The sequence below is a fragment of the Malus domestica genome, chromosome 15 (assembly GCF_042453785.1).
Source record: "Malus domestica chromosome 15, GDT2T_hap1".
Lineage (NCBI taxonomy): Eukaryota > Viridiplantae > Streptophyta > Magnoliopsida > Rosales > Rosaceae > Malus > Malus domestica.
The window spans coordinates 7,093,728-7,314,400 of record NC_091675.1 but is presented as its reverse complement, the minus strand read 5'-3'; the positions used below and the strand labels follow the sequence as shown (position 1 = coordinate 7,314,400).

The 220,673-nt window shown below is 37.2% G+C and overlaps 10 protein-coding genes, 1 long non-coding RNA gene and 1 pseudogene across 16 annotated transcripts; 4 read left to right on the top strand and 8 right to left on the bottom strand.

Moving 5' to 3' along the window:
• Window positions 1-2,778: 2,778 nt before the first annotated feature.
• LOC103456066 (glycosyltransferase family protein 64 C3-like) lies at window positions 2,779-4,962 on the top strand. Its single transcript, XM_008395696.4, has 2 exons — window positions 2,779-2,909; window positions 3,241-4,962. The coding sequence occupies exon 2, from the start codon at window positions 3,337-3,339 to the stop codon at window positions 4,360-4,362; it is 1,026 nt and encodes a 341-aa protein (XP_008393918.1). The 5' UTR covers window positions 2,779-2,909; window positions 3,241-3,336; the 3' UTR covers window positions 4,363-4,962.
• A 6,971-nt stretch (window positions 4,963-11,933) lies between these two features.
• On the top strand, window positions 11,934-14,833 carry LOC103431330 (basic leucine zipper 9). Its single transcript, XM_008369480.4, has 6 exons — window positions 11,934-12,338; window positions 12,979-13,096; window positions 13,246-13,408; window positions 13,647-13,722; window positions 13,835-13,960; window positions 14,327-14,833. The coding sequence occupies exons 1-6, from the start codon at window positions 12,066-12,068 to the stop codon at window positions 14,618-14,620; spliced, it is 1,050 nt and encodes a 349-aa protein (XP_008367702.3). The 5' UTR covers window positions 11,934-12,065; the 3' UTR covers window positions 14,621-14,833.
• A 1,152-nt stretch (window positions 14,834-15,985) lies between these two features.
• On the bottom strand, window positions 15,986-16,733 carry LOC103456063 (calmodulin-like protein 3). Its single transcript, XM_008395694.4, has one exon. It carries the CDS (start codon window positions 16,667-16,669, stop codon window positions 16,097-16,099), a length of 573 nt encoding a protein of 190 aa, XP_008393916.3. The 5' UTR covers window positions 16,670-16,733; the 3' UTR covers window positions 15,986-16,096.
• A 2,254-nt stretch (window positions 16,734-18,987) lies between these two features.
• On the bottom strand, window positions 18,988-27,243 carry LOC103424844 (uncharacterized; annotated as a pseudogene).
• A 3,340-nt stretch (window positions 27,244-30,583) lies between these two features.
• Window positions 30,584-32,353, top strand: LOC139191659 (flocculation protein FLO11-like). The gene is made up of 3 exons (XM_070812646.1): window positions 30,584-30,680; window positions 31,132-31,799; window positions 32,249-32,353. Exons 1-3 carry the CDS (start codon window positions 30,584-30,586, stop codon window positions 32,351-32,353), a joined length of 870 nt encoding a protein of 289 aa, XP_070668747.1.
• Window positions 32,354-42,839: 10,486 nt separating this feature from the next.
• Window positions 42,840-122,665, bottom strand: LOC103456061 (UPF0481 protein At3g47200-like). Of its 4 annotated transcripts, XM_070813256.1 has the most exons (4): window positions 122,563-122,665; window positions 122,034-122,123; window positions 120,469-120,579; window positions 42,840-44,549 (listed from the first exon to the last, which is right to left on the bottom strand). In XM_070813256.1, the coding sequence occupies exons 2-4, from the start codon at window positions 122,076-122,078 to the stop codon at window positions 43,119-43,121; spliced, it is 1,587 nt and encodes a 528-aa protein (XP_070669357.1). In that variant the 5' UTR covers window positions 122,079-122,123; window positions 122,563-122,665; the 3' UTR covers window positions 42,840-43,118. The 4 variants fall into 4 exon arrangements, with proteins under 4 accessions (XP_070669357.1, XP_070669358.1, XP_070669359.1 ...); XM_070813257.1 differs by lacking the exon at window positions 122,563-122,665 and having other exon boundaries at window positions 122,034-122,228; XM_070813258.1 differs by lacking the exons at window positions 120,469-120,579; window positions 122,034-122,123; window positions 122,563-122,665 and adding exons at window positions 45,431-45,520; window positions 45,957-46,064 and having other exon boundaries at window positions 42,840-44,699.
• LOC139192452 (uncharacterized) lies at window positions 111,304-113,450 on the top strand. Of its 2 annotated transcripts, none has more exons than XR_011576618.1 (6): window positions 111,304-111,445; window positions 111,928-112,001; window positions 112,166-112,303; window positions 112,412-112,554; window positions 112,713-112,771; window positions 113,219-113,450. It is a non-coding gene; the product is annotated as an uncharacterized lncRNA (long non-coding RNA). The 2 variants fall into 2 exon arrangements; XR_011576619.1 differs by having other exon boundaries at window positions 111,311-111,445; window positions 111,917-112,001.
• A 20,808-nt stretch (window positions 122,666-143,473) lies between the features above and the next one.
• LOC139191658 (uncharacterized) lies at window positions 143,474-144,175 on the bottom strand. The gene is made up of 2 exons (XM_070812645.1): window positions 143,973-144,175; window positions 143,474-143,891 (listed from the first exon to the last, which is right to left on the bottom strand). Exons 1-2 carry the CDS (start codon window positions 144,173-144,175, stop codon window positions 143,474-143,476), a joined length of 621 nt encoding a protein of 206 aa, XP_070668746.1.
• Window positions 144,176-149,653: 5,478 nt separating this feature from the next.
• On the bottom strand, window positions 149,654-153,630 carry LOC103431329 (UPF0481 protein At3g47200-like). The gene is made up of 3 exons (XM_070813255.1): window positions 153,526-153,630; window positions 152,994-153,083; window positions 149,654-151,104 (listed from the first exon to the last, which is right to left on the bottom strand). The coding sequence occupies exons 2-3, from the start codon at window positions 153,036-153,038 to the stop codon at window positions 149,821-149,823; spliced, it is 1,329 nt and encodes a 442-aa protein (XP_070669356.1). The 5' UTR covers window positions 153,039-153,083; window positions 153,526-153,630; the 3' UTR covers window positions 149,654-149,820.
• Window positions 153,631-172,141: 18,511 nt separating this feature from the next.
• Window positions 172,142-175,785, bottom strand: LOC139187710 (UPF0481 protein At3g47200-like). Of its 2 annotated transcripts, XM_070813244.1 has the most exons (3): window positions 175,683-175,785; window positions 175,154-175,243; window positions 172,142-173,698 (listed from the first exon to the last, which is right to left on the bottom strand). In XM_070813244.1, the coding sequence occupies exons 2-3, from the start codon at window positions 175,196-175,198 to the stop codon at window positions 172,415-172,417; spliced, it is 1,329 nt and encodes a 442-aa protein (XP_070669345.1). In that variant the 5' UTR covers window positions 175,199-175,243; window positions 175,683-175,785; the 3' UTR covers window positions 172,142-172,414. The 2 variants fall into 2 exon arrangements, with proteins under 2 accessions (XP_070669345.1, XP_070669346.1); XM_070813245.1 differs by lacking the exon at window positions 175,683-175,785 and having other exon boundaries at window positions 175,154-175,331.
• A 20,975-nt stretch (window positions 175,786-196,760) lies between these two features.
• LOC139191656 (uncharacterized) lies at window positions 196,761-197,225 on the bottom strand. The gene has a single exon (XM_070812644.1). It carries the CDS (start codon window positions 197,223-197,225, stop codon window positions 196,761-196,763), a length of 465 nt encoding a protein of 154 aa, XP_070668745.1.
• A 5,567-nt stretch (window positions 197,226-202,792) lies between these two features.
• On the bottom strand, window positions 202,793-203,890 carry LOC103456057 (UPF0481 protein At3g47200-like). Its single transcript, XM_070812643.1, has one exon. It carries the CDS (start codon window positions 203,888-203,890, stop codon window positions 202,793-202,795), a length of 1,098 nt encoding a protein of 365 aa, XP_070668744.1.
• Window positions 203,891-220,673: the final 16,783 nt, after the last annotated feature.

Here is a 220,673-nt window from a genome sequence, read left to right as displayed (position 1 = left end):
AATCTACTATAAGTCCGGTTATACGATGAAGTTTGAAGAAATTGTTAACGGTAAAACCCACGAAGGGTAATTACGTGATGTGAGTAAGTAAATCCCACGAAGGGTAATCCTACGTAGATGTTGATTTTCAATTGTTGAAATTGTGAAGGCCGATGCCATTGTTCAAAGAAGTTGTTATTTGGTAAAATCCACAAAGGGCGATCCCGTGGTGCTATAGTTAAGGCCGATGCCACACTATAGTTTGTTAATTTTCTGTTTTTATAAATATTAAAGGCCGAAGCCAAGTTGAATGAGATTGTTGACGGTAAATCCCACAAAGGGTAAACCCGCAAAAAATTGTTATAATCGACATGAGGGTGTGTTACAACTTTACAAGAGGTTGTTCTTTGAGTCTGTATTCTATTGGAAACAGAGGCTTCTGCATACAAAATGGTTCCATAATCTTGCTGAGTATGTTGAAAGAAATATTAGAGAACATTTTGTCTTTGGAAGATTGTATCTGCAAAAGTAAATTGTGATGATAATGGGATGAGCAAAGAAAACAGTAGCTACAAAGTATGGATTTAAGTTATGAATACCTGTCAGTTTAGTGAGCAAGTAGCATCTGTGCAAATAGCATGTTGAGTATGGATACCTGTCAGTTTGAGGAAGGTGCAAATCATGCAGTTGAATGTGATTTGACTGTTACAGAAACCCAGGAGAGAGTTGAGAAGAATGGGGTTTTTTGGTGCACTTATGGTGAAGAAAAATGAAATTTTGGAATTTGATATTGCGGTTGAGAATTTGAGAGGTGCAATGGTGCCGCATAAAGATTGTCGAAATTATACCACTCTCCACTCACTTTCCGGATACAAAACCAATGGTCCTACAAGTGACAGCTAAATGCATTTTCAAGCTCGGGATCAATCTGCAGTGCGTCCATTTGTCATATTTCAGTGTTTGCTATTTGAGACACCTTTAAACAACAAGAACAAATGATTAATTGATGATGGGAGCAGGGCTAGGAGTACATGGACAAGAAGCACTTCATAGTTTCGCATTTGTCAAAGCACTCATTCAATCTCAAACTGGGAAACCCAGTTGAGATTGAGGGGAGATGTTGAATATATCACTGCCAACTCATCTCTGCCAGCTCATCAAAACAGTTGTAAAGGATTAGATGATGTAATAGTTAGTTGAAAGAGTTAGTTACTCCTCCAGTCAGCTATATATAGCTATTGTAAACAGATAGTAAAGTGAGTTCATTGAGTTTAATACAAAAGCTTCATTCATTTTTTTCTCACATTTCTATTCTCTCTGTAAAACTTCATTTCTTGATTTTATAATTGTTCATCTTTGCTACTTCACCAATGTAGTTAACAAGGACGACGTTCTTGATCCTTGGTGTTTCTAACAATGCAAAACGATTGAGACGTGTAATCAAAAAATATATATTGGCATACAACAGTTAACAAGCGAAGCATGAAAGAATAGTTTGAAATATAACATTAGAAATGGCGAGTTCGATTTGGTTTCTCTAAAGTTAAACTATAGGTACACAAAAAACCGTTAAGTACAAAAGTAGTACAACTTTAAGATGCAACTCGAAAAGGTCATGGACGCCAAAACTCGAACAAAATTCATACTCTTCAGACTTACATAACATAATGCACATTTCAGTTTTTAAATAGATACTTTACCAAATATAAATACAAGATGCAACTATTCAACAAAACAATTGATACTTTACCAACAAAAAATTAGTGAGAATTAAGTGCACATTTCAGTTTTTAATTTATTTTTTATTTTTTATTTTATACATATGCACTTTTCAGCTTAAAAGCTAAACATCTGAAGCTTATCAAATCAACAGGCCCTGGATTCCATTTTTTGTTAAGAATGGGGACTAGTTGTAGGGCTTAATTCACATCGAACTTCAATAATTCGAACTGTCTAATTTCAAGTTACACTTTATAGATCATCTTTGTAAAATATTAGCCAAAACGGAAATGTTTGAGGCATCTAATTGAGTTCAAAGAAGTTAAAGAACAATATGTTTTAAGAAACATTGAAATTTCATCATGACAATCAAATGAGTAAATAATTTCGGATTTAATTGATTTTTTGCAAGAATGATTTATGAATGAAGACTTAAAAAAATAAACAGTTCGAGTTGTTGACATTCAATGTAAAATGGACCTATAACAAGTCCCCATCTTTTTTTACTTATGATCATCAAACAAAAAAAATACATGACTTAATAATGTGTTAGAGACTAAAAATAATGTCATCGAATTGAGCAACTCATTTGCGTTTGTCCTTTATATCTACTGATATACCTTATTTTTCTAAGAAGGGTTGTCATTTATGTTTTAGTTGTAAAATAGATCGAAAACGAAGATAAAGTATACATTCCATGTTTTGTAAAGCCGGCGTCGCTCGTTGTCAAAGCGCATCCTCGTATTCGTTATATTTCAGGTTTTGACATTGTTCGTTAAGTCAATGATTTCAAGGTTCAGATGCGTTCTGCTTAATATTTGGTATGTTTCACTTATGAATCCACCAATACAATAACAGTTAGTTTGGCCAAGTTGGCTATTTATGTTTTTCTCGTGGATCAATCCATCCCTCTATGATCCATATATCTGCTCTTGACATTTCCATTTTAATTCAAACCCTAAACCCTAATTAGTTACTAGCTTAGGATGATCTAATGTTGATTTCCCCCAAAACAAATCGATTTAGTTACGCGCGCCTTTTTCCTAAAAGGTGTACCAAAAACGACATCGTTCAGGACTAGTTTTATATTTAATTAAACAAAATTTTAATAATAAAAAAAGTTCATTTCAAATCTGACGAATCCAATGCCCCAAATCGATGTTCTCCTCTTCTTCGCACCCCTAAATTCGATTCCTCTGCGTCGATTTCAGGTACTTCCGAATACAATCTCATATTTTGATTGCTAGCTTGATTAATTAATACTTTTATTTTAATTGTAATTTTTCTTCTATTTGTTTGTTTGGCTGTTGAGAAAATTTTATAGGAAAAAATATGAATTCGATTCTAGGGTTTCAGGGGCACAAATTTGAGTTTGGAATGAGATTCTAGGTTTTTAGTAGCCAAATTTACCCCTCGTATATCTTTCAAAATCCCTTTTTTAGCTTAGTTTTCTGTTTAATTTTGTAAAATTTTGTGATTCAAACTGGTATCTGTACATTTTTTTCCTGCTAGTGATTGATAATCTTGTTATTAACTTTTCAGAAACAGGTAGATTTTGTAATGTTCCAAAATCGAAAGGGTTAGGGTTTGGTTGATGCATAAATTCTTATGAGTTAGAAAAACTACAAGGCACTAGAGATGAATTCGTTGCCAACTACCATTGTGATTCTCATATTTTTATTCATTTTCTGCTCTGTGGGTGTTCATGTGTTATCTCTTCGTACACTTCCGATCGATCCTTGCAACCCTACAGCGCAACAAGACCCGCGAACTCTCATCTCGGACCAGCTAACTGTACTCATCAATGGCTACTCTGAGTCTCGCATCCCACTCCTACAATCCATTGTCACCACATATGCAGCCTCTTCTTTGGTTTCATCCATTCTCGTGCTCTGGGGAAACCCTTCCACCCTGTCCCAGACCTTGTCCCAACTGGCTCGCAATCTCACGGATTCATCCTTTGGATTCAGTGGCATCTCTGTAATCCGCCAAGCATCGGACAGCCTCAATAACCGGTTCCTCCCCAGACCCGAAATTAAGACCCGAGCAGTTTTGGTCTGTGATGATGATGTTGAAGTTGACCCCAAATCCTTCGAATTTGCGTTTAGAATGTGGGGATCAAACCCAGATCGTCTGGTTGGGTTCTTTGTCAGGTCACACGACATAGATTTGTCAAGGAAAGAGTGGATCTACACCATTCATCCAGACAAGTACTCTATCATGCTCACCAAGTTTATGCTTTTGAAAAGCCAGTATTTCTATCGGTACAGCTGCGCAGGACGGGTGATGGCCAGCATGAGGAAGATTGTGGATAAGGCGCAGAACTGTGAGGACTTATTGATGAATTTTGTGGTGGCTGATGAGGTTAATGCAGGGCCTATATTGGTAGGAGCCAAGAGGGTTAGGGATTGGGGAGATGCACGTAATGATCACGATGATGGTGATGGTGATGCACGACGAGGATTGACTGGGGAGGTTGCACAGGTGGGTTTGAGCAGTAGGAAAACGAAGCATAGGACGAGGAGAGGGGAGTGTATAAGTGAGTTTCATAGGGTGCTGGGGAGAATGCCTTTGAGGTTCAGTTATGGGAAGGTAGTCAACTCTGTCGGTGAACAAGGGTTGTGTCAAAAAGGAGGGAAATTGGTGTTTTGTGATCAATCATAGTTGTTTTTCTGGAAGAACAGAAATATTCCAAATATTAGAAGGATTGGAATCTCATAGGTCTTAACTCTTAAGTTGTATGATGGAGCACCCTGGACACATTTCAGCATAGGTGGACTTTCGAGAGAAGGCGCTCCAGCCGGTAAAGTGATGCTGCCACAGCACTCTTCAGTCTTTCTGTTTACAAGGCTAAAAGGTCAGGTTGTGTTTCTCGAGGAATTTTCTCTGCCTACTCCGCTGTTGATGGATGACCAGGCGGGCGCTATCAACAATGCCTTGGCGGTTCAAAGATGAAGCAAGATGAGGTCACAAGGTGTCCTGTTAACGAAACCGTGGAGTATTTCTTCTCTTCAAAGCTTGGCTGCTGATGGATCCTTTGAAGCTCGAAGAAAAACCGATACGCTACATAGATTACTCAACAGGTGCTGCTTTTTAGTATCCGAATCAGTTTGGCTGACAGTGTAAGAGTGCTTATTTTCGAAGATTAAGCACGGAAACTAGTGTGTGTTGATTTATTAGAAAACAGTTAAATGAAAGTTAGATCCTACTTCTTTTTCGTATGTGGCGGGCTTGGGCCTGGAAGAGTAAAGGCTACTTTTGCAACTTTGTTGTTGTGTGATCTAATTGAATGGATTGGGCTGCCTCTTGTTATAAAAATCGTGCAAGCCGTATATACACCGATTGTTTCACCTGTTTACACGCAACATAATCACCAAAAATAAACAAGTGTTTTTAAAATGAGTGAAAACGTTTTTTGTGAAAATGTTTTTTAGACAAATCTTTGGTAAATATGCAAATGAATCGTAAAAAACACCAACTAATGTTTTTTGTAGGAAACACTTCAAGTGATTTTAGAATGCAAAAACATTCTCTAAAAACGGTTTTAGTAATTTTAAAAGGATTTCCAAAGGAACATTAGTTCTTGTCCAATGGCGATTCGGATTCATCTTGCCCATTAATAAATTAAACAAGAAAATGATAACTAGACGTAACCTGGCTATCGGTTACCAATTTACATTATAGTCCGAGGTTACTAAAAATCCCCAAAGTGCAATTCCAATGCATGAATCAAAACTAGGATTGGCTATAAATTGGTCGGTAGAATGCAATCAGTAAATCGCACGAATCCGGGAATCTGCTTGCCGGGAAGGGAAGCAACCAAATTCCCAATACTTTATGAAGCCCCAGAATTCGGAGCCAATAAAAAACCTTGAGCCTACTAGCCTTTCTTCAACACGACCCCTACTGGTTGGGCTTCGGCAACTTCGGCTGATGTCACTGCCTTACTAGGACATATAGGGCTTCCCATGGAGGCATGGAGCACCCCATGAGACGGGCATCAACATTTGAAATCCCATATTTTTAAGGACCGAGGAAAACTGTTGTGTCGTTGGGCTCTCTCTTGTATCTAAAACACTTAAGTAGATGAGTGAGCCGGAGTGTTGTAGACACGATAAAATATTATACCGTATTTTCTCACGTAAAGTAATCAAGGGTCCCCAAATGTTACGTGTGTCTCATGACCGCCTGCAATTTATGCATGCATACTTTGTTCTCTTTGAACCCGACTGATGACTCATCAAAATTGAGTAGGGAAATTTAAGCAGCCAACTAGCTAACTTGTAGGGCACTCTCACAAAGTATAAGGGCCATAAGGTTGTGGGTATTGTGAGTTGTACTTGCGTGAGTTGTACTTGCGTGAGTTCTGATAGTAGCCAATGTAGTTAGATTATCCTACTCAAGTTTCTTTTCTTTATTCGAGGAATAGTAAAAATAGATAGTAAGGATAAGCGTGAATTAAGCTCACTTGTTGAGGAAATGGAAATGCATAAGGGATAATGAAATGGAGTTGTGAATAAGTGAGGGCCATTACTATTAATGTGATTAATGTGAAGAAAGTACAAAACAAGAAACCCTACAACTCGAGCTGAAAAATTCAAACAAACAAACAAAAGTTGCCCTAGACCCCTAGCCCTAAGTGAATCAAATTTTAAAAGAGAAATGTTAAGGAAACTCTATTAAAAGTATGACTTTCTGTAAATTCTCTTTCACTTCTTGTTTTTTTCACAATATTTTATAATAACATAAAAATTAACATTAAACTGAAAAATTGTAGAAAGTTCATAAAAATCTCAATTTAAAAAAAAATATCTTTAGCAATTTTCATTTTAAGAACTCGGAAGAAACCTCCTAGAGTAAGAAAGGCACTAATAATACCACGAGTAGAAAGTGGAGAATAAGTCCAGTTTTGGTACAGAAAATTGAGTCCAATATTTCACCATCATGAAATCGAAAACTTGAGATGTTTTACTTTTTGGCCACTTGGTCATTTTTCATATGTGCAAGAAATTAGACTGCTTTTTTATGGTGGCTCTGACGTGGGGGCTTTTCTGATCATTCAGCTTAAATAAAAAGTTAAGTGGAAAACGATCTTTTTACGAGGATTCTAGAAATTCCGTAATCGTGATCGTTTATGTATTGTAAGGTTAGAAATTATTTCAAAATTTAAAATTTAAAATTAAATATAAATAGTACTTAATGAAAATTGACTGCACGATGTACGATAAACGATCACGATTACAAAATCCCTTGGATTTCCAGAAAAAAAATCCGACGAGGATCCTTTTCCAAGTTAGGTATTACCTGGTCTTAAATAAAACTATATAAAGCCATGAAAAAGCAAAATCCAAAGCTCATTGCTTTACAAAAAAAAACTCAAAAGAAAGTGGAGGAGAAAGCCATCCCTTTTAGCAGGGTAGTATTATCCATATATTTATTTTTATTTCTTACACATCTCTTTTAATTTTAGATCGTTGAACTGAATAAATTGAAAAATATTAATGGTAAAAAATTAATAAGAATATGTAATAACTAGGTAAACATAAGTATGCGAATAATACTATCATTTAGCAAGGCATGCAAAGCCTCCATCAGCATCTTTGTTTTTAGGTCGGTGCTTGTCTAAATCAAGCTTTCATTTGCTTTTCCACACTTAAACTAATCCTTAGAGATCCACTCTATTTACCTAAACATACCACTAAACCCTAGCTATATGCTTTGCCTTCAAGGCATTAATTTAATTTAATTTATAGCTTTTGCATATAAAGATGGAAGATTACATAGTGTGATCTTTTGTTGGATTTTGACTGCATTTCATTACTGGCCCCTTTGTTTGAAGCTTATCCAAATTGATTAAGGAACATAGAGAGTCCTTGCTTTATTAAACTCCCTAATTCAAACTTTATATACGTGAAATTACAAGGAAACTTTATGAAATGTGTTTGGGGCATGGTCTAAAGTAGCAACTGTGCATCTCCATATTGGATCCAATGCCACGGGCATAAAGCAAAACACTTGTCCATCTATAATAAATGTCTTTAACACACTTATTTTCAATATATTAGTCGTTTGCGCGTCCATTTGTAAATAATTGTGGTCCATTTGTAATACATCGACGATTTAAAGATGTTACAACCATATGAATAACTGATGTCAGTTTTGCCTAAAGCAGTGTCAAATTGCTAATGACATGCACTAGCTAGTGTTGTGATTAAGAAGGATGATGTAAAAGGCTAGGTTGTGTAGACTTAGGGCTAATTTGGTGTTGCTTAAATCATTTTAAAAGTATATTTAAAAAAAAAAATTGGGGTTTTAATTGTGTTTGGTAAATGAAAAAAAAAAACATTATTATTATTTTTTTCAAAATCATGAGTCTAAGGGCTGGTTTGGTATTGCTGTGCTTTGAAAAAAAACTGATGTGAAAATAAGCGGTTGTGCTGTGAGAATAAGCGAATGTGAAATAAATCAGCAGAGTGTTTGGTAAACTTTTTTGTAAAAGTGCTTTTGAAAAAAAAAACAGTCTGATAGTGGGTATTTTCATTAAAAGAGCAATGTAGCTCAGTGTGCTTTGAAAAAAAGCTAGTTTTCCAAAGCTACAAATAGCAGCTTCAGCTTTTTCCTTTGATTTCAGCTTATTCTCACAACAGCTTCCAAAATAAGCCATTTTTTTAGTTTATCAAACACCTAAAACCCTCATAGCTTTTTTTCATAGGTGCTTTTTTTAAGCATCTCACTCCCAAACCATCCCTTAGTACTACAGTAAGGTTCGATCCTCACTAAAGACGAGTTTGAATCATATATTGCTAGCTCATTGAGAAATTAAGCTCACCCTATTTTCCTTAGTGTAGGTAATACTATTTGTTAAAAAAAAAAACGAAATTAGTTGCAAGAATATTTGGGGCCACATATTTAAATTGGTTAGACTTACTATAATGGCAAGTCACCTAATAGCATTGTTAATTTTTATAGTGAATTATTGGTCCTTATATGTGTAATGGAAGGTCTAATTTATTTATTTAACCATTTTCACCATGGGACTATATTTAATGATGTCCTTTTAGAGACTTGGCCCCTCTTGTTTGATAGGTCCTTGTCCATAGGAATTGGACATGGTTTCTATGATTTTAATAGTAGTGAGGAGCTAGAACTATGAATGATTACTTTCTTTTAAAAAAAATAACTTTAACGAAAAGTTACTAGTACGGTTCATTTTAATGAAAAATCATATTTTACACTAAAAAATCAATCATGATACTATTCACTTTACTATTTATTTTGTCCTTATAGTTAAAACTCAAAGTTTTCAAGCAATTTTCATTAGTTTTTCTTTTTTTAAAAGGGAGTTTTAACATAACATTCTCAGTATTGTTCACTTTTAACAAAAAACCACAATTTTACCTTTAACTGTCACTATTCACTATATCTTTAAAAATAGCTTTTCATTAAAAGACAAGTTTTTTTTTAACTTTTCGTTAGTTTTCCTTTTTAAAAATGGTGATGCTAGGGAAGTTTGGGATTAATGTGCCTTTAAAAAATGTTTTTTTTGAGAAATATGGGTAAACCTGTTGCTTCTACTTTCTATTGATTTATGGGTGGTTTGGGAGTGAGGTGCTTAAAAAAAACACCTATGAAAAAAAAATGTGAGAGTTTTAGGTGTTTGGTAAACTGAAAAAATAAAAGGCTTATTTTGGAAGCTGCTGTGAGAATAAGCTGAAATCAAAGAAAAAAACTGAAGCTGCTATTTGCAGCTTTGGAAAACTGGTTTTTTTTTCAAAGTCCACTGAGCTACATTGCTCCTTTAATGAAAAGACCCACTATAAGACTGTTTTTTTTTCAAAAGCACTTTTACAAAAAAATTTACCAAACACTCTGTTGATTTATTTCACAGCCGCTTATTCTTACATCAACTTTTTTTCAAAGCACAGCAATACCAAACCAGCTCTAAGTCAACAAATTGTAATATATGGCATAACATTTTATATACTACTTAATGTAAATATTGGCCACTTAGTATTACGATTTAGTGATACTCTTCTTCACTTGTAAGTGAGATGTCTTATGTTTAATTATAGCTAAAGGCGAAATTGAACCACATTATTGCTAGCTCATTATGAGACTAAACTCAACCCCTCCCCTTAGTGTAGTTAATATCAATTGTTCAAAAAAAATGTAAATATTGTAAATTTAAATTGGTCATGTTTAATTAAAAAAAAAATGTATTGTTATTGGTCTTAGGAAAATTAACCCTCAAACTAGAATGTAATATATCACATAGCATTTTATATACTTGTTCGGGCTTGATCCGTCCCCCGCACAGCTTGTCGGGGCTCCTGCCTGTTGGGCAAAGTTTGCTGCTTGGTGTGCTGCAATATGAGTTTGCTATTAGTTTGAAAGGTGTATTTGTAAGGCCTTTATTTAGGCATTGAGGCTCACAATCAAAGCTAATATAGATCTGAGCATGTCACTATTATCTTTGTATAACAAATTGTCTTTATTGGTTATTTACTGAACTAATTACTTGTGCCAAAAGTTACTTTAAACTTCTTGATCTTATTGGATGGGTTAGGTCTGCCTAAGGTTCTTTTTTTTCTTGCCTTGTAAATAAGGATTTTTACTCATAATATTGTATGTCCAAAATGAAGGGGGTTCAGGGCCCCATCCCACCATTTCTTTGATCAAAGTTCACTTTAACAAAAACAAATTCATTAGTTTATCCATATTTGATCACGGATGAGACTTTGAATGAAAATCAGTTGAAAGTGATTTTAAAACACAACGAGATATGCATTAAACAATAGATCTACTTTATGTAAGTACAAACAAAAGAGACTCGGACAAGATTTAACCTTGTCGGGCAAGGTTCAACATCTTACAACCACTTCTCTTTGTGTTCACAGTGGTTTGTAGACTTTAGGGAATGAAATGTAAATAGGCTTTACTGGAGGGAATCGATACTACAAACACTGGGGGAATGTAGCAGAGCTTCTAGACAAAAGATGGCTTTCTATGGGGGATCTACGACTAAAAAGGGGGAATCTGGACAAAATACAGCTTTTTGGTTTCTTGCTTGTTTTAGAGCAAAATGGGATGTCTTTTGATTGATTGGTTGAGTGTCCTTATCTCTGGTGTCCCTTTTGCTGATGGCCTTTGGAAGATAATGAGTCATCATTAATTTGACATTCATGCCCCTGAAAAGTGCTTTTTGCTGGGGATGAAATGCTCTCAATCGCCCATCACTTATAACATAGGCATGTGGCCTATGCCTTTGCTGAAATGGTTTGTTTTTTTTTTAAATTGTTCTCGGGCCTATAGACTTATTCGAGCTCAGTTTCCTTTTTACCTATGTATTCTTGGACCTCCATCCTCACAAAGCCCATCATTAAATTTCCACCCAAACAATAGTATTTGATGTAAATATTTTACTATACATGTCATTTCGTACTTATGAATATTAAACTATTTAATCATGTAACACATTTAGTACATGTGCGTTCAGATTGATTAATCATTTCATGTTTGTGTCGACACAACCATATTGATAATCTTATTTTAGAATTTAACAGGTTATTGTGTTTTGGTATGCTATTTTAACAAACTTTATTGATTAAGTCGATATCTTAAAACATGATTGCACATAAATAATAACTTGAAGTAATTTGAAAACATAAATAGGATTTTGAATAAACAATAATTTTGAGCAATATGACAACGTAATATATTAAAATTGTAAAATGTTCTGAACCAACTCTTAATAAAAATATTTGAAGAAATCTCAAGTTCAAATTACACGTTAAAAAAATAATCAAACATAACTAAATAATTACCTAATCAAACATAAAGAGGATCTGAATTATCTCCCCTTCCCTCTCATTCTATTTAGACGCTCAGGATTACCTCCTATATACATTGAAAGAGAGAGAAGAAAAAGAAAGGGAGGCAGGAAAGGGAAAAGGGGCAGGGGAGAATCCAAAACCCTACCAGATTCAGGTGGCCCACCACACGATCAACTTGTTTCGTGTCAGCATCATGATTCTTCCAGATTCTAGGATTCAACGGTCGGATCTTCACAAAATAAATAAAATATATTGCATTACTTGTACACGAAGATCCCGTCATGTTTAATTACCAGAAAACCCACATCTCGCGCTATTCGTACAATTCGCAAGGGCATTTCCGTAATCTGATGCAACATAAAACTTTTAACTTCATGTGCCGCCCACTTTTTCTTTACGTACTTTTCAACACCGCATTTTGCTATTAATATCCACTCCCTTTGCTCGTATTCCCTCCCCCTTCCCTCTCCCTCTCTCCCTCTCTCCCTCCCTCTCTCTCTGCTAATCTCCCCGGAGGAAGCACGGAGATCCCAAATGGAGCAAAAGCCCCGTTTCCACGTGGAGGTACACTCCCATACAGCCTCGTCCCCCTTCGAATTGAAGCGGAGCCCGTCGGAGGTTTGTCTTGGCGAGGCCCTGGAGTACTTACTGGAGAAGCCCATGATCGGTCAGGAGGCCGCCGATACGCAAGGGCACCGCGATGAAAAAATCGGCGAACTTCGGGCCAGAGACCGGAGTTTCGGCGATACGGATGTATTTTTCGGCGACGTCTGCGCCGGCGACCACAGCTTCGGTTTCCAAAATCGGGTTAGTCACACTCAGCCACTCACTTTACGGGACTTTCGGACACCGGGGTCCAGTCCCACGTCATCCGATGCAATTTGACATGTTATATTATATGTATGGTTTTAATATTTTGACCAAAACGTCGTCGTTGTGGGGTTGGGAAAATGAATTTTGCTTAATAATTTTATGTTTATTTTAAGAAAAAGGTGATGGTATGTTGATTAATTAATTAATTAATTATTTCTTGGGTAATTAATCATACTTAATTCAAAACACGCATGGCAGTTAGCAAGCCAGTCACATCATGCTTTAAAAAGGTTCCGAGTTTAACAAGTCATTGATGATGGGGAGGCTCTTGTCAATTGCTGTAGAAACAGACAGAATTCTAAATCCTATAGATTTTTCTTTTAGGAAAGATATGGATTTATTTTCGTAACGAAATGGTTTTTTATGGTTAAGTTAATACTCAAATTTATTTAGACGCTGAAAACCGACACACATATTGTATAAGACAAGTGTATAAAATGAAGTGCGGCATTGTTTTATAAATAATTCATTAGCAGCAATTACAAGACAAGTATATAAACTGAAGTGTTAAATGTTGGTTTCTAGCTGCAAGAACATTATTTACAAAGTGTTTATATATATTCCCTTAATGCAGGATATAATGAATGGTTTTTCAAGCAGTGAACTGACAGAAACCCTACTCTGCACTCAAAATCTCACCCCAAAAAACTCCTGCATCTCAGCAGCCATGGATTCCCAGTCATCGATTTGTGGTATGCTTTCGGAAAAAACATGTCAAGCTTGCACCTTTACACTTGCTTATGTGTGTTTTCATCGCTTTTTCTGCGTGTTGTGTTTGTGTTTCGGGCGCCATTTGTTGCTTGTTGTGTGATTTAGTGAGTTTTGATATATGGTTTTTCAGTGGGCAGTCCAACATCGGCTGCTAAACCGATTGGAGGAGATAACCAAGCAAGAGGAGCCTACAGTGGTTCCTCCGGAGAACAATCGGATGAGGATGATTTCGAGATAGAAGTTAGTCCGTGTGGAGACAGCACAGAACCGCTCGACATCAAACGCATTAGAAGGTAATATATATGGGAAATAATCTCCGTGTACCTTTTTCTCCGTCTGCGCACCATCCTTTTTTTTCTGCCCTTTGGATTGAATATTCGAAGGCCAATGGACTGAAATAAAGAGGTGTGCAGTGAGAACAAGGGTGTGCGGAAAATCGCCTCCCTTTAATATTTTCTATCTTTCTCTGTTTCCATTTTTTTAAATATGGAATTGATCCAAAACTGCATTACCTTTGTCATTAACTTGCAGGAAGGTCTCGAACAGGGAGTCTGCTAGGCGATCAAGAAGACGAAAGCAAGCACATCTTGCGGATCTCGAGTCACAGGTATCAAATATTTTTGGTGGAATCTTTACCAGAACAAAATTTAGAGTGTATTTATACATCGAATATTTGAAGTTATTCTGATGCAGAAGTTTGATTTATGGTTTTATTTCAGGTTGAACAACTGAGAGGAGAAAATTCAACCTTATATAGGCAGCTAACGGATGCTTTTCAACAGTTCCGTGACGCTGATACAAACAATAGAGTAATGAAATCGGATGTGGAAGCTTTGAGAGCCAAGGTATAAAATAACACCAAAGAGTGCTTAAGCGCGGAATGTCAAAACATTAGGCAAAGCAATCGTGACGGTGAAAAATCTTTAAAACAAGCAAACATATAGGGTTTAAAGAGGGTGGAAAATCTGTACAACAGAACCTCTGATTTGCCTTGTGCTTGCAAGCGAGTGAAGTAGTGGATATGTAGCGAAACAATGACAAACAGTTTTAAAAACACGTCAATCAGCGATTAACGAATACTATATTTTGTTAGAACAAACTGATAAAAAAGTACTAAACCATGTGTTTGTATGTGTATTTAAAGAATTTCCATGTGACAGTAGTAAAATGTCAAGGAATTTTGTCACTAAGGAGTGGTGATTTCATTTTAGGTGAAGCTAGCTGAAGATATGGTTGCTCGGGGCTCAATGACCTCTAATTTGAATCAAATTCTTCAAGGTCATCTAGGCACGCCGCAACCACTCAACCCTCAAAATTTTCGCGGGGTAGCAACACACGTCTCACCAACTATTACCATCCATGGAGAGGATGCTCCGTATGCTGGAATTGCAGTCTCCGGACAGAATGCAAGCTTTGGACTCGGAAATGCTGGTATGGCGAATAGCAATCTGAGTAATCGGATGATGAGCGATACTGTTAGCTGTGTCTCGGATATGTGGTCATAAAATAAAACGATTGTAATGCCTGTAACCGTGTCAGTTAGATCGAATATGTCTTAATATATGCTTTAGGCAGATCTCTAAGCAGTTCTTAGAAGTGTCTCCTTTTCTTGGTATTTTTCTTCTTTCTTTTTTATGGTTTTCTAGTTTGTACTAGACTCGAATTTCTCATGTAAAATGTGGCAGTTTATTGAAGAAATTGGAATGTTTTAATCGAAACATGCAAATTTAACCATCCATTACATAGACGCATCTTATACATCAGCGCATTCTAGAATTTTAAATTATTTTCGATTTCGACTTACACACTCCATAAGTCAACAGATACATCAGCGCATTCTAGAATTTTAAATTATTTTCGATTTCGACTTACACACTCCATAATTCAACAGATTCTTTTTTCTTTTTGTTTCTGTATAATAATTGAAGTTGCAAAGAAGGAAGATCATGCTGCCAACTGTGTTATATAATTAAGGAAAAATACTTTTACTTGAAGTGCTCACATGAAAAGCAGAAACCGCGTTTTGTAGTTGAAACGTTTGGATCCATCCACATATGCTCGTCATCTCCCTAGTTAGTAAAGTAGGAGAAATTTTTAGTTGTGACGGGAACACGAACGGTACATCACATGTTTTTAGTGATGAAAAATTTTAATTTTTAAGTTATTAACCTTTTAAAACACATAACCCATCATTTATATAAGAACACGTGATATACCATTTCATGTGACGGTCACACTGAAAAATCTCTTGCAAAGTAGACACATTAGGGTTGCACGCGCATTGAACTTAATGTCAAAAATTTATATTCAAGCCTGCTACGATCAATCGCCCATGAATTGTGATGATATTTTATCGCAGATGATCCGATCATCCACATTTGATCATTAATAAAAAATGAACCTTGTTTATATTATTTGGGCGTTTGATCCCAAATTTGATCAGTGGTTAGAAATCGATCGCATGCACAAACTTGTTTTTATTATTCCTGCATCTGGTCCCACATGTGGTAGTGCTGTTTAATATAATTTACAAAATGTCAGACAATTTACTCTCTTTTATTTGGGTGTGCCTGCACAAAGGGAAGGTGCAAAGTTGCAACTATGATTTATGGATAATTTAATATTTTTAATTCATTATATAGTGTTCTATCATCGCTGTTAATCACACTCCATGTTATTGTAATCGTAATTTGTTTACATAATTGTATCGTAAGAGATTATTTAATCACGTAAAGACTTATAACGTCAGTGATTAGACATCCTTCTTCTTCGTAAACCTCATGTCTTTGTTAAGCAAAAAAATGATTTCTCCATCGAGATTGAATGATTGAGCTTAAGATAAATGAAAAGAAGAAACAACAAAAATTGGATGGTGAAAAAAAATTATGAGTCCATTGAATTTACAATTAGGGCAACATTTTGTTTGAAGAAAATAAAAGATAAGCATCTTGATCTTAATTAATAGGCTAATGACATTTTAATTACCCCATCATTAACTCAAACTCCCGAAAATCAACCTTCCCATCCATATTCAAATCCACTACCTTCACCATCTTCTCAACCTGGCCCATCTCCCACCCACTCCCCAAACCCAAGCATTCCAAAACCCTTTTCAACTCCACAGCCTCTATGAATCCATTGCCATCCTCGTCGAAAATCTTGAATGCTTCGCGCAGGAGCTCGTTGCGCTCGGACTCATTATGCTCCAATCCACCAAGGACCTCCTCCACTGGCACTTCATGATCTTCCCCCGGCAAATCGAAGCCCGTCTGGTCCTCCTCATTACGTATTAGTCCAAGATTCTCCACAACACGCCGCGCCTTTTCCTTCTTGATTCTTCCATTTGTTTCCATCCCAAACACTGTGATCAGTGCCCTTGCCATGGACTCATCAACTTTGGTTGCAATATTTTGTGGTTTGCATTTGGAATATTCGTCACGTTGATCTTCATGAACAATGTGAGCTCCTTTGCTTGTTAAACTTGATGGGACTCCTCCAATGGCTTGAACCAAATCACCAAGTAATCTAGAGCAAACTCCTGTGATTCCCATCATGCCACTGCACAGAAAGCCTAATCAAGTGTGCAGAAAATATGGAGAAATATGAAATGTGTGTGATTTCCTTCAAAAGTGACTACAGTTTATATAGTGTTTGTCGTGACGAAATGCCCGGTTTTTTGGGTGAATTACACGAGTGCCACTCCAACATTAATTATGATAATTGTGATCATTATTGTTTGATAAGTCTTTAAGATTCTTAAGAGAAGCTGGCGATTGGCATCGAATATGAATTTTTAATTGGAACTGGTGCAATACAAAAAGGATGCTGTCATATTTGTTTTAGGGTTGGTCGGTTTAATCAGCAACACTTGGAAGAAAATAAATTACTGGTCAGAAAAATAAATTCGGATTAAATCAAATTAGTTGTATTTTAAAAGACACTTGAGTTTAATATGATTACAATACTTGCTATGAATTCGACAAAAAAAAAAAAAAAAACACTTGCTATGAAAAACCAAGCATGCTTTTGACATATTTGCTTGGACTTTGATTTAAGATGAATGCCAATTATCTTCCCCTCCGTAGTCCGTATCTTTTTTTTCTTTTCTTTTTTAAGTGAAAAAAGACACAAAAAGCCATTTTTATGTATCTATGGTACCGGTATCACATCTAACTTCAACTTTGAGATGAAATAGTATACGAGTTTGTTAGGAAATGTTTTTAAAATGACTTAAAACGATTTTGATGCAAATATTTTTTGAATTAATCCTTAATAAAATTTAAAAACTTAAATAAATTCTGAAAAAACACTAAAAAAACTTCTAGATCTGCTAAATAGTGGTTATCTAGTGGCCATCTAGAAACCAGAAAAAGGAAATAATATAGCACTTGAAGCAGGGAGTCATGGAGGGCACTGATAATGTTTCTTTTTTAAATGGACCATTGGAGATAATTTAAAACACTCAAGCTTAAAGAAACAAAAACAGAAACAAAAACAAAAACAAAAACAAAACAAAAAAATAAATAAAAATCAGATTTAGTGATATTGTAGAGATGGTTTTGTTTTGTCAGAAGCAGATCCTTTATGGACTTACAACGGAGCTTAGAAATCAATTTTTAAAGGCTACAATAATTTGATCCCTAGACTCCGACGGTGTAGGTTCAGAGAGGATTTGCTTCTTTTTTTGTTGAGAACTTTAACGAAAAGCATCCGGTACTGTTCACTTTAACGAAAAACCACATTTTTACATTAAAAAGTCAATCCTTGTAGTATTCACTTTACCCTTTATTTTGTCATTATAATTAAAACTCAAAGTTTTCAAGCCCTTTTCATTAAAACTCAAATTTAAAAGCTAATGAAAAGGGCTTGAAAACATTGAGTTTTAATGATAAGGACAAAATAAAGGGTAAAGTGAATAGTACCAGTATTGACTTTTTAGTGTAAAAATGTGATTTTTCGTTAAAGTGAACAGTACCGGGTGCTTTTCGTTAAAGTTTTTTTTTTTTTTCTTTCCTCCACCTATAAATGCCAGAAACCGCGTTTTGCAGTTTTATATTCGTATTTGCAACATTAATTTATTCACTTAATTTTTCCAATTAAATTAAATAATGTTCTAATGCATGCACTGCCCAACATCTCACGTGGGATTTATAACACACTAATTTAAACTTTCCTCCTAATCTAATCTTTCATGTGGATGCAACTTCATTCAAGAAATAATTTGCATTGGAGAAAAAAATATATATTTTGGATCGTCCAGCTTTTAAATTTGAACAAGAAATTTTTTTAAGAATCACATATTGTATGCAATTATATGTTTATCTATCTCATTATACGTCGAATTTTATAAACAAAAAAAATTCTTGGATGTCGCCAATTAAGTAAAATGTTATGAGAGATATACAAGAACTAATGTGCAAGGGAAAGAATAATGTATAGGGGACAGAAATATGTTGGATCACTTCTAAATGGTTTTGGACGAGACACGAGAGACTCTTAAGTACACAAATTTTATACATTATTTGTCCACCTCTCTTGTTGTAGGGCCAACTTCTAAAGCCAGCTGCTAAATTCTCATGATAAATAAAATAATTCTTACGCATAACTGGTAATGTACAATGAAATGATAGAGATACAGACATTTGTATATGACAGATTTTCTCATTGTGTCGTTATTTCAAGTCGAGTGTATTAATATGCTAAAATCAATGGACAACGGAAATTTTTTATCTGAATTTTCTATTGTCAAGATGAGAGAGAGAGAAAGATAAAGAGTTCGAAACTATTACAATTATTTAAAAGATGAGAGAGTTTCAATTCCGAGACATATAGGTTGAAACCCAATACCCTAAGCATTTCAAGTGTGCTCAAATTTTCACTTTTAATATATGTGCTGTATAAATTAAAATCACTATAACTATATACACTCATTCATCTGGGGCAAATACCATATTCTTCTGGGGTACAAGTTTGTAATGATAATGAAGGGTAAAAAGGCTTAATTACCAACCTCAATTAATCAGAGGTTTTCCATCACTAGGTGCCGTTTCTGCGAATCTCAAATAATCCGCCGGCACTGGAATATTTAACTCTGAACAAATGAAGTGGACTATCTTTCCGGTCTCTGCACCAAACACCATTTTATTCAACGTTACAGCAATGGAGAGCCTATTTTTTATGTCACAGAAAGCAGTTGAGCCACCCATTCCTGAGTGGCCAAAGCCAATAAGGGACCCGTCCTGGGAATAATACCTCCTAAATCCCAGTCCAAATTTCCCATCTGGTTTAGCCAAGTGTGCATATTCGCCGACACCCATGAAAGCATCATGAATTCTGGGGTTGCTAAATATCTTAGCGCCATCCTTTTGAGGACTAGGATTCACAACGATCTCATCCAACACGTTGTCACTTGCGTTGCAAGTGTTACTGTCGCTGCTTGTGTTTCTACTGTGACTACCAATGTCCTGGTCCTTGCTATCTTGTGGAGTCTTCTCATACTTACTAGTTCTCATACTCCTAAAAGCAGCAGCTATCTTTTTGCTTCTGTTACCTTTCTGCTGTTTTGGTGACGGTTGAGCAGGAAATTTGGGAATGTGAGGGTGGCTACCAAGAGCTGGCTTAGAGTAAGAGGAGTGAGGCGGTGGAACAACACCGTCATCAGCTAAGGCTGCATAGTAACGTGCAAGTGCACGGGCTGAGAAATGTCCATTAGCTGCAGGTATCATGGCACGACGAACGTTTAGCATGTTAAATAGAATGGGCAATGCAGTTGCGAATTGCTCTGGCTGGAAAGTGGAGGGCATATCAGGACGACCCCTAATCCCTGAAAGCTTCTTCAGCTCTTCTGTATCGGGTGTAAGAGTTGCAAGTCGAGATTCCACACCTAGGAGAAGAGCAAAAAGGCATGGTAATTAAAAATGGAAATCCCAGGTTCACGATTACCAGAATACCTTCTGATAAATTACCGAAGCAATACTTTCATATTGACTGAAAGCAACAGAAAGCAAAATAGTATATCAACTCAAAGAAAGAAATGCAATTGCAGAGTCATGACACGTTTTCCATGGGTTTAATGAAGCAAAAACATGGAATACTTGCCTGGAGGTATTCCGATATAAAACTCCCCTTCTATTTGGAGGGAACGAACAAATGCTTCTTCAAGAATCTCCTTAAATTTCCTCTTCGATGCATGCTGTTCCACCCGAACAGATATATAGAAAAATGGTCAAGGCAAGCATTGAACATGAGATTCACGTTCATACAAACAATGATTCCAATAGATACTAAAACGTAATGAAAATAATAGATGTTAAAAATTGTTCTGAATAGTTGGCAACTGTACCTCAATGATTCCACCGCATATCCAACCAAAAGTTAGGTAGTGATACAGCTGCTCCTGGCCAGGTTCAGTCTCAGGTTCTGAAAGGGAAATGCGGTTTAAACACTCCTCCCAGTCTGAGATAAGCAAAGGGTTTTCTATGAGGTCTGCCGCAGCATTGTGCAGTCCAGAGGTATGGTTAAGGACATGATGGACCTAAAAATCAAAGGAAAGTACAAACAAAACTTATAGCTTTAGTGGATATTGGATTAAGAATATCAGTAATTGAATCACAAAGTATATACCTTTATGTTATGTTTTCCAAATGATCCAAATTCTGGCCATATATTTGCTACATCTTCCTCAAGGTTCAATTTTCTGAAAGGGCGGAAAAGTTAAAACAATTTACCGTACTTACCAACATAATGCATAAAGAGACATTATAAATCCCTCGTCAAGTCATTATAGTTAAAAGTAACATGTATGGCAGTTATTTTGTCAAACTACTCCTGAAGCCATGCAGGTAATGCCTAAAATATCAATTATTTCTCCGTATGGATCACATTATGGAAGTTTTTATACCAAGATTGATTCCCCAACTGTGCAGAATGGAATGGGATCCCGGACCACCTAACACAACGACAGCTCATTCTAAATCAGGTAAAACCATATAACGTGCCCAAATGCCTCAGGCACATATTTTATACAGTAAAAAGAAACATGGAAATAGAATGGATAACATGGAAACATACTAATACTCACCCAGTGTCTACCAGCCAATGTAACATTCCAGCCGTTATACCCTTTGTAGCAGAAAAAACTGGGAAAAGGCTGTCGGGCTGAACTGGATGAGGATCATATCTACCAAGCACTCCAGCAGCAGTGTCAATAATAACTTCCCCATCTTTGTAGGCACATACCTTAATTCGAAATCATGAAAGCTTGATTAAACTATAATTCGAAAAGAAAAATAGTCAAGTTTAAAAACAAACAATCAATTTTTTTGAAAGTACAAAAGAAGTAATAATAATATGAAACAACTGTTGTGTACTTCATTCAATACAAAAACAGAGGTAAAAATAAATAAACAATTCCAAGGGCATCTAGCGATCTAGCTCTTTGATCTATTGACATAAAGCCTTAACAAGAAAAGATCAGCATTCATAGAACACGCAACACAATTGTAACGAGTGAAACTTGCACTGGAATATAAGAGAGAGCAGAAAGATCATACAATGTCAAGCTTTATTAAACAATATACATAAATGGAAAAGGACTATTCAAATTTTCATGGCATCATATATTATCAACAGATAAATTGGTGCACACCTGGACTCCAAGTATTTTATTGTTATTCCCCAGCTCAACTAGGAGTTGCCTCAGCTTGGCCTCCACATTAGAGTGGGCAGGTGTGTCATAGACCCAGTGATCATTTTCCATTGGTCCCCTACTAATGTTTCTGAAAATTTTGGGTCGATCAGAAAAGAACCAGATATGACAACAAACCAATGCAACACAATATTCAGCATACACTTACCCTTGTAGAACGGATTCAGCAAATGGTCTCATGATCTCTTGATATACAATCCAGACATTCATTGTGGAAGAAAGCTCTACGTCCAAGTCAAATGCAAAATTAAAAAGTTATAATTATTTAACACACAAACAGCAGAGAAAAACTCCGTATACAGACCTCTGAGAAGATTGAGAACTCGTGAAAAGATTACAATATCACCAGGGAATGCATCTACCTAATAAAGGAATTCTTACTTTAGCATAGATGAAATTAGTCAATAAACATAGCAGAGAAGCACAGCAGTAGGAGGACATTATGCATGAACTTACAGGATTAAAGCGTTTAGCCTCCTTCTGGTTAAGTTGCATCTTTTGCTGTATAACCTTCATGTTTTTTGCTCTTTGATCCGCCAAAGATTTCATTGCTTCCTAAGGAAGATCATAAGCTAATAATAAACTGAACAGGATTTTTATATTGATACTAAACAAATAGGATAGGAAGACAAACTGAATAGAATAGAACTTCTGTCGTTGGAAAAATAGAACCAATCTAACCAGTCCAAAGTGGATAAACATACACATTAATGCATACTTACATGAGACTCTTTGGCAGGTGTTGTACTTCGGAATAATATACTTGTTATTTCCATTGCCTGCTCTGGAATATCTAGGCGCAACTTAAGTCCCATTTCTGCAAAAGCAGACAATAGAGCAACATGGTCCCCCTGTGACAAAGCATTGCAATGTAATAATCAAAGAAGTACTGTCAAGTAATTTAAGTGAATGCATATTGTTCCCTGTTTACAATTACAGTACACTTCATTTAGTCTGACAAACAATATTACCGTCATCACTTAAAAAAGCATTGCTATCACTCATTACAGTGCTCTTATTTGCTTGACAAAGATGATCCTCAACATCTAAACGGAAAGGCAAGAAAGTAAAATTTTACATAGCACTACTAGTCGTTGCATTCCATGGAGAGCAATTCATAAGGGCTCTGAAACCTTAGGATACTCCAAGGTCAATCTTTTCAATCATTGAGCCTACTCACCTAAAAATCTTAATATCAAGTAACCATATGATATCAAAACTAATAACAGTTTGTTTTTCAAGAAATTCTTTATTATAACAGTTTGTACTAACCTCGGTAGATGCCAAGAACATCTTTGCAAGTGCTTTTTTAAAAGAGCTTGATAATTTCTTTGTAAGCCCAAAATCAAGCAAAATAGGACGATATGGAGGTTCCTTGCTCACAAGAAAGTTTCCTGCAAAAAAGACTCAAGGATTAGTGAAACTTGTTGAGTCGTGAATTCACTTGTTCTAAACAAAAAATAGGTGAAAAATAATAAAAACGGATGGGCATATGCACGTGTGATTTCTTCAACAACCTTTTGTTTGTCAACACCAAATTCTTCCAGCGCTTCTATGTCATTTATACGAATACCATCCATAAACTCTGAAATGAGGACTTTCTCTGTTGACTAAACAAATGCAGCAGCATGGTAAATGAGAAATATGTATAAAACAGGAAAGACAGCATCTATAGTTAAAGAAATGAATTAGATCAACCACCAGTAAAGATCAGGATTAAAGGAGTCCCTATATACCTCCTTTTTCAGTTTTTACTCACTAAAACCACTTTTTTTTGTTGTTAATATCACTAAACCCCACTATATTCCACCATACGTCATCTTTAGATTTTTATATGAACAATTGCTCATATTACTCTTAGTTAAATGAAATTGTGCTTGCAAAGTCATATATATTAGAAGAAAGGAACAGATAGTACCTGAATAACCTCTGGAATCAAGACATCCACTCGATCGGCGCATGTGTTATCATCACATATGGTATCGCAGCCAAGATTTTTGGCCACTATTCTGGTGTTCTCTATAGAAACAGAATACATAAACAAAATCAATAAAGTAGACAAATTGAACAAACCTGTAAACAAATAGTCGTCAAGGTTGCCAAACTAAAAAGGTAAGATTTCAGCAGTAAGACAAAATTTAGAAGTAAGGACGACAGTTAATTATACCAGCTTCATGATTGAAGTCAAGTTCTTTGGGACATTCTTTGCACCATTCATCCATCATAGGATTAAAATTGTACTGAGGCTCTGCCCATGCTATCCAGTCAACAATTGACTTTGCATTCTTCAAGTCCTGCAAAACAAAAGTATGTCCGAGAATAATTTAGTGACCCCTTTTTAATTTATATAACCCGAATCTCAAAAGCCAAGCATGACAAACCTCCAATATAATTGTCTTGATGCCCTCATGTTGAACTTTAACAACTACTTCCCGCCCATTGAGCAGGGTGGCACGGTGGACTTGTGCTATCTGCGTAAATTAGAATGAGAAACCAATTAGATAAACCTTTTTTCTAGAATCAGAGTATCATTAGCAATGAATCTTTAGCTAAGTGGTTATATTTGTTCACTCTACTTCCAAGACCCAAGAGTCTAAAAATCTTACTGATGCTGTTGCCAAGGGAACATCCACAAAATCTAAGAACAACTCATTCATTGACTTCCCCAACTCTTTCTGTATATGTGGAAATTTTCAGGTCGACGGGCCGAGGGCCCACTCTAACAACACCGATACTGTCCCCACTTAACCACCTGCACAATCCTCAGGTGTGGGGTTTTATCACAAAAGGCCTCGATGTTAGTTAGAGATGGGTATTTCTATTTAAAGCATTTTCACTTGGGCCCTCTGGCCGATGTGGGACAACACTGGGGTTCCAACACTCCCCCGCACGTGAGACCCCATTTATGGGTCACACGTGAAAATCCACATCGGCAACCACGTGGAGCCATTGGGGACTCACCCATCACGCGGGGCCATTGGGGACCCACCCAAACACGTGGCATCTTTGGCCTACGTGGACATCGCACGGGGCCAAAGGGGACCCACCCAATCACGTGGCAGTACGGGCCCGCCTCCTGGCTCTGATACCATGTGGAAATTTTCAGGTCGACGGGCCGAGGGCCCACTCTAACAACACCGATACTGTCCCCACTTAACCACCTGCACAATCCTCAGGTGTGGGGTTTTATCACAAAAGGCCTCGATGTTAGTTAGAGAGGGGTATTTCTATTTAAAGCATTATTTTCTTCTCCCTCTGTCCGATGTGGGACTGAGGGTTCCAACACTCCCCCGCACGTGAGACCCCACTTATGGGTCACACGTGAATTTCCACACATCGGCAACCACGTGGAGCCATGTCGGGACTCACCCAATCACGCGGGGCCAATGGGGACCCACCCAAACACGTGGCATCTTTGGCCTACGTGGACAATCGCGCGGGGCCAAAGGGGACCCACCCAATCACGTGGCAGTACGGGCCCGCCTCCTAGCTCTGATACCATGTGGAAATTTTCAGGTCGACGGGCCGAGGGCCCACTCTAACAACACCGATACTGTCCCCACTTAACCACCTGCACAATCCTCAGGTGTGGGGTTTTATCACAAAAGGCCTCGATGTTAGTTAGAGATGGGTATTTCTATTTAAAGCATTTTCACTTGGGCCCTCTGGCCGATGTGGGACAACACTGGGGTTCCAACAGTATAGTTTGACAAACCTGTGTAAATGAAATTGTCAGTTAGCAAATGATGTTGTGGATGATAATTGTATATTGATATTATAACTTTCAAAATCTATAAAGACAAACCTCTTCCAAAGGACGAGGAGGAAGAGAGTCCTGTAATTGCTTGAGAAGGCATATGGAAGTACATCTGCCCGTGTAGACAGATACTGCCCAAGTTTCACCCACAAACCTTCCAACTCCACTATCAAACTGAGAACACGTTTAGCATTTCGCTTATGAGCATTTTCCCATAAAGCGTCTGTTGTAGTTTTGTTAGTCCATTTCTCTCTTTGCTGCAGAGCCTTCAATTATTTATACGAAAAATAAGTTAAGGGGGTATTGTATATCAAATAGGCAGCCTATAAGTGAAAGGAAATGAATGAAATTTACCTTGTAATCTAGGTATATCAGAAAAGCAACTGTGCACACTTTCATGCGTCTTTTGTAGATGTTTCCCCATCCCATCGTTGTAATTGGACTCGAGAGTAGTTTAAATTCACAAATCTTTGCTTGGGGGAAGAGAAGGAAAGATAAGGGAAAATAAATGGTCAGATTGTAGACAAAAAGGATCCAAAGAAACCGACACATGGTCAGTACGGGAAATAGAACACAAAATGAAGTCAAGAATATGTCCACAACCTAAAACTAAAATCAGAGATGACTACCCTAGATTTAACTAAATAAGGAAGATTTGAACAGTTAATAGGAAAAGGTAAAGGGGGAAGAAAGCTCAAGAAAATGAAAAGTCTCAAATTTGAAACTAAGTGAGCTGAAACTTTAAGCAACTCAAGCAATCATTGTATAAATTCTTATGCAATAACCACTATGAGATGTTTCAAATGTGCAAGTCCTGTTTGACTATGTTATTGTTGCTCATAAAACAACGAAATGGAAGTCCTTTTCAAGTGAAGTATATGGCTTCATATGAAAAATAAAAGAACATGCCAAATAAATATCCGAGCGAACTAGTTGCCAAAGAACATATCATAAAGAGGCGGGTATGTCAGCGATCAAGATGATCATAAACTGTTTTCCCCAAATAATCCGTTCTAGTGTTCTTATAGGATCAATGCATCGACTTCAAACTCATGAACATAAGCTCAAAGTTAGCACAACCACTCCTACTAAATAGTTCTTAATTTGAAATTTATTGATGCAGCTTCAAACAACTTCACCAAAACCAAACCTTTCAAGTGTTCATACAGAGTTAACTTCTTTCACAATGGTAATTCAACAAAAAATGGAAATTCAGGGATGCAGCTTCAGACACCTTTTTCTAAATTCATCTGACTCCTACCAACCACAAATTCTCATGAAAATTCATTTCTCTGACTGAAATTCAAAACTTAATTCATAAAATCTCTCAAAATTTTCGAGCTATTAAGTTACTTCGCGGCCAAAAAATTCATCACTCAAAACTTAATCAGCAAATTAAACTACAACTAATCAGCAAATTACAATCAATAATTAAAAGAAAAAAAACGATATTAACAAAATTAATCAGAGGAATGTAATCCACCTCAAGTCCCAGAGAGCTCCGGTAGCGAAAGCAGAGGAGAGAAGAGAAGCTGAGAGCAATTTGGAACTGAAAATTGTTGAGGAGAAGAAGAGACTGGTGCGTAATTTCGTCGAAACGACGACTGTCGTTTTCGTGACTCGACTTAAGAGTCTTCCGCCACTTCCTGTGACTGTTCGATCGCGAGCTCGTCCAATCGGGGGAAAAAAAAACCGTGGGAAATTAAAACATGGGATTACGCGTCACGAGGTAGTTGGTGGAATAGAGGAATGTAGTGGCCGTTGGATCGAGTGCGGAGGAGAATCGTGGCCGTGGAATTTCTTGAAATGCGGGGCGCGTGGGGCGTAGCTAACTGCCTCTTTGTATTTTGTAATCTGGAAACTGGAATGGCTGTCCAATAGAAAAGTTATAGCCGCCTGGGCCGGCGGTGTTGAATTTTGAAGGGAAATTTTGAAATAGCTCTAATTTTATAAATTTACTTTTAAAATAAGTCTAATTTTTTATGATTTTTGACTTTTGAAATATGTTTAATTTTTAGTTACTTTGGATTCATATCAAAATACCCTTATTTTCAATTGGTCTTCAACCAAAAAAATAATACATTCTCAATAGATTTTTTAATGTACTCGAAATACAAGCTGACACGCTATATATCAATTCAAGCATGTCGTCATTTTTTTTTGAATTCCACTTGTTATATAAAATAGTCGTCCTCTAACTTTATCAAGAGATGACCTAAAAAGGCTTATCTTTCTAATTTAATGCGAAGGTCGCTAACTTCTTTTTGGAAAATTTGGTTAGCTTTATTAACCATTGGTACTGTTTATTTGTTAGTATTTGTCGTATGGTAAAAAGTTTGTCTGTATGACTGTTGACCCTAGAAATTACAAAGCCTACGTGGCGCGCAGGCCGAGTATATTCTAAGCTAACTACGTCCTTCGGTGATTGCGGGGCGTGCCAACTCGTCGGCCGAGGCTCAGCCGAGGAGTAAATTTGATGATGTTGCGTTGGGTCGCACTACTGACTTCTGCGTCTTGCGATTGCGGCCGAGAAAGGAACACGTCTCGGCCTCTTGGGCTCTCGAGCCTGAAGACAAGGCTGCTATTTCTTACAAAGTTCACGAACCGAATTCGGCTTGCAAGGTGCCGAATGTAATAACTGTGACACCTCACCTCGCCGAGAAGGCTAATGAGATGACCTCGACCAACAAGGATTCGAAAACCCTTCTCGACCGAGACTTGGATAGGTAATCGACCGTTTTCGCCGCAGTGCTGTTGATGCCAACGGAAGATACTGCGAGACCGACCGACTCTACGGTGACAGAGCTATCTATGCCGACTTAAGATATCACCGGTTGCTTCCACAGTGTTGTTGATGCCAACGGAAGATGTGTCAGCGAAAAAGGAAAAGAAAAAAAAATCTCAAGTTGTGAGAGTTTGCGCAGGGCAATTTTGTGTTGATTTTTGTGGGCTTTTCCATTGCTGAATGTCTTGTATTTATAGTAGCAGAACACCGAGCCCGAGTTCCAATCCTATTCGAACTAGGTTTCCCTCTCCGGATTAACATTACCTCGATCAGTCCTATCTCTGCTAGGACTACGAATCTAGTCCTTAACTGAGCCGGATTCACCTTCTAGTTTTACTGATCTCGTCGAGGGTCCCTATTGTATTAGGACTCGACTTGCACTCTGATTTAACCGACCTAGGCTTGGAAGCCCATGAGCTGAACGCCCCATGACCCTCTCGCCGTACAGCTTCCCGGGTTGAAAGTGATTCCTCCCTCGGCCCAAACTGTTATTTTGGGCCCAAACATTGCCCCCTCGCTTTTGAGGTCCTCAGCCTGAAACCTTCAGCCGAGTTTCGGCCTTGAAGAAGCGAATCTACCACTCAGAATCCTAATACCCGAGTTCCAAGGCGCCTTTATTGAACACGATCGCACGATCTTGATCCTGCTAAACCACTCGCCACGTGGCATCCTCTAACATGGCCAATCCCCGATAATGACGTCTGAAGCGTGCGCCTGCCCGAACCGTCTTGCCATTATGACCACTATCTCAATCCGCGAGCCATTACATCAGTCCGTGAGCCCACCTGTCATCGTGCAGGCGTCGAACCGTCTTTCGTCATTAACTTCGCCGTCACACGCGATCGTGCGCCCCCAAAACCTAAAACCGTCGGTCTTCTCAACCGCATTTCCCAAATGTTCATCATGATCAACGATTCCTCCGGTCGATTTTGCCCTTTGTTTTGAATTTCGAACGATTGCTCTTCCCCCCCATAACTCTATAAATACCGAAATTCCCTCATTTGTACTTTTACGCTCTCAAACTTCCTGAAATCCTCTGCCATTGATTTCTAGTGCATTTCTCATATTCCAAGTCTTCGTCTTTAAATCCCCAACCCAGACAACCCTTTTACTCCGTGCCTCTTTCTCACAATGGCGTCCTTCATCTCCAAGCTTTCCAGGGAATGTGACCAACACCAGAAGATTGTTGATCGGAGCTCGATCAAGACCATCCGGTTTGAAAACGACATGAGCACCCAGTACCAAATCTTGGGTCCTCTCTTCAAGGCTACAATACCGCCGACTATCATCGGCCTTCTCCAGGAGCACTGCCTAACACCCTTGCTTCAAGGGTTTGAATGGTCGCGATGGGATGCGGCTAAACCCTAGGGCTCCTGGCCCTCGACGACCACATCCTGGGCAGCCTGGGTCGTTCGAATGGAACGACTCTTCGGCGAGCAATGGAAGGCCCTTGGCATTTACGACGTCATTCTCCTTTCGTCTATGGAAATCGTCCCCGACAAGGAGCTTCTCCAAGCCGTTCTGTGCTTCTGGTGCTCGGCCACCAACACGATGGTCCTTCCTCTGGGTCCCATTGGTCCCACCGTCCTGGATATCACTGCCATTCTGGGGACTTCGGCGACCGGGATCCCTGTCGACGCGACCCTCTCTGGGCATCCGTCGAATATCGACCTGAAAACGCTCTTCGACCGTCGGGCCTTCGAGACCTTGAACCGTGACGGTCATATCCCGTCGAAGGAAGATATTCAGAAGCTCCACAAGAACTTCTGCAATTACAACACCCTCTATCTTCACTTCGCCGGCCGAGGAGAAGAGGACCTGCGAGAGGGAGAGCATAAAGCCTTCCTCTTCTACTGGTACAACAAATACGTTTGTTGTACCAAGTTAAACAAGTGTTTGGTCGAGAACATGCCGGTAGCCGAAGCCCTGGCTAGTGGTCACGTCTTGGCACTGAGTTCCAATATTCTTGCCCAACTTTTCTGCTGCCTGGCCGATGCGACCCTCCACAAGGTCGACCCACACCAGAATGGTCATCTCTGGGTCTTCCAACTCTGGTTGCAGGTATACTTCGCCTCCCTTCGGCCGGCCATAGCTGAATTCTCACCAACAGAGGCGCTTGGACCTCAACTGGCCTCTCGACCGACACCTCCCCATCAAGCCGAAGAGGTATTTCGGTACCTCTTCGCTCTCGACGACTTCTCCAACGACGAGTTCCTAATATGTCGTCGTCGAGACTATCCTTCCTCCATCAGGTTGCCTACCTCCCCATGGAGCGCGGAGGAGGACGCCGATCTTCGTCAGACCTGGGGGTCGTTTGTGCTTGCTCGCGACCTCCCTCTCGGCTGTGATGGGAAACGGTCAGGTTAGGAAGTATATCATCCGAACTTCCTTGCCCGACAGCTCGGCTACCTTCAGGGCTGCCCATCCCCCTTCTCTCCTCCCGAACGGTCCTAAGCCGTGGACGCGAACCTCGTTCCTCTGAGAAGGAGTGTAGAACCGCCGTGAGGGAATTCCAAGAGCACTGCCAAAAATTCTGGCTTCGACCAGCCACCCCAGAAACTCATTGCACCGACACCTTCGGTGAATGGTGGGAAAATTACACCCAAGAGTTCTTTAGTGCGCTGGTCGAAGATGTGGTGAGCAGACTCTTCGGCGACCGACCTAAGAAGGCCTCGGCCCCTCATACTCAAGGTACCTGTTCCATTTTCCTCATTTCCATCAACCTTGCATATTGATTTGCCTTACTGAATTGTCTTCATCTTTTTAGGTAGTCGGCCTTTGAGAAAGACGGAGGCAGTTGCCGCTGCTACGGCCGGGAAAAAATCGGTCGTGGCCCAAAAGGACAAACCCGCTGGTAGGGCCGTGCTGATCAAACGGCCTCGCCAAGAGGCCGGGCCGGCTATCGAGCCTTCCCCGCCTGCCAAGCGGGTCAAACAACTGGCGAAGAAAGGTGCACGGGAGATCCACGTTATCTCCAGCCACACGACGACTCCCAGTGCTTCCCCTTCTCCCGCCGCCGGCCATTCTGGGGTCAAGAAACAGTCGGCTTCGGCCATAGAGACGGCCCCAGCGCGGCCTGCCTCTGTGGCCGGCGAATCAGTTGTACTTCCCTCTGTCGAGAAGGCACCTGTCTCACAACAGGCGGTTCCTACGACCGAGGGAACCTCTCCCAAGAATCCAAATCCCACGGTCTTTGTGTTGGAAGAGAGTGAGGGGAGCGACGAGGTCCCGCTGGCGCGTCGTCCTCATACTCGTCAACAACCTCCTCCAGTATCCGAGATGGCGGTTCAAACCGGCCCCTCCTCGGCTAATCGTGGCAAGCGCACGGTCGAGGAACCGACCCCGGTGGCCGAACCTCTCGTTCATTCTCAGGACCAGGACGTCCCTGCCTCCACTGAAGCAGCTGCGCAGTCGGCCCATCGGCAGCCGACCGTGGCAAACGGCTGCTCGAGGAACCCGAGGCCACGGCGGAATCGCCGGTCCATCCTCAAGACCAAGGCTTCCACATTCCTCCACAGGAGGTTACCTCGGCTTTTGTAAGTACCTTCAATTTTCCTCCTGATTGCTTTTCTGCTTTAGAATTCTAAACAAGGAAAAACTAAATGTCAGGTGCCTGTACATTCTTTTCACCGTCAATTCTATGCGCCGAAGGGCGTTATCTATATTTCCTGGCCGCCTCAGTGGCCATCAAACGTAGATAACCTCCATCGGCCGCGTGAAGTGAGAAGCAATCTGAGACACTGGGCTCGGCCATTGAGTTCTTTAGGTTCGAGCAACGACCCTGGGGACATGGCCGAGGTCTCCTCTCGGCAGGTTAAAAAACGACACCTTCTTGCTATTCTTGTCATGACTTCCTTTAAGCTTAACCTTGACTATTCGTGCAGGCTTCATGGGAGGTTGAATTCAAAGCTCTCATTTCCAGCACGACCGCAGAGTCTAGCCCTTCGGCCGCTCCGACCGAGGCTGCCGATCCAAGCGCCCTAGCCTAGTTGCGAGAAGTCCTGTCGCTCTCATCATCGCAAGTACTTGAGCGCAACGGTCTTGATCTGCTCGGCGTGTGTCTGAACGACCTTGGAGCCGACGGTCGCCTGAGCGGAGATGCCATTGTTCGGGCATCGTCTGCCTTGGAGCGCGTTCGGGAGACATTTAGCATCTTCCAGACTGCTCTGAAGGCCGAACAGGACCTGCAAGCCGCCACGGCCGTTCAAGACACCCTCCGTCCGAAGATTGACGATCTACGGGCAAAAGGAGAAGCGTTAGCCGAGCTCGACCGTCAGATGGCCGAACTAGCAAAACGCCGGTCGGTCATTGCTTCTGAGCTTGCGAGGGACTTCGAGTCAGGCGGGAAGGATCGCCTAACTGAGTATGCGGCGGCCAAAAAACGGGTCGAGCGCCTGAGGCTGGACAAAAAGAATCGGCAAGCCGAAGTCATCATGGCCGACGTGCGGTGGTTGGAGTTGAAAGCTCTGCTCAGCACTCTTCTTCCCTCGTCTCCTTGAATGTATTCGACCTACTCATTTTTGTAATACCTATCAATTTTAATGGAATGATTTTTTCTACAACAAAATTTTTATTCACGCATTTCCCATGTGACCGGATAGTATTTCTTCAAGAACTTCCCATTAATCGGTAATTTGTGAACTACTCCAGTCCGGTCTTTAAGATGATACGCCCCTTTGCCGTATACCTTATGCACAATGAACGGCCCTTCCCAATTCGGCGACCACTTGCCGAACCTAGGATCTTTTATTCCTACGGGCAACACCGTTTGCCACACCAATTCACCCTCGCCGAACGTTTTCTGTCATACCTTTTGATTATAGGCTCGCTCGACAATCTGTTTTTATGCCACCAGTAAGTTATAAGCGTCAAGTCGCGCCTCTTCCAAATCTTCTAGTTCCTGTCTCATGGACTGATTATATTCGGCGCTAAACAAACTACTTTGTTCAATTAATCGCAACGAATTTATGCTCAACTCGACTGGTAGCACCGCATCGTGTCCATAAGTCAATGCGTATGGGGTTGTTGCAGTCGCCGATCGGGGCGACGTTCGGTATGCCCATAATGCCTCGTTCAACTTCAAATGCCACACACCAGGCATTTCTTTTATTATTTTTTCGAGGATGCCAATCAACACTTTATTACTTGCCTCGACCTGCCCATTCGCCTGTGGATAATACGGTGTGGACTGTTCCAGCCGAATTTTCAAATTGGCCGTGTATTCCTTAAACCTTTCGGTTGTGAAGATTGTTCCATTGTCGGTTATGATCGTTTCTGGCACACCGAACCGGGTCACAATGTGTTCCTCCACAAAATCGCAAACTTCTTTAGATGTTAACTCGGCATATGATTTTGCTTCGACCCACTTAGTAAAGTAATCAGTTGCGACTATTATCCATGCATGCTTAGCAGCTCCAGAAGTCGGCGTGATTTTACCGATTACGTCCATGGCCCATCCTCTAAACGGCCACGGCTTAATGACCAAATGTAGCGATTCGGCCGGGACCCTTTGTATAGGCCCATGGATTTGGCACTGCACGCATCCTCGTGCAAACTCGATACAATCTTTCAGTATTCTCCGCCAAAAATAACCGTGTCGTCGGAGTAGCCATCGCATTTTCCGTCCAGACTGGTGAGCTCCGCATACCCCTTCATGAACCTCTGCGATCGCTCGAGCACTCTCTTGGGGGCCAAGGCATAGCAATAACAAACCATCTTCGCCCTTTCGGTACAACTCGTTCTGGTACGTGACATAGTTCGTGGCGTGAGCCCGTGTCCTGCGACTATGTTTTCCGTTAGGATTGTCAAGGTACTGCATAATGGGCTTTCTCCAATCATCTGGTACTGCCTCGGCCGCGCAAATTTCTATAGAGTCCTGCCGATCTAACAATGAAGGCAAGGACATGACCCTGGTGCGTATCACATTGTCTCGACGGAGGATTTGCTGATCAACCAAGGCCGGGTATAATTGTTGTAATATTGGTATCTCCCGGCCTAGCTTGCCCCCCAGGAGTTGTGCACCGGAGGCGATTTGAGCCAACTCGTCTGCGTCGGTATTATGAACCCGAGAAACATGCTCGAATGTAATACCGTCAAAGGACTCGGCCAAATAGCTGGCGACCATGTGGTAAGGCGCCAGAGTACAACTCATGCAGCGAAAAGACCCATTAATTTGGTTAATCACTAGTTCAGAATCCCCGAGGACGAGGACACGAGTGGCATGTAGGTCAAGAAGGAGGCCTAGACCAATGACTAAAGCCTCGTATTCGGCCTGATTATTGGTGCATTCGAAATCCAATTTGAGCGAAAAATACCAACGATCGTTGTGATGAGATTGAATGACGATGCCTACGCCGGCCGAGGACGAAGTACTGGAACCATCGAAATACATCGTCCAATAGTTATCGCGGGTCACCACCATGCCAATCTCGACATCAGCACCCCCGAAATCGTAAGGCGAAGGGTGCTGGGCAAGGAAATCGGCCAACGCCTGTCCTTTCACAGCTTTTTGCGGCACGTATTGCAAACTAAACTCAGACAACGCCATCGTCCATTTCCCAATTCGGCCCTTCACAATTGGCCGGGTAAGCATGTACCAGATAACGTCGGTCTGGGTAATGACTTGGGTGACCGACGGGAGCATGTAATGCCGAAGCTTGGATGCAGCGAAGAACACGGCGAGACAGAGCTTCTCAACGGCGGAATAATTGATCTCCGGAGGACTCAGATTACGGCTGAGGTAGAAGATAGCCTGTTCTCGTCCGGCATCGTTGTCTTGCGCGAGGAGGCAACCGATGGACTCGTCGGCCGCCGAAATGTACAGCTTGAGAGGCTTACCGCGCTGAGGAGGGACCAGGACATATGGGTTTGTAAGGGAAACCTTGATCTGCGTGAACGCCGCCTGGTGCTCCTCATTCCACATGAACTTATCTGAGTCCTTGAGCTTCAAAAGTGTGGAAAATGCTTTCATTTTACCTGCCGAATTAGCAATAAATCGGCGTAAAAAATTGATCTGGCCGAGTAAGGACTGTAATTGTTTCTTCGTTGTTGGGGGTGAGGCGGTGATGATTGCGCATGCCTTATTCTCATCGACTTCAATCCCACGATGGTGTACGAGGAAACCAAGAAAATTCCCGGCAGATACACCGAAGGCACACTTGGCAGGATTCATCTTGAGGTTGTGCTGACGCATACGGAGGAAAGCCTGTCGGAGATCGTCCAGATGTGTCTGTCGGCGTTTAGATTTGACGACAACATCGTCGATATAAACTTCGACGATGGTGCCAATTAAATCATGGAAGATGGTGTTCATCGCCCGTTGGTACGTGGCGCCGGCATTCTTGAGGCCGAATGGCATGACAACCCATTCGTAAGTGCCGAGTGCCCCCGGGCAACGGAAAGCAGTTTTGTGCACATCGGCTTCGGCAATAAATATTTGGTTGTATCCGGCATGTCCATCCATAAAGGATAAGATCGCATGATTCGCCGCGACATCGATTAACAGATCTGAAATCGGCATTGTATACTCATCTTTGGGCGTTGCCAGATTCAGATTTCGAAAATCGGTGCAGATGCGCAGTGCACCACTTTTCTTTAATACAGGAACAATATTCGCCAACCATTCGACATATCGAGCTGTCCAAATGAACCCGGCTTTCAAAAGCCGAACTAGTTCGTCCTTGACACTGAGTTGTACTTCGGTCGAGAATCGACGAGGTGGCTGACGGAAAGGCTTGAATCCGGGCTTAATACGTAATTCATGCTCGACCAAAGCACGATCTAAGCCGGGCATTTCATGATAACTCCAAGCAAAACAATCTTTGAATTCCGTAAGCAAGGCCCGCAACTCGTCCTTCATTTGTTGAGGAAGTAACGCACTAATAAACAAAAGTCGTGGGTCATCGGCCGTCCCAACATTAATCTCTTCCAAAGGGTCCTTAACAAGAGGCCGATGATCTTCGAGCTCGGCCGAGGCGGCTTGAATTTTATCAAAAGATAATACAGGCCCATTATCTCCCTCAGCAAGGAACTCGACGAGGTTGACGCCCGAATTTGGTTGTTTAGATATCGTATACCAATGGGCCAGCAGTCGTTCCATAGTAGATGAAACCGCGGCCCTACGTGCTTCCCGATCGGCGTCAAACATCGGTTTCGGGGAGAAAGTTAGCTAATCCGAGTCTCGCCGAATCCTGCTGGACAGTCTCGGCGCCAACCTCGATAGCTTTCTGAACGGAAATCCGAGTCGGCCGTCCCTCTTCATTGAAGCCTTGCAACGTAATATAGCCGACGTGATCATCATAATACCGTGCTTGAATCATGTTGGCTTCGAAGGGCTGGCTATCGGCCGGATGAACAGTGACCGATTTGCCGTCCCAAAAGACAAGCACTTGGTACAATGAGGAAGGAATACAGCTGGTTTGATGAATCCAATCTCGGCCGAGCAGTGCATTAGACTCGGTTTTGGAATCAAGCACGAAAAAGGCGGTCATATGGGTGCGACCGGCAATATTCACAGTTAACGGAAGCACACATTTGGTGTGGGACTTGTCACCGACAAAACTGCTCATTGTGATCCCTGACGGAATAAGTTCATCATTTGAACGGCGCAAGACCTTCATGATGTTCAGGGGCATGATATTGACAGTAGCTCCACAATCGACAAAAACTTTAGAAACCGGATATCCCTCGATGTGTGCCGTTACATACAATGGCTTTAAATGGTGAAGCTTGGCGGATGATAAACGAGGGAACAATTCGGCCAAAGCAGCCTTTAGACTATCATCTTTTGTTGTTGGCTCGCCTTCAGCAATTGATACAAAATCCACATGGCCGGGTTCCTCAGCAACCACATCTCCATCGAGGAAATTTGGTTGAGCCGTGCTTGATTGAAAATCAGCAGGTAACACATGAACCATACTGATTTCCATATTATCCAAGACTGACGGGCCCAACTGGTCAAGGCCTTCCTCGTTCGGTTGGTCAGCGACTACGTATTCAGTTATCGTCAGAGTCGGACAATGAGATTCTTCCGTCCCTTCTTCAATAATGTCACTCGGCGGAGCCGCTTCGGCCACTTGTTGGTTCTGCGTGACCGTCTCAGGTAAGGTCGAGATTGACAATGAACTTGGGGTCAAAACCTGAACCTGCTACTGGTAGTGTAGCCGAGCATCCCTAGTGTCAAGATAAGCATCCAGACGGGCAATACGTGCGATTTCATCGGTCGTAAGGCCGAAGAGAGAAACCGCCGAAAATACTTCAAAGTGATACCGTAAATACTGAAGGTCCTTCAGCGAGAAAGGAAGGTCGGCTGCATTGATATCGATGTACGGGTCGACTTCAAACCCAAAAACACGAGCTTCTCGTATATGCTGGAACCTTGCTTTCAATCCGGGGTCTGAGGTCTTCTGGATGATCCGCTCGGCATCCGGACAAGTCAGGATCAGATCAATGGTGTCCTGGCATGCCTTCGGCAAACCATACAGATCGTTGGCCGAATGACTCTTATGAAATTCTCGCATATACTCTAAAGACTCCCCAAGGAACGGGGGATGCAAATTCCGTCTAATTTTGACCAAAGGCTCTTTCATAGCTAGCGGGGACAATTTGCTTTCGGCCTCTTGCCTGAAATGTTCAAGACGTGCCTTCATTTCCCCTGGTCGAATGAGAAGTTTGATCCGTTTATCAGCTGCTTCAAACATGGTCTCGACATCTTGATCGACCAACCGTTTCCCTTGAGCCAACTCTGTCATAATTGCTGGAGGTGGTCGCTCCTCATCAGTGGCAACTGTATCATTCGGCCGCCACTTAGGGGCCGAAGCTTCTTGGGCTACTTGTCGTCGAGCCATGCAATCTATCCGTTGATGCCGGCGTTTCTGAGATTTGGACAACGCGGTGTAAACGCCCCTCGAAGAATGGTATGTATACCAACGTTGATCTCTAGGCTCGGGAGGCTTGAAGGTCTTTTGACTCCGCGATGATCGTGAACCGCTAGAATTACGCTTATAGTAATCATCGTCATAAAATGAAGCATCAAAATCGAGGCGCCGCCTGACCGGGGGTGTTTCTTCCATCCGTGCTTTAGGACCGAGCCTCCCAAAAACCCCATGATGTTGGTTTTCATTGGCTATCTTCTGCCGAGTTACGGCCATGGGTTGCGAAGAAGGCTTCTCCTCTGGTTCATTGTCGACCTTTGCTTTACATTTCCTGCACAGAACCGCCGTCCCACTATCTTCATCGGCGCTACACTCCGTCATAGATTTGACAATAGCGGGCCCCGTTAAGGCCGCATATGGTTTATTTGAACGCGAATCGGCCATGAACCGTGGCCGAACATTCTGATTCCGCGGGCGTTGTGTCTCAACCACTTCAGCCTTGCCTTTCCCTTTGTCCTTGGGTAGGTACGCGTCGACCATATTTACTGTCGCCGTGGGGAACAGATCAGTATCAACACTCATCCTCTTCTCGGGGAACTTTAGTTTGCCATTATCAATCCAGCTTTGGACGTTATCACGAAATACGACGCAATTGTTTGTCGCGTGTTTGCTCGAATTGTGGTATTTGCAATACACCTTTCCTTTAAGCTCTTCGGCCTTAGGAATGTTATGACCGGGCCGAAGCTTAATGATTCTTGCTGATAACAGTTGGTCAAAAATTGCGTCAGCCTTGGTGATATCAAAAGTATAAACCTTTGACGGTTTCGATGTTCCTTCAGTGGCCGAGCGACTTTTGGCTTCTCTAGAATCAACCTGAGTCAATGCCTTGCAAATGTATGGCTTATCTATTACTATCTCAGCCGCATCCACACTAACACATTCATCATCGGTTGATGCATAATTGACAGTAGGGTTCTTGTAAATCGTTCCCCGAGTTGGAGTCTTCGAAGTCTTTTCCTCGCGGAGCAAATAATCATACTGCTCGACATGTTGGGCCAATTCGTACATATCCCGAAAATTTGCCCCCAAGAATTTCTTTTTGTATTCGACGTCAAGGCCATTCAAAGCAAGCCTGACAAATTCGACTTCGGGTAAGGGCACTCGACACCAATTCCTAGCCGATTTGAACCTGGTAAGATAATCCATTGGTGACTCATCAGATGCTTGAGCCATCCGTGCTAACGAAGAGACTGACATCTTCATCCCCGGCCAATAAAACTGCTCGTGGAACTTCTCGACCAACTCCTCCCAGTTTTGGGCGGAATTAGGCGGGAGATTGATGTACCAGGCAAACGCCGAGCCGGTCAATGAAAAATTGAACAGCCGTAACTTGTGGAAATCACTATTAACATCTCCGCATTGCGCGGTGAACCGAGCCACGTGCTCCAACGAAGACAGGGACGATTCACCAGCAAAAAGACTAAAATCTGGGATCTTGAAACCCTTCGGGTATCCAAACGTCTCCACGTAAGTTGGGTACGGATGGATAAACTTGGGAAACTTCGGCGCTTTCTTCATGGCCGAGTCGATCATCCGCTGAACTTCAGTCATATCAACAGGTGTTGCTTCGACCCTCTGGTCGGTCCCGTCCGACCTACTATTCGACCCTCCTCCTTTCTCCAAATTAATTGGTTTGAGCGGGGCAGGAATAGGCTCGGCCGGTACAATCGGTACCAGGTTATTTCCTGGTAAACAAGGTTGGCGAAGATCGAAAGGCCTGCTGCCACCAACTTGACTAACCAGCATTTCGAGCAGCCTGGTTTGTCGATCATTGGAACTAAGTATTGCGTCATGCAGCTTGTCAATGCCTCGGCTAAACGTCTGCTCGACTGACCGAGACTGCTCGTCCAGTCGCTTTCGAAGAAACAACCTTGTTGGTGGGTCAGATCCTTCACCACCATCCTCGTCACACTCTTCTACTATCCCTTCAGTGAGAATGTAGGTGTTCCTGTTAGGGATTTCTGGACCGCGGAGTTGACTGCCGATATTAACTTCTCTCTCTCGGCGAGTCGCGCTTGTGGACTCAGGTGTACCAACGCTAAGGGGATTCTGCACCTGTGGCACACTCTGTCCTATGCTCTGACTCGGTAAATCGGCTGTCGACTTTCCCATAGTGGTTTTCTTTTTTACCGATCGTGTTTCAATTGGCATGAACTTCGTAGTTTAGCATTGGGTCCCACCGGGCGTGCCAAAATGTTGACCCTAGAAATTACAAAGCCTACGTGGCGCGCATGCCGAGTATATTCTAAGCTAACTACGTCCTTCGGTGATTGCGGGGCGTGCCAACTCGTCGGCCGAGGCTCAGCCGAGGAGTAAATTTGATGATGTTGCGTTGGGTCGCGCTACTGACTTCTGCGTCTTGCGATTGCGGCCGAGAAAGGAACACGTCTCGGCCTCTTGGGCTCTCGAGCCTGAAGACAAGGCTGCTATGTCTTACAAAGTTCACGAACCGAATTCGGCTTGCAAGGTGCCGAATGTAATAACTGTGACACCTCACCTCGCCGAGAAGGCTAATGAGATGACCTCGACCAACAAGGATTCGAAAACCCTTCTCGACCGAGACTTGGATAGGTAATCGACCGTTCTCGCCGCAGTGCTGTTGATGCCAACGGAAGATACTGCGAGACCGACCGACTCTACGGTGACAGAGCTATCTATGCCGACTTAAGATATCACCGGTTGCTTCCACAGTGCTGTTGATGCCAACGGAAGATGTGTCAGCGAAAAAGGAAAAGAAAAAAAATCTCAAGTTGTGAGAGTTTGCGCAGGGCAATTTTGTGTTGATTTTTGTGGGCTTTTCCATTGCTGAATGTCTTGTATTTATAGTAGCAGAACACCGAGCCCGAGTTCCAATCCTATTCGAACTAGGTTTCCCTCTCCGGATTAACATTACCTCGATCAGTCCTATCTCTGCTAGGACTACGAATCTAGTCCTTAACTGAGCCGGATTCGCCTTCTAGTTTTACTGATCTCGTCGAGGGTCCCTATTGTATTAGGACTCGACTTGCACTCTGATTTAACCGACCTAGGCTTGGAAGCCCATGAGCTGAACGCCCCATGACCCTCTCGCCGTACAGCTTCCCGGGCCGAAAGTGATTCCTCCCTCGGCCCAAACTGTTATTTTGGGCCCAAACAATGACTCAATAGATTGAACGTCTTACAAGAAAAAACATATTTCTACCTTGATTTTTTGCAACAAAAAACATTTTAATTTACGCATTCGAAAACTAATTGCTATTAAAATCTGGAATTTTGATGCGAACAAGTTGAGAGACTCATCCAATTGGAATTACTCGAAAATCTGTCCGTTTGATCACTTTTTACTCAAGAAGAAGTGAAATGTCCTATATTAAAAATATAGTTTAAAGTATCAAATTTGTCACAAATAACCAATAAATTATAACTAAGATTAGAGTAAAATATATAATGCAATATCGACTCATCACTAACAATGAAACTTTTTATAATATCCTATTGCTATTTCAAGCATGCCATCAGAATTCCTTTTGAATTCCACTCGTTAAATATAAAAGTCGTCCTCTAATTTAGCTAAAGAATTACCAGCACCACCTTTTCGTTAATATGGCCCAGTGGTAAAAAAATTGTATGTACGAATCAACTAGTTTAATGAAGTCTTGCAACAAAAATGCTATATTCTACCTTGACTTTAGCGGCAAAAGATACTTCAATTACGCTTTTTCAGAAATTGACGGTAGTTTTTATAATATTCTTCTACTATTTTGAGCACAACACCAAAGGATTTCTTTGTTTTTCATCTTCAATGTCACGTTTATCTTCAAATTTGAGAAAAATAAAAGTCATATATATTGTCTTTTCATTGAGGAATTTATATCATATATTTGCCTTTATATTAAAGGTTATTTAGGTTAATATATTTTTTTTAAAATAATTATAACCATATCTTGCTTAGTACTAGGTATTAATCTTCAATCGTAAATGAGAGATCTTAAATTCAATTATTTAAAGATTTAATAATATTTTTAGAACCAATCTTTAATGATAACAGATGATGCTAAAAAAGAGATTAGACACACTGTTTGAAGGGAAGTGATCACGATGACTGCAGCAACCACAAGAATAAAAAGTAGAGAGCATGGAGATCGAAAGAGATTGTTTCAACATTGCCTTCCACTTCTGCGTTATGCATTGATGTCCTTACTAAGATCAGTAAAGAGATTTATTCGGAACAGTTACTTCCTCGGATTAATAAGGTTTGTTAACCTCGTCCCTGTCAAGCTTTGAGTTTCAACAATTGCATTTTTTAACAAGCAATTCCATATCCTTGCGAGTGATGCTTAAAGCAACATTTTAATGGAAATGTTCACTTGGTGTGGCAAAAAAACAACAAACATGATACAATTACTCTTCTTTTTCTTCAAACATACAAAGACATAAGCATAGGTCCATGAACATTAAATTGGTACGATACGACATTAATTTAGGAAAGTTTTTTCCGCACAATTGGTTGCATATGAGGCCATAACATATAGAAGTGCAAAGGAAAAAAGAGGATAAAAGGGTCTGCAGAAATCACTTCCCTTTATTCACAACACACATTTTCAGTAAAAGCCATTACAAGTAGACACTGCTTCCCTATCAAATATAAAATCACACCCTTCAATACTTTATTTCGTTGGAACATTTTATTACACTCACTTGAAGGAAACCTAAGATTGAAATGAAAACTCTGTACGATCTCAAAGACTGGGCTAGACTTCCAAGGATACGGCGAGGGATCGAGAGACTTGCGGATCCTCCGGAGAAGGAGACACTTGCGGTCGTTGATGCTTAAAGGACAGATTTATAAGAGCGGGACAGATTTATATGAGCACGCTGTTTGTATGAGAGTGAGTAAGAGTAGAATAACAGCCGCAGCAACAGAAATAGTGGACCAAGGCGTGTTAAAATATTTCTGTTTCAAAATTACCATCCATCCGCGCCAGCGCTTTCTGCGGAATTCTATCAGATCTTTACAAAGAGTCTCATAATAGCGGTGGTCAACCATCATCCCGGTGCCAAGGTCATGAAGCAAAGTAGATATCTTCTGGGTATCACCTAGCCAATTTTCAATAATTCCCTTGTCAACCAGCAATTGCACATCCTCTTGGGTTCTCGCGAGATGCATCATAAGGAAAACATAATTAGCTAGGCAATACTCCTCTCTGGGATCGCATTGTTCAAAAGCAAGGAGATTTCTGAGTGTCAGATCTGTGGAATCTTCCATTGTTAACTTCGGAATTTCGAGGATCCCACGCGAGAATTTTATGTCAAATAAGCTGCTGCCTTCTCCTGGCTTAAACTTGACTCCAGCCTGGTGTAGCTCTGTCACGTTGGGTGTGGCTGTGTAGTTGGGTGTGGCTTTTCTGGGTTTGGGTGTGGCTGTGGGTTTGGGTGTGGCTTTTCTGGGTTTGGGTGTGGCTTTCAAGGGTATGGGTGCTGCTGTGGCTTTACTGGGTATGGGTGTGGCTGTGTAGTTGGGTTTGGGAGTGGCTGTCAAGTTGGGTGTGGGTGTGTAGTTGGGTTTGGGCGTGGCTGTGGTTTTGGATGTGGATGTGGTTTTGGGTTTTTTTTCTTGGTCCAACGGTCGGTATAGAATTCTTATCAGATCAACAAAATGTTGTACTTTTCCAGAAGAAAGTCTTGCGACAAAATTCTCTAGTCTTGTGACAAAATTCTCTTCTTTTTCCCAGCCAATGAATCCTCTTTCAAAAAAAAGGGAGGAAATTTTAAGTAACGAAGGAAGCTGACTTGAAAAAGAAAGTTTGTTGAAAAGATCCTGAAGAATGAAGAATGGCAGTTGATTTTCAAGCAACCGCAAGTCCGGAAGCACATCCCACAGCATCCAAGGGTTGTTAAATATGTAATCTTCATCTTGCACATCCCACAGCAGCCAAGGGTTGTTAAATATGTAATCTTCACCTTGAGAGTAATCTTCATCTGGACCGTATTTGTGATAGTACCTCAATAACAACTCAATGACGAAGGCGGCATCCACTAAAACGATTCTTACAAATTCATCACTGAAAAACTCAATGGATTCTGCATAAAAACCTCGCAACTCTTTCTCTTGGTTCTTTATCATTTGTATACAATCGCAGAAGCGTACCCCGGGTCGACTTAGAAAATCTCGCAGGTACCTTTTTTTGTGCTCTTCCATGGCTTTTAAGTGTCCATTGCCATGGTGAAGTGGGCCTATAGAGACTACTTGAGGTGTATATGCTTTCTCATTTACCTGCCGTAGTCGCTCAGGAACTCTATAGATACACCGCTCAGGGGACAGGTCAGACAAGTTATACAACTCCTCGAGGAATGGATCCTTTTGGTTTTCTATGTCATGTGGAGCTTCAGTGATTTGTTTCATTTCACCGTCTGAGATCCTTAACTGCATTGATTCAAATATTTCATTAGGCACACATTCAACTAAGATACTTCGAGCAAAACTTTGTAAGAAACATTAAAAAAAAAAAAAAGCCTGCTAGATGCCTTCGGAGTTCTTGTGGAGTGTTGCTACTAAGTATTCATATGAACCCTGACGAGCCATGGAAAAGTAGGAAAGAGAACGAACTCAAAATCTTATGAGAGTGAGTGCGTGATCACTTTTTAAGGGATGTGATATCCACACACCCTTATTGATTTCTATCATTTAATTTTCTTCAATTTATTCGATCCAACGGTCGGCAATTAAGAGGATGTGATAAGTAAAAAGAGGTGTGTGCATAGCACACCCATTTTTTAAAGTGTCAATAATAGGACTTCTCATCGAAAATGGGGAAAAAATGAAGTGAATTAGCATTTGCTTTGTATACAGGAAAACAAGTAAGTTTATACGGTTAATTTGGCTCTTGTACATATCTAAGATATCTCAATACTTATTACTTGCTCTCCTCTGGTATGTGAAAAAAAAAATTTCTTTTAACAAAACCATTTCTTCTTCAATATGTTTTTACTGAAGGTGTTTAATTGGCCAAATTAAATTAATGTTATGACTCATGTAGCCACCCACCCTCACCTTTCCTTAACTATAAACATAAGTGGTTGATGCTACTTCTCCAATAATATAGTCAGTCTGACAAAACTCTGTATTTTACCGTCTAGGAGATGAGAATCACTTACACGAATATCTTCACTTTCAATTTCAGCCTCACTTTCGGCTGGCGTCACTATTTTTCACAAATTCATTGGCTCCTCCACAAGGCCCGAAGCCTGCAACAAACAATCACACCATAAGTTTGACACCATTCATACATTACGCCGAAGTGGTTAATTGAACACAATATCAGTGCATGATTGTACTTAATAGTGGACACTTACAAAACCGAAGCATATGCATATACAACTAAAAGATATTAAGAAGAAAGCTGCAGCATTCCCTTGACAGGTAAGTATGAAACTAAATGCTTCAAAACAATGGATATGTGCAAACATCGCAATGGAGAAGAAACAAGCTAGATGACAGGAAAATAAAAAGAAAGATTATAAATTGAAAAGTGAGTTGTTATTGGTACTAATAATGTCGTCTAACACGGTTTGAAGTGAAAATTATACTTTTGAGAATGAGTGTGATAATTTTTTAAAATGTCAATAACAATACTTCTCATTGAAAAAAAAAAAGAAAAAAAAAAGAGAACGAAGTGAATACACTGCTTTGTATACAAGAAAACAAGCAAGTTTGTACGATCAATTTGCCTCTCGTAGATGACTAAGAAAACTCAATACATATTGCTCCTTTGGTAATTGAAAATTAAATTTTCTTTTAACAATAGCACAATGATAGGCTGGCTATATATAAGCATTTCTTCTTCAATATGTTTTTGCAGAACGTGTTTAATGGGCCGTATTAAATTAATGTCGTGATTCATATAGCTACCTACCCTTTCCTTAACTATAAACATGAGTGGCTGATACTAATTCTCCAATTAATGTAGTGACAGTCCGACGGAATGTGGATTTGGAAAAGTCTCAATATTGTGTTAGCTAGATTTGTCTCACTTACCATGCTCGATTAATTTAGCTTTCTCGTAACTAATAATGTTCATGAGAGAAAAATTTAAATGACTCCAACTATAGATTAAGAAAAAAATTCTTTCACTTATTACGTAATGATAATTGTTGCGAGATGGGCTAAGAGACAGTTTGAAATTGCTGTGGTTTTTTTTTTAAACTGCTTATGCTGTGCTATAAGAATAAACAGCTGTGAAAAAAAAGAGAGGTAAGTGTTTAGAAAACAATAGTGCCAAAATTGCTTTTAGCAAAAAAAAAAAAAAACAAAGAAAAAGGGATTGGATTGTCAATATGAAAGTTTCATTAATTGAAATTGTTCACCTACCTCCTAAAAAAAAGGTTTTTTTTAGAAGCATAGATAAAGATGATTATGTTGTAAACATTCCTAGTTTAAGTATGATTGTGTAAATCCTAGATAAGATTTAATTCTAGTTATCCTTTCCTATTACAACTTGTATTACTTGGAGGAGAAGGAATATCTTCTCTCCCTTTACTACTATAAATAAAGGCACAATGTAGGAGGGATAACAACACATACATTCCCCTACAATTCTACAAACACACATCTCTCTCCTCTCTCTCTCTGCCGCCGGCCCTAGTCTTTCTGTCAGATAAACATAGACCACAACACGTTATCAGCACGCTCCTACCGCTGCGCTTAGGAATCTGACGTTGGAGATTTTTTCTGCATCAAACCAGTTCATCTATATTATCACGCAATCAGGTTCTTTCCAAACAACGGTTTTTAACTCGATATTTTGCAAGCCCTGATAGCATGAGCATGAACATTCACCATGATGCATGACCCAACTTTACGTTTAACGTATTTTAGATTCTACATAAATTGTATATGCTTCATAACCAAAATTGTTACAATTATGTGAATTTGATATTTGCCATGAATTGAATCTTACATATGTACATGCATTGAAACTATTATTTGCATATGCATCAATGTAAATATGTGATTCATTAAAATTATACATGCATATAATATAATTGAATTGAAAATAAATAAATAAATAAATTAATTCACTTATCATTATACAATATTTCTGCATATATTCTTTGCATATTTGTTTGCATATATATTTGTGTTTGCCTGCAGGAATATATGAACCTGAAGTTCATAATTACTTTGAAACCCGAAGTTTCTTCTAAACATGCCTTGTTTGAAAACCTGAAGTTTTCACTTAAATATATCACCTATGAAAACCCGAAGTTTTTCATGCAAAATTAAACCAATACATGTCTATTAGAACCTGTATGTTCTACTCCTATGTGAATGGATTGATTTTTCTCCATTACACTAACCACATCTTGTTCATCCATTTTGTGATAGGAACATGTCAAATTTGAACAAACTCGACTTCACCGCTTTGGAGGTTTCTGGAAGGAACTACCTCAAGTGGGTTCAAGATGTGAAGCTCCACCTCACTGCAAAGAACTTGCGTCCTGCTATTGAAGAAGCAACAGATAAACCTGTTGGCGAAGCTGAAAAAGCCACTGCTATGATCTTCATCAGAAGACATATCCATGACACTCTGCAAACTGAGTACCTTGCTGAGGAGGATCCACGTGCATTATGGGTCGCTTTGGCTGATCGTTTCGATCACCAAAAGGACATATTCTTGCCTGAAGCAAGACACGACTGGCAGCACTTACGCTTCCAAGACTTTAAGTCTGTGAATGAATATAATTATGAAGTTTGTTGAATCCGATCACTTCTCAAGTTTTGCAATGAAACTTTGACTAAAGAGGATCTCCTGGAGAAGACCTACTCGACCTTCTCTGCTTCTAATATTGTCCTGCAGCAACAATATAGAGCTCAGAAGTTCACCAAGTTCTCGGATTTGATCTCTGTTTTACTTCTTGCTGAAAAGCGGAACCAGCTGTTGATGAAGAATCATCAAGCTCGACCTATTGGGGCTACTGCTGTGCCTGAAGCACATTATAGCACTAATCAGCACCCAAAACGCCAAAAGAGGCGTGGTAAGGGCGGCCATAAGCCATCCCACCAAGGTCAACAGAGCCAAGGCCCATCCAAGGGAGGAAACAAAGCCCAGCAGCGCCCAAACCTCGCTCCCAAGGCCCCGAACTTCAAGAATAAGGGCAAAGCACCTGCCACAATGAATGACGATATGTGCTATCGTTGTGGTTCCAAGGACCATTGGTCCCGTATTTGCCGTGCTCCCAAGAAGGTTGTGGATGCATATCATTCTCGTCGTACGAAGTTTGAATCAAACTTCCTGCAAGTGGATGAACCGGAGACTACAAAGATGGAGGTTTCTGACTTTCAGGAGGATACCACTCCTATGGAAGATTAGAATCTTAGACATAGACTTATTTTTCAGTTGAAATAATACAATTGGGGCCAAATTCCACCTAGTGGCCGAACCCCACCTTGTTTTTTGGTTGATTTTGAACAATTTTCCTTTATGTTTTGGATTATGATTTGGCGATTTATTTTGGATATTAAGTTTTTAATCCTTGAATAAATGAAATTATTTTGAATTGATACTTGTTTTTATAAACTTTTATGCATGTGACCGATTCAAATTAATTTTTCATTCTAGGTATGACTAGTGGGAAAGTTAGTTGTCTGGCAGATAGTGCAACCACTCATACTGTTTTGCGTGAACGCATCTATTTCACTAACTTCGTACCTAAGAATGCACCTTTGACAACCCTCTCAGGCCCATCCAACCTGATCGAAGGATACGGTAAGGCACGTATAATGTTGTCCAATGGTACAATCTTGACCATTGCTGAGGCACTCTATTCTCCACGTTCCGGAAGAACGTTACTAAGTTTCAAGGACATTAGAGATAACAATTACCACGCTGAAACCCACGTAGAAAACGGAGTTGAATTTCTGTGCGTAACTTCCTACGAATATGGCCAGAAGCGTATTCTAGAGAAGATGGAGCGTAACCCGAGTGGTCTGTATACTACGACCATACGCCCCATAGAATGCCACTATGTGGCCGGCCCTACCACAGGGACCGCGCACGAAATTACACTTTGGCATGATCGTTTGGGACATCTTGGACGAATAGCGATGCGTCGTATCCTCAAAACTTCACACGGACATCCACTAACTCGAAGCTTAGGTTCGATCCATGAAATTGCATGTCAAACATGTTCTATGGGAAAACTTATTACTAAGCCTTCTTATGACAAGATTCGTTCGAATCCTCCAATTTTTCTATAACGGATTCAGGGGGACATTTGTGGACCGATTCAACCTCCCTGCGGACCATTTAGATATTTTATGGTTTTGGTTGACGCTTCTACACGTTGGTCACACGTGTGCTTGTTGTCCACAAGGAACGCTGCATTCTCCAAACTGTTGGCTCAAGTTATCAAGCTCAAGGCTCACCACCCTGATTATCCGATCAAATCTATTCGATTGGATAATGCTGGAGAATTCACATCTAAAACTTTTGATGACTATTGCATGTCGGTTGGGGTTGAAGTTGAACATCCTGTACCCCATGTTCACACCTAGAACGGCCTGGAAGAGGCTTTCATTAAGCGTTTACAAATGATTGCTCGATCGTTGGTCATACGTACCAAGCTCCCGATCGCTGCTTGGGGCCATGCAATATTGCACGCAGCAAAGTTGGTCCGCCTGAAACCTGTTGCGACACAACCATTTAGTGCCCTTCAGTTGGTCACTGGATGCGAACCCGACATATCGCATCTGCGCGTTTTTGGTTGTGCGGTCTATGTGCCGATCTCGCCGCCCTTACGTACAAAAATGGGGCCTCAGCGAAGGATGGGAATCTATGTCGGATATGATTCTCCTTCGATTATTCGTTACTTCGAACCTTTGACAGGCGATCTGTTTACCGCTCGTTTCGCGGATTGTCACTTCTATGAGACTGTCTTCCCGTCGTTAGGGGGAGATAAGAACGTCAACGTTCCTAATGAACGACGCGAATTATCGTGGACGACTCCCACTTTGTCTCATTTAGATCCCCGCACCGCTCAGTCTGAAGCTGAAGTGCAGCGCATATTAGATCTCCTGGGCATAGCTCAGAGCATGCCAGATGCTTTCACCGATCTAGCGCGCGTGACAAAATCACATATTCCAGCTGCGAATACGCCTGCAAAGATGGATGTACCAAATGTACGACGGACTACCCTCCTGGAAGCCCGGGACATCAATTCTGGTGATCCACGTACATTAGCAGCTAGCCAATCATCTGCTCAACACAAAAGCGTGGCAGACCCCTTGGTTCAAAGGATTCACACCTCCGGAAGAGGAAAACCACTGCACAAGGTCCTGAAGAGCCTACCGTGAATCCGACTATCGCTTACTCATTTTACCCAACTCATGAGGAAATTCTAGATTATGGAAGCGTCCTTGAAGAGACGAATCCTCATCCCGAGAATCGTGAGATTTCGGTCTATTATGCTAGCTTAGATGATGTGTGGCGTAGAGCTGATTGGTCAAACTGGAAACAAGCAATCCAAGTCAAACTTGATTCACTTGCGAAACGTAAGGTGTTTGGACCTGTAGTCCCTACCCCTCCACATGTGAAGCCCGTTGGCTACAAGTGGGTTTTCGTTCGGAAGCGTAATGAGAAGAATGAAATTATGCGTTACAAAGCTCATCTTGTAGCACAAGGTTTCTCACAATGCCCCGGGATTGACTATGACGAAACTTACTCACCCGTTATGGATGTGATTACTTTTCGATACCTTATCAGTTTGGTAGTTTCCGAAAAACTGGATATGCAGCTGATGGACGTAGTAACCGCGTATCTCTATGGGGATCTTGATACGGAAATTTATATGAAAGTTCCCGAAGGACTTACATTGGCTGGTTCAAATATTTCCAAACCCCGAACACGCTCTCAATTCGGCTGAGGCGTTCACTATACGGTTTGAAACAATCCGGAAGAATGTGGTATAACCGTTTAAGTAAGTATTTGACTAGTCAGGGATATGTGAATAACGAACTATGCCCTTGTGTGTTCATTAAGAAGTCACATTCCGGATTTGCGATTGTTGCAGTATATGTCGATGACATGAATCTCATCGGAACTCCTGAAGAGCTCGCGAGAACTGCTTCGCACATGAAGTCAGAATTTGAGATGAAAGATCTAGGTAAGACTCGATACTGTCTCGGTCTCGAGATAGAGCATTGTTCGGATGGAATCTTAGTACATCAATCGAACTACACCAGAAGGTGTTGCGCCGTTTTAATGAGGATAAAGCGAAGTCTTCGAGTACTCCTATGGTCGTTCGTACGCTAGATGCAAAGCAAGATCCCTTCCGTCCGAAGGAGGATGATGAAGAGATTTTGGAGCCTGAAGTTTCTTATCTAAGTGCGATAGGCGTTTTATTGTACTTAGCTCAATGCACTAGACCCGACATCTCCTTCGCTGTTAATCTTTTGGCAAGATACAGCAATGCACCAACACGCAGACATTGGACTGGCGTGAAAGACATCTTCCGTTACCTTAAGGGTACTACGGATTTGGGCTTATTCTATCCCTATGAATCCTCGAGTGATGCCGCACCCTATGCTCATCGGGTTGATTCTCGCCTTGTTGGTTATGCCGACGCTGGATACTTATCTGATCCGCACAAGGCGCGTTCTCAAACGGGTTATATCTTTATCGTTGGAGGCACCGCAATATCTTGGAGGTCAACTAAACAGACCTTAGTTGCCACTTCGTCTAACCATGCTGAAATTCTCGCCTTACATGAAGCAACTCGGGAATGCTTTTGGTTGAGAGCAGTAGTGGGCCATATTCGAAGCTCCTGTGATCTTCATCCCATCGTTAATGCCCCGACGACGATTTTTGAAGACAACGCAGCTTGCATCGAACAACTCAAGAAGGGTTACATCAAAGGAGACAACACCAAGCATATTGCGCCGAAGTTCTTCTTTACACATCAACAACAAGAGCATCAGAAGATTGAAGTCACGCAAATCCGATCACAAGACAATCTGGCCGACCTCTTCACCAAATCACTACCGAAGGCGACGTTTCAGAAGCTTGTTCATGGAATTGGTATGCGTAAACTTTCTGAGTTGTAACTTTGCTATTTCTCTTTGGAATTATGTCAAACTCAGGGGGAGTATCTTCTGGATACTTGCTTGATCTTAATGTACTCTTTTTTCCTACGATTAGGAGCATTTTTCCCACTGGGTTTTTGCTACCTAACTAGGTTTTAACGAGGCACCCACCTTGGGCTGGTCATATCCCTGATGACGTCCTATAGACGTTTCTTTTGACTTTGCATTTCTCACGCATTTTTCCTTAGACTATGGATTTTGTCCCTACTCGGGTTTTTGCCATAGCCTTAGGGTTTTTTAGTGAGACTTACTACTTATGCAAGTTCCTACCTTATTGAGAATAAGCGTTGTTCCTTGGAATCAGTGCTGATGAGTTGACTTCCTCAACTTCTGCATGATGCTGAATCTACCTTGAGTATTTACCCACTCAAGGGGGAGTGTTGTAAACATTCCTAGTTTAAGTATGATTGTGTAAATCCTAGATAAGATTTAATTCTAGTTATCCTTTCCTATTACAACTTGTATTACTTGGAGGAGAAGGAATATCTTCTCTCCCTTTACTACTATAAATAAAGGCACAATGTAGGAGGGATAACAATACATACATTCCCCTACAATTCTACAAACACACATCTCTCTCCTCTCTCTCTCTGCCGCCGGCCCTAGTCTTTCTGTCAGATAAAAATAGACCACAACAGATTATGCTTTTTGCCCTAGACAAACGAGCAACCTCAATTTGGCTTGCAAAGACAACTATATAAGCAAGGATACTTTAGCATTTCCTATCCTCTGCTTATCATTCAATCCTTTATATATTTCTTTAATGTCATTCATAATGTATCAATATAAACAAGTTACAATTGTTGCTGGCGAGTGTTTTCATGTGATGAAAACGTCGCATAATAAACTTCTTATAAATAAAAGCAAAAACATCTCGTTCAATGTAAACAACCAAGATATCATTCAATCATTGATCTTCTATTTTGTTATAAAATTTCTTTTAACAATAGCACAATGATAGGCTGGCTATATAATAAGCATTTCTTGTTCAATATGTTTTTGTAAAACGTGTTTAATGGACCATATTAACTTAATGTCGTGATTCCTACAACTACCTACCCATTCCTTAACTATAAACATAAGTGGTTGATACTAATTCTCCAAATAATGTAGTGACAGTCTAACGGAACGTGGATTTGGAAAAGTCTCGATATTGTGTTAGCTAGATTTATCTCACTTACTATGCTCGATTAATTTAGCTTTCTCTAACTGATAATGTTAATGAGAGAAAAGTTTAAATGGCTCAACTATAGATTAAGAAAAAATTCTTTCACTTATTGTGCAATGATAATTGTTGCGAGATGGGATAAGAGATAGTTTGAGATTGCTGTGATTTTTTTTAAACTGCGTCTACTGCGCTATAAGAATAAACAGTTGTGAAAAAAAAGGGTAAGTGTTTGATAAACTATAATGCCAAAAATGCTTTTAGCAAAAAAAAAAGACGAGTGTTGGATTGTCAATATGAAAGTTCATTAATTGAAATTGTTCACCTACCTCCTATAAAACAAAAAACGTTTTTTTAGAAGCATAGATAAAATTGCTTTTGCTTTTTGCTATTTTACGCCCATGATTTTGAATTAAATTTTTTTTTTTCATTTACCCAGCACAATTTTAGCCAACACTTTAAAAAAGCCGCTTTTAGAAAAATTGAAGTAATTATAAATCAGCCTAACTGGCGTATGGGGATGAGAGTGATGAGAGAAAATCCAATCAGAATGATTTGCCCCAGATAAACGAGCAACCTCAATTTGGCTTATAAAGACAACTATATAATTTCCTATCATCTGCTTATCATTCAATATTTTCTATATTTCTTTAATGTCATGAATCATGTATCGATACAAATATGTTACAATTGTTACCGGCGAGTTTTCTTGTCATGAAAACGTTACATAATAGTGTCACAGCCTGTCCAGAAATAAATTATCGATGACGTGAATGAACTATTTTACCCTTGTATGTGAGCGTTGTAGTGTGTGATGCTTGTAGATGGGGATTCAAACTTGCATTTTTTCCCTAATTTTTGGAAGAAATTAGAAAGGAAATTTTGTGGTTTTGGGTTGGTGACCCACGTGGACCACACACACACACCCGAAAAGTACCCTTCTCCCTCTCTTCCCTCCTGTGCTCTCTCTCCCTCAAACTCACTCTCTCTCTCCTTCCTTCACGTACGGACAAGCTTCAAGTATCCATTTCAGGCACAGATTGACATTAAAAAGGTAATATTCTTGTTCCTTGCAAGCTCCTGAGTACATCTATACTATTTTTAGAACGTGAAACCTTGAAAAACCATAACCTCCGATTTGGTGCACTAGTCATGCACACGTAAATGTGAAGGTTTCAGGTGATTTGAAGCTTGTAGGAAGCTTTAAAACATCCCTACGAAGCTCGGAGAAGAAAAACCAAGCAATTTGGACGTCGGGATCGTTAGTTTCAAACTTGGCCGGTTTTTCTTGAAATTCTCCGACGAGATTCCGTGAGATTTAGGTCTTAAATCAGGTACGGGAATGTTCTACAAGTTGAGAGCTTTAATTTGGCACTAAATTCATGAAATTTGGATGAAAATCGAACGAGATATCAAGGTTTTAAGTTTTACCCAGTTTCCGGCGCCGGCGACGGTCGCCGGAGGTTCGAGGTTAGGGATGACAGAATATTCCGTCAACTTTGACTGAATATTCCATCGGCGTTAGTTAACTTTAACGGATTCCGTTACTATTTAACGAAATATTCCACAGAATATTCTTTACCGGCGTCACTGTTATCATTGGTGTGCCAGGCACGTGCCTGCGGTGGGCGGCTCGTCTGGTCGTGCCTTGGCCGGCGCGTGGGTGGTCGGAAAAATTTTCTAAAAATATGGGGATGTTCGTGGAGTTGTGTAGATCACATTGGTATATTCAAACACCCCATTTGAGCATTGTATGAGAAGTTATTAGCTAGTTTTTTCTATGCTTTAAATTAACGTTTTTGTAGTTGTTTCGCATATAGGGGAGACTTATCCCGAGGACGAGCGCGTTCAAGGGCGACTCGGGGGCTATGACCCTTCGACATACTAGTGAGTGGGCTTTTGGTTTTTAGTATATATTTATATACTTGATATTTTTCCAGAAAATATGTTTAAATTAGATTATGCCTTGAATGCCATGCATATGAATTTATATTTCGTATTTGAATTGGTATATGATGCATTATCTATAATTGTGGTGCTGTGGACGCTCAGGTAAGCTCAGGCGAGTTATATTTGGTTATGCAAATTATCGATGATGTGATGTGTGATTGAATAACGTTGAGCTCATAAAACTGCACCTAAGGTGCTTGTGATTTAGCCAGAGACATGGCTCATGCCTGTTTATAATGTCACCTCCTGCACCATATGCTCATATTGGATCCAATCCAGGTGCACAGTCTTGTCGTACAGACCTTCACTATGGTTCCGACTTGTAGGTGACTAGCGATTTATCGCCCAGCTATTATGTGAGAGTAGTATTGAGCATAATTATATTACACTCAGTATTGTTGTATAGACCTGATAGGAGCATATTTATGCGACTTAGTTAACATGTTTTCTTGCACTTAGTTAGTTAGTTATTGCTATAAGAGTTTTTAAGCTATTTTCATGTGTTTGTAGGTCCTAATTGCAAAGTTGGCAAGAAAGTGCAATTTAAAGCAATTTGGAGTAGTTTTTGGCCAAGATTGGATAGCTTATGCATGGAGCAAGATGGATGGACGAATTTGAAGTCAAAAGAGGCTAGAAACACTCACCCACTACACCCATTACATCCACTCATTACAACACTCACCCACTACACCCATTACATCCACTCATTACCACTACACCCACTACACCCATTACATCCACTCATTACCACAACACTCACCTACTATACCCATTACATCCACTCATTAACACAACATACACTATCCTCTCCCTAGCCTATAAATACATCCACCCTTCACCATAACAAAAGATCCCATCTTGATCCAAAATCACACACACACATCATCTACACAACTCTCCACTCTTTGCCACATTCTCCATCCAATCTAAACCTATCCATGATCCTTCCATTCATCCATAAACATCCTTAGACACTTATGCCGCAACAAGGTGGTGGAAACGAAGGTCCTTGGCGTTTCAAGCTTGAAGATTGGAGCGTTTTAGGTGTACTTCGTTCTTGCTTTCAATGTCTACTTTGTTATTTTCTAATTTTGTTGCAATTATGAGTGGCTAAACCCCTATTTAGTTAGGGGGAAGTTTGAAGCCATGAACATGCTTGAGATATGAATTGATTTCTTCCAATTGTGATTTGATAAGTTGTGATTGCAATTCAATTATCTATTTTATTCATAACTGATTCTTGTATGTTTATTAAGGATGCATACTTAGTTTTCATGCATGAATTAGATGCTAGAATATAAATGAGTTTCACCTAATCGTTACAAGTTTATATTCATGAGTAGTGAAGGTTGTTTGTCACAATCGTGTTAATTGAATTCTTGGCAAATGTATCATGCATTCATAGTTACAATTGCCTCGTCAACACTTATGATTTTCATTGAACGTAATGATCTCTGATTGTATCTCTATTATGCATTCATATAGGGGACTTTTAGAGAATGATTTGGGTTGTTGCATGCATTCATGCAACTCAATGAGTAAAGGAAAATCTGAGGGTTAATTTGTGCACCACGGTTAATCTAGGGTGTTGAGCATCATAGTTTATGGAAAAGCCATTGGAAATCGATTCATGTACAAGAGTGTCATGTGTGAAGAATGGACTTCTAATTAATCCATCCATCATCTTATTTCTCAAATTCATTTTATAATCTGCCTAGTTTTATAACTTGCTTGTTTATTTCAAATTCATCCATATCAAAACTTCCTTTTTACTTTCTTGTTCCAAAGTGTTTAAAATCTGTTTTGTTTTTATGTTTTTGAGTCAGTTTAGAGGTTTTAGCAAGCTCTCCTAATCCCCGGGTTAGAACGATCCCTACTTGCATTTATACTACAATTCGACAACAAGAGGGTTTAATTTGAGTGCTTAAGTTTCATCGCATCAAATTTTGGCGCCGTTGCCGGGGATTAGCAACTTTGCTTTGCTAATCCCTTGTTGTTTCTTTTTATTTCTTTTTCGTGTCTTTTGTTTTAGTTACTGACTTTGTTTCTTGTTGTGTCTTTTGTTTTTAGTTTCTTATTTGGTTTTGTTTTGTTTATTTTAATTTTTGATATTTGATTTAGTTCTCTTTCTTTGATTTAAGATACTAGAGAAGTAGGACAAGGATTTTGCTAGCATTCAAGCTCAATTGGCAAATCTTACTTCTCAATTGTCGCAGTATGCCGAAAAGACCACAATGCAAAGTGTCATTACATTTGGTGCGTCTTATAAGCAAGGATATCAAGCCAATCAATGTCCACAAAGAGATTGGAGTGATCATTCAAACTCTATGTGGTGGGAAGCTCAACAAATTCAACATGAAGCATATTGGCAGCCATATGAGGAGTTCTATTCAAGACCTATGCAGCCACCATAACCTCATATACAATATGCCCAATCAAACCCAGGTTCGTCAATAGATTACAATCAAATTCTTAATGAATTAAACTCTTTCGTGCAGGGCTCACAACAAGAAGAATATTTGCTGCCATCGAAGGAGTTCTATCACTGGCCATATGAACCATCACAGCCACCACAACAATCTGCCCAATTCAATTCAGGTACGTCTTTGGATAATGATATGTTTAATAAGTTACTCACCTTTTTGAACCAGGAAGTAGAAAATCGAAACAAAGAGATGAAAAATCAAGCCAAGAAGACGGGTGAATTGGAGAAGCAAACTGGGCAGATTATGGAGTTCATGGCACAAATTCAAGAGCAAAGTGAATTCCCCAACTCAACTATTGAAAATTCGAAGGAAAATTTTGAAATCCACGATGCTATCACTTTGGGAAGTGCTATGGAGGTTGGAGCTAACCTAAAAACATCCAAACATAGCCTAGAAGTGGATGATGAGCTGCTGATTGAGGAAGACATACACGCAGAAAGGGTAGAACAACCCTTGCCGCAACCCCCTAAGCCCTCTAAACCACCCACCACAAGTAAGGACATCCCAATTTCATTTCATTCTAATATATTCCTCCGAACGTCCATTTTCCTCTCAGGTTTTTGATTCCCAAGAAAGAAGAGAGTGAAAAAAACATCGTGGAAGCCTTCCTAAAGGTGCAAAATGATATTCCAATTCTTGGTGCAACAAATCAAGTTCCAGATTGTGTTGAAATGTTCAAAGGACTTTGTACACCAAGAAGAATGATTCAAGAGAAAGTAGTGGCTGGAGAAGATGTAGAATGCATCAAAGAGGATGTTTTTGAGACAACCATTCCTAAAGAAGTTGAATTTTATGACACGAGACAAGTCCCAACCATCACATTCAATCTGGCCAAGTCCAATATCCCTGAAACTTTCAAAGAAGTGGTGTTTATCATTGAGTTCTTGTCGGACAAAACAAGTAAGTAATATTCTCCAATTTTACATACGTTTTCCACTAACTTGCTGATTTTGATAATTCAGGCACCCACACTAGAATTTACACCATTGTTGGATCACTTCAAGTATCACCTTCCATTCGAAGATCACTTCCATGCCATGGGACCTAGAGGAGTGTGACTGGAGGTATCGTCCGGCTGCAAGACGTTAAAGAAAGCGCTTCTTGGGAGGCAACCCATATATTCAAATAAGGAAGATCTAAGAATCGCTCCACAATCAGTTTTGCGTTTCTAAGAACCTTCCCTTTACTGTGTTTATTTTGCCTTGTTTATCATTTTTATTTTTTATTTTTTGCTTGTTTGATTGTTTTTGGTGTGGCTTTATGTTTAAAACATTAACAGGTAAACAAGGTGCTTTTTCATTGATTTTTGTAGAAAAGGAACATTAGGTAGAAAAATACAAAGATGTGCATACAAACAAGAAGAAGCCTTCATTGGTCAGGAGGTGCCGCAGCATTCGATGGAACATCAGAAAGACGAAGTGCTAGAGTTTGATTTTCTGGAGCCTCAACACTTGGTGAAGCGCCAGATGACGAAGGCAAAAGTTGCCTCGGGAGTAACGCCATAAACCTTTGATGATCACTCCGAGCCCGAACTTCACACTCCTGCAGCTGGTCCAGCTTCCTCTTCATGCTCGTTGAATAACTAGTTGCAAGCATGTGCAACTCTTTATTCTCGTGCCTAAGCCCTCTGATCTCCTGCCGAAGACTAGCCACCTCAACCATCAAAGACTCAACCTGACGAGATCGAGCAAGAAGACGTTGGCCCATGTTTGATACTGAGCCTGCACATTGGACGTTGAAGGCCAGAGAATCTTGAACAGCCTGCTCGTCAGTCCGCTTGGAAAGCATCCTACTGTCTCTCGGAGTGAGAATATTTCTAGCAACCACTACAGCCGTTGCATCATTCCTCATCACAGTGTCCCCAACTGTAAGAGGACCCTTGGAGGATACGAAGGACGGCTGCCAAATGTTGCCTGGAGAAGACATGTCAATATCTTTTCTGATATTCAAATCAAGATGACGGTCAGATGGGAGAGACATTTCCAAAGGTGTTGAACAAAATGAAGAGGTCGGACAAATTAAGTTCTCAGCTGTGCAAGAGGGGAGTCTTTACAGGCGGTAATTCAAGTGTGTTTTGGAACATAATGCATGCCCTTATAAAAACTCAGAAATTCAAGAGGAGCAAACTCATAAATCGAAGAGGCGTCTGTTCTGAAATCGAAAAGGTGCCTACTTTCTCCAAAGCTAGGCCTGCTCAGGAATCACGGGCTGATCTCAGAAATTGAAAAGGTGCCAGCTTTCTCAGCCTCGTCAGCACCCGTCACACGCAAACTTAGCTTTACAGAAATCACGGGCAATTTGTCGAAGCATCGATCCCAGATATCAAAGAGGCGCTAGTCTCTTTCAGCCCCGTCAGCACTTATCTTTCTATCACATGCACACTCGGCTTTGCGAAAATCACGGGAAAATTGTCGAAGCATCGATCTCAGATATCGAAGATGCGCCTGTCTTTCTCAGCCTCGTCAGCACCTGCCATATGCACACTTAGCTTTGAGGAAATCACGGGCAATTTGTCGAAGATTTCTGATGAAGGAGAAAGCACGTGAAGCCATACGGATCAATCAATGGTTACCGACACGAGTGAAAGAATAGTACCTCTACAGGTATTAAGGAACTTTCTATAATTGTCTACCTTCACCCTCCATAGCAAGGCAGACATATTCAACCTTTCCTCATCTCTGAGAATGCATCCCCAACGAACCCTCTCGAGTCACTCAGTGTTCTTCATCCCCTGGGATACATCTGCAAACAAATCCTCAAAAGCAAAAGTATTTCATATCATGAAGGTAGAAAGCAAGAGTATCTCATATCATGCATTCTCCATGTCCTTTTCCTTGTCTTTGTTCTAACCTCCAGGACAAGGAAAAGGAGAGCAATCAGCCAGCACTTGGTATCAATATTCCGATCTGGAACCAACTACTTGGAACCCCTTCTTGATTGCTTACATGGTATTGTTCTCGAGTACTCGTTTTCCACTGCTGCTGTACTTTAAAAAAAACCTGCCACATCTGCCTGGAGAATAGATAAGGCAAGTGAAAATGATACCTTGCAGAATATGGAGACAACGTGCAGAAGAAACAAGCAGAGAAGAATGCAGCTTGCACAATCAACCCAGCAGAGGAGTCTGAGTTGAAGAACTCAAGAAGCTTCAACAACATCGCCAAAGAGCAAAGCTTCGCCGTACAATTCCAATCCAGCTCAAGATCAAAGCTGTGGAAAGGCAACAAAATCATTTACCTCCATAACCAGATTTGCGTTCCTAAACTCTACTCTTTCTTGTTTTTACCTTGCTATACTTGTCATGTTTGATTAGTTGTGTTGTTTACTTATTTGAGTGTTAATCTATGTTTGAAACATTGAGGACAATGTTTGGTTTAAGTGTGGGGGGGGGGGGTAAACAAGCTATTTTGGATGATTTTCGTGGGTTGTATTCACCTATCACTTACAATGTTGTTTTTCACTGTTTTCAAGTGTTTGTAGTGTGTGTTGGCATAAAAATCTGAAAATTTGATAAAAATTTGAAAAAATTGTGTTGAAAAAGATAAAAAGAGTTGTTTTTGTGTTTTGTTTGTGTCGTAGGATACCTTCCAACACAGTGATGAGGATTTGGTTTTTAATTGCATGACTGTTAAAGAGAGTTATAAACATGGATGAAAGTTTGATTTACTCCTTGGTTTATGCTTGGTTGTGGTTATAATTTATGAATTTACATGCAATCATAAAAAATAAAAAAATAAATCAGTTTTTCGTAACATGCTTGAAGGAAGGAACTCAAATTAACTCTACAACCCTGAGAGACTGAGCCTAAAACATTCTTTGGAGAGTATTAATATGTGCATTGTTGTTTTCTAAAGTCGTTGCATGATCTCATTATTCTTTGCTTGGTTACTACTTAGAAGGCGTTTCATCATTTAGTTCCAAATGCTAGAACTCATGCCTATTTCATTCAAAGCATGCTATTGATTTGCATAACACATATTCAAGATGAAGTTGTGTAGTGACCACCACAGCCAAATTGTCGTGCCCTATTTCATTATGTGTTTAAGTTTAACCCCGTTGAGCCTTGTGTAGCCGATGTTCTTTGTTAACCCATACTATCCTCACCTAGCCTAGATTAGGACCATCCATACCCTTGTTCTTGAAGCATAGTAAAACATAATTTAGAAGGAATTCCTTTTGTTGAACTTTTGCAGAAAAATAAGTGTGGGGGAAGTGATTCTTGTGTGTGTATGTGTATGTGCCAAAGTCCTTAATAAGGCACGGGTAGAAAAGAAAAAGATAAAAAGAAACATTCGTGGAAAAAAGAGTGAAAAAGAGTTGAAAAATATGTGAAAAAGAGCTCTAAAGTGTTGTTTGTTGAAGAAAGGATCCAAAACATTGAATTCGGCCCTAAGTGTTGCTTGAATCTTCCCTTTGTGTTTAAAAGTTAATTTCTGCATTATTAAGTGAATTGCAAGTATCTATTTCATTACTTTGCTTGCTATTATTTTCAGAACGTTTGTTATCCCTATCATTTCTTTGTTATCCATTACCCTTAAACCCCGTTACAACCCTTAACTTCATCTTGAGTGTTATGCGTTTCAATATATGGAGTTTGGAATTGGTATGAGCATATGGTGTCACTGGTTCTTGCATCTTAAGTAGTAGCATTCTATTCATGAGATCATATCTAAACATGTTTAATAACTCCAGAAAAATTGGTTTCTTTGTTATACATATATGTGAGCGTTCGTTTTCATGTTTACATCAATCTTCTCACATATAACTAGTGTAGGGTGTGTAGTCAGAAAATGTGTGAAAATAGAGAGTATCTTGTAAGGAATTGAGCAAATTCTCTAAGGCATGTTACTACATTCAAAACATCGCTTTAATTGGTTAAATGTGAACTAGTAAGTGGTGACTGTGATTAAATATGTGCTCAAGTGTGAAGATAACTAAAATCTGTGGGAATAATGATTTTTAACATGTCATGTGCGTTGGAAATCCCTGAGGCAAATGTTGGAAGGTTTAGGTTGTGTTTTGTTTTCTTTATTTTGCTAGAGGACTAGTGAAAGCTAAGCGTGGGGGAATTCGATAGGAGCATATTTATGCGACTTAGTTAACATGTTTTCTTGCACTTAGTTAGTTAGTTATTGCTATAAGAGTTTTTTAATCTATTTTCGTGTGTTTGTAGGTCCTAATGGCAAAGTTGGCAAGAAAGTGCAATTTGGAGCAATTTGGAGTAGTTTTTGGCCAAGATTGGATAGCTTATGCATGGAGCAAGTTGGATGGACGAATTTGAAGTCAAAAGAGGCTAGAAACACTCACCCACTACACCCATTACATCCATTCATTACCACTACACCCACTACACCCATTACATCCACTCATTACCACAACATCCATCTACTACACCCATTACATCCACTCATTACCACAACACTAACCCACTATACCCATTACATCCACTCATTACCACAACACTAACCCACTATACCCATTACATCCACTCATTACCACAACATACACTATCCTCTCCCTAGCCTATAAATACATCCACCCTTCACCATAACAAAAGATCCCATCTTGATCCAAAATCACACACACACATCATCTACACAACTCTCCACTCTTTGCCACATTCTCCATCCAATCTAAACCTATCCATGATCATTCCATTCATCCATAAACATCCTTAGACACTTATGCTGCAACAAGGTGGTGGAAATGAAGGTCCTTGGCGTTTCAAGCTTGAAGATTGGAGCGTTTTAGGTGTACTTCGTTCTTGCTTTCAATGTCTACTTTGTTATTTTCTAATTTTGTTGCAATTATGAGTGGCTAAACCCCTATTTAGTTAGGGGGAAGTTTGAAGCCATAAACATGCTTGAGATATGAATTGATTTCTTCCAATTGTGATTTGATAAGTTGTGATTGCAATTCAATTATCTATTTTATTCATAACTGATTCTTGTATGTTTATTAAGGATGCATACTTAGTTTTCATGCATGAATTAGATGCTAGAATATAAATGAGTTTCACCTAATCGTTACAAGTTTATATTCATGAGTAGTGAAGGTTGTTTGTCACAATCGTGTTAATTGAATTCTTGGCAAATGTATCATGCATTCATAGTTACAATTGCCTCGTCAACACTTATGATTTTCATTGAACGTAATGATCTCTGATTGTATCTCTATTATGCATTCATATAGGGGACTTTTAGAGAATGATTTGGGTTGTTGCATGCATTCATCCAACTCAATGAGTAAAGGAAAATCTGAGGGTTAATTTGTGCATCACGGTTAATCTAGGGTGTTGAGCATCATAGTTTATTGAAAAGTAATTGGAAATCGATTCATGTACAAGAGTGTCATGTGTGAAGAATGGACCTCTAATTAATCCATCCATCATCTTATTTCTCAAATTCATTTTATAATCTGCCTAGTTTTATATCTTGCTTGTTTATTTCGAATTCATCCAAATCAAAACCCCCATTTTACTTTCTTTTTCCAAAGTGTTTAAAATCTGTTTTGTTTTTATGTTTTTAAGTCAGTTTAGAGGTTTTAGCAAGCCCTCCTAATCCCCGGTTTAGAACGATCCCTACTTGCATTTATACTACAATTCGACAACAAGAGGGTTTAATTTGAGTGCTTAAGTTTCATCGCATCAAGACCTTTTCATTTGGTTCCGACTTTTGTGCAGTATAGTGCTGTATAGGTCATTGTAGTGACTCCAGCTAGATTAATTTTTGACCTATGAATTCAGCCGTACAGACTACCACAGGGGTTCCGGCTAATATGTTATATTTCTATGAAGTTATTCTCACCTGAATTACTTACTCTGTTATATCTTGACATGGCATACATATGAATATGATTATGTGAAGCATGATTTGAATTGATATATATATATATATATATATATTTATGTATATGCTTATATTTTGATTCTGGGAAAAATTATACATGTTTTACAGCGAGGGGTTAGAAATGTTGATAAATGAAATGGTTTTGTAAAACATTTGTTTTTGCCCACTCACGTTTTCTGTTTTGCGTCCCTTCAGGTTTTAGGTAAGCTTGCTATTGCTGGGTACGAGGATTTCGGCGTTCTGACATATTAATATAATTGTAGGACATCTTATGGTACTGTATAATTAGTACTTGTCCTACTGGACTGCACCTAGACTTTTTATGCTTTGATTAGAAGTATTTACTTTTGTTTCTTACTCCTAACACTTCCTGCTTTCTAGTGCACTCTAGTAGTTTCGGTTTTTAATTATTCATATATTTCTTATCCTTATTGCTTCCACACTGTGCACATGGCTACGTCACCCTCACGTGATGGCCAACATGCCTTGATCTTGGTCGGGGTGTGTCAGTTTGGTATCAGAGCTTAGGTTTAGCAGTCCTGTATGGTTCATGAATATTATAATCCTTGTGATGTCTTCTGTCAGAACTATGCCGCCTCGTAGAGAGCCCCGTCATTCAGCTGAGCCTAGTTTCCCTGATATTGCTCAATTAGGGGAAGTTATAGCTAATGCCATTCAGTCTTCACTCCGTCCTCCTCAAAGTATACCTCTTGAAACTGTGTATAATCTGAAGCTGAATCACTTCATAGGAAATGAAGGACATGAGGGAGCGGAGAAGTGGCTTAATCATATTGAGAAGACTTTTCTTGTGATGCAGAGTCAGGGGAACCTTCATCTTGATAGGTGGGTCGAGACGATTACCTGGTTTTTAGGGGAGCAACTTGCATCTTGGTGGAGACAGGAGTCTTACCAGTTGACCCCAACGGAGATTGTGGACTGGGGAGTATTTAAGGAGTTGTTTCGGAAAATGTTTATTCCTCCTGAGTACATTGATCGTAAGAAACAAGAGTTTACCCATTTGAAGCAAGGAAAGATGTCAGCAAATGAGTATTACAGGAGGTTCACTGATTTGTTGCGATATGATCTGGAGGTTGCTGCTAATCCGGTTGAGATGCTCCGTCGATTCAGGTTGGGTACTAAGAAGAAATGACGTTCAATAACAATATCGACTTCCTGTGCCACATACTAGGAGTTTTATAAGGTTTTACTACGAATTGAGGACTCAGAGAACATGCCCAGTGAAAGTGAGGATGAGGAAGAAAAGAATGTGAACTAGATGCGAGATGATAAAGGTAAAAGGCAAACATATCAGGGACCTCGTAAGACCCAGAGTTTTAAGAGAATCGGTGGCAGTTCCAGCTATTCTAGTGGAGGTTTGAGTTATAATATGTAGATGAGATGTGGTAGATTTTCTGGAGGTCAGAGATTTCAGAGGCAAAGGGATTTTGGTGGCTCAGGTGGATCAGGTGCTCCTTTATGCTGCATGTGTAATAATAGGCATTTTGGGGAGTGTAGGAGAGGCAACAGTGCATGCTATACTTGTGGACATATGGGGCATATGGCAGCTCAGTGTCCTCAGAATCAACAGAGGCCCCAACAGCCTCCTTACCACCACATGCGTCGACCCAGCAAGCTTCAGGATTTAGTGGTTATGCTCAGACTGGTTGTGGAGGTGCCTATCATTATCAGGGCGACGCCGCTCCTTACACTTCAAGACAATATCAGTACTCTCAGGATCCTCAGTATTAGAGCGGTTATCCTCAGTATCAGGGAGGTTCTATGTCATATCAGCCACATTCAGCAAGTGGATCTCAGTGGTATCAAGGGGGACAGCCCCAGCAAGTAGAGATTACTGCTAGCAATGCAGGATCATCGAGGCAGTCTGGTCAGCCAAGGCAAGGACGTGGTGTTCATGCTAACAGAGGTCGTGGTGGATGACAGCAGAATCAGGGACGTATCCATAACATGACATTGCAAGATGCTCAGAACAATCCTGATTTAATCATGGGTACGTTAAATATTCTTGGTCATTTTCCTAGAGTATTGATTGATTGTGGTGCTACGCATTCTGTTGTTTCTCATACATTTGCTCAAATGACACAACCTCATCCTACACCCCTAGGATATGATTTAGAGTTTTCTATGCCTAGAGGGGATATATGTTTTGTGGATCGAGTATATCCAGGATGTCCTGTGATAGTGGATGATGTTGTTATGCTGGCTAATCTTATGCCGTTGGATATTATGGATTTTGATGTGATTTTGGGCACTGATTGGTTGCATTATAATCGTGCCAAGATAGATTGTTATGGAAAGACAGTCACTTTTCATCGTCCTGGATTACCTGAAGTTACTTTTGTAGGAGACCCTAGTGGGGTGAGACATGGTGTTATTTATGCCATGAAAGCCAAAAGGTTGTTGTCAAAAGGTTGTCAGGGATATTTGGCTTATGTGGTGCTGAACGATAATGCTCCTAGTAGTGTGGAGGATATGCGTGTGGTTAGGTATTTTCCGGATGTATTCCCTGAGGATTTGCCTGGATTACCGCCAAACAGAGATGTGGAGTTTGTTATTGATCTGCTTCCAGGTACGAATCCTATATCTTTGACTCCTTATAGAATGGCTCCTGCTGAATTAAGGGAATTGAAAGTTCAATTGCAAGAATTAGTGGATAAAGGTTTTATTCAGCCTAGTACTTCACCTTGGGGAGCTCCAGTTTTATTTGTGAGGAAGAAAGACGGAACCTTGAGGCTATGCATTGATTACAGGCAATTGAATCGGGTAACAATTAAGAACCGTTATCCGTTAACTCATATAGATGATTTATTTGATCAACTCCGAGGTGCCTGTGTATTTTCTAAGATTGACTTGAGGTCGGGTTACTACTAGTTGAAGATTAAAAATGAAGATGTCCCTAAAACCGCATTTAGGACTCGATACGGTTATTATGAGTTTCTTGTGATGCCATCCGGGTTAGCTAATGCACTAGCAGCTTTTATGGATTTGATAAATTGAGTATTCCAGCCATATTTGGACAGGTTTGTTATTGTCTTCATTGACGATATTTTGGTATACTCTAAGTCTAAGACTGAGCATGCTAGACATCTTAAATTGGTGTTGAACAGTTTGAGGGAACACCAGCTATATGCTAAGTTTAGCAAATGTGAATTTTGGTTGAATCAAGTGGCATTTTTGGGACATGTTATTTCTGCTCAAGGCAATCAAGTGGATTCTCAGAAAGTGGCAGCTGTAGAGAATTGGGAGCAACCTCGAACCGTCACCGAGGTACGGAGTTTTCTTGGCCTAGCAGGCTATTATAGACAGTTCGTTAAGGATTTTTCAGTGATTGCTTTGCCATTGACGAGGTTGACTCGAAATGATGTTAAGTTTGAATGGGATAATGATTGTGAGCAAAATTTTCAGCAGTTGAAGTATTATCTCACTCATGCACCTGTTCTAGCACTCCCAGATGATAGCGGTAATATTGAGGTTTATAGTGTTGCTTCTTTAAATGGTCTGGGTTGTGTATTGATGCAACATGGTAGGATGATTGCTTATGTATCGAGACAATTGAAACCTCATGAGAAGAATTACCCTACTCATGATTTGGAGTTAGCAGCTATCATCTTTGCTTTGAAGATTTGGAGACATTATGTTTATGGTGAGAAATGTAAGATCTTCACAGATCATAAGAGTCTTCAGTACCTATTTACTCAGAGGGATCTTAATCTTCGGCAACAGAGGTGGATTGAGTTACTCAGTGATTATAATTGCACAATTGAGTATCACCCTGGTCGTGCAAATGCAGTGGCGGAGGTGGATTGAGTTACTCAGTGATTATGATTTCATTAATTAAAATTGTTCACCTACCTCCTATAAAGAAATGTTTTTTTAGAAGCATAGATAAAGCTGCTTTTGCTTTTTACTATTTTGCACACATGATCTTGAAAAAAATATTTATTTTTCATTTACCAAACACAATTTTTGCCAACTTAAAAAAAAAAACAGCTTTTTGAAAAATTTAAGAAATTCCAAATCAGCCCTAACTGGCATCTGGGGATGAGAGCGATGAGAACAATTTTTGCCAACTTAAAAAAAAAAAACAGCTTTTTGAAAAATTTAAGAAATTCCAAACCAGCCCTAACTTGCGTTTGGGGATGAGAGTGATGAGAGAAAATCTAATCAGAATGATTTACCCTAGACAAACGAGCAACCTCAATTTGGCTTGCAAATAGCAAACTTTAGGCATTTCCCATCCTCTGATTATCATTCAATCTTTTCTATATTTCTTTAATGTCGTTCGTAATGTATCAATATAAACAAGTTACAATTGTTGCCGGTGAGTTTTCATGTTATGAAAACGTCGCATAATAGACTTCTTATTATTAAAAGCAAAAACATCTCGTTCAATATAAACAATCAAGATATAATTGAATCATTGATCTTCCATTTTATTACTGAGTGGTGTTTTGACAATGTTACTTGCTCCTCTGGTAGATGAAGAATAAAATTTCTTTTAACAATAGCACAATGATAGGTTGACTATATAATAAGCATTTCTTCTTCAATATGTTTTTGCAGATCGTGTTTAATGGGTCATATTAAATTAATGTCGTGATTCCTATAGCTACCTACCATTTCCTTAACTATAAACATAAGTGGTTGATACTAATTCTCTCCAATTAATGTAGTGACATCCTGACGGAACGCGGATTTGGAAAAGTCTCGATATTGTGTTAGCTAGATTTATCTCACTTACTATTAGGGGTGAGTTCGGTTTAAATCGGTTCGGTTTTTTGCCAAAACCGAAGCCAAACCGAAATTTTGGTTTGGTTTGGTTCGGTTCAATTTTTTTTCGGTTTTTTTCGGTTCGGTTTCGGTTTTTTGTTTTTTGTTTTTTGTTTTTTTTCAAAAAATGAAAAACATTGAAATTTTAAATTTTAACATATCCAACACAATCATAACATAAACATTCCAATTAGAATCAAAGACAATGAAAATAAACATTTAAAGTTGAACTAAAATCATCAATCAAGTCTTTCAAAGTCCAAACTAACAACCTCACAACACAAAAATCACACAAAAATCGTACAAATGACTTAGAAAAGTTAAATTGCATGATGTTGTTCAAATATCAGTGTTGTTTGCTTGTAACTGCATGTTGACAACTTGATTAGTAAAGGTAATGCGTGGGTGGATTTATTTAGTGTGTGTTGGATTCTTTTCCATCACAAATTACCAAGTAATCTACCCGAAATAAATGTTTATGGATTATGTTACATGTTATATGAGAGTAGATTTGGAAAAAAAAGCTGGTGCAGAAGTAGACAGTGCTATGGGGATGGATGTAGGTACTTCGGGAAAAGGTTTGGTTCTGGAACCTTATATGGGGGAGAAATAATAGGTTAGGGTTTAGAGTTTTTATAGGCCTTTTTTTAATATTTTGAGCTTAAAGTTTGGCAACACATTGGGTTAGCACATTTTAACTTACAAATTAGGTTTAGAAAATAATACCCAAAAAAAATAATTAAATAAAAAAATTAATTTAATTAATTCAGTTTGGTTCGGTTTGGTTCGGTTTCTAGATCACTAAAACCGAACCGAACCAAAAGAATTCGGTTCGGTTTTTTCAATTCGGTTCGGTTCGGTTTTTTCGGTTTCGGTTCGGTTTGGTTTTCGGTTTTTTGAACCCACCCCTACTTACTATGCTCGATTAATTTACCCTTCTCGTAATTGATAATGTTGATGAGCGAAAAGTTTAAACGACTCCAACTATAGATTAAGAAAAAATTCTTTCACTTATTGCGCAACGATAATTGTGCGAGATGGGCTAAGAGATAGTTTGAGATTGCTGTGGTTTTTTTTTAAAAAAACTACTTCTGTTGTGCTATGAGAATAAACAACTGGGAACAAAAAACAGGTAAGTGTTTGGTAAACTATAATGCCAAAAATGCTTTAGCAAAAACAGAGACAAGGGTTTGATTGTCAATATGAAAGTTTCATTAATTGAAATTGTTTACCTGCATCCTATATATATATAAAAAAAAAACTATTTTTAGAAGCATAAATAAAGCTGCTTCTGCTTTTTGTTATTTTACACCCATGTTTTAAAAAAAAACATTTTTATTTTTCATTTGCCAAACACAATTATAGCCAACTTTTTAAAAAAAAGTTGCTTTTAGAAAAATTTAAGCAATTCCATACCAGTCTTAACTAGCGTATGGGGATGAGAGCAATGAGAGAAAATCCGGTCAGAAGGATTTGCCCTAGACAAATGAGCAAACTCAGTTTGGTTTGCAAAGACAACTCTAAAAGCAATGGTACTTTAGGCATTTCCTATCTTCTGCTTATCATTCAATCTTTTATATATTTCTTTAATGTCATTCATAATGTATCAACACAAACAAGTTACAATTGTTGCCAGTGAGTTTTTATGTCATGAAAACGTCGCATAATAGACTTCTTATTAATAAAAGCAAAAACATATCGTTCAATGTAAACAACCAAACTACCATCTTCCATTTTGTGACCAAATGGTGTTTTGACAATATTACTTGCTCTTTTGGTAGATGAAAAATAAATTTTCTTTTAACAATAGCACTATGATAGGCTGGCTATATAATAAGCATTTCTTCTTGAGTATGTTTTTGCAGAACGCGTCTAATGGGCCACATTAAATAACGTCGTGATCGTGATTCATATAGCTACCTACCCTTATCTTTCCTTGCCTATAAACAAAAGAGATTGCTACTAGCTCTCCACTTAATGTAGTGAGTCTGGTAGAACATGGATTTGGAAGGGTCTCAAATTGTGCTAGCCAAACTTATCTCATTTACTATGTTCGTTTAATTTAGTTTTCTCATAATTGATAATTTTAATGAGAGAAAAGTTTAAACGACTCAAACTATAGATGAAAAAAAAATTCTCTCACTTATTGCGCAATCTGCTAGATGGGCTAAGAGCTAGTTTGAGATTGTTGTTGCTTTTTTTAAACTGTTTCTGCTGTGCTATAAAAATAAACAACTGTGAAAAAAAAGCAGGCAAGTGTTTGATAACATATAGTACTAAAAAATGCTTTAGCAAAAAAAATGACGAGGGTAGGATTGTCAATATGACAGTTTTATTAATTGAAATTGTTCACTTGCCTCTTATAAAAATTTTTTTTTTTTAGAAGGATGAGTAGAGTTGCTTTTGTTTTTTTTTTTTTGCTATTTTACACCCATGATTTCAAAAAAAAAAAGACTTTTATTTTTTATTTACCAAACACAATTTTAGCCAACTTTTAAAAAAAGCTACTTTTAGAAAAATTTAAGCAATTCCAACCAACCTTATCTAGCGTATGGGGATGAGAGTGATGAGAGAAAATCCAGTCATAAGGATTTGCCTTAGACAAGCGAGCAACCTCAATTTGGCTTGCAAGGAAAACTATATAAGCAAGGGTGCTTTAGACATTTCCTATCGTATGCTTATCATTCAATTTTGGCTTTTTAGCCAAAATGATCCCTCAAATTTGCATAACTCCTCACTTTGGTCCCTGAGATTTGAAATCAATGGAACTGGTCCTTGGGTTTGTCCACCATCAATCATTTTTTGTCATTCCGTGAAAAATCTCCATTAAATAAGAATAAAATGACCAAAATACCCTAATTTTTGTCAAATTATTTTGGCCTATTGTTTATTAACTTGAGGGTACATTTGTCGTTTTAATCCTTATATAACATAATTTTGCACAGAAATACCAAAATGATTGATGGTGGACAATCTTAAGGACCACTTTTATTGATTTCAAATCTCAAGGACCAAAGTGATGTGTTATGCAAATTTCAAAGACCATTTTGTCTAAAATGTGAAACCCCGTCTTTATTTTTACGTATTTTGTAATATTATTGAACATATGAAATTACCAAATTGCCCTTGAAGCATGAGTGTTGACTTTATGTTTTGAAAGGTCGAACGTTTTTGAGATATTTCACATTTCATCTTTAGTGGTCCTAATTTGTGAGCCAATGAGACCCACTTTGGATCCGTGTCCCCTTGTTCTTCCCATGGTATAAAAAATCGATAATATCGGCGATATTTCGCGGATATTATCGTTTTTTGGGAGTCCGATATTTCTACACATATCCGATTGGTTTTCGTCAAAATATCGCGATATCGACGGATGGAGCTGATACGTTTTGGTCAAAAACGGCGTCGGAAGCGATCTTTGCGAATCTCCTCCGCCTCCACTGCTTCTAGTAGGCGCCGAGTCGCCGTTCTGCTCGGCCGGCAATGAGGACATGGTTTTTTGGCCTTTGGCTTCTTGGATCTGAGCTCTAATAGCAACTGATATACCAAAAATCCGTTCAACAAACAAATAAATAAAAAACGTTATTTTATTTAATTAAAATGATTTAACGCTCCGTTTGGTTGCCGAGAAACCGCGGAGGATTAGAAAACAAAAATTTCTATGGATATGAAATTTTACTTCCTATTATTTTTTGTGTAATTAGATTTCTAGGTATTGGAAATGGAAAATTCAATAAAAAAAATGGAATTAAATCAAGGAGCCGGCGTGTATTACCTTGAAAGCGTGGATTTAAAGGTTTGGGGATGAACAGAGAGTAGGGATTTTCCCACCAACCAAAAAGAAAAGTTGGATTGGACATGAAAGCAGACGAGATCTCCCACCAACCAAACAGAAAAGTTGGATTGGAGACGAAAGCCAACTCGATCGATCTCGTCTGCTGCTGGTCTTGCTGCAGCAGGCAGTACCGGAAGCAGCAGCTCAGAGAGAGGGAGAGACGAGAGAGGAGAGGGTGAGGATTTCGATTTTGTTGTTTCTAAAAGGTTCTGGAGGAGGAGTTAATGGTAGGACTATAGGAGGGAGATGGAAAAAGGGTGTATTTGTGGGTTCGAGAAGGTAAGGGACAGAAAATAATAAAAAATAGATTTTTTTAAATTTTAGGATAAATTTCTATATTTAAAAAGGGATTCAAACCCCTCCCATTTTACTCCTTCAACACCTTGACCACCATATCACTTATGTTTTTGTGAAAATATGCTAAAATACACTTACTCTACACATAGAGATGATAAAGTTAGTTAAAATTTTGAACCTCATAGGAACTCTATGTGGTACTAAGTCACTTATGTATTTTACCATGCAATGTATAAAGTGTAAAATATTGTACTAATTCATTATATATAAATGATTATGGTGTGTTTAAACTTCTTTCATTAATTACTACATATTTTCTACACTCACAATGTTTGTCAGCTCGCTATATAATCAACTTGATAATGTTAAATCCATCATGCAATGCATTTCCTTCCAATTTTTTGTGATAAACTAATAGATAATTGACTAAATAAACATCCTGCAAAGTTTCAATAAAAATTTCCAAGTTTTTCTTACAATTTCCATGGTTTCCATGTAATTTTTATTGATATCGATATTTTACCGATATTTCCGTGTTTTCGGACTATCGATATTTCCGATATTACCGATATTTAATACCTTGGTTCTTCCCTCTTACCTGTGAGTTTTTGGTGATGTTTAGACCTAGGAAACTCATAGGGAAAGCTTCCCCAGCTTTTAGGCGATGACCGCTACTTTCGAGGCATTTTTCGACCAAACCACGACAAGTTAATGTTGAGAAATGTACCATTTTCTTCGTCTCGTTGAGAAGTATGATTTTTATTTTTGAATCACTCGATTTCGTTGAGTATTTAAGAAGTTATGAAAGTTTAAAATTTACCCAGTTTTCGAAGAGTTCCCCATTTTCCCACAGACCAGCAAACTTTTAGGCCATTTTTCGGCCAACTCTGGCCATTTTCGGCCACCACTCAGTCCCAACTTATATGAATCTCTTCTCCACATTCCTAAACATTTTGGCTTTTGAATCACTCGATTTGGACTTGTATTGAGCTCAGAATAGGCTTTTGAAGTTGGAGGAAAAATCTGGGAAATTCCCAGATTTTTGAAGGTGGCGCGTGGGGGTTGCCATGGCCGGCCCATGGAGCATATGCGCCTCCGTCGGCAACCACTACAGCGCCGACAACTTTTCGGCGAACTTTTTTGGCGATCTATCTCTCGGAGTGTGGTGGCGCGTGGGGAAACCTGGGGTCCCTCCTTAGGTTTTTTGACGTCCTGAATCTATTTACAACGTCCATTTTCTCAAATTCAATCTTTTTAGTAGAGTTTTATTAATTGGTCCATTTATTTGCTTAGGTGCGTTTGTTAGTGATGTTTTTGTCCTCCCTAGTTCGAACAGCTCTTCGGCGACGAAGTATCTGTGATGGACCCCTTCCAAAATGCATCATTTTATTACTAGAAATGCATACATGAAAAGCATGATTTTATGAAACGTTTATGAGTAAATCGGATTTACACTTTATGAAATATCATGCTTTATTGAATTTATGGTTACTGAAATATTTGTGAATATGATTTATGATATGATGTTTGAGCTATTGAGCTCCGATGAGATATATTTTGGAAACATTATGTTCATGATTTTCTGTGCTTACTTAGTGGATTGATATTTATATATGCCTTCGGGCGGGTGATGTAGTGCCTTCGGGTGGAAGATATTTATATATGCCTTTGGGCGAGTGATGTAGTGCCTACGGGCGGAAGATATTTATATATGCCTTTGGGCGGGCAATGTAGTGCATTCGGGCGGAAGATATTTATATATACCTTTGGGCGGGTGATGTAGTGCATTCGGGAGGAAGATATTTATATATGCGTTCGGGCGGGCGATGTAGTGCCTTCGGGCAATTGTGATACCACTACTAAGCACATTATATATGATATATGTTTTATGAAAGTTTAATCGCATGCTAGGGTTTTCGGAAAACCTATTACTTATTATGCTATATGAGTTTTCTAAAGCTGGGGGTTAGTACGTTGAAGAATAACTGTTTTAGTATTACATATATATAAATTTGGTCCACTCATGTTTTGTTTTGCGCCCCCTCAGGACCTAGGAACGAGGCATACGACCCGAGTTACAAGGCATTCCCATATCATTGAATTTGTGTCATCCTCTATGCGTAAGACATCTCTTGTAATCACACTTTGTATTATTCCTTCCGCTTGTATTTAGAATTAATAGTATGCTCTAGACATGTCATGCATTATCACTTTTAAATTGTTGGTAGTTGAGTATTATATTTTATTAAGGTTTGTACTTGATTACTATTTTGTGTTGTTACACGCAAAATTTAATGCATGTTTCACATGTTTTTGGCATATGCATTCATTAAATAGCTTGCGTCACCCTCGGATGTCGACCAGCACGTGACCATCCTGTTCTCTTTCTGACACCGAGATCGGTGCGTGTCATAAAAAGCCTTCAATCTTTTATATATTTCTTTATATTTCAGCAACCAAATAATGAAATAGTGGTATTATCTAGACCTGGCATTCTTCTGGTGTTTCGCATGTTTGTGTTGTTTTCGTTACATACTCGATATCTTAACAGGTCATGTCATGTAACACCCATTAAAATGAACGGGTAATAAGACCTGACTCAAATTTGACCTTTAACATTAGCTGGTAATCTGATCTAATCAGTTACGCGTTAAAGAAAATATATTTTACTTCAATAAATAATCAAATGAAAACGTAATATTAAATTAGTATCTACATACCACACTGTCACATAAATATCACTTCAAAACATAAAAACACATTTGTCTTTTAAGTATTACATACCCCAAAATAAGAGCCTAATGAAAAAACATTAGGGCATTACTACAAAATAGCAAACGTCCAACAATATGCAAAATGAAGGGAGTTTTTTTTTTTCAAGATTGTTGTAGAATCTAATAAAAATTCATAATAATTAATGGAGAAGTGTGAAAAATGTAAAAAAATAAATAAATATACAAACGCTCGTAATGATAAACTCTACAACTTTTGTGAAGAGGTCAACTTTGAAATTCGCCACCATCTTCCCATAAACCATACACTTAAATTTAATTGTTGATTGTCGTTTACGTTTACTCTCCATTCTTCTCACCAAATTTCCTTTTTTTTTTTTTAGATTTTCTTTTTTGAAAGCATGCTTTTTAGTGGATGCAGAATGATAAACGGTTTGGAACGCTGATATTATGTTCAGATTTATATGGTTAGTGAAAATATTGCTCATAGTTCATAAAGTTTCTAAAAACTATAAGACAACAACTCATATTTCAGTTAACCGTAAACATCGGAACGTGATATCAACGATCTGAAACCTTTCATTTTTTTGCATTGACTAAAAGATCATGTTTTCAAAAAAGAAAATTTAAAAAATGAAATCCAGTGAGAAGAATAGAGCGTAAACGATGATCGCCGGTTAAATATAAATCTAGGGCTTATGGATTACAATGCCGAATTTCGGAGTTGACCCCTTCACGAAAATTGTAAAGCTTGTCATTACGAGTGATTGTGTGTGTGTATATATATATATTTTTTTTCTTTTTACACTTTTCACAGTTCCACATTAATTATTATGAATTTTTCTTAATTTTGTAATCAAACAAAGAACTATGCATGAGGGTTTGGAGGATTTTAAAAATATAAACAGCATTGTAACCTTCATCTAAACATTAATTAGTATGATTTTTTTTTGAAACTCCCCCTAAAAACACTGTTCACAAATAGGGTCTAAAAATCCAAACGACGATGTACCCATCGTCAAAGCATAGAACATGAGATTACGAGCATTTGCATATTTTTTTTTCATATTTTTTACACTTGCAAATTCATTGTTGTGAAAATTTTAAACTGTTTTGGTATTTCTACTGTGTTTTGGAAAATTTTAATCTCACTTATGTGAGATTAAATACTATGGCTATTGTTGTAATTAGCAAGATGGATCCTTCTTAACCTTTGGCTGCTGACAACAACCAATAACATAGTGACATCACCAAGGTTACGTCATCTAGAAATAATGGTCCTTTCATGTGGATATAGACGAACTTTCATTCAACAGACGTCCATATATAATTGGGGGCCATGAGGCCAATAATTTTAGAACAGAGATATACTGCACCTGTAGTCGTTGGATATTTAATTTGTGGGTCAAGAGAATTTTCCTTTTTCATCCCGTTTTAGGTTATTTTTATTTTTGTATATATTTAATTTATATCTCGTTTGGATGTGCTTTTAAAATGATTGAAATCGCTTTTGGTTAAAATATTTTTGGAAACAATCCTTAGTAAAAATACTAGTAAATCCTGGAAAAGCACTTAAAGTGCTTCCTGGAAGAAGCACATAACTATGTTTCTTGTATAAAGCACTTAAAGTGCTTTTAGAACCCAAAAATATTTTCTCTAAAAGCGCTTTTAGTCATTTAAAAAGTACAACCAAACGAGCCCTTAGACTTTCTTATCTCAAACATGAATCAAGATGAATCCTTTTTAACCATTGGGTGATGACAACAATCAATAACAATGTGATATCACCAAGGTTACGTCATCTGGCGATAATGGTCCCTTCACGTGGAGATAGACAAACTTTGATTTAACGGACATATATAATTGGGGGTGGCCAATAATTGTAGAACAGAGGCATACAACACCAGTAGCAAGTTGTTATTGTTGTAAATAGTGGGTATGTTTGCCCACATGTGTATAGTATAGACTCACAAGCTAAATAGTAATCATTTTGTAATTTTCCATCGAAGTGGCTCTATAAATAGAGCACTTCGATTGTTCAAAGAGAGTGAATATCAAGAAGAGAAAAGGAAGAAATATAATACTCTCAGTATCTCTCATTTTCTAATATGTACAATACTTTTGTCAGTGTGATATTTTGCAGCACTTCATCCTTGCTTTTAGCAAAGGTTATTTATCTACTTTTGCCTATTTATAACACGTTATCAGCATGACTCTCTAATCATTTCTCATTTCCCTTCACCGAAAGAAAAAAAAAAGTTTCCTCTAAGGTTTTTACTGTTCTTCTTCTTCCTCTGCCTCAATTGCTGGATATACCCTCGCGAAGAACTGTTTGCACCATGTTTACTTCTAGTTCTCAACCTAATAGTTACTTATATCTTTGATTTTTTGTTTGGTGTAACTCTTGACTACTAATCCAGTGTTTATTTATGCAATCCAAGATGGTGCGGTATCATCGCCTATCTTGGACTGCAGATCTAATTTTACTGCAAATTTTAAGTGGAACGGTATAATCGCCCACCCTATCCTGCATATTTAAATTTACCTGCTATTTAATTTTATCGCAATTTTAGGTGGTGTGGAATAATCACCCACACTGCTCTGCATATTTAAATTTTATCGCAATTTTAGGTGGTGTGGAATAATCACCCACTCTGCTCTGTATATTTAAATTTTATCGCAATTTTAGGTGGTGCGGTATAATCGTCCACCTTGCTCTACATATTTAAATTTTCCTGTTGTTTAAAGTAGTGCGGAATACTCGCCCATCCTATACTTGTTTCGATGAGAATAGTGCGGTACAATTGCCCTTCTCATTAATCATGTAAATCTTGAGACTGAAGTTTCGAGTACTTAACATTTTGGCCTGAAGATCAAAAATTTGTAAGAACTAGAATTTCTAATAATATATTCCTCCAGAACACATATTATTGCAAGTTCTTCCACACCTCATTTTTCTTTCAGAAAAGAAAATGGCAAACTTGGCAAAGCTTGATTTTGCTGCCCTGGACATTATTGGAAAGAATTACCTTACCTGGGTACTGGATACCAAGATCTATCTGGAAGCAGCGAATCTTGGAGATACCATCAGGGAAGAGAGCAGCTCATCCTCTCAAGATCGGGTGAAGGCCATGATTTTTATTCGTCGCCATCTTGATGAGGCACTAAAAAGCGAGTACTTAAAGGTTGAAGATCCGTTAGCCCTTTAGAAGGCCTTCAGAAACAGATACAATCACCAGACAACGATGATTCTTACAAGAGCTCGCTATGATTGGACTCACCTAAGGATCCAGGATTTCAAGTCAGTGGCTGAGTACAATTCTGCGTTGTTTAGAATTACCTCTCAGATGAAGCTCTGTGGGGATACTATTACTGAGAAGATGTTACTGGAAAAGACTTTCAGCACATTTCTTGCCTCTAACATGCTCCTGCAGCTGCAGTATAGAGCGCGAGGCTTCACTGAATACAACCAGCTGATATCTGTGCTCCTGGTAGCTGAACAGAACAATGAGCTCTCGATGAAAAACCATAATTCCCGACCTACTGGATCAGCACTGTTCCTAAAAGTGAATGCTGCTTCCCTTGAAAGGAATACCATATCCTCCCGTGGCAATAATTACAAACGAGGACGTGGCCACAAGCGAGGCCGGTGGAACGGGAAAGGCAAGAACCATGGTGTCCAGTTTCACAACCAGGTTCCAAGGCATCATCTAGGCCTGAGCTTTAAAAATGAAAATCTCCATAAAGGAAAAGCTCATATGAAGACTCCTAGAAATCCTGAAGGAGTTTGCCATAGGTGTGGTGGCAACGAACATTGGGCGCGTACTTGTCGCACCCCAAAGCATCTGGTGGAGCTGTATCAAGCCTCATTCAAGGAGAAGGTTGTCGAGATCAATTTCTTCGACCAGGCTCAACCAATGGAAAACCCTGATCCAGTGATCAATTTATCAGGACAGTTAAACACAACCCACCTGGATGCTACAGACTTTATTAATGAAAGAGGGAATGAAGTTTATGGGTCTGATTGAATTATTTATGTTTAATGTACTCTTGTTATTTGTACTTGTGGTGTAATGCACGCATTTTCAATTCAACAAAAGTAGTATTACAGTATGAATAAACTGCTTTTTCTTTACTCAAAGAACATGGATAAAAATTATGGTTATTCTCAAAACAAGAGCAATGGCGGAGATATTTGTCTTGCAGACAGCGCAACCACGCATTCAATACTTCGAGATCGAAAGTATTTCTCAAATTTGGTACTTGCAAAAGTAAAGGTAACAACAATATCAGGGCAATCATACGTAATTGAAGGTTCAAGAAAAACCCAGATTATGTTACCAAATGGAACAATATTGTCCATAAAGAATGCATTATATGCTACTCGATCCATTCGAAATTTGTTAAGTATTAAAGACATACGTCTAAATGGATACCACATTGAAACGAAAAGTGTAGAAAATGTGGAATATTTATGCATTACCTCCAATGATACCCAGAAGCGTATATTGGAAAAGTTGCATGGTTTATCAAGTGGATTGTATTATACATACATAAAGACAGTTGAGGCATATACTGTCATGAACCAGAAGTTCATTGATTCAAAGGTTTACATGTTTTGGCATGACCGTCTAGGTCATCCAGGATCTACCGTGATGCATAGAATCATTACCAACTCTAATGGACATCCATTATTGAGCAGACACATTGATGTCTAAAATGATAACCCTTGCAAGGCTTGTTCCCAAGGGAAGTTGGTAATTAGACCTCACAACTAAAGGTTGATGATGAATCCCCATCATTTTTGCAAAAAATTCAAGGGGATATTTGTGGACCTATTCAACCCCCTTGTGGACCATTTTGATATTTTATGGTTTTGGTTGATGCATCTACCCGATGGTCACATGTTTGCCTATTGTCTACTCGAAATGTAGCTTTTGCGAGACTTCTTGCTCAGATAATGAAGTTGCGAGCACAGTTCCCAGATCATCCCATTAAGTCAATTCGACTTGATAACGCTGGTGAATTTATGTCTTAAAAATTTGATGATTACTGCATGACACTGGGCATTGATGTTGAACATTCTGTTCCTCATGTCCATACCCAAAATGGTTTAGCAGAGACATTTATCAAGCGGCTTTAATTAATAGCCCGCACTCTGCTCATGAAAAAGAAATTGCCAGTCTCTGCATGGAGACATGCCATCTTACATGTAACATCATTAGTTCGACTGAGACCCATAGCCAACCACCAATACTCATCAATACAACTTGTGTTTGGACATCAACCAAACATTTCACATTTACGATTTTTTGGTTGTGCTGTTTATGTGCTTATTGCACCGTTGCAACGAACTAAAATGGGACCTCAGTGCAGACTGGGAATTTATGTGGGTTTTGATTCACCATCTATCATTAGATATTTGGAACCTTTGACTGGTGATATATTTACAGCTCGTTTTGCTGATTGTCATTTTGATGAAACAGTTTTCCCATCGTTAGGGGGAGAAAAGACCGTTCCAGAAGAACGGCAAGAGCTGACATGGGTTGTTCCCACCTTATCTCATTTTGATCCACGAAGCACTCAATGTGAAAATGAAGTGAAAAAGATCGTTCATCTTCAAGGTATTGCTAATCAAATGCCAGATGCATTTAATGATGCTTCGAAAGTGACACAGTCACATATACCAGCTGCAAACGCACCTGCAAGAATTGATGTCCCTGTTGGACAAAATAAGGTGGCAGCGAATGATTTATCCAGTGCACACCTGAAGCGTGGTAAACCCCCAGGTTCAAAAGATTCAGCCCCTCGAAAGAGAAAGATGAGGGCACAGTTGAACCCAAATGATATCATTCAAGAAAAAAAATTGAATGATAAATCCACAATTCGTGATTCTTTACTTCCAGAAAAAGAAAATGTCCTTGTTGAGACACCTGTCCCAGAAGAGACAGAAGTACATGAAAGCAAAAAAATATTCATAAATTATGCATGTACTAATGAATTGTGGGATCGAAATGAAATAATCATCGAAGACATGTTTACATTTGCAATAGCCACTGAAATTATCTTAAGTGATGATATTTAGCCCCGCTCTATTGATGAATGCAGATAGAGACAAGATTGGCCTAAGTGGAAAGATGCAATCCAGGCAGAATTAAATTCCTTGGAAAGATGAAGTGTTTTTGGATCAGTAGTCCAAACCCCGCCTGGTGTGAACCCCGTAGGTTACAAATGGGTATTCACAAGGAAATGCAACGAGAAAAACGAGATTGCAAGATATAAAGCACAACTTGTTGCACAAGGTTTTTCACAAAGACCTGGAGTTGATTATGAAGAGACATACTCTCCTGTAATGGACGCAATTACGTTCCGTTACTTAATAAGTTTGGTGATTTCAGAAAAACTTGACATGCAAACTTATGGATGTCATCACCGCGTATCTATATGGAGAATTAGATACTGACATATATATGAAAGTCCCAGAAGAACTTAAGTTACCTGAAGCAACTAACAAACCACGATGTATGCTCTCAATCACATTAAGGCGATCATTATATGGGCTGAAACAATCTGGGCGAATGTCGTATAATCGTCTCATTGAGTATTTGATTAAAGAAGGATATGCCAACAATGTCATTTGCCCTTGTGTGTTCATTAAGAAATCAAATATTGGATTTGCTATAGTGGCAGTATACGTCAATGATATGAACCTAGTTGGAACTCTTAAAGAGCTCAACAAAACTGCTGAATATCTGAAAAGCGAATTTGAAATGAAAGACCTTGGGAAAACCAAATATTGTCTCGGCCTGCAGATCGAGCATTGTGTTAATGGAATTTTGGTCCATCAATCAGCTTACATTGAAAAAATACTGAAGAGATTTGGCATGGACAATGCTTATCCACTTAGCACCTCAATGGTCGTTCGTTCTTTGGACATTAAGAAGATCCATTCCGTCCAAAAGAAGATGATGAACTGGTCCTTGGTCCAGAAGTACCATATTTGAGCGCAATAGGTGCTTTATTGTATTTAGCACAATGTACTAGACCAGATATAGCTTTTTCAGTTAACTTGTTAGCCAGGTACAGCTCTGCTCCAACAATTTGTCATTGGAAGGGAGTCAAAGATGTTCTACGATACCTTTATAGGACAACAGATATGGGTCTCTTCTACTCAGATAAGCCCACAAATGAACAGATCCTTGTTGGATACGCAGATGCTGGTTTTCTTTCCGATCCGCATAAAGCCCGCTCACAAAATGGATATGTGTTCACTAATGGAGATACTGCAATTTCATGGCGATCAACGAAGCAAATGCTAGTTGCTACACTTTCCAATCACTCGGAAATAATTGCTTTACATGAAGCAAGTCGTGAATGTTCTTAGTTAAGATCAATGATCCATCACATCCGGAATTCATGTGGTATACCTTCAAAGACAGACACTCCAACTGTCATCCATGAAGATAATGCAGCCTGTGTCGCCCAGATGAAGGAAGGATTCATCAAAGGTGATAAGACTAAACACATATCTCTAAGATTTTTTAGTGCACATGAGCTTCAGAAGGCTAAAGTTGTTGAAGTTAGACAAATCTGTTCCAATGAAAATTTAGCAAACTTGTTCACCAAATCTCTACCAAAGTGCACATTTCAGAAGTTGGTGCAGGGAATCGGATTACGTCGGCTTACCAATTTGAAGAAGGCAGAATCAGGGGGAGATACAATTCAGGGGGAGCATCCATGATACATGCATGTTGTACTCTTTTTCCTTCGATTAGGATTTTTTCCCATTGGGGTTTTCCTATCAAGGTTTTAACAAGGCAACATAAGCATGCTCAACACCATCCAGGTAAAGTTGTACTCTTTTTCCTTTGCTATGGTTTTTTTTTCCCACTGGGTTTTTCCAAGCAAGGTTTTAACAAGGCAACTGATACTGATATGTGGGCATCTAAGGGGGAGTGTTGTAAATAGTGGGTATGTTTGCCCACATGTGTATAGTATAGACTCACAAGCTAAATAGTAATCCTTTTGTAATTTTCCATTTAAGTGGCTCTATAAATAGAGCACTTCGATTGTTCAAAGTGAGTGAATATCAAGAAGAGAAAATGAAGAAATATAATACTCTCAGTATCCCTCATTTTCTAATATCTACAATACTTTTGTCAGTGTGATATTTTGCACCACTTCGTCCTCGCTCTTAGCAAAGGTTATTTCTCTAGTTTTGCTTATTTATAACAATTAAAGATTTAATTTGTGGGTTGAGGCTTGGGTACTAAAGTTTGAAATGTTTTGAGAAGAAAAAAAATGCTTCACTGTGCATCGAAACCTTTTCTTTTAGACTTTATTTTTCACCACATTTTGTGCGCAATAGGGATATGTAAGTAAGTCTTTTACATACAATTAAATTCAAATTTAATTCATCGTTCAACAATATTATTCAGTACCAAAGTTGAGCCAAACACAAGAAGAGATAGAGAAAGAGACTCAAGTATGTCTAGAAACTAAACTCTAGAAAGTGTTTTCCTTTTTAAATCTCAAGCTTCCAGTCACAACATGCAAGAGATGAACAAAATTCTACTGCGAGTTAATCTCCATAAGTAAATCCCTCAAGTATACATGGGAGCAAATTGCTCTGTATAAATTCCAAAGGAAAATGTGTCATGAAGTGTAGAAAATCCTTGAAGGATTCAAATTGCTCGAAGTAAGCCCCCGACGGGTAAAACATAAAATATGTACTCAATACCAATGGATGGTATAAATTGCCTTAATGAGTACTATCATTATGATATTCTTGCAACATACTAAAATCTCTTGCAAGAGTCAATGACATTAAATTATAACTCCTGAAGAGTTGATGATATTAAATTAGGACCCCTGAATAGTCTAGAAAAATTATAAAGTGTTGAAGGAAATATTGTCTCGAACTGCAGATCGAACAATCTACCAACACGAATCTTATCCATGATGTTTATGATATTCAAAGAACCATATGGATTGAAGATTTAAGTTGAATACTCAAATGATGTAGACACTAAGAAAGATCATTTATCTTCGTGAGGGTAAAGATAAATTGATATTTGGTCCAGAAGTACCACATCTTAGTGAAGTATATGCTTTATTGTATTTAGCACAATACACTGAATGAAATAAAGCTTATATATTAATATCTCCGAGAAATTACAGATATGTACATACACATGAGTTAAAACAAACAAACATGATGGAGCCTTCACAAAGGTTACTCATGTGAAACCTCAGTACTCAGAAGTACCCCAGAAAGGGGAGGCACTAGAGATTGATCATGTGACACCCCAGTACTTAGCAAAACACCAGAAGAGGAAGACATCAGTTGCTTTTGAAATCTAGCAACGAACCTTTAGTGATCACTTTGAGTCCAACTTTCGGATTCTTGCAGCTGGTCGAGCTTTCTTTTCATGCTCGTAGAGTAATTATTTGCAAGCACGTGTGACACTCTATTCTCGTGCTTGAGCCCTCAGATCTCTTATTTAACACTTGCCACCTCAGCCATCAATGATTCAACTTGGCGAGTTTGAGCAAGCAGGCGTTGACTCATATTGGAAACAGAGCCATCACACTGAACACTGAGAGCCAAGGAGTCTTGAACGGCCAACTCGTTAGACCGTTTTGAAAGGATTCTGTTATACTTTGAAATGAGAAGCTTTCTAGCTACTACAGTAGCGGTTATGTTATTCTTCATCACAGAGTCCCTAACTGTAAGAGGACCATTAGAAGATAAGAAGGACGAGCGCCATATATTATCCTGACGCTGCTTGTCCGTATCACTTCTAAGACTCAAATCTAAGCAAATGTTAGATGGGCAAGCCATTCTCAGAAATGATGAAGAAAAAAAGAGGTCATATAAAATCTCAGAAGTGCAAGTAAGGGAAAATTTCTACAGGCAGCAACTTTTTGAGCATACCCTTGAACACAATTGATGTCTCTATAAAAAAAGAGGCAGCATAGCCACTTGTTCAAAGATCGAAGAGGCACCGCTCTCCGAATTTCAAAAGTCAGATTTTCCTGAATAAAGTTCATTGACATTTTTCAGACGCAATCTCAGCTTTTTCGGATATCGTGTGCAACTTTGTCAAAGATCTTTCACGAAGTTGAAAACGCATAAATCTTACTATTCTAATTACACCACAATTGCTGACAAGAGTAAAGGCACAACACCACCACTTGCTATTGGGAAATCTCTATATATGTCGACCTCTATTCTCAGACCTGCAAGAATACCTAACTCTTCCTCATCTCCGAGAATGCATCTTCAACAAGGCATCTCGAAATACTCAGTTTTCTTCCTCTCCGAGAATACCTCTTCAAAACAAGTCACACCAGAGCAAGAGTATCTCATATCTTCAAGGATGAGAGCAAGAGTATCTCGTATCATGCAACTCCCTGTCATTCCCTTTGTCCTTGTTCTTACCTGCAAAGACAAGGATAAAGAAAGCAATATGTCGGAACCTCCACTCAAACTCCCGGTAAGGAACCGACTGCCTGGAACCTTTCCTGATTGCTTACCTAGTATTGCTCTCGAGTAGTCATCTTCAACTGTTGTTGGAGCTGGGTCTCCAGTCACCAAGAAGTGATGAACCATCCAAATGTAAGGGTTGCATTCCACTCCTGCATCAGAGGGCAAATACCAGGGAAAATATTACTTAAGTAAGGGAAGCAAGTAAGGCAAGTGAAAATGATACATTGAAGCATGTGGAGACAAGCGCAACAAATACGTGTTGATTCATCCCCTACAAAACCGAAGATCATTTGCCACGTGAAGCTCCTCATGGTCCAATTTCATTCAAGATCAAGCCTCGAAGTCCTTGAAGAAATCACAAGTCCGATTCAAGATCAAGTGTCCACCACCCTTGAATCAAATTCCGCTCCAGATAAAAGGAGTAAATTCAGACCTTTGGAGGAAGTCTAGCAGAAGGCCTTCCAACCCAGTTCAAGAAATAGCCTGTGGAAAGTTAACAACAAGTAAAACACCTCTTTCGCCAACTCTTCTTACAAGAGACTGAAGCAGAATGATCAACGATTAGCCTAAATGATTTGAAATCAGGGGGAGATACTCATCAGGGGGAGCATTCAAAATAGGATTTTAAAGAGTTAATCGAAGACTTGTGGCCATCCAAGGAGGAGTGTTGTAGAACAGTGAATGTCCACTCAAAGAATTAAATAATGGATCATTCCATTGTATGCTGAAGCTTCCTTCATACGACACATATTTTCTATATAAATACAAACCCCACACAAATCCAATTGAGTGAGAAGTTCAAGGAAGAGGAAGAGAGAAAAGAGTAGAAGGCGAGAGGAGATAATAGAGAGAGTTATCTTTGTACTCTTATTATTTCAAATTATAATGAAAGCACCACTGCCGCCCCGAGAACGTACTCCAGTTACACTGACTGTAGAGGAACCTCGTAAATTTTGTGTCTTGTTTCTTTTATTCCACTGCACAAACTGTCGATTTTACAACAGTTGGCTATATATAAGCATTTCTTCTTCAATATGTTTTTGCAGAATGCGTCTAATGGCCCACATTAAAATAATGTCGTGATTCATATAGCTACCTACCCTTATCTTTCCTTGACTATAAACAAAAGTGATTGATACTAGGTCTCCAATTAATGCAGTGAGTTTGACAGAACGTAGATTTGAAAGAGTCTCAATATTGTGCTAGCCAGATTTATCTCTCTTACTGTGCTTGATTAATTTAACCTTCCCATAACTGATAATGTTGATGAGAGAAACGTTTAAAACACTCAGATTACACAAGAAAAAAAAATTCCCTCACTTATAGTGCAATAATAACTGCATGGAGATTAGCTTACTTGCCTCTGGGGATGAACGCGATGAGAGCAAATCCAGTCAACAGGATTTTCCCCAGACAATGTTTGTGGTGGAATGAACGAGCAACCTCAATTGGGCTTGCAAAGACAATTATATAAGCAAGGGTACTTTAGGCATTTCCTATCCTCCGCCTCTATTATTCGTATTTTCATATTTTTCTTTCAATTTTAGCAAGCAAATAATGAAAGGGTCTTGTTAACCACACACATTTTTTTTTACATTTCACACACTTCTCAAATTTTTACTGTTGAATCGAATGAATTGATAAGGATTAAAGAACATAAATTGACAGAATACGTATAGAAGGTAAAATTAGTGTGTAGATAGTACCACCCATAATGAAATTATTCTATTATTGCTAATTTTCCAATCATTTAACGTAGTACTATTAGATTAATTTATACAAAGGTAATGTTGGGGAGACTAAATTTGTAAACAAATTTTGCTAAACTAAACGACATGAAAGTTGACAATTAGATTATTGGTCAAGCGTTGATAAACGTGCTCATTTCTTTTTAGTGACATATCATTTAGTTTGTAAATTTTATCTACACAACCAGTTGTGCACAAATTGATGGAACGTGATAGTCATAATAGTAACCATTCCGTGAAGTTTTTGAGTGGCTGGAAGATTACACTTGTTGGTAGGTTTATGGTGTGGGGGCTTAGCATTCTATAAACGTGAATCCTTCTTGGCCTTCGGCTGCCGAAACCAATCACATACTTAATACATCCCACATAAATATTAGACTTGTTTTATTAACACCTCACATATTTAATACACTCCATATTTATTTTTTCAATTAAAATTTATCTAATACACCCCATATATGTTCTCATAATTATAACCTCACACCCCACACTCTCAACTTAGAGCATTTCTACTCATAAAAGTCCCTCGGGCAATAGGCAATTCAATCCCCCCAAGTGAATAGGAAATGCCCAAGTGTATCTTCATCCCTAAATTGAATAGCCCAGACAATTCGTATTAAAATATTATTAATTTTTTTTATAAAATAATAAAAGATAATTTTATTTTTAATTTCGGATGATAATAAAAGATTAGTTGAAAGTATTTGAAAATATTGAAATGTAATGTAAAGTGGAAGAATGTAGTTAGGTATTTATAGAAAAAATATATATATATATATATATTGTATTTTAATTACTTTTTTTTGTATTTTTTTAATAATTTTTTGTATTTTTAATTAATTTTTTAATTGTAGCTGATGTCAGCCTTGCGTTTCATGACCCCTAGGCTAGTCGATTTTAGCCCAGAATCCAGTGGATTAGAATCGGATAGAGGAGTTTTGGGGGGACAAGGGGATTTAATCCAATCCACTATCCCCTAGCGGATTCGAAAGGGGTAGAAGTGCCCAACATTCCGTCAACCCAAGTAAGACTTCCAAAATAGTAACCAATGTTCTTTTGGTGGATTGTGAAGATTGTGATTGTGAAAGTGAGTTTTGTTAGAGTAAATGTAGAAATATAAAGAATAATCTGAATGATGACTTTGAGGTATGACTTGAATCGTTTCCTTAAAGTGTTATTTGCCCCCATTTAAATGAGTTTGTTAAGTGGTTCTTGGCAAATCACTTCCAGGATACAACAAAGTATGAAATATTCAATTAGTAAAACCGAATTGTATTCCCTTAGAAATAACTAGAAAGAAATTGTATAAATGTGATGGAGAGAGAGAAGAGAGCAAAGCAATTGTGTGGACAACAAATTTCTGAATGAATTTCTCTTTTACTAATGTTACCAATATATATAGAGAGATTTACACCCGTTAGACACATCCTTTGGTTTGAGTATGCCTTTTCATTATGGGATACAACTTATTGCAGTAGTATATCTAATGGACATATCTGATACAAAACACCAATTACCCAAAGGTCATATATGTTGTAAAGCATGCGGTTAGATGCCCAACCAATGGGTATCTCTTATAGGATTAAAATCACACCACAAGGTAGCACACAAATGTCCTATTGATTTTCCTTATCAACACTAAGATTTGTCAATTGTAGCATATGAAAATAAGGGTCTTTCCCGCAGAAGATTGTTTTATCTAACTACTTAAAATGTCACAAAAACTGGGCTGCTGTCCTTACTGACCAGCCACAGAAAAATAATTATTAGAAGGACTTAAACTTATCTAAAGTCTACGAAATTTTATATGAAGAAACTAGACACACAGAGCTACACTCACCCAAATTTTGGGGATTTTTGGAGTTGATATGCTATTTAAATTAAATTGAACAATAACAGGACAGAAACAGATTTTAAGTAATAAAAATAGATTGTAGTTCAAAAGTTAAGAAAACGAGTTAGGGGAAGTGCTATCCACCACCGAATAATCATGCAAACATGTTATGTTTCATTCAAATTCCTTTTATTTCCGGATCAAAATGCTCAAGTTGGCTCAATGTTAGAACTCAACTTATTACTCTTTCTTTTGTAGTATGTTAAGAGAATGGCGTTTTCAACTTAACTTAGTCCCTAACATGCAATCTAGAATGGCTTGTTCATAGATTTAACAAGTAGAAATCATTAAGAATGAAAAGAGTTTGAGTCATCACAAGGCATCGTAAGTACTAGCGTTGTCTTACTTATCCTAGAAATTGATTCACATGTTAATCGCAATTAACAAGTACTACTCTAGATCATATGTAGGTATTCATTCGACAAGGGCAGGCACACACATATTCATAGTGTTAGAATCCTAGATATGCTTACTAAGTATGCATCCGTAGAAAACACATAAAGAATTCATCAATGAGACAAGTAGTGAACCAATTTTCATCCATTCATAGAAGTAATTCAAACAAAATGTCATAACAAACTTGCAATCATATTCGGGGCTTCAAATTAGCCCTTAACTTCTAAAAATTTAGTTACACATAGTTCTCAAATAAAACCAAAAGAAATACATGAGTTTGAGAAGATAAAACCGAAAGAAGAGAATGCCAAGATTTCCTCCTTCCTTCCTTCCTTCCCCAACGTTGATGCTTTGCCTTTTCTTTGTCCTTTCCGCTGCACCTGCAGCCTTCTTTTCTATTTTCTTTCTAAATTATTTCTCCAAAAAAAAACCCCTCTTTTGCTGCTGCAACCTACAACCTTTATGCCCATGCTTGCTGCCCCATTTCTTCTTCATAACTCACCCCACTAATAGTCATTTAGTGATGACAATAAGTGAGAGGAAATTGTATAACAATTGTAACTCTTTAGGTGGTCTTTATGCCAATTACTCCCTCTTAATCCTCATCTTTAATTCCATTTCCTCTGATATTTGAATAGGTGTCAGCTGGTTTGTTTTTGGCTGCATCAGTTTTGGCTGCTAGATTCATTGGGTTTATTACTTTCAATGCTTTCTTGTCAGTTACAAACTGCTCAGCGTCTTGGAAACCTTTCAGTGTTAAAATGGCCATAACTTCTTCTAGAAAAATGATATTAGCAATCTGCGAAATGCTCCAGAAAATAGACATCCGTAGCTTTCCAAGCATATAAGGCTCATTCTCTAATTCATTATGAGCTATTCGTAAATTTCTTCCAAAGTCAGACGATCTGCACAGGCAGTTTTGACGAATTTGTTACTTAAAATCCCACTTGTGCTATTTTTCTTTTCTTAGCTTGAGAAATCCCACAAAACACAAAAACAAAGTAAATAGCTCAAAAATATAAGGAACTAACTAAGAAAAGACAAGTGAATTTGATGTAAAATATATATAAATATGAGCTTATCAATCTCTGTTAACAACAATGAAAAGCTGCAGTGCTTCAAATTGAAGAGATATGATTGTTGGGTCAATAACCTATAGAAAATGATATTGTAAACACGAATTTTCCTGCGATGAAATGAGACAAGAACACGTGTACAAAATAATATTTGTATTAATGATTTGGGGGGTTACAATCTCTTCTACAAATTTAGATTCTGATTAGATCTTCGTAATGTGTAGATTTGTGGATTGTGCTGTTGATCCAAGGGCCTTCGAGGCTTAATCTTAGGATGAATGGGTGATGAGCGATGAACGTTTTCTTCAAGGGGCCGTCGAGGCTTGATCTTGAATTGGTGGAAGTTCTTCAAGGGCCGTTGGGACTTGATCTTAAAGGAGGAAGTTCTTCAAGGGTCGTTGGGGCTTGATCTTGAAGGAGGATTTGATGAAGAACGAAAAGAGCTTTCTTGATCATTCGAGATTTGCTTGGGAGCTTTAGAGTTTCAAAGCTTCAAGGTTTTGGTGTGATGTAAATTGGTGAATGAAAATGATGCCTTGACTTCCTATTTATAGAATTCCAAAACTTGATTTTTGGATTTAAATAATCTGATGAAATAAATCATTTCTGCCAGGTGTTGACACATGTCATATTTGATGACTTTTCCGATGATTTTCAATTTTTCGTTGAGTCACATGCTACGTGTAAAATTTATGTGACACGTGAACGTTGAAATTTTAATTATTGGTCAACATTAATTTCACCGAAATTTCGATGTCTACAAATGCCCCCACTTCAAGGCGCGTCGTATACATGTACTTGTCACGTGGAGAAGATGCGTTTTGAAGTCTCTTAATGTAGATGTCGATCCAAGGGTCGTCGAAACTTGATCTTGAATTGGGGTGGTAATTTCTTCAAGGGCCGTCGGGGCTTGATCTTGAAGTCAGCTGGGAAGATTTTCTGGTTTCCTCCAATTATTGATTTTCCACAGGCTTAATCTTGAACTGGGCTTGATGGTTTTCGGGTTTCCTCCAAAGGTCTGAACTTACTCATTTTATCTAGAGCTGAATTTGATTCAAGGGTGGAGGACACTTGATTTTGAATCGGACTTGTGATTTCTTTAAGAGGCGTTGGGGCTTGAGCTTGAATTTAAATAGAACCCCGAGCGGTTTAAGGATTTGGACACATGGCCGACATGCACGAGGTGGAGGTGACGGTCTATTTCTTTGTTCAATCTTTCTAATTCATACTAAAGAGGGTCAGGGGATGAGGTCAGAGGCCGTAAAAAAGTTTTCTCTGAAAGATCAAGTAAGTTCGCAGCATTTTCATATGAACCCTGAGTAGTTTGGTTAATGGTATGATCTTTAAGGGTGGTGGACACTTGATCTTGAATCAGACTTATGATTTCTTCAAGGGCCATTGAGGCTTGATCTTGAATTTAAATAGGACCACGAGTGGTTTCACCCGGCAAGTGAGACTCGGCTTTGTTGGGGATGAATCAGCATGTGCAGTTATTGTGTTCGCTGATTATCCACAAGCTTGATGTTTTATTGTCGCTCATCTCATCTGTTCTTCAAGTAGATGTGGCATTTTCTCTGGAAGTACATCAGCAGTTGAAGATGAGTGCTTGAGAGTAGTGCTAGGTAAGAAATCAGGGAAGGGGTTCCAGGCAGTCGGTTCTTGACCGGAAGCTTGATTCCAAGTGCCAACTGATTGCTCTCCATCTCATAGTCTTACATGTAAGAACAAGGACAAAGAAAATGACAAGGAGAAAGCATGATATAAGACACTTTTGCTTTAGACCCTGATGATATGAGATGATTTTGCTCTTGAAGAAGCAGTGGTGATTTGAACGGCGATGCTTTGCTCTTCGGCGACGGTGTCAGCAAAAGGTTGTTGAGGCTTCTCGAGCTCTTGGTTAGAGCAATGATGTCGAGCTCGAATTTGACTTAGACTCCTCCGTCTGGATTATGCGGTTATGCAGGGAAAAACATCGTGCTACAGTGATTTGTTCCAGCTCATCATGCTGCATTATTCTCTGCTTGTTTCTTTTGCATAGTAGAAGTGGTGCGCAACCTTTTGCCTTTAAATGGTCATTCAGAGCATCACCTCTTAGCGACTCATCCATACTTGGCAGCTTCAGTGTAAAGAGCCGACATCATATCAACTGTCCTGAAGTATTCGTTGAGGAAATTCGAGACCTATCAACATTTGAAGACGAACACTTGAGAACAATGCTAGGTAAGTAACCAGGCAAAGGCTCCGGGCAATAAGTTCCAGATCGGAAGTTTGATTTCAGGTTCCAACTGATTGCTTTCTTTCTCCTTGTCCTACAGGCAAGAGCAAGGGCAAATGAAAAGACAGGGGAAAATCATGATATGAGATACCTTTGTTTTCAACCCTGATGATATGAGATACATTTACTTTTGAAGAAGTAGTGGATGAATTAGCACATGTATTTGTTGCGTTTGTCTCATGCTTCGATGTATCATTTTTACTTGCCTCATATATTTTCCAGGCAGATGTGGTATCTTCTTTGGAAGTACATCAACGGTTGAAGATGAGTACTTAAGAGCAATGCTAGGTAAGCAATCAAGGAAGGGGGTTCCAGGCAGTCGGTTCCAAATAGGAAGGTTGATTCCAAGTGCTCGCTGATTGCTTTCTTTCATCTTGTCCTACAGGGAAGAATAAGAACAAAGAAAACGACAGGGAGAAAACAAAGAAAAGGACAGGGAGAAAGCATGCTATGAGATACTCTTGCTTTCGACCCTAATGATATGAGATACTTTTGCTTTGGTGTGACTTGGTTGAAAAGGTATTTTCAGGGAGGAAGAAAACTGAGTATGTTGAGAGGTTTGGTTGCAGATGTATTCTTGGCAAGGAAAAAGAGTCATGCGTTTTGGATGTGTGCCTTGCCATAGAGGATGAAGGTTGACATATATAGGGATTTCCCAATAGCAAATGGTGGTGCGAATGCGGCCTTGTCACCTACGCTTGTCGGCAAAAGTGTGGTAGTTGGAATAGTGAACTTCACGCGTTTTCAACTTTGTTAGAGATCTTTGATAAAGTTGCAAGTGCTATCTGACAAATTGAGGTTGCGTCTGAAAAGTGTTGACGGACTTTAGGCAGGAAAATCCGACTTTTAAAATTCGAAGAGTGGTGTCTCTTCGATTTTTGAATTGGTGGTTGTGTTGCCTCTCCTTTTATAGAGGTATCAATCATATCCAACATGCACATTTTGAATATTGCTGGCTCGTGAAAATTGTCTCTGGTGTATTTATGAGATTTTACTCCATCCAACCCTTTTCTTTTACCATTTTTGAAAATGGCTTACCCGTATAACATTTTCTTGGATTTGAGTCTCAAGAATGATACAGGTGTGCTGCGTCAGGGTAATATATGGCGCCCGTCATTCTTATCTTCTAATGGCTCTCTTACAGTTGAAGACTCCGTGATGGGATGCAATAACAGCTATGGTAGTAGCTAGGAACCTCCTCACTCCTAGAGATAATAAGTTGCTTTCAAGACCGTCCGATAAGTTGGCTGTCCAAGACTCCCTGGCTCTCAACGTTCAATGTGCGGGCTCGGTGTCCAATATAGGCCAACGCCTACTTGCTCGAACTTGCCAAGTTGAATCATTGATGGCCGAGGTGACAAATCTTAGACAAGAGATCAGACAACTCAAGCACGAGAATAGAGATTTGCACATGCTTGCAAATAATTATTCGACGAGCAAGAAGATGAAGCTTGATCAGCTGCAGGACTCCGAAAGTCGGATTCAAAGTGACCATCAGAGGTTCGTGGCTGTACTTCAGAGGCATTTTCTGCCTTCGTTATCTGGAGTTCGACCAAGTATTGAGGCGCCATATGATCAATCTCTAGTGCCTCATTCTTCTGGGGTTCTGCCTAGTGCTGAGGCTTCACGTGAGCAACCTTTGTGAAGGCTCCATCTTTTCTCCTTTTTTAAGTTAATTTAATTTTAATTTTAATTTAATTTATTTTTGTTTTATACATATTTGTAACTTTTCAGATATATCAATAGACAACCTTTATTTCATTCAGTGTATTGTGCCAAGTACAAACAAAGCATTTATCTCACTAGGACATCCCCTTTTTATTTTTTTAGTTTTTTAGTGCCTGATGCACCATCCTCCCTCTACTTTCTATTTTTCAATTATTTTGTCGCCACCACCCCTTTTCTTTTCTTCTTCTTGACTTGCTAATAGTAGCATGCAATTGTGAGTGGCTTGACAATAGCACAATTGGGTTCCTCTTGGTGGGTGCTTGAATTTGCATAGGATATCGTTTTTCTTTGGAAAAAATGTGAGTTCCACTTTTGAATTGGCATGCGGGAACTCATGTCAAATGTGTTGATGGGTCACCTTTGAACATGTGCCTTTGTCCTGTAGCTTAATCCCACCTAGAACTCTTCACATGGTGTCGTGCACCATTCCTGAAATCTTCATTTTGTTTTGTTTTTGTTTTTGTCGGCCAACACCTTCCCTTTCTGTTCTATATATCCCCACATGGTGCAGGGAGAAATGCAGAGGAGCTTGAAGCAGTGGGAGACTAGACACGAATCAAGGATGCAAGTAGGTGTGAGTTGACAAACTTTGGTTTTGTTAATCACATTCAAAGGCAGTAGCCATGGCGGAGGTGCAGAAGCAGCTGGAGCTTGAGGCAGAGTGTAAGGCGTCGAGCTTCATGACTGGCTAGTCGTTTGACAGTAGTTACTGAAGTTCTTCGCTAATTTTGATCATGATGGCCAGAATGATGAGCTCGAGGTGGTGCAATGCGTCGAGCTTCACGACCAGCTAGTCGTTTGATAGCGGTCACTGAAAGATGCTGTTGTTGCTGCCATTTTAGAGTAAAAGATGACGAGATACCGTTGTGCTATACAGAGGAGAAGGCGAAGCAGCTGCAGTCTGGGAATAAGCGGATGCACGAGGAGCAAACGCCGCCGTCCACCTACAGAGCCATCAATTTCTCGGCCCTCATCGAGTCATCATCTAACCGACGGTGGCAGAAGATCGATCTGTACCGGTCTTTGTCGTCTGTACCACAAAACACAGCCAAAAGCTCGAAGGAGGGACTCGAAGGGTCTAAGCAAAGTACGGTGAGAGTCGTGGAGTTTCTGATACGGTGGACGTCTTTGTTGACTAAAATCTGAAATGAAATGCATATATGTGGAGGAATTTATATCATCTATTTGCCTTTATATCAAAGGGTTAATACAAATAATTTTTTTAATAATTGTGATCCTATAGTTTATTTATTTCTGATAACATTCTTGTAATAAAAATAAATTCAAAATTTCCACGCAAAAAAGTTTAATTAAACAATTGAATGAATTTTTACTTATATAAAAGTGGAAATTACATATCTCTTTCAAACGCAACACATTAAATATTTCTATTATTAGCCTATGCATATGCTAGTTGGGTTTTTTCTGTTAAATTATACAATTTTGATTTTTTTAACAAACGATTTATTTACACTAAGGAGGAAGGGGTGGGCTAAGCCTTACAATATGCTAGCAATAATGTAGTTCAAATTCTCTTTTGACGAAAATCGAATCTAAAATCTCTCACTTACAAGTAAAGAGAAATACACGATAGTATTAAGTGGCATACAATTTTGATTTTAAATTAGAATAAAATATTTTCCCCTTTTTTGCTAATAATAAAATCTTTTTCTTTTTTCAAATTCAAGTAACAAATGAAAGTAATATCTTGTTTTGAAATTATTATTTTAATTCTAAATAATTACATTTTTTTTTGTGTGGAGATTTTAGTGAAAAGGTATGATAGGGTCCCAAGAGACATTCTTTGGAGGATTTTAGAGAAGAAAGGAGTACGAGTAGCATATATCCAAGCTATAAAGGATATGTATGAAGGAGCAAAGACTGCCGTAAGAACTCATGAAGGACAAACCGAAAGCTTTCCCATAACTGTAGGATTACATCAAGGCTCATCCTTAAGTCCTTACCTTTTTGCGTTGGTAATGGATGAGTTAACAGGACATATTCAAGATGATATTCCTTGGTGTATGCTTTTCGCAGACGATATAGTGTTGATAGATGAAACTCAGGAAGGGGTAAATGCAAAGCTTAACCTTTGGAGAGAAGTGTTGGAATCTAAAGGTCTTCGCCTAAGCCGATCAAAGACAGAATATATGGAGTGCAAGTTCAGTGCAAATGGAGGCCAAAACGAGTTAGGGGTGAGGATCGGAGATCAAGAAATACCAAAGAGCGACCGTTTTCGTTACCTAGGATCTATCTTGCAAAAGAACGGAGAATTAGATGGAGATCTCAACCATAGAATACAAGCTGGATGGATGAAGTGGAAGAGTGCATCCGGCGTGTTGTGTGACCGCCGTATGCCACTGAAGCTCAAGGGAAAATTTTATAGGACGGCAATAAGGCCGGCGATGCTGTATGGCACAGAATGTTGGGCGGTGAAACATCAACACGTACACAAAATGGGTGTAGCGGAGATGAGGATGCTTCGTTGGATGTGTGGGCACACGAGAAAGGATAAGATTAGGAATGAGGATATCCGGGGTAAAGTAGGAGTAGCCGAAATTGAAGGAAAGATGAGAGAAAATCGGTTACGGTGGTTTGGACATGTGCAAAGAAGGCCTACTGACGCTCCGATTAGAAGATGCGACTATGGGACAGAGGTTCAGGGCCGAAGGGGTAGAGGAAGACCTAGGAAAACTTTGGAAGAGACTCTAAGAAAAGACTTAGAGTACTTGGATCTAACGAAGGACATGACACAGGATCGAGCACAATGGCGTTCTAAGATTCATATAGCCGATCCCACTCAGTGACTTGGATTTTCCAAGTCTCCAACCAAGAAGTTTTCCTCACTCGGGAAATTAAGGGAACACTACCCCAACCTACATGCTCTACTCAGAAAGCTTCAACATACAAGCTTCAACAAAAGAAAATTCAAAGAACTTAGCGAAGAAGGCTTTGGTGTATTTAACACAATACGTTGAAATGAAGGAAAGCTTATTTATTGATATCCCCGATAAGCTACAAATATGTACATATACATGAGTCAAAATAAACACACAAGAGGGAGCCTTCACAAAGGTTGCTTAGGAGAAGTCTCAGCAGTCGGTAGAGCCCCAGAAAGAGAAGGCACCGGAGGGGGATCATTTGGAGCCTCAGTACTGGACAGAACCCTAGAAGGAGGAGGCATCAGAGGTTGATCATTTGGAGCTTCATTACGCGGTACAGCCCCAGAAGACGAAGGCAATAAATGCCTTTGGAACAAACCCACAAATCTCTGATGATCAAGTAAAACCTGACCATCAGTTTCCTTCATCTGGTCAAGCTTCCTCTTCATGTTTGTAGCATAGTCATGTGCGAGCCGGTGCAACTGTTTATTCTCATGCTTGAGCCCTCTAATCTCCTGTTTGAGACTCATCACTTCAGCCGCCAATGATTCAACTTGGCGGGTTCGAGCAAATAGGCGTTGGGCCATATTAGACACAGAACCTGCACACTGAACACTGAGAGCCAGCGAATCCTTAACAGCTAACTCATCAGACCGTTTGGAAAGTAGTCTGTTATCTTTGGGAGTGAGAAGGTTCCTGGCCACCACCGCAGCGGTCATATCATTCTTCATCACGGAATCCCCAACGGTAAGAGGACCAGTTGGGGAGACGAAGGATGGGCGCCATATGTTGTCTGGAGAAGGCGGGGCTGCCTCTTCAACAAGGTTCAAGTCAAAACGACGGTCGGAGGGGCCAGACATTTTCAAAGGTGTTGAAGAGAGAAGAGGTCGGACAAATCAAGATCTTAGAAGTGCAAGAATGAAGCTTCTACTGGTGGAGATTCAAGTGTGCTTTGGAACTTAATGCCAGCCTCTATAAAAATCTGCACTCGACAGAGCTTCAGAAATCAAAGAGGCGCCTGCTCAGAAATCGAAGAGGCGTTTGCTTTCTCAAAAGTTGGGCTGCTTAGAGATCACGAGGGTTGATCTCAGAAATCGAAGAGCCGTTTGCTTTCTCAAAAGTTGGGCTGCTCAAAGACCACGAAGGCCGATCTCAGAAATCGAAGAGGCGCTCGCTTTCTCAAAAGCTGGGCTCCCTAGAGACCACGAGGGCCGATCTCAGAAATCGAAGAGGCACCTACTTTTCCAGCCTTGTCAGCACCTGTCACACGCACACTCAGCTTTGCGGAAATTATGGGCATTCTGTCAAAGACTTCTGGGGAAGTAGAAAACACATGAATCTTACTGTTCAATCACCCACTTCCCACACGCAACAATAGCTCATGGGTACCACAGATAACTTTGCCAAAGTTCTCTGCCAAAGTTGAGCACGTGAAGCTTGCAGCTCCCACTACATCGCTCTGACCAAGAAGGGTAAAAGAATAGCAAAGAAACAGCACTAAAGTTTAGACCCATAAATTTTGAAGGTCTAGCTACCATATTATTACCCACAAGGGTAAAGGAACAGTACCACTGCTGGATAATTGGAAAGTCCATGTATGTCAACCTCTGTGCTTCGTGGCAAGGTAGACTAGCAAACATGCCCAACCTTTACTCACATTCGAGAAAACACTCCCAATAAGATTGCTTGCTCCAAAATCGAAGAGGCACCGTCCTCCGAATCTAAAGAGCCAGACTCCCAACATGACTAGAAAATCGAAGAGAGGGTAAAGGAACAGTACCATTGCTGGATAATTGGAAAGTCCCTGTGTGTCAACCTCTGTGCTTCGTGGCAAGGTAGACTAGCAAACATGCCCAACCTTTACTCACATTCGAGAAAACACTCCCAACAAGATTGCTTGCTCCAAAATCGAAGAGGCACCGCCCTCCGAATCTCGAGAGCCACTCTCCCAACATGATTACTTTCTCAAAAATCGAAGAGACACTGCTCCCCGAATCTCGAGAGCCAAACCCCCAGCATGATTGCTTTCTCAAAAATCGGTGAGGCACCGTTCTCCGAATCAATCGAAGAAGCGCTCGCTTTCTCAAAAGCTGGGCTGCTCAGAGACCACGAGGGCCGATCTCAGAAATCGAAGAGGCACCTACTTTTCTAGCCTTGTCAGCACCTGTCACACGCACACTCAGCTTTGCAGAAATTATGGGCATTCTGTCGAAGACTTCTGGTGAAGTAGAAAGCACATGAATCTTACTGTTCAATCACCCACTTCCCACACGCAACAATAACTCATGGGTACCACAGATCACTCTGCCAAAGTTCTCTGCCAAAGTTGAGCACGTGAAGCTTGCAGCTCCCACTACATCGCTCTGACCAAGAAAGGTAAAAGAATAGCAAAGAAACAGCACTAACAAAGTTTAGACACATAAATTTTGAAAGTCTAGCTACCATATTATTACCCACAAGGGTAAAGGAACAGTACCACTGCTGGATAATTGGAAAGTCCCTGTGTGTCAACCTCTGTGCTTCGTGGCAAGGTAGACTAGCAAACATGCCCAACCTTTACTCACATTCGAGAAAACAGTCCCAACAAGATTGCTTGCTCCAAAATCGAAGAGGCACCTTCCTCCGAATCTCGAGAGCCAGACTCCCAACATGACTACTTTCTCAAAATCGAAGAGAGGGTAAAGGAACAGTACCATTGCTGGATAATTGGAAAGTCCCTGTGTGTCAACCTTTGTGCTTCGTGGCAAGGTAGACTAGCAAACATGTCCAACCTTTACTCACATTCGAGACAACACTCCCAACAAGATTGCTTGCTCCAAAATCGAAGAGGCACCGCCTTCCGAAGCTCGAGAGCCAGACTCCCAACATGATTACTTCCTCAAAAATCGAAGAGACACTGCTCTCCGAATCTCGAGAGTCAGACCCCCAGCATGATTGCTTTCTCAAAAATCGAAGAGGCATTGTTCTCCGAATCTCGAGAGCCAGATACCACAGACCACTTTTTCAAAGTGCTCTGACAGAGTTAAAACATGTGAAACTGGCAGCTCCCACTACCGTGCTATGACCAAGCAGGGTAAAGGAATAGCATTACTACTTGTTGTTAGGGAGACTCCTATATATGTCGACCTCCATCCCCAACGGACAGGCAGACCTGCAAAAATGCTCAACCCTTCATCATATCTGAGAGGGCACTCCCAACAAAGCCTTTCGAAATATTCAGCTTTCTTTCCCCCCGATAATACCTCTGCAAACAAGCTATACTAGAGCAAGAATATCTCATATCATCAGGGTTAAAAGCAAGAGTATCCCATATCATGCTTTTTCCCTGTTTTTTCTTTTGGCCTTGTTTTTACCTGCAAGACAAGGAGAAAGAGAGCAATCAGTCAGCACTTGGAATCAAGCTTCCAGCCAGGAACTGACTGCCTGGAACCCCTTACCTGATTACTTACCTGGCATTGCTCTCGAGTACTCATCTTCATCATCTTATGTTTCCAGGGAAGATTCCGCATCTGCTTGAGGAACAGATAGGGCAAGTGCGAAGGATACAAGGAAGCATGTGGAGACAAGCGTAACAGCACACGTGCCGATACATCCATTACTCTGTCAAAAGCAAAAGTATCCCATATCAGCAGGGTGGAACGTACTCTAGATTTGATGGACTTGTTTTGACCCTCAAATTCTTCAGTCGGCCTTATACTCTGGAGGAAACCAGAAAACCCTCCAGCTCAGTTCAAGAATAAGCCTGTGGAAAGTTACTTCTTCAAAAGCAAAAGTATCTCATATCATCTCTTCTCATCTTTCTTCTCTTTATCCTTCATGCTGCTGCAAGATGGGGAGAAGGTGAACAATCAGTCGGAGCTCTGATTGCTTACCTTGTCTGTCACCTCTTTCAGCAGACCCCCTAGCTCGGCGACTTGGGGGACTCCTACTACATGGTTTGTATCGCGCTTGACCAAGCCTGAAACTACAAGTAAGCTTCAAGTGAAATTGATACATTACCTTGTGCATCTCCACCAGTTAAAGATACCACCCCTGGATGGAGGAAGAGTACTTCCAGAGAAGATGCCACATCTACCTATGAGACAGATAAGGCAAGTCAAGACGACACCACACTCCGATACTTAGAAGTTTCGTGATTACGAGATCATTCTCCCACAATATTTCCTAATGTCATTTGTACTAAATCATTCACTCGTACTCACTAAAGGAGAGCTTGAACCTATGTACTTGTGTAAACCCTTCACAATTAATGAGAACTCTTCTATTCCGTGGACGTAGCCAATCTGGGTGAACCACGTACATCTTGTGTTTGCTTTCCTATCTCTATCCATTTATATACTTATCCACACTAATGACCGGAGCAATCTAGCGAAGATCACAAAAAGCGACCGTTTTCGTTACCTAGGATCTATCTTGCAAGAGAACGGAGAATTAGATGGAGATCTCAACCATAGAATACGAGCTGGATGGAAAGAGTGCATCCGGCGTGTTGTGTGACCGTCGTAGGCCACTGAAGCTCAAGGGAAAATTTTATAGGACGGCAATAAGGCCAGCGATGTTGTATGGCAGAGAATGTTGGGTGGTGAAGCATCAACACGTACACAAAATGGGTGTAGCAGAGATGAGGATGCTTCGTGGGATGTGTGGGCACACGAGAAAGGATAAGATTGGGAATGAGGATATCCGAGGTAAAGTAGGAGTAGCCGAAATTGTAGGAAAGATGAGAGAAAATCGGCTCTGGTGATTTGGACATGTGCAAAGAAGGCCGACTGACGCTCCGGTTCGAAGATGTGACTACGGGACAGAGGTTCAGGGCCGAAGGGGTAGAGGAAGACCTAGGAAAACTTTGGAAGAGGCTCTAAGAAAAGACTTAGAGTACTTGGATCTAACGGAGGGCATGACACAAAACCGAGCGCAATGGCGTTCTAGGATTCATATAGCCGACCCCACTTAGTGGGAAAAGGCTTTGTTGTTGTTGTTGTTGTTGTTGTTGTGGAGATTTTAGTGAAAAAAAAAATTGGTATACTTTATTAGTTGACGGTTATTCATTTTTAAAGGATATGTAATACTTGTAGTCGGAAGAAATCGAACTCGAATTAAAAAAAAAAACAAAAAAAAAACTCGAAAAACTGTCGCTGTGAGAGTTTTGTTGGCTGTGATTGCATGCTCCTATGGCGGCCTCCAAGCTCGCGATTATCTCAGTCATTCTTGCTCTAATTCTCTCCCAGATTCGGGCTGACGCTTCAGTCCCGGTGGAGGAAGACGAGCCAGCGAAGCTCCCCCGATCGGACAGCCCTGAATCGTCCGCTCTGAAGATCGAGTTGGATCAGCTCAGGGCTAAGATCCACTCCCTAGGTTCGTTTCTATCGTCTTCTGCGAATTCTTTATTGGACGAAATTTGTGATTTTTCAAATGTTTGTGGATTTTTCGATTTTGTCCCTCGGTTTTCTCGCCATCCAAACAGATTTTACTAAAGGTAGAGAACCTTTGGTTTTTCAATTGAGAAGTGTTTTAATTTCTTTCCATTTATAATTTTGTGTTTATGTTTTGGTATCCAAGTAATACTGCCAATTAACTGAGCTCTGGTGCTTACTTGTAAAGCTTTGCTTTTTTAATTTTTATAATTTTAGTCAGAGCAATAAAGATGCTTAATTGTTTAGTTACTTTGTGAGTAGAAACATCATCGATGTTAGTCGAATTTGATTTTGAGCATTTTTAAAGTGTTTTGAGTGTTGTTTGGGTTTTCCTGGCTGGTGGTTTGTGTTTCTTTGATGTCGAAGAATTCGACGCCGGTGAGAAGATTAAGGAACTGAAAAAGAAGAATGAGCTTATAGAAAAGGAGGAGGAAGTAATTCAAGGGAACTCGGATAGCATTTCTTCATTGCAGAGTGAAACCGAGTCTCTCCAGGTTAGGCACATTTGCATGAAATGCCAGAAAACCCAATTCATAAAACCTCCCAAAATTCACATTAAATTCATCACTCAAAACTTAATCAGCAAATTAAACTACAACTAATCAGCAAATTGTAGACATGTATATGTATAAGGATCGATTACAACTAAACCAATATAACAGTGCTTAAAACGATAATTAAAACTATGCATGACCATATTAAATGCAGTACGTGCACGGTTAGGGTTTGTGACAGTATAAGAAATATATCTACTTGGAGCGGAAGACAACGAAGCCATGATCTTGCCTTCTCTTCTCTTGGATTCAGAAATAGTATCTCAATACTCTCAATAGGACTGGTCTTCGATATGAGAACAAGTAGCACCCGAGAAGAGAGACCAAAATCGACTTTATATGCTGCAACTGCATCTCCCTATCAGAGATGCAGTTGCTGTCAGTTTGTGTAGGTTACAACTGCTCTTTATTTGAATTGATAACCACCTTTAGTTTTCCCTCTAATATATAGAATTAATCCGGTGTAATTCATATAATTGAGTCCTTACATCATACAACCCTTTCACTTGTATATTTGCTCTGTGGTTTAAATGACACTCACATATAAGCCATTCTTACACAAATTACAATCAACAATTCCAAGAAAAAACTAAATAACAAAATTATTCAAAGAAATATAAACCACCTGAAGTCCCAGAGGGCTCCGTTGTTGGTATTTAAAAGTTTACAAACTCAATACCAATTATGTGGGTGATAGGTTTTCTAACTCTATCTCACCTTTCTCTCTTTTACTCTCTTTTAAAATGGACCGATAGAAAGAAAAAACAGCAAGCTTCTTAAAGAGACAAGTACTTGATATATTAAAAGAGTTTCAACTCTATTGCTGAAATATGGAATGAAATTACAAAGAGCCTTACGGAAAGGCATTCTTATACTTGCAAAACAAGAGAACCACACAAGTGGTTTTCATAAACAAATGCAAACAAAGACTTTCTAGACTTAGCTAGTGGAAAACTATCTATGCAAAATAAAATAAAGGGGTTCAAAGTCTTTACTTGTAGCAGTTTTAGACTATTGAACACACACACACACTACTTTATTCTAGTGGTTTACAACCACATTTCGGCTAGCACAGAAGAGAAGCATTAATTTGGGTAAGTGCAGGAAGTATGAGTAAAAAAAAAACAGCTAGCAGCCCACTAACATTGAAATAATGTTTTTATTTGAACTTCCAACATCCGTTAGCGAAAGCAGAGAGAAGAAGAAAAGCTCAGAGCAATTTGGAACAGAAAATTGTTGAGGAGAAGAAGAGACTGATGGGCAATTTCGTCGAAACGACAAACTTTGGTTTTCGTGAGGCGACTAAAGAGTCTTCTGCCACTGCCTGCCACCGTTCGATCGCGAATGTTTTGGAATCCAAAAGCAATTGAAGTGTTTTTGAATGATTAAATTGCATTTTTATTAAGGATTTATTTTTAAAATATTTTCATTAAAAACACTTTTCAAATGAGCCTTATATATAAGTGGCGTTTTTATCATAAATAGTCTTTGAAACTTACATGACTCATTATTTTGATTCCTGAATTTAAAAATCAATCAATGTATTTTTTAAAATTAACTATCACACATTAATTCGATTCATGACGTTAATTTTTGTTAAAGTTCTGTTGACATGTCCAATAATTTGGTGCCACAAATATTTAAAATTATTTGAATTTCTAAAATTTATAAAATAGAAAAGTTTATTAACATAAAATAAACCTACCTGGTATTACGGTCTGGTGGTATTCTTCTTCACTTGTAAGTGAAATGTCGTAAGTTCGATTCTTGTCAAATGCGAGTTTGAACCATATTATTGCTAACTCATTGTTGGACTAACCGGTGATGCCGAAAGAAAGAGATTAGACACACTGTTTGAATGGAAGTGATCACGATGACTGCAGCAACCACAAGAATAAAAAGTAGAGAGCATGGAGATCGAAAGAGATTCAACATTGCCTTCCACTTCTGCATTATGCATTGATGTCTTTACTAAGATCAGTAAAGAGATTTCTTCGGAACAGTTACTTCCTCGGATTAATAAGGTTTGTTAACCTCGTCCCTGTCAAGCTTTGAGTTTCAACAATTACATTTTTGAACAAGTAATTCCATATCCTTGCGAGTGATGCTTAAAGCAACATTTTAACGGAAATGTTCACTTGGTGTGGCAAAAAAACAACAAACATGATACAATTACTCCTTTTTCTTCAAACATACAAAGACATAAGCATAGGTCCATGAACATTAAATTGGTACAACATAAGTAGCTACATACGCCTTAATTTAGGAAAGTAATTTCCGCACAATTGGTTGCATCTGAGGCCATAAAATATAGAAGTGCAAAGGACAAAAGAGGACAAAAGGGTTTGCAGAAATCACTTCCCTTTATTTACAACACACATTTTCAATGAAAGCCATTACAAGTAGACACTGCTTCCCTATCTAATATACTTTATTTTGTTGGAACATCTTATTACATTCACTTGAAGGATACGGCGGGGGAGAGACTTAAGGATCCTCCAGAGAAGGGAGACTTGCGGTCGTTGATGCTTAAAGGACAGATTTATAAGAGCGGGGCAGATTTATATGAGCACGCTGTTTGTATGATAGTGAGTATGAGGAGAATAGCAGCAGCAACAAAAGAAAGGCAGGCCCAAGGCGTGTTAAAATATTTTTGTTTCAAAATTACCATCCATTCGTGCCAGGGCTTTTCGCGGTATTCTAACAGATCGTTACAAAGAGGGGCATAATACTGGTGGTCAAACGTCATTCCGGTGCCAAGGTCATGAAGCAAAGTAGATATCTTCTGGGTATCACCTAGCCAATTTTCAATAATTCCCTTCTCAACAAGCAATTGCACATCCTTTGGGGTTTTCACGAGACGCTTGATAAGGAAAACATAATTAGCTAGGTAATCCTCCTCTCTGTGATGGCATTGTTCAAAAGCAAGGAGATTTCTGAGTTTCAGATCTGTGGTATCGTCCACTCTTATGGAATCTCGAATCCCACCCGAGAATTTCATGTCAAATAAACTGCTGCCTTCTCCTACCACAAACTTGACTCCAGCCTGGTGACGTTGGGTGTGGCTGTGGTGTTGGGTTTGTCTGTGGGTGTATACCCACATGTCAGTAAGCGCACTAGCATCCGGTCGCACCAAGTGGTTTCGGGTGTGTCTGTATTTTCGGGTGTGGCTGTGGCTGTGGTTTCAGGTGGCAGGTATTAGTATAGAATTCTTATCAGATCAACAAAATGTTGTACTTCTTCTCCAGAAGAACATATTTTGGCAAAATTCTTTTCCTTTCCGCGGCCATCAATTTCGCTTTCAAATAAATGGTAGGAAATTTTGAGTAACGAAGGCAGCTGATGTGAGGAAGAAGAAGAAAAACGTTTGAAAAGATCCTGAAGAATGAAGAATGGCAGTTGATTTTCCAGCAACCGCAAGTCCGGAATCACATCCCCCAGCATCCCAGGGTTGTTAAATATGTAATCATCTTCACCTTGAGAACTTGGAACGTATATGTAATAGTACCTCAATAAGAACACAATGACGAAGGCGGCATCCACTAAAACAATTCTAACAAATTTATGACTGGCAAACTCTTAGCTAAGTGGTTACATTTGTTCACTCTACGTCCAAGACCCAAAGTCTAAAAATCTTACTGATGCTGTTGCCAAAGGAACATTCACAAAATCTAAGAACAACTCATTCATTGACTTCCCCAACTCTTTCTGTATGGTTTGACAAACCTGTGCAAATGAAATTGTCAGTGTGCAAATGACATCGTGGATGATAATTGTATATTGATATTATTGTAGACATCGAAATTTCGGTAAATAAATGTTGACCGATAAATCAAAGTGTCAACGCTCATGTATTACATAAATTTTACACGTAGCGTGTGACTAAACGAAAATTGAAATGAGTTGGAAAAGTCATCAAATAGGACACGTGTCAACACCTGGCAGAAACGACTTATTTCATCTGGGATATTATATTCAAAATTAGGCCTTGGAAAATTCTATAAATACAAGCCCATTTCATTCAATGGGGGGGGGGAACCAATTCATATTACACCTTGAAGCTCTGAAGCTCTAAAACTCCGAAACTCTCAAGCATCCAGGTTCCCGAAGAATCAAGAAAGCGTTATTCGTTCTTAGTTCATCGTTCTTCCAAGATCAAGCCCCAACGGCCCTTGAAGAAAGTGTTCTTCGTTCATCGTTCTTCCAAGATCAAGCCCCAACGACCCTTTGGATCAACAATCATCCACCAATTCAAGATCAAGCCCCAACGGCACGGCCCTTGAAGAAAGTGTTCTTCGTTCTTCGTTCATCGTTCTTCCAAGATCAAGCCCCGACGGCCCTTGGATCAACCATCCACCAATTCAAGATCAAGCCCCGACGGCCCTTGAAGAAAGCACCATCGTTCATCATCCGTTCATCCAAGATGAAGCCCCAACGGCCCTTTGGATCAACAACGTCGACAAATCCACACATCCAACCGTTCTTCAAGATCAAGCCCAAAAGCCCTTGAAGATTCGTTCATCACTGTTCTTCAAGATCAAGCCCAAAAGCCCTTGGAGATCCGTTCATCACTGTTCTTCAAAGATCAAACTCAAAAGCCCCTTTGAAGATCCGCTCAAATCCACCTTCAAGATCAAGTCCACGGCCCTTAAAGAATGTTCATCCTTAGATCAAGCCCAACGGCCCTTTGGATCAATCGCACATCCACAAATACACACCTTACGGAGATCGAATCAGATGATCAAAATAGAGAGAGATTGTAACTCAAAATCATCAAATACAAATATTTGTTTGTGCACGTTGTTCTTGTCTCTTTCGTTTCAGGAATTTTCTGTGTTCACAATTATAACTTTCAAAATCTATAAAGACAACCTCTTCCAAAGGATGAGGAGGAAGAGAGTCCTATAATTGCTTGGGAAGGCATATGTATGCCCGTGTAGACAGATACTGCCCAAGTTTCACCCATTTCTAGCCGCTGCATCTGTCCTTTTCTTGGTGAGTTTTAGGACTTTCTCGCTGTCGTTCATTCCATTTTTTTTTATGTTGAATTTCCACATTTGCATGGATTTTATCTATGAATTTCTTTTTTGTGCATGTCCTTAGACCTGGACTGGATGTATGATTTGGTTTTGTTTTTATATCAGGAGACGTGGATGTCTGTTTTTTGGGAAGCCTTCTCTGCGTATGTGAAGCTAAGGAACAGGTGGTCACATCGGAGGATTATTCGGTATTTGCTGTGGCGTTTTTCGTCTTTGTGAAGGTATGGTACCAGTATGATTGTTTATGGTCAGACTTAAACATTAATGGGTTGTGTTTATTGTTCAAGGTTTTCTGCAATTGAAAACTTATACGAGCTAGAAGCCCTTTTTTGCAATTTATTTGGGAATTTCTCTCTCACACTCTTGCAGATCCCTCTTCACATTTTTTGCCAGAGAATCAATGTCGCCAGCCTCTTAGATGGTAGGAACAATGGTTACTGACTTATTTTTATTATTTAAGCATCCAAGGATGATTTTCTGTTTACTAATGTCCTAAAAGCTCTTCCTCTATTTATATTTTAATCCCTTTATTCTCATTTTGTCTACAAACCATTCTGCACCTTTGATTCAAACTTGATCATTCTTTAAATATCTGTATGTATTGTGCTTTACATTCTTTAATACTTTTGAAACATATTTTCTCACACATTTTCTAATCCCGCAGCAACACGCAGGCACTATTTCTAGTATATACTAAAAGAGAAAAACGCCTGAATCACTATTCATAGTACAATGGATTTTCGATTTTGCCCTCGCTTATTCGTCTATTATTACAACCTTGCCCCTATTGCTTTGCTGTCAAATGCTTAACAGTTTCGCGACGCTTGGAAATTCCGGAGACTTCTTTGTTATTTTTCCCTCACCATTTGGCTGTTTCCTCCCCCACCGCCAATCCATAAACCACAACACGAATCCGACCGCCTCTTCTTTCCCCTTCACTTTCACGGTGCCACCCCAACATCATCGGTAAGCTTTGAAACGTTTTTATGGGTGTGAATTTCTGAATGCATGTCTAAACTTTGTTTGGAATTTGGTTGTTTCCTCAATTCCCATCAACCCTTCTCACAACTTCATCTAAAATGCTCTGCATGTAAGATCTGTGTTCGTGTAGGTCATTTCAAAGGGATTTCAAGCTCGGTTGCAAAGATTTGATTCAAGTTTGTGGATTTGGGTAAGAAATTAAGAACCCCTAATCTTTTCTTAAGGTTTTAAATGCCACATGCATCACAATAATCCATTCAAAATCACAATTTTCCTCCGTGCTTCCTCCGTTTTTTCTTCACCATCAACCTTGCGGCAACTTCCTTGCCGATTCGAGCTGCTCGACCATGACATGAACGTCGCCTCCACACGTTTGACTCGCTGTACGTCCTTGGCTTGCCGCTCTCCTTATCTCCCTGTGATTCATTCTCCTCATTGGATTCTATTTGGGTGAGTTCTTGGTTGATACTCGCCCCCATGATTTTTCAATCTGGTTTTTTTGGGTGTCTTTAGTCGTCGTGTTGATAAGTTTTTTCTGAGTTTTTTTGCTTTTCGTTTGTGTTTTTTTTTTAATTTTTTTGGGGGTTTGATGAATGAATTTGTGTGGGAGTTTTTGAAGTTTTATTAATTATGTTGTATTTGGGCCCCTGGGTAAGCTTAGAAACCTTTGTAGATGTCGCATTCATGTAGATTTTTCTTCAAACATATGAAGAATTGTTAGTCTGCTGTACAATTTCCTCTGCCACCCTTGGAAAATCAACATGCACAGACATTTTAGAATTCTTCATTTAAATTTGCAGGGTTCAGGACAGTTTTTCTTTTAAAGTTATGGGTTCTTTTGATATGATTTTTTTTATTTGAATTATTCATTTAATTTTTGAGATCTTTTAGCAAATCTCCAAATTGAGTCATAATGATTAGGCTTGAAACAGATGCTATAAATCAGTTTTGGTGGAGGAGTTGTTCCGCAGCCTCAGGCAAAACAGAGGAATGTTTTTGAAATAAGGTCTGATCGAAACTTTTGTATAAAATTTCACAATTTTTGAGTTTTAAGCCATTCAAATTCACATTTGCCTACATTAATATATTAAGTAGGTTACTTATTGATTTTTTTTTGGGATTTTCTGTTTTTCATGGTTTCCTAATCCTTTGTCCGACTTGAATGTGTAGCTAAGCATACCAGCAAATCAAAAGGTTTTTTGAGACGGATGGGTGCTCTGGCTATTCCAATAGTTTCGGTACTGCTAGCATGGGTATTAATCATTGTGTTTGCCTACTAACGGCATAAGAAAAAGAGTAAAACAAAAGGTATGAGAAGTAGTCATCCCCTCTGAGTTGTTTAACGGTTTGATCTAAATAAAAGCAATGCAATTTCATCTTAATGAATCTCTACAATTGGTTCATGTGATAGCACAGACTATACGAAGAGAGATGAACTTGAAGAAGCGAGGAGACACCCCGAGTTGCAATATTTTGGTCTGAGCACCATAATAGCGGCCACAGATAACTTCTCACCCATTAACAAACTCGGCCAAGGGGGTTTTGGCATTTTTTATTAGGTGAATCACAATTCAGAAGTCTTACACATTTTACAATTGAATGATTTCTTCTAAGCATTATACAGTAAATTTGTTCTGTTTCTTCAAGTCTACTGTTTTTTTTTTTTTGGGGTTTTAAAGCATGAAAGCCTAATAGTAATACCGATTCATTACTTCAGGGCCACTTGCCAAATGGTCAGATTATTGCTGTAAAATATGTAGATTGCACTTGAACAAGGTTTGTTTCTCGAATCACATTCATTAGTTAGATTATTAATGTGCTTCGATAGTGGTTTTCAATATGATTTTGTAATTTCCCTTGAGAACTGTTTACACGTTTCCATATGGGTTTTTGAACTACAGAAAATTTTGTTATTCCTAAGATTTAATTGCTGTTATTGTATAGTTTAATTATTTTCCCCTAATATGATTGAATGGTAATTAGTTGTATAAATTTGGCTTTGACCGTTCTTTCTCCTCCTTGGATTCTATTTCCGTCTCTGACCCCATTGAGCTTCAGTTGAGCTCAAGTAAGCAGTCCTAGTGGCCAGCCTTCTTTTAGGTCACTCAAGGATAATTGGGATCAAATATTCGCATTTTCATTGTTTGAAGTAGGAAGCACCACTTTTTCCTCTAATTTTGTTTCTTCTGAAATTTAATGGTTCTGATTTGAATCATCTTGCAGAAGATTGAGAAACAGAAGGTTGGAGGACTAGATGATCAAGCACTGACTTATTTTTAAAGAAAATTTAAACCACGAAAATCCCAAAGTGATATCCCATGACCTACAACTATTTTTGTATTTGATTAATTTAATTCTTAATATTTTTCCGCGTTGATTTATGTTGAACTATGTCTAGGGTGGCCTTTGTTTAGATTGAAATACAAAATTAAATCACATTTGATTAGTTAAATCACATCTATATTAATGTGCAAATTTGCAGGATATTGACTATAATATTCACTTAGTCAGTTCTCTGTATTATCCTTTCTTCAACAGGGGTTGAGAACAATATTTAATATGTAGGTTGAATTGATTGAATATTTGGTTTTGTTGGTTGAAAAGTTTAATATTGTTTATTTGTATGCTCCGATCTTTGGTTGACGCTGTTATGTGGAAAAGACCCCTTATAAAAGATTAGAGATGTAACTGGTACTTTGTCTATATTCCTGTAATTTGATTGTATATTGTTTTATTTATTTTTGTAGGTTAAGAGTTTTTAATTTTTATGGGTTTATTGAATGCTTAATTCTCTAAGCATTTGACAAAGTAAGATTTGGGAGAGTGAGAATTTGTAATTACCTTGAGAGGAATTCTTTTTATTGCATCTACAAAATATTTAACATCATCTACTAACAACGCTTGGCTTTCCAGTAGACAAATAACAGAAGGACCTCCATACATTCCAGAGCATTGCTTTTATTTAGTGGATTACAGTGAATTGTTATCCCGTGTAGATAAAGTTGAAATTCTCATAGGTAATTAAACACATTTATAAACCTACATCTATATGCCATTTTTGTTTGCCAACATTTTTTCATCCTATAATCTTATGATATTGGATTGCCAAATTGCAAGATGTTGTGGGACGCATCACAGCAGTGCAACCAGACAGTTTTGAATCCCGCGGCATCGCGCGGGCTTCAGTGCTTGTTTGATGAAACTAAGTGAGCTGAAACTCCAAGCAACTCAAGCAATTATAAATTTTTATGCAATAAAACAACGAAATGGAAGTCCTTTTCAAGTGAAGGCATACGGCTTCATATGAAAAATAAAAGAATATGCCAAATAAATATCCGAGCAAACTAGTTGCCAAAGAACATATCATAAAGAGGCAGGTATGTCAGCGATCAAGATGATCATCTACTGTTCTCCCCCAACAATCCGTTCTAGTGTTCTTATAGGACCAGTGTACCGACTTCAAGCTCATGAACATAAGCTCAAAGTTAGCACAACCCAATACGCACAACCACTCCTACTAAATAGTTCTTAACTCCAATTGCCCCCTTTGAGGCATTGTGATTTATCCCCATCAATATCGTCCATTGAAACTTGTACATGTACGCGCATACAATGGTAACTTTTGGATGCCACTCATACAAAAGGTAATTTCTTTCACAATGATAATTCAACAAGATTTTAAATTTATTGATGTAGCTTCAAACAACTTCACCAAAACCAAACCTTTCAAGTGTTCATACAAAAGTTAACTTCTTTCACAATGGTAATTCAACAAAAAATGGAAATTCAGGGATGCAGCTTCAGACACCTTTTACTAAATTCATCTGACTCCTGCCAACCACAAATTCTCATGAAAATTCATTTCTCTGACAGAAGTTCAAAACTTAATTCATAAAACCTCTCAAAATTTTCGAGCTATTAAATTACTTCGCGGCCAAAAAATTCATCACTCAAGACTTAATCAGCAAATTAAACCACAAATCAGCAAATTAAACTACAACTAATCAGCAAATTACAATCAATAATTCGAAGAAAAAAAATGAAATTAACAAAATTCATCAGAGGAATATAATCCACCTCAAGTCCCAGAGAGCTCCGGTAGCGAAAGCAGAGGAGGGAAGAAAAGCTGAGAGCAATTTGGAACTGAAAATTGTTGAGGAGAAGAAGAGACTACGGTAATTTCGTCGAAACGACGACTGTCGTTTTCGTGACGCGACTTAAGAGTCTTCCGCCGCTGCCTGTGACCGTTCGATCGCGAGCTCGTCCAATCGAAAAAAAAAAAAAAAAAAAACCCCGCGGGAAATTAAAACGTGGGATTACGCGTCGCGAGGTAGTTGGTGGGATTAGTGCAGTGCGCGGGTGAGGTTAGCGTGGTTGAAATTTAATTAATTTAACGGTACGTCGGGCGGAGTAAAGGAATGTAGTGGCCGTTGGATCGAGTGCGGAGGAGAATCGTGGCCGTGGAATTTCTTGAAATGCGCGGCGCGTGGCGCGTATCTAAACGCCTCTTTGTATTTTGTAATCGGGAAACTGGAATGGCGATCCAATGGAAAAGTTATAGCCGCCTGGGCCTAGGCCGGTGTTGAATTTCGGTTCCTTTTTCCTTTTTTTGTCAAAGTCACCTTTTCGGTTCTATGCCGGTGTTAAATTTTCAATTGGTCTTCATCAAAAGAAAAGCACTTTCTCCATAATTTTTTTAGTGTATTTGAAATATAGAAAGTAATTTTTAAATAACTAAAAACGGTTTTAAAGAAAATGCCTCTATAAGCTAAATGGGATTTTACATGGATGTATTTGATTTTTTTCATATTTATCTACTGTTGTAGGCATATTTATATAATACGTGTTACTGTGAACGTATAAGTGCAAATGGATTGAAGTTTTAAATTCGAACTAGAAAGTTACGAATTTTCTAAATAAAAAGACATTTCAGTAAATTCGAATGGAACTTTCTGGAAGCCAATGGCTTCCTTTTTCTTCTTCCCTGCGTGTAAAACCAGCAGCTCTGCTGCTGTTCTTGATTTTTTTTTTCTCTTCTCCATTTGGCTCCCCTAACTTCAAATCTTCACATTTTTTCATTCGGTTATCTTTTTCGACAAATCTTATATCAAAATCTAAGCCTCATTAACCCCAACACATTACCACCTCGATTTTCCCTAAAAATGACCAAGGGCAAGAAAGGAAGCAAATCCTGCCGGAGAAACAACAAATTTCGGTCATTTCATCGGAATCTGACTTTATGCCACTCATGGGATTCCTTTCTATGTAAGTGGTTTCCTTTATTTATTTTAATTTGGTTGTGGATGCACAGTTACTTATTTTCTTTAATGATTTCCTTCTTTCAATGTTTTTGGATGTGATCTGCTTTGTTATCCTTTGAACTGGTGAAACATGGAACAAACTTTTCTTCTCAAAGTTAAGTAGGTTATTCCTATACCTAAGGTCATTGGTTGTGTGAGTACTTCTCATGAACGTTTTCTTTGTCATTTTAAAGGATGGAAATAGTTGACACTACCTTTCATGCTATATATATATATATATATATATATATCATGGTGTTAGTTATATCAATTTAGTGGTAAATCTGTTGATGTGGCTAACTTGTAGTAGTTTTATTCTCTATGTAATAATCCTAGATTAGTAAATGTTCTGCTAGTCTATTTTGGCTTATGAAGCAAAAGTATACTATTGAACTTCACATTTTGCTAAAACGACCATTGGTAGTAAAAATGTTCAAATCATGGTTAGTAAATTCCTTCAATATGGGATGTTTTGATTGTGTACTGTGAGTGACTTTAATATATGTGGTATCAATGATTATCCTAAAAATTCCCATGCTAGTATATTTAGTGAATATGGCTTGGTTTTACAAATGTGTGTTATATTAAAATATTACTTTTTAAATTCTATCATCTATCTATTGTATAAAAATATGAGTTGGAACCTCGTTAGAATTATTCTGTAAAACTCGTTTGTCTGGATGATTGGATATTGGTTAGTTAAGTGGAATCGATAGCATCGTACCCAGTGCACAAGGCTCCCGCTTTACGCAGGGTCTGGGAGAGGTGAATGTCGGCTAGCCTTACCCCCATTTATGGAGAGGCTGCTCCCAAGTCTCGAACCCGAGACCTACCGCTCATGGGCGAAGGCACTTGCCATCGCACCAAGTGCGACCTCAAGTGGAATCGATAGCATGTACATTTAAAATTGTGATTCATGATGAATTGACACATGTTTTAGAATGTGTATGATGTGATTCAATGATCATTGTCTTGTCGGATTGATGGTGTGTATGCTAAGAATTATGATTCATATTAATTTGGTGCTTGTTGTGAGTTGATCTAACTGCACCATATAGCAGTGGAACATGGATGGTCCTGCTACGTATTCCAAGGGTGATCATGCTTGGTATATCCGCAATGGGTGATCACTGCCTGCACGATTAGACTATGCTTATGGTTCTGCTTGGTTTATCTGCAATGGGAGACCATACACATTCTAGAAGTGGTCATACTCGGTATATCAGCGATGGGGATTGTTAGGGGTGATCATGCTTGGTATATCTATAATGGGTGATCACTGCCTGCACGGTTAAGCTATGCTTATGGTTCCGCTTGGGTTATCCGCAATGGGGGACCATGTGCATTCTAGGAGTGATCATGCTTGGTATATTCGTGATGAGTGATCACTAACTAGAGTTAGGATATGGTCCTGCTTGGTATATCCGCGACATGGGACCATACTGCTTCGTATATCCGTGACAGGGAACCATATGTATTTCAGGGGTGATCATGTTTGGTATATCTGCGATGGGTGATCACTACCTGCACGATTAGATTATGCCTATTAGTTGTACTTGGTACATTTCGATAGGCGACCATATTTTAGTTGGATTTCGTTGAGTGGTCCAGAATCCCTGCTCTTGCTCATTTCCATAAGGTTAGTCCGACCCTAGATCCGAGTGAATAGGAATTGCTCACAGTAGACGTTGTGTTTATAAATTAGATTTATCATGTTATTACTTGGAATCCAGGTAAGGAATTATGTAGAATTCCTTTATTAAATTTCGTGAATTGATATGTGATCTTATTGATTGATTAACGTAGCTAAATGTTAATATTGTGTATTAATTAATTGGAGTGATTGTGGAATGTTGTGGGATATGATTGTTATTATTATGATTAGACTCGTTGACTAATGTGGCTAGAGAATAATATTGTGCTTCGTTGATTGTTCTTTGAGATGTTGCATGTTATGTATTGCGGTATTATGTTGAAACATAGTGATTTATGTGATCGATGAAGTGGAAATCTTGAATGTCATGTGGGTTGTTATGTAGTCCTGAAACTAGTAATTCATGCATGTCAAGTTCCAATAATTGATGGAGGAATGCTATGCTTTTTGTTAGAACGTACTGTGATAAACGTCGGAGTGCAATGAAAGGTAAGCTACGAATGACCTGATCTCTTCTTAGGGTACATAGGCAGTCTAACAAAAGGTTAGATGCAGCCATGAAATAAAAGAAAATGACTACGTGGTTAAATCATTGATTGTGTTTTGGTCTTTTCTCGAAGGCGAGACATTATAAATAAACAAGAATGTGGTGTCATCATGTGTCGATCTTGGACGTGTGTCGAGATCAGAACGTGACACTTTGAGGTTCAACAATTACATTTTTGAACAAGCAATTCCATATCCTTGAGAGTGATGCTTAAAGCAACATTTTAATGGAAATGTTCACTTGGTGTGGCCTAAAAACAACAAACATGATCCAATTACTCTTCTTTTTCTTCAAACATACAAAGACATAAGCATAGGTCTATGAACATTAAATTGGTACGACATAAGTAGCTACGTACGTATTAATTTAGGAAATGATTTCGTATAAGCATAGGTCTATGAACATTAAATTGGTACGACATAAGTAGCTACGTACGTATTAATTTAGGAAATGATTTCCGCACAATTGGTTGCATTTGAGGCTAAAAAATATAGAAGTGCAGAAGACAAAAGATGACAAAAGGGTCTGCAAAAATCACTTCCCTTTATTTACAAAACACATTTTCAATGAAAGCCATTACAAGTAGACACTGCTTCCCTATCATATATAAAATCACACTCTTCAATACTTTATTTTGTTGAAACATCTTATTACACTCACTTGAAGGAAACCTGAGATTGAAATGAAAACTCTGTACTCTCAAAGACTAGGCTAGACTTCTACGGATACGGCGAGGGAGAGACTTGCGGATCCTTCAGAGAAGGAGAGACTTGCGGTCGTTGATGCTTAAAGGACAGATTTATAAGAGCGGGACAGATTTATATGAGCACGCTGTTTGTATGAGAGTGAGTATGAGTAGAATAACAGCCGCAGCAACAGAAATAGTGGACCAAGGCGTGTTAAAATATTTCTGTTTCAAAATTACCATCCATCCGCGGCAGAGCACTTTGCGGTATTCTATCAGTTTTTCACAATGAGGGGCATAATACCAGTCGTCAACTATCATCCCGGTGCCAAGGTCATGAAGCAAATTTGATATCTTCTGGGTATCACCTAGCCAATTTTCAATAATTCCCTTCTCAACAAGCAATTGCACATCCTCTCGGGTTTTCGCGAGACGCTTCATAAGGAAAACATAATTAGCTAGGCAATCCTCCTCCTCCTTTCTGTGATGGCATTGTTCAAAAGCAAGGAGATTTCTGAGTTTCAGATCTGTGGTATCGTCCACTCTTAACTTTGGAATTTTGAGGATCCCACACGAGAATTTAATGTCAAATAAGCTGCTGCCTTTTCCTACCTTAAACTTCGCTCCAGCCTGGTGTAGCTCTGTCACGTTGGGTGGGTCTCTGGTTTTGGGCGTGGCTGTGGTTTTAGGTTTCTTTTTTGGTTCCAACGGTAGGTATAGAATTCTTATCAGATCAACAAAATGTTTTACTTCTACTCCAGAAGAACTTATCTTGTTAAATTTCTCTTTTTTTACCTCGCTATCGATTTCGCTTTGGAAAAAATTGTAGGAAATTTCAAGTAACGAAGGCAGCTGAAGTTGAAGTTGAGGAGGAATAAGTTTGAAAAGATCTTGAAGAATGAAGAATGGCAGCTGATTTTCAAGCAACTGCAAATCTCGAATCACATCCGATTTCATCGTAGGCTTGCTGAATATGTAATCATCTTCGTCCTCTCGATAATTTACGACTTCAAACCTCAATAATAAATCAATGACGAAGGCGGCATCCACTGAAACAATTCTTACAAATTCACCCTTGTCAAACACAATGGGTTCTGCATAAAAACCTCGCAACTCTTTCTCTTGCTCCTGTATCTTTTGTAAACAATCAGACAATTTTACCTTGGTTTTACTTAGAAAATGTTTCAGGTACCTTAATTTGTGCTCTTCCATGGCTTTTAAGGGTCCGTTGCCATGGTGAAGTGGGCCTACATAGACTACTTGAGGTGTATATGCTTTCTCATTTACTTGCCGTAGTCGCTCAGGAACTCTATAGATACACCGCTCAGGGGACAGGCCAGACAAGTTATCCAACTGGTTTTCTATGTCATGTGCCATTTTATCGTCTGACATCTTTCCCTGCATTGATTCAAATATTTCATTAGGCACACAATCAACTAAGATACTTCGAGCAAACTTTTGTAAGAAACCAAAAAAACCCCGCCAAATGCATTCGGAGTTGGTGGACTGTTGCTACTAAATATTCGTATGAACCCTGATTGCACTGGTCCAATATCGGATGAGAGATTTTTCGGTGAGATCGGAATAAAGGGTAATACATCACGTGTCACTATACAAATGATGAGATATGTGTGTTAAAAAGTTAATAACTTAAAAAATAAAATTTCCCACCACTTATACAAAAACATGTGGTGTACCATCCGTATTTCGGTCACAATGAAAAATTTCTCCTCATGGATATGGTGTTGGATTTCTATCTATATGTTTCGGGTTCAAAACTCCCCTCCCCTGAATCATTGTAAGAGTTTCGAATTCTCCTCATTCTCTTAATAATAATAAAATTAATAAAAAAAAGTTTTCATATGAACCCTGACGAACCATGGACAAGTAGGTAAGGGAATCGAACTCAAAATCTTGTGGGAATGAGTGTTGTGATAATTTTTTAGTGTCAATGACAGTACTTCTCATAAAAAATATAATTAAAATGAAGTGAGTTTGCATCTGCCTTGTATATAGAAAACAAGCAAGTTTGTACGGTTAATTTGCCTCATGTAGATAACTAAGAAAACTCAACAATATTACTTGCTATCCTCTGGTATATGAAAAATAAATTTTCTTTTAACAATAGCATAATGATAGGCTGGCCATATATAACCATTTTTCTTCAGTATGTTTTTGCAGAAGGTGTTTACTTGGAAAAATTAAATTAATTTCATGACTCGTGTAGCTAACTACCCTTATCTTTCCTTAACTATAAACATAAGTGGTTGATACTATTTCTCCAATTAACATAGTGAGTCTGACATAACGTGGATTTGGAAGAGTCTCAATATTGTGCTAGCCAGATTTATTTCACTTATTGTGCGTGATTAATTTAACCTTTTAGCTATACATTTTGTTTAAACGTGATTAATTGTAGCTATACTTTTTTGTTTAAACCCTTCCACTAATGCAACTGGAATTAATTGCTTTCCAACTCCTATACACCAAACTCTTGTATTTTACTAATTATAATTAGCTTAGGATGTAATTTACTTTGATAATGGAATCATAAGTTCAACACTGCTTTAAATTTGCAAAACTTTATGAACCCCGCTATTGACACCTATTTTGTTCTTTATTGTAAATAGAGTTGTAAATAAATTTCAATCTGCATTTAAATATTTTCTATCGTATATATATCTAGTACTTTCCATATGTTTTATACTGTTTAAAAACCCGAAGCATCTATACGTTCTTTAGCATACAAAGAATTTTTCTCTCGCAACGCTTACTAGGGTCTTAACCTCAAACGGTTTAAAGTGCTCTTAAACCCAACTACATCTACTTTCTAAGAGATGAGAATCACTTACACGAACTTCTTCACTTTCAATTTCAGCCTCACTTTCGGTTGGCATCACTGTTTTTCCCAAATTCGTTGGCTCCTCCACGGGGTCCGAAGCCTACAACAAACAATCATACCATAAGTCTGACACCAGTCATGTATACGCTTAAGTGGTTGATTGAAGACAATGTCAATGAATGGTTCTACTTAATAGACATAAGACCAAAACATATGTATATACACAGTCAAACTATTCAACTAAAATATATTAAGAAGAAAGCTGCAGCGTTCCCTTAACCGGTAAGTATGAAACAAAAGGCTTCAAAACAATGGATATGTGCAACATAGCAATGGAGAAGAAACAAGCCAGATGAAAGGAAAAAAAAAGGATTATAAATTGAAAAGTGAGTTGTTATTGGTACTAATAATATGTTGTCTAACACGGTTTGAAATGAAATTTATTCTTTTGAGAATGATTGCGTGATAATTTTTTAATGTATCAATAACAGTACATTTCATCGAAAATGAAAAAGAAAATGAAGTGAATTAGCACTTGCTTTGTATACAGGAAAACAAGCAAGTTTGTACGGTCAATTTGCCTCTTGTAGATGACTAAGAAAACTCAATACATATTGCTCCTCTGGTAACTGAAAATTAAATTTTCTTTTACCTATAGCACAATAATAGGCTGCCTATATATAAGCATTTCTTCTTCAATAAGTTTTTGCAGAACATGTTTAATGGGCCATATTAAATTAATGTCGTGATTCATGTAGCTAACTGCCCTTATCTTTCTTTAATTATAAACATAAGTGGTTGATACTAATTCTCCTATTAATGTAGTGACAATCTAACTGATCGTGGATTTGGAAAAGTCTCAATATTGTGCTAGCTTGATTTATCCCACTTACTATGCTCGATTAATTTAGTTTTCTCGTACCGTATAATGTTAATGAGAGAAAAGTTTAAACTACCCAAACTATAGATGAAGAAAAAATTCTTTCACTTATTGCACAACAATAAGTGTTGGAAAATGGGCTAAGAGCTAGTTTGAGATTGCTGTAGTGTTTTTTTTAAACTGTTTTTGTTGTGCTATGAGAACAAACAATTGTGAAAAAAAGGTAAGTATTCAGTAAACTATAGTGCTAAAAATGTTTTTAGCCAAAAAAGAGACGAGTGTAGGATTGTCAATATGAAAGTTTTATTAATTGAAACTATTCACCTGCTCCTATAAAAAAAAAGTGTTCGTTTAGAAGTATGGATAGAATTGCTTCTACTTTTTTCTATTTTACACCCATGATTTTGAAAAAAAAAAAAAACATTTTTTATTTTCAAACACAATTTTAGTCAATTATTAAAAAAAGCTGCTTTTAGAAAAATTTAAGCAATTTCAAACCGGCTCTGTCATCTGGGGATGAGAGCAATGAAAGAAAATCCAGTTTGGAGGATTTGCCCTAGACAAACGAGCAACCTTAATTTGGTTTGCAAAGACAACTATATATGTAAGGGTACTTTAGGCATTTCCTATCCTCTGATCATTCAATCTTTTATATATTTCTTTCTATTAATGAAACGGTGGTATTATCTAGACTTAGCGTTCCTCCCGTGTTCCTCGCATTCGTGTCGTTTTGGTGACATACTCGATATTTTAATGGGTCGTGTCGTGTAACAACCTGTTAAAATGAAGGGATAATAAGACTTGACTCAAACTCGACTGTTAATATTAACGGGTAATATGACCTAAACCGTTACCCGTTAAAAAGAATAAATTTTTACTTCAATAAATATTCAAATGAAAACGTAATACTAAATTAGCATATACACAACACATTATCACATAATACCCAAAAATAAGAGCCTAAAGAAAAAACACTAGTATATTATTCCAATATACCAAACGTCCAACAATATGCAAAATGAAGAGCCCTTTTTTTCCAAGATTGTGGAGCCTAATCATAATAATTAATGGCTAAGTGTGAAAAATGTAAAAAAATAAATAAAAAATAATAAACAATCGCTCGTAATGATAAGTTTTACAATTTTCATAAAGAGGTCAACTCTGAAATTCGGCACCATATTCCACAAATCCTAGATTTATATTTAACCGTCGATCATTGTTTACGCTCTATTATTCTCACTGGATTTTGTTTTTCAGATTATCTTTTTTTTGAAAACATGACCTTTTAGCGGATGTAGAAAAATGAATGGTTCATAACATTGATATCATGTTCAAATTTTTTACGGTTAGTGAAAATATTGCTCAGAGTTTATTAAATCTCAAGAAACATTCAATATCGACTCATTATCTTAGTTAATCGTAAACATTGGAACATGATATTAACGATCTAAACCGTTCATGTTTTTGCATCCGCTAAAAGGTCATGTTTTCAAAAAAGAAAATCTAAAAAACTAAATCCAGAAAGAAAAATGGAGTGTAAACAATGATCGGCAGCTACATATAAATCTAGGGTTTGGCATTATGGTGCCAAATTTCGGAGTTGACCCCTTTACAAAAATTGTAAAGCTTGTCATTATGAGTGATTGTGTATTATTATTTTTTTACATTTTTCACACTTCTACATTAATTATTAAGAATTTTTCTTCATTTTGTACTCAAACAAAAAAATTATTCATGAGGGTTTAGAGGGTTCTAGAAATCCAAACGACAATGTAACTGTTGTCTAAATGTAGAGAATGCAATCACCAACGTATGTATATTCTTTCCACATTTTTTACATACTTTGAACTCCCCCTAAAAACACTATTCATGAGGGTTTGTAGGGTCTTAAAAATACAAATGACGATATACCCAACGTCTAAGCATAAAGACTGAGATCACGAGCATTTGCATACTTTTTTTCACATTGTTCACACTTGTAAATTAATTATTATGAAATTTTTAATGTGCAAGTATTTTTAAACTGTTTTGGTATTTTTAATGTGCTTTGGAATGTTACTATGGCAATAATTGTCCCTTCATTTGGCAATAATGGTCTTTACACATGGAGATAGATGAACTTTCATTTGATAGACATTTATAATTGGGGGCCATGAGACCAATAATTGTAGAACAGAGTTATACTGCACCAGTAGCAAGTTGTTGGATATTTTATTTGTGGGTTAAGAGGAATTTTATTATGTCAAGCTCATTGTGAGGTTTAACTCACTCTCATACTTTATTAGTGTAGTTAATATTGTTTGTTAAAAAAATTAATTAATTTTTCATCCCGTTTGAGTATATTTTTATTTCTCGATATATATTTAATTTAGACTTTCTTTTCTCAAAGATGAATCCTTCTTAACCATTGGTTGATGACAAGAATCAATAACAGTGTGACATCACCTAGGTTAATTTCATCTGGCAATAGTGGTCCCTTCACTTGGGGATTGACGAACTTTCATTTGAAGTACATATATAATTGGGGGACATATGGCCAATAATTGTAGAACATAGGTATAATGCACTAGTCGTGATTCATGTAGCTAACTGCCCTTGTCTTTCCTTAACTACAAACATAAGTTATTGATACTAATTCTCCAATTAATGTTGTGACAATCTGGCAGAACGTGGATTTGGAAAAGTCACGATATTGTGCTAGCCTGATTTATCTCACTTACTATGTTCAATTAATTTAGTTTTCTCGTACCTTATAATATTAATGAGAGAAAAGTTTAAACTACTCACACTGTAGATGAAGAAAAAATTCATTCACTTATTGCAATAATATGTGCTGGAAGATGGGCTAAAAGCTAGTATGAGATTATTGTAGTTTTTTTTTTAAACTAATTTTAATGTGCTATGAGAATAAATAACTATGAAAAAAAAAACAGGTAAGTGTTTGGTAAACTATAGTGCTAAAAATGTATTTAGCCAATAAATAGACGAGGGTAGGATTGTCAATATGAAAGTTTCATTAATTAATACTATTCACCATCTCCTATAAAAAAAAGTGTTTATTTAGAAGTATGGGTATAACTGCTTCTAGTTTTTGCTATTTTACACCCATGATTTTGAAAGAAAACAAATTTTTTTTTTCATTTACCAAACAGAATTTTAGCCAACTATTAAAAAAATCTGCTTTTCGAAAAATTTAAGCAATTCCAAACCAACTCTAACTGGCGTCTGGAGATGAGAGCAATGAGAGAAAATCCAGTTTGAAGGATTTGCCCTAGACAAACAAGCAACCTCAATTTGGCTTGCAAAGACAACTATATAAGCAAGTGTACTTTAGGCATTTCCTATCCTTTGCTTATCATTCAATCTTTTATATATTTCTTTCTATTAATGAATTGGTGGTATTATCTAGACTTGGCGTTCCTCTCGTATTCCTCGTGTTCGTGTCGTTTTCGTGACATACTCGATATCTTAATGGGTCGTGTCGTGTAACAACCCGTTAAAAGGAAGGGATAATAAGACCTGACTCGAACTCGACTATTAATATTAATAGGTAATATGACATAACCTGTTACCCGTTAAAAAGAATAGATTTTACTTCAATTAATAATCAAATGAAAACATAATACTAAATTAGTATCTACACACCACATTATCGCATAAATATCACTTCAAAACATAAAAACACATTTGTCTTTCAAGTATTACATACCTTAAAATAAGAGCCTAATGAAAAAACATTAGCACATTATTCAAATATATCAAACGTCCAACGATATGTAAAATGAAGAGCCTTTTTTTTCAAGATTGTGGAGCCTAATAAAAATTCATAATAATTAATGGCTAAGTGTGAAAAATGTTAAAAAAAAATAAAAAATAATATACAATCCCTCAAAATGACGAGTTTTACAATTTTCATGAAAGGGTTAACTCTGAATCGGCTTTGGGCCTCGGCCCCGCCCTCACGGTTTTGTTTTTGGGAACTCACACGAGAACTTCCCAGTGGGTCACCCATCTTGGGAATGCTCTCGCACGAATTCGCTTAACTTCGAAGTTCCAATGGAATCCGAAGTTAGTGAGTTCAGCAGAGTGGCTCTGATACCATTCTGTCACATCCCAGTCTTGACTCCACCGTAGCACAATATTGTCCGCTTTGGGCCCCGGCCACACCCTCACAGTTTTGTTTCTGGGAACTCACACGAGAACTTCCCAGTGGGTCACCCATCCTGGGAATGCTCACGCATGAACTCACTTAACTTCAGAGTTCCGATCAAATCCGAAGCCAGTGAGTTCCCAATAGGGGTCATGCTATATAGAGGTGGGCAAGTACATATAAGACACCTAACCCCCTCTCCGTTGGTCAATGTGAGATGTTACATGTTAGGCGCTAGTCAAGCAACGGACTGGGGCCTAGCAGTTAGGCGCCTAGGCGAGATTTAGGCAGAAGCCTAGATGGATTTAAATGAATTTCTTTTATCATAAAATAAACATTAAACAATATTTACATTATTTTTTAAAAATTAATACAATATTTATAGATAATGTGAAGGTTTAAGATAAATACGATGGAGTCTTAAAAAGAGGAAAAAAAATACATACAAGAATAATAAATAAATAAATACGAGAAATGGGTTAACAAACCAAAAAAAAAAAAGTGGGGTCATAAAAGAAAAAAAAAGGGAGAATACTTGGGCACTCACTGAGGAGTACCCAATATACTGATTTTTTGGCTTAAAACAATTAAATAACGACACATGTCCATTTAACATATAACCAATCAGCTTTTATTTTTCTAGCCAAACATATGTTATTCTGCTATCCAAACACGTCTTCTTCCTCTGTGAAACACTACCTAGCCGTCCATCCCAATCCACCATCTTTTCCCACCACTACCAACCAGAGTCGCCCAATCCACCATCCTTTAAATACACTGATCCATCTCCTTCCTTCCTCCCTTAATTTGGTGTTGCCATGACAAATCTACCATGGCTGCCGTCAGACCCACCCCCGCCTTTTCTCCACCCACTCACATCCCTCATTGAAGAGTGCTTCTAAGCATGTTTTCTGGCGAAGGGAGAGGCGTCCGCCACTCCTCGCCCTCATGTAGCTTTGTCATTGTCGATCATTGTTTACGCTCAATTCTTCTCACTGGATTTTGTTTTTCAAATTATCTTTTTTCGAAAACATGACCTTTTAGCGGATGTAGAAAAATGAATGGTTTGGAACGTTAATATCACGTTCAGATTTTTACGGTTAGTGAAAATATTGCTCAGAGTTTATAAAATCTCAAGAAACATATGTAAAATATTGCTCAGAGTTTATAAGAGCGTAATGAAAAAACATTAGTACATTATTCAAATATATCAAACGTCCAACGATATGTAAAATGAAGAGCCTTTTTTTTTCAAGATTGTGGAGCCTAATAAAAATTCATAATAATTAATGGCTAAGTGTGAAAAATGTTAAAAAAATAAAAAATAATAAACAATCCCTCATAATGATAAGTTTTACAATTTTCATGAAAGGGTCAACTCGGAAATTCGGCATCGTAATCCAGAAACCCTATATTTATATTTAACTATCGATCATCAGTGGTGAGGCCAGGATTTGCCGAGGGGAGGGGTGAAATTCAAGAGAAGGTTCAATTGAAGCGGTTGCTTTCACATTGGAGAGTGCAAAGTTTTGAGTTAATATTCATAACAAAAAACAGTCTCTTTACCAAAGCGGTTGTAAGCGGTAATATCAAAGCCATGTAAGAAGCTTAAATTGGTTAGGGTTAAATTCTAAAAAATGTTATGTCACATCCCAATCTCGACTCCGCCGTAGCACGATATTGTCCGCTTTGGGCCACGACCCCGCCTTCATGGTTTTGTTTTTGGGAACTCACACGAGAACTTCCCAGTGGGTAACCCATCTTGGGAATGCTCTCGCACGAACTCGCTTAACTTCGAAGTTCCGATGGAATCCGAAGCTAGTGAGTTCGGCAGAGTGGCTCTGATACCATTCTGTCACATCCCAGTCTTGACTCCACCGTAGCACGATATTGTCCGCTTTGGGCCCCGGCCACACCCTCACAGTTTTGTTTCTAGGAACTCACACGAGAACTTCCCAGTGGGTCACCCATCCTGGGAATGCTCTCGCATGAACTCGCTTAACTTCAGAGTTCCGATCAAATCCGAAGCCAGTGAGTTTCCAAAAGGGGTCATGCTATATAGAGGTGGGCAAGTAGATTTAAGACACATCACCCCCTCTCCGTTGGTCAATGTGAGCTGTTACACGTTAGGCGCTACTCAGGTAATGGACTAGGACCTAGCAGCTAGGCGCCTAGGCGAGATTTAGGCAGAAGCCTAGATGGATTTAAATGAATTTCTTTTATCATAAAATAAGCATTAAACAATATTTACATTATTTTTTAAAAATTAATACAATATTTATAGATAATGTGAAAGTTTATGATAAATACAATGGAGTCTTAAAAAGAGGAAAAAAAATTACATACAAGAATAATAAATAAATAAATAAGATAAATGGGTTAACAAAACAAAAAAAATGTGGGGTCATAAAAGAAAAAAAAAAGCAGAATACTTGGGCACTCACTGAGGAGCATCCCTCATTGGAGAGCGCTTCTAAGCATGTTTTCTAGCGAAGGGAGAGGCGTTCGCCACTCCTCGCCCTCATGTAGCTTTGTCATTGTCGATCATTGTTTACGCTCAATTCTTCTCACTGGATTTTGTTTTTCAAAATATCATTTTTCGAAAACATGACCTTTTAGCAGATGTAGAAGATGAATGGTTTGGAACGTTGATATCACGTTCAGATTTTTACGGTTAGTGAAAATATTGCTCAGAGTTTATAAAATCTCAATAAACATATAATATCGACTCATTATTTCAAATAATCGTAAACATCGGAACGTGATATCAACGATTTGAACCGTTCGTTTTTTTGCATCCGCTAAAAGATCATGTTTTCAAAAAAGAAAATCTAAAAAGCTAAATCCAGTGAGAAAAATAGAGCGTAAACGATGATTGGCGGCTAAATATAAATCTAGTGTTTGGGATTATGGTGCCAATTTCAGAGTTGACCCTTTCACAAAAATTGAAAAGCTTCTCATTATGAGCGATTGTATTATTATTTTTCTTTTTTTACATTTTTCACACTTCTACATTAATTATCATGAAATTTTATTAATTTTGTATTCAAACAAAAAAATTATTCATGAGGATTTGGAGTGTTTTAAGAATCCAAACGACGATGTAATTACTATCGTCTAAACGTAGAGAATGCAATCACCAGCGTTTGTATATTCTTTTCACATTTTTCGCATACTTGGAACTCCCCTAAAAACACTATTCGCGAGGGTTTGTAGGGTCTTAAAAATTCAAATGACGATATACCCAACGTCCATGCATAGAGACTGAGATCACTAGCGTTTGCATACTTTTTTTTCACATTGTTCACACTTGTTGTAAGTTAATTATTATGAAATTTTTAATGTGCTGGTATTTTTAAACTGTTTTGGTGTTTTTAATGTGCTTTGGAATGTTACTATGGCAATAATTGTCCCTTCATCTAGCAATAATAGTCCTTACACGTGGCGATAGACGAAATTTCATTTGACAAACATTTATAATTGGGGGCCATGAGGCCAATAATTGTAGAACAGAGGTATACTGCACCAGTAGCAAGTTGTTGGATATTTAATTTGTGGGTTAAGAGGAATTTTATTTTATCAAGCTCATTGTGAGGTTTACCTCACTTCCATACTTCATTAGTGTTGATAATATTGTTTGTTAAAAAAATTAATTAATTTTCATCACATTTGAGTATATTTTTTATTTTTCAATTTATATTTAATTTAGACTTTCTTATCTCAAACATGAATCAAGATGAATCCTTCTTAACCATTGGCTAGTGACAACAATCAATAACAGTGTGACATCACCTAGGTTAATTTCATCTGGCAATAATGGTCCCTTCACGTGGAAATAGACGAACTTTCATTTGACGGACATATATAATTCGGGGACATGAGGCCAATAATTGTAGAACATAGGTATACTGCACTAGTCGTGATTCATGTAGCTAACTGCCCTTGTCTTTCCTTAACTATAAACATAAGTGGTTGATACTAATTCTCCAATTAATGCAGTGACAATCTGACAAAACATGGATTTAGAAAAATCTCGATATCGTGCTAGCTTGATATATCTCACTTACTATGCTCGATTAATTTAGTTTTCTTGTACCTTATAATGTTAATGAGAGAAGTTTAAACTACTCAAACAATAGATGAAGAAATAATTTTTTTTCACTTATTGTGCAATAATAAGTGCTGGAAGATGGGCTAAGAGTATGAAAGTTTCATTAATTGAAACTATTCACCACCACCTATAAAAAAAAAGTGTTTATTTAGAAGTATGGGTAGAACTGCTTCTACTTTTTGATGTTTTACACCCATAATTTTGAAAGAAAAAAAAAATTATTTTTCATTTACCAAACACAATTTTAGCCAACTATTAAAAAAAGTTGCTTTTAGAAAAATTTAAGCAATTCCAAACCAGCTCCAACTGAATTCTAGGGATGAGAGCAATGAGAGAAAATCTAGTTTAAAGGATTTGCCCTAGACAAACGAGCAACCAAAATTTGGCTTGCAAAGACAACTATATAAGCAAGGGTACTTTAGGCATTTCCTATCCTCTGCTTATCATTCAATCTTTTATATATTTCTTTCTATTAATGAAAGGATGGTATTATCTAGACTTGACCTCCCTAGGCTAAATTGGATGCCCCAATTCCATGTTTTACATCCAATTGATGAAATTATGTCGTTTGAGCATATTTTCATTAAAGTCCACCATTTAAACATTATAGCAAACGACGATCCGACCATTGATCGACGGTTGACTTTTCGTCAACATGTCTCGATTTCTCTTGGTTTGTTGTAGGAGGAGCGTATGAGAATTTTTTATTATATGAAATATCAAAAGAATTCTAAATGTGGACTTGTACTTTGTCTTAGGCGACGATAGTACGTGAAATCTTGATTATAGTGCTAGGGTACGTTAGCGCGGACTACATGTGAGTTACTTTAATATATGTGATATAGTTATTACCCTGAAAACCTCATGTGCTAGTATACTTTGTGGATACATCATGGATTTCTAAACTATGTTTTATGATAAATAATTGTTTTTATAAAGTTTGCCATCGATCTACTTTATGAAATGCTATGTGACTTGCCTATTTGAAATGTTTATGATTGTGTTTTAAAATATATATTTGAAATTTTTGAGAAACATGAGGCCTAGTAGAAGATGGTTACCCTAGTCTCACAAGTTAGGTGACACCGAATATGCACCATGTAACAGTGGTACATGGATGATCCTGCTTGGTTAATCCGTGATAGGGGACCATACTACTTATGGATTGTGCTTGGTTAATTCGCGATGGGTGATCCTTCTATCTTAGGTATGGCCATACATACTTTGGGGTGATCACTGCCTAATAATTTCGTATGAGTGATTCTGCTTGGTTAATCCGCAATAAGGGGCACTACCTATTTGGTTACTTTCTCAAGGGTGGCTCTGATTGGTTAATCCGCTATGCGGGGCCATTTCCTGTTTGGTTACTTATGTAGGCTTCGGCCAAACTACGTCACTTTAGCCCTAGTTTTTAGTGTATTTATGAACGATAGTTTTTTAGAATCTTTGTGGTTTGAATTAGAAAAGCCATTAGATGTATGGGTAACTTATTCGGAGTTTTTAGTGACTTCACTATGATTTCATAAGTATGAATTTATATTTGAGGTTTATAAACTATGATCAATGGTCAATTTTTATTGATTATCACATACATTGTATTATTGTCACTCACATAAGCTTCGTAGCTTATCCGGGTTCTTGTTTGCCCTGTGCACCATTCCCATGATGTAGGCACTGATTGTATAGGTGACTGGTCTGAGTAGATTTCAAAGAGTAGGTAGGAAGGGTATCAGTGCAGAGATCAGAGACTTGGAGCATTTAGGTTACCCCTTTATCCTCCCTTGTACTATTCTTTTTGGGACTCTCTTTTGTGCACCATGGGCTTGTCTTGGCCTAACGAGGGTTGTGTTTTTTTAGTGTACATACTTGTATATATTTTGTAGGGGTGAACCCACTATCATATTTATTTTGGGATATTAGTTACAATATTTCATTCCTTATCTTATGTCAGATTTAACATCCTATACATCCCCGTGTCATGTGTCGATCCTTGACGTATGTCGGGATCAGGACATAACAACTTTTTGTGGTATCATAGTCTAGGTTTAGGTTTCCATACCTTAAACTTAAACTTAGAGTGAGGAAGCCGTGGATAGGTTGGGTAGTGGACCTTCATTTGACAGCCATTCATAATTGGGGGCCATAAGGCCAATAATTGTATAACAGAGGTATACTGCACCAGTAGCAAGTCGTTGGATATTTAATTTGTGGGTTAAGAGGAATTTTATTATGCCAAGCCCATTATGAGGTTTAGCTCACTTCCCTACTTCATTAATGTAGATAATATTGTTTGTTAAAAAAATCATCCGGTTTGAGTGTATTTTTATTTTTTGATATATATTTAATTTAGACTTTCTTATCTCAAACATGAACCAAGATGAATCCTTCTTAACCATTAGCTGATGACAACAATCAATTACAGTGTGACATCACCCAGGTTACGCATCTGGCAATAATGGTCCCTTCACGTGGAGATAGACGAACTTTCATTTGACGGACATTTATAATTGGAGGGCCATGAGGCCAATAATTGTAGAACAGAGGTATACTGCACTAGTAGCAAGTCGTTGGATATTTAATTTGTGGGTTAAGAGGAATTTTATTATGCCAATTTCATTATGAAGTTTACCTCACTTCTCTACTTCATTAGTGTAGATAATATTATTTGTTAAAAAATAAAAAATAATTTTTCATCCCATTTGAGTATATTTTTATTTTTCCACATATATTTAATTTAGACTTTCTTATCTCAAACATGAATCAAGATGAATCCTTCTTAACCATTGGCTGATGACAACAATTAATAACAGTGTGACATCACCTAGGTTACATCATCTGGCAATAGTGGTCCCTTCACTTGGAGATAGACGAACTTTCATTTGACGGCGGACATATATAATTAGGGGACATGCGGGCCTGAGGCCAATAATTGTAGAACATAGGTATACTGCACTAGTAGCAAGTTGTTGGATATTTTATTAGGAAAACTAATGAAAATGGTTTAAATACTTTGAGTTTTAACAATAAGGAAAAAATAAAAGGTAAAGTGAATAGTATTAGGATTGACTTTTTAGTGTAAAAATAAGATTTTTCGTTGAAGTGAACAGTACCAGGAGCTTTTCGTTAAAGTTCCCTATTTTATTTGTGGGTTGAGGTTTAGGGTACGACAGTTTGAAATGTTTCACGGTGCATCGAAACCTTTTGTTCCCACATTTAGTGCGCAATAGGGATATGTAAATAAATCTTTTACATACGATGAAATTCAAATTTAATTCATTGTTCAACAATGTTATTCACTCCTAAGGAGAAATTTTTCATTGTGATCGGAATACAGGTGGTACACCATGTGTTTTTATATAATTGGTGAGAAATTTTATTTTTTAAGTTATTAACTTTTTAACACACATATTCCACCATTTGTATAGTGATACGTGATGTACTACTTCGTATTCCAATCACACTGAAAAATCGCCAAACACAAGAAGAGGTAGATAAGATACTCAAGTATGTCTAGAAACTAACTCTAGAAAGTGTATTCCTTCTTAGAGCAACTCCAGCGGGGGAGGTTGCTCGGGGGCCAGACCTTCAAACAAGACCAAATTGCTGGGGGGATAGGGTCCAGTGTTGGGTAGCCCGAGTGACAGGCGAGGCTCGAGGAGCAGGCACCCGAGAGCCCGAGGGCTGCGTCAGGCACGTGCGTTTCACGTGCGCGTGGGCGCGCGCCTTCCGACATAAAAACAGGGATGGGTCCCGCGACACCGGTTTTGAAATGTTACCGTTGGGATAGCCACATGGTTTCCCCATGTTCGTTCGATTGCAACGACCTTATTTTATGGACCGTTGGATTTCCAACAGTAAAAAACATTTAAAAATCTCATTTAATTTCATATGTTTGATCTAAGATCAACGGTCAACGTTATTACGCTTTGTAAATTAAAAAAAAAGTTAAAAATTCTGAAATGTTACCGTTGTGCCACGTGGCATAATCTGAAGTGTTAGAATTCAATTTTTTTTTAAATCCAACGGCAAAGATTAATTAGATGAATAAATTTTTTTTAAAATGTAAAAAATTCTTTAAAATCCGAAACAAAATTATGAGAAATTATAAAAAAATTTGATTTTACTTTTCTATAAATACCTTCTCATTATCTTCTACCTTACACCACAATTTCATATTTTCTCAACTACTTTCAACCACATTCCTACTTTACACGTGGCGCAACGAGAACGATTAAAAATCTTATCCGAAATTTCATATAAAATTATTATGTATTATTTTATAAATAAAAATAATAATATTTTATTGCCAATTGCCAAGGCTATTCAGTGCAGGGGTGGAGATGCAAAAGGCAATTGCAAGGGCAATTACTGTTCATTAAGGGCAATTACTGTTTACTGGGTGGATTGAATAGTGAATAGCCTGGGGGGAGGACTCCTACACTGGAGTTGCTCTTATATCTCAAAAAGCTTCCAGTCAAAACATGCATGAGAAGAGACAAACAAAATTCAAATGAAAGTTAAAATAAGAGGTCTTTCCATAACTACCTAGTGACCTAGTGTGCCTTTCCTTATAAATTCCAATTTCCAATTACCATTGATACATGGAAAACCTAAAATCTTCAAGAAACCTAAAAATACATAAATTGAAAAGACAAACAAAAAGGAAAATGCAGTTTTGTATACAAGTAGATTTCGTTTTATATATTTGTGAGGAGCGCATTTAGTCAGATTGAATAATTTCTTCTATCTACCCTTATATTTTTTTCCCATGGCTATAAACCTAGGGGTAATACGAGGAAAATTAAAATTTTAACCAAATATTCTAAAAAAAATGATATAGTTGTTGATAATTGGATTATTACTTAAGTGTTGATTAACGTGTTTATTTCCTATTGGTGATACATCATTTAGTTTGCAAATTTGGTTTAAAAATTTGGTCTCCCTAATATTACCCAAACTTATTTGGTGAAGAAAAGTAATGCATGAGTTCAATGGCGAAGTTAGAAATAGTCGGGAAAGGAGCGAAATTTAAAACAGTAAAAGGTCCCAGACAAATGTAGGCAACCAAATTCTTTTAGATAGTAGACAAGATTAATGTTGTTCTTAATGTATCAATATAAACAAGTTACAATTGTTGCCTACGAGTTTTCATGTCATGAAAACGTCGCATAATATACTCTTTTTTTTTTTACATGCAATATGCCTTTTTTGAATCACGGGCACTACATGATACTTTACTGTCGAATCGAATGAATCGAATGATACATTACATGAAATTAATATGGTGATTCATATAGCTACCTACCCTTACTGTGAATCGATTAGTACCCACCCTTATGTTTCCTTGAATGATAGCTTGGTTGAGACCTTGTAAGACTCTTTACTTGTTTTTGCCACATTAACGCAAAAGACTTTACTTTCTCGCATGTAAAGTATCACGTAGTACTATTAGTAGCTTGTTTTTGCGAAACGGGTCTAATGGCCATATTAAATTAATGTCTTGATTCATATAGCTACCTACTTTTATCTTTCCTTGACTATTAACAAAAGTGGTTGATACTAATTCTCCAATTAATGTAGTGAGTTTGACAGAACGTGGATTTGGAAGAGTCTCGATATTATACTAGCTAGATTTATCTTCCTTATTGTGCTCGATTAATTTAGTATTCTCATAACTGATAATGTTAATTAGATAAATGTTTAAACACTTCGATTATACAAGAAAAAAAAATTCTCACTTATGGTGAAATAATAATTGCACAGAGATGAGAGCGATGAGAGCAAATCCAGTCAACAGGATTTGCCCTAGACAATGTTTGTGGTGCAATGAACGAGCAACCTCACTTCAGGCATTTCCTATCATCCGCCTCTATTATTCATATCATTTATATTTTCCTTTCTATTTCAGCATGCAAATAATGAAATGGTTTTGTTATCCACACTTATTTTTTTACGTCTACACTCTTCTAAAATTTTTACCATCAAATCGAATGAATTGAAAAAAATTAAAGAACATAAATTAACAAAATATGTGTAGAAGGTAGAAAATGGTTGTAGATAGTACCACACATTATGAAATTATCTATTATTGCTAATTTTCCAATAATTTAACGTTGTACTGTTTGATTAATTTAAGCAAACTATAACAGTCAACCAGTTCTTAAGTTGGGAATTGGATTCCATCCGGATCCAAATTGTGCGAATTCTAAGGATTCTTACATCTTAGCTGTTCATCGTACATCGTGCGATAAAAAATCGTTTTGAATTTTTTTATTTAAAATTAAATATAAATAGTTCCTAACAAAAATTGACCATACGATATACGATAAACTGCTAAGACATGATCATAGAAGATCCGGAAAGGATCCTCATCCCTCAAGTTGTGCACAAATTGTTGGAATGTGACAATATTCTTAGTAGTCACATTTCCGTGAAGCTTTTTGTGTGGCTGGAAGATCACACGTGTTGGAAGGTTTATGGTTTGGGTTTTGGCATTCTATAAACATCAACAAAGTTGTCATCTAGCACGTGAAGATAAACTTTCAAATAAAGCACATATATAATTGGTGGCCATGACCCATGAGACCAATAATTATGAAACAGATGCATACTACATCGATTGCAAGTTGATGGATATTTAATTTGTTGGTTAAGGCTTAAATACGAAAGTTGAAATGTTTCAAAAGGGAGAAAGAATGCTTCAATGTGCATAGAATTTTGTTACTTAGTACTACGGTCTAATGATTTTTGATTTGATTCCCCCAATACCTTAATGTAAATACACTCATTGCCCAACACACTAATATTTGTCTAAAAATTTAGTAGGTATTCAATTTGTGCAGCAAATAAACAGTGCATGGTTGAAAATTCAAAAATACTTTATGACGTGGTGATTATGAGCGGCAAAAATCCTCTTTCACACAGAGGAAGTAGTGTTCAGTCGAGTTGTACAGAAAAAAAAAGTACTTTTTCAGTCCCAATTTCATAGTTTTAATAGGATAAAGTATCGCCATCTATCCTCCATTGAAACGTGTACATGTATGCACACACAATGGTAATTTTATTATCGATGCAACGCATAGAAAGGTAATTTCAGTCACAATGTGAATTCAACAAGATTTTGAAATTTAGTGATACAGCTTCAAACAACACCACCAAAACCAAACCTTTCAAGTGTTCTTGTACAGACAATGTGCGGACTTAAAGCTCATGAACATAAACTAAAACTTAGAACAACCCGAATACGAATAGCATAACAACTCATACGAATTTAGCTCATAACTCCCATTTTCCTTCGGAATTTCGATCACTCACTACCAATTTCCTCAAGTGTAATTCTTACTTATATGTGCATAACAAAGTTAACTTATTCGATGGGCTCATTAAGGTCGCGGAAGAAGTAAGGCCTATTCAATCAACCTTCTCCTTCAGTAAGTACTCCCTACTACGAATCCAAGACGTGGAACCCACACCAGACCAGGACCCATGTTTAAAGGACCTTGCTCCTCTCTCCAAGCCAGGCCCAAGCTCCCAAAAGTACTGTAAAAACCCACCCCTGTTATAAATATGTTAAAGTTAGAGAGATAACCTTTTTAGTAAATGATGGAGCAAAACAGGTGTAAAATGTCACACTGAAATTATAGCACTAGGGGATGACAAATAAAAGATGGAGAAAGAGATTTCTTTCTTTCTATATATTCTCTCTGTATGTACATCGGTGGCAGTAGGAGTGCTCTATTTATAGAGCAACTCCATACAAATGTCTTCTTACACTTTGAAAATTTACAGCGTACCCTTTGAAATATATGATCTCCTGCATCCAAAGTCAATTTCCATTTGCATGGGTATTGAAAGTCTGTGTGTGTGGGCATTCATAACAATGCCAACATTGTCAAAATTGCCAATGTTTTCAACACTCCTCCTTGGATCCCCAAATATCAACATTAGTTGTCTCTTTAAAACCTTGCTTGGAAAAACCCAGTGGGAAAAAACCATAACGAAGGGAAAAGAGTACAACTTTACCTGGATTGTTGATATAGTGTTAAGTATGCTTATATTGTCTTGTTAAAACCTTGATAGGAAAAACCCATTGCAAAAAATCCTAATCGAAGGAAAAAGAGTATAACATGCATGTATCATGGAAGCTCCCCCTAATATAAATCTCCCCCTGATTCCGCATTCTCCAAATTTAGCTGTTTGGTAAGTCGACGTAATCCGATACTTTGCACTAACTTCTGCAATGTGCATTTTGGTAGAGATTTGGTGAACAAATCTGCCAGATTTTCATTAGAACGGATTTGTCTGACTTCAATAACTTTAGCCTTCTGAAGCTCATGTGCACTGAAAAACTTTGGAGATATGTGTTTAGTTTTATCGTCCTTGATGTATCATTCATTCATTTGGGCAACATAGGCTGCATTATCTTCATGAATGACAGTTGGAGTGTCTGTCTTTGAAGTTAGACCACATGAATTCCTGATATGATGGATCATTGATCTTTACCAAGAACATTCACGACTTGTTTCATGTAAAGCAAATATTTCTGAATGATTTGAAGATGTAGCAACTAATGTTTGCTTTGTTGAGCGCCATGTGATTGTTGTATCTCCATTCTTGAACACATATCCAGTTTGTGAGCGGGCTTTATGCGGATCAGAGAGGAAACCAGCATCTGCATATCCAACAAAGACCTGATCATTTGTGGAATTCTTTGAGTAGAAAAGACACATGTCTGTTGTCCCATGAAGGTATCGCAATATATTTTTGACACCCTTCCAATGACGGATTGTTGGAGCAGAGTTATACCTGGCTAACAAGTTGACTGAAAAAGCTATATCTGGTATAGTACATTGTGCTAAATAGTACAACAAAGCACCCACTGCACTCAGATATGGTACTTCTGGACAAAGGACCATTTCATCATCTTTTTTTTTACGGAATGGATCTTTCTTAACGTCCAAAGAACAAACGACCATTGGCGTGCTTAGTGGATAAGCTTTGTCCATACCAAATCACTTAAAACATTTTTCAATGTAAGCTGATTGGTGGACCAAAATTCCACTAGGATAATGCTCGATCTGCAGGCCAAGACAAAATTTTGTTTTTCCAAGGTCTTTCATTTCAAATTCGCTTTTCAGATATTCAGCAGTTTTATTGAGCTCTTTAGGAGTTCCAACTAGGTTCATATCATCAATGTATACTGCCACTATAGCAAATCCAGAATTGGATTTCTTAATGAACACACAAGGGCAAATGACATTGTTGGTGTATCATTCTTTGATCAAATACTCACTGAAACGATTATACCACATTCGTCCAGATTGTTTCAGCCCATACAATGATTGCCTTAATTTGATCGAGAGCATACCTCATGGTTTGTTAGTTGTTTTAGGCGACTTAAGTCCTTTTGGGACCTTCATGTATATGTCAGTATCTAATTTTCCATATAGATATGCAGTGATGATATCCATAAGTCGCATGTCAAGTTTTTCTGAAACCGCTAAACTTATTAAGTAACGGAACGTAATTGCGTCCATTATAGGAGAGTATGTCTCCTCATAATCAATTCCAGGTCTTTACGAAAAACCTTGAGTAACGAGTCGTGCTTTATATCTTGCAATCTTGTTTTTCTCATTGCGTTTCCTTGTGAATACCCATTTGTAACCCTCGGGGTTTACACCAGGCGGGGTTTGGACTACTGGTCCAAAAACACTTCGCCTTTCCAAGGAATTTAATTTTGCCTGAATTGCATCTTTCCACTTAGGCCAATCTTGTCTCTGTTTGCACTCATCAACAGAGCGGGGCTCAAGATCATCACTTAATATGATTTCAGTGGTTACTGCAAATGCGAACATATTGTCGATGATTATTTCATTCCGATCCCACAATTTATTAGTACATGCATAATTTATGGAGATTTCTTTGCTCTCATGTACTGCTGTCTCTTCAGGGACATGTGTCTCATCAAGGACATTTTCTTCTTCTGGAAGTCCAGAACCATGAATTGTAGATTTGTCATTCATTCTCTCTTCCTGAATGATTTCATTTGGATTCAGCTGTGCTCTGGTCTTTCTCTTTCGAAGGGCTAAATCTTTTGAACCTGGGGGTCTACCACGCTTCAGGCATGCACCAGATGAATCATTCGCTGCCACTTTATTTTGTCCAACATGGACATCAATTCTGGCAGGTGCATTTGCAGCTGGTATATGTGATTTTGTCACTTTCATAGCATCATTAAATGCATCTGGCATTAGATTGGCAATGCTTTGAAGATGAACGATCATTTTTACTTCATTTTCACATTGAATGCTTCGAGGATCAAAATGAGACAAGGTGGGAACAGCTTATGTTAGCTCTTTCCGCTTTGAGGATCAAAATGAGACAAGGTGGGAACAACCCATGTTAGCTCTTTTCGTTCTTCTGGAACGGTCTTTTCTCCCCCTAATGACCGGAAGACTGTCTCATCAAAGTGACAATCAGCAAAACGAGCTGTAAACATATCACCTGTCAAGGGTTCTAAATATCTAATGATAGATAGCGAATCAAAACCCACATAAATTCCTAGTCTACGCTGAGGTCCTATTTTAGTGTGTTGCGGAGGTGCAATAGGCGCATAAACAATACAACAACAAACTCATAAATGTGAAATGTTTGGCTGATGTCCAAACACGAGTTGTATTGATGAGTATTGGTGGTTGGCTATAGGTCTTAATTGAACCAATGATGTAGCATGTAGGATGGCATGTCTCCATGCAGAAATTGGCAATTTGGTTTTCATAAGCAGAGTGCGGGCTATTAACTGAAACCGTTTGATCAATGCTTTTGCTAAACCATTTTGAGTATGGACATGAGGAACGGGGTGTTCAACATCAATGCCCAATGTCATGCAGTAATCATCAAAGGTTTGAGACGTAAATTCACCAACATTATCAAGTCGGATTGACTTAATGGGATAATATGGGAACTGTGCTCATAATTTAGTTATCTGAGCAAGAAGTCTCGCAAAAGCTACATTTCGAGTAGACAAGAGACAAACATGTGACCATCTGGTAGATGCATCAACCAAAACCATAAAATATCGAAATGGTCCACAAGATGGTTGAATAGGTCCACAAATATCCCCTTGAATTCTTTGTAAAAATGATGGGGATTCAGCATCAACCTTTAGTTGTGATGGTCTGATTACCAACTTCCTTTGATAACAAGCTTTGCAAGGGTTAGCATTTGTGATAACAATGTCCTTACTCAATAATGGATGTCCATTAGAGTTGGTAATGATTCTACGCATCATGGTAGATCCTGGGTGACCTAGACGATCATGCCAAAACATGTAAACTTTTGAATCAATGAACTTCTGGTTCATGACAGTATGTGATTCAACTGTCTTTATGTATGTATAATACAATCCACTCGACAAACCACACAACTTCTCCAATATATGCTTCTGGGTATCATTGGAGGTAATGCATATATACTCCACATTTTCTGCACTTTTCATTTCAATGTGGTATCCATTTAAACGTATGTCTTTGAAACTCAACAAATTTCGAGTAGATCGAGTAGCATACAACGCATTCTGTATGGACAATATTGTTCCATTTGGTAACACAATATTGTTCCATCTGATTACCACTTTTCATTGCCTGATATTGTTGTTACCCTTATTCTTGTAAGCATAAAGCGTAAGAAATACTTTCGATCATGAAGTATTGTATACGTAGTTGCGCAGTCTGCAAGACAAATGTGTTTGCCATTTCTCATGTTTTGAGAATGACCATAGTTTTTATCCATACTTTTTGAGTAAGGAAATCATAGTTAAAAGCAAGTTATAACAAGAAATTTACATGCCACATTTATTGAATTTGAAATGCCAGTTTTAAACTACAAGTTCAGCATAATAATAGTACATAAAACATAAACGATTTAGTCAGACCGGTATACTTCATTCCCTCTTTCCATAATGAAGTCTGAAACATCTAGGTGGGTTGTGTTCAACTGTCCTAATAAGTCACACACTTGATCAGATATATCCATTGGTTTAGCCTGGTCGAGAAAATTGGTCTCGACACCCTTCTCCTTGAGGGAGGCTTGATACAGATCCACTAGATGTTTTGGGGTACGACAAGTACACACCCAATGCCCATTGCCACCACACCTATGGTAGGCTCCTTTAGAGTTCCTGGGAGCATTGTTCATGTGAGCTTTGCCTTTGTGGTGATTCACATTTTTAAAGCTTGGGCCCAAATTATGCCTCGGAACCTGGTTGTGAAACTGACTACCATGGTTGTTGCCTTTCCTGTTCCACCGACCTCATTTGTGGCCACGTCCTCGTTTATGATTATCGCCACCAGAGGATGTGGCGTTCACTTCGAGGGAAGTAGCATTCACTTCTGGGAATGGTGCAGATCCAGTAGGTCGAGAATTATGGTTTTTCATCAGGAGCTCATTGTTTTGTTCAGCTACCATGAGCACAGATATCAGCTGGTTGTATTCAGTGAAGCCTCGTGCTCTATACTGCTGCTGCAGGAGCACGTTAGAGGCATAAAATGTGCAGAAAGTCTTTTCCAGCAAATTTTCCTCACTAATAGTATCCACACAGAGCTTCAGCTGAGAGGTAATTCTGAACAATGCAGAATTGTATTCTGCCACTGACTTGATATCATGGATCCTTAGGTGAGTCCATTCATAGCTAGCTCTTGGAAGAATAACCGTTGTCTGGTGATTGTATCTGCTTCTCAATGCATTCCAAAGAGTTAACGGATCTTCAACCTTTAAGTACTCGCTAACGGATCTTCAACCTTTTAAGTACTCGCTCTCTAGTGCCTCATCAAGATGGCGACGAATAAAACTCATAGCCTTCGCCCGCTCTTGAGAGGATGAGCTGCTCTCTTCCCTGATGGTATCTCCAAGATTCCCTGCTTCCAGATGGATCTTGGTATCCAGTACCCAGGTAAGGTAATTCTTCCCGGTAATGTCCAGGGTAGCATAATCAAGCTTCGCCAAGTTCGCCATTCTCTTTTCTGAAAGAAAATGAGATGTGTAAGAACTTGCAATAATATGTATTCCTGGAGGAATATAGTATTAGAACTTCTGGTTCTTACAAATTTTTCATTTTTGATCTTCAGGCCAAAATGATAAGCACTCGAAACTTCTGGCTCGAGATTTTTAGTCTATGATTGGATGCAAGTGTTCCCAAGCAAATACTGAAAATTTTAGTCACTTTCTTAAATTTATGTTCATTTTATATACTGATCTATTTGTAAAAGTTAATTTGATAACAATGTAAAGTAGTGTATTTATATGTGAATTTGTTATTTGATTTGCGCAGAAATTATTATTTTAATGATGGCTTACAAATGAAAACCAAATGCTCTATATGACTAATAGTTAGGTTAAGATGATTGATGTGCATATTACACGATTAATTATTGATAGTAAATTTTACATGTACTGTATAGATAAAGATCAAAATTTTCGCATTATTGATTAAAAAAAAAAGCCAACATAATGTATAAGGTGGTGTTGTGGAGTTTTTCATATAAAGATCAAGTTCCACTCTGTAATGGCATTTGTGATGTACGAGATTGATTTGAAAGATTATGTTTAGCTTCATTCTATTTATGTGCTTCTCTCTTTTTAGGTTTGGAGGATTAAACAATTTCAGTTCAAGGACATAATTTTTACATTTATCCCATTGAAATACAAATTTGGGAGGATCAAGAAAAGAATAGAGATTGGATAGTTAGGTTATTTTGTCTTATTTATTTGTCAATTTTAAACTCAAAATAAGATTTGAACAAGTTTAAGTCTTTTCGACCAAGGTGGAATTCAACCATTTTTCGTGGTAGCTGATTGTGATCATACTTATTCTTCTGTGTAGGTTGGTAGAAAACGCCTGAACAAGTGTGCCAATTTTATTCGATCTCTGAACGGTTAAAAAAAGTAGAGCACATGTGTTTTTTTTTTTCAATAGAATGCAAATTTCATTCAACTTGGAGAAATACTATTCCAGGGTTGTGCTTACTACTTCTAATCAAAAGAAGAATAAAATACACACTTGAAGGTATCTATTAAAAAGGTAGGAGGAAACATGGATGTTGGCCTCTCACAAATTCATTGGATGGGCAAATAAGAAAACAACTAAAGCAATACATTCTTAGAGGCGCGTAGCTCCCGTGATGAAAAAATGTATTTCGCATGCGCATGAATACTATTTAAATCATTACTTTACGCAAAGTAAAAATGAAAAACATGATAATTTTTTAGGACGTGCATGGTAAAAAAAAAGTTCCTCTTTGCACAATACATTTAAAGTATATCTTGACAATTACAATGAAAAAAACTAATACAATACATCTTTAGGGGCGCGTAGCGCCCGTGATGCAAAAATGCATCTCGCTTGCACGTTAGTGCATGTGGAGAGGCTAGTATTTATATAATACGTGTTACTATGAACGTATAAGCGCAAATGGATTGAAGTTTGAAATTCGAACGAGAAAGTTACGAGTTTTCTAAATAAAAAGACATTTCAGTAAATTCGAATGGAACTTTCTGGAAGCCAATGGCTTCCTTTTTCTTCTTCACTGCGTGTAAAACCAGCAGCTCTACTGCTGTTCTTGATTTTTTTTTCTCTTCCCCATCTGGCTCCCCTAACTTCAAATCTTCACATCTTTTTCATTCGGTTATCGTTTTCGACAAATCTTATATCAAAATCTAAGCCTCATTAACCCCAACACATTACCACCTCGATTTTCCCTAAAAATGACCAAGGGCAAGAAAGGAAGCAAATCCCGCCGGAGAAACAACAAATTTCGGTCAATTCATCGGAATCTGACTTTATGCCAAGGGAAGTTTAATTCTCTTCTCATGGGATTCCTTTCTATGTAAGTGGTTTCCTTTATTTATTTTAATTTGGTTGTGGATGCACAGTTACTTATTTTCTTTAATGATTTCCTTCTTTCAATGTTTTTGGATGTGATCTGCTTTGTAATCCTTTGAACTGGTGAAACATGGAACAAACTTTTCTTCTCAAAGTTAAGTAGGTTATTCCTATACCTAAGGTCATTGGTTGTGTGAGTACTTCTCATGAACGTTTTCTTTGTCATTTTAAAGGATGGAAATAGTTGACACTACCTTTCATGCTATATATATATCATGGTGTTAGTTATATCAATTTAGTGGTAAATCTGTTGATGTGGCTAACTTGTAGGGCCAGCCCAGGCCCAGTGCGGGCAGGGTGATCTTCCGGGGCCCAAAAAAATTAGGGGCACCAAAATTATTAGTGCGGCATAGTTACCGTAGTTATATATGGTTTCATAAGAGTATAAATTTATAAAATTTGGTTTAATGACAAAGAAATTTAACTAGAACTGGTGATTTTGTTGTTTGAAATTAATGAGGAGGTCTTGGGTTCAAAACACCATGTGTGCTTATTTAAATTCCAATTTTTACAAATTTATTTTCATAACAGCATAAATTTACAAAATTTGGCTAAATGATCAGAAGTTTAATTAGAAGCAATGATTTTTGTATTTAAAATTAACGAGAGGTCCTAAGTTCGAAATGCTACGTGCATGTTTTTTTTTTCAATTTTTACGAATTTTTGTTTGGTTGTTAATTTATTTTTATTACTAGCTAGTAACTATGTGTGTTGCTATTTTTAAACATTCGTTCGAATAAGTCTAATCTTCAACAAAGGGTAATGCGTAGACTAAATGTTTAGACCAAATTTGAAAATTATATGACGTGTCATCAAAATGTTTAATTTGGTGCCCATTCATTACTTATACATACCCTTAAAGACTCGAATATATCCTAATTTTTTTAGTCTTATATTGACGAGATTAGTAAATAAGAAAAAACACCTCACAATTTATACAAAAACACTTTAAAATTTTAGATGGAAGACAAAACTCATAATCTATCTACTTGTAAGCCTTAAGTTTTTTGGTTTCATTTTCTCGATACAAAATAAATTAGTTTTTTGGTGTTTCTAAATTACTGAGTTTGAAGTGTTTTTCTAAATATAATTTTATCGATGCCATACGTGTAAAAACAAATAATTTTTTTTATATGAAGTGAGGGCACATTTTTTGGCGTTGTCCCGGGTCTCAAAAATAGGTGGACCGACCCTGCTAACTTGTAGTAGTTTTATTCTTTATGTAATAATCCTAGATTAGTAAATGTTCTGCTAGTCTATTTTGGCTTATGAAGCAAAAGTATATTATTGAACTTCACATTTTGCTAAAACGACCGTTGGTAGTAAAAATGTTCAAATCATGGTTAGTAAATTCCTTCAATATGAGATGTTTTGATTGTGTACTATGAGTGACTTTAATATATGTGGTATCAATGATTATCCTAAAAATTCCCATGCTAGTATATTTAGTGAATATGGCTTGATTTTACAAAATGTGTGTTATATTAAAATATTACTTTTTAAATTCTATCATCTATCTATTGTATAAAAATATGAGTTGGAACCTCGTTAGAATTATTCTGTAAAACTCGTTTGTCTAGATGATTGGAGATTGGTTAGTTAAGTGGAATCGATAGCATGTACATTTAAAATTGTGATTCATGATGAATTGACACATGTTATAGAATGTGTATGATGTGATTCAATGATCGTTGTCTTGTCGGATTGATGGTGTGTATGCTAGGAATTAAGATTCATATTAATTTGGTGCTTGTTGTGAGTTGATCTAACTGCACCATGTAGCAGTGGAACATAGATGGTCCTGCTTGGTATATTCGCGATAGGGGACCATATGTATTTCAGGGGTGAACATGCTTGGTATATCCGCGATGGGTGATCACTGCCTGCATGATTAGACTATGCTTATGGTTTTGCTTGGTTTATCCGCAATGGGGGACCATACGCATTTAGAAGTGATCATACTCGGTATATCCACTATAGGGGACTGTTAGGGGTGATCATGCTTGGTATATCTGCGATGGGTGATCACAGCCTGCACCATTAGACTATGATTATGGGTCTGCTTGGGTTATCCGCAATGGGGGACCATGTGCATTCTAGGAGTGATCATGCTTGGTATATCCACGATGAGTGATCACTACCTAGAGTTAGGATGTGGTCCTACTTGGTATATCCACGACATGGGACCATACTGCTTGGTATATCTGTGACAGGGGACCATATGTATTTCAGGGGTGATCATGCTTGGTATATCCGCGATGGGTGATCACTGCTTGCACGATTAGATTATGCCTATTAGTTGTACTTGGTACATTTCGATAGGCGACCATATTTTAGTTGGATTTCGTTGAGTGGTCCAGAATCCCTGCTCTTGCTCATTTCCATAAGGTTAGTCCGACCCTAGATCCGAGTGAATATGAATTGCTCACAGTAGACACTGTGTTTATAAATTAGATTTATCATGTTATTACTTGGAATCCAGGTAGGGAATTATGTAGAATTCCTTTATTAAATTTTGTGAATTGATATGTGATCTTATTGATTGATTAACGTAGCTAAATGTTAATATTGTGTATTAATTAATTGGAGTGATTGTGGAATGATGTGGGATATGATTGTTATTATTATGATTAGACTCGTTGACTAATGTGGCTAGAGAATAATATTGTGCTTCGTTGATTGTTCTTTGAGATGTTGCATGTTATGTATTGCGGTATTATGTTGAAACATAGTGATTTATGTGGTCGATGAAGTGGAAATCTTGAATGTCATGTGGGTTGTTATGTAGTCCTGAAACTAGTAATTCATGCATATCAAGTTCCAATAGCTGATGAAGGAATGCTATGCTTTTTGTTAGAACGTACTGTGATAAACGTCGGAATGCAATGAAAGGTGAGCTACGAATGACCTGATCCCTTCTTAGGGTACGTAGGCAGTCTAACAAATGGTTAGATGCAACCATGAAATAAAAGAAAATGACTACGTGGTTAAATCATTGATTGTGTTTTGGTCTTTTCTCGAAGCCAAGACATTAAATAAACAGGAATGTGGTGTCATCATGAGTCGATCTTGGACGTGTGTCGTGATCAGGGCGTGACAATTTGAGGTTCAACAATTACATTTTTGAACAAGCAATTCCTTATCCTTGAGAGTGATGCTTAAAGCAACATTTTAATGGAAATGTTCACTTTGTGGCCTAAAAACAACAAACATGATCCAATTACTCTTCTTTTTCTTCAAACATACAAAGACATAAGCATAGGTCTATGAACATTAAATTGGTACGACATAAGTAGCTACGTACGTATTAATTTAGGAAATGATTTCGTATAAGCATAGGTCTATGAACATTAAATTGGTACGACATAAGTAGCTACGTACGTATTAATTTAGGAAATGATTTCCGCACAATTGGTTGCATTTGAGGCTAAAAAATATAGAAGTGCAGAAGACAAAAGATGACAAAAGGGTCTGCAAAAATCACTTCCCTTTATTTACAAAACACATTTTCAATGAAAGCCATTACAAGTAGACACTGCTTCCCTATCATATATAAAATCACACTCTTCAATACTTTATTTTGTTGAAACATCTTATTACACTCACTTGAAGGAAACCTGAGATTGAAATGAAAACTCTGTACTCTCAAAGACTAGGCTAGACTTCTACGGATACGGCGAGGGAGAGACTTGCGGTCGTTGATGCTTAAAGGACAGATTTATAAGAGCGGGACAGATTTATATGAGCACGCTGTTTGTATGAGAGTGAGTATGAGTAGAATAACAGCCGCAGCAACAGAAATAGTGGACCAAGGTGTGTTAAAATATTTCTGTTTCAAAATTACCATCCATCCGCGGCAGAGCACTTTGCGGTATTCTATCAGTTTTTCACAATGAGGGGCATAATACCAGTCGTCAACTATCATCCCGGTGCCAAGGTCATGAAGCAAATTTGATATCTTCTGGGTATCACCTAGCCAATTTTCAATAATTCCCTTCTCAACAAGCAATTGCACATCCTCTCGGGTTTTCGCGAGACGCTTCATAAGGAAAACATAATTAGCTAGGTAATCCTCCTCCTCCTTTCTGTGATGGCATTGTTCAAAAGCAAGGAGATTTCTGAGTTTCAGATCTGTGGTATCGTCCACTCTTAACTTTTGAATTTTGAGGATCCCACACGAGAATTTAATGTCAAATAAGCTGCTGCCTTTTCCTACCTTAAACTTCGCTCCAGCCTGGTGTAGCTCTGTCACGTTGGGTGGGTCTCTGGTTTTGGGCGTGGCTGTGGTTTTAGGTTTCCATTTTGGTTCCAACGGTAGGTATAGAATTCTTATCAGATCAACAAAATGTTTTACTTCTACTCCAGAAGAACTTATCTTGTTAAATTTCTCTTCTTTTACCTCGCTATCGATTTCGCTTTGGAAAAAATTGTAGGAAATTTCAAGTAACGAAGGCAGCTGAAGTTGAAGTTGAGGAGGAATAAGTTTGAAAAGATCTTGAAGAATGAAGAATGGCAGCTGATTTTCAAGCAACTGCAAATCTCGAATCACATCCGATTTCATCGTAGGCTTGCTGAATATGTAATCATCTTCGTCCTCTCGATAATTTACGACTTCAAACCTCAATAATAAATCAATGACGAAGGCGGCATCCACTGAAACAATTCTTACAAATTCACCCTTGTCAAACACAATGGGTTCTGCATAAAAACCTCGCAACTCTTTCTCTTGCTCCTGTATCTTTTGTAAACAATCAGACAATTTTACCTTGGTTTTACTTAGAAAATGTTTCAGGTACCTTAATTTGTGCTCTTCCATGGCTTTTAAGGGTCCGTTGCCATGGTGAAGTGGGCCTACAGAGACTACTTGAGGTGTATATGCTTTCTCATTTACTTGCCGTAGTCGCTCAGGAACTCTATAGATACACCGCTCAGGGGACAGGCCAGACAAGTTATCCAACTGGTTTTCTATGTCATGTGCCATTTTATCGTCTGACATCTTTCTCTGCATTGATTTAAATATTTCATTAGGCACACAATCAACTAAGATACTTCGAGCAAACTTTTGTAAGAAACCAAAAAAACCCCGCCAAATGCATTCGGAGTTGGTGGAATGTTGCTACTAAATATTCGTATGAACCCTGATTGCACTGGTCCAATATCGGATGAGAGATTTTTCGGTGAGATCGGAATAAATGGTGATACATCACGTGTCACTATATAAATGATGAGATATGTGTGTTAAAAAGTTAATAACTTAAAAAATAAAATTTTCCACCACTTATATAAAAACATGTGGTGTACCCATGGACGGAGGGAGGTAAGGCCCAGTGGGGGCACATGCTCCCTCTCATCCCATTTTTTATGTATTACAAATTATTCAATTAATCATTTCCATTTTTTTTGCTTTGCATAGTATTCAATTAATCATATTAAAATAGTGAAAATCCTCTTTTAGTTTTTAAATGCGCCTCTCTCATGTATATTTTTCTCACGTACTAATGTCTAAACCTTGTTGAGTTGCATGTATTTGGTTAATTAGTACAAATGAGCATTAGATTGTCAACAATTAAAGATAAAATTAGACAATAGAGTAATAAAATTAGGCATTTTGAAATTAATTTTTTTAGCATTTGTAAAAGAACTAGCTTTATTTGTCCAAAAAAGGAGCTCAAATTTTTTAAGGATCCCCCTCATAGTTAAATTTCTAGCTTCGTCCCTGGGTGTATCATCCGTGTTTCGGTCACAATGAAAATTTTCTCCTCATGGATATGGTGTTGGGTTTCTACCTATATGTTTCGGGTTCAAAACTCCCTTCCCCTGAATCATTGTAAGAGTTTCGAATTCTCCTCATTCTCTTAATAATAATAAAATTAATAAAAAAAAAGTTTTCATATGAACCCTGACGTACCATGGACAAGTAGGTAAGGGAATCGAACTCAAAATCTTGTGGGAATGAGTGTTGTGATAATTTTTTAGTGTCAATAACAGTACTTCTCATAAAAAATAGAATTAAAATGAAGTGAGTTTGCATCTGCCTTGTATATAGAAAACAAGCAAGTTTGTACGGTTAATTTGCCTCATGTAGATAACTAAGAAAACTCAACAATATTACTTGCTATCCTCTGGTATATGAAAAATAAATTTTCTTTTAACAATAGCATAATGATAGGCTGGCCATATATAACCATTTTTCTTCAGTATGTTTTTGCAGAAGGTGTTTACTTGGCCAAATTAAATTAATTTCATGACTCGTGTAGCTAAATACCCTTATCTTTCCTTTAACTATAAACATAAGTGGTTGATACTATTTCTCCAATTAACATAGTGAGTCTGACATAACGTGGATTTGGAAGAGTCTCAATATTGTGCTAGCCAGATTTATTTCACTTATTGTGCGTGATTAATTTAACCTTTTAGCTATACATTTTTGTTTAAACGTGATTAATTTAACCTTGTAGCTATACTTTTTTGTTTAAACCCTTCCACTAATGCAACTGGAATTAATTGCTTTCCAACTCCTATACACCAAACTCTTGTATTTTACTAATTATAATTAGCTTAGGATGTAATTTACTTTGATAATGGAATCATAAGTTCAACACTGCTTTAAATTTGCAAAACTTTATGAACCCCGCTCTTGACACCTATTTTGTTCTTTATTGTAAATAGAGTTGTAAATAAATTTCAATCTGTATGTAAATAATTTCTATCGTATATATATCTAGTACTTTCCACATGTTTTATACTGTTTAAAAACCCGAAGCATCTATATGTTCTTTAGCATACAAAGAATTTTTCTCTCACAACGCTTACTAGGGTCTTAACCTCATACGGTTTAAAGTGCTCTTAAACCCAACTACATTTACTTTCTAGGAGATGAGAATCACTTACACGAACTTCTTCACTTTCAATTTCAGCCTCACTTTCGGTTGGCATCACTGTTTTTCCCAAATTCGTTGGCTCCTCCACGGGGTCCGAAGCCTACAACAAACAATCATACCATAAGTCTGACACCAGTCATGTATACGCTTAAGTGGTTGATTGAAGACAATGTCAATGAATGATTCTACTTAATAGACATAAAACCAAAACATATGTTTATACACAGTCAAACTATTCAACTAAAATATATTAAGAAGAAAGCTGCAGAGTTCCCTTAACTGGTAAGTATGAAACAAAAGGCTTCAAAACAATGGATATGTGCAACATAGCAATGGAGAAGAAACAAGCCAGATGAAAGGCAAAAAAAAAAAGGATTATAAATTGAAAAGTGAGTTATTATTGGTACTAATAATAAGTTGTCTAACACGGTTTGAAATGAAATTTATTCTTTTGAGAATGAGTGCATGATAATTTTTTAATGTATCAATAACAGTACATTTCATCGAAAATGAAAAAGAAAATGAAGTGAATTAGCACTTGCTTTGTATACAGGAAAACAAGCAAGTTTGTACGGTCAATTTGCCTCTTGTAGATGAATAAGAAAACTCAATACATATTGCTCCTCTGGTAACTGAAAATTAAATTTTCTTTTACCTATAGCACAATAATAGGCTGCCTATATATAAGCATTTCTTCTTCAATATGTTTTTGCAGAACATGTTTAATGGGCCACATTAAATTAATGTCGTGATTCATGTAGCTAACTGCCCTTATCTTTCTTTAATTATAAACATAAGTGGTTGATACTAATTCTCCTATTAATGTAGTGACAATCTAACTGAACGTGGATTTGAAAAAGTCTCAATATTGTGCCAGCTTGATTTATCCCACTTACTATGCTCGATTAATTTAGTTTTCTCGTACCGTATAATGTTAATGAGAGAAAAGTTTAAACTACTCGAACTATAGATGAAGAAAAAATTCTTTCACTTATTGCACAACAATAAGTGTTGGAAGATGGGCTAAGAGCTAGTTTGAGATTGCTGTAGTTTTTTTTTTAAATTGTTTTTGTTGTGCTATGAGAATAAACAACTGTGAAAAAAAAAGTTTCGGTAAACTATAGTGCTAAAAATGATTTGTGCCAAAAAAGAGACGAGTGTAGGATTGTCAATATGAAAGTTTTATTAATTGAAACTATTCACCTGCTCCTATAAAAAAAAAAGTGTTTGTTTAGAAGTATGGATAGAATTGCTTCTACTTTTTGCTATTTTACACCCATGATTTTGAAAGAAAAAAAAAACATTTTTTATTTTCAAACACAATTTTAGTCAATTATTAAAAAAAGCTGCTGTTAGAAAAATTTAAGCAATTCCAAACCAGCTCTAACTGTCATTTGGGGATGAGAGCAATGAAAGAAAATCCAGTTTGGAGGATTTGCCCTAGACAAACGAGCAACCTTAATTTGGTTTGCAAAGACAACTATATATGCAAGGGTACTTTAGGCATTTCCTATCCTCTGATAATTCAATCTTTTATATATTTCTTTCTATTAATAAAAGGATGGTACTATCTAGACTTAGCGTTCCTCCCGTGTTCCTCGTGTTCGTGTCGTTTTAGTGACATACTCGATATCTTAATGGGTCGTGTCGTGTAACAACCTGTTAAAATGAAGGGATAATAAGACTTGACTCAAACTCGACTGTTAATATTAACGGGTAATATGACCTAAACCGTTACCCGTTAAAAAGAATAAATTTTTACTTCAATAAATATTCAAATGAAAACGTAATACTAAATTAGCATATACACAACACATTATCACATAATACCCAAAAATAAGAGCCTAAAGAAAAAACACTAGTATATTATTCCAATATACCAAACGTCCAACAATATGCAAAATGAAGAGCCCTTTTTTTCCAAGATTGTGGAGCCTAATAGAAAATCATAATAATTAATGGCTAAGTGTGAAAAATGTAAAAAAATTAAATAAATATAATTAACAATTGCTCGTAATGATAAGTTTTACAATTTTCATAAAGAGGTCAACTCTGAAATTCGGCACCATAATCCACAAACCCTAGATTTATATTTAACCGTCAATCATTGTTTACGCTCTATTATTCTCACTGGTTTTGTTTTTCAAATTATCTTTTTTTTAAAACATGACCTTTTAGCGGATGTAGAAAAATGAATGGTTCATAACATTGATATCATGTTCAAATTTTTTACGGTTAGTGAAAATATTGCTCAGAGTTTATTAAATCTCAAGAAACATTCAATATCGACTCATTATCTTAGTTAATCGTAAACATTGGAACATGATATTAACGATCTAAACCGTTCATGTTTTTGCATCCGCTAAAAGGTCATGTTTTCAAAAAAGAAAATCTAAAAAACTAAATCCAGAAAGAAAAATGGAGCGTAAACGATGATCGGCAGCTAAATATAAATCTAGGGTTTGGGCTTATGGTGCTGAATTTCGGAGTTGACCCATTTACAAAAATTGTAAAACTTATCATTATGAGTGATTGTATATTATTATTTTTTTACATTTTTCACACTTCTACATTAATTATTAAGAATTTTTCTTAATTTTGTACTCAAACAAAAAAATTATTCATGAGGGTTTAGAGGGTTCGAGAAATCCAAACGACAATGTAACTATTGTCTAAATGTAGAGAATGCAATCACCAACGTATGTATATTCTTTTCACATTTTTTGCATACTTTGAACTCCCCCTAAAAACACTATTCACAAGGGTTTGTAGTGTCTTAAAAATACAAACGACGATATACCCAACGTCTAAGCATAAAGACTGAGATCACGAGCATTTGCATACTTTTTTTCACATTGTTCACACTTGTAAATTAATTATTATGAAATTTTTAATGTGCTAGTATTTTTAAACTGTTTTGGTATTTTTAATGTGCTTTGGAATGTTACTATGGCAATAATTGTCCCTTCATTTGGCAATAATGGTCTTTACACATGGAGATAGATGAACTTTCATTTGATAGACATTTATAATTGGGGGCCATGAGACCAATAATTGTAGAACAGAGTTATACTGCACCAGTAGCAAGTTGTTGGATATTTTATTTGTGGGTTAAGAGAAATTTTATTATGTCAAGCCCATTATGAGGTTTAACTAACTCCCATACCTTATTAGTGTAGTTAATATTGTTTGTTAAAAAAATTAATTAATTTTTCATCCCGTTTGAGTATATTTTTATTTCTCTAGATATATTTAATTTAGACTTTCTTTTCTCAAAGATGAATCCTTCTTAACCATTGGCTGATGACAACAATCAATAACAGTGTGACATTGTCATCACCTAGGTTAATTTCATCTGGCAATAGTGGTCCCTTCACTTGGGGATAGACGAACTTTCATTTGACGTACATATATAATTGGGGGACATAAGGCCAATAATTGTAGAACATAGGTATAATGCACTAGTCGTGATTCATGTAGCTAACTGCCCTTGTCTTTCCTTAACTACAAACATAAGTTATTGATACTAATTCTCCAATTAATGTAGTGACAATCTGGCAGAACGCGGATTTGGAAAAGTCACGATATTGTGCTAGCCTGATTTATCTAACTTACTATGTTCAATTAATTTAGTTTTCTCGTACCTTATAACGTTAATGAGAGAAAAGTTTAAACTACTCACACTGTAGATGAAGAAAAAATTCATTCACTTATTGCAATAATATGTGCTGGAAGATGGGCTAAAAGCTAGTTTGAGATTATTGTAGTTTTTTTTTAAAACTAATTTTAATGTGCTATGAGAATAAACAACTATGAAAAAAAAAACAAGTAAGTGTTTGGTAAACTATAATGCTAAAAATGTATTTAGCCAATAAATAGACGAGGGTAGGATTGTCAATATGAAAGTTTCATTAATTAAAACTATTCACCATCTCCTATAAAAAAAAAAGTGTTTATTTAGAAGTATGGGTAGAACTGCTTCTAGTTTTTGTTATTTTACACCCATGATTTTTGAAAGAAAACAATTTTTTTTTTCATTTACCAAACAGAATTTTAGCCAACTATTAAAAAAGCTGCTTTTCGAAAAATTTAAGCAATTCCAAACCAACTCTAACTGACTGGCGTCTGGAGATGAGAGCAATGAGAGAAAATCCAGTTTGAAGGATTTGCCCTAGACAAACAAACAACCTCAATTTGGCTTGCAAAGACAACGATATAAGCAAGTGTACTTTAGGCATTTCCTATCCTTTGCTTATCATTCAATCTTTTATATATTTCTTTCTATTAATGAATTGGTGGTATTATCTAGACTTGGCGTTCCTCTCGTATTCCTCGTGTTCGTGTCGTTTTCGTGACATACTCGATATTTTAATGGGTAGTGTCGTGTAACAACCCGTTAAAATGAAGGGATAATAAGACCTGACTCGAACTCGATTGTTAATATTAATAGGTAATATGACATAACCCGTTACACGTTAAAAAGAATAGATTTTACTTCAATTAATAATCAATTGAAAACGTAATACTAAATTAGTATCTACACACCACATTATCACATAAATATCACTTCAAAACATAAAAACACATTTGTCTTTCAAGTATTACATACCTTAAAATAAGAGCCTAATGAAAAAACATTAGTACATTATTCAAATATATGAAACGTCCAACGATATGTAAAATGAAGAGCCTTTTTTTTAAGATTGTGGAGCCTAATAAAAATTCATAATAATTAATGGCTAAGTGTGAAAAATGTTAAACAAATAAAAAAATAATATACAATCCCTCATAATGACAAGTTTTACAATTTTGATGAAAGGGTCAACTCTAAAATTCGGCACCGTAATCCAGAAACCCTAGATTTATATTTAACCGTCGATCATCAGTGGCGAGGCCAGGATTTGCCGAGGGGAGGGGTGAAATTCAAGAGAGTGTTAGGTTCAATCGAAGCGGTTGCTTTCACATTGGAGAGCGCAAAGTTTGGAGTCAATATTCATAACCAAAAACAGTCTTTTTACCAAAGCGGTTGTAAGCGGTAATATCAAAGCCATGTAAGAAGCTTAAATTGGTTAGGGTTAAATTCTAAAAAATGTTATGTCACATCCTAATCTCGACTCCGCCGTAGCACGATATTGTCCGCTTTGGGCCTCGGCCCCTCCATCATGGTTTTGTTTTTGGGAACTCACACGAGAACTTCCCAGTAGGTCACCCATCTTGGGAATGCTCTCGCATGAACTCGCTTAACTTCGAAGTTTCGATGGAATCCGAAGCTAGTGAGTTCGGCAGAGTGACTCTGATACCATTCTGTCACATCCCAGTCTTGACTACGCCGTAGCACGATATTGTCCGCTTTGGGCCTCGGCCACACCCTCACAGTTTTGTTTCTGGAAACTCACACGAGAACTTCCCAGTGGGTCACCCATCCTGGGAATGCTCTCGCATGAACTCGCTTAACTTCAGAGTTCCGATCAAATCCGAAGTCAGTGAGTTCCTAAAAGGGGTCATGCTATATAGAGGTGGGCAAGTACATATAAGACACATCACCCCCTCTCCGTTGGTTAATGTGAGATGTTACACGTTAGGCGCTAGTCAGGCAACGGACTGGGGCCTAGCAGTTAGGCGCCTAGGCGAGATTTAAACAAAAGCCTAGATGGATTTAAATGAATTTCTTTTATCATAAAATAAGCATTAAACAATATTTACATTATTTTTTAAAAATTAATACAATATTTATAGATAATGTGAAAGTTTAAGATAAATACGATGGAGTCTTAAAAAGAGGAAAAAAATACATACAAGAATAATAAATAAATAAATAAATAAGAGAAATGGGTTAACAAACCAAAAAACAAAAAGTGGGGTCATAAAAGAAAAAAAAAGGGAGAATACTTGGGCACTCACTGAGGAGTACCCAATATACTGATTTTATGACTTACAACAATTAAATAACGACACATGTCCATTTAACATATAACCAATCAGCTTTTATTTTTCTAGCAAAACATATGTTATTCTGCTATCCAAACATGTCTTCTTCCTCTGTGAAACACTACCCAGCCGTCCATCCCAATCCACCATCTTTTCCCACCACCACCAACCAAAGTCGCCCAATCCACCATCCTTTAAATACACTGATCCATCTCCTTCCTTCCTCCCTTGATTTGGTGTTGCCATGACAAATCTACCATGGTTGCCGTCTAACCCACCCCCGTCTCTTCTCCACCCACTGGCATCCCTCATTCGAGAGCGCTTCTAAGCATGTTTTCTGGCGAAGGGAGAGGCGTTCGCCACTCCTCGCCCTCATGTAGCTTTGTCATTGTCGATCATTGTTTACGCTCAATTCTTCACACTGGATTTTGTTTTTCAAATTATCTTTTTTTTTAAAACATAACCTTTATGACCTTTTAGCAGATGTAGAAAATGAATGGTTTGGAATGTTGATATCACATTCAGATTTTTACGGTTAGTGAAAATATTGTTTAGAGTTTATAAAATCTCAATAAACATATAATATCGACTCATTATTTCAAATAATCGTAAACATCGGAACGTGATATCAACGATTTGAACCGTTCATTTTTTTGCATCCGCTAAAAGATCATGTTTTCAAAAAAGAAAATCTAAAAAGCTAAATCCAGTGAGAAAAATAGAGCGTAAACGATGATTGGCGGCTAAATATAAATCTAGTGTTTGGGATTATGGTGCCAATTTCGGAGTTGACCCTTTCACAAAAATTGAAAAGCTTCTCATTATGAGCGATTGTATTATTATTATTATTATTATTTTACATTTTTCACACTTCTACATTAATTATCATGAATTTTTATTAATTTTGTACTCAAACAAAAAAATTATTCATGAGGATTTGGAGTGTTTTAAAAATCCAAACGACGATGTAATTACTATCGTCTAAACGTAGAGAATGCAATCACCAACGTTTGTATATTCTTTTCACATTTTTCGCATACTTTGAACTCCCCTAAAAACACTATTCACGAGGGTTTGTAGGGTCTTAAAAATTCAAATGACGATATACCCAATGTCCATGCATAGAGACTGTGATGACTGGCATTTGCATACTTTTTTTCACATTGTTCACACTTGTAAGTTAATTATTATGAAATTTTTCATGTGCTGGTATTTTTAAACTGTTTCGGTGTTTTTAGTGTGCTTTGGAATGTTGCTATAGCAATAATTGTCCCTTCATCTAGCAATAATAGTCCTTACACGTGGGGATAGACGAAATTTCATTTGACGAACATTTATAATTGGGGGCCATGAGGCCAATAATTGTAGAACAGAGGTATACTGCACCAGTAGGAAGTTGTTGGATATTTAATTTGTGGGTTAAGAGGAATTTTATTTTATCAAGCTGAGGTTTACCTCACTTCCCTACTTCATTAGTGTTGATAATATTGTTTGTTAAAAAAATTAATTAATTTTTCATCACATTTGAGTATATTTTTTATTTTTCGATTTATATTTAATTTAGACTTTCTTATCTCAAACATGAATCAAGATGAATCCTTCTTAACCATTGGCTAGTGACAACAATCAATAACAGTGTGACATCACCTAGGTTAATTTCATCTGGCAATAATGGTCCCTTCACGTGGAAATAGACGAACTGTCATTTGACGGACATATATAATTGGGGGACATGAGGCCAATAATTGTAGAACATAGGCATACTGCACTAGTCGTGATTCATGTAGCTAACTGCCCTTGTCTTTCTTTAACTATAAACATAAGTGGTTGATACTAATTCTCCAATTAATGCAGTGACAATCTGACAAAACATGGATTTAGAAAAATCTCGATATTGTGCTAGCTTGATTTATCTCACTTACTATGCTCGATTAATTTAGTTGTCTTGTACCTTATAATGTTAATGAGAGAAGTTTAAACTACTCAAACAATAGATGAAGAAATAATTTTTTTTTTCACTTATTGTGCAATAATAAGTGCTTGAAGATGGGCTAAGAGTATGAAAGTTTCATTAATTGAAACTATTCACCACCTCCTATAAAAAAAAAGTGTGTATTTAGAAGTATGGGTAGAACTGCTTCAACTTTTTGATGTTTTACACCCATAATTTTGAAAGAAAAAAAAATATTTTTCATTTACCAAACACAATTTTAGCCAACTATTAAAAAAAGTTGCTTTTAGAAAAATTTAAGCAATTCCAAACCAACTCTAACTGAATTCTAGGGATGAGAGCAATGAGAGAAAATCTAGTTTAAAGGATTTGCCCTAGACAAAAGACCAACCAAAATTTGGCTTGCAAAGACAGCTATATAAGCAAGGGTACTTTAGGCATTTCCTATCCTTTGCTTATCATTCAATCTTTTATATATTTCTTTCTATTAATGAAAGGGTGGTATTATCTAGACTTGACCTCCCTAAGCTAAATTGGATGCCCCAATTCCATATTTTACATCCAATTGATGAAATTCCGTCGTTTGAGCATATTTTCATTAAAGTCCACCATTTAAACATTATAGCAAACGACGATCCGACCATTGACCAACGGTTGACTTTTTGTCAACATGTCTCGATTTCTCTTGGTTTGTTGTAGGAGGAGCGTATGAGAATTTTTTATTATATGAAATATCAAAAGAATTCTAAATGTGGACTTGTACTTTGTCTTAGGCGACGATAGTACGTGAAATTTTGATTATAGTGCTAGGGTATGTTAGCGCGGACTACATGTGAGTTACTTTAATATATGTGATATAGTTATTACCCTGAAAACCTCATGTGCTAATATACTTTGTGGATACAACATGGATTTCTAAACTATGTTTTATGATAAATAATTGTTTTTATAAAGTTTGCCATCGATCTACTTTATGAAATGCTATGTGACTTGCCTATTTGAAATGTTTATGATTGTGTTTTAAAATATATATTTGAAATGTTTGAGAAACATGAGGCCTAGTAGAAGATGGTTACCCTAGTCTCACAAGTTAGGTGACACCGAATATGCACCATGTAACAGTGGTACATGGATGATCCTGCTTGGTTAATCCGTGATAGGGGACCATACTACTTATGGATTGTGCTTGGTTAATTCGCGATGGGTGATCCTTCTATCTTAGGTATGGCCATACATACTTCGGGGTGATCACTGCCTAATAATTTCGTATGAGTGATTCTGCTTGGTTAATCCGCAATAAGGGGCACTACCTATTTGGTTACTTTCTCAAGGGTGGCTCTGATTGGTTAATCCGCTATGCGGGGCCATTTCCTGTTTGGTTACTTATGTAGGCTTCGGCCAAATTGCGTCACTCTAGCCCTAGTTTTTAGTGTATTTATGAACGATAGTTTTTTAGAATTTTTGTGGTTTGAATTAGAAAAGCATTAGATGTATGGGTAACTTATTCGGAGTTTTTAGTGACTTAACTATGATTTCATAAGTATGAATTTATATTTGAGGTTTATAAACCGTGATCAATGGTCAATTGTTATTGATTATCACATACATTGTATTATTGTCACTTACATAAGCTTCGCAGCTTATCTAGGTTCTTGTTCGCACTGTGCACCATTCCCATGATGTAGGCACTGATTGTATATGTGACTGGTCTGAGTAGATTTCAAAGAGTAGGTAGGAAGGGTATCAGTGCAGAGATTAGAGACTTGGAGCGTTTAGGTTAACCCTTTATCCTCCCTTGTACTATTCTTTTTGGGACTCTCTTTTGTGCACCATGGGCTTGTCTTGGCCTAACGAGGGTTGTGTTTTTTTAGTGTATATACTTGTATATATTTTGTAGGGGTGAACCCACTATCATATTTATTTTGGGATATTAGTTACAGTATTTCATTCCTTATCTTATGTCAGATTTAACATCCTATACATCCCCGTGTCATGTGTCGATCCTTGACGTATGTCGGGATCAGGACATGACAACTTTTTGTGGTATCATAGTCTAGGTTTAGGTTTCCATACCTTAACCTTAGAGTGAGGAAGCCGTGGATAGGTTGGGTAGTGGAACTTCATTTGACAGCCATTTATAATTAGGGACCATAAGGCCAATAATTGTAGAACAGAGGTATATTGCACCAGTAGCAAGTCGTTGGATATTTAATTTGTGGGTTAAGAGGAATTTTATTATGCCAAGCCCATTGTGAGGTTTAGCTCACTTCCCTACTTCATTAGTGTAGATAATATTGTTTGTTAAAAAAAATCATCCGGTTTGAGTGTATTTTTATTTTTTGATATATATTTAATTTAGACTTTCTTATCTCAAACATGAATCAAGATGAATCCTTCTTAACCATTAGATGATGACAACAATCAATTACAGTGTGACATCACCCAGGTTACGCATCTGGCAATAATGGTCCCTTCACGTGGAGATAGACGAACTTTCATTTGACGGACATTTATAATTGGAGGGCCATGAGGCCAATAATTGTAGAATAGAGGTATACTGCACTAGTAGCAAGTCGTTGGATATTTAATTTGTGGGTTAAGAGGAATTTTATTATGCCAATTTCATTATGAAGTTTACCTCACTTCTCTACTTCATTAGTGTAGATAATATTGTTTGTTAAAAAATAAAAAATCATTTTTCATCCCATTTGAGTATATTTTTATTTTTCCATATATATTTAATTTAGACTTTCTTATCTCAAACATGAATCAAGATGAATCCTTCTTAACCATTGGCTGATGACAACAATTAATAACAGTGTGACATTAACTAGGTTACGTCATCTGGCAATAGTGGTCCCTTCACTTGGAGATAGACGAACTTTCATTTGACGACGAACATATATAATTGGGGGACATGCGGGCCTGAGGCTAATAATTGTAGAACATAGGTATATTGCACTAGTAGCATGTTGCTGGATATTTTATTAGGAAAACTAATGAAAAAGGTTTAAATACTTTGATTTTTAACAATAAGGATAAAATAAAGGGTAAAGTGAATAATATCAGGATTGACTTTTTAGTGTAAAAAATGTGGTTTTTCGTTGAAGTGAACAATGTTCAACAATGTTATTCACTCCTAAGGAGAAATTTTTCATTGTGATCGGAATACGGGTGGTACACCACGTGTTTTTATATAATTGGTGAGAAATTTTATTTTTTAAGTTATTAACTTTTTAACACACATATTCCACCATTTGTATAGTGACACGTGATGTACTACTTCGTATTCCAATCACACTGAAAAATCGCCAAACACAAGAAGAGATAGAAAAGATACTCAAGTATGTCTAGAAACTAACTCTAGAAAGTGTATTCCTTCTTAGAGCAACTCCAGCGGGGGAGGTTGCTCGGGGGCCAGACCTTCAAACAGGACCAAATTGCTGGGGGGATAGGGTCCAGCGTTGGGTAGCCCGAGTGATAGGCGAGGCCCGAGGAGAATGCGCTCGAGAGCCCGAGGGCTGCGTCAGGCACGTGCGTTTCACGCGCGCGTGGGCGCGCATCTTCCGACATAAAAACAGGGATGGGGCCCGCGACGCCTGTTTTGAAATGTTACCGTTGGGAAAGCCACGTGGCTTCCCCATGTCCGTTCGATTGCAACGGCCTTATTTTATGGACCTTTGGATTTCCAACAGTAAAAAACATTTAAAAATCTCATTTAATTTCATCTGTTTGATCTAAGATCAAAGTTCCACGTTATTAGGCTTTGTAAATTTAAAAAAAAAGTTAAAAATTCTGAAATGTTACCGTTGTGCCACGTGGCACAATCTGAAGTGTTGGAATTCAATTTTTTTTTAAATCCAACGGCAAAGATTAATTAGGTGAATAAAAAATTTTAAAAAAATGTAAAAAATTCTTTAAAATCCGAAACAAAATTATGAGAAATTATAAAAAAAATTTGATTTTACTTTTCTATAAATACCTTCTAATTATCTTCTACCTTACACCACAATTTCATATTTTCTCAAGTACTTTCAACCACATTCCTACCTTACACGTGGCGCAACGAGAACGATTAAAAATCATATCCGAAATTCAACTACTTTCAACCATATTCCTACCTTACACGTGGCGCAACGAGAACGATTAAAAATCTTATCCGAAATTACAAATAAAATTATTATGTATTATTTTATAAATAAAAATAATAATATTTTATTGCCAATTGTCAGGGCTATTCAGTGCAGGGGTGGAGATGCAAAAGGCAATTGCAAGGACAATTATTATTCATTAAGGGCAATTACTGTTTACTGGGTGGATTAAATAGTGAATAGCCTGGGGGCAGGGCTCCTACACTGGAGTTGCTCTTATATCTCAAAAAGCTTCCAGTCAAAACATGCATGAGAAGAGACAAACAAAATTCTAATGAAAGTTAAAATAAGAGGTCTTTCCATAACTACCTAGTGACCTAGTGTGCCTTTCCTTATAAATTCCAATTTCCAATTACCATTGATACATGGAAAACCTAAAATCTTCAAGAAACCTAAAAATACATAAATTGAAAAGACAAACAAAAAGGAAAATGCAGTTTTGTATACAAGTAGATTTCGTTTTATATATTTGTGAGGAGCGCATTTAGTCAGATTGAATAATTTCTTCTATCTACCCTTATATTTTTTTTCCCATGGCTATAAACCTAGGGGTAATACGAGGAAAATTAAAAATTTAACCAAATATTCTAAAAAAAATGATATAGTTGTTGATAATTGGATTATTACTTAAGTGTTGATTAACGTGTTTATTTCCTATTGGTGATACATCATTTAGTTTGCAAATTTGGTTTAAAAATTTGGTCTCCCTAATATTACCCAAACTTATTTGGTAAAGTAAAGTAATGCATGAGTTCAATGGCGAAGTCAGAAATAGTCGGGAAAGGAGCGAAATTTAAAACAGTAAAAGGTCCCAGACAAATGTAGGCAACTAAATTCTTTTAGATAGTAGACAATATTAATGTTGTTCTTAATGTATCAATATAAACAAGTTACAATTGTTGTCTACGAGTTTTCATGTCATGAAAACGTCGCATAATAGACTATTTTTTTTACATGCGAGATGCCTTTTTTGAATCAGGAGCACTACATGATACTTTACTGTCGAATCGAATGATACTTTACATGAAATTAATGTGGTGATTCGTATAGCTACCTACCCTTACTGTGAATCGATTAGTACCCACCCTTATCTTTCCTTGAATGATAGCTTGGTTGAGACCTTGTAAGACTCTTTACTTGTTTTTGCCACATTAACGCAAAAGACTTTACTTTCTCGGATGTAAAGTATCACGTAGTACTATTAGTAGCTTGTTTTTGCAAAACGCGTCTAATGGCCATATTAAATTAATGTCTTGATTCATATAGCTACCTACTTTTATCTTTCCTTGACTATTAACAAAAGTGGTTGATACTAATTCTCCAATTAATGTAGTGAGTTTGACAGAACGTGGATTTGGAAGAGTCTCGATATTATACTAGCTAGATTTATCTTCCTTATTGTGCTCGATTAATTTAGTATTCTCATAACTGATAATGTTAATTAGATAAACGTTTAAAACACTTCGATTATACAAGAAAAAAAAAATCTCACTTATGGTGAAATAATAATTGCACAGAGATGAGCTTACTACCCTCTAAGGATGAGAGCGATGAGAGCAAATCCAGTCAACAGGATTTGCCCTAGACAATGTTTGTGGTGCAATGAACGAGCAACCTCACTTTAGGCATTTACTATCATCCGCCTCTATTATTCATATCATTTATATTTTCCTTTCTATTTCAGCATGCAAATAATGAAATGGTTTTGTTATCCACACTTTTTTTTTATGTCTACACTCTTCTAAAAATTTTACCGTCAAATCGAATGAATTGAAAAAAATTAAAGAACATAAATTAACAAAATATGTGTAGAAGGTAGAAAATGGTTGTAGATAGTACCACACATTATGAAATTATCTATTATTGCTAATTTTCCAATAATTTAACGTTGTACTGTTTGATTAATTTAAGCAAACTATAACAGTCAACCAGTTCTTAAGTAGGGAATTGGATTCCATCTGGATCCAAATTGTGCGAATCCTAAGGATTCTCACATCTTAGCCGTTCATCGTACATCGTGCGATAAAAAATCATTTTGAATTTTTTTTATTTAAAATTAAATATAAATAGTTCTTAACAAAAACTGATCATACGATATACGATGAACTATTAATATATGACCATAGAAGATCCGGAAAGGATCCTCATCCCTCAAGTTGTGCACAAATTGTTGGAATGTGAAAATATTCTTAGTAGTCACATTTCCGTGAAGCTTTTTGTGTGGCTGGAAGATCACACGTGTTGGAAGGTTTATGGTTTGGGTTTTAGCATTCTATAAACATCAACAAGGTTGTCATCTGGCACGTGAAGATAAACTTTCAAATAAAGCACATATATAATTGGTGGCCATGACCCATGAGACTAATAATTATGAAACAGATGCATACTACATCGATTGCACGTTGATGGATATTTAATTTGTTGGTTAAGGCTTAAATACGAAAGTTGAAATGTTTCAAAAGGGAGAAAGAATGCTTCAATGTGCATAGAATTTTGTTATTTAGTACTACGGTCTATTGGTTTTTGGTTTGATTCCCCCAATACCTTAATGTAAATTCACTCGTTTGTTAAAAAAAAAAGAAGACTGTTGGGCCTATCCAAGGCCCAAGACATTAATATTTGTCTAAAAATTTAGTAGGTATTCAATTTGTGCAGCAAATAAACAATGCATGGTTGAAAATTCAAAAATACTTTATGACGTGGTGATTATGAGCGGCAAAAATCCTCTTTCACACCAAGGAAGTAGTGTTCAGTCGAGTTGTACAAAAAAAAAAGTACTTTTTCAGTCCCAATTTCGTAGTTTTGATAGGATAAAGTATCGCCATCTATCCTCCATTGAAACGTGTACATGTATGCGCACACAATGGTAATTTTATTATCGATGCAATGCATAGAAAGGTAATTTCAGTCACAATGTGAATTCAACAAGATTTGAAATTTAGTGATACAGCTTCAAACAACACCACCAAAACCAAACCTTTCAAGTGTTCTTGTACGGACAATGCGCCGACTTGAAGCTCATGAACATAAACTAAAACTTAGAACAACCCGAATACAAATAGCATAACAACTCATACGAATTTAGCTCATAACTCCCATTTTCCTTCGGAATTTCGATCACTCACTGTCAATTTCCTCAAGTGTAATTCTTACTTATATGTGCATAACAAAGTTAACTCATTCGATGGGCTCATTAAGGTCGCGGAAGAAGTAAGGCCTATTCAATCAACCTTCTCCCTCAGTAAGTACTCCCCACTACGAATCCAAGACGTGGAACCCACACCAGACTAGGACCCATGTTTAAAGGACCTTGCTCCTTTCTCCAAGCCAGGCCCAAGCTCCCAAAAGTACTGTAAAAACCCATCCCTGTTATAAATATGTCAAAGTTAGAGAGATAACCTTTTTAGTAAATGATGGAGCAAAGCAGGTGTAAAATGTCACACTGAAATTATAACACTAGGGGATGACAAATAAAAGATGGAGAAAGAGATTTCTTTCTTTCTATATATTCTTTTTGTATGTACATCGATGGCAGTAGGAATGCTCTATTTATAGAGCAACTCCATACGAATGTCTTCTTACACTTTGAAAATTTACAGCATACCCTTTGCAATATATGATCTCCTGCATCCAAAGTCAATTTCCATTTGCATGGGTATTGAAAGTCTGTGTGTGTGTGGGCATTCATAACAATGCCAACATTGTCAAAATTGCCAATGTTTTCAACAATCCTCCTTGGATGCCCAAATATCAACATTAGTTGCCTCTTTAAAACCTTGCTTGGAAAAACCCAGTGGGAAAAAACCATAGCGAAGGGAAAAGAGTACAACTTTACCTGGATTGTTGATATAGTGTTAAGTATGCTTATGTTGCCTTTCCAAATTTAGCTATTTGGTAAGTCGATGTAATCCGATACTTTGCATTAACTTCTGAAACGTGCATTTTGGTAGAGATTTGGTGAACAAATCTGCCAGATTTTCATTAGAACGGATTTGTCTGACTTCAATAACTTTAGCCTTCTGAAGCTCATGTGCACTGAAAAACTTTAGAGATATGTGTTTAGTTTTATCGTCCTTGATGAATCCTTCATTCATTTGGGCAACACAGGCTGCATTATCTTCATGAATGACAGTTGGAGTGTATGTCTTTGAAGTTAGACCACATGAATTCCTGATATGATGGATCATTGATCTTAACCAAGAACATTCACGATTTGTTTCATGTAAAGCAAATATTTCTGAATGATTTGAAGATGTAGCAACTAATGTTTGCTTTGTTGAGCGCCATGTGATTGCTGTATCTCCATTCTTGAACACATATCCAATTTGTGAGCGGGCTTTATGCGGATCAGAGAGGAAACCAACATCTGCATATCCAACAAGGACCTGATCATTTGTGGAGTTCTTTGAGTAGAAGAGACACATGTCTGTTGTCCCACGAAGGTATCGCAATACATTTTTGACACCCTTCCAATGATGGATCGTCGGAGGAGAGCTATACCTGGCTAACAAGTTGACTGAAAAAGCTATATCTAGTCTAGTACATTGTGCTAAATACAACAAAGCACCTACTGCACTCAGATATGGTACTTCTGGACAAAGGACCATTTCATCATCTTCTTTTGGACGGAATGGATCTTTCTTAACGTCCAAAGAACGAACGACCATTGGCGTGCTTAGTGGATAAGCTTTGTCCATACCAAATTGCTTTAAAAAAATTTCAATGTAAGTTGATTGGTGGACCAAAATTCCATTAGCATAATGCTCGATCTGCAGGCCAAGACAAAATTTTGTTTTTCTAAGGTCTTTCATTTCAAATTCACTTTTCAGATATTCAGCCGTTTTATTGAGCTATTCAGGAGTTCCAACTAGGTTCATATCATTAATGTATACTGCCACTATAGCAAATCTAGAATTGGATTTCTTAATGAACACACAAAGGCAAATGACATTGTTGATATATCATTCTTTGATCAAATACTGACTGAGACGATTATACCACATTCGTCCAGATTGTTTCAGCCCATACAATGATCGCCTTAATTTGATCGAGAGCATACCTTATGGTTTGTTAGTTGTTTTAGGCGACTTAAGTCCTTCTGGGACCTACATGTATATGTCAGTATCTAATTTTCCATATAGATACGCAGTGATGACATCCATAAGTCGCATGTCAAGCTTTTCTGAAACCACTAAACTTATTAAGTAACGGAACGTAATTGCGTCCATTACAGGAGAGTATGCCTCCTCATAATCAATTCCAGGTCTTTACGAAAAACCTTGAGCAACGAGTCGTGCTTTATATCTTGCAATCTCGTTTTTCTCATTGCGTTTCCTTGTGAATACCCATTTGTAACCCTCGAGGTTTACACCAGGCGGGGTTTGGACTACTGGTCCAAAAACACTTCACCTTTCCAAGGAATTTAATTCTGCCTGGATTGCATCTTTCCACTTAGGCCAATCTTGTCTCTGTTTGCACTCATCAACAGAGCGGGGCTCAAGATCATCACTTAATATGATTTCAGTGACTACTGCGAATGCGAACATATTGTCGATGATTATTTCATTCTGATCCCACAATTCATTACTACATGCATAATTTATGGAGATTTCTTTGCTCTCATGTACTGCTGTCTCTTCAGGGACATGTGTCTCATCAAGGACATTTTCTTTTTCTGGAAGTCTAGAACCATGAATTGTAGATTTGTCATTCATTCTCTCTCCCTGAATGATTTCATTTGGATTCAGCTGTGCTCTTGTCTTTCTCTTTCGATGGGCTAAATCTTTTGAACCTATGGGTCTACCATGCTTCAGGCATGCACCAGATGAATCATTCGCTGCCACTTTATTTTGTCCAACAGGCACATAAACAATATGTATTTCAGGGGTGATCATGCTTGGTATATCTGCGATGGGTGATCACTACCTGCACGATTAGATTATGCCTATTAGTTGTACTTGGTACATTTCGATAGGCGACCATATTTTAGTTGGATTTCGTTGAGTGGTCCAGAATCCCTGCTCTTGCTCATTTCCATAAGGTTAGTCCGACCCTAGATCCGAGTGAATAGGAATTGCTCACAGTAGACGTTGTGTTTATAAATTAGATTTATCATGTTATTACTTGGAATCCAGGTAAGGAATTATGTAGAATTCCCTTATTAAATTTCGTGAATTGATATGTGATCTTATTGATTGATTAACGTAGCTAAATGTTAATATTGTGTATTAATTAATTGGAGTGATTGTGGAATGATGTGGGATATGATTGTTATTATTATGATTAGACTCGTTGACTAATGTGGCTAGAGAATAATATTGTGCTTCGTTGATTGTTCTTTACGATGTTGCATGTTATGTATTGTGGTATTATGTTGAAACATAGTGATTTATGTGATCGATGAAGTGGAAATCTTGAATGTCATGTGGGTTGTTATGTAGTCCTGAAACTAGTAATTCATGCATGTCAAGTTCCAATAATTGATGGAGGAATGCTATGCTTTTTGTTAGAACGTACTGTGATAAATGTCGGAGTGCAATGAAAGGTAAGCTACGAATGACCTGATCTCTTCTTAGGGTACATAGGTAGTCTAACAAAAGGTTAGATGCAGCCATGAAATAAAAGAAAATGACTACGTGGTTAAATCATTGATTGTGTTTTGGTCTTTTCTCGAAGGCGAGACATTATAAATAAACAAGAATGTGGTGTCATCATGTGTCGATCTTGGACGTGTGTCGGGATCAGGGCGTGACACTTTGAGGTTCAACAATTACATTTTTGAACAAGCAATTCCATATCCTTGAGAGTGATGCTTAAAGCAACATTTTAATGGAAATGTTCACTTGGTGTGGCCTAAAAACAACAAACATGATCCAATTACTCTTCTTTTTCTTCAAACATACAAAGACATAAGCATAGGTCTATGAACATTAAATTTGTACGACATAAGTAGCTACGTACGTATTAATTTAGGAAATGATTTCGTATAAGCATAGGTCTATGAACATTAAATTGGTACGACATAAGTAGCTACGTACGTATTAATTTAGGAAATGATTTCCGCACAATTGGTTGCATTTGAGGCTAAAAAATATAGAAGTGCAGAAGACAAAAGAGGACAAAAGGGTCTGCAAAAATCACTTCCCTTTATTTACAAAACACATTTTCAATGAAAGCCATTACAAGTAGACACTGCTTCCCTATCATATATAAAATCACACTCTTCAATACTTTATTTTGTTGAAACATCTTATTACACTCACTTGAAGGAAACCTGAGATTGAAATGAAAACTCTGTACTCTCAAAGACTAGGCTAGACTTCTACGGATACGGCGAGGGAGAGACTTGCGGATCCTTCAGAGAAGGAGAGACTTGCGGTCGTTGATGCTTAAAGGACAGATTTATAAGAGCGGGACAGATTTATATGAGCACGCTGTTTGTATGAGAGTGAGTATGAGTAGAATAACAGCCGCAGCAACAGAAATAGTGGACCAAGGCGTGTTAAAATATTTCTGTTTCAAAATTACCATCCATCCGCGGCAGAGCACTTTGCGGTATTCTATCAGTTTTTCACAATGAGGGGCATAATACCAGTCGTCAACTATCATCCCGGTGCCAAGGTCATGAAGCAAATTTGATATCTTCTGGGTATCACCTAGCCAATTTTCAATAATTCCCTTCTCAACAAGCAATTGCACATCCTCTCGGGTTTTCGCGAGACGCTTCATAAGGAAAACATAATTAGCTAGGCAATCCTCCTCCTCCTTTCTGTGATGGCATTGTTCAAAAGCAAGGAGATTTCTGAGTTTCAGATCTGTGGTATCGTCCACTCTTAACTTTGGAATTTTGAGGATCCCACACGAGAATTTAATGTCAAATAAGCTGCTGCCTTTTCCTACCTTAAACTTCGCTCCAGCCTGGTGTAGCTCTGTCACGTTGGGTGGGTCTCTGGTTTTGGGCGTGGCTGTGGTTTTAGGTTTCTTTTTTGGTTCCAACGGTAGGTATAGAATTCTTATCAGATCAACAAAATGTTTTACTTCTACTCCAGAAGAACTTATCTTGTTAAATTTCTCTTTTTTTACCTCGCTATCGATTCCGCTTTGGAAAAAATTGTAGGAAATTTCAAGTAACGAAGGCAGCTGAAGTTGAAGTTGAGGAGGAATAAGTTTGAAAAGATCTTGAAGAATGAAGAATGGCAGCTGATTTTCAAGCAACTGCAAATCTCGAATCACATCCGATTTCATCGTAGGCTTGCTGAATATGTAATCATCTTCGTCCTCTCGATAATTTACGACTTCAAACCTCAATAATAAATCAATGACGAAGGCGGCATCCACTGAAACAATTCTTACAAATTCACCCTTGTCAAACATAATGGGTTCTGCATAAAAACCTCGCAACTCTTTCTCTTGCTCCTGTATCTTTTGTAAACAATCAGACAATTTTACCTTGGTTTTACTTAGAAAATGTTTCAGGTACCTTAATTTGTGCTCTTCCATGGCTTTTAAGGGTCCGTTGCCATGGTGAAGTGGGCCTACAGAGACTACTTGAGGTGTATATGCTTTCTCATTTACTTGCCGTAGTCGCTCAGGAACTCTATAGATACACCGCTCAGGGGACAGGCCAGACAAGTTATCCAACTGGTTTTCTATGTCATGTGCCATTTTATCGTCTGACATCTTTCCCTGCATTGATTCAAATATTTCATTAGGCACACAATCAACTAAGATACTTCGAGCAAACTTTTGTAAGAAACCAAAAAAACCCCGCCAAATGCATTCGGAGTTGGTGGACTGTTGCTACTAAATATTCGTATGAACCCTGATTGCACTGGTCCAATATCGGATGAGAGATTTTTCGGTGAGATCGGAATAAAGGGTAATACATCACGTGTCACTATACAAATGATGAAATATGTGTGTTAAAAAGTTAATAACTTAAAAAATAAAATTTCCCACCACTTATACAAAAACATGTGGTGTACCATCCGTATTTCGGTCACAATGAAAAATTTCTCCTCATGGATATGGTGTTGGATTTCTATCTATATGTTTCGGGTTCAAAACTCCCCTCCCCTGAATCATTGTAAGAGTTTCGAATTCTCCTCATTCTCTTAATAATAATAAAATTAATAAAAAAAAGTTTTCATATGAACCCTGACGAACCATGGACAAGTAGGTAAGGGAATCGAACTCAAAATCTTGTGGGAATGAGTGTTGTGATAATTTTTTAGTGTCAATAACAGTACTTCTCATAAAAAATAGAATTAAAATGAAGTGAGTTTGCATCTGCCTTGTATATAGAAAACAAGCAAGTTTGTACGGTTAATTTGCCTCATGTAGATAACTAAGAAAACTCAACAATATTACTTGCTATCCTCTGGTATATGAAAAATAAATTTTCTTTTAACAATAGCATAATGATAGGCTGGCCATATATAACCATTTTTCTTCAGTATGTTTTTGCAGAAGGTGTTTACTTGGAAAAATTAAATTAATTTCATGACTCGTGTAACTAACTACCCTTATCTTTCCTTAACTATAAACATAAGTGGTTGATACTATTTCTCCAATTAACATAGTGAGTCTGACATAACGTGGATTTGGAAGAGTCTCAATATTGTGCTAGCCAGATTTATTTCACTTATTGTGCGTGATTAATTTAACCTTTTAGCTATACATTTTTGTTTAAACGTGATTAATTGTAGCTATACTTTTTTGTTTAAACCCTTCCACTAATGCAACTGGAATTAATTGCTTTCCAACTCCTATACACCAAACTCTTGTATTTTACTAATTATAATTAGCTTAGGATGTAATTTACTTTGATAATGGAATCATAAGTTCAACACTGCATTAAATTTGCAAAACTTTATGAACCCCGCTATTGACACCTATTTTGTTCTTTATTGTAAATAGAGTTGTAAATAAATTTCAATCTGCATGTAAATAATTTCTATCGTATATATATCTAGTACTTTCCATATGTTTTATACTGTTTAAAAACCCGAAGCATCTATACGTTCTTTAGCATACAAAGAATTTTTCTCTCGCAACGCTTACTAGGGTCTTAACCTCAAACGGTTTAAAGTGCTCTTAAACCCAACTACATGTACTTTCTAAGAGATGAGAATCACTTACACGAACTTCTTCACTTTCAATTTCAGCCTCACTTTCGGTTGGCATCACTGTTTTTCCCAAATTCGTTGGCTCCTCCACGGGGTCCGAAGCCTACAACAAACAATCATACCATAAGTCTGACACCAGTCATGTATACGCTTAAGTGGTTGATTGAAGACAATGTCAATGAATGGTTCTACTTAATAGACATAAGACCAAAACATATGTATATACACAGTCAAACTATTCAACTAAAATATATTAAGAAGAAAGCTGCAGCGTTCCCTTAACCGGTAAGTATGAAACAAAAGGCTTCAAAACAATGGATATGTGCAACATAGCAATGGAGAAGAAACAAGCCAGATGAAAGGAAAAAAAAAGGATTATAAATTGAAAAGTGAGTTGTTATTGGTACTAATAATATGTTGTCTAACACGGTTTGAAATGAAATTTATTCTTTTGAGAATGAGTGCATGATAATTTTTTAATGTATCAATAACAGTACATTTCATCGAAAATGAAAAAGAAAATGAAGTGAATTAGCACTTGCTTTGTATACAGGAAAACAAGCAAGTTTGTACGGTCAATTTGCCTCTTGTAGATGACTAAGAAAACTCAATACATATTGCTCCTCTGGTAACTGAAAATTAAATTTTCTTTTACCTATAGCACAATAATAGGCTGCCTATATATAAGCATTTCTTCTTCAATATGTTTTTGCAGAACATGTTTAATGGGCCATATTAAATTAATGTCGTGATTCATGTAGCTAACTGCCCTTATCTTTCTTTAATTATAAACATAAGTGGTTGATACTAATTCTCCTATTAATGTAGTGACAATCTAACTGATCGTGGATTTGGAAAAGTCTCAATATTGTGCTAGCTTGATTTATCCCACTTACTATGCTCGATTAATTTAGTTTTCTCGTACCGTATAATGTTAATGAGAGAAAAGTTTAAACTACCCAAACTATAGATGAAGAAAAAATTCTTTCACTTATTGCACAACAATAAGTGTTGGAAAATGGGCTAAGAGCTAGTTTGAGATTGCTGTAGTGTTTTTTTTAAACTGTTTTTGTTGTGCTATGAGAACAAACAATTGTGAAAAAAGGTAAGTATTCAGTAAACTATAGTGCTAAAAATGTTTTTAGCCAAAAAAGAGACGAGTGTAGGATTGTCCATATGAAAGTTTTATTAATTGAAACTATTCACCTGCTCCTATAAAAAAAAAGTGTTCGTTTAGAAGTATGGATAGAATTGCTTCTACTTTTTTCTATTTTACATCCATGATTTTGAAACAAAAAAAAACATTTTTTATTTTCAAACACAATTTTAGTCAATTATTAAAAAAAGCTGCTTTTAGAAAAATTTAAGCAATTTCAAACCGGCTCTAACTGTCATCTGGGGATGAGAGCAATGAAAGAAAATCCAGTTTGGAGGATTTGCCCTAGACAAACGAGCAACCTTAATTTGGTTTGCAAAGACAACTATATATGCAAGGGTACTTTAGGCATTTCCTATCCTCTGATCATTCAATCTTTTATATATTTCTTTCTATTAATGAAAGGGTGGTATTATCTAGACATAGCGTTCCTCCCGTGTTCCTCGCATTCGTGTCGTTTTGGTGACATACTCGATATCTTAATGGGTCGTGTCGTGTAACAACCTGTTAAAATGAAGGGATAATAAGACTTGACTCAAACTCGACTGTTAATATTAACGGGTAATATGACCTAAACCGTTACCCGTTAAAAAGAATAAATTTTTACTTCAATAAATATTCAAATGAAAACGTAATACTAAATTAGCATATACACAACACATTATCACATAATACCCAAAAATAAGAGCCTAAAGAAAAAACACTAGTATATTATTCCAATATACCAAACGTCCAACAATATGCAAAATGAAGAGCCCTTTTTTTCCAAGATTGTGGAGCCTAATCATAATAATTAATGGCTAAGTGTGAAAAATGTAAAAAAATAAATAAAAATAATAAACAATCGCTCGTAATGATAAGTTTTACAATTTTCATAAAGAGGTCAACTCTGAAATTCGGCACCATATTCCACAAACCCTAGATTTATATTTAACCGTCGATCATTGTTTACGCTCTATTATTCGCACTGGATTTTGTTTTTCAGATTATCTTTTTTTTTTAAAACATGACCTTTTAGCGGATGTAGAAAAATGAATGGTTCATAACATTGATATCATGTTCAAATTTTTTACGGTTAGTGAAAATATTGCTCAGAGTTTATTAAATCTCAAGAAACATTCAATATCGACTCATTATCTTAGTTAATCGTAAACATTGGAACATGATATTAACGATCTAAACCGTTCATGTTTTTGCATCCGCTAAAAGGTCATGTTTTCAAAAAAGAAAATCTAAAAAACTAAATCCAGAAAGAAAAATGGAATGTAAACAATGATTGGCAGCTAAATATAAATCTAGGGTTTGGCATTATGGTGCCGAATTTCGGAGTTGACCCCTTTACAAAAATTGTAAAGCTTGTCATTATGAGTGATTGTGTATTATTATTTTTTTACATTTTTCACACTTCTACATTAATTATTAAGAATTTTTCTTAATTTTGTACTCAAACAAAAAAATTATTCATGAGGGTTTAGAGGGTTCTAGAAATCCAAATGACAATGTAACTGTTGTCTAAATGTAGAGAATGCAATCACCAACGTATGTATATTCTTTCCACATTTTTTACATACTTTGAACTCCCCCTAAAAACACTATTCATGAGGGTTTGTAGGGTCTTAAAAATACAAACGACGATATACCCAACGTCTAAGCATAAAGACTGAGATCACGAGCATTTGCATACTTTTTGTCACATTGTTCACACTTGTAAATTAATTATTATGAAATTTTTAATGTGCTAGTATTTTTAAACTGTTTTGGTATTTTTAATGTGCTTTGGAATGTTACTATGGCAATAATTGTCCCTTCATTTGGCAATAATGGTCTTTACACATGGAGATAGATGAACTTTCATTGATAGACATTTATAATTGGGGCCATGAGACCAATAATTGTAGAACAGAGTTATACTGCACCAGTAGCAAGTTGTTGGATATTTTATTTGTGGGTTAAGAGGAATTTTATTATGTCAAGCTCATTGTGAGGTTTAACTCACTCTCATACTTTATTAGTGTAGTTAATATTGTTTGTTAAAAAAATTAATTAATTTTTCATCCCGTTTGAGTATATTTTTATTTCTCGATATATATTTAATTTAGACTTTCTTTTCTCAAAGATGAATCCTTCTTAACCATTGGTTGATGACAACAATCAATAACAGTGTGACATCACCTAGGTTAATTTCATCTGGCAATAGTGGTCCCTTCACTTGGGGATAGACGAACTTTCATTTGACGTACATATATAATTGGGGGACATAAGGCCAATAATTGTAGAACATAGGTATAATGCACTAGTCGTGATTCATGTAGCTAACTGCCCTTGTCTTTCATTAACTACAAACATAAGTTATTGATACTAATTCTCCAATTAATGTTGTGACAATCTGGCAGAACGTGGATTTGGAAAAGTCACGATATTGTGCTAGCCTGATTTATCTCACTTACTATGTTCAATTAATTTAGTTTTTGTCGTACCTTATAACATTAATGAGAGAAAAGTTTAAACTACTCACACTGTAGATGAAGAAAAAATTCATTCACTTATTGCAATAATATGTGCTGGAAGATGGGCTAAAAGCTAGTATGAGATTATTGTAGTTTTTTTTAAAACTAATTTTAATGTGCTATGAGAATAAATAACTATGGAAAAAAAAAACAGGTAAGTGTTTGGTAAACTATAGTGCTAAAAATGTATTTAGCCAATAAATAGACGAGGGTAGGATTGTCAATATGAAAGTTTCATTAATTAATACTATTCACCATCTCCTATAAAAAAAGTGTTTGCTATTTTACATCCATGATTTTGAAAGAAAACAAATTTTTTTTTTCATTTACCAAACTTAATTTTAGCCAACTATTAAAAAAAGCTGCTTTTCGAAAAATTTAAGCAATTCCAAACCAACTCTAACTGGCGTCTGGAGATGAGAGCAATGAGAGAAAATCCAGTTTGAAGGATTTTCCCTAGACAAACAAGCAACCTCAATTTGGCTTGCAAAGACAACTATATAAGCAAGTGTACTTTAGGCATTTCCTATCCTTTGCTTATCATTCAATCTTTTATATATTTCTTTCTATTAATGAATTGGTGGTATTATCTAGACTTGGCGTACCTCTCGTATTCCTCGTGTTCGTGTCGTTTTCGTGACATACTCGATATCTTAATGGGTCGTGTCGTGTAACAACCCGTTAAAATGAAAGGATAATAAGACCTGACTCGAACTCGACTATTAATATTAATAGGTAATATGACATAACCTGTTACCCGTTAAAAAGAATAGATTTTACTTCAATTAATATTCAAATGAAAACATAATACTAAATTAGTATCTACACACCACATTATCACATAAATATCACTTCAAAACATAAAAACACATTTGTCTTTCAAGTATTACATACCTTAAAATAAGAGCCTAATGAAAAAACATTAGCACATTATTCAAATATATCAAACGTCCAACGATATGTAAAATGAAGAGCCTTTTTTTTCAAGATTGTGGAGCCTAATAAAAATTCATAATAATTAATGGCTAAGTGTGAAGAATGTTAAAAAAAATAAAAAATAATATACAATCCCTCAAAATGACGAGTTTTACAATTTTCATGAAAGGGTTAACTCTGAATCGGCTTTGGGCATCGGCCCCGCCCTCACGGTTTTGTTTTTAGGAACTCACACGAGAACTTCCCAGTGGGTCACCCATCTTGGGAATGCTCTCGCACGAACTCGCTTAACTTCGAAGTTCCAATGGAATCCGAAGTTAGTGAGTTCGGCAAAGTGGCTCTGATACCATTCTGTTACATCCCAGTCTTGACTCCACAGTAGCACGATATTGTCCGCTTTGGGGCCCGGCCACACCCTCACAGTTTTGTTTCTGGGAACTCACACGAGAACTTCCCAGTGGGTCACTCATCCTGTGAATACTCACACATGAACTCACTTAACTTCAGAGTTCCGATCAAATCCGAAGCCAGTGAGTTCCCAAAAGGGGTCATGCTATATAGAGGTGAGACACCTAACCCCCTCTCCGTTGGTCAATGTGAGATGTTACATGTTAGGCGCCTAGGCGAAATTTAGGCAGAAGCCTTGATGGATTTAAATTTATTTCTTTTATCATAAAATAAACATTAAACAATATTTACATTATTTTTTAAAAATTAATACAATATTTATAGATAATGTGAAGGTTTAAGATAAATACGATGGAGTCTTAAAAAGAGGAAAAAAAATACATACAAAAATAATAAATAAATAAATACGAGAAATGGGTTAACAAACCAAAAAAAAAAAGTGGGGTCATAAAAGAAAAAAAAAAAGGGAGAATACTTGGGCACTCACTGAGGAGTACCCAATATACTGATTTTATGGCTTAAAACAATTAAATAACGACACATGTCCATTTAACATATAACCAATCATCTTTTATTTTTCTAGCCAAACATATGTTATTCTGCTATCCAAACACGTATTCTTCCTCTGTGAAACACTACCTAGCCGTCCATCCCAATCCACCATCTTTTCCCACCACTACCAACCAGAGTTGCCCAATCCACCATCCTTTAAATACACTGATCCATCTCCTTCCTTCCTCCCTTGATTTGGTTTGCCATGACAAATCTACCATGGCTGCCGTCAGACCCACCCCCGCCTTTTCTCCACCCATTCGCATCCCTCATTGGAGAGTGGTTCTAAGCATGTTTTCTGGCGAAGGGAGAGATGTCCGCCACTCCTCGCCCTCATGTAGCTTTGTCATTGTCGATCATTGTTTACGCTCAATTCTTCTCACTGGATTTTGTTTTTCAAATTATCTTTTTTCGAAAACATGACCTTTTAACGGATGTAGAAAAATGAATGGTTTGGAACGTTGATATCACGTTCAGATTTTTACTGTTAGTGAAAATATTGCTCAGAGTTTATAAAATCTCAAGAAACATATGTAAAATATTGCTCAGAGTTTATAAGAGCGTAATGAAAAAACATTAGTACATTATTCAAATATATAAAACGTCCAACGATATGTAAAATGAAGAGCCTTTTTTTCAAGATTGTGGAGCCTAATAAAAATTCATAATAATTAATGGCTAAGTGTGAAAAATGTTAAAAAAATAAAAAATAATAAACAATCCCTCATAATGACAAGTTTTACAATTTTCATGAAAGGGTCAACTCGGAAATTCGGCATCGTAATCTAGAAACCCTATATTTATATTTAACTATCGATCATCAGTGGTGAGGCTAGGATTTGCCGAGGGGAGGGGTGAAATTCAAGAGAAGGTTCAATTAAAGTGGTTGCTTTCACATTGGAGAGTGCAAAGTTTTGAGTTAATATTCATAACAAAAAACAGTCTCTTTACCAAAGCGGTTGTAAGCGGTAATATCAAAGCCATGTAAGAAGCTTAAATTGGTTAGGGTTAAATTCTAAAAAATGTTATGTCACATCCCAATTTCGACTCCACCGTAGCACGATATTGTCCGCTTTGGGCCACGACCCCGCCTTCATGGTTTTGTTTTTGGGAACTCACACGAGAACTTCCCAGTGGGTAAACCATCTTGGGAATGCTCTTGCACGAACTCGCTTAACTTCGAAGTTCCTATGGAATCCGAAGCTAGTGAGTTCGGCAGAGTGGCTCTGATACCATTCTGTCACATCCCAGTCTTGACTCCACCGTAGCACGATATTGTCCGCTTTGGGCACCGGCCACACCCTCACAGTTTTGTTTCTGGGAACTCACACGAGAACTTCCCAGTGGGTCACCCATCCTGGGAATGCTCTCGCATGAACTCGCTTAACTTCAGAGTTCCGATCAAATCCGAAGTCAGTGAGTTCCCAAAAGGGGTCATGTTATATAGAGGTGGGCAAGTAGATATAAGACACATCACCCCCTCTCCGTTGGTCAATGTGAGATGTTACACGTTAGGCGCTAGTCAGGCAATGGACTAGGGCCTAGCAGCTAGGCGCCTAGGCGAGATTTAGGCAGAAGCCTAGATGGATTTAAATGAATTTCTTTTATCATAAAATAAGCATTAAACAATATTTACATTATTTTTTAAAAATTAATACAATATTTATAGATAATGTGAAAGTTTATGATAAATACAATGGAGTCTTAAAAAGAGGAAAAAAAATTACATACAAGAATAATAAATAAATAAATAAGATAAATGGGTTAACAAAACAAAAAAAATGTGGGGTCATAAAAGAAAAAAAAAAGGAGAATACTTGGGCACTCACTGAGGAGCATCCCTCATTGGAGAGCGCTTCTAAGCATGTTTTCTAGCGAAGGGAGAGGCGTTCGCCACTCCTCGCCCTCATGTAGCTTTGTCATTGTCGATCATTGTTTACGCTCAATTCTTCTCACTGGATTTTGTTTTTCAAAATATCATTTTTCGAAAACATGACCTTTTAGCAGATGTAGAAAATGAATGGTTTGGAACGTTGATATCACGTTCAGATTTTTACGGTTAGTGAAAATATTGCTCAGAGTTTATAAAATCTCAATAAACATATAATATCGACTCATTATTTCAAATAATCGTAAACATCGGAACGTGATATCAACGATTTGAACCGTTCATTTTTTTGCATCCGCTAAAAGATCATGTTTTCAAAAAAGAAAATCTAAAAAGCTAAATCCAGTGAGAAAAATAGAGCGTAAACGATGATTGGCGGCTAAATATAAATCTAGTGTTTGGGATTATGGTGCCAATTTCGGAGTTGACCCTTTCACAAAAATTGAAAAGCTTCTCATTATGAGCGATTGTATTATTATTTTTCTTTTTTTACATTTTTCACACTTCTACATTAATTATCATGAATTTTTATTAATTTTGCATTCAAACAAAAAAATTATTCATGAGGATTTGGAGTGTTTTAAGAATCCAAACGACGATGTAATTACTATCGTCTAAACGTAGAGAATGCAATCACCAGCCTTTGTATATTCTTTTCATATTTTTCGCATACTTGGAACTCCCCTAAAAACACGATTCGCGAGGGTTTGTAGGGTCTTAAAAATTCAAATGACGATATACCCAACGTCCATGCATAGAGACTGAGATCACTAGCGTTTGCATACTTTTTTTTTCACATTGTTCACACTTGTAAGTTAATTATTATGAAATTTTTAATGTGCTGGTATTTTTAAACTGTTTTGGTGTTTTTAATGTGCTTTGGAATGTTACTATGGCAATAATTGTCCCTTCATCTAGCAATAATAGTCCTTACACGTGGGGATAGACGAAATTTCATTTGACAAACATTTATAATTGGGGGCCATGAGGCCAATAATTGTAGAACAGAGGTATACTGCACCAGTAGCAAGTTGTTGGATATTTAATTTGTGGGTTAAGAGGAATTTTATTTTATCAAGCTCATTGTGAGGTTTACCTCACTTCCCTACTTCATTAGTGTTGATAATATTGTTTGTTAAAAAAATTAATTAATTTTCATCACATTTGAGTATATTTTTTATTTTTCGATTTATATTTAATTTAGACTTTCTTATCTCAAACATGAATCAAGATGAATCCTTCTTAACCATTGGCTAGTGACAACAATCAATAACAGTGTGACATCACCTAGGTTAATTTCATCTGGCAATAATGGTCCCTTCACGTGGAAATAGACGAACTTTCATTTGACGGACATATATAATTGGGGGACATGAGGCCAATAATTGTAGAACATAGGTATACTGCACTAGTCGTGATTCATGTAGCTAACTGCCCTTGTCTTTCCTTAACTATAAACATAAGTGGTTGATACTAATTCTCCAATTAATGCAGTGACAATCTGACAAAACATGGATTTAGAAAAATCTCGATATTGTGCTAGCTTGATTTATCTCACTTATTATGCTCGATTAATTTAGTTTTTTTGTACCTTATAATGTTAATGAGAGAAGTTTAAACTACTCAAACAATAGATGAAGAAATAATTTTTTTTTCACTTATTGTGCAATAATAAGTGCTGGAAGATGGGCTAAGAGTATGAAAGTTTCATTAATTGAAACTATTCACCACCTCCTATAAAAAAAAAAAAGTGTTTATTTAGAAGTATGGGTAGAACTGCTTCTACTTTTTGATGTTTTACACCCATAATTTAGAAAGAAAAAAAAAATTATTTTTCATTTACCAAACACAATTTTAGCCAACTATTAAAAAAAGTTGCTTTTAGAAAAATGTAAGCAATTCCAAACTAGCTCCAACTGAATTCTAGGGATGAGAGCAATGAGAGAAAATCTAGTTTAAAGGATTTGCCCTAGACAAACGAGCAACCAAAATTTGGCTTGCAAAGACAACTATATAAGCAAGGTTACTTTAGGCATTTCCTATCCTCTGCTTATCATTCAATCTTTTATATATTTCTTTCTATTAATGAAAGGGTGGTATTATCTAGACTTGACCTCCCTAGGCTAAATTGGATGCCCCAATTCCATGTTTTACATCCAATTGATGAAATTCCGTCGTTTGAGCATATTTTCATTAAAGTCCACCATTTAAACATTATAGCAAACAACGATCCGACCATTGATCGACGGTTGACTTTTTGTCAACATGTCTCGATTTCTCTTGGTTTGTTGTAGGAGGAGCGTATGAGAATTTTTTATTATATGAAATATCAAAAGAATTCTAAATGTGGACTTGTACTTTGTCTTAGGCGACGATAGTACGTGAAATCTTGATTATAGTGCTAGGGTACGTTAGCGCGGACTACATGTGAGTTACTTTAATATATGTGATATAGTTATTACCCTGAAAACCTCATGTGCTAGTATACTTTGTGGATACATCATGGATTTCTAAACTATGTTTTATGATAAATAATTGTTTTTATAAAGTTTTCCATCGATCTACTTTATGAAATGCTATGTGACTTGCCTATTTGAAATGTTTATGATTGTGTTTTAAAATATATATTTGAAATGTTTGAGAAACATGAGGCCTAGTAGAAGATGGTTACCCTAGTCTCACAAGTTAGGTGACACCGAATATGCACCATGTAACAGTGGTTCATGGACGATCCTGCTTGGTTAATCCGTGATAGGGGACCATACTACTTATGGATTGTGCTTGGTTAATTCGCGATGGGTGATCCTTCTATCTTAGGTATGGCCATACATACTTTGGGGTGATCACTGCCTAATAATTTCGTATGAGTGATTCTGCTTGGTTAATCCGCAATAAGGGGCACTACCTATTTGGTTACTTTCTCAAGGGTGGCTCTGATTGGTTAATCCGCTATGCGGGGCCATTTCCTGTTTGGTTACTTATGTAGGCTTCGGCCAAACTACGTCACTTTAGCCCTAGTTTTTAGTGTATTTATGAACGATAGTTTTTTAGAATCTTTGTGGTTTGAATTAGAAAAGCCATTAGATATATGGGTAACTTATTCAGAGTTTTTAGTGACTTCATTATGATTTCATAAGTATGAATTTATATTTGAGGTTTATAAACCATGATCAATGGTCAATTTTTATTGATTATCACATACATTGTATTATTGTCACTCACATAAGCTTCGTAGCTTATCCGGGTTCTTGTTTGCCCTGTGCACCATTCCCATGATGTAGGCACTGATTGTATAGGTGACTGGTCTGAGTAGATTTCAAAGAGTAGGTAGGAAGGGTATCAGTGCAGAGATCAGAGACTTGGAGCGTTTAGGTTACCCCTTTATCCTCCCTTGTACTATTCTTTTTGGGACTCTCTTTTGTGCACCATGGGCTTGTCTTGGCCTAACGAGGGTTGTGTTTTTTTAGTGTACATACTTGTATATATTTTGTAGGGGTGAACCCACTATCATATTTATTTTGGGATATTAGTTACAGTATTTCATTCCTTATCTTATGTCAGATTTAACATCCTATACATCCCCGTGTCACGTGTCGATCCTTGACGTATGTCGGGATCAGGACATAACAACTTTTTGTGGTATCATAGTCTAGGTTTAGGTTTCCATACCTTAAACTTAGAGTGAGGAAGTCGTGGATAGGTTGGGTAGTGGACCTTCATTTGACAACCATTCATAATTGGGGGCCATAAGGCCAATAATTGTAGAACAGAGGTATACTGCACCAGTAGCAAGTCGTTGGATATTTAATTTGTGGGTTAAGAGGAATTTTATTATGCCAAGCCCTTTATGAGGTTTAGCTCACTTCCCTACTTCATTAATGTAGATAATATTGTTTGTTAAAAAAAATCATCCGGTTTGAGTGTATTTTTATTTTTTGATATATATTTAATTTAGACTTTCTTATCTCAAACATGAATCAAGATGAATCCTTCTTAACCATTAGCTGATGACAACAATCAATTACAGTGTGACATCACCCAGGTTACGCATCTGGCAATAATGGTCCCTTCACGTGGAGATAGACGAACTTTCATTTGACGGACATTTATAATTGGAGGGCCATGAGGCCAATTATTGTAGAACAGAGGTATACTGCACTAGTAGCAAGTCGTTGGATATTTAATTTGTGGGTTAAGAGGAATTTTATTATGCCAATTTCATTATGAAGTTTACCTCACTTCTCTACTTCATTAGTGTAGATAATATTGTTTGTTAAAAAATAAAAAATAATTTTTCATCCCATTTGAGTATATTTTTATTTTTCCACATATATTTAATTTAGACTTTCTTATCTCAAACATGAATCAAGATGAATCCTTCTTAACCATTGGCTGATGACAACAATTAATAACAGTGTGGCATCACCTAGGTTACATCATCTGGCAATAGTGGTCCCTTCACTTGGAGATAGACGAACTTTCATTTGACGGCGGACATATATAATTAGGGGACATGCGGGCCTGAGGCCAATAATTGTAGAACATAGGTATACTGCACTAGTAGCAAGTTGCTGGATATTTTATTAGGAAATCTAATGAAAAGGGTTTAAATACTTTTAGTTTTAACGATAAGGATAAAATAAAAGGTAAAGTGAATAGTATTATGATTGACCTTTTAGTGTAAAAATAAGATTTTTCGTTGAAGTGAACAGTACCAAGAGCTTTTCGTTAAAGTTCCCTATTTTATTTGTGGGTTGAGGTTTAGGGTACGACAGTTTGAAATGTTTCATGGTGCATCGAAACCTTTTGTTCCCACATTTAGTGCGCAATAGGGATATGTAAATAAATCTTTTACATACGATGAAATTCAAATTTAATTCATTGTTCAACAATGTTATTCACTCCTAAGGAGAAATTTTTCATTGTGATTGGAATACAGGTGGTACACCATGTGTTTTTATATAATTGGTGAGAAATTTTATTTTTTAAGTTATTAACTTTTTAACACACATATTCCACCATTTGTATAGTGATACGTGATGTACTACTTCGTATTCCAATCACACTGAAAAATCGCCAAACACAAGAAGAGGTAGAAAAGATACTCAAGTATGTCTAGAAACTAACTCTAGAAAGTGTATTCCTTCTTAGAGCAACTCCAGCGGGGGAGGTTGCTCGGGGGCCAGACCTTCAAACAAGACCAAATTGCTGGGGGGATAGGGTCCAGCGTTGGGTAGCCCGAGTGACAGGCGAGGCCCGAGGAGCAAGCGCCCGAGAGCCCGAGGGCTGCGTCACGCACGTGCGTTTCACGTGCGCGTGGGCGCGCGCCTTCCGACATAAAAACAGGGATGGGGCCCGCGGCACCTGTTTTGAAATGTTACCGTTGGGATAGCCACATGGCTTCCCCATGTTCGTTCGATTGCAACGACCTTATTTTATGGACCGTTGGATTTCCAACAGTAAAAAACATTTAAAAATCTCATTTAATTTCATATGTTTGATCTAAGATCAACGGTCAACGTTATTAGGCTTTGTAAATTAAAAAAAAAGTTAAAAATTCTGAAATGTTACCGTTGTGCCACGTGGCATAATCTGAAGTGTTAGAATTCAATTTTTTTTTAAATCCAACGGCAGAGATTAATTAGATGAATAATTTTTTTTTTAAATGTAAAAAATTCTTTAAAATCCGAAACAAAATTATGAGAAATTATAAAAAAATTTGATTTTACTTTTCTATAAATACCTTCTCATTATCTTCTACCTTACACCACAATTTCATATTTTCTCAACTACTTTCAACCACATTCCTACCTTACACGTGGCGCAACGAGAACGATTAAAAATTTTATCCGAAATTTCATATAAAATTATTATGTATTATTTTATAAATAAAAATAATAATATTTTATTGCCAATTGCCAGGGCTATTCAGTGCAGGGGTAGAGATGCAAAAGGCAATTGCAAGGGCAATTACTGTTCATTAAGGGCAATTACTGTTTACTGGGTGGATTGAATAGTGAATAGCCTGGGGGGAGGACTCCTACACTGGAGTTGCTCTTATATCTCAAAAAGCTTCCGGTCAAAACATGCATGAGAAGAGACAAACAAAATTCTAATGAAAGTTAAAATAAGAGGTCTTTCCATAACTACCTAGTGACCTAGTGTGCCTTTCCTTATAAATTCCAATTTCCAATTACCATTGATACATGGAAAACCTAAAATCTTCAAGAAACCTAAAAATACATAAATTGAAAAGACAAACAAAAAGGAAAATGCAGTTTTGTATACAAGTAGATTTCGTTTTATATATTTGTGAGGAGCGCATTTAGTCAGATTGAATAATTTCTTCTATCTACCCTTATATTTTTTTTCCCATGGCTATAAACCTAGGGGTAATACGAGGAAAATTAAAATTTTAACCAAATATTCTAAAAAAAATGATATAGTTGTTGATAATTTGATTATTACTTAAGTGTTGATTAACGTGTTTATTTCCTATTGGTGATACATCATTTAGTTTGCAAATTTGGTTTAAAAATTTGGTCTCCCTAATATTACCCAAACTTATTTGGTAAAGTAAAGTAATGCATGAGTTCAATGGCGAAGTCAGAAATAGTCGGGAAAGGAGCGAAATTTAAAACAGTAAAAGGTCCCAGACAAATGTAGGCAACCAAATTCTTTTAGATAGTAGACAATATTAATGTTGTTCTTAATGTATCAATATAAACAAGTTACAATTGTTGCCTACGAGTTTTCATGTCATGAAAACGTCGCATAATAGACTATTTTTTTTACATGCGAGATTCCTTTTTTGAATCAGGAGCACTACATGATACTTTACTGTCGAATCGAATGATACTTTACATGAAATTAATGTGGTGATTCGTATAGCTACCTACCCTTACTGTGAATCGATTAGTACCCACCCTTATCTTTCCTTGAATGATAGCTTGGTTGAGACCTTGTAAGACTCTTTACTTGTTTTTGCCACATTAACGCAAAAGACTTTACTTTCTCGGATGTAAAGTATCACGTAGTACTATTAGTAGCTTGTTTTTGCAAAACGCGTCTAATGGCCATATTAAATTAATGTCTTGATTCATATAGCTACCTACTTTTATCTTTCCTTGACTATTAACAAAAGTGGTTGATACTAATTCTCCAATTAATGTAGTGAGTTTGACAGAACGTGGATTTGGAAGAGTCTCGATATTATACTATCTAGATTTATCTTCCTTATTGTGCTCGATTAATTTAATATTCTCATAACTGATAATGTTAATTAGATAAACGTTTAAAGCACTTCGATTATACAAGAAAAAAAAATTCTCACTTATGGTGAAATAATAATTGCACAGAGATGAGCTTACTACCCTCTAAGGATGAGAGCGATGAGATCAAATCCAGTCAACAGGATTTGCCCTAGACAATGTTTGTGGGGCAATGAACGAGCAACCTCACTTTAGGCATTTACTATCATCCGCCTCTATTATTCATATCATTTATATTTTCCTTTCTATTTCAGCATGCAAATAATGAAATGGTTTTGTTATCCACACTTTTTTTTTTTATGTCTACACTCTTCTAAAATTTTTACCGTCAAATCGAATGAATTGAAAAAAAATAAAGAACATAAATTAACAAAATATGTGTAGAAGGTAGAAAATGGTTGTAGATAGTACCACACATTATGAAATTATCTATTATTGCTAATTTTCCAATAATTTAACGTTGTACTGTTTGATTAATTTAAGCAAACTATAACAGTCAACCAGTTCTTAAGTAGGGAATTGGATTCCATCTGGATCCAAATTGTGCGAATCCTAAGGATTCTCACATCTTAGCCGTTCATCGTACATCGTGCGATAAAAAATCATTTTGAATTTTTTTATTTAAAATTAAATATAAATAGTTCCTAACGAAAACTGATCATACGATATACGATGAACTATTAATATATGACCATAGAAGATCCGGAAAGGATCCTCATCCCTCAAGTTGTGCACAAATTGTTGGAATGTGACAATATTCTTAGTAGTCACATTTCCGTGAAGCTTTTTGTGTGGCTGGAAGATCACACGTGTTGGAAGGTTTATGGTTTGGGTTTTAGCATTCTATAAACATCAACAAGGTTGTCATCTGGCACGTGAAGATAAACTTTCAAATAAAGCACATATATAATTGGTGGCCATGACCCATGAGACTAATAATTATGAAACAGATGCATACTACATCGATTGCAAGTTGATGGATATTTAATTTGTTGGTTAAGGCTTAAATACGAAAGTTGAAATGTTTCAAAAGGGAGAAAGAATGCTTCAATGTGCATAGAATTTTGTTACTTAGTACTACGGTCTAATGGTTTTTGGTTTGATTCCCCTAATACCTTAATGTAAATTCACTCGTTTGTTTAAAAAAGAAGAAGGCTGTTGGGCCTATCCAAGGCCCAAGACATTAATATTTGTCTAAAAATTTAGTAGGTATTCAATTTGTGCAGCAAATAAACAATGCATGGTTGAAAATTCAAAAATACTTTATGACGTGGTGATTATGAGCGGCAAAAATCCTCTTTCACACCAAGGAAGTAGTGTTCAGTCGAGTTGTACAAAAAAAAAGTACTTTTTCAGTCCCAATTTCGTAGTTTTGATAGGATAAAGTATCGCCATCTATCCTCCATTGAAACGTGTACATGTATGCGCACACAATGGTAATTTTATTATCGATGCAACGCATAGAAAGGTAATTTCAGTCACAATGTGAATTCAACAAGATTTGAAATTTAGTGATACAGCTTCAAACAACACCACCAAAACCAAACCTTTCAAGTGTTCTTGTACGGACAATGCGCCGACTTGAAGCTCATGAACATAAACTAAAACTTAGAACAACCCGAATACAAATAGCATAACAACTCATACGAATTTAGCTCATAACTCCCATTTTCCTTCGGAATTTCGATCACTCACTATCAATTTCCTCAAGTGTAATTCTTACTTATATGTGCATAACAAAGTTAACTCATTCGATGGGCTCATTAAGGTCGTGGAAGAAGTAAGGCCTATTCAATCAACCTTCTCCCTCAGTAAGTACTCCCCACTACGAATCCAAGACGTGGAACCCACACCCAACTAGGACCCATGTTTAAAGGACCTTGCTCCTCTCTCCAAGCCAGGCCCAAGCTCCCATAAGTACTGTAAAACCCCATCCCTGTTATAAATATGTCAAAGTTAGAGAGATAACATTTTTAGTAAATGATGGAGCAAAACAGGTGTAAAATGTCACACTAAAATTATAACACTAGGGGATGACAAATAAAAGATGGAGAAAGAGATTTCTTTCTTTCTATATATTCTTTCTGTATGTATATCGATGGCAGTAGGAATGCTCTATTTATAGAGCAACTCCATACGAATGTCTTCTTACACTTTGAAAATTTACAGCATACCCTTTGAAATATATGATCTCCTGCATCCAAAGTCAATTTCCATTTGCATGGGTATTGAAAGTCTCTGTGTGTGTGGGCATTCATAACAATGCCAACATTGTCAAAATTGCCAATGTTTTCAACAATCCTCCTTGGATGCCCAAATATCAACATTAGTTGCCTCTTTAAAACCTTGCTTGGAAAAACCCAGTGGGAAAAAACCATAGCAAAGGGAAAAGAGTACAACTTTACCTGGATTGTTGATATAGTGTTAAGTATGCTTATGTTGCCTCGTTAAAACCTTGATAGGAAAAATCAGTGGGAAAAATCCCAATCGAAGGAAAAAGAGTATAACATGCATGTATCATGGAAGCTCCCCCTGATATAAATCTCCCCCTGATTTCGCATTCTCCAAATTTAGCTGTTTGGTAAGTCGATGTAATCCGATACTTTGCACTAACTTCTAAAACGTGCATTTTGGTAGAGATTTGGTGAACAAATCTGCCAGATTTTCATTAGAACGGATTTGTCTGACTTCAATAACTTTAGCCTTCTGAAGCTCATGTGCACTGAAAAACGTTAGAGATATGTGTTTAGTTTTATCGTCCTTGATGAATCCTTTATTCATTTGGGCAACACAGGCTGCATTATCTTCATGAATGACAGTTGGAGTGTATGTCTTTGAAGTTAGACCACATGAATTCCTGATATGATGGATCATTGATCTTAACCAAGAACATTCACGATTTGTTTCATGTAAAGCAAATATTTCTGAATGATTTGAAGATGTAGCAACTAATGTTTGCTTTGTTGAGTGCCATGTGATTGCTGTATCTCCATTCTTGAACACATATCCAGTTTATGAGCGGGCTTTATGCGGATCAGAGAGGAAACCAACATCTGCATATCCAACAATGACCTGATCATTTGTGGAGTTCTTTGAGTAGAAGAGACACATGTCTGTTGTCCCACGAAGGTATCGCAATACATTTTTGACACCCTTCCAATGATGGATTGTTGGAGCAGAGCTATACCTGGCTAACAAGTTGACTGAAAAAGCTATATCTAGTCTAGTACATTGTGCTAAATACAACAAAGCACCTACTGCACTCAGATATGGTACTTCTGGACAAATGACCATTTCATCATCTTCTTTTGGACGGAATGGATCTTTCTTAACGTCCAAAGAATGAACGACCATTGGCGTGCTTAGTGGATAAGCTTTGTCCATACCAAATCGCTTTAAAAAAAATTTCAATGTAAGTTGATTGGTGGACCAAAATTCCATTAGCATAATGCTCGATCTGCAGGCCAAGACAAAATTTTGTTTTTCCAAGGTCTTTCATTTCAAATTCACTTTTCAGATATTCAGCCGTTTTATTGAGCTATTCAGGAGTTCCAACTAGGTTCATATCATCAATGTATACTGCCACTATAGCAAATCTAGAATTGGATTTCTTAATGAACACACAAAGGCAAATGACATTGTTGATATATCATTCTTTGATCAAATACTGACTGAGACGATTATACCACATTCGTCCAGATTGTTTCAGCCCATACAATGATCGCCTTAATTTGATCTAGAGCATACCTTATGGTTTGTTAGTTGTTTTAGGTGACTTAAGTCCTTCTGGGACCTACATGTATATGTCAGTATCTAATTTTCCATATAGATACGCAGTGATGACATCCATAAGTCGCATGTCAAGCTTTTCTGAAACCACTAAACTTATTAAGTAACGGAACGTAATTGCGTCCATTACAGGAGAGTATGTCTCCTCATAATCAATTCCAGGTCTTTACGAAAAACCTTGAGCAACGAGTCGTGCTTTATATCTTGCAATCTCGTTTTTCTCATTGCGTTTCCTTGTGAATACCCATTTGTAACCCTCGAGGTTTACACCAGGCGGGGTTTGGACTACTGGTCCAAAACCACTTCACCTTTCCAAGGAATTTAATTCTGCCTGGATTGCATCTTTCCACTTAGGCCAATCTTGTCTCTGTTTGCACTCATCAACAGAGCGGGGCTCAAGATCATCACTTAATATGATTTCAGTGACTACTGCGAATGCGAACATATTGTCGATGATTATTTCATTCCGATCCCACAATTCATTACTACATGCATAATTTATGGAGATTTCTTTGCTCTCATGTACTGCTGTCTCTTCAGGGTTATGTATCTCATCAAGGACATTTTCTTCTTCTGGAAGTCTAGAACCATGAATTGTAGATTTGTCATTCATTCTCTCTCCCTGAATGATTTCATTTGGATTCAGCTGTGCTCTTGTCTTTCTCTTTCGAGGGGCTAAATCTTTTGAACCTGGGGGTCTACCATGCTTCAGGCATGCACCAGATGAATCATTCGCTGCCACTTTATTTTGTCCAACAGGGACATCAATTCTGGTAGGTGCATTTGCAGCTGGTATATGTGATTTTGTCACTTTCATAACATCATTAAATGCATCTGGCATTTGATTGGCAATGCTTTGAAGATGAATGATCCGTTTTACTTCATTTTCACATTGAATGCTTCGAGGATCAAAATGAGACAAGGTGGGAACATCTCATGTTAGCTCTTTCCGCTTCAAGGATCAAAATGAGACAAGGTGGGAACAACCCATGTTAGCTCTTTCCATTTTTCTGGAACAATATTTTCTCCCCCTAATGATGGGAATACTGTCTCATCAAAGTGACAATCAGAAAAACGAGCTGTAAACATATCACCTGTCAAGGGTTCCAAATATCTAATGATAGATAGCGAATCAAAACCCACATAAATTCCCAGTCTACGCTGAGGTCCCATTTTAGTGCGTTGCGGGGGTGCAATAGGCACATAAACAATACAACCAAAAACTTATAAATGTGAAATGTTTGGCTGATGTCCAAACGCAAGTTGTATTGAGGAGTATTGGTGGTTGGCTATAGGTCTCAATCGAACCAATGATGCAGCATGTAGGATGGCATGTCCCCATGCAGAAACTGGTAATTTGGTTTTCATAAGCAGAGTGCGGGCTATTAACTGAAGCCGTTTGATCAATGCTTCTGCTAAACTATTTTAAGTATGGACATGAGGAACGGGGTGTTCAACATCAATGCCTAATGTCATGCAGTAATCATCAAAGGTTTGAGACGTAATTCACCAACATTATCAAGTCGGATTGACTTAATGGGATAATATGGGAACTGTGCTCGTAATTTAGTTATCTGAGTAAGAAGTCTCACAAAAGCTACATTTCGAGTAGACAAGAGACAAACATGTAACCATCTGGTAGATGCATCAACCAAAACCATAAAATATCGAAATGGTCCACAAGATGGTTGAATAGGTCCACACATATCCCCTTGAATTCTTTGTAAAAATGATGGGGATTCAGCATCAACCTTTAGTTGTGATCGTCTGATTACCAACTTCCTTTGATAACAAGCTTTGCAAGGGTTATCATTTGTGATAGCAATGTCCCTACTCAATAATGGATGTCCATTAGAGTTGGTAATGATTCTACGCATCATGGTAGATCCTGGGTGACCCAGACGATCATGCCAAAACATGTAAACTTTTGAATCAATGAACTTCTGGTTCATGACAATATGTGATTCAACTGTCTTTATGTATGTATAATACCATCCACTCAACAAACCACACAACTTATCCAATATATGCTTCTGGGTATCATTGGAGGTAATGCATAGATACTCCACATTTTCTGCACTTTTCATTTCAATGTGGTATCCATTTAAACGTATGTCTTTGAAACTCAACAAATTTCGAGTAGATCGAGTAGCATACAACTCATTCTTTATGGACAATATTGTTCTATTTGGTAAAATAATCTGGGCTTTCCCTGAGCCTTCAATTACATCTGATTTGCCTGATATTGTTGTTACCCTTATTCTTGTAAGCATCAAGCTTAAGAAATACTTTCGATCATGAAGTATTGTATGCGTAGTTGCGTAGTCTGCAAGACAAATGTCTTTGCCATTTCTCATGTTTTGAGAATGACCATAGTTTTTATCCATGCTTTCCGAGTAAGGAAATTAGAGTTAAAAGCAAGTTATAACAAGAAATTTACATGCCACTTTTATTGAATCTAAAATGTCAGTTTTAAACTACAAGTTCAACATAATAAAAGTACATCAAACATAAACGATTTAGTCAAACCAGTATACTTCATTCCCCCTTTCCATAATGAAGTCTGAAACATCTAGGTGCGTTGTGTTCAACTGTCCTGATAAGTCACACATTTGATCACATATATGCATTGGTTTAGCCTGGTCGAGAAAATTGGTCTCGACACCATTCTCCTTGAGGGAGGCTTGATACAGATCCACTAGATGTTTTGGGGTACGACAAGTACGCGCCCAATGCCCATTGCCACCACACCTATGGCAGGCTCCTTCAGAGTTCCTGGGAGCATTGTTCATGTGAGCTTTGCCTTTGTGGTGATTCACAATTTTAAAGATTGGGCCTGAATTATGCCTCGGAACCTGGTTTTGAAACTGACTACCATGGTTATTGCCTTTCCTGTTCCACCAACCTCATTTGTGGCCACGTCCTCGTTTATGATTATCGCCACCAAAGGATGTGGCGTTCACTTCGAGGGAAGCAGCATTCACTTCTGGGAATGGTGCAGATCCAGTAAGTCGAGAATTATTGTTTTTCATAAGGAGCTCATTGTTCTGTTCAGCTACCAGGAGCACAAATATCAGCTAGTTGTATTCAGTGAAGCCTCGTGCTCTATACTGCTACTGCAGGAGCACGTTAGAGGCATGAAATGTGCTGAAAGTCTTTTCTAGCAAATTTTCCTCAGTAATAGTATCCACACAGAGCTTCAGTTGAGAGGTAATTCTGAACAACGCAGAATTGTATTCTGCCACTGACTTGATATCCTGAATCCTTAGGTGAGTCCATTCATAGCTAGTTCTTAGAAGAATCACCGTTGTCTGGTGATTATATCTGCTTCTCAATGCATTCCAAAGAGTTAACGGATATTCAACCTTTAAGTACTCGCTCTTTAGTGCCTCATCAAGATGGCGACGAATAAAAATCATAGCCTTCGCCCGCTCTTGAGAGGATGAGCTGCCCTCTTCCCTGATGGAATCTCCAAGATTCCCTGCTTCCAGATGGATCTTGGTATCCAGTACCCAAGTAAGGTAATTCTTCTCGGTAATGTCCAGGGCAGCATAATCAAGCTTCGCCAAGTTCGCCATTCTCTTTTCTGAAAGAAAATGAGATGTGTAAGAACTTGCAATAATATGTATTCCTAGAGGAATATAGTATTAGAATTTCTAGTTCTTACAAATTTTTCATTTTTGATCTTCAGGCCAAAATGATAAGCACTCGAAACTTCTGGCTCGAGATTTTTAGTCTATGATTGGATGCAAGTGTTCCCAAGCAAATACTGAAAATTTTAGTCACTTTCTTAAATTTATGTCCATTTTATATACTGATCTATTTGTAAAAGTTAATTTGATAACAATGTAAAGTAGTGTATTTATATGTGAATTTGTTATTTGATTTGCGCAGAAATTATTATTTTAATGATGGCTTACAAATGAAAACCAAATGCTCTATATGACTAATAGTTAGGTTAAGATGATTGATGTGCATATTACAAGCTTAATTATTGATAGTAAATTTTACATGTACTGTATAGATAAAGATCAAAATTTTCGCATTATTGATAAAAATAAAAAAAAAGCCAACATAATGTATAAGGTGGTGTTGTGGAGTTTTACATAAAAATATCAAGTTCCACTCTGTAGTGGCATTTGTGATGTACGAGATTGATTTGAAAGATTATGTTTAGCTTCATTCTATTTATGTGCTTCTCTCTTTTTAGGTTTGGAGGATTAAACAATTTCAGTTCAAAGACATAATTTTTACATTTATCCCATTGAAATACAAATTTGGGAGGATCAAGAAAAGAATAGAAATTGGATAGTTAGGTTATTTTGTCATATTTATTTGTCAATTTTAAACTCAAAATAACATTTGAACAAGTTTAAGTCTTTTCGACCAAGGTGGAATTCAACCATTTTTCGTGGTAGCTGACTGTGATCATACTTATTCTTCTGTGTAGGGAAACCCCCGAACAAGTGTGCCAATTTTATTCGATCTCTGAACGGTTAAAAAAAGTAGAGCACGTGTGTTTTTTTTCAATAGAATGTAAATTTCATTCAACTTGGAGAAATACTATTCCAGGGTTGTGCTTACTACTTCTAATCAAAAGAAGAATAAAATACACACTTGAAGGTATCTATTAAAAAGGTAGGAGGAAACATGGATGTTGGCCTCTCACAAATTCATTGGATGGGCAAATAAGAAAACAACTAAAGCAATACATTCTTAGAGGCGCGTAGCTCCTGTGATGAAAAAATGCCTCTCGCATGCGCATGAATAACATTTAAATCATTACTTTACGCAAAGTAAAAATGAAAAACATGATAATTTTTTAGGACATGCATGGTAAAAAAAGAAGTTCCTCTTTGCACAATACATTTAAAGTATATATTGACAATTACAATGGAAAAAAACTAATACAATACATCTTTAGGGGCACGTAGCGCACGTTAGTGCGTGTGAAGAGGCTAGTATTTATATAATACGTGTTACTATGAACATATAAGCACAAATGGATTGAAGTTTGAAATTCGAACGAGAAAGTTACGAATTTTCTAAATAAAAAGACATTTCAGTAAATTTGAATGGAACTTTCTGGAAGCCAATGGCTTCCTTTTTCTTCTTCCCTGCGTGTAAAACCAGCAGCTCTGCTGCTGTTCATGATTGTTTTTTTCTCTTCTCCATCTGGCTCCCCTAACTTCAAATCTTCACATCTTTTTCATTCGGTTATCGTTTTCGACAAATCTTATATCAAAATCTAAGCCTCATTAACCCCAACACATTACCACCTCGATTTTCCCTAAAAATGACCAAGGGCAAGAAAGGAAGAAAATCCAGCCGGAGAAACAACAAATTTCGGTCAATTCATCGGAATTTGACTTTATGCCAAGGGAAGTTTAATTCTCTTCTCATGGGATACCTTTCTATGTAAGTGGTTTCCTTTATTTATTTTAATTTGGTTGTGGATGCACAGTTACTTATTTTCTTTAATGATTTCCTTCTTTCAATGTTTTTGGATGTGATCTGCTTTGTAATCCTTTGAACTGGTGAAACATGGAACAAACTTTTCTTCTCAAAGTTAAGTAGGTTATTCCTATACCTAAGGTCATTGGTTGTGTGAGTACTTCTCATGAACGTTTTCTTTGTCATTTTAAAGGATGGAAATAGTTGACACTACCTTTCATGCTATATATATCATGGTGTTAGTTATATCAGTTTAGTGGTAAATCTGTTGATGTGGCTAACTTGCAGGGCCGGCCCAGGCCCAGTGCGGGCAGGGTGATTGTCCGGGGCTCAAAAAAATTAGGGGCACCAAAATTATTAGTGCGGCATAGTTAGCGTAGTTATATATGGTTTCATAAGAGTATACATTTATAAAATTTGGTTTAATGACAAAGAAATTTAACTAGAACTAGTGATTTTGTTGTTTGAAATTAATGAGGAGGTCTTGGGTTCAAAACACCATGTGTGCTTATTTAAATTCCAATTTTTACAAATTTATTTTCATTAACAGCATAAATTTACAAAATTTGGCTAAATGATCATAAATTTAATTAGAAGCAATGATTTTTGTATTTAAAATTAACGAGAGGTCCTAAGTTCGAAATGCTATGTGCATGTTTTTTTTCTTTCAATTTTTATGAATTTTTGTTTGGTTGTTAATTTATTTTTATTACTAGCTAGTAACTATGTGGGTTGCTATTTTTAAACATTCGTTCCAATAAGTCTAATCTTCAACAAAGGGTAATGCGTAGACTAAATGTTTAGACCAAATTTGCAAATTATATGACGTGTCATCAAAATGTTTAATTTGGTGCCCATTCATTACTTATACATATCCTGAAAGACTCGAAAATATCCTTATTTTTTTAGTCTTATATTGACGAGGTTAGTAAATAAGAAAAAACACCTCACAATTTATACAAAAACACTTTAAAAGTTTAGATGGAAGACAAAACTCATAATCTATCTACTTGTAAGCCTTAAGTTTTTTGGTTTCCTTCTCTCGATACAAAATAAATTAGTTTTTTGGTGTTTCTAAATTACTGAGTTTGAAGTGCTTTTCTAAATATAATTTTATCGATGCCTTACGTGTAAAAACAAATAATTTTTTTATATGAAGTGAGGGCACATTTTTTGGCGTCGTCCCGGGCCTCAAAAATCTGTGGACTGACCCTGCTAACTTGTAGTAGTTTTATTCTTTATGTAATAATCCTAGATTAGTAAATGTTATGCTAGTCTATTTTGGCTTATGAAGCAAAAGTATATTATTGAACTTCACATTTTGCTAAAACGACCGTTGGTAGTAAAAATGTTCAAATCATGGTTAGTAAATTCCTTCAATATGAGATGTTTTGATTGTGTAATGTGAGTGACTTTAATATATGTGGTATCAATGATTATCCTAAAAATTCCCATGCTAGTATATTTAGTGAATATGGCTTGGTTTTACAAATGTGTGTTATATTAAAATATTACTTTTTAAATTCTATCATCTATCTATTGTATAAAAATATGAGTTGGAACCTTGTTAGAATTATTCTGTAAAACTCGTTTGTCTGGATGATTGGAGATTGGTTAGTTAGGTGGAATCGATAGCATGTACATTTAAAATTGTGATTCATGATGAATTGACACATGTTATAGAATGTGTATGATGTGATTCAATGATCGTTGTCATGTCGGATTGATGGTGTGTATGCTAGGAATTAAGATTCCTATTAATTTGGTGCTTGCTGTGAGTTGAACTAACTGCACCATGTAGCAGTGGAACATGGATGGTCCTGCTTGGTATATACGCGATAGGGGACTATACGTATTTCAGGGGTGATCATGCTTGGTATATCCGCGATGGGTGATCACTGTCTGCACGATTAGACTATGCTTATGGTTCTGCTTGGTTTATCCGCAATGGGGGACCATATGCATTCTAAAAGTGATCATACTCGGTATATCAGCGATGGGGATTGTTAGGGGTGATCTTGCTTGGTATGTCTACGATGGGTGATCACTGCCTGCATGATTAGACTATGCTTATGGTTCCGCTTGGGTTATGCGCAATGGGGGACCATGTGCATTCTAAAAGTGATCATGCTTGGTATATTCGTGATGAGTGATCACTAACTAGAGTTAGGATATGGTCCTGCTTGGTATATCCGCGACATGGGACCATACTGCTTCGTATATCCGTGACAGGGAACCATATGTATTTCAGGGGTGATCATGCTTGGTATATCTGCGATGGGTGATCACTACCTGCACGATTAGATTATGCCTATTAGTTGTACTTGGTACATTTCGATAGGCGACCATATTTTAGTTGGATTTCGTTGAGTGGTCCAAAATCCCTGCTCTTGCTCATTTCCATAAGGTTAGTCCTACCCTAGATCCGAGTGAATAGGAATTGCTCACAGTAGACGTTGTGTTTATAAATTAGATTTATCATGTTATTACTTGGAATCCAGGTAAGGAATTATGTAGAATTCCTTTATTAAATTTCGTGAATTGATATGTGATCTTATTGATTGATTAACGTAGCTAAATGTTAATATTGTGTATTAATTAATTGGAGTGATTGTGGAATGATGTGGGATATGATTGTTATTATTATGATTAGACTCGTTGACTAATGTGGCTAGAGAATAATATTGTGCTTCGTTGATTGTTCTTTGAGATGTTGCATGTTATGTATTGCGGTATTATGTTGAAACATAGTGATTTATGTGATCGATGAAGTGGAAATCTTGAATGTCATGTGAGTTGTTATGTAGTCTTGAAACTAGTAATTCATGCATGTCAAGTTCCAATAATTGATGGAGGAATGCTATGCTTTTTGTTAGAACGTACTGTGATAAACGTCGGAGTGCAATGAAAGGTAAGCTACGAATGACCTGATCTCTTCTTAGGGTACATAGGCAGTCTAACAAAAGGTTAGATGCAGCCATGAAATAAAAGAAAATGACTACGTGGTTAAATCATTGATTGTGTTTTGGTCTTTTCTCGAAGGCGAGACATTATAAATAAACAAGAATGTGGTGTCATCATGTGTCGATCTTGGACGTGTGTCGGGATCAGGGCGTGACACTTTGAGGTTCAACAATTACATTTTTGAACAAGCAATTCCATATCCTTGAGAGTGATGCTTAAAGCAACATTTTAATGGAAATGTTCACTTGGTGTGGCCTAAAAACAACAAACATGATCCAATTACTCTTCTTTTTCTTCAAACATACAAAGACATAAGCATAGGTCTATGAACATTAAATTGGTACGACATAAGTAGCTACGTACGTATTAATTTAGGAAATGATTTCCGCACAATTGGTTGCATTTGAGGCTAAAAAATATAGAAGTGCAGAAGACAAAAGAGGACAAAAGGGTCTGCAAAAATCACTTCCCTTTATTTACAAAACACATTTTCAATGAAAGCCATTACAAGTAGACACTGCTTCCCTATCATATATAAAATCACACTCTTCAATACTTTATTTTGTTGGAACATCTTATTACACTCACTTGAAGGAAACCTGAGATTGAAATGAAAACTCTGTACTCTCAAAGACTAGGCTAGACTTCTACGGATACGGCGAGGGAGAGACTTGCGGATCCTTCAGAGAAGGAGAGACTTGCGGTCGTTGATGCTTAAAGGACAGATTTATAAGAGCGGGACAGATTTATATGAGCACGCTGTTTGTATGAGAGTGAGTATGAGTAGAATAACAGCCGCAGCAACAGAAATAGTGGACCAAGGCGTGTTAAAATATTTCTGTTTCAAAATTACCATCCATCCGCGGCAGAGCACTGTGCGGTATTCTATCAGTTTTTCACGATGAGGGGCATAATACCAGTCGTCAACTATCATCCCGGTGCCAAGGTCATGAAGCAAATTTGATATCTTCTGGGTATCACCTAGCCAATTTTCAATAATTCCCTTCTCAACAAGCAATTGCACATCCTCTCGGGTTTTCGCGAGACGCTTCATAAGGAAAACATAATTAGCTAGGCAATCCTCCTCCTCCTTTCTGTGATGGCATTGTTCAAAAGCAAGGAGATTTCTGAGTTTCAGATCTGTGGTATCGTCCACTCTTAACTTTGGAATTTTGAGGATCCCACACGAGAATTTAATGTCAAATAAGCTGCTGCCTTTTCCTACCTTAAACTTCGCTCCAGCCTGGTGTAGCTCTGTCACGTTGGGTAGGTCTCTGGTTTTGGGCGTGGCTGTGGTTTTAGGTTTCTTTTTTGGTTCCAACGGTAGGTATAGAATTCTTATCAGATCAACAAAATGTTTTACTTCTACTCCAGAAGAACTTATCTTGTTAAATTTCTCTTTTTTTACCTCGCTATCGATTTCGCTTTGGAAAAAATTGTAGGAAATTTCAAGTAACGAAGGCAGCTGAAGTTGAAGTTGAGGAGGAATAAGTTTGAAAAGATCTTGAAGGATGAAGAATGGCAGCTGATTTTCAAGCAACTGCAAATCTCGAATCACATCCGATTTCATCGTAGGCTTGCTGAATATGTAATCATCTTCGTCCTCTCGATAATTTACGACTTCAAACCTCAATAATAAATCAATGACGAAGGCGGCATCCACTGAAACAATTCTTACAAATTCACCCTTGTCAAACACAATGGGTTCTGCATAAAAACCTCGCAACTCTTTCTGTTGCTCCTGTATCTTTTGTAAACAATCAGACAATTTTACCTTGGTTTTACTTAGAAAATGTTTCAGGTACCTTAATTTGTGCTCTTCCATGGCTTTTAAGGGTCCGTTGCCATGGTGAAGTGGGCCTACAGAGACTACTTGAGGTGTATATGTTTTCTCATTTACTTGCCGTAGTCGCTCAGGAACTCTATAGATACACCGCTCAGGGGACAGGCCAGACAAGTTATCCAACTTGTTTTTCTATGTCATGTGCCATTTTATCGTCTGACATCTTTCTCTGCATTGATTCAAATATTTCATTAGGCACACAATCAACTAAGATACTTCGAGCAAACTTTTGTAAGAAACCAAAAAAACCCCGCCAAATGCATTCGGAGTTGGTGGACTGTTGCTACTAAATATTCGTATGAACCCTGATTGCACTGGTCCAATATCGGATGAGAGATTTTTCGGTGAGATCGGAATAAAGGGTGATACATCACGTGTCACTATACAAATGATGAAATATGTGTGTTAAAAAGTTAATAACTTAAAAAATAAAATTTCCCACCACTTATATAAAAACCTGTGGTGTACCATCCGTATTTCGGTCACAATGAAAAATTTCTCCTCATGGATATGGTGTTGGATTTCTATCTATATGTTTCGGGTTCAAAACTCCCCTCCCCTGAATCATTGTAAGAGTTTCGAATTCTCCTCATTCTCTTAATAATAATAAAATTAATAAAAAAAAGTTTTCATATGAACCCTGACGAACCATGGACAAGTAGGTAAGGGAATCGAACTCAAAATCTTGTGGGAATGAGTGTTGTGATAATTTTTTAGTGTCAATAACAGTACTTCTCATAAAAAATAGAATTAAAATGAAGTGAGTTTGCATCTGCCTTGTATATAGAAAACAAGCAAGTTTGTACGGTTAATTTGCCTCATGTAGATAACTAAGAAAACTCAACAATATTACTTGCTATCCTCTGGTATATGAAAAAGAAATTTTCTTTTAACAATAGCATAATGATAGGCTGGCCATATATAACCATTTTTCTTCAGTATGTTTTTGCAGAAGGTGTTTACTTGGCAAAATTAAATTAATTTCATGACACGTGTAGCTAACTACCCTTATCTTTCCTTAACTATAAACATAAGTGGTTGATACTATTTCTCCAATTAACATAGTGAGTCTGACATAACGTGGATTTGGAAGAGTCTCAATATTGTGCTAGCCAGATTTATTTCACTTATTGTGCGTGATTAATTTAACCTTGTAGCTATACATTTTTGTTTTAACCCTTCCACTAATGCAACTGGAATTAATTGCTTTCCAACTCCTATACACCAAACTCTTGTATTTTACTAATTATAATTAGCTTAGGATGTAATTTACTTTGATAATGGAATCATAAGTTCAACACTGCTTTAAGTTTGCAAAACTTTATGAACCCCGCTCTTGACACCTATTTTGTTCTTTATTGTAAATAGAGTTGTAAATAAATTTCAATCTGCATGTAAATAATTTCTATCGTATATATATCTAGTACTTTCCATATGTTTTATACTGTTTAAAAACCCGAAGCATCTATACGTTCTTTAGCATACAAAGAATTTTTCTCTCGCAACGCTTACTAGGGTCTTCACCTCATACGGTTTAAAGTGCTCTTAAACCCAACTACATGTACTTTCTAAGAGATGAGAATCACTTACACGAACTTCTTCACTTTCAATTTCAGCCTCACTTTCGGTTGGCATCACTGTTTTTCCCAAATTCGTTGGCTCCTCCACGGGGTCCGAAGCCTACAACAAACAATCATACCATAAGTCTGACACCAGTCATGTATACGCTTAAGTGGTTGATTGAAGACAATGTCAATGAATGGTTCTACTTAATAGACATAAAACCAAAACATATGTATATACACAGTCAAACTATTCAACTAAAATATATTAAGAAGAAAGCTGCAGCGTTCCCTTAACCGGTAGTAAGTATGAAACAAAAGGCTTCAAAACAATGGATATGTGCAACATAGCAATGGAGAAGAAACAAGCCAGATGAAAGGAAAAAAAAAGGATTATAAATTAAAAAGTGAGTTGTTATTGGTACTAATAATAAGTTGTCTAACACGGTTTGAAATGAAATTTATTCTTTTGAGAATGAGTGCGTGATAATTTTTTAATGTATCAATAACAGTACATTTCATCGAAAATGAAAAAGAAAATGAAGTGAATTAGCACTTGCTTTGTATACAGGAAAACAAGCAAGTTTGTACGGTCAATTTGCCTCTTGTAGATGACTAAGAAAACTCAATACATATTACTCCTCTGGTAACTGAAAATTAAATTTTCTTTTACCTATAGCACAATAATAGGCTGCCTATATATAAGCATTTCTTCTTCAATATGTTTTTGCAGAACATGTTTAATGGGCCACATTAAATTAATGTCGTGATTCATGTAGCTAACTGCCCTTATCTTTCTTTAATTATAAACATAAGTGGTTGATACTAATTCTCCTATTAATGTAGTGACAATCTAACTGAACGTGGATTTGGAAAAGTCTCAATATTGTGCTAGCTTGATTTATCCCACTTACTATGCTCGATTAATTTAGTTTTCTCGTACCGTATAATGTTAATGAGAGAAATGTTTAAACTACTCAAACTATAGATGAAGAAAAAATTCTTTCACTTATTGCACAACAATAAGTGTTGGAAGATGGGCTAAGAGCTAGTTTGAGATTGTTGTAGTTTTTTTTAAACTGTTTTTGTTGTGCTATGAGAATAAACAACTGTGAAAAAAAAGGTAAGTATTCGGTAAACTATAGTGCTAAAAATGTTTTTAGCCAAAAAAGAGACGAGCGTAGGATTGTCAATATGAAAGTTTTATTAATTGAAACTATTCACCTGCTCCTATAAAAATAAAAATAAAAGAGTAAATTACATAAAAACCCCTCAGGTTTGAGGTCTATTACAATCTCATACAACATCTTTAAAACATTTCACTTTGATACCTCACATACTATTTTATTTCAAAACAACACCTCCGTTAGATTTTCCATCCAATGGTTTGTTAAATGCTGACGTGGCTGCCACATGGCAAAAAAAAAAAAGATTTTATACATTAACAATATTATAATATTAAACCTATTTAACAAAAAAAAAAACCAGAAAACCTGAACCCAGATCCCCTTCCCCACATCTCACCCACACCCCCTTACCCATCTCTTCCTTCCCGTCCGTCCGTCGCCACCCTCTTACCCATCACTCCCACTCCTCTTCTTCCTCCACACCAACCCTAACACACTCCTTGTCACCCTTTCTTCAATTCCCTCATTCCCTCTCCCTCTCTAAGGTTTGAACTTCGAATTTCACCCCTCTCCCGCCTCTTCCGCCGCCACCCTCTGCCTCCACGCGTCTCCTTCCCCCAAAACCCATATCCCCATCCACCTCTCCTACCTCAAAGCCCCCACCTTTAATCATTTATCTGCTTTTTTTCACTAATTTTCTTAGAAACCCTTGCAACCCAAATACCTGCAACCCACTGCCTGAAAACCACAACCCACAACCCAAATACCTGCAACAATCGCCTACGTGGGTCGCGAGCTCATCGTCCAAGGTGGGTCGTCCCGGCAGAGGAAGGCTGGTGTGTCGTCGCCGGGGGGGACAGCAGGTGCGTCGTTGCGAGGGGGAGGGGGGAGAGTAGGTGCGTCGTCGCCGGGGGGAGAGCAAGTGGGTCGTCGCGGGGGGGGGGGGGGGGGGGGGAAGGGAGGGAGCAGCTGCGTCATCGCGGGGGGGGGGGAGCAGATGTTTCGTCGCCGGTGCGTCGTCGCGGGGGGGAGCAGATGCTTCGTCGCCGATGCGTCGTCGCGGGGGGGGGAAGAGCAGGTCGGTCGCGGCGGGGGACGAATTTGGTTTATTCTTATTTTGGGGGGAAGGGATTTTTACAGATAGGTGAGGGGGAAAGAAGGGGACTAGGTTCGGGTTTTTCTGGTGTTTTTTTTTTTTTATAAATTTTTAAATAGAGTTAATATTATAATATTGTTAATGTATAAAAAAATTATTTTTTTTGCCACATGGCAGCCACATCAACACAAATGTGGCAGCCACGTCAGCATTTAACTGACCATTTGATGGAAAATCTAACAGAGATGTTATTTTGAAATAAAATAATACGTGAGGTATGAAAGTAAAATGTTTTAAAGATGTTGTATAAGATTGTAATAAACCCTCAAACCTGAGGGGTTTCTATGTAATTTACCCAAAAAAAAAGTGTTTTAGAAGTATGGATAGAATTGCTTCCACTTTTTGCTATTTTACACCATGATTTTGAAAGAAAAAAAAACATTTTTATTTTCAAACACAATTTTAGTCAATTATTAAAAAAAGCTGCTTTTAGAAAAATTTAAGCAATTCCAAACCAGCTCTAATTGTCCTAGCTCTAATTGTCATCTGGGGATGAGAGCAATGAAAGAAAATCCAGTTTGGAGGATTTGCCCTAGACAAACGAGCAACCTTAATTTGGTTTGCAAAGACAACTATATATGCAAGGGTACTTTAGGCATTTCCTATCCTCTGATCATTCAATCTTTTATATATTTCTTTCTATTAATGAAAGGGTGGTATTATCTAGACTTAGCGTTCCTCCCGTGTTCCTCGTGTTCGTGTCGTTTTCGTGACATACTCGATATATTAATGGGTCGTGTCGTATAACAACCTGTTAAAATGAAGGGATAATAAGACTTCACTCAAACTCGACTGTTAATATTAACGGGTAATATGACCTAAACCGTTACCCGTTAAAAAGAATAAATTTTTACTTCAATAAACAATCAAATGAAAACGTAATACTAAATTAGCATATACACAACACATTATCACATAATACCCAAAAATAAGAGCCTAAAGAAAAGACACTAGTATATTATTCCAATATACCAAACGTCCAACAATATGCAAAATGAAGAGCCCTTTTTTTCCAAGATTGGGGAGCCTAATAGAAAATCATAATAATTAATGGCTAAGTGTGAAAAATGTAAAAAATAATAAATAATAAATAATAAACAATCGCTCGTAATGATAAGTTTTACAATTTTCATAAAGAGGTCAACTCTGAAATTCGGCACCATAATCCACAAACCCTAGATTTATATTTAACCGTCGATCATTGTTTACGCTCTATTATTCTCGCTGGATTTTGTTTTTCAGATTATCTTTTTTTTCGAAAACATGACCTTTTAGCGGATGTAGAAAAATGAATGGTTCATAACATTGATATCATGTTCAAATTTTTTACGATTAGTGAAAATATTGCTCAGAGTTTATTAAATCTCAAGAAACATTCAATATCGACTCATTATCTTAGTTAATCGTAAACATTGGAACATGATATTAACGATCTAAACCGTTCATGTTTTTGCATCCGCTAAAAGGTCATGTTTTCAAAAAAGAAAATCTAAAAAACTAAATCCAGAGAGAAAAATGGAGCGTAAACGATGATCGGCAGCTAAATATAAATCTAGGGTTTGGGATTATGGTGCCAAATTTCTGAGTTGACCCCTTTACAAAAATTGTAAAGCTTGTCATTATGAGTGATTGTATATTATTATTTTTTTACATTTTTCACACTTCTACATTAATTATTAAGAATTTTTCTTAGTTTTGTACTCAAACAAAAAAATTATTCATGAGGGTTTAGAGGGTTCTAGAAATCCAAACGACAATGTAACTATTGTCTAAATGTAGAGAATGCAATCACCAACGTATGTATATTCTGTTCACATTTTTTGCATACTTTGAACTCCCCCTAAAAACACTATTCACGAGGGTTTGTAGGGTCTTAAAAATACAAACGACGATATACCCAACGTCTAAGCATAAAGACTGAGATCACGAGCATTTGCATACTTTTTTTCACATTGTTCACACTTGTAAATTAATTATTATGAAATTTTTAATGTGCTAGTATTTTTAAACTGTTTTGGTATTTTTAATGTGCTTTGGAATGTTACTATGGCAATAATTGTCCCTTCATTTGGCAATAATGGTCTTTACACATGGAGATAGATGAACTTTCATTTGATAGACATTTATAATTGGGGGCCATGAGACCAATAATTGTAGAACATAGTTATACTGCACCAGTAGCAAGTTGTTGGATATTTTATTTGTGGGTTAAGAGGAATTTTATTATGTCAAGCCCATTGTGAGGTTTAACTCACTCCCATACTTTATTAGTGTAGTTAATATTGTTTGTTAAAAAAATTAATTAATCTTTCATCCCGTTTGAGTATATTTTTATTTCTCGATATATATTTAATTTAGACTTTCTTTTCTCAAAGATGAATCCTTCTTAACCATTGGCTGATGACAACAATCAATAACAGTGTGACATCACCTAGGTTAATTTCATCTGGCAATAGTGGTCCCTTCACTTGGGGATAGACGAACTTTCATTTGACGTACATATATAATTGGGGGACATAAGGCCAATAATTGTAGAACATAGGTATAATGCACTAGTCGTGATTCATGTAGCTAACTGCCCTTGTCTTTCCTTAACTACAAACATAAGTTATTGATACTAATTCTTCAATTAATGTAGTGACAATCTGGCAGAACGTGGATTTGGAAAAGTCACGATATTGTGCTAGCCTGATTTATCTCACTTACTATGTTCAATTAATTTAGTTTTCTCGTACCTTATAATGTTAATGAGAGAAAAGTTTAAACTACTCACACTGTAGATGAAGAAAAAATTCATTCACTTATTGCAATAATATGTGCTGGAAGATGGGCTAAAAGCTAGTTTGAGATTATTGTAGTTTTTTTTTTAAACTGATTTTAATGTGCTATAAGAATAAACAACTATGAAAAAAAAAACAGGTAAGTGTTTGGTAAACTATAGTGCTAAAAATTTATTTAGCCAATAAATAGACGAGTGTAGGATTGTCAATATGAAAGTTTCATTAATTAAAACTATTCACCATCTCCTATAAAAAAGTGTTTATTTAGAAGTATGGGTAGAACTGCTTCTAGTTTTTGCTATTTTACACCCATGATTTTGAAAGAAAACAAATATTTTTTTTCATTTACCAAACAGAATTTTAGCCAACTGTTAAAAAAATCTGCTTTTCGAAAAATTTAAGCAATTCCAAACCAACTCTAATTGGCGTCTGGAGATGACATAACCCGTTACCCGTTAAAAAGAATAGATTTTACTTCAATTAATAATCAAATGAAAACGTAATACTAAATTAGTATCTACACACCACATTATCACATAAATATCACTTCAAAACATAAAAACACATTTGTCTTTCAAGTAATACATACCTTAAAATAAGAGCCTAATGAAAAAACATTAGTACATTATTCTAATATATCAAACGTCCAATGATATGTAAAATGAAGAGCCTTTTTTTCAAGATTGTGGAGCCTAATAAAAATTCATAATAATTAATGGCTAAGTGTGAAAAATGTTAAAAAAATAAAAAATAATATACAATCCCTCATAATGACAAGTTTTACAATTTTCATGAAAGGGTCAACTCTGAAATTCGGCACCGTAAACCAGAAACCCTAGATTTATATTTAACCGTCGATCATCAGTGGCGAGGCCGTGATTTGCCGAAGGGAGGGATGAAATTCAAGAGAGTGTTAGGTTCAATCGAAGCGGTTGCTTTCACATTGGAGAGTGAAAAGTTTTGAGTCAATATTCATAACCAAAAACAGTCTCTTTACCAAAGCGGTTGTAAGCAGTAATATCAAAGTCATGTAAGAAGCTTAAATTGGTTAGGGTTAAATTCTAAAAAATGTTATGTCACATCCCAATCTCGACTCCACCGTAGCACAATATTGTCCGTGTTGGGCCTCGGCCCCGCCCTCACGGTTTTGTTTTTGGGAACTCACACGAGAACTTCCCAGTGGGTCACCCATCTTGGGAATGCTCTCGCACGAACCCGCTTAACTTCGAAGTTTCGATGGAATCCGAAGCTAGTGAGTTCGGCAGAGTGGCTCTTATACCAGTCTGTCACATCCCAGTCTTGACTCCGCCATAGCACGATATTGTCCGCTTTGGGTCCCGACCACACCCTCACAGTTTTGTTTCTGGGAACTCACACAAGAACTTCCTAGTGGGTCACCCATCCTGGGAATGCTCTCACATGAACTCGCTTAACTTCAGAGCTCTGATCAAATCCGAAGCCATTGAGTTCCTAAAAGGGGTCATGCTATATAGAGGTGGGCAAGTACATGTAAGACACATCACCCCCTCTCCGTTGGTCAATGTGAGATGTTACACGTTAGGCGCTAGTCAGGCAACGGACTGAGGCCTAGCAGTTAGGCGCCTAGGCGAGATTTAAGCAGAAGCCTAGATGGATTTAAATGAATTTCTTTTTTCATAAAATAAGCATTAAACAATATTTACATTATTTTTTAAAAATTAATACAATATTTATAGATAATGTGAAAGTTTAAGATAAATATGATGGAATCTTAAAAAGAGAAAAAAAAATACGTACAAGAATAATAAATAAATAAGAGAAATGGGTTAACAAACTAAAAAACAAAAAGTGGGGTCATAAAAGAAAAAAAAAGGGAGAATACTTGGGCAATCACTGAGTAGTACCCAATGTACTGCTTTTATAACTTTAAACAATTAAATAACGACACATGTCCATTTAACATATAACCAATCAGCTTTTATTTTTCTAGCCAAACATATGTTATTCTGCTATCCAAACATGTCTTCTTCCTCTGTGAAACACTACCCAGCCGTCCATCCCAATCCACCATCTTTTCCCACCACCACCAACCTGAGTCGCCCAATCCACCATCCTTTAAATACACTGATCCATCTCCTTCCTTCCTCCCTTGATTTGGTGTTGCCATGAAAAATCTACCATGGCTGCCGTCAGACCCACCCCCGTCTCTTCTCCACCCACTCGCATCCCTCATTGGAGAGCGCTTCTAAGCATGTTTTTTGGCAAAGGGAGAGGCGTCCGCCACTCCTCGCCCTCATGTAGCTTTGTCATTGTCGATCATTGTTTACGCTCAATTCTTCTCACTGGATTTTGTTTTTCAAATTATCTTTTTTCGAAAACATGACCTTTTAGCGGATGTAGAAAAATGAATGGTTTGGAACGTTGATATCACGTTCAGATTTTTACGGTTAATGAAAATATTGCTTAGAGTTTATAAAATCTCAAGAAACATATAATATCGACTCATTATTTCAGTTAATCATAAACATCGGAACGTGATATCAACGATTTGAACCGTTCAGTTTTTTTGCATCCGCTAAAAGATCATGTTTTCAAAAAAAGAAAATCTAAAAAGCTAAATCCAGTGAGAAAAATAGAGAGTAAACGACGATTGGCGGCTAAATATAAATCTAGTGTTTGGGATTATGGTGCCAATTTCGGAGTTGACCATTTCACAAAAATTGAAAAGCTTCTCATTATGAGCGATTGTATTTTTATTATTATTATTTTACATTTTTCACACTTATACATTAATTATCATGAATTTTTTATTAATTTTGTACTCAAACAAAAAAATTATTCATGAGGATTTGAAGTGTTTTAAAAATCCAAACGACGATGTAATTACTATCGTCTAAACGTAGAGAATGCAATCACCAACGTTTGTATATTCTTTTCACATTTTTCGCATACTTTGAACTCCCCTAAAAACACTATTCGCGAGGGTTTGTAGGGTCTTAAAAATTCAAATGACAATATACCCAACGTCCATGCATAGAGACTGTGATCACTGGCGTTTGCATACTTTTTTTCACATTGTTCACACTTGTAAGTTAATTATTATGAAATTTTTCATGTGCTGGTATTTTTAAACTGTTTCGGTGTTTTTAATGTGCTTTGGAATGTTGCTATGGCAATAAATGTCCCTTCATCTAGCAATAATAGTCCTTACACGGGGGATAGACGAAATTTCATTTGACAAACATTTATAATTGGGGTCCATGAGGCCAATAATTGTAGAACAGAGGTATACTACACCAGTAGCAAGTTGTTGGATATTTAATTTGTGGGTTAAGAGGAATTTTATTTTATCAAGCTCATTGTGAGGTTTACCTCACTTCTCTACTTCATTAGTGTTGATAATATTGTTTGTTAAAAAAATTAATTAATTTTTCATCTCATTTAAGTATATTTTTTATTTTTCGATTTATATTTAATTTAGACTTTCTTATCTCAAACATGAATCAAGATGAATCCTTCTTAACCATTGGCTAGTGACAACAATCAATAACAGTGTGACATCACCTAGGTTAATTTCATCTGGCAATAATGGTCCCTTCACATGGAAATAGACGGACTTTCATTTGACGGACATATATAATTGGGGGACATGAGGCCAATAATTGTAGAACATAGGTATACTGCACTAGTCGTGATTCAAGTAGCTAACTGCCCTTGTCTTTCCTTAACTATAAACATAAGTGGTTGATACTAATTCTCCAATTAATGCAGTGACAATCTGACAAAACATGGATTTAGAAAAATCTCGATATTGTGCTAGCTTGATTTATCTCACTTACTATGCTCGATTAATTTAGTTTTCTTGTACCTTATAATGTTAATGAGAGAAGTTTAAACTACTCAAACAATAGATGAAGAAATAATTTTTTTTCACTTATTGTGCAATAATAAGTGCTGGAAGATGGGCTAAGAGTATGAAAGTTTCATTAATTGAAACTATTCACCACCTCCTATAAAAAAAAGTGTTTATTTAGAAGTATGGGTAGAACTACTTCTACTTTTTGATGTTTTACACCCATAATTTTGAAAGAAAAAAAAATTTCATTTACCAAACACAATTTTAGCCCACTATTAAAAAATGTTGCTTTTAGAAAAATTTAAGCAATTCCAAACGAGCTTTAACTGAATTCTAGGGATGAGAGCAATGAGAGAAACTCTAGTTTAAAGGATTTGCCCTAGACAAACGAGCAACCAAAATTTGGCTTGCAAAGACAACTATATAAGCAAGGGTACTTTAGGCATTTCCTATCCTTTGCTTATCATTCAATCTTTTATATATTTCTTTCTATTAATGAAAGGGTGGTATTATCTAGACTTGACCTCCCTAGGATAAATTGGATGCCCCAATTCCATATTTTACATCCAATTGATGAAATTCTATCATTTGAGCATATTTTCATTAAAGTCCACCATTTAAACATTATAGCAAACGATGATCCGACCATTGACCGACGATTGACTTTTTGTCAACATGTCTCGATTTCTCTTGGTTTGTTGTAGGAGGAGCGTATGAGAATCTTTTATTATATGAAATATCAAAAGAATTCTAAATGTGGACTTGTAATTTGTCTTAGGCGACGATAGTACGTGAAATCTTGATTATAGTGCTAGGGTACGTTAGCGCGGACTACATGTGAGTTACTTTAATATATGTGATATAGTTATTACCCTGAAAACCTCATGTGCTAGTATACTTTGTGGATACAGCATGGATTTCTAAACTATATTTTACGATAAATAATTGTTTTTATAAAGTTTGCCATCGATCTACTTTATGAAATGCTATGTGACTTGCCTATTTGAAATGTTTATGATTGTGTTTTAAAATATATATTTGAAATGTTTGAGAAACATGAGGCCTAGTAGAAGATGGTTACCCTAGTCTCACAAGTTAGGTGACACCGAATATGCACCATGTAACAGTGGTACATGGATGATCCTGCTTGGTTAATCTGCGATAGTGGACCATACTACTTATGAATTGTGCTTGGTTAATTCGCGATGGGTGATCCTTCTATCTTAGGTATGGCCATACATAATTCGGGGTGATCACTGCTTAATAATTTCGTGGGAGTGATTCTGCTTGGTTAATCCGCAATAAGGGGCACTACCTATTTGGTTACTTTCTCAAGGGTGGCTTTGATTGGTTAATCCGCTATGCGGGACCATTTCATGTTTGGTTACTTATGTAGGCTTCTGCCAAACTGCGGCCCTAGTTTTTAGTGTATTTATGAATGATAGTTTTTTAGAATCTTTGTGGTTTGAATTAGAAAAGCCATTAGATGTATGGGTAACTTATTCGGAGTTTTCAATGACTTAACTATGATTTCATAAGTATGAATTTATATTTGAGGTTTATAAACCGTGATCAATGGTCAATTTTTATTGATTATCACATACATTGTATTATTGTCACTCACATGAGCTTCGCAGCTTATCCGGGTTCTTGTTTGCCCTGTGCACCATTCCCATGATGTAGGCACTGATTGTATAGGTGACTGGTCTGAGTAGATTTCAAAGAGTAGGTAGGAAGGGTATCAGTGCAGAGATCAAAGACTTGGAGCGTTTAGGTTACCCATTTATCCTCCCTTGTACTATTCTTTTTGGGACTCTCTTTTGTGCAACATGGGCTTGTCTTGGCCTAACGAGGGTTGTGTTTTTTTAGTGTACAGACTTGTATATATTTTGTAGGGGTGAACCCACTATCATATTTATTTTGGGATATTAGTTACAGTATTTCATTCCTTATCTTATGTCAGATTTAACATCCTATACATCCCCGTGTCACTTGTCGATCCTTGACGTATGTCGGGATCAGGATATGACAACTTTTTGTGGTATCATAGTCTAGGTTTAGATTTCCATACCTTAACCTTAGAGTGAGGAAGCCGTGGATAGGTTGGGTAGTGGACCTTCATTTGATAGCCATTTATAATTGGGGGCCATAAGGCCAACAATTGTAGAACAAAGGTATACTGCACCAGTAGCAAGTCGTTGGATATTTAATTTGTGGGTTAAGAGGAATTTTATTATGCCAAGCCCATTGTGAGGTTTAGCTCACTTGCCTACTTCATTAGTGTAGATAATATTGTTTGTTAAAAAAAAATCATCCGGTTTGAGTGTATTTTTATTTTTTGATATATATTTAATTTAGACTTTCTTATCTCAAACATGAATCAAGATGAATCCTTCTTAACCATTAGCTGATGACAACAATCAATTGCAATGTGACATCACCCAGGTTACGCATCTGGCAATAATGGTCCCTTCACGTGGAGATAGACGAACTTTCATTTGACGGACATTTATAATTGGAGGGCCATGAGGCCAATAATTGTAGAACAGAGGTATACTGCACTAGTAGCAAGTTGTTGGATATTTAATTTGTGGGTTAAGAGGAATTTTATTATGCCAATTTCATTATGAAGTTTACCTCACTTTTCTACTTCATTAGTGTAGATAATATTGTTTGTTAAAAAATAAAAAATAATTTTTCATCCCATTTGAGTATATTTTTATTTTTCCATATATATTTAATTTAGACTTTCTTATCTCAAACATGAATCAAGATGAATCCTTCTTAACCATTGGCTGATGACAACAATTAATAATAGTGTGACATCACCTAGGTTACGTCATCTGGCAATAGTGGTCCCTTCACTTGGAGATAGACGAACTTTCATTTGACGGCGGACATATATAATTGGGGGACATGCGGGCCTGAGGCCAATAATTGTAAAACATAGGTATACTGCACTAGTAGCAAGTTGCTGGATATTTTATTAGGAAAACTAATAAAAATGGTTTAAATACTTTGATTTTAACGATAAGGATAAAATAAAGGGTAAAGTGAATAGTATCATGATTGACTTTTTAGTGTAAAAATGTGGTTTTTCGTTGAAGTTAACAGTATCAGGAGCTTTTCGTTAAAGTTCCCTATTTTATTTGTGGGTTGAGGTTTAGGGTACGACAATTTGAAATGTTTCACGGTGCATCGAAACCTTTTGTTCCCACATTTAGTGCGCAATATGGATATGTAAATAAATCTTTTACATACGATGAAATTCAAATTTAATTCATTGTTCAACAATATTATTCACTCCTAAGGAGAAATTTTTCATTGTGATCGGAATACGGGTGGTACACCACGTGTTTTTATATAATTGGTGAGAAATTTTATTTTTTAAGTTATGAACTTTTTAACACACATTTTCCACCATTTGTATAGTAACAAGTGATGTACTACTTCGTATTCCAATCACACTGAAAAATCGCCAAACACAAGAAAAGATAGAAAGGATACTCAAGTATGTCTGGAAACTAACTCTAGAAAGTGTATTCCTTCTTAGAGCAACTCCAACGGGGGAGGTTCCTCGGGGGCCAAGCCTTCAAACAGGACCAAATTACTGGGGGGATAGGGTCCAGCGTTGGGTAGCCCGAGTGACAGGCGAGGCCCGAAGAGCAGGCGCCCGAGAGCGCAAGGCTGTGTCAGGCACGTGCATTTCACGCACGCGTGGGCGCGCGTCTTCCGACATAAAAACAGGGATGGGGCCCGCGACGCCTGTTTTGAAATGTTACCGTTGGGGAAGCCTCGTGGCTTCCCCATGTCCCTTCGATTGCAACAGCCTTATTTTATGGACCGTTGGATTTCCAACAGTAAAAAACATTTAAAAATCTCATTTAATTTCATCCGTTTGATCTAAGATCAACAATCCACGTTATTAGGCTTTGTAAATTAAAAAAAAACAGTTAAAAATTCTGAAATGTTATCGTTGTGCCACGTGGCACAATCTGAAGTGTTGGAATTCAATTTTTTTTTAAATCCAACGGCAGAGATTAATTAGGTGAATAAAAAATTTTAAAAAATGTAAAAAATTCTTTAAAATAAGAAAAAAAATTATGAAAAATTATAAAAAAAAATTTGATTTTAATTTTCTATAAATACATTCTCATTATCTTCTACCTTACACCACAATTTCATATTTTCTCAACTACTTTCAACCACATTCCTACCTTACACGTGGCGCAACAAGAACGATTAAAAATCTTATTCGAAATTACAAATAAAATTATTATGTATTATTTTATAAATAAAAATAATAATATTTTATTGCCAATTGTCAGGGCTATTCAGTGCAGGGGTGGAGAGGCAAAAGGCAATTGCCACGGCAATTACTGTTTACTGGATGGATTAAATAGTGAATAGCCTGGGGGGAGGGCTCCTACATTGGAATTGCTCTTAGATCTCAAAAAGCTTCCAATCAAAACATGCAAGAGAAGAGACAAACAAAATTCTAATGAAAGTTAAAATAAGAGGTCTTTCCATAACTGCCTAGTGACCTAGTGTGCCTTTCTATTCCAATTTCCAATTACCATTGATACATGGAAAACCTAAAATCTTCAAGAAACCTAAAAATACATAAATTGAAAAGACAAACAAAAAGGAAAATGCAGTTTTGTATACAAGTAGATTTCGTTTTATGTATTTGTGAGGAGCGCATTTAGTCAGATTGAATAATTTCTTCTATCTACCCTTATATTTTTTTTCCATGGCTATAAACCTAGGGGTAATACGAGGAAAATTAAATTTTTAACCAAATATTCTAAAAAAAATGATGTAGTTGTTGATAATTGGATTATTACTTAAGTGTTGATTAACGTGTTTATTTCGATTTTGGTGATACATCATTTAGTTTGCAAATTTGGTTTAAAAATTTAGTCTCCCTAATATTACCCAAACTTATTTGGTGAAGAAAAGTAATGCATGAGTGCAATGGCGAAGTCAGAAATAGTCGGGAAAGGAGCGAAATTTAAAACAGTAAAAGGTCCCAGACAAATATAGGCAACCAAATACTTTTAGATAGTAGACAATATTAATGTTGTTCTTAATGTATCAATATAAACAAATTACAATTGTTGCCTACAAGTTTTCATGTCATGAAAACATCGCATAATAGACTCTTTTTTTTTTTGGGAACTTTAACGAAAAGCTCCCGGTACTGTTCACTTTAACGAAAAACCACATTTTTTACACTAAAAAGTCAATCCTGGTACTATTCACTTTACCCTTTATTTTGTCCTTATCGTTAAAACTCAAACTTTTCAAGACCTTTTCATTAGTTTTCCTTTTTTTTTTACATGCAAGAGGCCTTTTTTGAATCACGGACGCTACATGATACTTTACTGTCGAATCGAATAAATCGAATGATACTTTACCTGAAATTAATGTGGTGATTCATATAGCTACCTACCCTTACTGTGAATCGATTAGTACCCACCCTTATCTTTCCTTGAATGATAGCTTGGTTGAGACCTTGTAAGACTCTTTACTTGTTTTTGCCACATTAACGCAAGAGACTTTACTTTCTCGCATGTCTTTAGTACTATTAGTAGCTTGTTTTTGCAAAACGTGTCTAAAGGGCCATATTAAATTAATGTCTTGATTCATATAGCTACCTACTTTTATCTTTCCTTGACTATTAACAAAAGTGGTTGATACTAATTCTTCAATTAATGTAGTGAGTTTGACAGAACGTGGATTTGGAAGAGTCTCGATATTATACTATCTAGATTTATCTTTCTTATTGTGCTCGATTAATTTAGTATTCTCATAACTGATAATGTTAATTAGATAAACGTTTAAAACACTTCGATTATACAAGAAAAAAAAATTCTAACTTATGGTGAAATAATAATTGCACAGAGAGGAGCTTACTACCCTCTAAGGATGAGAGCGATGAGAGCAAATCCAGTCAACAGGATTTGCCCTAGACAATGTTTGTGGTGCAATGAACGAGCAACCTCACTTTAGGCATTTCCTATCATCCGCCTCTATTGTTCATATCATTTATATTTTCCTTTCTATTTCAGCATGCAAATAATGAAATGGTTTTGGTATCCACACTTTTTTTTTTACGTCTACACTCTTCTAAAAAAATTTTATTCAAAATTAAATATAAATAGTTCCTAACGAAAACTAACCATACGATATACGATAAACTGTTAATATATGATCATAGAAGATCCGGAAAGGATCCTCATCCCTCAAGTTGTGCACAAATTGTTGGAATGTGACAATATTCTTAGTAGTCACATTTCCGT

What these genes read in the sequence shown, in the direction of transcription:
- LOC103456066 (XM_008395696.4), top strand. Translation starts at nt 3,337, where the DNA reads ATGAATTCGTTGCCAACTACCATTGTGATTCTCATATTTTTATTCATT.
- LOC103431330 (XM_008369480.4), top strand. Translation starts at nt 12,066, where the DNA reads ATGGAGCAAAAGCCCCGTTTCCACGTGGAGGTACACTCCCATACAGCC. An exon ending in GCTTCGGTTTCCAAAATCGG is followed by an intron (nt 12,339 to 12,978) that starts GTTAGTCACACT and finishes CCCTTAATGCAG; the next exon opens with GATATAATGAATGGTTTTTC. An exon ending in GACATCAAACGCATTAGAAG is followed by an intron (nt 13,409 to 13,646) that starts GTAATATATATG and finishes ATTAACTTGCAG; the next exon opens with GAAGGTCTCGAACAGGGAGT.
- LOC103456063 (XM_008395694.4), bottom strand. Translation starts at nt 16,669, where the DNA reads ATGATGGGAATCACAGGAGTTTGCTCTAGATTACTTGGTGATTTGGTT.
- LOC139191659 (XM_070812646.1), top strand. Translation starts at nt 30,584, where the DNA reads ATGTCGTCGTCGAGACTATCCTTCCTCCATCAGGTTGCCTACCTCCCC. An exon ending in GTCAGACCTGGGGGTCGTTT is followed by an intron (nt 30,681 to 31,131) that starts GTGCTTGCTCGC and finishes TCATCTTTTTAG; the next exon opens with GTAGTCGGCCTTTGAGAAAG. An exon ending in CCCATCGGCAGCCGACCGTG is followed by an intron (nt 31,800 to 32,248) that starts GCAAACGGCTGC and finishes CTATTCGTGCAG; the next exon opens with GCTTCATGGGAGGTTGAATT.
- LOC103456061 (XM_070813256.1), bottom strand. Translation starts at nt 122,078, where the DNA reads ATGCCAACCGAAAGTGAGGCTGAAATTGAAAGTGAAGAAGTTCGT. An exon ending in TTGAAAGTGAAGAAGTTCGT is followed by an intron (nt 120,580 to 122,033) that starts GTAAGTGATTCT and finishes GAATCAATGCAG; the next exon opens with GGAAAGATGTCAGACGATAA. An exon ending in TTCCTGAGCGACTACGGCAA is followed by an intron (nt 44,550 to 120,468) that starts GTAAATGAGAAA and finishes CGACTACGGCAG; the next exon opens with GTAAATGAGAAAGCATATAC.
- LOC139191658 (XM_070812645.1), bottom strand. Translation starts at nt 144,175, where the DNA reads ATGGCGAACTTGGCGAAGCTTGATTATGCTACCCTGGACATTACCGGG. An exon ending in GATGAGGCACTAGAGAGCGA is followed by an intron (nt 143,892 to 143,972) that starts GTACTTAAAAGG and finishes ATTGAGAAGCAG; the next exon opens with ATACAATCACCAGACAACGG.
- LOC103431329 (XM_070813255.1), bottom strand. Translation starts at nt 153,038, where the DNA reads ATGCCAACCGAAAGTGAGGCTGAAATTGAAAGTGAAGAAGTTCGT. An exon ending in TTGAAAGTGAAGAAGTTCGT is followed by an intron (nt 151,105 to 152,993) that starts GTAAGTGATTCT and finishes AAATCAATGCAG; the next exon opens with AGAAAGATGTCAGACGATAA.
- LOC139187710 (XM_070813244.1), bottom strand. Translation starts at nt 175,198, where the DNA reads ATGCCAACCGAAAGTGAGGCTGAAATTGAAAGTGAAGAAGTTCGT. An exon ending in TTGAAAGTGAAGAAGTTCGT is followed by an intron (nt 173,699 to 175,153) that starts GTAAGTGATTCT and finishes GAATCAATGCAG; the next exon opens with GGAAAGATGTCAGACGATAA.
- LOC139191656 (XM_070812644.1), bottom strand. Translation starts at nt 197,225, where the DNA reads ATGGCGAACTTGGCGAAGCTTGATTATGCTGCCCTGGACATTACCGAG.
- LOC103456057 (XM_070812643.1), bottom strand. Translation starts at nt 203,890, where the DNA reads ATGGAAGAGCACAAATTAAGGTACCTGAAACATTTTCTAAGTAAAACC.